The 288,358-nt window shown below is 40.8% G+C and overlaps 2 long non-coding RNA genes across 3 annotated transcripts; one reads left to right on the forward strand and one right to left on the reverse strand.

The window, feature by feature from the left end:
• Positions 1-20,626: 20,626 nt before the first annotated feature.
• Positions 20,627-145,687, reverse strand: LOC148145962 (uncharacterized). 2 transcript variants are annotated; one of them, XR_015761001.1, is made up of 4 exons: positions 145,663-145,687; positions 143,490-143,550; positions 68,544-68,687; positions 20,627-20,671 (listed from the first exon to the last, which is right to left on the reverse strand). It is a non-coding gene; the product is annotated as an uncharacterized LOC148145962 (long non-coding RNA). The 2 variants fall into 2 exon arrangements; XR_015761000.1 differs by lacking the exon at positions 20,627-20,671 and adding an exon at positions 67,101-67,392.
• An 8,142-nt stretch (positions 145,688-153,829) lies between these two features.
• Positions 153,830-228,486, forward strand: LOC122560973 (uncharacterized). Its single transcript, XR_015761002.1, has 3 exons — positions 153,830-153,868; positions 161,667-161,723; positions 227,150-228,486. It is a non-coding gene; the product is annotated as an uncharacterized LOC122560973 (long non-coding RNA).
• The last annotated feature ends 59,872 nt before the right edge of the window (positions 228,487-288,358 follow it).

Here is a 288,358-nt window from a genome sequence, read left to right on the forward strand (position 1 = left end):
GAAAGTTTGCGTTATCCAAACAATGTCCACAATTCATCATTTATAGCCAATTCATATTGATGAAACATGTGTTATATTAGAAATATCTGTACAGCAAATAATGCTGTGATGTTGGAAGGAAGAGGAAAGGTTTCATTGCAATAACTTGGATAATACACTAAGTTCTTATCATTCTTATTTAAACTTCTGACAACTAGTTTATTACAGAGTATGAAGATAACCCCTTTGTTTACACATTTGCAATTATCATATTAACAAAGCTACAAAGGCTTAACTTAATGTCAAATAGTTGCCTTTTTAATTTCATGGAGAAAGTGAGGTCTGCAGATGCTGGAGATCAGAGCTGGAAATGTGTTGTTGGAAAAGCGCAGCAGGTCAGGCAGCATCCAGGGAACAGGAGAATCGACGTTTCGGGCATAAGCTTCCTGAAGAAGGGCTTATGCCCGAAACTTCGATTCTCCTGTGCCCTGGATGCTGCCTGACCTGCTGCGCTTTTCCAGCAACACATTTTCAGTTTTTAATTTCATGTTTGAGTTTTCTCAATTTTATTCTTTTCTAATTCAGGCAGCTTCAACCACAACTGAATTCTCGAAAACTCAAGGAGCCTCCTACTTGAGTTAGAATCATCTTCCAGCTCCAAATGCTGTGCTATTAGCTCAACCAACTCTGCTTTCTTAGCTTTTGCTTTAAATTCCAACTCCTACCTTCCTGCTAATGCTTTTAACCCTATTTTGTTTTTTTTTTGTTTGCAGTCACTCATGAATAAACCCTCCCTCTTCAGAAAAGTCATAATAACTTACTGAGCCACTTTGGTTTGCAATATGTATAGTAAAATTAACTGTAAAAATCTTAACATCAGGCAGCACTACCTTTTATATTTACCTGTGTATTCAAAATCCTACAAGAGCCCCCAAATTTAAGCTAAGGCCATTAGTACAACTTTAAAACTAAAAATAAAATGAAAGATAATGTAAATTTCAAAACCGACGTTTCTTTACTTTTTAAGACTTAGAATTACTACAGTGTGGAAACAGGCCCTTCCGTTCAACAAGTCCACACTGACTCTCCGAAGAGTAACCCAACCAGACCCATTCCCCTACCCTAACTAATGCACCTAACCTACACATCCAAGGACACTATGGGCAATTTAGCATGGCCAATTCACTTAACCTGCACATCTCTGGATTGTGGGAGGAAACCAGAGCACCTGAAGAAACCCACACAGACACAGGGAGAACATGCAAACTCCACACAGACAGTTGCCCAAGGCTGGAATCACACCCAGGTTCTTACTGCTGTGAGGCAACAGTGCTAATCACTGAGCCACTGTGCCACACATAAGAGGCTCTAGTTATTTGACATAAATGAAAACAAGGCTTTTTTTGGGGTCTATATTTAATTAGGAGCAAGAATCAAATAGAAGCAGGGTTTAATATTTGATTCTGTTGAAATATGTCTGGGGAGTTCAGACCAGTGATTTGTACATCTTGTATGATGTAGGAAATTCTAGGTGCTCCTGGTGTTCTGGATGACCATGTGTATAGGAGTTGCCTTCAACTGGAGCAGCTCAAGCTCTGGGTTTTGGAACTAATAAGCTCATGTCTCCTCTATGTCTGTGTAGTTCTCATCTAAGTTTACATTCAATATAGTTTTTTTTAACACTCAAATTTCAGCCAAGTTTCACCCGGCACCAAACACCCAGTCTTCTATATAATATTCACATATCTATATTTTTTTCCTTTGTTTTCATCTTTTGTATAAAAGTCTTCTGTTTTGTTGTTTAAGAAATTCTGCAGCCTTGAGTGAGAAAGTTACAATGAATGATCACGTTTAACTATTCTTTTTACAAGATCAAACCAGGTTTCATTCTAGAATCTGACATGTCCAGTAGTACTGGCAATGATCAAAACAAAACATACAGTCTTAATCCCGAACTGCTTGTAACCTTTGAATGCTCTTCAGTGACCCTTTCCAACAAGGAGACTTTGCAACAAGCCCTGCACTTGTTCTTAAACTAGAGTGAATTTAGCTAACATTTTGGAATAGGAAAGTGTAGCAACCTCTTTGAACTCCATGTTCTATGAATGCTACAATATATACAGATTGCTAGTTTACATTGCACACATTGTATACAACACAGAGGATTTCATCACAACTATCTCAGCTAAAGTCTTGCTCTCTAAACTCCAGAATCAAGCTAAATTAAACAAGAATTAACAAGCTATTGTGTTCAGTTATAAACTATAATCTTGGAGCAAAGGTCACTCGGTTGATTTATATTCTTTCCATTAGTTGGTAGCTCAGAGCTGCATACAGTTTGGTGTTTGTTTCATAGACCAACAGAAAAATAGTACCAAAGGAAATAAGGACAGGCAAATACTTACACAGGAGACATCAAAACACAGACCAATTTCATCTTGTTAGATCTTTTTAATTGCATTTTATTTGATTGCTGATTTGTGAATGACTGCAATTTTATTTTCACCAATGTACAGCACAGAATGCAATGAGGGTCAGGCTTCCCTTTACTTGGACTGCACAGATTGGAAGTTGAATTTTTTACTCTTGAGTTACATTGATGCAGAGCAATTAACCAGACTTCAGAAGGTGCAGAGAAAATGTAGGTACTGTATAATGCAGTGCCTAATGCTGTGCACTTTAAGTGGCAGATAAATCTAGAAGATATCTCACAAACTTTGCCAGCAATCCATCCTGTATATATGTCATCAACATTAGTCTCAAGATCCTCACAGCTCTGTCTTTCTCAAAAAGAATTTCAGCTCCTCCCCTATTTAAATTAAACGTGAGTTTCAGTTGAAAGCAGTGCAAAACTGGCCTGAATTTCATAATGTAAAACAAAATTGGCATATATCTGCAGAACCTCCTCAATCCTGTTTACAACAATCTGAATGATGCAGATCCATCAATGATATGCTTGCCTAACAGAAAAAGTTGCCACAATTATACCTTTGTTCATTTTTAGATTCTGAATCGTGCCTATGCCCCCATTATCCTGCACTGTACTCATCATTTATTTTTGAGTTCTGAGTTCTGTCCTATCTCCCTGTAACTCTGAAGATGGACGAGGGAGATCCAGTAGATGTAGTGCACCTGGACTTTCAGAAAGCTTTTGATAAAGTCCCACATAGGAGGTTAGCGAGCAAAATTAGGGTGCATGGTATTGGGGGAAAAGTACTAACTTGGATTGAAAGTTGGTTGGCTGATAGGAAACAAAGAGTAGTGATAAACGGCTCCATTTCGGAATGGCAGGCAGTGACCAGTAGGGTACCGCAGGGATCAGTACTGGGACCGCAGCTTTTTACAATATATGTTAATGATATAGAAGATGGTATTAGCAATAACATTAGCAAATTTGCGGATGATACTAAGCTGGGTGGTAGAGTGAAATGTGATGAGGATGTTAGGAGATTACAGAGTGACCTGGACAAGTTAGGTGAGTGGTCAGATGCATGGCAGATGCAGTTTAATGTGGATAAATGTATGGTTATCCACTTTGGTGGCAAGAACAGGAAGGCAGATTACTACCTAAATGGAATCAATTTAGGTAAAGGGACAGTACAGTGAGATTTGGGTGTTCTTGTACACCAGTCAATGAAGGTAAGCATGCAGGTACAGCAGGTAGTGAAGAAGGCTAATAGCATGCTGGCCTTCATAACAAGAGGGATTGAGTATAGAGGCAAAGAGGTTCTTCTGCAGCTGTACAGGGCCCTGGTGAGACAACACCTGGAGTACTGTGTGCAGTTCTGGTCTCCAAATTTGAGGAAAGACATTCTGGCTATTGAGGGAGTGCAGCGTAGGTTCACAAGGTCAATTCCTGGAATGGCGGGATTACCTTACACTAAAAGACTGGAGCGACTGGGCTTGTATACACTTGAGTTTAGAAGACTGAGAGGGGATCTGATTGAGACATATAAGATTATTAAAGGATTGGACACTCTGGAGGCAAGAAACATGTTTCTGCTGATGGGTGAATGCCGAACCAGAGGACACAGCTTAAAAATACGGGGTATACCATTTAGGACAGAGATGAGGAGAAACTTCTTCACCCAGAGAGTGGTGGCTGTGTGGAATGATCTGCCCCAGGGGGCATTGGAGGCCCAGTCTCTGGATTCATTTAAGAAAGAGTTGGATAGAGCTCTCAAGAATTGTGGAATCAAGGGTTATGGAGATAAGGCAGGAACAGGATACTGATTAAGGATGATAGTCATGATCATATTGAATGGTGGTGCAGGCTCGAAGGGCAGAATGGCCTACTCCTGCACCTATTGTCTATTGCCTATTGTCTATTGTCTCCCTTTATATGATTTCAACTATCTTCATCAGATGTTTTGGTTTTCAATCATTGTCTTAGTTTTCAGAGAAATTGGAAAGGTAATTTCTATTCTTAGTTCCCTTTTATGTTTCCATTTCAAATGGAAACTGTCTCAAAGAGAACAGGATTCGAAACTAAGAATTCCATCACGTACTTTACAGTACTGAGTGCTGCATGTTCAGAGATGACATCCTTGAGATGATAGGTCAACCAAGGTTCAATCTGCTAAATATGCAATGGTCCAAATGAAGAAAGCCTTCAAAAACAGGGGTTGGCATGGTGGCTCAGTGGTTAGCACTGCTGCGTCACAGTGCCAGAGACCTGGGTTCGATTTCAACCTTTTGCAACTGTCGGTGTGGAGTTTGTACATTCTCCCTGAGTCTGCATGCATTTCCTCCAGGTGCGCTGGTTTCCTCCCACAATCCAAAGATGTGCAGGTTAGGTGGATTGGCCATGCTAAATTGCCCATAGTGTTCAGGGATGTGGAGGTTAGATGCATTAGTCTGGGGTAAATTTAGGATAATAGGGATTGGGTCTGGGTGGGTTACACTTCAGAGGATCAGTGTGGACTTGTTGGGCTGAAAGGCATGTTTCCAGGCTGTAGAGAGTCTATAAAAAAACGAGTCAGAAGTCAGTCAAATGTAAGGTATAGCCCAATAGATTTATTTGAAATCATAAGTTTTTGGAGCGCTGCTCCTTCATCAGGTGAAGTGGAGGGAAGTGCACAGGCACAGAATATATATAGGTGGAGAGATATCCACCAAGTATTCCATGCCTGTGCATTTCTCCCCACTTCATCTGATGAAGGAGCTGCACTCTGAAAACTTGTGATTTCAAATAAACCTGTTGGACTATATTCAGGTGTCATGCGATTTCTGACTTTGTCCACCCCAGTTCAACACCAGCACCTTCACTTCAAAAACAGATTCATTGTTTATCCATCTAATTGCTGGTACCAGAAATTTTGTGCACACAAAATAGTTGCAATGATTGCATGCACAGCATCAGGCACCGCATTGTACGGTACCTACATTTCCCCTGCACCTTCTGAAATCTGGTTAATTGCTCTGCATCAACGTAACTCAAGACTAAAATAAATTCAACTTCCAATCTGTGCAGTCCAAGTAAAGGGAAGCCTGACCCTCATTGTACTCTGTGCTGTACATTGGTGAAAATAAAATTACAATCATTCACGAAACAGCAATCTAATAAAATGCAATTAAAGAGATCTAACAAAATGAAATTAGTCTGTGTTTTGATGTCTCCTGTGTAAGTATTTGCCTGTCCTTATTTCCTTTGGTACTATTTTTCTGTTGGTCTATGAAACAAACACCAAACTGTATGCAGCTCTGAGCTACCAACTAATGGAAAGAATATAAATCAACCGAGTGACTTTTGCTCAAAGACTTGGCTAATTTATAATTGATCATGGGAACACAGAAATACAGATTATCTGACAGAAACCACACATTCACATTTAGGACCTTTATTGCATTCCCTTGATCAAATATCTAATAATACTTTCTGATATCATTTAAAAGATTCAGTAATTTTCATATGAGAGCAACATACCCTTTACTTGCAATTAAATATGTATAACAAATCCTGGATTCATTGTGGTGGCATTGCCTTCAGCTGTTACTACTTCAAAAAGAATCCAAAAATCAGCTGGGGATCTTCAATAAGAAGACCATTAAGTTCGATTTACTGAATTGCATTTAATAATAATACAATCTTCACAAAAATCCATTACAGGAAATGTTTTTGACAAAGCAGTGACAAGTTAGTGAAAAAGGAAAAGAAATAATTAGCCAGTAGTCATTCAAAGCACAAGCTTATTTTTTTGGTTGCAACACAATAAAAAAAAATCAGATTTTGAAGACCAAATAATAGAATAACAGGAGATCCATTGTTCTGCGGGGGTATCACTGTGATTGATTGACTGAGCATTTTGTCTTCATTCTGTCAACAAAGATCAAAAGGAAGCAATACACTTGCCCAAAGCAAATATCAGGCAAATAAATTCCCCCTAGACTAATGTCCTCATTTGGGATTCAGGTTGGAAAATAATTTCTTGAAATGTGCACATTAGCTATGCATTTCCATTACTTCATCTTTAACTCTGCATATTCAGCATTGATTTTTTTTTCAATGTGCAGACACCAGGTATCCATCCATGATCACTTGTTCTAGACAACAATAGCATCATCTTGCTTAAAAGTTTCTCCTTAAAGCCTCTGGTGACCAACTACTTTACATTGACACGTATATATGAATTCATTAGGCAATCCATAAAGTGCATCATTAATGCAGAATTAGGACTTGCGTCCCAGAAGCCTCTGCCAGCTATTCATGGTTAATCCAATTCTGATGCTCTCCTATCCACTATGCTGATAATGTGCATCCTACAATATGTTTGTAAATTGGCTCCAGTCTGGAAGATAATTTAAAGACAATTAAAAATACCTTCATATTGGAGTTGGTGAAATGCAAAGTTTGATGCAACATTAAGAACATCGTTTGGCATAAAGTTAAAAATCACACAACACCAGGTTATAGTCCAACAGGTTTAACTGGAAGCATAGCTTTTGGAGAAGAGCGCCGCTTCCAATTAAACCTGTTGGACTATAACCTGATGTTGTGTGATTTTTAACTTTGTACACCGCAGGAGAAAGTGAGGGTTGCAGATGCTGGAGATCAGAGCTGAAAATGTGTTGCTGGAAAAGTGCAGCAGGTCAGGCAGCATCCAAGGAGCAGAAGAATCGACATTTTGGGCATAAGCCCTTCTTCAGGAATGAGAAAAGTGTGCCCAGCAGGCTAAGATAAAAGGTAGGGAGGAGGGACTTGGGGGAGGGGTGTTAGAAATGCTGATAATGTGCATCCTACAATATGTTTGTAAATTGGCTCCAGTCTGGAAGATAATTTAAAGACAATTAGTGGAGGGAGGTCAAGGTGAGGGTGATAGGCCGGAGTGGGGTGGGGGCGGAGAGGTCAGGAAGAACCTGCCTGACCTGCTGCGCTTTTCCAGCAACACATTTTCAGCTTTGTACACCGCAGTCCAACACCGGCATCTCCAAATCGTTTGGCATGGTCTACATGTCCCAACAGATGCACATTGCCATCACATCTTGCATGATTAGAGCTGTCTTCAAATGACACAGCTTCCATAGTAACTGGATGTGAACAGTAATTGATAGAACTGCCCAATCTTCCCTTCCATCCCAAAATTTGTTCAGGAGACCTGGAAACATGTGGAAGAGAAGATGGCACACAGAAAATAAATCTGGCACAGACTCAATGGAAACATTTATTGTATACACAGCTCAAAAATTGTTTTTTTTTGTGTAATCATGTCTGTTCTATTATAAACTCCTTACCTATACAAAGCCCTCACATATTTCATTTGCTTGTTCTTTGCTGCTCATCACTCATATGGCTCAGGAAGGGCAGGACTAATTGGTGACCCTTTCAGAAAGCTGGTATAGACAGGATGGGCAAAGTGGTTTAATGCCGTGCTGTTCTGAAGAAGAGTTACTGGAGCCAAAACGTTAACTCTGCTTTCACTCCACAGATGCTGCCAGACTTTCTGAGTTTCTCCAGCAGTTTCTGTTTCTGTTTCTAATTCTGTGCTGTACAGTTCATGATTCTATAAGCCAATGTAGAAAGCAACTTGAATTGTAGTTGTCAGTTTCCCCCAGCACACTTTGATATTCTGGTGGCCTATATGAGGGTAGATATGCTTTCACATTATTCAATTTTTTTCTCTTTGGCATGGTTTGAACACTGGGCTTAGAGGTCACCTAGTAATCTTTTACATCCAGCATTCAGAGACTAGTGAAGGAGATCTCAAGGCAATAAGTTAAGAGGAGATGCAGAGTGTGGTTATACACAGGCACTATTCATGTAATGGATAGTTATTATGTCTAAAATGTTTTCACAAAAGGCCTTTCTCAACCACCTAAGGGAGAAACTTTCTGTTTTAAACTGGTGCACCTTTGCTGCTTAACTCCTCCTGTGTTATTCTTCCTCTGTTGACTAAAGAGGCTTGGACTATATTGTCCACGTCATGCAATTTTGCTTTCCAATTGTGCCTAATGAACACTTGACTTTAAGCATGCACAGTTCATAAATTACCTTTCTGCAAGAAAAAAAAACTACAGAAAAAAATGGCAGACTTTTAATGAAATAGAGTTAATATGGGAAAGTAGGCATACAGACAGGTGAATATAACTCAGTATGTGCTGCTCATGTGCATTAATGTGCACTAGGAAAATGTTTGAACCACATTTTTAAATGTCACTATCTTGATATTTCGACAATTTAACAAGTTATCAAAAAGCATATCAAAAATGGCTCAGCCGACACACAGATTATAAGTTATAAATAGTAAGGTAAAATCCAATCTCTCAATCTAATCTGTTACATATTTTCTCTTATCTGGTTTGTCTGTCTCGTAAAGCCCATAGCTGTGACTGGAGAGAAATGGGTAAAAAATCCACAATCTTTATGATTTATACTGGAATTCTGAAGTCCTAGATCATAATCCTTCACACAAATTTGCAGCGATGTGTTGTACAGTCTAGAAGAACTGATGCTCTTAGATGTAAAAAAGCGACAGTATAGTGATTTTTAAGCATGTTTTTTGTGAAGTACATTATAATCAAGGAGGGTATGATAAAAAGCTTTCCAACTTCTCTGATAGATTGATATAATGATACAGCAAATCATGAATAATGTGTAGATTAGATTTTTTTCAAAAACAGGTTTCTTATTAAGAATTTTTAAATGAACCTCTTGTGGTGGGTAATGAAAGGTGCAAGTTGCAAATGTGTGGAAATACTTGCACGATCAATACAAAATTTTGTCAATTGAAGACAGGAAACCAAGATAGATTCATATAATTTTAATACCAGTTTTAGAACACACCACATATTGCTGAGCTGGAGAGGAAAATATTATCTAAGCTAGCACGTTATGGTACCCTCTTGTGTTGTAATTGACAAGTTTCAGGTTTTCTTGTTGAGTTTGATAATTTGGTAGAACTAACATCAATGGAAAAATTAGTTTATGGGACAGTCAATTTTGAATGAAATTGCCATACACTCAGTTTTTCTTTTTCTATAATGACCATGATAATAATTTCCCAAGGGATCATAAGGAATGAAATGATGGGATAGGAATGTCTCAAAACAACATTTGTATTACTTCAATCAGAATTGTCAACATTAGGCGGCATGGTATTCAGTTGGTTTTCATGTAGTTGGTGAAACAATGGCTATTGAACATAAAACAAAGAATTCTCAGTCTTCTGAGTCCCAAGGGGCAGCTATCAGATTACTAAATGTAAATACCTGTTGGAGAGTTTTCTTATAGTAACAATGTGCTTTCATGGCTTTGTGATCTACTGGATCTAACATTTCATTGACAGTAAAGAATAGGACTTTTGTAGGCGTACATGCAGTCTGATATTACTTGAAATAAAAGTTTTAAAGGGAGGTCTAACAGTAAATTGATGTAAGTTATTTGTGATGAAGCTGCTCCTTCAACAAGGTTATGCAGTCCTTGGCTCTTGCTTCTAACTCATTATCAATTTAACTTTAGCCACCTCTACAGATTCTGATGGCATTTCCAGCAAATTCAAATGCTGAGCTATTGCTGTAATTATCTCTCCTTTCCTCACAGAAGAAGGCAGCTCTAACTCCAGATTGTCTGCTAATGCCAGCAGCTTGGCCTTAATCACCTTTTGTAAAACCCCAAGATCACTTCTTCCACTCCCAGAAAACTCTTCGTGACTGAAAGAGCCACTGCTATCCCAAGCACTGTTTAAACCAACCAAATTCAACACTCAGAACAAAAGACACTAACACCCACCACTCGCTGCCTTCGAGTCCAACAACTCTAATGCCAATTTGGAACTACCGAATAAATTTGGTAACTTTGCCGGTTGTTTTAAGCAGGTGTAACACAGATATTCCAGAAGAGAATCCGCTGGCCAAACCACTTAGTTTTAAACAAAATAGAATTTATTTGCAAGATTACTGAATGAAACACAAACACCAGTAAACCGAATACCGAATAATTTAACCCCTCTGAAAACCCAACAGATCATCCCAACTTAATGATGCTGTTCCAAATACTTGAAACAATCCCCATAAACACCCCTTGACACAAATGGTAAAATCCAACACAAGTTCTTACAGGAGAGAAGTCAGAAAGAGGGAGTACCAGCCTGGACTTGCTTCTTTGGGTCCAGCAGCTTTTTTTTTCCCACAGAAACCAAACCAGAGAATAGCTTAGTTAGGAGAACTGGCCACACCCCTTTCATTGTACAAGTTTTTTTTAACTTGAAAGCTTCTGTGTGAGGCAGTGAGTTAGCTATTATCAAATTGGCCCTAAAACCCTACACCTCAGACTTTTCAGAATCTGTGTCATTTACGACCTCTCTGAACAAAAACCAATGACAGCATAGGGTGGCACGGTGGCTCAGTGGTTAGCACTGCTGCCTCACAGTCCCAGGTTCAATTCCAGCGTTGGGTGACTGTCTGTGTGGAGTTTGCTCATTCTCCCCGTGTCTGCGTGGGTTTCCTCCCACAGTCCAAAGATGTGCAGGCCAGGTGAATTGGCCATGCTAAATTACCCATAGTGCTAGGTGCATTAGTCAGAGGGAAATGGGTCTGGGTGGGTTACTCTTCGGAGGGTCGGTGTGGACTTGTTGGGCTGAAGGGCCTGTTTCCACACTATAGGGAATCTAGTAACCTTGTTAAAGGAAAACTTTTGTCACATATTCAACTGGTGCCAATAATGGTGGAGAAGTGTAACAAATAACAGATTTTGGTGAAACAGGGAGTGAGAAACCAATGTTTGATTTTTCAAATACATGATAGGTTCAAAGATAATAATGTGAGGGTCAATAGAAGCTAACAAGTCTTCCAATACTGAGTATGGAATTGATAAACTTGGTTACTGATACACTTCCTTCGATTTCACAACCTTATGTCAAAAGAAAAGATACATATTGTAAAATTGTCTAAATATATTAATATATTTGTAGCAAGGAAAGTACTAGATTTAAGAAGTCTTTATATGCACACTTGCCAAGACATACGAGGCTAAGTCATGGAAAATGGAATTCGAATGATTAAGTGGTTGTTTTTGACTAGTGCACACTTGATAGGCTGAGGGGCCTTATTCTGCGCTGTACACCTGTGTGACTCTAAGTAGAAGTATTCAAGTATTTAAAAAGCATCATCTGCAGCTGGAAGATGCAACAAAGGAATAAGAACAAGGATAGCTCCGAGAAAATCTATAATTGGTGAGAACAGACCTTACGAATTTGAAATTGAAAGAGATTGACTTGGAGTGCTGATTTGCCTGGATGTGGACCTGGATCTTATAAAAAGGAGTGACCAGCATGTTAAATAACTTTGAAATGTTAGGTTGGAGGAGAATGGAAAACATGCAGAGCCAAAGGGAAAACAGAAGACGAAGTGCTGTGGAAAGTGAAAGAACAAAGAAATTTGTTAATCATCATTAGGAAATGGTAGAGAAGCCCACCTTAGTCTTCCCTGTCCCCTCAGACCCTGACATAGCAAGTTACTTTAGTACTTACCATCTCATAGCAGCTTTCAAAGTGTCTGTCAGTGATGTTGCAGAATATGGTAACTGACTGCTGTGAAAAAGGGGCTGTTGTTGGTCTTCCCCAAACTGCTCTGTACTACAAAGAGCCAGTGAGAATGAAAACAAGACCAGCATTTCTGACCCCTGATCAGTTTCCCGTCAGAATTGTGGGGCTCTATCATTGCATACGAACATAGTGAGCTGACACTGAGAGTGGGATTGTCACTCTTTGGAAATTTGGCCCATGTATTTTTCTTCTTTTTGAATCTTTTATTATTCCAACAATAAAATGATCTCAAATGAATATGCTTACATTCCCAATTTCAAGTACACATATTAGATTAGATTAGATTCCCTACAGTGTGGAAACTGGCCATCTGGCCCAACAAGTCCACACTGACCCTCCGAAGATTAACCCACCCAGACCCATTTCCCTCTAACTAATGTACCTAACACCATGGGCAATTTAACATGGCCAATTCACCTGACCTGCATATCTTTGGACTGTGGGAGGACATTTTTAATTCTTGTACAATATGAAATGATGATTTCCCAGTGTGTTTCTTTTTAAATTATCTATACCAGTTCTCTATTCCTAAATCAGACACTGCTCCCCACATTTTCACTTTTCTGTCGTAACATAAATATCTGATTGATAATAGAATTGAATAGGTAAAGCTAGAGATAATTTAGCGTTGTATAAAAGCATCATGGTGATCAATTGGGATATTGGACCTGTTGGGAGGTCAGGTGAATTTTCTTTGAATCACCTCAAGGGAATAAGAAGATAAGAAATGGGGAACACAGAGTGAGGACAAAAACACTGATAATAAATTTTGAAAAATAATTTAAGTGCTATTTTATGCATTAATAATGTTTTATGAAGGAATTCTAATGGAACCTCTAAACATTGCAGTGAATTTAAACACATATGAGTTTAGGTCAAGGGAAGTGTTATAAATCTGAAACTTAATGCCAACTCACTCCCCTCTGGGGTTTATGAAAGTGGGACAAAGGACAGGCAAGCAACAAATTTGAAGGAGGTTAGCAAAGTAAAATATCTTAATGAAACTGCCACCCCTTATCTAACCTGCAAGCTTAATAATGGAGAGGACTTTGGATACCCAGTTGCTGAAGGGAGGTGCGGAAAGCTTTGGGGAGAGTCTCTTTATAGTCTTTATAGCACAGCTTCTGGGCTATGAGAAACTTAGACCTGACTCAGAGCTGGAGCAAATGAATGACTGGACTAGCGATTGGAGACCCCACACTCCCAAAAACCACTACCTCAGCAATTAAGCATCCAAGCTACCTACTCTCAAAGTGTGCCCCACAGTTCTTCCCATCTGGCTAGCTGGCACGTCTGTCTGTCAGACCAACTTCCAGATGGGGAACCTGCCCAAGAGGAAAAAGTCTAGCAAGAAAACCTCAACTTCTGGGTTTCCTGTCCAAACCTCTGCACTCTCAGCTGTTGGTTTAACCCTGTCAATGTGCAAACTATTCTCTTCACATGGGTTTGATTAAACCAAAAAGTTTCTCAATTATAAACAATGCATTTTATATATGTAAACAATATAAAGCTTCAATAATTTGGATCAGGTTTTGCTAGTTCAAGGTATTTTTAATTGAAAATAGCATCACAGATTTTCAAAATATACATAAATACTACTGAGATCAATGACACTTTTGAGATCTCTAATAAATATAAAATACAAATTCTGGTATTTTCATAGGAACCCGATTAAGATGACTTTCCATTGTGGATGTTAGTTGAGGACAAAATTAAATGCATTCATGATTACCCCATTGCCAACAGTTTGTTACTTGCCTTGGTGATATTGGAAGGCTTGTAGGAATCTGTGATGCTTTTTATCAGCAAAGAATCAGGTCTTTCAAGGGAGAGGGGTGAGATAAAATTGTCAGAAAATAAATGATTGTATCTAACCATGAATTGTCTAAATAGTTATCAATATTTATATGATCTTTGCAAACTGAGAAGCAATCGCTTATTTATGAAGTTTATTCCTCTGTTGGAAATGTTCTTGTCCAGTCTCCAATCTCTCATGTTATGTTGTGTTGTGCTAAAATGCTGGCTTTTAGCTTTATCATCACACTACTTTTTCCTCCCAGCCTTTCCATCTCCATTTCATTGATTTCCCTCTTGAATGTTTTTCAATCCTTCCTTCTTTGTGTTACTCATACTGACAGTGGGTACAACCTTGCACCCCTTGGTGAGTTGGTGATGAGGGTTATTTAATGTATTGGGAAGGAGGTGGAGAGAGAGACAATTAAATCTATGGTAGGAACACCAGTGCATAGTCTATCCATCCCCTGTCAATGGAGGCTCTTAAGTGGGACAATTACTTAAGGATATTGCCCCACCACCACTGGCCCATACCCAGCAGTGGGTAGGCTATGCTGAGACTACAATGAGCAAACTCTGACACATTTCTTTGCAGGCTCTTAGCGAGGGGAAAGTGATCCCTACTTCAAAGTCATTCAGAGCCTGATCAAGAGACTTAATTCCTTGGAAGGCAATGCTGCTAGAAACCAGACTCGCTGCCCATCAATCCCACATTCCCTATGGCTCCTTCCCTCCACCTAGGTCCCTTATTGTCCCAGGGCCTTGGGTGAGTGCCAGCAGCAGCCACCACCCTCCCAGTGACACTGTTCAGTAACAAAGAGCTGCTGGCTCTGATTGACCAGTAGCTCTTCAATGGTCTTTGAGATTTTTAGATTAGATTACATTACAGTGTGGAAACAGGCCCTTCGGTCTAACAAGTCCACACCGACCCGCCGAAGCACAACCCACCCATACCCTTACATTTACCCCTTACCTAACGCTACGGGCAATTTAGCATGGGCAATTCACCTGACCTGCACATCTTTGGACTGTGGGAGGAAACTGGAGCACCCGGAGGAAACCCACGAAGACACAGGGAGAACGTGCACAGTCAGTCGCCTGAGGCGGGAATTGAACCCGGGTGTCAAGCGCTGTGAGGCAGCAGTCTAACCAATGTGCCACCGTGCCGCCCACCCAATGGCGAAGTGCTAGCCTATTACAGTAGTTGCCTGATTCTCGTTACGTGGGTACCTTCCTGGAAAGAGGCAATGGCAGGTGGGGGGAGGGGTATCTCATTTGCTCTCCAAAGGAAAGTTGACACCTCTTGTCACCTCAACAAGATTGTGACTCATATCTTTGCTGTTACTGCGTGAGAATGTACAGAGGCAGGGTGTCAACCATATCAGCCAAATGCAATGGCCAACATTGCTTCATGGGTTTTTATACCGTTATGGTGCTGGTGAGGAGTCACACCAGATTTCTCTCACTTGACCGTGTGCACAGTGGCCTTTCAAAGATGGTGTAGGTGCAAGTGATGCTGGTCTTTGAGCGGATATCCACTGAATGGTGAGATGTTCTGGGAATGGGATGTGGTGAGATGGAGCTGAATTAAGACACGAGGGACACCTTTGGAGCACGGTAGGTAGCTAATGAAGCATAGTTGGTAAGATATTGTAAAAAATTTCATTGGACCTTGTAGTGAAAATCTCTCTAAAAGGCTCAATGCAACTTGCAGCCAAAAATAAAGTACGATTCAGCCTGTTGTTCATTAAAGTGCAATTTAATTTCATATCGAGAAAGAACAGGTTGCTATTCTTTTGGACTCAGTGTTGATATATTTGATGTCCTTAATATTTAAGAATCTTCATTGATTAATTTATTTCTTACAGCACAGGTTTTGTTCAATTATTTTTACAATAGGTGATGTAGATGATCAGACTGTTCCCTACATTTGTAAGCTGTTTAAGATTTTATGTGGATCTGGGGAGAGGAACTGTTTGCTCCTCAGGAAGAAAAGTCCGTTCCACCTCTTAGTGAGAGGAAGTCCTGCTCTCGAGAGCTACCATCCATTCTGATTGGCTAGTAGTTACGACCATAAGTGGAACACACGAAGGTCATCCAGCCCATTGAGTCTGCTCTGCCATTCACTGCGATCATGGCTGACCTACTGGTCCTAGCATTGCCATGAAGTTGTGGTTACTGATGGGACTGCAAGGAGGCCCTGGAAAAGCATACAAACCCAACCGAAGAGAGGTCAGTTGAAGATTTTGTGTGAGGAGGGATTCATTAGTTTGTTGGAGGGTGTGGTTTAGGGTGTTTTGTAGACCAAACAAACAGACGCAAAGGGCTGGGCCTTATACATTGGGGTTAGATCCCCATGATGTCTACAGGGCACCCCAAAGTGTTGCATACCCTCTCCCTACCTCCATCCTACCCACCTTTCAAACAAATTTGTTTAATAAATAGGTTTCTCATTCATAATAATAACAGCATAATACTGATGTAATGTGATAGTTCCGCTCTTGTGCAATTTCGCTTTGAAAGAAAATCACGCAATAGCCTCGCATTTAAACTAATGGGGCCAGAATCGCGTTATAACCAATACACATTTTAAAAGATTGCAGTGTCCCCAATTCGTCAATCACATTACAATGAATTCACATTAAGTAAACGTGCGTTATAGCAGAACGGCCTTAATAAAAATGACAAAGACACATTACATTAGATTTGAAATGTTAACTCTGTTTGTCTCTCCACAGATCCTGGTGAGTTTCTCCAGCACTTTTCACTTCAGCTTTCTCTCTCTAGTAGCCTGTCACTGGCCAGTTTACTGCCCACTGGGAGGTGGATTCAGAGTCTTAAGTGGGCAATAATTAGTCACATAAGGGTGTTAATAGGCTTAAGTTCAGGAGCCTAGTGGATGCTTTGCCCCATTACGGTATTATAACGGCTGGATATGTGGTGGGCTAGCCTCTTCATTGTTTATTGTTCATGCCTCATCCTTGCCAAACCATGCCTGGGCAAGGTCCTGTGAAATCCAGCCCATGAAATAATTATGGAACATTGATTCGGATTATAGCTACTTTAACCAACCTGTTATGACATATCTCAGAGCCCTTGATTCTGATCTTTTTTTCAATATTTAACCCACCGCTGAATCACCCAAATAAAGGTTCAACAATTTCTTGTCAGTCGTACTGTCATAATGACCATGTGAGAATATAAGTCTCTCAACTGCAACTCAGTTGTTATAACCACAGCTTTTTAAACACCTCAACAAATAGAAAATTAGCTCTCCCAGCCTCATAAGAATTAAACTGTTCAAAGGTTTTAAATGTTTTTCAGTTCCTGGAGATGTTTAATCATTAACAAAATTGCTGACAAAATCTCATTAATTGTTAGCTGGTTTTATGAACACCTGCCAGGCATATTTTTGCTCGGGTGAGGGCAGAGCATATGTTGAATTGGTCAGCCCACCTCTTTGCTCCCTAGCCCCTGACCCATTCCTCATTATACAGAAGGTGGGTAATGTGACCACTATCTCATCTGTCCTAAACCTATGAGAGGCCAGTTATTAACCACATAAGCTCCTCTATCCTCCTCAAACATTGCACACACCACCTCTCTGCATAGGCAGCACTATATTTCATGGCCTTTCCTCCTTGGATAGCTGCTACATTCATGGATTCGCTTTGCATTGTTCCTGCTCCACTGTGCTGAAAAATCAGAATTTATTGCAATCTTGTTTCATGTATTGAAGACGTTTCAGCTTTTGCTGGAGAAGATTCAAATGCAGTACTTTCAGTTGCTATGGAAGTGTCATCTGTGGCGGCAAAATATTGTTGAGGCTACTTAAGTAATAATGGAGACCACATCATTCAATTTGGATTGCATTGTCCATTTAGATCTGCATCACATAACAGACATTGCATTTAAAAGAAATGTGTGTTAAAGAAACCAAAAACAAAACTTCTTTATCGTTGTGCATGTGCTCTCAGCAATCACGTCACTTAGCCTTTCTTAGCCGGATAATTCGTCCATTGTGACTATCAACTGGAAGCTATGTGTGACTGTGCATTATGTGCATCATAGTTCTGATATTCATTCAAGTTGACTGATTCTCCTTTTCCCTAAAGCACATCACTCTCACAGTGGAAATGAGAGTGGTAAAGTTGTCACTGAGGCTGCTGAGTACACCCGAAGGAACAAATGTGTTGTCTTTCAATGCATTCATGAAAGGGATGATTGTCTTTGAAGATTTCCTCTGAAGGATTGTTTATTTCTGTATAGATATTTTGCTGAAAAATAATTGGCTTTCGTTACAATCTTCACTCCCGATAATAATGCTTATGAAAGACAAGATAAACATTGCATGCATGTCCACCATTCATAGTTCATTGACACCGGTGATGTACATAAGACTCTATGCAGGCCTGACTGGGCAAGTGCTATTCAGTGCTGCTGCAGCTAATTAAAGAACTGCACCAATTTGAAGGAAAACTGGATTCTAAGATTAGACCACATCCTTAGTGACTTGCACCACTGTAATGGCACCTCTGTTTCTTTGGAACTCTTCAATGGTGCAAAGGAAAGAGAAAATTATAGATTCAATGGCTTAACATATTTTTCTGGGATTTTCTGCTTTTCTTTTGTTCCTCTGGTTTAAAATATATTGAAAGCAATCATCACAGTTCCACTCTGTGATTTTAAAAAAACCCAACCATACACTGAATCATCACTAGCTTTGATGCTGGTGTTATTTTTGTGACAGATAAAGTAAGATGTGAAGGGCAATTGCCTTAGTTTGATAAGAATCGTTCACCAACTTTGACCATCCTTCAACTCAGACAAGCATTGAGAATCACTTTAACTTTTTAAAAAACAATCATGATTGCTGCTGGATGCTTAGAATTAATAGATTTGAAGCCCCTGTCATTCATGAACAGTATGATTCTGTTGCTGACATTCCTGCCACCAATTACTGCTTGAGCCTTGGGGGTTCCTGTAAGCTGAATGAATTTCAGTCTCGTTCTGGGACTTCTTTTTGGCAAATGATGAAGCTATTTGCCCTGCTGAAGAAAGGGACAAAGACCTGTTTGATGTTTCTGTACACTGTTGATTGAGCTATCCCTGGAGAAGGCTGGAAAGAGATGCACATCTAGAACCAGGGGTCAATTGCGAACTCGGTTGCTCCTGGGCTAGCATTACGTTAGTTTGCAATGGGCTGCAGTACTCTGACTGCCTCCCTAGTGGAACTTAGCCTGAGAAAACAATATTTATTGATCAGTCTCAAACAAATGCATCGAAGTCTTTGAAACTGGGTCATGGTAGATGCATATGAATTGCTCGTCATTCCTTCACTCATATTTCCCTGGAGGACCGATAATGTAGACCAAGCCAAAAGGTATACCATGTTCTGGGTTGCAGAATCAAACTTAGAATGGTTCATTTTTAAAGTGCCTGCAATGCCAAAATGTAACTGCACTTGTCTTTCCTTCTTCTGTGTTTAGAGTAAACTCACTGGCATGGGGTAGGATTTTTCACATGGATTTTTGAAACCCTGCAATCAGAACCAGATGGGGGTCCGATGCCTTACTCTCTGGGAAACAATCACCTACTGTCATTGTCCCTGAATTATCTAAGTACTATCTGGAGAGCTGGATCGCCAAACAATTAAGGCAGGTGAGAGGGCTCTCAAAGCTGGATGACTAAAGGGAGACCCTCCAGCACTAAAGGAGCAGCAGGCTGCCTTTTCAGTTCAGTGAGAGTGTAGTAGAGTTTCACTATGGCCCACTCCTGGTTAGACTATCCTGTGAGGAGATATTTGAGAGGCTGGGTCTGTATCTTCTGGTGTTTGGAGGAATGAGAGATGATCCCATTGAAACATACAAAAATTCTTAAAATACTAGACCCAATAGAAATGGAAAGAATGTTTCTCCTGGTTGGGTGAGTGGAGAAAACCAGGAGACTCTATCTCAAATGAGGAGCAAGCCACTTGGGACTGAGATGGTGAGTTACTTCTCTACTCAGAAGGTGGTGAATCTTTGGAATTCTCTACACTAGAGGGTGTGGAGGCTCCTATGTGGGCAAGTTCAAGAAAGAGATTGATCAATTTCTAGATACTAATGGCATCAAGGTATATGGGGACAATGTAGGAAGAAAATGTTGAGGTAGATGATCAGCCAGGATCTAGAATGTCAGAACAGGCTTGATGAGCTGAATGGCCTACTCCTGCTCAAATGTTTCTATGGGCGAGAGGGATCTCTGAAAGAGAGGCACTCTCTTTTCAACTTTCTAGACTTTAAAATGAACAATAGTGTAGCAGAGCACCTTCTAGGCAGTTAAATTGGATACATCTGACAATGGGCCTTTAACAAGGTGAACCAGCTTAGCAGCCTCAGCAACACCATCAATACAGATGCTTGCTTTCGAGACTAGAAGGAAGGAAAGAAGGCGGGGTACATTTCTTTTATCACCCCAGGCCCTGGCAATTAAGTGGTGAACCCCGTCTATTGGTGGTGCCAGGGCAGGGCGTTCTCTTTGGGACACCTACTCACTGATTACCAATCGCAGTCCAACCAAACAGGCAGGGAGGCTGCCATGTTTTCTTGATAGGCTCCCTACTTGGCAGAGCCTCCATCCTCATATCCCACTATGGCTGGCAGTGGTTTGCTTAATTAGCCTTATCATGGCCTCAATTGCATTGGAAGGCCATCCTTGACTTTTCCCACCCCCGATGGAATCATGGAGAGAATCAATGAGCATTCCATTCCTCACCTTTCCTGCAGATTCCAAGATTGCCTTCCCACAATGGCTTCCGATCTGAGATTGGCCTGCTTAGGCCTGGAGACTTGGCTCTGGAGGTTAGGTGCTGGCATGGACTGGGGTGGAAAGATTGTAAAATTGAGTACTTTTTGATTTTTTTTTTATGTTTTATACCAAATACTTCAGTATCTGTGCCTAGATATCTTGTACCTAAGATGGCACCATAAGTGGCACCATTGCAAACTTTTCACTCCACTCATTCACGTGTACATGACAATAAAGCTAATTCAATTCAATACCCACTCCTGTGGGCTGGATTACATTCTGCCCCCCTCTGTGAGCACAAAACCATGACGCTATTTTGATCTCATTGACAGGCAGCCTGGTGCACCCACAGCCCAAGCAGAATGGAAATGGTTACAAATCAGTCATTCGTGCGTCCAGCCAGTTTTCAGCTTGATGACAGTCACTGTATATCCAAACTTCTGGTGATACCAACTGAATAACTCCAACTTTGTACATCACTAAGAAACATTACAAGTGCTGAAATCACTAGGTAGCATGACACTAAAAAAATGGGCATAGGTCAAGTGTGTTAACTTCTTTACCAAAGCAGCTTCTATCTTGCAATGCTGAGGAGCTATAACAAAAGAAGTGACAGTAGCTATTATTCTTTAAAGCTCAGGTGTAACATATCACCCAGCAATTCAGGTATTGACAATGGTCTTATTGGATGTTGCCTTGAATTGCAATCCACAGCGATTTGGCAATTTCCGACATTAAAGGAGAAAGTGAGGACTGCAGATGCTGGAGATCAGAGCTGAAAATGTGTTGCTGGAAAAGCGCAGCAGGTCAGGCAGCATCCAAGGAACAGGAGAATCGACGTTTCGGGCATAAGCCCTTCTTCAGGGAATGTCAGATGGTATTGTGATTACTAGAGATTGCTTTCAATTCAATCAGCAAAGCAGTTGCTTTGGTTTCTAAAGCCTCACTTGTCTGAATGACCCAAGTCACAGATTGCAGGTTGGACAATGCTGGACTAATGTCGGAAATTGCAGCATCCAAGGTACAGGAGAATCGACGTTTCGGGCATAAGCCCTTCTTCAGGCATTCCCTGAAGAAGGGCTTATGCCCGAAACGTCGATTCTCCTGTTCCTTGGATGCTGCCTGACCTGCTGCGCTTTTCCAGCAACACATATTCAGCTCTGATCTCCAGCATCTGCAGTCCTCACTTTCTCCTTTAATGTCGGAAATTGCCAAATCGCTGGTTATCAATTGTCACCATGTGAATCCATCAGAGTTGGATGACACTTCCTGCTCCTGCAGTTTTGGAGCAGGCTCCAAGTAAAGGGAATTGTTTTAAGTTATGAGAAAATATGTTAAAGCAACATTCTATAAATATATGCTTTGGCCTCAATTACATGTTCTCATGTTTTTAAATTTGTCATGAACTACCTGGACCTCAGATTCCCATACATGCATAAGCACAAATTCCTTTGTAGCAATTAATAATGTTATAAGCAGAGCAGTTGTTGCATTCATTATCTATGGAAAGTATATGAATAGAATGAAGAGGATGTGTTTACCTCAGTGAAACCATCTTGATATACAGTGATTAGATTAGATTGCTTACAGTGTGGAAACAGGCCCTTCGGCCCAACAAGTCCACACCAACCCTCCGAAGAGCAACCCACCCAGACCCATTCCCCTACATTTATCCCTTCGCCTAACACTACAGGCAATTTAGCATGGTCAATTCACCTAATCTGCACATTTTTGGACTGTGGGAGGAAACCGGAGCACCCGGAGGAAACCCATGCAGATATGGGGAGAATGTGCAAACTCCACACAGACTGAGGCGGGAATTGAACCTGGGTCTCTGGCGCTGTGAGGCAGCAGTGCGAACCACTATGTCACTGGGCCGCCCATAATCTAAAAGATCTAAAAGAGAAAAAGAATTTTGATAGAAAATTTGCAAAGTGTGCCACAATATCACTCTAAGTTGGTCTATGGCCAATCCTAGATAGTTAAATTGGATAGTTAAACAAATTATTCTGGAAAATATATTGGGAGGCTGAAAATAGCATAGTTTGTTGACAAAGCAGAGAGTACAAATCAACTCACTAAAAAACTATAACCAATTGATATTTACTTTGTTGTGATTAAAAGAATTTCCAATGTGAATAAACATGAAGGGAAAACAGGCCAAATTATGGATTTGTCCGCAATATTATTCAAACTATCTGTAAAAGGTCAGTATCTTAAAATTACATCAACTTGGATCTATGCTCTAAGTATTGCATGTCACCATTTTTATTGAAACTCATGGATCATTTTGGTTACAGGTGAAGCATTCAATAATTTAATAGCTAAAACAAAACGAAGAACTATGGATATTGGAGATATGAAACAAAAAAATAAATTGCTGGTAAAACTCAGCAGGTCTGGCAGCATCTGTGGGGAGAAAGGACAGTTAGTATTTTGAGTCCGGTGACACTTCATTATAACAGTTCTATTTTCTCCCCACAGATGCTGCTAGACCTGCTGAGTCTTCCCAGTAATTTCTGTCATTTATTTCAATCGTTTATTGGGTCTCTTAATTCCTGATACTTAATGTCCAAACAAAAACATTGGTTTATTATGTAACTACTTTTTGTGAACAGTGCAGAATGCGTCCTTAGATTTGTCCTTAGATTTACTTGTCAGTTCTCAAAGGTTTTTGTTATTATCTGTGAATATAGAAGACTAATACTTATATTGTGAAGCTTCATTTTAGCAGAGTTAAAATGCCTTGAAAACACTGCTTTTATAACTGTGACCAGCTTGTTTTAATATTACTTTGATGTAATACTCTACAATGTAATGTAGAATTTGTACAATACATTTGAACTCCACCTAACAATTTCACTTTAATGTAATTAGGAATAATCATTGTTATGATTCGTTGTCACTAGAGGGCAGCATATGCATTAGTCTTGTCAATGCTGCTGATATTATTTGTCTGTTTATGGATTGCACAAACAGGATGAAAGTTTGACTGAATGATTTAATAGGCTCAAAGTACTTAATAGTCTCCAAGTGTATAATGTCGCTGTCTGAATGCTCTGAATTGTTTTATTGCAACCTTTACTGTTGTTATAAATTGGAATCTTCATACATCAGATACCTGGTTGTACAAACTAAAGCCTAAAAATTACAGGGAAGTTCTCATAGGAAAGCTCAACACACTTGTATCAATTCCCTCTGCTATTTTAACAAAGGCCTCATGTCTTGCTAAATGAGCAGAAAAAGAAATGTGATACAACCATGCTGAACATGTGTTCAAATAAAAAAGACATATATTAAGAGACCAGCTTTCACAACTTCAGCACGTCCCAAAGTACAGTAAATGAAGTACTTTTTAAGTGTAGTCACCATTATAATGTAGGGAATGCTTCATTAATCAGACCATAAGAAATAGGGGTAGGCCATTTGGTCTCTCAAAACTGTGTCACCATTCATGGCTGATTCGACATTCCTCATGTTCACTTTTCTGCCCTTTAACCATAATAATTCAACTAATGCAGAATGGATCTGACAATGTCACATCAATAGATTTTCTTTTCTTGTTTATCCTTATGGGGTAAAGCCCCAGGCTGCAGACTTGAGCTCATGGAGCACACTGACAGTCCAGAAGCCCTGAGTGGTTTAGTTATAAGTAGCGTTTGTATTAGTATTAGCATTAATGTTAGTGTCAGCGTTAGTAAGAGAGAAGGTCCTGATAAAGAAAGCTTTCAGGTGTCAGACAGGAAGACATCTTTCAATGGTTTTGAATGCATGGGTTTAAGAACCATGTGGCAGGGAGTAAGTGAACTGCATTTGCAACTTATTTATGGATCTCATGGAGAAACAGGGGTAGCATTGAGAGTGCAAAAGTTTACCAGAAAGTAAACAAGTGTAGCCATGCAACTGAACAAGAGAATTTTAAAAAGATTGAGATGTAAGCACCTGTAAGATGTTATTGAGGGCAAAAGTGTTAAATCTTTGGAGAGAATCTTATAAGGGTATGAGCAACATGGGCTATGACAAGATATGTGGCAGAATCAGATGAGAGAACAGTGAGGCTGCTTTCAATGGGAGATCATCCCACCCCTCTCTTTTACATTTTTCACCAGTGACTTGGTGGAACAGCAAATTGCCACTCGATGGGGACTAATGCATGTTAAGTCCCTTCTTGATGGCCCCACTTCCCTCATTAATATTCCAGGTGTAATCTTACTAAACTTGCTAAACAAACTAGTCACTGGGAAAACACAGCAGGAAAGCCAAACCGGGTGTTTTACAAGTCTATAGCTGCCTCTTCCATGTGCCTGCCCCATCTTGCCCATGGCCACACTGGACACAATCAACAGGAGGCACCACCCACCCTAGACACTGACACCTAATTTTCAGGGACGAGTCACGACTATCCTGGCATCTCACCAAAGCATTGACAATCTGTCAGGGCACAGCAGCAATCAGAAGGGTATAGCTGCATTGGGTACAGGTACCACTGATATAAGCTTGTTTTGCCTTGCCATGCCTGTAATTGGAACTCACACAACCAGGCAGATGGTCAAGATGTGGATACCTCAGTGCACCACATCAGGCTACTACACAAACCAGGTGGTTAGTCTGGGAGTCCCAGCACAGTGAATCAAGGGCTTTCCATATCAGTGTGGGCTTTGGTCACAGTCATGCTTCCAGTTAGGGTGGCTTTGCAGATAAGGTCCATGTTTGAAGAGTGGATCACATCCAGACCTTTGTCTGCCAATGGGCCAATTGGGAGATAGACTGTCCCAGTCAGGTTCATGTATGGCAACTAGTCAGGGGTCTTGGTAGGTCTGGGCTGGCACTCACAGGTCAGGTTGCTCAAGAGGTGGGCTATATCTTCCCATTGTCTCCACAATGCGGTGGAGAGGGGGGAGCAGGTAGGCAGGAATAAGCATACATTCATGGCTTGGGTGATGACCTGGTGAAAAGTCAAGCCTGTGGGGTTCAAGGTATGGGTAGTTTGAAGACAGTGATGGTGGGGGTCTCAGCAACATGTTAATGCTGAAGCTAAAAACCAGTGGCAGAAGAGAATTCCGATCATCAAGTACAGGGAAACTGGGCAATATTCAGGAGATTGGCTGGGAAAGCACTTGCAATGGGTGGGATAAGTGTGGCAACATGTGAAGATGTGGGGGTGACTATCGGTCTCTGGGCATTTGGAGAGGAGAACATGGGCTGCGAAAACGTGTCATGTTAGTGACACCAGTATACAGGGGGCTTACTTTCTGAACCATTTTGCAGCATTGACCCTTACTCCATGTTACTCCTCCCTGGCACATTCACTGCTTGAGTACACATCTGCACGCACATCCAGCTGAACAGTAGGCAAGGTGGTAGGATGTTAAAGTGTTGCAGTCAGCCAATGCCATGTAAATGCACTGCCATTCTTGCTCCCCCATGATCAAATTGGGACCCATTGTAAACCCCTTAGCACTGTGCCTCATTACTGTCCATGGAGAGATGCCAAATGACACAACGATATATCCAGACCCTACACAGAGATACGGACAGCCAGATAAATGGCAAGAAACAAATGTTTATGAACAAAACAAACTATGTACTTAACTATCAGTCATGACCCCCCCAGGTACCTTCAGTAAAATTTCTTTTCCCTGTCTCTCCCACTGCAATGTACTGAGCTCTCCCACTCTGTGGACAGGGTAAAGGGAACCTGCTCCATAGTGGCCTTGGAGATTTGGTCAGTCAAACTCGGGAGCGTTTGGGTCCGGACAGGACAGACAAGCCGAGGACTTCTTGTCTGAGGGCCGTTGACCCTCTCAGCCTGAACCTCCAGCTCAGAGGGGGTAGGCAGAGTAGAGATTTGCTATCTACTGAGTGGAAACAGCAGAGGGATTTGTGTATGGCTCCTCCTGGCACTGCCCTGTGAGGACATGGCACCTTGTGATCAAGGTTTCCCATCCACCTCTCGCCCTCCCTTTATGAGGATCAATGTAGATACACACAGCTCTACAGAAACCAGGACGATACCAGCTCTGTTTCTGGATGGCAACCGCCAACCTCTCTATGGAGATAGTCACTGGATTGGCTGCATCTTCTCAGCAATGGAGACCAGTACATCCATTCACCTGTCTGCTGCTGCTCCTCTCTGTGAATGTCTACCGAATCCCTGATTGCCGAGCCTACTGCCGAGCGCTGAGTGGGTGACTGGTCTGTAGCACACCTCCAAGTGTCAGTCACCTGAGGCATTGTTCCCTCGTCCAATCTGTGCAACAGTTGTTGTGAGGTCCTCAGTGGCCTTTGGCCCCGCACTGACTGCACTACACTTCCTTATCAGAGCTGCTTGGAGGGCTTCAATAGAGCTTTCTCCGGGTCCTGGGCACTGTCATCTACAGGTGGTCAAGGACGTGTCCCCTGGTGGACTTGGAATGTTGGCTGCACCAACAGGACACAAGGGGTAAAGGCGTTATGGCCACAGATTACAAGTGATGCCCGATGCATGGCACTGACCTTCTGGTAAATGTTCACATTTCAATGCAATGGTAAATGGAACTTTCTCAGTTGCTGGCATATGAATGTCTCTGCATCCTGCAGGAGCCGTCCTGGCCCAGTCCTCTGAGGGCATAGATATCAGGCACCATACCTTCCACCAGTATGGCATTGCTCTGCCTTGTTATGGGCTGTCTTCTCCTGTAATTACATTAAAGGGACATGACCATTTATGCTGGTGCAGGTGGAGGAAAGGTTTTGATGTGTTCCAAGGGAGTGAGCACACATTGTGGAGGGGATGTAGCACCTGTATGTGAAAGCATAAGGGGATCACGAGAGTGAGTGAAAATGATGCATACCACAGTAGGGGTATCAGAGTATGAGCGTTGTTGGGGAGGGTGAGTGCAATGGCACAGATAGAGGGAGCAGGGTGTTGTACTTACCCTGGCGGGATGGCAAGATCTTTCACTTTTGTACAATACTTCAGCCCAGACCTTTCACCATGAAGGTGCACTGACATGAGGTGGGGGGGGGGGGGGGGCGGGGGGCGCATTTCCGACCAGGCTGGCATACTGTGGTGTTCAGCCTCCTCTGCCAGTCCTCCAGGAAGTGCACAAAACTTCTCTGCATCATCCTGTCAGCCAGGGCCTCTAGGTCCATGTCAGAGAACCACAATGCCAATGTCTCCTTCTCAGCAATCTCCCCTGTATCCCCAGTTACAAGCAGGACAGCTGCCAGGTGCCAGCCCTCCTTCAGCACAGTGCGATTTGAAAGGTGGCATGTACACAAGTTTGCTGGTCGTTGGTGGATATCCACAGAGTGGCTTTTTCTTCGAGGAATAGCCATGTAAGTGGAAACAGAGATTGGAGGGGATACTCAAGATTGGGGCAGCGACAGCAATTAATGCGAACAAGTTTGTAAAATACAGCAAGGTAACTTGCTCCACCTTGCAGCAAGAATTACTCTATCAAACCTGACATGACTTGCACTTAGACAAAAAAAGCATACAATTCAGGCCGAAGTTTAAATCTTCGCTGCACATTTCATAGACTAACACAAACAGCATTATTTTCATGGCAGCATTGTGTAAGTTCACTGCAGTAATTATTTGAATTTTATCCTGTGATAGATTTATCCTGAATTTCCACTAGTGAGTGGAATGAACTCCCAGAGGATGTGGCAGATGCAGGTACAGTTACAACGTTTAAAAGACATTTGGATAAGCACATGAAGAGCAAAGGTTTGAAGGGATATTGACTGAGTGCAGGAAGGTGAGACCAGTTTGGTTTGGGAACATGGTTAGTATGGCTATGACTCTCAGTCAGGAGTGTGATGGAATACTCTGCAGTTGCCTGGAAGTCTGCATCTCCAATAACACTCAAGCAGCTCAACACCATCTAGAACAAAGCAGTCTGCTTAACAGACTCGTAATTTGGCACTTTAATATTCACTCCCTTCAACACGATGCCCAGCAGCAGTAGCATGTCCAATCTACAAACTACACTGCAGCAACTCACCAAGGCTCCTCAGGCAGCAGCTTCCAAACTCACCAGCTCTACTAACTCAAAGAACAAGGGCAGCAGATAAATGGGAAGACCACCACCTGCAAGATCCCCTCCAAGTCACACACCATCCTGACTTGGAAATACATCGCCATTCCTTCACCGTCGTTGGGTCCAAATCCTGGAACTCAATTTCAAACAGTATTGCCATACACTAATGACTGCTGCAATTCAAAAAGGCAGCTCACCACCACTCCCTCCTGGTAATTACAGTCAGCAATGGCCAAATTCAAATAATGAATGAAAAAAGAATTCTACAGCAAGTACAAAAATATTCCATAGACTATTTTAAGTGATAAACGTGTTGTGCAGTCAATTAAAGCATCACAACTTGGTCTCAGAGCAGGGAGAATGAATGATTAAGTCCATATTATGCTCTTTATAATGTTGTCACCTCCAAGTGATATAATGATGACATTGCATAGCAGCATTGTGTTGTAATACCGTCTCCCTTATCATAGTGTTTGATGAACCCAGAGCTTATAACAGATTCACAACTCAGCCAACCCCTTTTGATAACCCTTCTGGGCTCTGGGATTTTTTGAAATGATTGCAGATTAGGAAGAAAACAAATTGGGCACAATGGTGTGAGGCCGGTACATTGTACTTAAGATGGACAGCCCCTGTTTATGCATGGGAATAAACATTAGGATTAAAGGCACCTGCAGAACATGGAACTGAGAGTACTTTATTATCATGGGTGACAGGTTAAACAAAAGTTTATTCAAAGCCCTGTTTAATTACCATGATTGAAAGCTCCACACCTGGACAGTCTGTGCACAATCAAACCTGCCAGTTGAAATGCATTTGAAAACACAGGAAGCAAATAGAAAGACCACCCTGGTTGATAGGAGTATTGGAAAAGGATTGACGTTCCTGTGGTATGACACAAAGCAACAGCTCACTTCCCATTTGTTACACCCCCACTTCTATAAAGCAGCAGTGGGACTTGTGGTTCACCTACATAGACTTTAATTAAAGCTATAGAAAAAGAAATTTACACAACATTCCTTTCACGTCCTCTGACCTTGTTTAACCATTCTTATATGATTTGAGAGAAGGCGCTTCCTTTGTCATGGAATACCATGACTGCCTTGACAAATGTCAAATCCTCGCAGTCCTCATCACTGTTACACTTGTCCTTTCAAATTGCAATTTTTTTCACTTTGCCTTCACACATAACAAAAATGCAAAGCCTTGCCACATTGTGGAACATTTGATTTCAATCGAATTGAATTTATAGATCGAACAGAAAACCATGCCTTGATTTGTTACCTAACACGCTGGAGCCTCGCCAACATCGATTGAGATTGAAGTGGCACCACTGAACCCTTTAGACAATGTGAGTGGAACTTCAACACATCTTGTCTGCAACATAGAACGCCTTGCAATCTTTGTGGTTTTGTGCAGAAAGGAACAGCTTTCCGAAACCAGGGTGAAATGTCTAAAGCAAATGGACTGGGATGGGGTAGGGACAAGGATGACTGGCTCACATTCACATTTCACAGTAAGGGCCCCTCCCTCTGGCTTTGTTTGCTTGCTGGTTTCTCCCCCTCATGGTTGTGATCCACAGCAGCCTGCATAAGTTATTTTAAGCTTCAGTCACAGTGACTTCCTGTTCAGAGGGAAGATAGGTTTCATTGGAGGCTGGCAGCTTCAAATTCTTCAGCTGGTTTGAAACATGAACAGTGGGCCTCTTGTGGTGCAGTGGTAATACTCCTATCTCTGAGCCAGGAGGCATGGGTTCAAGTCCCATCTATTCCAGAGGTGTGTCATAACATCCCTGAACATGTTGATTTCACTATAAACATAACTGGCTGATGGCTAATAAGTGTGGGTAACAAGGCACGCAATCTCGATGAAGTGAGAGAATGGGTTCAAGAGGAAATCCTCTCTTCTCAGGTGTAATTTCATCCATGGTGCACAGTTCCCAATGGCAGAACTAGCAAGGGGATAACATCCATCTTTGCTTCAGGAACCAGTGCCTATGGGATTCAAAATTAAACTGCAAAGAACTGATGGCAGCCATGTGAAATTACACAACAGGGATTATTTTCAAATGGAGATAGGCAAGGCGAAACTGAGCAGGGGATTCAATAAGTTAAAAACAAAGAACTGGGGATGGTGGAGATCTGAAACAAAACCAGAAAGGGCTGGAGAAACTCAGCAGCTCTGGCAGCATTTGTAGAGAGAAAAACCGAGTTAACGTTTCAACAGCTGAGCAGACTCTGAGTTACAGACATGAAATTCTCTAATAAAACCAATCTTGAAGACATTTTTTAAAACATTTAAAACAAATGACTATTCTTGGCAAGCAAATATATTGCAAGTAGGAACCCACCCAGTCCGCTGCAGCCACCTCACTGATTTAATGGGCCAAATATTCCAATCAGGATTGGAAAGCAGAGGAGGCAAACAGGTGTGGGGAAGGGTAGTGTTGTCTCTGGTGGGATTGGGAAGATGGGGCCATGAGAGGGTATGGTGTGGGGAAATAGCTGTGTTAGATCAGAAGGGGGTGTTGTTGTGACTGGCAGTGGGTGGTCTTGGCTCCAGGGGTTCAGGCCAGTAGAGGGGGCTAGTGTGAGGTGTGGCAGGTCGGGTCAGTGTGGGACTAGAATCAGATCGGCTTTAGGAGGTGGAGGTGGTCTGATTAGGGGTCATTATCAGGGGCCCAATGTTATACTTGGTGGTCAGTGGTGAGTCGGGATTTCATTTAATACTCTTTCAGGAGTTAAAGTATGCCCTTAACAATTCCTGGATAATTTTAAGCTTAAGTGAATCAGGACCCTCCATTTCTCTGACTTCAATGGACTCTTTTGGACAGTACTTAAGCCAGACATCCATTAAAAGTCAGCCACACTATTGTGGGCCCAGAGTCACAACTTGGCCGGACAGGTGAGGATGGTAGTTTCCTTCCCTCAAGGGCATTTGTGAACCAGGTGGGCTTTTACATCAACAGTTTCATGGTCATCATTCGACTTTTCATTCCAGGTATTTAAAAAATTTGAATTCAAATTCCACCACCTTTTTGTAATTGGATTCAAACCTAGATCCCCCAAATATTATCTGGGTCTCTGGATTACTAATCCTGCAACAATACTGTCACACTATTACCTCCCCTCTAAAGTAACAGCAATACAACAGAGGGTGGAAACAGTCCATCCAAGCAGCACAGAACAGGCTCATGGCAAAAACAGCCAATTTTCCACCTTACAGCACCTTCTCTAATACTGAAGCCCATGGGGCAATAGTTTGAATTTTGTGGAGATTTTTTTTGTTTCATTGTTACCTTTATTTGGTTTAATGTTAAAAATCTTGACAATATTTCCAAAGTCGATGGAAAACAACAGCAGGAGCACTGGATAACAGGCTCACCATTGACTATGAGCTCACTTCCTGCCACTGGCTGAGGTCAATTTCACTCCTGTCACATCTTCTCATCTTGAGGGTGAACATGACAGTGCAAAAGGAGCCATTAACAAGTCAACAGTGTTGCTTAAGATAGTTAGTACCTTAAAGAGTTAATGGACTCAGAAGATGAGCCTCCTTATTAAGATAAAAAGGAACAATTCCGGGGGGAGATACCTGTGTATGTTCAGTATCTGTCCAATGTAGTCTTGTGTGTACCAGAATGTTTCAGTAGCAGTAATGTGTACTTACTCTTTAGTTGAGCCTGATGTCTCACAAGAGATTATCATGTACTTTACTGTTTATCAAGCATTATACTGTCTTCTGCCAAAGGCCAATTGTGAACTTCCGTCTGCACTTCATATCAGTAGCTTAAACCAATATCAGTCAGAGGGATTGGTAGTTGTGAAAATTAGTTGTGAAAATCCCAGAAAATTTAGCAGCACGATAGATGGTGACAGTGGTGAGGCATTTATCCATACAATACACTCACAACTTGGCTACCTGACTTTTTTTTCATTCATTCACAGGATATGGGCATCACTGGCTGGGCCAGCCTTTATTACCCATTCCTAATTGGCCAGAGGGCAGTTGAGAGTGAACTGCAATGCTGTGGGTTTGGACTCACATGTGGGCTACACCAGGTAAAGGACAGCAGTTTCCTTTATCTATTCACAGCGTTCATGAACCAGATGGGTTTTTCCCCTTGACAATCAGCAATGGTTTCATGGCCATCTATAGACTCTCAATCCAAGATTTATAAAAATTTAATTCAAACTCCTCCATGTGTCATGGTAGGATTCAAAGCCAGATGCCCAGAACATTACCTGGGTCTCTGGAATAATAGTCTAGTGATAATATTACCAGACCATTTCCTCCCTAACGTTACTGTTCTATTGTTGTAATAAACAAACGTTTTACACTCTGATCCATTTTCTTTTCCACTGAATTGAATAGAAGGAAAACCTTGACAGACATTTTATTTAAAATGTTGAGAATTTTTTCCAGGTGCAAAGATCTGTGAAGAGAATGACACAAAAAGATGTGAAGAGTTAAGTCCTGGCATGAACTGCATAATGGAGGCTGGTACTTTGGTTCAGCTGGTTTCAAAATAACCTCTGTGTACATTGGGGAGAACATTGATGAGTACACATGGTCTATTGTATGATAATGGTTTTATTTTTCCAATTTGTTTAAATTAAGGAGATACCTACAGATTTCCAGTGAGCAATTATTACAAGAGCAAGATTTAACCATGTTTCACACCAGCTTTAGTTAGAGTTAATCAGTTTCCTTAGGTCGTGAATGGCTTGGCAGAAGATCCATTTTAACATGATTTCAATTCTAATCAGACCTGAGCAAACTCAAACTTAAAGAGAACTGCCATTTATACTCGAGTATAGTCAAATTTGTTTGACTACTTTTAAGGTTTAATTTATGGGGTCGACTACTACATGGATACTACTTTTGAGGGGCTGAAATTCATACCCGTCAAAATTCCTACCATATCATTAACAGAAGCCTAACTGATCTCTAAACAAAGGGAAGAAAATAAATTATGTTAATTCTGAAAACATGGAGCGGAATATAACAGCCAGTGGACTGGAGGATCGGTAGCAGAATGGAACAACCAGCAGACTGGCAAGTTGGAGCCAGACGTGACGGCCGGCACACTGACTCATAAACGTTGATCTTTTATTTGTGAAGAACTAGGGTCAACCTTTACACAATATAAATGGAAAATCCCAGGTTATTTGGTAAAATAAAAGAAGGTCAACTTTTACGTGAGATTGACTATTACTCAAGTATATACGATTTGGAGATGCCGGTGTTGGACTGGAGTGTACAAAGTTAAAAATCACACACCACCAGGTTATAGTCCAACAGGTTTATTTGGAATCACTAGCTTCATCATGAGGTGATTGAAGGAGCAGTGCTTCAAAAGCTAATGCTTCCAAATACTGTAAACCTGTTGAACTATAACTTGGTGTTGTGTGATTTTTAACTTTGAGTATATACGGCATCTTCTATTTGAATTTCAAAAATATTTTCATTCAATCCTTAATGTGAGACCCTGAAACCATTCACAGTCGATTCTATAATGGACTTTCCTTTATATTAATCTCTGCCTCCTTCTTTTTGATGCCTTGGCTCTTGTTTAAAATCCATTACAACCCCCAATGTATTTTTTTCCAGTTCTGATGAAAAATCTATGGCTTGAAACATTAAATCTGTCTCGTTCCTCCCTCAGATTCTTCCAGGCCTGCTGAATATTTTCAGTATTTTCTGCTCATAATTCCTGAGTTCCTCCATTTTCCTTCAGGTTATTTTCTTCTTTTCCTTTATTAGTGTGCCAGAGGCTTGCAATAAACCATCAATGAGAGGATGGGAATGAGCTGTTGGCCTCTTCCTTTTGTTCTGTGCAGTTCATCAGTTGACCACTGGAAGGTGCACAAGTGTTGCATGGTGATTGCTGATTCTTCATTCACTCTTTCGCACTGTCGCTAAGTTCCTGACCTTGATGTAGTGCTCCCCACAATGGTCTTGCTGAGATTGTCAAGTGGGTAGCCTGTGGATGGAAAGCAACATATCCCAATGTTTAACTATCTAACAATCCCTTCATTAAAATTCAAGCATACTTTCCCACTCTTTAATTCAGTCTCCAAACTGACTTCAACTAGGTTTTAGATTTTTTTTCTCTCAAGGCAAGACATGAGAATTTCTCCCCTGCCTTTTTCTACAACATCCTGAAAATGAACACGAGGAGCGTGGCGAGGGGTGTGCATTCCTATGAGCATCCCCTGGACATATACCTTGGCCTGCATTCAGCAACTTGCACAGCAAGAAAGCCCAAGAACTCTGCACAAACTCTATTGCTGCCAGATGCTTTTTATTACAGAGACTGAATCACTATGGCACTTGATTAGTTTCAGTTCAATAACCTCAAAAAAAACAAGAAAGAAAGAAAGAAAACTTGCATTTATACAGTGTCACTCATGATCATTGGATGTCACAATGTGTTTTAAGTGTAATCATTGTTGTAATGTAGGAAAGTGGGAACCTCCTGACACTGGGCAAACACTCACAAACACTGGTGTGGCAATGAACAGACAAGCTGTTTGATATCAAAAGAATCAGAAGATTATATTAATTCCTGGGAAACAAATCAAATGGGAGTGCTGTAGTTTATGTAAATAAAATAACTGCAGTATTGTTCCACAAAATGATAGCGTTGTGGAACAGGAAGTTTCAGGAAGTTTTCTTCGGGTTTTGCACTAATATTGCAGCCCACTGCAACCCTGCATTCTTTATACTCGGTTTCAGTGTCACCCCACCAGTAAAACACATTCCCAGAAACTAGGGCTAGTGAGTCATATCACAGACGGTTTCAAATTTGGCATCAGGCCTTACACCAGCATGGACTGAGGAACTGAGCATGTGTCCACTGACTTGCTGCCCTGTTTTGTATACAAGCCAAATGATATTTCTGATAATGCCTTCAATTCAATATAATTACACGGACAGGCTAGTGGAACACAGTTGGCAGCTGAAGTTCAGTGGTGAAAAGTGAGAGTTGCTAAGAAGATTAGGCATAAGAATGGGCAGCATGGTGGCTCAGTGGTTAGCACTGCTGCCAGATTCCAGGTTCAACCCTCAGGTGACTGGTTGTGTGGTGTCTGCACATTCTCCCTGTGTCTGCATGGGTTCCCTCCGGGTGCTCCGGTTTCCTCTCACAGTCCAAAGATGCGCAGGTTAGGTGAATTGGCCATGCTAAATTGCCCATAGTGTTCAGGGATGTGCAGGCTACGTGGATTTGCCAAGGGAAATGCAGAGTTACAGGAATAGAATTGGGAACTAGCTCTGGGTTGATGCAGACTTGATTGTCCTCTATCCACACTGTAGTGACTTTATGAGACCTAGGTGCTAAATTATACTCTTTCAAAGGGGGTCCTAGAAGAGAGAGGCCTGTTTTGGTACAACTCTTGAGAGGTGATGACACATAATGATCAAACAGTTAAGAAAGCATCTGGGATCGAGGCTTTATAGATAGTGCACAAAAGAAATTATGCAAAAAGCTATTTAAAAAAATACGAGTTTGGTTCCAGATGGATTACTGTGTTTAACATGGCTCAGTTGACAGTATTCTTTTTCAGAGTCAGAACTTTGTAGGCTCGAACTCCATACCAGCATTTGAGTCCAAGCTTTGAAGATTGCGCTCAGATCTGGTGGAAATGGTTCAGGAGTGATGTTTTTATGGATTTATGGTTAGATTGGAGAGGCTGAAGAGAAGAAGAGCTTTGATATAGTTGTGTCAAATTATGAAGGATTTTCGTAGATGGAAGATTGCCTACGATGGACAGGTCAAATAAATGGTAGAGTTGATGACTAGAGAACATTGACTTACCACAATTGATAAAAGGGGTGGATTGAAAGGTGAGGATAAGATGATGGAAACAAAATTATGATGGCACAGATGGAGGTCATTTAGCCCATCGTGCCTGGGTTCTCTTACCCAGTGCCAATCTCCTGCCTTTTCCCCATGCATTTACCCACTATTTCTGTTCAAATAACCATCCGATGCCTTCTCGAATGTCACAATTGAACCTGCTTACACCATAATTTCAAACAGGGTATTCCAAACTCTAACTACTCACTGTGTGAGAAAGTTTTGTTTCTCATATCACACTTGCTTCATTTATAGATCACTTTAAATCGATGCCCCCTCGTTCTGTTCTGTTTTAAAGCAGGAACAGCATCTCCATATTTACTCTCTCTATACTGCTCATAGTTAAAAATCACACAATGCCAGGTTATAGTCCAACAGGTTTAATTGGAAGCACACGAGCTTTCGGAACGTCGCTCCTTTATCAGGTGGTAGTCTGCTATTTGGATTGCTCATGCGTTTAAAAACGTCTATCAGATCTCCACTCAGCTGCCTCTGTGCAAGGAGAAATTGAAGTTTCTCATTCCTGAAACCATCCTGGTAAATCGTTTCTGTGCTCTCTCCAATGTCTTTCTTATAAAGTGGTACCCTCACTTTTACACAATACTCCAGTTAAGGTCTAACAAGTGGCTTGTACATGTTCAACATCACCTCCTTGATCTTGTACTCTATGCCCCTATTAATAAAGTCAAAAATACTGTAAGTTTTAAGAACTGTGTTCTCCATCTGTCCTGCTACCTTCAATGATCTGTGCATATATTGACCCAGGTCCCCCTGCTCTTGCATCTGTCTTATAATTGTATGTCCAATTTTATATTGCTTTCAAAGTTCTGCAACTAAAGTGCATCAATTCACACTTATCTATATTGGGTCTCCTCTACTGCCTATCACTACTCCACCAACTTGTCAATGCCCTTTTATGGGAGGTGATGGCCTAGTGGTATTATCGCTGGACTATTAATTCAGAGACTCACGTAATGTTTAGGGATCTCGGTTCAAATCCTGCCACAGCAGATAGTGGAATCTGAATTAATAAAAATCTGGAACTAAGAATCTAATGATAACTATGAACCCATTGTCAATTGTCATAAGGAAAAAGTATCTAGTTGGCTTGTCCTTTAGGGAAGGTAACTGCCATCCTTACCTGGTCTGGCCTACGTGTGACTCCAGACCCACAGCAATGTGGTTGACTCTTAACTGCCTTCTGGGCAATTAGGAATGGGCAACAAATGCTGGCCTTGCAGACGCCCTCATCCAATAAATGAACAAAAAGTAGTTTTAGGTCGTCCTCACAGTTTACAATTCTTCCAAGAATAGCGTCATTTACAAACTTTGAAAATGTTTTCTGTACGCTAAGATCCAAATCAAATCATTAGTATATATATCAGGAAAAGCAAGGTGCCCAATACAGAAGCCCCACCCTCCACTACAATTCATCCCATAGTTCAAAAGTCCCCAATGATAATTACTCTCTGTTTCCAATCACTCAGTCAATTATGTATCCATGTTGCTACTACGCTTTTTATACTATGACCTATGATTATCTTCACAAGTCTACTGTGTGACATAGCATCAAATACCATCAGAAATCACCTTAGAGACTAAATGAAACAAAAATTTCAGTCAAAGATACAGTGACCTCTCTTAATTTCGAATATTATTGTACCCATGATATGTCAGAACCGTTCCTGATATAACTTCATTTGATGGGGGTTTAGTCAAAAACACTTTTATTTACCTGATCCATTGTTCTCACACACTCATGCCATTGAGCAAACTCTTTCTCAGGGGATACTGATTTTTACACTATGGAATTTGTAATTGATTCTTGAATCATAATAATAACCTTAACCAGGGCAAATCCTGTGGAAAGCTGGGCAATGATTCTTGTTTGTTAGCAATCTGTTAAGACAGCACATTAATCAAACAGGAAAATGGTAATTTAAGATCTGCAGAATTTAATATTACGGACCCAAAAGAATTTAATTCTTCATACTTCCAATTTGCTCTGCTCTGCTTTTCCTAGAAATAACTGGATTATGTTTTTTTTTCCATAGTAACAACATAATAAACTGAAGAAGCTCTGACTTAGACATTGAACTGAAGAGGTATGTTCTCAAAGGCTCTTATTTTTCACACCACTTTCCCACAAATGGGAACAACGTGGATTATTTTGTGGGGGTTTTTTTAGCTCTTCCCAAGTCATGGCAATGCTGGCATTTAATCCAAATGAATTAGAATAATTCCCAAGGAAGGGTGCTGGTGACCAATTGCAAATTCTGAAAACATCCAACGATTGTGAGTGAAAGAAAGCAGGTCAGGCCTGCCTGAAGTCATTTTTCTGCGATGTGGCCTCTTGAGGTATTTGCATTAAATTGTCCAAGAACCACTCACAGATTGACGCTGCACAGGAATATGTTCTTGAACATGGAAAGAAAACAGTGCTGTGAAAACATTTTCTCTGCAGGAAACTGTGAAGCCTCAGCACAGACCATTTACAGAAATAACAAGCTCTGAAAAAGCAGTGTTGAGTCAGAAATGTTTTGAAATTCGCCCCATAATTAGTCCCAAGGCAGGGTGAAGTGCAATTGCTGCAATTGATTCAAGTGACACCCATAACAACCCATTATCAAACCTAATCTGTATGCCTGCCTGCACATGCACAAACTGTACAAATCCATATGATGGTGAGATCCCTATATTAGGATGAAAACACAATGGCTGCAAAATCCAGTTCTATCCTGCCCATTTTCTCGGTACTACAGGATCGGTTACATGTCTAAAATGGCTTCTTTGTTGAGTGTGCACATTTCTGGTTTTGAGTCATATGTACACATTTTGGCTGGGTAGGTAACGACAACACTAAAAGATTTTACAAGACAAATACAGGGTCGGCATAATGATAGCGTGTAACACTGATTTGACAGCTGCTGTACCATTTTCAACCTGAATGCTCCAAGTGACAAGTTTTTTTAACCTCATGCAGCTGAACCTGTGTTTAGCAAAAGGCAAAAGCCTCCTCAGAGCTGGTTAAAGGTATCATCAACCACTTTCAGGTTAGCTAAATTGACTTTCTCTTGGCTCTTGCTGAGCTGGTAAAAGTGTTTGGAGGTTTGGAGTCATGTTACACATGATGAATGCTTTGGTTCTCACTCAGGGTTCTGCTCAAACTACTTGCTCTCAATCACAGGAGCTGTAAATTCTATCCCTATTGGCCTACAGCGTGATGGGGAACTGGAACAGAGGGGCTGTGATCCAGAAGATAATAACCTGCTTACAAGGGGAGAAGGGGGAGCAATTCTCCACCCTTAAACTAATCAGGGATCAATGTACTAGTACCCCACATCACAAAGGAGGCACTCACTGAAGTATGCCATCTGTTGTGATGGACCTAAAACCTCAGACCTATGGCTGTGAAGGTGAATATGGCCATGAAACGTTTTCACCCGGCTAAAGATACTGACATCACTCTATATCTTCTACTGCTGGAGAAGCAGATGGTTCATGTTCTATCTGTGAAGAGAGGAAAATACATTGCCTTCTCTTTTTCCAGAGCAGGTGAAGTGTACGGGTAGTTTCATCAGAACTACACCCTTCCTTGTAGCATGGGGTGAAATCAGTTGTACACATGTTGCTTTGTATTTGGTCTATCCGACTACAGAGGATCCCACTGGCACAATAAGCAGCAGGTGTATGACTATACTCAGCGTGTCATGGAGACCAATGGCCAGCATCCTGGTGATAACTAATTGGCAGGTGACCTTGCAAGACAACCACATGCAACTGTGAGCCAACAAGACCCAAGTTTCAACTGAACCATCTCAAACTGGGCACTGTTGCTGAGCAGAGCACGGTCACTGGCATAGACAGAATATTGAGATGTGTTCCGTTGTTCTGATTCTGGTTATTTGGTGGACTACAGATTGCTGGTTTGCACTGCCCTTAACCTCTTATAGCATCCAGAGCTATGACTGCAGCAAGCTAAGACGATAACTATACTGCAAGCTTTCAGCACATCACTCAGATATTGGGCAGCTTTTGTTTGTGTTTCCATGGAAACTTAAATGTTGGTTTCAGTTGACATATTAGAATTGGGTCCTTAACTGTTCCCATGGAGTTGGCATCAATACAGGAAAGATAGTCTCTATATAAAGCCTTGGGGTACCAGACTCTGTCTTGTTCCTTGATAACTACAGATTTTCTGGTTGTCTGCCAGTGTCGCAAACATTTAATTACATATTCCAATTAGCATTCTTCAGTCTACCATCAAAGTTCCTACCTGACTCCTCTGTAGCAGGACTCAGGCGTAACCTTGTGAACTGCCATTTGTGCTCCCCTTTCGTCATGCATCTCAGCCACGCATGGTATCTCAATAGGTTCCCTAACCCCTAGTTACTGTCTAAAGAATGCCCAACATCTCCATCTGAGCTGCTGGCAATGAGTGTCAGAGCGAGTGATGGTGTTTTTTCACCATCAGTCTCTTTTGCTTTTATTTGTTCTTGTCCTTACATTACTACCTCAGGATGAAGTTCTCAGGTACCTGAAAGGAAGGGAGATAAGGTTACAGTGAAGGGAGACAGAGAAAACAGGAGCTGCACCCTTGCACCATGTGTAGCGTGTAATTCAGAAAAGGTGGGAGGAGAGGGGATGGGAATGTGAGAAGGAGAATAAAATATGAAGATACTGACTTCAACTGTTTTAATGTTGTTGCCAACTGTAGTCACAACCACTGCTGTAACAGTGCTGAGTACTGTTGCCTTTGTGTGGGTGAGGACACATAGCCATGCATGTCTCCTGCCGATTGATGCTGCTGCCTCTGGTTATACACTGCATCTTCATATAAGAGAGAGAGAAGTGCATTAGTGAGAGTGCTCCAAGGTGTTTGAATTATGTACCTACCAAGTTGCAACAGTTGGTGAGTGCAGTTGTGAAAGCTGAGTGAGAGAGGGGCAGCAGCACTCAATAGTGAGAGTGAAAGTGATTTGCGATTTGTGACAGAGCTTGCTAGTTGGCAGTGAAGTGGGATGGTAGATTAAACAATGACTGAAGTTCATTATGTAGTTGCAGCATGTGGTATTTGTGGATGAATTCACAAGCCTCACCACTCATGTGAGCTGACTAAACCCCTTTCAGACTGCATCCAGATCCATGGATGCACATATTGACCTCCCCGAAAACTTGGTTTCATTTCCTTCTCAGAGTTTTTCTGCAGTGCCTCCGGGTCTCCTGTAGATCGAGGGCCTGTCTCTTCCAGAGCATCTCCTGCATAGAAGCCTCTATCACTGCACCAGAGAAACGTAGAACACACTCTCTCACATTTTGTGTCATCCCTGTGTCCCACCTGGGGTTAAAATAGCATGTGGAATGACTTCAAATATCTAATCCAACAAAAATGCACCTCTACTTTAAGAGGTGCAGGTTCGCTTTAAACATTGTAAGTTAACCTGAGTACAGTTGTGGCCTCTACTCAGGCATGCAGGCACTCAGCAACACACTTACAGTGGCTGCATGAAGCAATCATTTAATCATGAGCAGCAGCATGAGGTTTACCCATTACCTGTGTCAGAAACAATGGATGTGGGTTAATTGTTGAATCATAATCCACGTGCCACTTTTTTGCCCGTAATTAATCCTGGTCTCGATTACTCTATTACAAGTGTTATTCCTATGGATTTAGTTTCTGCTTAATGAGAAGCTCCATACTGGGCAATGCTTTACTCAAAATGTACGCATTTGGGATCAGTGTTCTGCTCTGGTCAGATTCATTAAAATATCAAGAGTTGGCTCCCAGTGCTATCAATGTTGCCTTTTGGGAGTCATGCTGAGGTGGATCATAGGGTAATGTAACCAGCTGAGCTGACTGAATTCTAAGATTTATTTTATCCAGCACTCCTTAATGCAATTGATCACCCTGCACTTAACAAGGCAACCCTTTCAATTTTACCTCCCCCCGTTCACTCTCCTTCACTCCCCCACTGGCTAGCCATCTCCAAAATGATCAATTTCCAGAACTCTGCCGTGATATGGGAATTAATTGGGTTTCCAATTTTCTTTGACTACTTCTATGTATTAGTCATAAGAATACAGGAGATTGGGGAAAAACAGCTGCTTGACTGATGTCAAACATTAGCCGATTGGAAAGAAAGAGACTTCTCCTTTTCTAATCGGTTTGGGACAACAGTGCATCTTAACGGCAGGAAATTGGACGACCAATGATAACAGACTGGGGACAGATCAGGCGGAGGCAGAAAGTCATGAGATGGAACCTGCAGGAAAACAACTCTAATGTTTCAGGCTTGTGTACCAACACTAGGCACCTACAGCATAATGTATTTTCTGACACTTTACTTTGCTAAGTGCATGTTGGACCTCTGCTTCTGTCACTTCCAGCAGAAATTCCAGAAATGACAACTTAGGTAAAAGTCACTCCCTTTCAAAATTCCTACTCCTGTTTGACCCAAAATGGGCTCAAATAGTGAGTAAAACATGGATTACTGGATCTTTTTCACATGCATTATGATTTAATAAAGGATGCTATGATTTCTTTAAAGTTCATTACATGATGCCACAGGGCAGCTGAAGAAGTCTGTTAGCTCAGTAGCTGCCATTAACTAGCAACTCTAGGTTCACATTCCACTCTGGAACTTGTGGCCACAGTCATTCATAATAGTGTTCAAATAGATTCGTGGTTTGAAGCGCTTTAGGAGATGTTCAGGTCAGGAAAGTTGCTACATAAATGAAATTAGCTTCTAATTCTGAGGCAGCTTTAAAGCTCTAAAATTCCATCAGGAATTTCTTCCTTGAAGTTGCTAATTCTGTAACTAAACTTGTCAGCATTGAATTGAAATCCCTGTGATGAGCAATTGGGCCCTGAGGCAGCAGCGTCTGGATGAACAATCAGATTAGAAAATGAGAAAGTAGTTGCAGTTACAGAGGACTTTATCAGGTGTTCAGTCATCATTACAATCAAATACTTACTTTCAAGGTGTGCTTATTATCATGCAAATATATCACAGTAAAATTACTTTTGAATGGTGTTGGTGTTGACTCCAAATGGGAAGAAAAGTTGCAAAACTTGCATATTTGATACTTGTTTATGTTCATTTTTCTATTCAGACTTGTTTGTTTATAACATGAAATTTTGAACACTAATTCCTATAGACATATCCTGATGTGACAGTAATAGACATTTGGAGAGCATACACAACTCCAACTGTATACACATGGTCTCAAAGAACATTTGCATCAATGCATTAGTCATATTGGAATGTTTTGGAGACAGAACTGGGGAATTAAATTGTCAAATTCTATTGTCTTAGTTAGAGCTTATACTCTTCTCTTTTTTCCTACCATACTAAAATGCAAAGTCACTTCACAGTCAGCTATTCAACCCTTTCTTTTTACAGGACTGTAAAACTGATCAACATAGCTCCACCACTCAGTGTTTCCTGTGTCCCTACATATCATAACAGTTAAACATTTTAGCATCATCAATTAGTCACAAACTAACTCACAGAAAATTCTCATTTATCCTGTTTAACCTTAACGGTGTTCTGCATTTTCAGCCGTGTTCTTTATTATGAAGTTTTGGGAAAACTTTTGAGATTCTACTTTGATGGGACAGTCTGGCAAATACTTCAGCTTTTCACAGATTTAACTTCAACCAGTTCTGAAGGTGACCATATAATTCTAGCACTGACCATCTAACTCCAATACTGACATCTTAGCTCCAACACTGATCTCGAACTACAACAATGATCCCCACCACCAACATTAATCTACTAACACCAACCCTGCCTCCTAACTCCAACACTGACCTTGTAACGTCAAAGCTGATCTCCTGACTCCGACACTGACTGCCTAACACCAACACTGACTTCATCATATCAATGCAACCACCCAATTCCAATACTGACAACCTAAATCGAAAACTGTTCCCTAACTCCAGCACTGATACATAAATTACAAACTGACTACCCCAACTCCAAAGAATAAATGTTGTAATATCTCACACTTTTCTATCACTTGTGATGTAGCACAACATCTTCTTAGTCTTTTAATTCATATTGTATTTGTGAACCAGTTTTTACTGATGTGAACATTTCAAAGCCTATTTTGCTTTGTTTTGTATTATCTCACACATTGTTAAATAAAAAAACAGCATCTGCCCTCTTGCTTTATCTGCTGATCACATTCTCCTCTCCTCCCTACAATTCACTTTGCCCCCAAGACGTTAATGAAACATTGATAGATCTCTCTCTGTATTCAAATCCACATTCGTGTCTATAATAGGAATAATTTTCACTCATTTTGCTTCTGAAAGTAGAAGATGAATGGGGCATGGAAATGGAAAATTACAAAGGGAAAAAACTGGGAACCCACATTAATCCTGGGGAACTCCATTACCTTCATATGTAGAGTATAAGCTTACCAATTCTATGTAACTCAAATTTAGTTGGACACTTCACGTAAAATCGTATCAAGTTTGTATCTTAACTCATTGATTCCACTTTACATCACTTCAGTAAATGCACCAAAATACTTATTAGAATCCCAGGTGAAGATCTTTATCCTTCACAGCTTTCATAAAAAAACGAGGGCTGTCAGCTCCTTGCTTACCTTAACAATGGAATGATGATTAAGAACAGTCACACCTATAGCAGTGTATTGAAAGCTCCATGTTGCCTCAGCACACAGTAGTAAACTCACAACAGATTTATCCAATACTTCAAAATGTAATTCATTGTGTAAACTACTTTAAGACATTTCAACATTAAAAAAACACTATAGAAATACAACTGTCATTATAAAGCAGGTATCAATATCAGATCTGGTGCTCGCAGTGTGAAAAAGCTATTTCAAATCCAAATTGTAGGAATAGATGAGAGCAATGGCTTCTGAGGTAAGAGACAATAATTGACTGTTTTAATCAATTGAAGTACATCCTGTAATTACAACTCACAATTAATTATTCAAATAATTGAATTGCATTGAAGGAGTCTTAAAACAATTTAATGGTTCTAGTGGCCTAACAAGCAATGAGGATGCAGTTCAAGTCCCAGGAGTGTGTTTGTGTCTTCGAAATCAAACAGATTGTTGATATTCTTAAATTTAGAGAATTCCGGATATATTGATGTTATGAAACTACGCTGATATTGTTATGTAAGAATAATGCTTGTATTGGCATTTTAGAATTTTGCAAATGTTACAGAACAGAAAATCATGCAGCCAGTTGACTCTCTGCAAAAGCAATCCACCTAGTCCCATTCACCTGCATATTCTACCTCACTCTGCAAATCTTTCCTCCTCAGGTAATTATACAGTTCTCTTCTCAGAAGGAATCTGCCTGCTCCACATGTTCAGGCAGTGCATTCTAGATCCTAACCACTTGTTGCATGAAACTTTTGCTCCATGTAAATTCTTTATTTGCTCATTATCTTAAATCAGTGTCCTTTGCTACTTGATCCTTCTATCAACAGAACTTGGTTCTTCCTAATCGACCCTGTCTGGACCTCTCATGGTTTTGAATCTCAATGGATCCTCCTTTTGAGCTTCTTGACTGTGGGAAAAACAGACCCAGCCTTTCCAATATATCCATATTATTGATGTTCCTCATTCCTGGAACTATTCTTATGAATCTTCAGATCCCACAAGCCAGGAACTATGCCCTCGCACTGTGGTGCTCCAACATTATCACAGAGGACAAGGCCCAGAAAGCAAAACACCCACCTGCTTTGTAGACAAGGACCTTGAGTTGTTGGTGGACTGGCTAGTAAAGAGATTGACAGTTATTTTTCCTACTGACCATCAGAGGAGATCACACCACCAGACACAGCCAGCCTGGACCCAAATAGTTTTCTGGGTCACAGCTGTGTTCCACCTTGAACCCTACCACTGTGTCCGCATATGACCTAGGTTGACAGACTGTAGGTCTCACTATCACATGCAGCACATTGACTCAGTGGCTCTGTGAAGTAAAGTTATATATAGATTTATATGTATTTTAAGTTTAGACTATGCATTTTGAACTAGAGGTAGATGGGTTTTTCTTTACATGCCTGATTAACTTGTATGTATTTCTGTAGCTGTGGTAATTTTAAAACAGCTTGAAAGAGATAGCATCTGCAGTGATTGGAACCAGATGGATCCCATTGACTATGAGATCCTTGATTGGGCTTATTAACCTGGGCAAATCAGGGAGCCCTGGCAGACTGATATAAACAGGGGATGCAGAATCTCCTCAGTGCAGAGACTTACTCTGAGCCGGCAGGCCACAGCCAATGCACATGTTAATAAAGGATGACTTGGTGACGGGATACCAGTCTCTGTGCAGTTATTTCAATAGCAACAGGAGAAAACAGTGCGTGCCTGAAGAATGTTCACTTGCAACACCCATCTTAGAGTTGGGGTAAGCATTTCTGGCATCATGTCCTTATTTGGGAAGCTTGACTTGTTTGATTCTGCCATCAAAGACTGGGCCCAGTATGTGGCAAGATTATCTTTTCTGGGCAAATGAGGTTGATGCAGATGAAAACCAACGAGTATTCCTTCTGGCATGAAGAGCTGTCCAAACATTGAAGGTCGGCTAAAAGAAAATGCCTACAGCGTCAATTGATACCAAACTGTCTCAGCCCCGGTTCAATTATAGGATCACCCCTCGTGCAACTACAGGGATAACTCCAGGAAAGTTGCTGATAGGGAAAAGACTCTGCACCAAGTTAAATCTGATATTCCCAGACCTGGGGTAGAGGGTGAAATGGCAGCAGAAACACCAATACTGGCTGTATACTTTCCTTAGGTGAGAGAGACAAGTTTAATGCCGGAACTATGGAAGTGGCCCTGTATGGGGACGAGGTGAGGCTGAACCATGGAAGGCCCTGTATGGGGACAAGGTGAGGCTGAACCATGGAAGGGCCTGTATGGGGACAAGGTGAGGCTGAACCATGGAAATGCCTGCATGGGGACGAGACGAGTTGAACTATGGAAGTGGCCCTGTATGGAGACGAGGTGAGGTTGAACCATGGAAGGGCCTGTATGGGGACAAGGCAAGGCTGAACCATGGAAGTGCCTGTATGGGGACAAGGCAAGGTTGAACCATGGAAGGGCCTGTATGGGGACAAGGTGAGGCTGAACCATGGAAAGGCCTGTATGGAGATGAGGTGAGGCTGAACCATGAAAGGGCCTGTATGGGGATGAGGCGAGACTGAACCATGGAAGGGCCTGTAAGGGGACGAGGTGAGGTTGACACGAGGTCAGGTCCTGTGACTTACAAAGCTCGGGTGGGTGTGGCAGTCCTCAACAATCATGTGGATCACCTGATAGCTGTAACTTCACAAACAGGGCAGGAGGACAAGACACCTGGCTCCTCAGAACAACCAGAAGGCCTGTCAGAAACCGTAGATTCATCCCCTCCATCTAGTGTCGAGAAAACCTCAAAGTTGAGATTGCTGAAGCCTTGATACTGTTACCACCAGAAGAAGAGGAGGAACCTCTCTCAAGATGCTCCGTATGAGACAGGCACGGTCCGGTACACACTGTCAGTGTCCGAGTCAGAGATTAAATTAGATTCCCTACAGTGTGGAAACAGACCCTTCGGCCCAACAAGTCCACACTGACCCTCCTAAGAGCAACCCACCCAAACCCATTCTCCTACATTTACCCTTGCACCTAGCACTACGGACAATTTAGCATGGCCAATTCACCTGACCTGCATATTTTTGGACTGTGGGAGGAAACCAGAGCACCTGGAAGAAACCCACACAGACACGGGGAGAATGTGCAAACTCCACACAGACAGTTGCCCGAGGCCAGAATTGAACCAGGTCCCTGACGCTGTGAGGGAGCAGTGCTAACCACTGAGCCACCGTGCTGCCATGAGGAACCGGTCTTGAGGCAAAAACATTGCAGGAAAAGCTCTAAGAGGAAGACCAGGGCCTACATCTCTGGACTTTAGGATCGGGAGATGTAGTGATTAGAACCAGATGGATCACATTGACCATGATATCCTTGATTGAGGTTATTAACCAGGGCGATTCAGAAACCCTGGCTGACCAATATAAACAGTAGATTCAATTGGACTGTCTTATATGTATTTGTTACTGTTTTGTGATGATGAAAAGTGGGGTTTGACGTTTGTCCTCATTTCCTGAAAATAGGTTGAACATTAGGGTTTGGGGTTGACTTTGTCGCTCCTCTCCCTTGTAGAATTGCTGTTCCTCTGTATACAGCTGTTAATCTTAATTGGTTTTTTAAACTGTGCATTGTTTAACAAAGTTAAAAAAAATGAACAGGAGATTCAGAAACTCCTCAGTCCAGGGAACTGACTCTCAGCTGGCTGGCATAGGTAGTGCACTGTGCATACACAAATAAAGGGTGACTTGGTGCCAGGATACTGGCCTCTGTGCTGTTGTTTCAGTCTCCATGGAGAAATAGATTAGCTTTTGTTTATATTGGTAGAGTTTAAAGATGAACAGAGTACACAATATAGTACCTTATGCTTTCTAATGAAAGATTCTGGAATTTTTAAGTTTGGGGAAAACACCCATAGGTTAGAGAGAAATCTTTCCAGTTTAGTTTTGGTTTGGTGCAGTTTTGCAGGATTCTTAGCTGAAGGTAGATGTGTAAAGCAAGAGAAAGGGAGAAGATACTTCAAGTTTGTTTAAAACTATATTATCTTAGAGTAAGGACTTTGGTCATTGTTCCAGAAGTGAAGTGCTTGGGTAAAACCCTGAACAGGTTATTTGAAGCAGAAAAAGTTTAAACTCCAGAGTTTGAATGACCCAGGAAGAAACTAGCAGATTCTTAAAACAGGGAGTTGAAATTACAGTTAAATTAAGCCTAAGGAGATGATAGAGAAGGAGATTCTCTCTGGTATGAAGACTGTAAAGGGACTTTTTTGGGGGGATCTGTAGAGAAATGTTTTTGAGATTAATGGGATTATTTCATACTGTGTGTTTTGAAATCTCTAAATTTGTTTAAATATGTGTAAATAGTTTCATTTATTCTGTTTTATCTTTATCTCTTTTGCATAATAAATTACTGTTTATTGTTAAACCTAAAAGATCAGTATTAAAAACCAAAAAAAAGGATCTATCAAGCCATTTCAGGTTGGGATCTGATTGTCCATAATAGCATTAGCTGAGATCATAACATCTCTCATCTATCTCATCTTTCTGAATTACAAACCATCCCTGTCCTCTGTGCTTTCCACTCACTCACCGGGGTACATCACCATCTCTCCTGTCCCTGGATCACCACTAACTGCTCTTGCAGCAATTTACTCTGCATGCAATCCTTCCTTTTGCCTCATTGTAGGAAGTACTGACCCACACTTCCCCAGATTGATATCTTCACCACACCCTGACTATCCTACCTGTAATCCTCTACAATGATTACACTTGATCTGCAGGACCAGCTCTGGCCCAATCCCTGGAATACAAGGACCTGTATCTTGGACTCTGGTAGGATCAAGCAGCTGAATGAACCTAGCAATGCATGGGACAGTGCCATTGACTGACTATCACATACTTCCTGACCGAATATTGTCCCCCGTGAACCCACTTTGACTTTCAGACATGCTCATTTGCTTGAATCACATGCGTAAGCTATCAGTGTGATGTGGACATAGCCTGGTGCCAAACAGTGGCATGTCCACCCTTCGACTGTTTAGTTCTCCTCTCTGCAACAAACTACCTGCCTCTCCTTCCACATTAAAAACCAAAGCAAGACACGGAGTCTGGCAACCTCTAAGTGAGCACATAGTGAATGACCACTAAGAAAGCTAGCAAAGAGCCATAAGTTACATCCTGTGGGGATGCATGAGCTGAATGTGTACCTCCTTGGGCTAAGCAACAAGGCAAAAATATGCAGATCACATATGTTCCTGAGCTTACGAAAAGTGCTGAAGGGCTGAAGTGGTGTATGAGTTGATCTGAGAGCAAGCACAATGTGATAATGAGGCTGGTGGTTTGCTGATGTCAACTGTTGTGGACAAAGGGAAGAAGAGGATAGCGTCCAGGGACCCCACAAGAACATTGTGCCAAAGACTCACTTAGATGAAGGGCTTTTGCCCGAAACATCGATTTTCCTGCTCCTTGGAGCTGCCTGACCTGCTATGCTTTTCCAGCACCACACTCTCGACTCTAATCTCCAAAATCTGCAGTCCTCACTTTCACCACACTTAGATGATGGGCCTTGATAAACATGCAGTGAACTGCAGCATCAAGTACCTGCTCTATGTTACGTGATGGAAATTTGTATCATCTAGAATCTCGGGGCAGGCAGGAAGAGGTTGAAGGCAAGTTGGGCGATTAATGACAAGCAAATGCACAAAAATCAGATGGTGGCCACTCAATATGAGGTTCTAAAGTCACAATTTAAAGCTTAAGGGTGAAACCAATTCCTCAATGTCAAGAATCTGATATATTTAATATTTGTTGCATTTTCCAAACTTTTCCAAAGTCAGTGCCCATGCCAAGTTGGTGGACATGTTTTTGAAAGTGTACATGGTGGTAGTACAGGTCCCATAACTCAGTGTCAGTCAGAAGAGTGCTGAGGTCTCTATCCAGTTTCTCATCTATTATGGCATCAGATGTGATGATGCTTCCCAAATAAGTAAATTACTCAATGGCTTCCAATTCACTTCCCAGTATTTCATGTAGTTTTATCATAACTCCCTTATTTCTGTACTCTTTTTAATTCTTTATAAAACCCAGGATGCTGTGTTCTTTATTAAAGGCTTTCTCAACTTGCCTGTTGCTATCAGTGATCCTTACAAATATAGACCGGAAGCCTCACCTTCTACACCTGAATCATATTCAGAATTGTCGCCATTACTTTGTACTGCCTCTCCCTATTCTTCCTATCTAAATTAATCACTTTGCAATCTCTGCATTACATTTCATCCAGCTTCCCCTATTCTACCAGAAAAATCCTTTTCAGATTTATCATTATTCTCCCCACAGTTCACAATACTGCCAGGTTTTGTGTCATCACAAAGTTTGAAACTGTGCCCTATTCTTTCAAGTTAAAATCATGAACATATAGCAGGTATTGCTTTATTTGCATATAGATTGTGTTTAATTATATGTGGGTGGTGGGCATTAATGGGCATTCACCTGCATGCCTATAAACATGCTGAAATTGTAACGATTGGGGTTAGAGGCACATGTTTGATATGTATAATAAAAGTCTGTAAAAATAGTCTATCATTCACCAACTAGTTTTCTGCAATATAATGTTACAAAATCTAAAAGCTGTCTGAGCTAGCTGGTGTGAGCAAAAGCAAGGATAATTTTCATTTAGTCATTTATTTCTATGAATGCCTCCTTCTGTTTTCTATTTACTGATGTTTTCTTCTTTGTTTTCTGTTCTCAATGTAACAAAGTACAAAACAAACATGCACAGAGTGAGACTGAGTTCCCACCCCACAACAATGCAAGAAAGCAAAGTAACCTTCACTTCTAGTCACATTGGCACCGGCAATTATCATTCAGCATTACATACGCAACACAACTTACTACAAATCCAATCACTTTCTTCATACAACATAAATCCTATCCTTTGAACCTTTCTAGTATTTTATGTACATCTGGCAATTTGTTATTCCTCAAACAACTAGGCTGTCAGCTGGTGGAGGGATTATGGTGCTGGTTGTGTTTTGGCTTTGACCCACATCTCATGGACATCCCACAGGGACTCCCCGGAGCTTAGATCCAGGCACTATGTTGGCCCTGGTGGAGCCTAACATTTTTCCCTATGCTATTATCAAACTGGCTTGACACGTTTATTGTCCCACAACCACGACTCTTTGTTGAATCACATCAATGCATAGTTGGCCTTCTAGGATTAGACATTTTCTGGCAGGGGATTGCACTGTATTGAGCACTGTTTTCTTTGATAAATTGAAGTGACATTTTACCTTTCTCTGATTGACCGAAAACAAATCACAATTACCTTATCTTACATAGCACGCTTTTTTTTCGCTGTGTAACTTTACCTTGTGAAATATTCCAGTCTGTTCTGCATTTTCATGTGCATTTGAGGAAAAAGACAATGGTTTTTAGACATTCTACCTACAGATTAAATATGCTTAAATTACTTTAACTGTTAACGTGGATGGAAGCAAACGATGCTGTGTGAACATGATCCTTCATTCTTTTCAAGTGCATAATCAGTGGAGGCTAACAACAGTAAACCTTGGAATTGTGACATAGATAATAATGTGTTCTATAATTTACCCAAGTCTTGTATGTCTTTATGCTAGATTTAAAGGCATTTAGGATACCTTTGAATAAATAATGAGTTAGTAATGAACAAAGGTGTTTAAACTAGATCAATATTTAAAAGATTACTGAATACTGTTGGGAGAAATTGCAGCTTATGCTGATATTCCATGTGAGCTAAATAACTGTATTAATGCAGTCTATTATAAACCTCAATACAGTATGTGTACATAAGAACTTAGTCAATATATAGAATGCCATTACAATAGCTGATCATTTTAATGTGCGTTCTGAAAATTAGATACTATTTTGTTAAATTGCCCAATTGTAAACGGCCCATGCACTGCCACTGGTAGCTTTTTTTTTGTTTTAACACTGATATATAAATGGTTAGCGGGTCCCTGCAAACTAAAACAAACTAATTGTCTTCGGTATCGAGCAGAATGGCAAACTTATGGTGTTTTTAAAATTTAATTAAATAACTTCACGTGACCAATGCGCCTGAAACCTAAAAGCAAATGTAATCATTTAAAAGTTATTGTGTGAGAGGGAAGCAAAGTGTAAAAACCACAAGTGAACATGTTTCTGTGTTACAAAGTTAAATATGAATGGCTCTCTGATAGTCTATGACCAGCTTTGGATCATGGAGATGTGCAGCGTTTTGCTGGGGGTTGAGGGGAGGTGGAATGCTTTCCAATTGTTGCCTACCTGCAGGTAATTCAACTTGCTCTTTAAGTCATTAAATATTTCAGTGAGTGTATGAGAGAATGTATCATGTGGTCGACCTCCTTCCACGACTGTTGAATGCAGCTCCCACCGACAGAATGTAAATGCTCGCCTCGACAGAAGCCAGATGTTTCCTGTACCTGTGGTGTCCACAGCAGAAGCACAAGCCTTCCAGTCAGGGGCACTGAATCCCAAGTACTGCCGTCTGTTCGCTATTTATCCTCCCATCAGCCGGTCAAAAGATCCCACTGAACAAGGGCTGAGACCTGGGGAGTTGCTGCAAGGGGACGGGAGCAGGCGGCAGAAGTTCATTTCTCAGAATCATTTATCCTTTCTGTTGCAATTCCCCGATGTGCTTCTCTGATCACTATCAAACAGGTGGCGGGAGAAATCTGTAGAGCTGCTTCTCAGAAAATATAAAAAAAAGGCTGGGCCACAGCATTGTGCCTGTAAGTTGTTTTCTGCCCCGTCGGTGTGTGTTTGATTGCAATGTAAATGCCTCACAGGGCAATGTACTACTGTTTACTTCGAACAACATTGACTGCATTATTAAGCGTTAATCTGACAACAATGCAAATTCGTCTTGGGGTTATATATTTCTAAGCAACTGTTATTATGTCAAATGCCATTTATACATCAAATAAGAACACAGGTTAGACTGTTGGCTCCAACTGGCACCTCTTAATAAATGAAAACCGAAAGAACTGTGGTTGCTGGAATCAGAAACAAAAATAGAAATTGCTGGAGGGGCTCAGCAGGTCTGGCAACATCTGTGGAGAGAAATCAACCTTCATCTCTGTGCCAATTTCTTCCTTGTCCCACAGACCCCTCCGCTTGCCACCAACACTGTCCCTCCAACATGAGCCCTCCCTCTGGCCTTTTACCTGCACTCGTTCATTCAGAACTATCGATGTGACGTTGGTCACCTCTGTTTCTCTGCTCCCATCACCCATTGCAACTTATCTCCCCATGAACAGACGGCACTCCATGCTCCTAGATCCAACCCTGACTTTGTAATTAAGCCTGCTGACAAGGCTGTTGTTGTCTGACAGACTGACCTCTACACTGTGGAGGTTGAGCATCAGCTCTCAAGTATCTCCTCTTATTTCCCCCGGACCATGACCCCACTGTGGAAAACCAGACCACTGTGTTCGCTATGGTCACTAACCTCATTTCATCTGATGATCTCCTGTCCACTCACCCGTGGCCCCCAAGCTCATAGTCTCCTAAGTCCACACAGCTCGCTTCTCCCTCCTTCCCAACAACCACAATCAGGACTGCCCAGGCAAACCCATTGTTTCTGCTTGCTCCTGCCTCACAAAACTCACCTCCTTCTACCTCAACTCAATTTTTTTTTCTCCCTTGTCCAGTGCCTTCCCATTTACATTCACTGACACTTTATGGCAGTTTTAGAATTTCCAGTTTGCGGGCTCCTCTTTACCATGGTCATGCATTCCTTTTATGCATCCATCCCCTATCAGAAAGGTCTCTGCTTTTTCCTGGAAGAAAAGGCCTGAACTGTCTCCACCCACCACCACCCTCCTCCACTTGGCCGAGCTCGGCCTCACCCTCAACAACTTCTCTCTTAACACCTCTCATTTTCTTCAGCTCAAAGGGGTGGCCATGGGGACCTGCACAGGCCCCAGTTACACCCAGTCCTTTGTGGGGTACATGGAACATTCCTATTCTAGCATCTGCAGCAACTCTTTCTCTGATATATCAATATGTCATTGTGCTGCGTCTCTCTCTCATCCTGAAGTGGAAACATTTATCAATTTCACTTCCAATTTCCTGCTCTCACCTTCACCTGGTCCATCTCTGACTCCTTCCCTCCTTTCCTTGGCATATCTGTTTTCATTTCTGGAGATAGAATGGCACAAATATCCACTATAAAATCATTGACCCCCCACATTTTCCTGGATTATGTATCCTGGCTCCCTGTATCCTGTAAAGATCTATTTCATTCCATTCGTAGTTCCTTCAACTGCATTGCATCTATTGTGATGATGCCAAATCAACAAGGGAGCTTCCAGATTGTCCACCTTCTTCCTCAACCAAGGATTGTCTGGCACTATTAATGACAGGGCCTTCAGCCAGGTCCCACCCATTTCTCACACTTCAGCCCTCACCCCCTCTCTTTCCCACAACAGTAATAAGGTTCCCTTTGTCCTTACCTACCATCCCACCAGCATCCACATCCCAAGGAACATTAGCTGCCATTTCTGCCATCTCCAGCCGGATGCCACCCTTAGACACACATACCCCTCCCTTCCCTTCCCTTGTCTGCCTTCTGCAGGGACCATTCCCTCTGGAAATCCCTGGTCCACTCTTCCTTCACTTCCAACACTCCTCCACAGCCCCATAGCCACCAACCCCTGCATCTGCAGAAACTGTAACAGCTGTTTGCTTACTTCCTCCCTCCTCAGTATGCAAGGCCACAAACATACCTTCCAGGTGAAGCACTGCTTTCCCTGCACTTCACACAATCTAATCTACTCCATTCTCTGCTCATAATGTGGTCTCCTCTACATTGGGAAAAATAAGCGTAGACTGGGTGACTGTTTCATGGAACGTTAACATTCCATTCGCAAAAAAGACACTGGGCTTCCAGTTGCCTGCCAGTTCAACATACCACATTGTTCCCTGGCCAACATTGCCGTCCCGGTCTTGTTACAGTGCTCCAGCGAAGCTTAGCGCAAGCTGGAAGAACAGCACCTCATGTACAACTTGGGAACTCTCCACACTTCTGGAATCAATATCCAGTTCAATAATATTAGGGCTTGAGGCAGCTTCTCCCATCTCCTTACCCCAACCCTCACAGACCAGGTCTTTTTATCACCTGGTCTACTATTACACACAGCCCACTGTTAGCCACTAATACTCCACATTAGTAGCTATTCATTCTCTTAGGCTGATCATTATCCATATCTTTATCTGTCCAATATCCATTCCTTTATTTGTCCAACTGCTCTTCTTGCTCTTTGGTTTCTATGTCCACATATAGTTTACTCCTTACCCCCTTCCCTCATCCTATCTTCTGCATAAAAACCAATATTTTCCTAGCTACCATCAGTTCTGAGAAAGGGTCATTGGACCTAATATGTTAACACTGATTTCTCTCCACAGACTCTGCTAGATCTGCTGAGCTTTGCCAGTAATTTCTGTTTATCTCACCTCTTGATAAAGCTGGAATTGTAAGATTGTACATGGTGGAATGTTTATGTCTGCTTGCTAAAGAAAGCCAGAGCTAACAAGAAAACCATGGTACTAGCACTGAGCTTGTAAATTTTGACTGGAGAGTTCCTTTGAGCCTCATCCTGCTCAGAAAAGGATGTCAAAAGTTGAACAGAAGTCAGGTATTGCAATTTTTGGATCCTCCATCCTGTGTGGTTTTGTGACAGGCCACATTGTCTCCTGTAACTGTATGACTCTATGATCCTCTATAGTAAGAGTTATCACATCCCACAACTAGAAAAAGAATGTTGAGATGTGGTGTACTGGGGCTTTTAATGTACTATGCTATTGGAACTTGTGTAAGTAGACATTGAAAGCTGGGAGTTAATTAATAAGAATCATTGCAAATCTTGATAATAAAGAGAACGGAAGATTGAAACATATTTTTCATATTTAAGTTGAGGACTCGTATAAGTAAGAAGAAATTATTTCTATTGGTAGTTAGGACAATAATTAATTGACACAGATTCAATATAATTGGCAGAATATAATAACCAGAAGAGGGATGAGATTTTTTATGTATTATAATAATTATTGTTTATTCTGATCAAGTGAAACCAAATCACTTTGCTTTAAAAACACTGTCACCATGATTTGATATAAAATCCGTACTGGGACAAACTAGCACATGTTACACCCTGCAATAACTGTGGGTGCACAGTCACCAGTTGAATTCTCGAGACTTCTTTCTTTCCTCAGTTAAAATGTGAAAATGTGCAATGTGGAATTATTTGATTCAAACCATTATTGAAGCAGCATGTAACAAAAGACAATAAGAGTTGAGCGAAAGTGTGGCAATATACACAATGACTCATACTGGGGAAATAAGGCAGAGGTATGATAGGCCAAATGGCATTTTTTCATATTGTAGCTTTCAATGATTGTGCCATTTTCAATAGCAACATCTCCCAGTATCACTCAAGGAAGTCAGAAATACATGAACACATAGACAGGGTGGCAACCACCATCTTCTGCCAATCTTATAGATACATTTCTCTGCTCAACAAAGATAGCAGCCACAATACAAACTAATCCAATACAGTGTAGTGTCACACAGCTGGCAGAATTGTATTCCAGTTCAATTGCAGCATTATAATAGTAGGCATCTTGCAAATAATCTCTTTCTAAATGCAGAAATGTACCTGCTTTGATGAAATGGAATTTTCTACTTACACTACTCAGATGAAGTTTTCAAACTTATGTATGAGAAATCAGTTAAAGTTCCACACTGAACCTCCATGCTCCTTCCCCCCCCGCCCCAAATATTCGTAATCTTTTTGCATTTCCCTCCAACAAAGAACCTTTGAACAAAGGGACCTCTTTTTTTCATGATTCGGAGATGCCGGTGTTGGACTGGGGTGTATAAAGTTAAAAATCACACAACACCAGGTTATAGTCCAACAGGTTTAATTGGATGCACTAGCTTTCGGAGCGACGCTCCTTCATCAGGTGGTTGTGGAGAATAAGTTACATTCTTAAGTGAACTTTAACAATTGGTGTCGTGTGTCCAGATAATGCGCAGAATTTATAGCAAAATTTTTCAGTGTGATGTAACTGAAATTATATATTGAAAAAGAACTAGATTGTTTGTTAAGTTTCGCATCTTTTAAAATGACCACGTTTGGTTTCAGTTCGTTCATATGTATATCGCAAAACCTTTTTAAAAAGTTACATTCTCAAGTGAACTTTAGTAATTGGTGTCATGTCAGCCCAGATAATGTACTGAAGGTGCAAGCTACCCTGTGTGAGGCTGTCTATGCCACAATGGTCAGACTGATTCTAATCTATAAAACGGATTTACAGAATCTTACATGGATTCATTTCATTCACCTTTGGGTGACCGTCCTCTAAGGCAGACTTCGGGACAGGCAACAACGAAAGGTGACCAAGCAGAGGCTGATACCCAAGTTCGGTACCCATGGGGATGGCCTCCACCAGGACCTTGGGTTCATGTCACACTACAGGTGACCCCATTGCACTATATACACACATACACACACATACAGACACACTTCTACAGACACACACATACTCAGGCAGACCCTCTCTCATACACTCACACGTACACTCCCACACACATTCTCACAGACGTATACCCCTCTACAGTCACACTCACACACATACACACACCCTCTCACAGGGACTCATAACCCCCCACCCCACCCCACACACACACGTGCACATACACACACACCTACATGCACACATACACATATACGTTTGTGGGGTGAATTTGTACTTGCAGAATTACATTTTAATTTGCTCTAAAACTGCATGAATCCATGCAAGATCCTGTAAATCCGTTTTGTAGATTAGAATCAGTCTGACTATTGTGGCATAGACAACCTCACACAGGGTAGCTTGCACCTTCAGTGCATTATCTGGGCCGACACGACACCAATTGTTAAAGTTCACTTGAGAATGTAACTTTTAAAAAAAGTTTTGCAATTTACATATGAAAGAACTGAAACCAACATGATTTGGAGATGCCGGTGTTGGACTGGGGTGTACAAAGTTAAAAATCACACTAGCTTTTGGAGCGCCGCTCCTTCATCATGAGTACCTGATTAAGGCGCGGTACTCCGAAAGGTAAAGCTTCCAATGAAACCAACATAGTCATTCTAAAAGATGAGAGACTAAACACACAATCCAGGTCTTTTTCAACATATAATTTCAGTTACATCACACTGTAAACTTTTGCTGTAAATTCTGTGTCTTACGATCTTATTCTCCACAACCACCTGATGAAGTGCTCCGAAAGCTAGTGCTTCCAAATAAACCTGTTGGACTATAACCTGGTGTTGTGTGATTTTTATCTTTTTTTTCATTTCTTGAGTTAACAACAGAATTCACTGCAGCAAACATGAAACAAACACAGACATTCTCTGAGTTGCACACAAAATATCACTGAGAGCTCATTTACCTTCTGTATGTGTCTTCAGGTCATGTCTTTAGAAATCAGACCAGTTCAAATGTGATTACATGTGTATGCATTTTTAAAAAAAAATTTATAGCAGACTTCATGTATGCCAACAAAGCAAGTAACATTTAAAGCAGAACGACATCACACTACATTCCATTATCAGAACTCACACACTATAATAGTTATCGTTATCATGACTCTGTGGAGGTTTCATCACAACTCACAGCTGAGGTGCACACCATTTCTCTTTATATCTTCATTATTAAAGAAAGGATGCTATGCCTGAGGAAATGGTTCCTTTTGCTAACATTCTGCTACCCTTATGATTGGTATCAGTGAGGAATTGTTATACTATCACACAGCACATTCTTCCTGCAGACAATTGCTGTTTCATCACTTGGATCTTTAACCATAAGTCATGGTTACAATTCATCCTTGGGGAATCTGTCATCTCTAGGTTTGCCTGCCTCATCTTGCAATGGAATATTTCATTGAAAAGATATACCCTACTTCTTCTTCTTTTTCCCAACATTTCCATCATCTCCTTATCATAGATCACACTTTGTTTGTGTTTTATATACACATGAACCATTGTCTAAAACATTACCTTCCACATAACTGCAAGTCATTGAGCACTGATTAGATACTTTAAGTCATTGCAATTTAAGGATCATATCACTTTTGGCAAAAACATGTGCAAATATACTCATATATAACAAAGTAAAGCAACGTTAAACCAGTAGGTTTCCTCATTAATCCAATTAGCTCCAGGATTTCTGTTACTGCCTGGATTTACACCTTCTTAATAGACCTATTAGAATGTCTCATATATTCCTGATGAAGGCCTTTTGCCCTAAACGTCCATTTTCTTGCTCCTCAGATGTTGCCTGACCTGCTGTGCTTTTCCAGCACCACACTTCCGACTCTAATCTGCAGCGTCTGCAATCCTCACTTTCGCCCTGTCTCATATATTGTCAGACCTATTAGTCATCAGAATTTACCCAACTCTCAGGCTGTAAGGTTAATTACTGCAGAACATAAGGCACATCCTTCATGTCGAACATCCTTATCCATAGCCAGGCATCAAAATTGAACTTCAAATAACGATATCTAATTGTAATTCCAGAAGAACTTCTCACCGAGAACACTAATTGACAGAGATTGTCAAAATAACCTTGCAATACCATTCCTGGAAACGAGAAGTATGATAGAAATGCCTCTTTATCGCCACTTGCTTTGTCTTCAACACAAACCTCTCCATGAAAATCATGTATCATGACCGTGGACCCACAGATTAAGCAATGAGACATGCATAAGGGAGTTTAATAAAGCACAGGGCATCCATGCCAACCATATAACTTAAATTAATCTACTCCCATTTGCCAGCATTTGACCCATATCCTCTAAACCCTTCCTATTCATATACCTATCCAGATGCCTTTTAAACGTTATAATTGTACCAGCTACCACTACTTCCTCTGGCAGCTCATTCCATACACGTACCACCGTCTGTGTGAAAAAGTTACCCCTTGGGTCTCTTTGAAATCTTTCCCCTCTCACCCTAAACCTATGCCTTTTACTTTTGGACTTCCCAACCCTGGGGAAAATACCTTGACTATTCACCCTATGGTAAAAACAATGACTACAGATGCTGGAAACCAGATGCTGGATTAGAGTGGTGTTGGAAAAGCACAGCAGTTCAGGCAGCATCCGAGGAGCAGGAAAATCAACGTTTCAGGCAAAAGCCCTTCATCAGGAATAGAGGCAGAATGCCTGCAGGGTGGAGAGATTTATCTCCACCCTGCAGGCACTCTGCCTCTATTCCTGATGAAGGGCTTTTGTTCAAAACATTGATTTTCCTGCTCCTCGGATGCTGCCTGAACTGCTGTGCTTTTCCAGCACCACTCTAATCCAGAATCCCTATTCACCCTATCCATGCCCCTCATGATTTTATAAACCTCTATAAAGTCACCCCTCAGCCTCCGAAGCTCCAGGGAAAATAGCCCCAGCCTATTCAGTCTCTCCCTATAGTTCAAACACTTCAACCCTGGAAACGTCTTTGTAAATCTTTTCTGAACCTTTTCAAGTTTCACAACATCTTTTCTATAGTAGGGAGATCAGAATTGCACACAGTCTTCCAAAAGTGGCCGAACCAATGTTTTGTACAGCTGCAACATGACCTTCCAACTCCTATACTCAATACACTGACCAATAAAGGCAAGCATACCAAACGCCTTCTTGACAATCCTGTCTATTTGTGACTCCACTTTCAAGGAACTATGATCTTGCACTCCAAGGTCTCTTTGTTCAGCGACACTCCCCAGGACCTTACCATTAAGTGCATGGAGAGTGAAGGGCACACAGTCAGACCTGGGAACAGATTGGTATTATTCTCTGAGCAATGGCATCTTATACCTTGTGAATGTAAAACAAAATTAACATCCCTGTTGCAAAATTATTTATCTCTTTCAAAGACCTACCTAACACATTCATCACTATCTGCAAGACAAATGAACTCTAAGCTTACACCAGATACCACATAATTTTTAATCCCTCCGTTTACTAAATGAGGCCCCTCACCCATTCAATTTCACCTATAAAGCAGTTAAATGGAATATTTTTGTTTTGACATGCTTCCTAAGTGAATGTCAGAATTCTGGAACTTATCTAAAATGTTCAGAGAAACCTTCCATACAGTAGTAATATATTCTCCCCCTTTGTTATTAAAATGGCAATAGCTAAAAATGCGATTGCCAAAACATGATCCTCTCCTGTAATTCATTGGAACTTTGAATAACTAATCTGCTTATGTATTTATAAATTGGAATTTACTGTAACATGGAAAAATTACAAATCATTTTATCAGCAGTTCAGAATATTTTCTTATCAAATTGATGAATAATGGTACACTGTTTTCATTACGAATCCTGAATTACAAATAAATGGTCTCATGATTTTAAATGTAATTTTTATTTTGAAATGTAAAGCAGCAATATTATTTAAAAAGATAACATTTGAAACATGTCTAATGATTAGGCATGTTTCTGTTTAGCAATTGCTCAGCTGCTATCAGTGAGCCCATCAATAAAGCTCATCAATGCCTCAGTTTCCATACAGATTACACAACCAGCAGGAGAGGCAGTCAACAATGAACAATGAAAGTGCTAATCTCGCATCCTATTAGATGAGCAGAAATTACCTCATATTTGGTACTGGGAAGGCTGAAATCCTTTGGGTTTTTTTTTCCCATATGACTAACTGTGGGCTGGCCTAATGACCACAGAAGTGAAATGCTGAGGGCGGTATTTTGGAATGAGTAAAATTGGATGCCATTGTAGTTATGTCTTACCCGTTGCCCACTACTCCATCCACCACTGATTGGAGGACATTTTATTTAATTCTCCAGTGAACGTGGGCATTGCTGGCTGGGCCAGCATTTATTGCCCATTCCTAGTTGCTCTTGAGACGGTTGTGGTGGTGAGCTGCCTTCTTGAATCTCTGCAGTCTGTGTGCTGTAGGTAGACCCCCAATGTTGTGAGGGCGAGAATTCCAAAATTTTAACTGAGCGACAGTGAAGGAACAGTGATTTCCAAGTCAGGATGGTGAGTAGTTTGAAGGGGAACTTGCAGGTGTTCCCATGTATTTGCTGCCCTTGTTCTTCTAGTTGAAAGTGACCATAGGTTTGGAAGGTGCTGTTGAAGGATCTTTGCTGAATTTCTGCAGTGCATCTTGTCAGTAGTACACTGCTGCTACTGAGTTTGTGGAAATGGCTAATTGGACAGGCTGCTTTGATCTGAATAGTGTGAAGCATCTTGAGTGTTGTTGAAGCTGCACTCATCCAGGCAAGTGAGGAATATTCCCTCACAATCTTGATTTGTGCCTTGTAGATGGTGGACAGACTTTGAGGAATCAGGAGATGAGTTATTCACAGCAGTATTCCTAGCCATTGACCTGCTCTTGTCACCACAGTATGTATATGGCAAGTCCAGTTCAGTTTCTGGTAGATAGTCACCCCCAGGATGTTGATAGTGGACAACTCAGTGATAGTAATGCCATTGAATGTCAAGGGGTAGTTGTTAGATTGTCTCTTATTGAAGATGGTCTTTGACTGACATTGGCGTGGCATCAATGTTACTTATTATTTGTCAGCCCAAGCCTGGATATTGCGTAAGTATTGTTGTATTTAACATTGGCTGCTTCTGTATCAAAGGAGTTGTGAATGCTGCAGAACATTTTGCAACTGTCAATGGACATCTCCATCTCTGACCTTATGATGGAGGGAAGGTCATTGATGAAGTAGTTAAAGATGTTTGGGCCTCGGTCATGACCCTGAGGAACTGCTGCAGTAATGTCGATAAGCTGAGATGACTTACTACAACCATAATCATCTTCCTACATGCCATGTATGACTCCAACCAGTGGGGAGTTTTCCTCTGATTTCCATTGACTCCAATTTTGCTAGGGCTCCTTAATGCCTCACTTAGTTCTTGATGTTAAGGGTTGTCATTCTCACCTCACCTCTGGAATTCAGCTCTATTATCCATGTTTGAACCAAAGCTGTAATGAGGTCAGGAGCTGAGTGATGCCCGGTTTAGATTCTGCCAGGTCCAGTGAGCAGATTATTGCTGAGCAGGTACTGCTTGGTAGCACTGTTGATGACACTTTCCATCACTTTACTAATGATCAAGAGTAGACTGATGAGTAATTGACTGGGTTGGACTTGTCTGACGTTTATGTATAGGACAAACCTGGGCAATTTTCCACATTGTTGGGTAGATGCCAGTACTGAAACAGCTTGGACAGGGAATTGGAAAGTTTTGGAGTACAAATCTTTAGTATTATTGCTGAAATGTTGTCAGGGCCCATAGCCTTTGCAGAGTCCAATGCCTCCAACTATTTCTTAATATCATGTGTGTGAACCAAATTGGCTGAAGTCTAGAATTTATGATGCTGGGGGCCTTTGGGGGAGGCTGAGATGGATCATCCACTTGGCACATCTGATTTAGGATTGCTGCAGATGCTTCAGCCTCACCTTTTGCACTTATGAATTGGGCTCTTCTATCATTGTAGGTAAGGATATTCATGGAGCTTTCTCCTCCAGTGAGTTGTTTAATTATTCACCACCATTTAGGACTGCATGTCACGGGACTACAGATCTGACCTATTGCTTGTGCAATCACTTAGATCTGTCTATCACTTTCTACTTAGAGTTTTGGCCTACAAGTAGTCCTGCTTTCATAGCTTCACCAGGTTGACACTTCATTTTTAGTGCTGCTCCTGGCACATTTTCCTGCATTCTCCATTAAACCGGGCCATGAAGTTGTAGATTGTATTGAAGTATGTCTCCGCTATTGTTGATGGCCCATAGTGCCTCATGGATGCCCTGTCTTGGGTTGCCAGATCTGTTTGAATTCTGTCCCATTTAGCATGATGTCATTACATTGACTCAGTATTAACTGACATGGAACATGGTGGGGCAATTGCCTGTACTTGAGGAAGTATATATTGAGGAAATACTGAGGAAATATATTCATGGAATAGGACTGGAAAAGAAGACAATTGCTCAGAAAAATTGTTTGTTTTGAAACTTGAAAGGGTTCAGAAAAGACTTACAAGGATGTTGCCAGGGTTGGAGGATTTGAGCTAAAGGAGAGGCTGAACAGCCTGGGGCTGTTTTCCCTGGAGCGTCGGAGGCTAAGGGGTGACCTTATGGAGGTTTACAAAATTATGAGGGGCATGGATAGAGTCAATAGGCAAAGTCTTTTCCCTGGGGTCGGGGAGTCCAGAACTAGAGGGCACAGGTTTAGGGTGAGAGGAGAAAGAGAAAAAAAGAGACCTAAGGGGCAACTTTTTCACACTGAGGGTGGTACGTGTATGGAATGAGCTGCCAGAGGATGTGGTGGAGGCTGGTACAATTGCAACATTTAAGAGGTATTTGGATGTGTATATGAATAGGAAGGGTTTGGAGGGATATGGGCTAGGTGTGGCAGGTGGGACTAGATTGGGTTGAGATATCTGGTCGGCATGGAAGCGTTGGACTGAAGGGTCTGATTCCATGCTGTACATCTCTATGACTCTATGACTCTAGAAGGAAGGCAGTGTCAATTTGAATTGGTGAGCACCTCGTTGCATTTGACTGAGTTTACTTTAACAGCTGAGCTCAGTTCAGTGGAGTACAGACATGATTTGCTGTGGACCTTTCCCAATATCTTTGAGTCAATTTGTGGAAAAAAAACTTGTGTGGAGTCTTTCTTGACCTCGGGACATCTCAAAGCATTTTACTAATGAAGTGTTTTTCAGCTGTTGTGGTTTGAGAAGTGTGACAACCGATTTGAATGCAGATCTGTTTGAAGGAGATACAAGGTAATGGCCAGATAATCTATTAATCAGGTGCTGATTTGAGGTAAATATTTGTTGGGCCACTTCCTGCTCTTCTTCAAAATAGCACCGTGGGATCTTTTATGTCCTCGTGTTATACAGGAAAAACAACCAATTAAGAGGCAGTCATAATGGAAAAGATTTCTATCCATTGTTGTTTTACAAAATGGTAATTTTCAAATATGTAACGTGCCAAAAGTCTTGTTTGAGTGGAGTGGACATTTTACTGGACTGACCCAGTATTAGATTACTTCAGGTGATAAATAAATTCACAAAGGGGATTAAAATTAGAAAAATGTGACCTTAACTTGATTTTGCAGTGCAGTGCTTACAAAAAGAAGAGTTTACCACCGAGATGAATGTTTTCAAATAATTTTACTATCTGAACAGACGGTGTTACTTACTTTACCTAGGGCTAATTTTAAATTCAGCTCTCCAGAGGTGAAGTAGGGCACACAAAACAATTTAATTAATTTAAGTCTCTACCGTTATCATTGATTGGTGGTTTTCATTGATAATATTATTCTAATGAATAACATCAGAGAAGTAATACTCTGGCTCTGATTTTTTTTATCGACTTCAGCATTTATACTATTGTTACGGCATTATTGCATGAAACACATATTTTCTTGACCTTCTTAGCAGTGTAAATCTTACACCCATCAAAGCCTCTCAGTGCTCATTTACACAGCTGTGCTGCTTAAACAAAAATACATTTCCCTAGTTTACACTCCTCCTACAATCAAAGTAATTCCTTCCCCAACCCCATTTAGAAAAAGTGATCTAAAAACTAGTTCCCTATTCCATCAGACATATATTACCTCCTTGGGTACCAATGGCCCACTACATAGTTCAGGAAGAACTGTAGTTCATATAGCCACTAAACAACTTGGACGCTGGTTATGGAGTTGGGAGTCATAGGCTAGATGTGTGAGTTTTGCCTCCTACAGTGTATTTTACCTGATGCAGCAATGTTTCTGTTTCCCATGTAACATTAGAAAACTGGACATGGATTTCATAGTGTTGAAGAATCCAACAGATGTTTATTACAACTAACCATTACAATGGGCGGCATGGTGGCTCAGTGGTTAGCACTGCTGCCTCACAGTGCCAGGGACCCATGTTCGATTCCAGCCTTGGGCAACTGTCTTTGTGGAATTTGCACATTCTCCCTGTGTCTGCGTGGGTTTCCTCCGGGTGCTCCAGTTTCCTCCCACAATCCAAAGATGTGCAAGTTAGGGTGAATTGGAATGCTAAAATGCCCATAGTATTCAGGGATGCGTAGGCTGGGTGGATTAGCCAAGGAATGTGCAAGGTTATGGGAATGGGGAGGGCGTTGGTTGGGTCTAGGTGGGATGCTCTTCAGAGGGTTGGTGTGGACTCGATGGACCAAATGGCCTGCTTCCACACTGGAGGGGTTCTGTGAATTATACACAAACATTACACTCCTCAGACATTTAAGTGGTAGGTCTAATATTAAGCTAACAGGATAAAACAGAAGAGCACACTTACAGTACCATGTCATGCTTCTAGTGATCTTGGGGTAAAATGGAATATAAGACCTTTTATACCTTCAGGTCACTTTGCCCAGGAAACAGTGATGATCTCATAAGCATGGTCCTTAAATGTATACTGAGAGTGAGATATAACATTGCATCCTCAAACATAGAAACTTACCTCAAACATATATATATGGCTGCATGTGGCATCTGTTGTCAATTCAATAAATATACAAGCACCTAAAACAGAGTTTGCAAGATTAACTGTTCAAACTTCAATGTACACTTTGGAAGTTTGACAACTTGTCCTTATCTGATGATCATATATCCATCTGGAGAGATACGAGTTGTTCTTATTTCTGGATGCTGTCACTCAACACCTCTACACAATCATCATTGACAGAGTGTTCTTCTTCACTGTCTTAATTCATATTTGGTGTGTCATATATTGGTCTAAGCTGGCCTCAATTCCTTCTCAACGTAGCACCATAATCACCATGATCTGAGCTGGTTGTATATTCTAGAAATCTTTGCTGGTATCAAAGTATTTGCATTTGTATTTGTAACTTGCACTCTCTTTGGGCCATTTGTTGGTCACCTGTGTTTTATTCTCGGGACTGGCTTTGACAGATTACCTGCACATCCATCCCCTTAATGCCACAGACTTACACCTTTTAAAAAATGCTGGACAGCTTTTGGATATGTGTGGCAAACCACACTTGTTTCAGATTTTGTTGGTTTTGTGCATTTTCTTGACCATAGCAATAGTGTTGACTGCATCTAAAGCATATTGTTTGGCAAGCTGTTGACCTGCCATTGTGGCTTCATACTTGCAACTATCCTCAAATAATGAGTCAATGGTGTAGCCTTTTTCCTTGCCCATAAGATCCTTACCAAAAGCTTTAATTGGTACATGAGCAATTACTAACTCAATGAGCCTCCCTGACAGCTTCTCTTCAGAAATGTCAAACTCACCCAATTTGTTGATGCATGTTCCAACAAACTGGTTAATAGATTCTTGTGGCTGCTGCCTTTAAAATGTAAGTTTGTTAATCCTGAAGTTAATTCTTACCTTGAATGTGTCTTCACAGTCAAGATCTTTTCAGGATCTTTCCACTGAAAGACTGGATGTGTTAATTCTGCAAAGCCCCTCTTTGCCAATGAGCCAATGTACTCGTTTCTGAGCATCCTCTCTTGCTTGACCTGTAAAACAAAACTGCATAACATTTTTGAATAGTTGCAATTCAGTAAATGTGTCACTGGATGCCCCAGTCCATAATTAAGTATTTCCTTAAATTTCTTTTTGAAAATCTTTGCTATTTTATTAGAAATATTATGCAGTTAAAAAATTTCTTGTTGTTTTTCTGGTTTTGCTTCTGTGTACTTTCAGTTTTCCTTTTTCCTTTCTTTCTGTTTCTTTTTATTTTCCCTGCTGCTGGTCCATTAAGAATTGTAGGCTTGTCATATCAAGTTTCATCCAATAGGTGGCATTGCATGATTAAACATTGGGTTATCACATTCATTATTTTATTATCAATTTGGAGAGAGAAAATGGCACAAGTCAATAATGTCTCGACATAGACAAGACATCTTAATATAAAGTTTCACTTTTTAGTGTCTTTAACCTGTATTTTATTCAAGAACTGCTTTAGAGCTGTGCTTTCAAAATCATTTAACTGCTGCTCTTTTAAAAAGATGGATAAGTAGCCTCTTATTTGTTTTGTTTTAATGGGAGATTAGATTAGATTCCTACAGTGTGAAAACAGTCCCTTCAGTCCAACAAGTCCACACTGACCCTCTGGAGAGCAACCTACCCAGACCTATTCCCCTACATTCACCCCTGACTAATGCACCTAACACATCTCCATTAATGACGACCGACTTGACACCGACATTTTTTATAAACCCACCGACTCCCACAGCTACCTGGATTACACCTCTTCCCACCCTATCTCCTGCAAAAATGCCATCCCGTATTCCCAATTCCTCCGCCTCCACCTTATCTGCTCCCAGGAGGACCAGTTCCACCACAGAACACACTAGATGGCCTCCTTCTTTAGAGACCGCAATTTCCCTTCCCACGTGGTTAAAGATGCCCTCCAACGCATCTCGTCCACATCCTGCACCTCCGCCCTCAGACCCCACCCCTCCAAACATAACAAGGTCAGAACGCCCCTGGTGCTCACCTTCCACCCTACCAACCTTTACATAAACCAAATCATCCGCCGACATTTCCGCCACCTCCAAACGGACCCCACCACCAGGGATATATTTCCCTCCCCATCCCTTTCCGCCTTTCGCAAAAACCATTCCCTCCGTGACTACCTGGTCAGGTCCACGCCCCCTACAACACACCCTCCCATCCTGGCACCTTCCCCTGCCACCGCAGGAATTGCAAAACCTGCGCCCTTTGCGCCCACACCTCCTCCCTCACCTCTATCCAAGGCCCTAAAGGAGCCTTCCACACCCATCAAAGTTTTACCTGCACATCCACTAATATCATCTATTGTATCCGTTGCTCCCGATGTGGTCTCCTCTACATTGGGGAGACTGCACGCCTCCTAGCAGAGCGCTTTAGGGAACATCTCTGGGACACCCGCACCAATCAACCACACCGCCCTGTGGCCCAACATTTCAACTCCCCCTCCCACTCTGCCGAGGACATGGAGGTCCTGGGCCTCCTTCACCGCTGCTCCCTCACCACCAGACGCCTGGAGGAAGAACACTTCATCTTCTGCCTTGGAACACTTCAACCCCAGGGCATCAATGTGGACTTCAACAGTTTCCTCATTTCCCCTTCCCCCACCTCACCCCAGTTCCAAACTTCCAGCTTAGCACGTCCCCATGACTTGTCCTACCTGCCTATCTTCTTTTCCACCTATCCACTCCACCCTCCGCCCCTGACCTATCACCTTCATCCCCTCCCCCACTCACCTATTGTACTCAATGCTACTTTCTCCCCACCCTCCTCTAGCTTATCTCTCCACCCTTCAGGCTCTCTGCCTGTATTCCTGATGAAGAGCTTTTGCCCGAAACGTCGATTTTACTGCTCCTCGGATGCTGCCTGAACTGCTGTGCTTTTCCAGCACTACTCTAATCTAGAATCTTTTACCTACTACAGACAATCTAGCATGGCCAATTCACTTAATCTGCACATCTTTGGATTGTGGGAGGAAACTGGAGCAGCTGGAGGAAACCCACACAGCCACGGGGAGAATGTGCAAACTCCACACAGGCAGTTGCCCAAGGCAGGAATTGAAACCGGGTCCCTGGCTCTGTGAGGTAGTAGCGCTAACCACTGAGCTACCGTGCCACCCCGAGAGATAAATAGAATACTCACTGTGCTTCAGTGTACACCTGTGATCTTTACTTATGGCTGGTATGTGTAATGTTAGTCTTTTTTTTAAATAAGGCACACCTAATGATTTCTTGTATCTTGAAAGAATTCAGAGCTAATTCATTTTTATTAGACTGCACTTCTTGGTTGTCAATATCCTCTCGAGAGATCTATGTAGCTGTCAGTATTCATTAATGCTGCTGAGGGGTGAGAAAATGCCACTGTTCAAATTCTGTGTTCAGGTTGTTCTCTGGTTGATCTACAATTAGTTTTCCAAACATCTACCATAGACATATTGGAGTATCATAGAGATCGTCATCACTGATACCATGCTGTGAGTTTGCTTTCAACATGTAAGGTATAGGCAGGATAGATCAAGTGAATCCTTAGAAGAGTATAAAGGAAGTAGGAGTATACTTAAGAGGGAAATCAGGAGGGCAAAAAGGGGACATGAGATAGTTTTGGCAAATAGAAGCAAGGTGAATCCAAAGAGTTTTTACAAATACACTAATGACAAAAGGGTAACTAGGGAGAGAATAGGGCCCTGATTGAAGGGCTTTTGCCCGAAACGTCGATTTTACTGCTCCTCGGATGCTGCCTGAACTGCTGTATTCTTCCAGCACCAGTAATCCAGAATCTGGTTTCCAGCATCTGCAGTCATTGTTTTTACCTGGAGAATAGGGCCCCTCAAAGATCAGCAAGGTGGCCTTTGTGTGGAGCCGCAGAAAATGGGGGAGATACTAAATGAATATTTTGCATCAGTATTTACTGTGGAAAAGGATATGGAAGATATAGATTGCAGGGAAATAGATGGTGACATCTTGCAAAATGTCTATATTACAGAGGAGGAAGTGCTGGATGTCTTGAAATGGGTAAAGGTGGATAAATCCCCAGGACTTGATCAGGTGTACCCTAGAACTCTGTGGGAAGCTAGAGAAGTGATTGCTGGGCCTCTTGCTGAGATATTTGTATCATCGATAGTCACAGGCGAGGTGCTGGAAGACTGGAGGTTGGCTAACATGGTGCTGCTGTTTAAGAAGGGTGGTAAGGACAAGCCAGGGAACTATAGACCAGTGAGCGTGACATCGGTGGTTGGCAAGTTGTTGGAGGGAATCCTGAGGGACAGGGAACTGGCTCAAAGGTAGAAGACAGAGGGTGGTGGTGGAGGGTTGTTTTTCAGACTGGAGGCCTGTGACCAGTGGAGTGCAACAAGTATCTGTGCTGGGTCCTCTACTTTTTGTCATTTACATAAATGATTTGGATGCGAGCATAAGAGGTACAGTTAGTAAGTTTGCAGATGACACCAAAATTGGAGGTGTAGTGGACAGCGAAGATGGTTACCTCAGATTACAACAGGATCTTGACCAGATGAGCCAATGGGCTGAGAAGTGGCAGATGGAGTTTATTTCAGATAAATATGAGGTGCTGCATGTTGGGAAAGCAAATCTTAGCAGGACTTATACACTTAATGGTAAGGTCCTAGGGAGTATTGCTGAACAAAGAGACCTTGGAGTGCAAGTTCATAGCTCCTTGAAAGTGGAATCGCAGGTAGATAGAATAGTGAAGGAGATGTTTGGTATGCTTTCCTTTATTGGTGAGAGTATTGAGTACATTAGTTGGGAAGTCATGTTGTGGCTATACAAGACATTAGGTAGGCCACTGTTGGAATATTGTGTGCAATTCTGGTCTTCTTCCTATCGGAAAGATGTTGTGAAACTTGAAAGGGTTCCGAAAAGATTTACAAGGATGTTGCCAGGGTTGGAGGATTTGAGCTATAGGAAGAGGCTGACCAGCTAAGGCTGTTTTTCCTTGAGTGTCGGAGGCTGAGGGGTGACCTTATAGAGGTTTACAAAATTATGAGGGGCATGAGTAGGGTAAATAGACAAAATCTTTTCCTTGGGGTCAGGGAGTCCAGAACTAGAGGGCATAGGTTTAGCGTGAGAGAGGAAAAATATAAAAGAGACCGAAGGGGCAACTTTTTCACACAGAGGGTGGTACGTGTATGGAATGAGCTGCCAGAGGAAATGGTGGAGGCTGGTACAATTGTAACATTTAAGAAGCATTTGGATGGGTATATGAATAGGAAGGGTTTGGAGGGATATGGGCTGGGTGCTGGCAGATTGGTTTGGGATATCTGGTCGGCATGGACGGGTTAGACCAAAGAGTCTGTTTCCATACTGTACATCTCTATGACTATGACTGTGTGGTAATTTACGCGATGCAGTAATGTGGTTGTTGTGTTTATGCTCTTCAATGACTACTGGCTGTCCTCACGCTGAATTGCTGCCACTATAATATTACTCCGGTAGCACAAATGACAGGACCAGTTGCCTGGTCTTTGAGGCCAGCTTTACCATAGAGACACCCTCTCCATCATGTTGGAATTACAGAAATGGCCACTACTGAAACTGCATCCTGTTGTTTGGAAACAAGGAGCCAAAAAGGATATTTCAATAACGGTGTTTCTGATTTTGAAAGGCATGTGACCATTCAAATGTGATAGGTTAAAACTGCCGAAATAATTATAACTAACATTGATTCAGCGAGACACAAATGTGAAAATAAAGAGCATATATTTTTTACATGATATATATGCAGAAGGATAATGGTCCCAGTAGCAACCACAGCAAAATGCTGCCCCAGGGGTTTAATGTCTGCCAATGCAAGGTTTTTTGCCACTTGTGGTCCCAATCATGGGACCTCTCTGATCCTGAGAAAATCCAGCCTTTGCAATACAGATTTTCACTTTCACAAAAAGTGTATTTTCTTCATGTGGTATTGTTTTCTGAAGGCATTATCAATCCTCTGACCAAAGATCTGTTAGGAAACAATTGGACATGTTAGTATGAACAATCCAGCCCATACTACTTTCCATAGTTTAGAGTATTAATGAAACATTGACAAATCGGGAATCTGTTGGAAAACGTGTTTTGATTCGCAAACTTGTAGTGTTGGTATATGAAGGCATATTGTGTGTGTATGTGTATGTGTGTATATGCTCTTTATTTTCATCTTTGTGTCTCATTGAATCAATGTTAGTTTTAATTATTTAGCCAGTTTTAAACTATCACATCTGGAAGTGACAATAAAGTGGTCACATGCCTTTCAAAATCTGATGCGCCGTTATTGAAATATCCTTTTCGGCTCCTTGTGTTCAAATATCAGGATGTAGTTTCAGAGTAACAGTTAATCTGCTAACTTCCATTGCTATACAATTATGAGAAAAGTACACTGGCTTATTCCTGGACCACAGTGCATGGGGTCACTACCACATACAATTGGTAAGTATCATGGTGCTCAGGAATGGGTCTTTGAATGGGTAGTGCTCTCTCCATGACTGAGCTATGTCAGCTGGAACATGATGCGTAATGAGGTAAAGGAAGGTGAGAGCAAATCAAATGAAAGTGGGATTGCCTTCACGTTGAGCTTAGTTATCTGTCAAATCTTCAGTTGTAGATTTGATCTCCAAATCAATCTGACTTTCTGGACCTCAAACTGTTGCCCTGATCTTTGATGCTAAAAATAAAAATTGAAAAAGACCCGAAATGTTTTGTATTGGCCACAAAAAACAGAGCTTCGAAATCCTGAGCTGTAAATTTATAAAGTAACTAAATACAGTGAGAGGTCTGGCTACCTCAGTTGGCTAAATGACTAGACTTTGGATAATGTTAATGCCAATAGCAAAGTGTTCCATCCCTGTTCTGGCTGGTGTGGACTTGAGCCCTGCCTCTGCAACCTATACAGTGGTGGTGGCAGTTTGCCATGGTTCAGTAAATTATTGCCATGGACCTATCTTTGGGCAGAGGGAAATTACAGTGACTGGAGAGCACAGATGATTTGGAAACTGCCCTTTGGAATCAGAATGTTTACTCCAATAAGTAAGGTATAAGGTTAAGGATAAGGCCAGAGCATTGCGACTGTATCTGTGGGGTAGGGTGTTGCCCCATGCAATTCCAACCCACGCTACTCATCTCTTGATAATCATAAACTGTCATTACAAACCAAGTAACAGGAAGTTTGTTAAGCTCTATATACAATCATTACCTATCAATTATGTCTGGCTATATACAGACATTACTGCAAATTGCAATCACCAACAGTTTTGAGTGCAGGCTAATTTTGTATTCTCTTAACACTTCATCAGATTTCCCATAATCTTAATATTCTACTTGATTTTAGCTCCAAGTTGAACTTAACAAATTGATTTTATGAGCAGCTGTGACTAGAGGGAATATCAAAGCAGGAGAATACAATGTGGGAATCCAAGATTTAATCTTCAGTCTGATTATTTCTGAATCCTTGGGTAGATTTCAAATTAGATTTAGCACGTGAAATGCTCAAGAGAATAATACTTTACCAAATTTTATACTGGGATATCTCAGTTGTCTGCGGCCATTTCTGGATTCTGATATGTTCGTAATCGCTAAGTTAAACTTGAAGGGGTATATCTTGACAGAATCGAGGTCCTTGACAAATGGTATCTTTCTGCCCCATTTCCAGCCTAAGTTGGCAGAGCCATGTTCAAACTTTAATGGCTTTGCCATAACTTGTTAGCTTGTATCATGTCCCACTCCACACATGATTCATTATAATTTTTGGAAAACAAACAAATGACTTTGTTGAGTTTCCCTCCCTTGAAATGTGGATTTTGATGGTCAATAATTGAGCAGCATTGACACAAGAGGTATTTACATTCTAGATTGATGCTGTCTGATAAGATATATACACAAGACAATTCAAAGAAGAAATCTGAAGCAATCTAAATTGTCAACTTCAGATTTCAATTTGTGCTTCAAATTTGAATACTCCGCCTCACTGTGGGAATTGTATATTCTCATATTTGTAGGCTGTTATTGCTTTTCTTTTGTGTTTACTAAACATGTGCAACCATACCTTGTAGTTTTAACTTCTAATTCAACACCACTACCTTAACCAAAAAGTGTGCATTACTCACTAATGATATGCTACTTTTACAACACAGGAATCCAACTGTGTGATCTCACAGTGCATTTAGAAAGCAAATTCTAATGTATTTATAGTAAACCGCTTTACAGATCTGATAGTTGTATCAAAAACCCTAGACTAATAACATTTAATCTTTTAAATAAGCTAAAATTGTACCCTTCCTTTTCAAAGGGAGAACTGTGACATTGTAATCCATAATTACAGCCCTTTGTGTAGTCATCTAAATTTTTGAAATCTTTAGCAACTTTTCAACTATATTTCATGCACAATATTAAAGGGTTTAGCACTTTGATGAGTTTAGTGCTGGGCCAAATCCACTACATGTGATTTTATTGCCAACATATTCAGTAATGTTTTAGATTTGATTATAACTGATATAATATTGAAATGATTCTCATTAGACTCAAATTTGGTATGAAGCTGGACTCATTAGGGCAATACTGTCAAACACTGGGCAGGAGTCTTTTTTTCATTCCTTCATGAGATGAGGGAAAGTTAATCAAATATTATGTTTTATTTCAAGGGGAATTGAATGCAAGAGGAGGGAGGTCATGCTTCAATTATACAGGGATTGGTGAGATTGCATCTGGAGTACTGTGTATAGTACTGGTCACTGTACTTGCAGAGGGATGTTAATGCAATTGGAAGCAGTTCAGAGAAGGTTTACTTGACTGATACCTGGAATGAGCAGTTTGCTTTATGAGAAAAGGCTAGACAGGCTAGGCCTGTATCCTCCGGAGTTTAGAAGAATCGGAGATGATTTAATTGAAACATGCAAGATCCTGAGGGGACTTGACCAGGTGGATATTGACAGGATGTTTCTTCTTGTGGGAGTATCTAGAATAGTGGTCATAATTCAAAATTAATATCCACTTAAAACAGAGAGGAGGAAAGAATCTTTTTCGCAGAGGTTTGTGAGTCTTTGGAATTTCTTTGCACAACAGACAGGGGATGCAGAATCTTCAAGTTTTATTTTTGAGTTTTATTTAAGGCAGAGGGGGAAATATTCTTATTATCAAAGAGAAGAAAGATTATCAAGAATATGCTGAATGTACAGTCGAGGTTAATATCAGATCATGATTGCATTGACCATGCTTAAAGGGCTGAGTGCCCACATTGTTTGTACATACATACGTGCGTGTCACTGCCTAGACGAGAAATTATTGCCCATTCCCAAAAGCCCTTGAGCAGGTAATGATGAACCATGGTCGTCATCTGCTGCAGTTGATGTCGCATAAGTACACCCAGAGTGCTGTTCGGAAAGAACATTCAAGATTTTTAATCAGCAGTAGTGACAGAATAATAGTATAGTTTCAAGTTAGCACGGAGGAAGACAGAGATGGCGGTGTTCCCATGCATCTGCTGCATTTGTCCTTATTACATATTAGAGGTCTTGAGTTTTCCCCCTGTCAAAGGGAATTGCGAGTGTGGTGCTGGAAATGCACAGCAGATCAGGCAGCATCCGAGGAGCAGGAGAATTGATGTTTTGGGCATATGCCATTCGTCAGGAATGACGTTTGTAGGCCAGGGTGGGCTGAGAGATAAATGGGATGGGGGGTGGGGCTGGGGGGAAGATAGCTGAGAATGCAATAGGTAGATGAAGGTAGGGGAAAAGGTGATAGGTCAGAGAGGAGGGTGGAACGGATAGATAGGGAAGATGATGGACAGGTCAAGAGGGCGGTGCTGAGTTGGAGGCTTGGGACTTGGATAAAATGGGAAAGGGAAATGAGGAAACTGGTGAAATCCACATTAATCCCATGTGGTTGCAGGGCTCCAAGGCTGAATATGAGGCGTTCTTCCTCCAGGCGTCAGGTAGTAAGGGTTTGGCAGTGGAGGAGGCCCAGGACCTGCATGACCTTGGTGGAGTGGAAGGGAGAGGGGTGCTAAAGTGTTCAGCCACGGGGCGTTGGGGCTGGTTGGTACGGGTGTTCCAGAGATGATCTCTGAAACGATCCGCATGTTGGCGTCCTGTCTCCCTGATGTAGACGAGACCACAGCAGGTGCAACGGACACAGTAGATGATATTTATGGAAGTACAGGTAAATTTCTATTGGATGTGGAAGAATCCTTTGGGGCCTTGGACGGAGGTAAGGGGGAGGTGTGGCCACAGATTTTACACATCCCAAGTTTGACAAGACAGTTTACATTTAGTCCGCATTGCTACTACAGTCCATCGGTCATGGAAGATGTGAATTTATTTTGTAAATATATTTATTTGCAAGTTTTTTTTAAATTTACAAACATATATGAGTCTTGAAAAATACAATCAATAACAAATATCAGTATAATAAAAACAAAAAAAACCCACAAATTACAACATAACTACTGTCTACCAACTACTAACCTACCCTATAATACAAAACCTAACACTGTGCAAAGCAACACCAAAAAAAGAAAGAAAAGCAAAAAAAAAAATAAAAAACACAAAATACAGAACAGCTATGCTCGGCACAACGCTCCCAAACAGAGGAACGGGAGCATTGTATATATATATATATATCCATATTAACTCAGGAGACCCCCTCCAGTGCCCAGGGCTTAACAAATCTAACCATCCTGGTTAAACAAATGCCCTAGTTAAGACAACTGACAAATCTATATCCAAATAACTCAAGTAGGGCTCCCATATCTTATAAAAATTGTCTGTCTTTGTGGTGCACCACGTGTGTAAAAAGGTCCAAGGGAATGTGCTCCATAATTAATTTCTGCCATCCCAGCAAGCCCGGCAGGTTCTCAGACGCCCAGTTCATCAGAATATTCTTCCGTGCACAGTATGCAAGAATATTAAGTAGTTTTTATTCCATGCCTGTCCAAAGATGGTAAATTCGGTAGACCTAAGAGGAGAGATATCGGGTCTACTTTGACTTCAGTCCTCAATACCCTCCCTATCTCTCCCGCCACAGTGCTCCAATAAACACGGAGCCTGTGGCATTTCCAGAAGCAATGGGTAATAGTACCTACACTTATTTTAAATTTGGGGCACACTGAAGATGCTCCTTTTTTAAACTTTGCCAGTCAGTCTGGTTCCAGATGAGCCCTGTGCAGAACTGCGTAGTGCATGTCCTATTACAGATTGAGATCTTTTGAGTATTCTCCCATATGTTCTCCAATGTTTCAGATGAGATCTCCACTCCTAGCTCTTGCTCCCAGACCTCACATAGCCGGTTAATATCCTGCCAGGCCCTGCCACCCAGCAGGCGATAGAGGGCACGAACCAAAAGGGTGCTTGTGGAACGTAGCAATAACCTCTCGGTGTCAGGCTTATAGGGCTTCGTGAGAAGCGTAGTCTTCTTCTGGATGAAATCCCTAACCTGAAAAAAACGGATTTGCGGCTCAGTTGCTCAAAAGACTTCATAACCTCCCCCTCAAACAAGTCTCCCAACCTAGAAACTCCTCTCGCTGCTCATAGCTTGAAACCTGAGTCCATCATCCCTGGTTGGAACCCTGGCATGCCAACTATAGGTGTAAGTGGTGAAGTCATGGATAAACAACCCTCACTCTGACGCATCGCCCTCCATGCCTTGACTGTACTAATGCCAGTGGGGTTGCAGCAGTCGTCCATAACTGTCCTCATCTTATCCATGAACAACAGGTTAATAAGAGGGCACTTTGCCTGGGAGGCCTCAATATCCAGCCATATTGAGTTCGGATCATTACCGACACAATCACAAGGGACAGCAGGGAACTCAAATTATACCTCCTGATGTCTGGGAAATCAACTCCTCCCCTTCCTTGAGGCAACTGCAATTTAGTGAGTTTGATGAGGGGCTGCCCACAATGCCAGACAAAGGAACGAAACCACCCCATAAGCTTCCACAGCATTGACCTGGGAAACATTATAGGGAGCATATGCGTGGGATAAAGCAAACGAGGAAGAACATTCATCTTAATGAGAGATATTCGGCCCAGCCATGAAATTGGAAGAGCCTCCCATCTCTGGAGATCTCGCCTAATATTGTCGAGCAAGTGAGCAAAGTTAGTCCGAAATAACAGATCAAACTTGGGGGTAATAAAAATGCCTAAGTACCGGAACCCTGCCCGTGACCACTTAAAAGGGAACTTAGGGCCACCTTCAATTTCTGGCACATCCTTAAGGTTCCCTAAAGGCATAACCTCTGATTTTGCAAAGTTAATCTTATATCCTGAAATAGCCCCAAATGAATTGATACATTGTATCAAATGGGGTACGGAGGTCATCGGGTTTGATAAAAACAGAAGGACATCATCCACATACAGCAGAACCTTGAGTGCCCTCGATCCCACTTCTGGAGCGATTATGTGGACGTTCTGACGAATGGCCTCTGCCAGCGGCTCTATCACCAACGTAAACAACAATGGTGAGAGGGGGCAGCCTTGCCGACTACCCCTACAATCCTAAAATTCGCAGACTTCACCCCATTGGTGATGACCATGGCCAGAGGGTGGCGATATAAAACATCCACCCACCTAGCAAGGACCACCCCCCCCAACCCAAACAGTTCTAAGACATAAAAAAGATACAGCCATTCCACCCGGTCAAATGCTTTCTCTGCATCCAAGGAAATCACCAAACCCTGAATCAATCGTGCTGACAAACTTGGACCATATTCAGCAACCTTCTAATATTATTAGTGGACCTATGGCCTCTTATAAAGCCTGTCTGGTCCTCTTTAATAATATGGGGCAACACCCTTTCCAATCTCAGTGCCAGAATCTTAGACAGAACCTTAAAATCTGAATTTAATAGAGAAATGGGCCTGTATGAGGCACAATTCTCAGGAACCTTTCCCTTCTTAAGAATTAAGGAAATATCAGCTTCTCTCAAAGATGGTGGTAGGCATTCATGCATATAGGAGTGATTGTACATCTCCAACATCGGCCCTGGCAGAATCCCTATAAACTCCTTATAAAACTCACCCAGGAGACCATCAGGGCCAGGCGCTTTCCCACTCTGAAGTTGCCTAGCTGCCTTCTGTATTTCCTGAACTGTCAACAGGGCATTAAGGAGAGAGGCCTGTTCCAAGGTTACCCCTGGGAGGTCCAGGTTCTTAAAAAAGGTCTCCATTTTAGCTCTCCTGTCCTTGCAACCTTCAGACCGATACAATCCAGAGTAAAAGCTCCGAAAAGCCTCATTAATCGTTTTAGAATCGTATGTAAGGACTCCGGCGCTGTCCCTGATTGCAGTAATGGATTAGGGAGCACGCTTTTTCCTAGTCAGGTAATGTAAATACTTCCCTGGCCTATCCCCATATTCGAATAGCCTTTGTCTTTCTTTCTTTTTTTGCATTTTGTGTCATTATTGAATTCAAGGCAGCCCGGAGGGCTGTGATTCACTGTAGCTTAGTTACCGAAGGCCGCGCAAAATGTGCCACCTCGGCGGTTTTCAATCGCGTCTCAAGTAGACGCTGCTGTTCCTCCTTCTATAATTTCTGGCTAGCCGAATAGGAAATATAAAACCTCCACCCACCTAGCAAAGACTCCACTCAACCCTAGTAAAGGCCTTAGCGGTCTCCCACAGCATAGATGGACTACTAGCCATGCCTGAGTTGATAGTCAAGAATTCCTGAAACTCCTCCAAAAAGTATTCCACAAATTAGGAATCCTTAAGGAGAAAAGAGTCTAAACACCAGTGCTGCAAACCTGGCCCTTCACTCTTGGCCTTAACCTCCAAATATACCGCCGTGTGATCAGAGATAGCTATATTCCCAATTTTACAACCCATAATCGAATCCAGAAAGACCGAGGGAGCCAGAAAGAGATCAATTCTCATGTGACGTTTATGTGGGTTTGAAAGAAAGGTGAAGTCCCTGCCGGTAGGGTGAAGACATCTCCAAATATCCACCAGCCCCAACCTCATGCTTGGTCTGCGAAGAAATAGTTAGGGGCCCACAAGCCATCCTGTTCACTGTCGGATCCAAAAGACAATTTAAATCCCCCCCTATAATAGTGTGCCGTGTTCCAAAAGCACTCAACTTAAGAAAGCACTAATCAAAAATTTGAGGGGATGCGCCGGAGGACAGTAGACATTTAAAATGCCATATTCCTCCCCAAGTATCACAAACCATCCCTGCTCATCTCTCACCTGCTCTAATAATGTGAATGGCAGATCTTTCTGGATAAGTACAGTCACTCCCCTACTTTTAACAGTATAAGATGAAAAGAATACCCGGTCATAACCCCCCCCGTTGTAATTTCAAGTGTTCCCTATCATCAAGATGGATTTCCTGCAACAATGCGATATCAACCCTTTCCCTCTTAAGGCTAGAAAGCACTTTTTTCCTTTTAACAGGTGAATGACTTCCCTTAATGTTCCAGGTGCACCATTTAATAAGACACTTAGCTATATCCCCTTTCAGAGATCCTTGAACCCCTCGGAGGGAGAACCCTGCTACAAAGCACTGAGCATAAGTAAATAAAGACTCATAGAATCAAAAAACTATATATACAAAAACTTCTCTATCATAACTATAAACAACTATTACTACCAAAAAACTAAAAAGAAAGCCAACTATAAAACTTTGAATGGAAGACTCTTCCCCCTGCCCATTGGGGGCACTCACCCTACCCATCCCCTCCATCACAGCTCCTTCAAACCTGGACTATGCCCCAGCCTTAGGCCAGAAAAAAAACCAGGAGATGATCCTTAAATCAACAGAAAAAAGACCAAGTCAGGATGAGCACTCCACCCATCCCTGGCTTCATCTCACCCCTACTTGTGACTAAAAGAGAAACAGAAAAAACAAAAAAAAGGGGGAGAGACAACAAAGAACATTCACTAAATTTCCCATCAGAAAATCCAGTTATTTAAAAAAATAGGAACAACTTATTCCAAGGTATTTTCCCCCCTTTCCAAAAAGGACATTATTAGGGAGAAAGAACAGAATAAAAAAAAGAAAGAGAAAACATGGGGAAGATAGAAATGAGAACAAAATTAACCATATTCCTCAGGCCAATCCATCTATTTTAAAGTGTCCACAAAGTTTTTAGCTTTATCCGCTGAGTCAAGTGTATAAACTGAGTCCTCGTGGCTGAAATGGAGCACTGCGGGGTATCTCATGGAGTACTGGATGCCCAGGTTCCTCAGCCTCTTTTTAACTTAATCGAAGTACTTCCTGTTTTGAATTACAGCTGCAGAGAAATCCTGGAAAAACATGATTTTGGACCCCTTGTACAGTAGTGCCTGCGGATCTTTTCCCAGGATCTGGAAACTTCTATGACTTTTTCCTTTTCCGATATGAGTGGAAGTGCACTAGGACCGGGCAGGGGAGCTGCACTAGCCCTGACCTGTGCACTGTAACCCGATAAGCCCTTTCAATCTGCAGCCTGCTGGACTCGATGTGAAGGCCCAAAATCTTCGGTAGCCAGCTTTCAAAGGCTGACTGGCTGCTCACCTTCCTCACCTTCAGGGAGCCTGACAATTCAGAGATTTATCCTCCAACCTCAATTAGCGAGGTCATCGATATGGTCTCGCAAGGCCCACACTTCTTGCTCCAGCACCTGGAATGGACTGGACGAGGACACCATCGCAGCTTCTGAGGCCTTAGTTCGACCCTCCACCTCCTCCAGCCACTCCCCGAGGCCCTGGATCTCCTGCTCATGCTTCTGCAGCATGGATGTGATAGGTTGGACCTGGGCACAAATCTCGACAAGGATCTCCTCAATCGCAGCCCCAACTTTCAAGGTAAGTCTCTCCATCGCCGCAGCCAATTCCTGTGAGTCTGTCAGGTCCCCGGGGGGTTCAGGAGAGGTTGCTGCTGCTGCAGTCTCTGGTGTGGTAGGTGCTGCTGGGGAGTGTCCTCCCTGCTGCAGTTTGCTCACTCCTTTTCCCTTTGGCATTCTTCCCACTCCCAAATATTAACAAATATGTGTTCTGTAAGGTTTTAAACTGATAATTCCACCATATAAGTTGGACAGGGATAGCTAAAAACATCAGTATGCCTTGGCTATTAGGCAGAGCTATCCACAGCAGTTGTACAGAATCGTCGCCATCTTGCCGAGGCCCCAGATGTGAATTTTTAAGGTGGTGTGTGGGATTCCTGGAATCATGCTTATGGCTGCAAAAATATCTGTCTTTTCACCGAGCTAAAGAATCACCCTTCAGTCCTGCCTTTCAGCTCTGCTTCCTCCTTTCTTTTACAGTGAAGCCAGCCATGGTGTTATGGCTTGGCTACTGTATCCTGGATGGTTTTGAGCCTTTGAATGTTGTTCAAGCTGCACTCCTGCAGGCAAATGGGGAGTATTCCACCATGCTTCCTGACTTGTGCCTTGTATATGGTTCACAGGCTTTGGGGAGTCAGGAGGCAGGTTACTCACTGCAGAATTTTCAGCCTCTGAGCTGTTCTGATATGGCCGGTTCAGTTCAGTTTCTGGTCAATGGTAAAACCCCAAGATATTAATAGTGGGGAGTTTAGTTGGGTAATGCCACTGAATGTTAAGGAGAGATGGTTAGAAAATTTCTTGATGCAGATGGACATTGCCAAGCAATAAGTTAACGTGATTGTTATTTTCCACTTATGAGGCCATTCTTGAATGTTGTCGAGATCTTTGTGCATATGGACAAGGACTGCTTCAGTATCTGAGGTGTCATGAATGGTGCTGAACATTGTATAATCATTGACGAACATCCCCACTTCTGATCTTATGATAAGAGGAAAGGGCAGTGCTGAAACAGCTGAAGATGGCTAGGCCTAGGACATACATCTGAGGAACTGAAGCAGAGAACTACATGGATAGTGCATTCAGAAAGGAGGTCAGACTGCAACTTAGAGGAAAACACGTGTGTAGGGAGTAGGTGGCTATCAGGCAGTCAGGAGAAACTAGCAGGAGATACCAAGCTTCCAATGATCCCATTCACTAACCGGATTTCTGTTCTGCAGATTGGTGAGGGCGGGATCTTCAAAGATCCATCCCACCCTGGCAATGCTTTTCTACAACCTCTACCATCAGGGAGAAGGTACAGAAGCCTGAACACATGCACCAGCCAGTTTCAAAACACAGTTTCTACCCTACTGTTGTTAGAATACTGAATGGACTCACAAACTCTTAGGATTCACCTGTACCTATGTTTGGTTTTTGCCGCTGTTTACCTATTATTTATTTATCTATGCTCCCTAACTATGTGATCTGCCTGTATTGCTCACAAGACAAAGCATTTCACTGTGCCTCGGTACACGTGACAATAAATTCAATTCAATTCTATTTTATTGAGAGAGAAGATAGGAATTTTTAAAATAATTACAGGTGACGTTTTTGGTTAAGGCAAGCATTGCTGAATTGGAAAAAGAGGATGCCTCAAAGGGTTCAAGGCCAGAATTAATTTGGCTGGAGCTAAGGAATAAGAAAGATGCAATTAAATTCGAATATATAGACCACCAGGTAGTTGGAAAGATATAGAGAAACAAATATGGAAGTAAATTACAAAGAGGTCTAAACATTATACATTAGTTATAATAGGAGACTTTAATTATCCATACATCAACTGGGATAGTGGTAGTGTAGGGGGCAGAGAGGAGCAAACATTCCTAAATAATATTCGTAGGGATTTCCAACAGCAGTATGTATTCACTTGAACCAGAAGGAGGCACTGCTGGACCTGGTTCCTGTTAATGATGTGTGTTAAGTAGATCAAGTGACAGTGAGAAAACCTTTAGGGGAAAGTGATCCTTGTACCACAGGGTTTAACATGACTGGAGAAAATGGGCATTAGTCAATTTGGAGTAGGAATAATCAACTGATAGAATGGACTTTAATGGAACAAGGACATAGCTTGGCTGAATATATTGGCACCAAGGGTTGGTGGGATAAGCACTAGCTGAACAATGATTTACCTTTAAAGAGGAGACAGTTTGGGCATAGTCATGGTATTTTCCCACAAAACAGAAAGATATCACAAACAAGTCGAAAGCTCCATGGATGACAGAGATAGAAATTAAGATTAAAAAAGAAAAAGTGTGCTTATAACAAGTGGCACGTAGCAAACACTTTCCTTCCACAGAGCCACACGCTTTCAAGATCTTAGACTTTCTTTCATGGAGCTAGGAATATAGAAGTCAAAATATTGGCTACAACATAGCAACAGAGAATATTTAAAATACTAGAGCTCAGTTTTATGGTAAATAAATTGAACTTTCCGATTTATGTAAGGCTAAATCTCATTTTGAAGTCAACTTCTGTTGCTATAAGAATAAACTTGTCTGCATGAATTTCAACTCAATATTTTTCCATGTTATCACAATAGAATTTGCTTGTTCAAGACCTGCCTGTATAGGTTGTGATGTTAGACAGCACCTTTCAAACCCACGGCACTTCCATTTAGAAGGACAAGGGCAACAGATACATGGAAATACCATCATTAAGCCATTCACTATTCTGAATTGGAAATATATCGCTGTTCCTTCACTTTTGCTGGGTCAAAACGTTGGAATTCCTCTTCTAAGGGCATTGTGGGTCTACGTACAGCACATGGAATGCAGTAGCTCAAGAGTGAAGTTCACCACCACCTTCTCAAGGGCAACTAGGAATAGGCAACAAATACTGTTCAGCTAGTGATGCCCATGGTCCATTAAAAAAATCCTTTTTATATAGCCTTCTTCGTGTTGCAGATATCAGCATTTTTGAGAACATAACATACAGGGGACACTCATATCCAAGTACTTGTCACATTTGGCTGTTCCCAAATGTTGATTACATATAATTCTTCCAAGAAATAGGTTTGGGGCTAATTGCCTAGCTTTCAATGTGTTTCTCAGGACAATTCAAAAGTCACTGAAAAGGAATTCAAGGGTGACAGGCAGTGGGTGTCAATGACTATATATGTGTAAGAGAGGACCAGAGACAAAGAGAGAAACAAACAAATTCTATGTTAGTGCTGTTTTTAACTGTACAGATAGGCAGGCAACATACATAAGTCCTGTGTTTCAGAATAGTGGACTCAATGAGAAATCCCAAGAGTAGTTGGATATCTCTGTGTTGTTAGACCTCAGGGAGAAGGTCTAGGAGCTAATAGTTTCGCACTCCAGAAAAGTCCTGGGGAGTCGTGGGGCTCAAAGAAGTTATGGAGACAGAAAGTTCAAAATCCAGAAGCAGTATTTGTTTTATGTAAATGACCAAGATTCAAGTTCAGAGAAAAGTCCTGGGCAGTTCTAGCTTGGTGACACTAGTTATCAGTGAAAAGCTGAAATTGTACATGTAAATAAGTACTGGAGTACAGCTTTTAGATTCCTAGGGAATATAAACCTAAGAACAAAGGGTGATTGATCAGAAATGAGAGCAGTTATTGAGGCTGTCCAGGATGGAGAAAATTTTGTATGGGAGCTCCATGGCCAGATTGGCAAAAGTGAAAAATTGTAATCCTTTGTGAGATTTAAAGAGGCTTGATAACCCACCATGTCATCAACATCAAGTGGAAATTACTCAGAAAGTCATGGGACTTGTCTTGATCTCATTTTCTATTTGATGTGTGCTGTGGCATGTTTGTTCAAAACCTCTTATTTATATTTAACAAATGTTAATTCAGGGTGTTAGAATATAGATTACACAAGTAATCTCTTTTGATTCTCTGTTCCATTCCCAGGCTGACCTCTCCATCCTTGGCCTACTATATTCTGCCAATGAAGCTCGACAGAAGCCCATGGAGCAGCATCTCATCTTTCAATTCTAGGGGTGAAATGAGGACCACCCAGCAGGGATGCAAGGATAGCAACCTATTGATTATTAGGAGGGTGTAGACACTATTCCAGGCAAATCTAGAGGCTGTTCCTTCTTGCCTGGGGACAAAAGCAGCCAAAGGGGAGAGGCTGTCTCTAGTACTCCAAACCCAACATTCTGTCTCGGCAGCAAAATCCATCTTTCAGTGAAGGTATTAAAATGTTCGCGTGGAGGGCCCCTCTCAGACACCCCTCAGCTTATCCTAGCAACTGGTGCTCCTTTCTAACTGCAAGGCCTTTGATTGGCTTTAAGAGCATGCTCGCTCCTTGGCCATTAATTGTCAATCTGAAGAAATGAGTGATTTCCACACAGTGCAGGCTTCTGACTCCCATTTCAGTCTGACTACAGGCTCCAGAAGTCTGCAGAGAAAGCTCCACCTGTCCACTCTGTTTTTCTTCTCTCTCTTTCTCTGTGTTATCTGGCCTATGGAATATATCCAGCATTTTCTATTTTTATTCCAGCATTCCAGCAACCGCAACATTTTGCCTTTTCTAACTGTGATAGTTCTGTGCCGAACAAACGGAAATCAGCACCGCTCGCTTACGTAATTACCTTCGGAAGTGGCCAAATGATCCTTGGGTTCAGTCAAGAGTATTACTCAGAATTTGCGAGCTAACAGTGATCAAGATTTTGTGTGAGACTGCGGAATGATTGGTCAATGTGCTTATTCTGAAGACACCAAAGGAAATCCAATTGTCAGAGTGTTAAGGGGAAACTATGGAATGTGTCACTGAAGCAAGGGCTTCAGATTAAAATAGACATCAATGTCGACAGTGTTAAAATGCTGTGTCCATGAAAGCCTGGAGCAAAATATTAGTTCCTTGATTTGCAGCAAGAGTCTGAAGGTTAGCAGCTGCAGCTGGAAAGCTAAGCAGTTGGCAGAAGGGACAGAGCTTGTCTGCTGAGGCTAAGCTTATTGATTGCTCATCAATGAAAGGTCATCCCCCTTTGAGGGGCTACGAGTGCAGCCGTATTTTGTCTCCTCTCCAGATATTCCTCTTTCAGCTTTTGTGCTGGTCTCAAGGTAGACACCTGGGGTAGAAGTGAGTTGTAAATGAGCTAATAATCACTGCAGCTCTGACAGAAACCACCAGCCTGACATCTTTACTTTCCCCTCCTAATGGCTGACAAATGTCAGGGTGACATGTATGTATTTTTGTTAATTGATTTGGTTAATTAGGTCCCAGAGGCCTGCGCTTTAAGCCACGCTAATTATGGACCACAGCAGAGAGCTCTAAACAAGCAGCGAAGAAACTAAAAACAAAAGTGAGACAGATAACAAGAGGGAGAAACTGCTCTTTTGTATTCTTGGATTGTGTTCTTCTCCCATTGCATCAATTCTGACCTACCACATGTCGCCTAGTACTTGATGTGGTGCAAACCAGGGGAAAAAAGCAAATCAGAGCCTGTCTGATTCCATACAGCATCTGTTCCACAAAAATATAGCATTCATTAATCTAACAATTAGCATTTAGTTCTGAGATTCCTAATTTCATATTCTGGTGTTTCAACTTTCTTAATATATACTCTATTAGTTTAGGTTTATTGACGGAATCTGTATTGACACACTGCCTGTGGAGGGTTCTTTTGCTATTGATAAACAGCATGGTTTTCTCTTAAGTTCAAACAAAATAGCATTTTTCTTTTATGTTTGTAAACATTATTGATCTGCATAATATCATCAGCAATAAAATCCCGGATTACCAAGACTGATTACAAAAACTGCTGCCAAATTTCTGTGCTTGGTAGTCTTAATTAGAAGCTGCTCTGCATTATGGTGCATTCTAAAAAAGACAGTGCCTAATTTTCTCCTAAGTTTAAAGAAAAGTGCAAGTAGAGAAAAAAAAAGTTTTAAAAAATTAGACTGAGCTATTCCAAAGCCAATTTATTTGCTTGCAAGATATTTTGTACATTTCCTGCAAAATACTGTTTGTTTTTATTGAGAGACGAACATTATAAGAACTTTCTCTTTGGGCTCTTGCTTGGAATGAAAATTCTTTATCTAACACTAAGAAGGAAAATAACATACATAACAAGATTGAAAGCTAGTAACTGTGTACCAGAAAGAACTTCTCTGCTTTAGACTGGACTATTTACAATATATTAAAACGTTGTCTTGTTTGAATCATTGGAAGACAGCAGGAAAAGTCTTTGAAAAAGGAGCAGGATGATTTCAATCATGTTGTGAATTTAGAAAAACATACTCTGCTTGCAGTGCTATGATTACAATATGAGTTTGGAAGTTACTGTTAGCAATTTTAATGTATAAGTGTTTAGCACTTCTGTGTGACATCTTCTGTTCACAAAGTTATGGATATTGGAATGTCAGAATTTAATGAAAGCCATTCGTATGTTAACATTTCTAGAACATTACACCTGACCAGAATGGCTCCAAGAAGGACAAAGAGCCATCGTTCAAATCTAGGCCATGCTAGAGCAAAATCAATTTTCCACACAAAAGTTCGAGAAATTTTGATACTCTTTGCCAAAATAAAACTGTGTGGGCTCAACCTCTTGATTGGAAAGGTAAGGAGTGACGATTGATGAATGGAATTGAGGTGCAGATCAGTGATGATCAAATTGAATTCTTGAAGAAGCTCAAAGAGGCAAATGGTCAATTCCTCTCCCTAATGTTTCTATATTAGAATCCCACATGCTTCAGCTTTGCTTTCAGTATGTAGCTATGATAGACTACGTGCTACATGGGTTGTCATTTTAAATACGTTCCCAGAATGTGTCAGGCATTGAGACTAAAAATGAATCTTAGAACGTGGAACTCTAAGGAATTAATGCCCGCTGGGCAGCCAGCTGGGTCGCTGGAGTCTAATAAACTATCTATTAATAAGAGCTCGAGCCTGACAGAAAATCACTTTTACAGCTGTTAGATTGAGGAGAACTTGTTTTGAAAGATGCTGGCTACTTAAAGGGCTTATAAAAAAGACAGAACAATGATGCTAGTCTTTCTTTGTGATATATATTCCTTTGCTTCACAGTTATACATTTTATTGGTTAATTCTCAATATCACCAGTGACTGATAATGAAGCCTATAGCATGCTAAATAACAAGATATAATGTCCCAGATCTTCCAACACCTAATTTGTCGGAGAGCAGACATACTAAGATCTGCATTGGGATCCTGCAGAGGTCCAGATGATCAGATCTTTGTGGGAATTGCTGGGAAGTTTGAACTGTCTCGTCCCTAACCCAGCTACTCTCCTGTTCTGACTGACCAACCCAATCAGCAATCTCCCCAACTACGTACCCCTACCAATTGCCACCCTACTCATTAACACAATAACACCAACACCTCACTCAATGACCAATGGGCCAACGTATAGAGCCATAGAGTCATGCAACATAGAACCAGGCCCTTCACCATATCTATGCTGATCAGCAAAAACCACATTACACTAATTCCATTTACCTGCACTTGGTCCATAGCCTACTATGTCCAGCCATTTTAAGTGCTCATCCAGATGCTTATTAAATACTGCTAAAGTACCTGCCTTCACCACCCTTTCAGGCAGCAGGTTCCATATTTCTACTCTGGGTGAAAAAAAAATTCTCAAATCTGCTCTAAACCACTCATCCCTCACCTTAACTGTATGCCCTCTGGTCTTAGACACATCTGCCATGGGAAAAGATTCTCATGATCTACACTCTCCCAAACCCAGTCTATCCAATCTCTCTTGGCTGAGACTTTTCATCCCTGGCAACTACCTGGTGAATCTCCTCCACATCCTCTCCAGTGCAGTCACACCCCCGATAGTGTGGCAATCTGAACTGCAAACGGTATGACCTAACTAATGCTTTATAAACTTGTTACAAAGCTTCCTTGCTCCTATATTCTGTGCAAAATTTATCATCTGACCCAATGACCATCATACCCAGTGAACACTCTATCCATTCACCATCCTACCCAGCCATAACATTCTTCCTACATACTACTGTACCCACCTACCGGTGTACCACCTTCTGCCCTATCCACAACCCCACCAAATACCACCCAATCCACCAACCATTCTACCCACCTGCCAACCTACCGACATACCACACTAACAACCCTACCTCCTAACAACTACACTCACCTAGCACTCTATTCACATATCACCCTACTCAGTTACCACCCTATCAAACATCCAGCCTACCACCTACCATCTGCTCACCATAACACCCCACCATTTATATCTGTTGAGATCACCCACACAACCCATTCATGCAGTTATCCATTCACCTGCCACTCACCTTCACACTGGATGTTCAAATGTACCTCACAAAAGCTCATGCTATCACAAAGGGAGTTTAGTTTGTCTTCTGCCAATATTTTTGTGATGGTATGGAGCTCTTTGCTGGATGCTGTGCTCTACATTCCTGATGGAGTCAGTGGAGATATGGAGCAGTGTCAAGAAAACAGCTCAAGGTGAAGCACCAGGAGAGACTGAGCCAAAGGCCTGCTTTTGGGTATAATGATGACATGCCAAAGCACTGACACACTTAGCCTAATAACATGAACAAGCTTGCACATGAAGAATAGCACAAAGGAGCTTACAGAGGAGATATCCCTGGCTGTGTAGCCAGATGTATTGGGTTGCTGAACCACCATGATTATTGAAAGATCAAATAGATTGAACAGTATGAATTAAAGGGGCCTGCCTGATGTTTTCACTTTTGCTTTCAATGGAGAATACAAAGACAAAGCAAATTCCTTTTCAGGCACGTTCTTCAATAATTTCAGTGCACAAATGATCAGTGAAGAAAGAAAGAATTAGAATTGGCATCAGAATAAAAGAAAGAACATCTTTTATCACAGTGAACACAATTGGACATCAATGTTTTAAATTATTCTTGGAGGTATTACTCTTCATATTTTGTGCATCTAAGTCACATATTTGTTGTTTCCAAATGGGTTTCCAATTCAACTATGTAGTGTGCACAGTGGAAATATACAACATGGCAAGTAGGGAAATATGACAACAATTTTCATAGCTCTCAGAACACATACGAGTCTTATTTGCGCATAAAGTATCAGCATAATTACTATATCCAAAAACAATGTGATGCCATTTTTTTCTGTTTCTGGACACAGTTCCATGTAATTCAAGTTCTGAAACTCGATGGTGCTGACCAGGGATAGCATATCACCAAGTGAATACAGGCCAACGTACAAAGGAGGGAAAGAGAAAGAGATTGAGGAATGGACAGAGAAAAGAAAAGGAGAGTAACATTGGGCTGGATCATTCTCAAATACAACTAATCATCTACAAAGTTATACAAAAAGCATTGGGAGGAGGTTGCAATCCTGTTTTCGGATGGCTGTGTAAGATGGGAGAGGAATGCAAAAGAAAATGTGTGAAAATTAGCAAGAATTGTACATATTAATATATATTGAGAGACAGTTAATGCTTTTCAAAGGAATAAATACTTAATTGAAAATTGTGGTTAAAATTGTCTTTAAAAAAGTATTCCTATTTATTACTTTTACACCTATTTATATTAATAGCCTTACGTCCATAATTACCAGAAAATAAATGCATTTTCATGAGATTTATAAATTTCCTTCCATATGACATTGATTTAAGAAAAAAAGCAAATCTTATCAAATCCATATGTGTAATGATTTCCTTTACTGAGAATGACATCCTTGTATCTCTGGACTCAGGAGAATCTATGAGAACAATCTCAGATATGCAGATAATAAATGATTTTTCAAGGCATGTGTCACATCAGAATTTTCTGCTCATTCCTCAGCATAATGATGGTATCAGTAACAACCGGGGTTTTGATGTCATCCTGCATTAATCAATAACACTTACTGAAATTTTTACTTGCCCATTTGTGATGACATTGAATTACGTGGATCAGAGCAGCTGATCATTCACAATAAAACTTTCTCCCTTATCATACATACCACCCTGTTCCATCTCTGTTTGATTAATAAACTGCTGGGGTACACTTCCACGTGACTGTATCAGCTTATCTATCACAGTTAGCTTTGCTCTTCAGGAACAAGAAGTCTGAAGCAAATCTGTCATTCTTAGCTAATAAACTGAAGCAGTATTTGATCTAACCCACCCCTTTGTTCTCTATAGGAAAGTTATAAAGTTAGCTCCCAGGGAGGTCAATTAGAGATCATTCACCAGAAGAAGTTTTGTTGATGGCCAACTATTTGTAAGTCCCTGGCTTCACTTTCCTTTAGCCTTTCATGCATGTAGGTATCATTGGAAAAGACAGCATTTGTTGGCTATCCCTAGTTGTCCTTTTGATGAGTATCTTGCTCAGCCAATTCAGCGGGCAGTTCACAATCAATCATTTTGCTGTACATTTAGTGTGACATGTAGCCACATCAGGTAAAGGTGGCAGATTTCCTTTCCTAAACGACATTAGTGAAATAAGTTGTTTTTTTAATGATAATTGATGCTGCTCATCATTACTGAGATGAGTTTACAACTCCAGTTTTATTAATTGAATTTGAATTCGACCAGCTGCTGTGCTCAGATTTGGACCCCTAACCCTGCCTCTGTAATACTGTTTTAGTGACATCAACACTGTAGCAGTATTTTCCCTTCTCCCCCTACCCCTGAAAATGAAACACCCGGTAAGCCCCACGACTGTGGAACAATTCAGGCTGCAGGAGATGTGGGTGTCACGGGAAGGTGGGGGAGTGTAGCAAGTGTGAGGGAATGACTTTCAGCAGGTCGCTCCCCACCTCCCTTCTGATGTGCAGACTATCCTTTCTGCCATCCTGAGGTGACAAACTGGTTGCATGATTTTAGTTGTCCTGGCAACAGGCTTGCCTGCAGCTTTTGCTGAAGCCAGCAAAGGTGGGATAGGGCCCTTAAGTAGCCATTGATCAGCAGCAGAGTGTGAAAGTTGACTGTGGGCCTTCCCACCCAGAACGTAATTCTGGTGGAGTTGGGAAGGTGGTATTGTTCAGGTACATTATCACCCAACCTAATTAAAAGCCCCACACACCTCCAGTTTCCAATTCAACTATGTAGTGTGCACAGTGGAAATATACAACATGGCAAGTAGGGAAATATGACAACAATTTTCATAGCTCTCAGAACACATACGAGTCTTATTTGCGCATAAAGTATCAGCATAATTACTATATCCAAAAACAATGTGATGCCATTTTTTTCTGTTTCTGGACACAGTTCCATGTAATTCAAGTTCTGAAACTCGATGGTGCTGACCAGGGATAGCATATCACCAAGTGAATACAGGCCAACGTACAAAGGAGGGAAAGAGAAAGAGATTGAGGAATGGATAGAGAAAAGAAAAGGAGAGTAACATTGGGCTGGATCATTCTCAAATACAACTAATCATCTACAAAGTTATACAAAAAGCATTGGGAGGAGGTTGCAATCCTGTTTTCGGATGGCTGTGTAAGATGGGAGAGGAATGCAAAAGAAAATGTGTGAAAATTAGCAAGAATTGTACATATTAATATATATTGAGAGACAGTTAATGCTTTTCAAAGGAATAAATACTTAATTGAAAATTGTGGTTAAAATTGTCTTTAAGTTTTCAGTTCCACATTCATAAATTGAATTTCATGCTACCAGCTGCCATGTTGGATTTGAAGCCATGTCCTCACAGCGTTGTCCGGAGCACTGGATAACTAGACTAATGACAGAATCGTTATGCCTTCTAAATGGTTAGCTCTTTAAGCATATCACTATTCCTTCCATTTTGCTATTGGAAGTTTACTTTCTAGTTGATACATCTCCATCCTGAGAATTCCCTCCTTTATATCATTTTATCTTTCAAGCTCCCTTCCTGCATTCAGAAGTTTCATGAAAACTCTTTTCTTCCAATTCATACCCATTCTTTATTTTTTCATCATTCGTTTCTCCTTGGCATCTATTTTGGAACTTCTAAACCTTTTTCAGATATTATTGTTTATATGGTAAGCAATGTAAAAATGGAGGTTATTTCTCATGATCAGACAGTCCTACTAAGTATAGAGTTATCAATTCCATAGTACTCGGTGGCAAAAATGACCTGCTTGGTCAGATCTCAAAGTCTCTAGTATAATGTACCAAGTGTTCAGCTCACTAGTGAGGGGCTCACAATGCACCATTTATTTTTATGATTGTAAGTTATTTATTTCTACTTTACTATTACTAATTAACTAAATTACCTGGAACCTGTCCTCCTCTTGCATAATGCCAAATGATTTTCCGCAGTAATAATTGAGTCTTTTATTTACTTATTTATGAATGAAAAGCAAAATAATATGTTAGAATCCTATGTTTATTATTTTAACCACAATTATATCAATGTTTCATAAGTCTATTGCTAAGGTAATCCAGAAAGCTAAAAACTAAGTGACTCAATCTGTATTGGAGTAATTAGTAAAGCATGGTGTATTTTTAATCAAAGATGATAATTGAACAGGAGTCCAGGAGGAATGAAATAGGCAGTCACAACTTTCCTTATGGGGAAACGACCTCCGTTAAGTTAATGTCGGAAACAGTGAAATATACTATGCCATATTCTTAGTTGAGCTAACTTATGAGAGTGGAATGTCAACAGCCAAGAGAGACAATGGAGTAAAATACTGTATTAATGACAAATCCGACTGAGTCTCGAGTGTTGAATTGGAGATTGTAAAGCATTCCCACATGCTGCACGTTGAACACTCCCATCATTAATTATTTTGCTGACAGGACGTCCACATTGAATTTATTTTTTGCAAGGTAAATATTTTTTTATCCCAGCAGTTTTCTAAATATGTTACAGATGTTAAAGTTATAAATTATACAACTCGTTTCCCACATGCTGGAATGAATTGCATGTTGAGAAAGATTTGCCATCCGCTGACAATGATCAATGTCTTGGCCATGTACCTAGTCACATTTTAAACTATTTGTGAGGTCTACTGCCAAATAGAACATGCCAATTACTTAAACCAGATTTACATGATCACATTCCCATTTTCTTTTACCACAGCTGGCATTTTTGGATAAAAGCCCTCTATTATCCCGGGATCTCTGTGCGCGTGCATGTGTGTGTGTTTTTAACAGGCACTTTCATGTGAAGAAAAAGTCAGCACATTATGTGTTACGCAATCACTGGTTATATTATGAAAATAACCACACTCCACCTCTCTATACTGGAAGAAAATTTGTTGAAAGTTGCCGCAAAGCCATTAGTGATACAAATACTTGTTTCGGAGCAGATGAAATGTGTAGGAGAGTTTTTCTACTGCTTTTATTCCACTTATGAGGCTGACCACATAACTTAGGAGAGCTCTGTGGTCAGCTTGACAAATGGGGAAAAGATGCTCCAAGCAAATTATTGTACTCATAAAATATACATTTAACTCTGTTTCCTATGGAATGTGTTTCTAAAATACATTTGGATGAGAAAGAAATTGAAATATAATATATCTTTGTGAACATTATGCTTAGAAACTTGAGCTATGATCTACCTCCTTTGCAATAAATTCCACAGCAATAGATGCATGAGTGTTCTTACCCCGCTAACCTCTAGAAGCCAAGAAATTATTGTTGTCAATATTGTTAGGCAATCCATTGTTTATCCCTTTTGGGGAATAGTTAACAGGCTGATTACGACCTGCTGAATGCTCCTTCTGTGGCTGGTAAGTCCTGCCATGAATTTGAACCTCGAGTTTCTGGCTTGGAGACAGGCTAACTGAGTACTGGCCTTACTAGCACTCAGCCTGTCTGGATATCATTCCCTTGGACTGACTTTCAGCAGAAGTACTGACCCACCAAAAAAGACAGGACAGCAACTGCATTTAAGTAGCAGACAGAAGAACACGGTTAATAATCATAATCGGTTTGCCCATTAAAATTGACATTGCAGCAGCAGGGATTTATACAACAAACCTGCTGAGACAACAGTAATATTGTACTGAGTGTAATAGAATAAGGAATGTTTCATGGCAGAGAACAGGAATGAGAACAATAACATGGGGAAAACAATTGCTAAATAAAATACATTCTTTCCACACTCCACATAAATTTCTAATGCTGCAATGGTAATGTTCATCGATTTTCAGTCAATTGGAGCTGATTACATTTTTTGAGATGAACCCTGGTTGGAGGCTCATAAACACCTGGTGCAGTTGGCAAATAGTCAAAGGGGAAATGCCTCGCATTATAACTCATTGCGAACCTTATTCATAGGATTGAATACAATGGGTTGAGATTCAGGCAAGTTCAATAATTGGGAGGTAATTTGTTACATTTGCCAAATGTGTGATTCTTCAATTCAATACATCTGCTTGTGTGGAAAGATAGCAGCACATAACATACGGAACATCCTGGAACTGGAAAAGATGGCAGATATTTTTGAATTTTAGATTTCAATTAAGAGATAGATTTGGATATCTTTTTGAGAAAGGCAGAACAAATAGAGATCTCCAATAAGTTCAGAATCAATATCATCCATTCCATATATTTTTCTTACCCACCCCCACATAGAAATGGATAAGAGCAGATGAGCAACATTTACAAACAGTACCTTGAAATGGGAGTTTTGTTTAAAGGTACATCATTGGATCATATTTATTCCTTTTCTGTCTTTATAGAGAACAAATTGTCAGCACTGACAGTGACTGAAAACATGAAATCATTTTCTGAATATCTAGTGTTCCCTCACACCAAAGTAATTGAGCATCAGCACAGCTCCACACAACTTAAAGAATGCAGTTAGGGAGTTTGTGGAAGTAATTACAATGAATTACATTTTATATACAGTGCAGAAATATGTCAAAGATCTGACCAGTCTTCGCCAATGTTTATTATCCACTTGAGTGCTCTCATTTAACCCTATCAGGATAAATTTCAATTCCTTACTCCTTCATATGTTTAGATACTTTTGCTTGTATGCTACTGGCCTTAACAGCTCTCCATAATATCAAATTCCACACTCTAATCACATTAGGTGAAGAGCTTTCCTCAAAATTCTGTTCTTGATTTTCCTGGCGACTATCTGATATTAATGGACTCATGAGAAGAAGAATTCTTGCCACGTTTACTTGATCTAAGATCTTACATAATTTTTTTTGGCTTCTCTTAAATTTTTTAGGCCCCTACTTGGTCACCGTCAGACTTCTCTTTACAAGTGAAAAGTGACCCAGTCCATTTAGCTTATCTTGGTAAAATGTTAGTCCACAATTTTGGTGTCATCCTTACAAATTATATGCCATTATGCAAGTACCTGTACATCCAGTTCACAATATGATGATCTGAACTGTATAGTTCCATTTCACCAAGCCTTGATATAAGTTCTTTCCATTTTTCTTTACTTCGCTTCTTTTCAGTTCTATTCCTCTAAAAATTAATCATAGGGTGTCGTTTACTTTTGTTAAGGCCTTATTAACAGAAGAACATCGGTTTTAGGGGCAGGAGTAGGACATTCATTCCTCGGGTCTGATCTATCATTCAACTAGATCCTACCTGATCTTCTACTTCAGTGTCATCTCCCACATTCTCACTATATCAGAGTGGCGAGGAGAGAAGGAGTGATGAAGCGAGGGCTGCCAGGAAGGGTGGGTTTTCCAGCATTAAAAGGGACTTACCTCGGGAGTCGGGCCTCCATTTTACCAGAGCGGTGAGGAACGAGGAGTGGTGAAGCGAGGGCTGCCGGGAAGGGTGAGTTTTCCCGCATTAAACGGGACTTACCTCGGGAGTAGGGCCTCTATTTTACCAGAGCGGTGAGGAGAGAAGGAGTGGTGAAGAGAGGGCTGCCAGGAAGGGTGGGTTTTCCCATATTAAAAGGAACTTACCTCAGGAGTCGGGCCTCCATTTACCGAGAGGTGCGAGGGAGGAGCGAAGGACTTCTGGGAAGTCATATATTTGTGTGGTTGCATTACCCAAAACACTACTTGGGTAGTGTCTCCCACCCATCCTCCTTCTCTAACCAAATAAAAAGGTTTTATGCGCCAGATTGGTAAGGTAATGAGTTTATTTTTTATTCCTTATTTTTTCAACAGTCTCTTTGGGAATTTAGAATAGTGGAAATGGAGGTTAGGGCAATTGAATGTTTCTCCTGCAGAATGTGGGCGATAAGGGTCACCACTAGTGTCCCTGCTGACTACATCTGTGGGAAGTGCACCCAACTCCAGCTCCTCGAAAACCGCATTAGGGAACTGGAGCTGACGCTGGATGAACTTCGGATCATTCGGGAGGCAGAGGGAGTTATTGAGAGGAGTTACAGGGAAGTAGTCACTCCTCAGGTACAAGAAAAAGGCAGATGGGCTACAGTCAGGGGACAGAAAGGGAACCAGCAGGCAGTGCAAGGATCCCCTGTGGCCATTCCCCTCAACAATAAGTATACCATTTTGGATACTGTTGGGGGGGACGATTTACCAGGGGAAAGCAGTGGCGCACAGGGCTCTGGCACAGAGTCTGTCCCTGCTGCTCAGAAGGGAAGGGGGAAGGGGAGCAGAGCAGTAGTCATTGGGGACTCCATAGTTAGGGGGACAGATAGGAGGTTCTGTGGGGATGAGAGAGACTTACAGTTGGTGTGTTGCCTCCCAGGTGCCAAAGTTTGTGATGTCTCTGATCGTGTTTTTGGGATCCTTAAGGTGGAGGGGGAGCAGCCCAAGTCATGGTCCACATAGGCACCAACGACATAGGTAGGAAAAGGGATGGGGATTGAAGGCAGAAATTCAGGGAGCTAGGACGGAAGCTTAGAGCTAGGACGAACAGAGTTGTTGTCTCTGGTTTGTTGCCCGTGCCACGTGCTAGTGAGGAGAGGAATAGGGAGAGAGAGGAGTTGAACACGTGGCTACAGGGATGGCGCAGGAGGGAGGGTTTTGGATTCTTGGATAATTGAGGCTCTTTCTGGGGTAGGTGGGTCTTCATCTGAACCAGAGGGGTACCAATATCCTGGGGGGGTAAATTCGCTAAGGCTATTGGGGTGTGTTTAAACTAATCCAGCAGGGGGATGGGAACCAAAATTATAGTTAGAGTATAGAAAAGGCTGAGAGTAGGGAGGTCCGAAACCAAGTTTCAGGGACGCAAGATGGCACCGGCAAGCAAGAAGTTGGTTTGAAGTGTGTCTACTAAAATTTTATTCCTGATGAAGGGCTTTTGCCCGAAACGTCGATTTCGAAGCTCCTTGGATGCTGCCTGAACTGCTGTGCTCTTCCAACACCACTAATCCAGAATGTTGTCGAGGAGAATACTGAGATACAGGCTACTAGACTAGGTGGGATTGAGGTTCACAAGGAAGAGATATTAGAAATCCTGCAGGGTGTGAAAATGGATAAGTCCCCTGGGCCAGATGGGATTTATCCTAGAATCCTCTGGGAAGCCAGGGAGGAGATTGCCAAGCCTTTGGCATTTATCTTTAAATCGTCATTGTCTACAGGAATAGTGCCAGAAGACTGGAGGATAGCAAATGTGGTTCCCCTGTTCAAGAAGGGGAGTAGAGACAACCCAGGTAATTATAGACCAGTGAGCCTTACTTCAGTTGTTGGTAAAGTGTTGGAAAAGGTTATAAGAGATAGGATTTATAATCATCTAGAGAAGAATAATTTGATTAGGGATAGTCAGCATGGTTTTGTGAAGGGTAGGTTGTGCCTCACAAACCTTATTGAGTTCTTTGAGAAGGTGACCAAACAGGTAGATGAGAGTAAACCGGTTGATGTGGTGTATATGGATTTCAACAAGGCATTCGATAAGGTTCCCCACAGTAGGCTACTGTACAAAATGCAGAAGAATGGGATTGTGGGAGATATAGCAGTTTGGATCAGTAACTGACTTGCAGAAAGAAGACAGATGGTGGTGGTTGATGGGAAATGTTCATCCTAGAGTCCAGTTACCAGTGGTGTATCGCAAAGGTCGGTGTTGGGTACATTGCTGTTCATCATTTTTATAAACGACCTGGATGAAGGGTGGGTTAGTAAATTTGCAGAAGATCGATGGAGTTGTGGATAGTGATGAAGGATGTTGTAGGTTACAGAGAGACATCGATAAGCTGCAGAGCTGGGCTGAGAGGTGGCAAATGGAATTTAATGCGGACAACTGTGAGGTGATTCACTTTGGTCGGAGTAACCGGAATGCAAAGTACTGGGCTAATGGTAAGATTCTTGGTAGTGTAGATGAGCAAAGAGATCTCGGTGTCCAGGTACACAGATCCTTGAAAGTTGCCACCCAGGTTGACAGGTTGTTAAGAAGGCATACAGTGTTTTAGCTTTTATTAATAGAGGGATCAAGTTCCGGAACCATGAGGTTATGCTACAGCTGTACAAAACTCTGGTGCGGCCACACTTGGAGTATTGTGTACAGTTCTGGTCACTGCATTATAAGAAGGGTGTGGAAGCTTTGGAAAGGGTGCAGAGGAGATTTACAAGGATGTTGCCTGGTATGGAGGGAAAGTCTTATGAGGAAAGGCTGAGGGACTTGAGGCTGTTTTCGTTAGAGAGAAGAAGGTTGAGAGGTGACTTAATAAAGACATATAAGATAATCAGAGGGTTATACAGGGTGGACAGGGAGAGCCTTTTTCCAAGTATGGTGACGGCGAGCATGAGGGAACATAGCTTTAAATTGAGGGGTGATAGATATAGGACAGGTGTCAGAGGTAGTTTCTTTACTCAGACAGTAGTAAGGGTATGGAATGCTTTGCCTGCAACGGTAGTAGATTCGCCAACTTTAAGTACATTTAAGTCGTCATTAGACAAGCATATGGACGTACATGGAATAGTGTAGGTTAGATGGGCTTCATTTTGGTATGACAGGTCGGCGCAACATCGAGGGCTGAAGGGCCTATACTGCGCTGTAATGTTCTATGTTCTATATCCATGATATTTTAAATCTCTAGAACTCGCTACCTTAAATATATTCATTAACTGAGCCTCCACAGTCATAGAGTCATAGAGATGTACAGCATGGAAACAGACCCTTCGGTCCAACCTGTCCACGCCGACCAGTTATCCCACCCCAATCTAGTCCCACCTGCCAGCACCCAGTCCATATCCCTCCAAACCAGGTATCCCAACCCAATCTAGTCCCACCTGCCAGCACCCAGCCCATATCCCTCCAAACCAGGTATCCCACCCCAATCTAGTCCCACCTGCCAGCACCCAGCCTATAATTTGTGTTTTCGTTCTCCATGATTTCTTTGCTTCTCTCCTTCAAATAGACTGAGAGGAACCAAGTGACAAGGGCAATAGAAGATTGAGGTCTAATGAATACATAAGGCTGAATATTTATGAACCACCAGGGGCAGGAATAGACTTTAGCAGGGCCGGCAGGCATCTGCTCCAGCAACTGGGACAGTTTTTCACTGCTGTACTGGCAGGGATCAGTTGATGTGCCGGAAGGTGGGAAACTGGTGGCAGGCTGAAAAGCCTGTAGACCAATGAGTATATTTTTTCAGAAACATGTTTTCAAGTTCAAAAACAGAACCAAAACAGCAAGATCTGGATAATATCCAGGTTTGTGCTAAGAAACGGCAAGTAAAATTCATGCTACACAAGTACCAGGCAAAGGCCATCTCCAACAACAGACAATCTAACCATTGCTCCTTGACATCTTCGACATATTATCACTGAATTTCATGCTATTAACATAATGGTTGTTTGAGGGGGGGGCTTTACCATTGACCAGAAATTGAACTGGATGAGACATATAAGTCAACACCAGGTCATATGCTAGGAATCCTGCAGTGAGTTGCACACTTTCTGACTCATCAAAGCCTGTCAGCCATCTGCAAGTCACAAACAAAGGATGTGATGGAATACTGTCCACTTGCTTGATTAAATGCAGCTCCCAAATCGCTGAAGAAGCTTAACACCATCTAATCCACTTGATTAGCACCATATCCACAAACATCCACTCCCTACCAATGCTCAGTAGCAGCAATTTGCACCATCCCCAAGATGCACTGCAGAAATTCACCACAGCTCCAGAGATTGCACCTTCCTAAACCATAACCATTGCCACCTAGAAGGACAAAGGGAGTATTTACATTGGAACACCTTCAACTTCAATTTCCCCTCCATACCATTCACCATTCAGACTTGGAAACATGTTACGCTCCTTCAAGATCACTGTGTCAAAATTCTAGAACTTGCTGCCTAACAGCAATGTTTGACCACTTACAGAAAATGGACTGCAGTTGTTCAAGAAAACAGCTACCATCAATAGACAATAGACAATAGACAATAGGTGCAGGAGTAGGCCATTCTGCCCTTCGAGCCCGCACCACCATGGCTGATCATCCTTAATTAGTATCCTGTTCCTGCCTTATCTCCATAACCCATGATTCCACTATCCTTGAGAGCCCTATCCAACTCTTTCTTAAATGAATCCAGAGACTAGGCCTCCAATGCCCTCTGGGGCAGAGCATTCCACACAGCCACCACTCACTGGGTGAAGAAGTTTCTCCTCATCTCTGTCCTAAATGATCTATCCCGTATTTTTAAGCTGTGTCTTCTGGTTCGGCACTCACCCATCAGTGGAAACATGTTTCCTGCCTCCAGAGTGTCCAATCCTTTAATAATCTTATATGTCTCAATCAGATCCCCTCTCAGTCTTCTAAACTCAAGGGTATACAAGCCCAGTTGCTCCAGTCTTTCAGCGTAAGGTAGTCCCGCCATTCCAGGAATTGACCTCGTGAACCTACGCTGCACTCCCTCAATAGCCAGAATGTCTTTCCTCAAATTTGGAGACCAGAACTGCACACAGTACTTCAGGTGTGGTCTCACCAGGGCCCTGTACAGCTGCAGAAGAACCTCTTTGCTTCTATACTCAATCCCTCTTGTTATGAAGGCCAGCATGCTGTTAGCCTTCTTCACTACCTGCTGTACCTACATGCTTACATTCATTGACTGGTGTACAAGAACACCCAGATCTCTCTGTACTGCCCCTTTACCTAAATTGATTTCATTTAGGTAGTAATCTGCCTTCCTGTTCTTGCCACCATCACCTTCGCAAGGACAACTCAGGATGAGCAATGTATGCTGGATCAGCCAGTGGTGCCCATGTAAGATAGATGAATAAAAGAAAGCCTGTTTATTTTAATACCAAATCTCAACAAGGCAGAGAGAGGCAGTGACTCAAATGAACCAAACCCATAATGGCACATGAGAGAAAGAGAGAAATAAACATGAGCAACGTTACCAGCTCAACCTCACTACTATAAATCCTTCAACTATACTAATCCACCTGTTCATAAACAGCCTTTGCAATAAATATCTATGATATATGATAATTTATGGAATTTGTATTTTTTTAAAATACAGAACCAGATGGACTTTGGTTAAACCTTTGAATTTTTTTATATAAAGGTCAGAAAGTTAATTTGAACAATGACCCAAATGAACAATTACAAAGAAAGCATAGGATGTCTGTCAATTCCTAACAGACTTCTGTGGTGTTAATTGCTAAAATGTTAATATTGTTAAGTTAGGACAGATAGAGTAAGCATGTTAGAGCAATTAGTTTAGTTTTGATTTCAGAAAAGCAAGTTCAAAGTTTGAGTTCAGAGGAACTCATTGTTTAGTTTAGACCAGAATAGCTTTTCTTCCAGCAGCAGAACTAAGATTTTCAGATCAGACATCTCAGCAGAAGTGCTTTCTAGTCTGTGGAGCTTCCAAGCTGGCTGAGTTTGGATAGAAATCTTCAAGTTATTAGAATTGCAACTTTTGCCAGTAGGATTGTGAAGATTCATGCCAGTGGACCCCGAAAGGAATTGCAAAAGAAATCAGACCAAGGGAAAGAAATTGAAAATCATCAGTTAAGTAAAGATTCATGAACAAATAACAAATAGAAGTACAGCATAGGAACAGGCCATTTGGCCCAGCAGAACTGCACTAACATGTGCTGCCTTTCTAGATTAAAATCCTTTTGCTTCGACTCAGTCCATATCCCTCTATTCCCTGCCTGTTCATGTATCTGTCAAGATGCTGACAAAATGTTTCTATTGTAACCTCCTCTGGTTTTGTATTCCAGGCACTTCTCATCCTCTGTGTAAAATAAAACTCTGCTTTTTGCATTGCTTTAAACTTACTCCCTTTTACCTTAGACCTGTGTCCCCTCGTTTTTGATACTTCTTCTCTGGAGAAAAGGCTCTGACTGCCCATTCAATCCGCGCTTCTCATAATTATGCAAATTTCTATCAGGTCACTTTGATGTTCAAGTGAAAACAAGACAAGTTTGTCCAATGTCTCCTCACAGTTAATATCTTCCAAACTAGGTGACATCCTGGTAAACTGTTTCTGTACCCTCTCCAAAGTCTCCACATTTTTCTGGTAGTGTGGCAACCAAAACTGTACTCAATATTCCAAATATAGCCTAACTAAAGTACTATACAGTTGCAACACGACGTGCCAATTTTTATGCTCTATGCCCCGACCAATGAAGGTAAGCACGCTATATGCCTTCTTGACCACCTTATCCACTTGTAATACCACATTTAGTGAACTGTAGACTTGTACGCCTAGATCCCTCTGTATGTTGATGCTATTAATGGTTCTACATTAGATCTCGCAAAATGTATCACTTTGCATTTGTCAGGATTAAGTTCCATCTGCCATTTCTCCCCCAAGTCTCCAGCCTATCTATATCCTCCTGTATTCTACTGCAACTCTCCTCACTATCCACAGCCCCCCCAATCTTTGTGTCATCCACAAACTTACTAATCAAGCCACTAACATTCTCCTTCAAATCACTTGTACATAAATATTGCAAACAACAAGGGTCCCAGCACCGATTCTTGCTGAACACCACTGCTTACAGACTTCCAATGTGAAAATCACCCTTCCACTGCCACTTTCTGTCTTCTATGATTAAACCTGTTCTATATTCATCTTATCCACAATTTCCAGTTCCTGCCTAACATTGTGGGGTTAACCTGTTCTCAACGTAATACTTTCACCGAGAACTACTTTTGTCCTTATCGGTAAGTAGCTTAAAACTTACAGAGTTTTGGTCACTGTTCCCAAAGTGCTTCACCACTGAAACTTCAATCATTTAGCTGGGCTCACTCCCCAAAACAAGGGCTGGTATGGCTCCTTCCTTAGTTGGACTTTACATATTGTTTCAAAAAACCTAACAAGTTCCCCTATCCTAGCTGCTGGCACTAAGTGAGTCCCAGTCAATGGAGGGGATATTACCCACCACAACAACACTGTTGTTTTGACATTTTTCCATAATCTGTCTACATGTTTGTTCCTCTATGACCCGCTGTGTTTGGAGTCCTGCAGTACAATCCCATCAAAGTCATTGCACCGTTCCTATTCAGATCTACCCATTTGGCCTTGCTGGATAAGCCCTCCAAGGTGTTCTCCCTCAGTACAGCTGTGATATCCTCCCTTGTCAGTAACACAACTTCCCCATCTATGTTACATCCCTTTCTATCTTGCCTGAAACATCTAAATCCCTGAATATTAACCTGCCAGTCTTATCCCCCTCTCAACCCTCTCTCTGAAATAGCTACAACATCATATTTATATGCATGAATCCAAGTTCTAAGTTCATTGGCCTTACCTGTCATACACCTCCCATTAATACAAATACACTTCAGATCACCAATCTCACTGCATTCAGTCACCTCTCCATGTCTGTTTTGTTTCTCTCAGTCTTACCAGTCTTAGTCTCTAACTCTTCCTTTGGTTATTTTACTTGCTGACCTACTGCTCTGGTTCCCACTCCCCTGCCACACTAATTTAAACCCTCCCAAATGGCAGTAGCATTCATCCCTGCCAGGATATTGATACTCCTCCAGTTTAGGTGAAACCCATCCTTCTAGTACAGTTCCAACTCAGCCCAAAAGACATCCCAATAATCCATATATCTGAAGCCCTCCTGCCTGTACCAGCTGTTTCCCACACATTTAACTGTAATATTTTTCTATTCCCAGTCTCACTGGCACGTGGCACAGGAAGTAAATAATAGGTCTGAAATTGAAAACTAGTCTTTATAATGGTGATGGTAAAACTATTATTGATGGTTGTAGAAAGGGGGTGGTGATGGTCTCGTGGTATTGTTGCCAGACTGTTAATCCAGAGACCCAGGAAATATTCTGGGAACTTGGGTTCGAATCCTGCCATGACAGATGGTGGAATTTGAATTCAATAAAAATCTGGAATTAACTATGTATTGTCAGAAAAAAACTCATCTGGTTCACTAACGTCCTTTAGGGAAGGCAACTGCTATCCTTACCTGGTCTGGCCTCCATGTGACTCCAGACCTACAGCAATGTGGTTGACTTTTAACTGTCCTCTGGGTAATTAGGGATAGACAATAAATGCTGGCCTCACCAGCAGTGCCTTCATCCAGTGAATGAATAAGAAAATGACACTTTAAGTTCCTTTAGGGAAGCAAAATCTCCTGGCCTTATCTATTCAAGCTTATCTGTGACCGTGATTGACTCTTAAACTGCCTGTGTCACAAAGATAGTCCTTTATTCACTAAAAGCTGTTCCTTGGCTCAAGGATACTCCGTCCTTGGTTTGTTTCAGAGGGGTAATAAACCAGGCCAGGCTTTGATCAGTCTGGTTTGGTACAAAGATGAAAAGGATTTTGAGAGGCATTTTGTTTATATGTAAACAGATGAGACTTCAGGCCAAAGTGGTCATGTTTTAGAAGTGACCTGTATAAAGAAAGGGGAGTGGTCAGCTCTATAGCTGAGCGGTTCAGTTCAGTCCAGAACTGGTTGGGAGTTCAACAGTGAGCTGTGTGGAAACTGTTTCTAACTTCAACCTGTCAGCATCTGACCCTTTCTTGTACTGTGTTTTAAAGGGGGTTTGCTTATTGTGTATATTCAGATTAGCATACTTAAGTCTAGTTGGATAGATTAAGTTCTGTAGAGGGTTCTTTACTCTGTTCTTCCTGCTTCATTGTGTAATTTTGTGAATAAAGTTTTTGTCTGTTTTAAACCTTGTAGTCAACCTCGCTAACTTACTCTGAGTAATCTACACTGCACACTTACCAAAACAAATTGCAAAGTTATGATCTTGGCTGCCTGCTTAAGAATGTTTTGAGTGGTCTGGCCTCGTCCATAACAGATTGGGGGTTATTTGTGGGATTTTAAACAGTGAATGGTAGGTGCTAATGTCTTTACTTCGGGTGTTGGTTTGGTTGGGTAGACAAAACTTAGGATAGTAATGCTTCTTTCAGTCGCCAAAAGTTTTCTGAATGTGGATGTGGTGACTTTGTAAGTTTTGCAAAAAGTGAATAAGACCAAGCTGCAGAGAAGCTGGAATTAGAACTGCCAGCTTCTGAGAGGAAAGGAGAGATAATTATAGCAATAGTTCAGCATTTAAACTTGCTGGAGAAACCATCAGCATCTATAGAGAAGGCTAGAATTCAATTGCAAATGAAACAGCTTGAGTTGGAGGTGAGAGATAAGCAAAAGCAACAGAAATGAAACAGTTTGAGTTACGATTAAAAGCAGTAGATGGAAAAAAGAGAGAGCAGCAGAACAGAGAGAAGAGAGAGCAGCAAAAGATAGGAGTAACGGAGAGAGCAACAGAAGAGAAGGGAAAAGAGAGAGCAGCAAAAGACAGGGAAAAGAGAGAGCAGAGAAAGAAGAGAGTTTTTGAATTTCAAAAACTGACACTTAAAAAGGAAAGTCAGAGATAAAGGCTAAGGGTAGGTTTAGTGAGGAAGAGAGTGTGAATGAGCAAGCCCCTGGTAGTCAGAAGCCCAGTGAGAAACTGTTTAAGTATGTTCAAGCATTGCCTAAATTTGATGAGAAGGATGTGGAAGTCTTTTTCATCTCATTTAAAAAGTTGGCTAAACAAATGCTGTGGCCAATGGCAACGTGGGTGTTGTTGATCCAAACAAAACATGTAGGTAGGGCTGGTGAGGTATTTGTATTACAGGCAGGGGAGGTATCTTGGGAGTATGAGGAGATGAAAAAAAAACATTTTAAGTGCATATGAGCTTGTACCAGAAGCCAATCAACAATGTATCAGGAAGCTAAGGAGGGACCCTGGTCAAATCTATATTGAGTTTGAAAGGATCAAACAGAGTAATTTCAATAGATGGACAAGAACTTTAAAAATCGAGCAAACCCATGATGTCCTTAGAGACATAATTATTTTGGAGGAATTCAAAAATTTATTGCCTGAAGTAGTGTGAAGTCATGTGGAAGAGCAGAGAGTTAAAACAGCAAGATTAGCAGCTAAAGTGGCTGATGATTATGAGCTCGTCCATAAAACTCAGTTTGGCTTCCAGAATCCATTTCAGTCCACGAGGGATAGAAATTGGGGCAAAGAGAAATTCTCACGTGGAAAGGGAAAGGTAGATCTCAGTGAAGATGATAAGGATAACACCACAGAATAAAAAAAGAAACCCTTGAGGGGGACAAAAAAGTTAAAAAAGCTCCTGTGTTTGCATTGTAATAAAGTGGGCCACACGAAATCACAGTGTTGGTTGGCAAGGAGAAAGCCAGATGTAGGAAAACCAGACAGGCCTGGAAGTTTTGTTGGACTTGTAAGAGAAAGTACAAGGGAAGTTAGACAACTGCCTCAGAGTGCACAAGATGATCAGAGGTTGATTAAGGAGGAAGTGCCAGATCTGCTTAAAAATGTACATTGCAAGGGTAAAGTTTATTCACATAGGCCAGGAGCAGTAGGTTAGGAGAATACAATATTAATGGACACAGGATCCTCTCAGTCTGTAATGCTGAAGGATGAAGAGATATGGACTCCCGAGGGACTATTGCCAGAGAAGGTACTGGTAACAGGAATTCATGGTGAGACAAAAAGTGCTCAATTATGTAAAGTGAGGCTAGAGAGTCGTGTATATTGATGACCTGGTGATTTTTAGTCACTCATGGAAGGAACATCTACAGCATTTATCGGACTTGTTCAATTGACTTTGGAAGAAAGTCTTGGTGGTATAACTAGCTAAAAGTGAGTTTGCCAAAGCCCAAATCACTTTCCTGGGCCACGTTATTGGACATGGACAAATGGTCCCACAAGATTCAAAAACGAATGTAATTTGGAATTTCCCACACCATCAATGAAAAAAGCAGTACTATGGTTCCTGGGGTTGAGTGTATTTTACCAAAAGTTTGTGCCGAACTATAGCAGTTTGACTGCTCCACTCACCAAATTGTTAAAAAAGGGCAAGAAGTTTCAGTGGACAGTGGACTGCCAAAAGGCATTTGACAGCCTAAAAATTGTGTTAACCACTGTCCAGTATTAGCCACACCGGATTACGTGAAGCTTTTCAAGGTGGCTATTGATGCTAGTGATGTGATGTCGGTGCGGTGCTCCTGCAGGAGGATGACGGGGGGATAGAAAGACCCATTAGGTATTTTTCCAGGAAGTTGAACATTCATCAACAGAAATATTCAATGTTGGAGAAAGAGGCTTTAAGCTTGCTGCTGGTATTGCAACATTTCAGTGTCTATATTATCAGCAACGCATCTGAGACAATTGTATACATTGATCACAACCCATTGACATTTGTGGAAAACTTTAAGGACAAAAATGCCAGACTGTTTAGATGAAGTTTGTTGTTGCGGCCATTCAATTTGAAAATTGTGCATGTGGCAGGTCGCGGAAACGTGATTGCCGATGTGTTATCGAGACTCAAATGAGATATGGAGGCTTTCAGTGGTGGATGTACCGCGGCCTGAATTTGCATGTGGTTGTGCATATTTGCATGCTTATAGTTAAAATAGTGTGTATGTGTGTTTAGACTACTAACCTGGTTTTGAAGGATTAAGAATGAAGCCATCTTTTGATATTGATGGTTCATTTCTTTTAAGGGTGGAGGTGTCACACAGCTAGTACTTCTTTTGCTAAAAGCTGTTCCTGGGCTCAAGAAGACTCTGTCCTTGATTTTTTTTCAGATGGGTAATAAACCATGCTGGGCTCCGTTCTATCTGGTTTGGTACAGAAATAAAAAGGATTTTGAGATGCCTTTTGTTTATATGTAAACAGATGAGACTTCAGGCCAAAGTGGTCATGTTTTAGAAGTGACCTGTAGAATGAAAGGGGAGTGGTCAGCTCTCTAGCTGAGCAGTTTAGTTCAGTCGTGAACTGGTTGGGAGTTCCACAGTGAGCTGTGTGGAAACTCTCTCTTCTGCCCTTCTACCTTCAATGTGTAAGCATCTGACCCTTTTTTGTACTGTGTTTTAAAGAGAGTTGGCTTATTGGGACTGTTGTGTATATTTGGAACAGCATACTTAAGTCTAGTTTGGATAGACTGAGTTCTGTAGGGGTTCTTTATTCTGTTCTTTGTGTTTCATTGTGTAATTTTGTCTGTTTTAAAACTAGTAGTCAAACTCACTAACTTAATCTGGGTATTTTGCACTGTACACTTACCGAAACAAATTGCAAAGTTATGGTCTAGGCTGCTTGCTTAAGAATATTTTGAGTGGTCTGGCCTAGTCCATAACACCTGTATAGCTGAGCAAGCCACTCAACTCAAGGTTAATTTGGGATGGTCAACAAGAGCGTGTAATGCCCATATCCCATGGAAGAATAAATATCTAAATTGAGCTCGGATAACAGGAATGAAATCTAAATCGGCTCAACAGAATGCTTATCTCACACAATGTTGGACTAACACTTTTTTTCCATGTTCAATTCAGCTTTTGAGGAATTCTGATTCTCTCTCTTTCATAGTTAAATATGAAATGAATGGCTCAATACACACATAGAAACAACCAAGAAAAGCTTACCAAGAGAAATCCTTGAAACTGGTAACCCACAGAGCAACTTTTGCTTGCCATGGTGCAAATGGTGTCTAACAATTGGAATCTATACGTACGCTAGACCATAAGGTGTAGGAGCAGAAATAGACCATTTGGTCCATCAAGTCCATTCCAGAATTCAATGAGATCATGGCTGATCAGTCCACTTTCCTGCCTTATTGCCATAACACTTGATTCCCTTGCTGGTTAAAAATCTGACTATACTCAATGGCCCAGCTTCAACAGCCCTCTGTGATAAAGAAACTCACAGATTGACTATCCTCTGACAGAAGAAATTCCTTCGCATCTCTATCTTAAATTGACAATCCCTCATTCTGAGATTATGCTCGCTGGTCCTAGGTTTTCTGACAAGGGCAATCAGTCCCTCCTCCAATAATCTTAGATATTTCAATAAGATCATCTGTCATTCTTCTAAACTTCAATGAGTACAAACCCAATGTACTTAATCTAGTCTCAGAAGAAAATTATTCCAAAACTGGAATTAACCTAGTGAACCTTCCCTATCCTCTACCATGAAAACCGATGCAAAATACTTTTTCAACTCCTCTGTCATTTACTGGTGCCCTATTGTTATTCCTCAGCCTCATCGTTAAGGGGTCTATGTTCATTTTGGCCTCTCTTTTCCTTTTGATTTTTTAAAGGTAAAGTTGCCATAGTCCCACCAGCCCACAGGGCTACTCTCCCTCTTTAGAGAGAGGTGACAGGTAGTAATTTAACCTGAGAGTCACCACACCTCAGGCAAGGGGAGAGGTTAAGAAGCAGAGTCCTGCATGGTAACCTCAGCCAATGCAGGAATTGAACCTATGCTGTTGGCATTTACTCTGCATTGCAAACCAGCCATCCGCCCAAAGCACTTACTGTAAATTTTTATATTACACATTAATCCATCCACATAGTTTATTTTCTGCCTCTTTTATTTTGACAATATTTTCGCGGCTTTTAAAACTTGCCCAGTCCTCTAGTTTCCCACTGAATCTGGCCGTGAAGTATATTTGCTTCCCATTTGATATTTGATATCATATCCTTGATTAACCTTGATGGGTTTATCCCCTTTCTTGAATCCACTTCCTCACTGAGGTATATCTTTACACATGAGTCATGAGCATTTTTAAAATGTCTGCGATTGTTTCTTAATGGTCTTTTCTGCTAAAATCCTTTCCCAGTTCTCTCCAACCAAGCCAGCTCTTATCCCTTTGTAATTGCCCTCATTTCAGTTTAGCACACTTATTTCTGACCCAAGTTTCTCATTCTCAAAGCGAATGCTAAATTCTAATATTGTTATAGTCACTTATCTCTGAAATAATTTACTAAACCTGCCTCATTAAACATTATTCAATCCAAATCCTGGTTGGATCCACAACATATTGTTCCAGGGAATTGTCACAAACATGCTGTATGATTTTTTTTTCATGACTACCTTTGCCAGTTTGCTTTTTCCAATCCACATGAAGCATAAAATCATCCGTGATTAATGTACTTCCTTCTTAACATGAGTTATTCTCTGAATTATGAAACAGCTACTGTTGGGTGTTCTATAAACTATTCTCAACAATTTTTTTTTTCCCCTCTTGTTAATTCTTACCTGCGCTCATATGGATTCTACATCAGCCAATTAAAGATCATTTTTGCTTTCATACATATTTCATCTTGTACTAACAAAGCCCATGATCCTTCTCTTCTTCCCTGTCCTTTCAAAAGTTGGATAGCCTTGAATATTTAAATCCCAACTCTAGTCTCTGTGTAAACATGTCTCTGTAACAGTTATAAGGTCATACTTCAATTTGTACTGCTAATTATTTATTTATTTCCTTTTTTATCTGGGACCACTAATTTAATTAACTTGTTCACAAAATGTAAATGCAAAAACTACACCACTGTTTATTAACCATTTCCAAGTGCCCTTGAGAAGGTGATGGTGAACTAACCTGTTGAAGCACTGTCATTCAGGTACACTTAAAGAGCTGTTGGGTAGATTAGATTACTTACAGTGTGGAAACAGGCCCTTTGGCCCAACAAGTCCACACCGAAGCACACCCACCCAGCCAGCCCCATTCCCCTATGTTTACCCCTGCACCTAACACTACGGACAATTTAGCATGGCCAATTCACCTAACCTGCACATTTTGGACTGTGGGAGGAAACTGGAGCACCCAGTGCAAACTCCACACAGTCAGTCACCTGAGGCGGGAATTGAACCCGGGTCTCTGGCGCTATGAGGTAGCAGTGCTAACCAATGTGCCACTGTGCCGCCCACAAGGTAGGGAGCTCTCAGATTTTGATCCAGTGACAATGAAGATATGGTGATATAGTTCCAAGCTAAGATGGTGTGTAGCTTGGAGAGAAACTTGCAGGTAATAATGTTTTTTTTTCGTGTCTGCTGCACTTATCTTTCTAGGTGCTAAAGGTCTTGTGTTTGAAAGATATGTCAAAGGTAGCTTGTTAAATTGTAGTGAGCCTTGTAGATGGTATATACTGCTGCCATTGTGCATCAGTAATGAGGACAGCAAATGATTAAGATGGTAGATGGTGAGTCAAACAAGCAGGCGTTTTTGTCCTGCGTGGTGTTACATTTCTTGAGTGCCATTGGACATACACTCATCCAGAGAAATGGAGAGTATTCCAACACACTCCTGACTTGTATGTTGAGGATAGTGGACACACTTTGAAGCAGCAGGAGGTGAGTTACTCACTGGAAAAATGCTAGTCTCTGAATTGCTCTTGGAGCCACAGTATTTAAATGGCCAGCCCAGTTTAGTTTCTGATCATTGTAACCAACACATTATTGATTCTGGGGGATTCAGCAATGATGACATTTTTGAATATCAAGGGAATATCAGGGAAAACAGGTTGGATTCTCTCTTGTTTGACGCTAGATTAGTACTAGTGTTACTGTTCAAATCATATCAATACACAAGAAGCCAGGAGTGACAACTAACAGGTCAAAGCAACTCACAAACACACTGAATGGTGCATTCATACAATCTTGTCCTATGGAGAAAGAATAATGTGAATAGTGTCTTGGCAACTGTATTTAATATAACCTATATGGTTCAAGAGCTATGAGATGGGTCTAAATTGTCAATGGTGTCAGTGAAGGTTACACTAGTGTGGTGCGTAAATGTCAGTGGATCGTAGTTGAAGTATATTGATACAACGTTGATGATAATGGTACTGTTATTGAAAAGTATATTTGTGAAAGGGTTCTTATCTTATCAAGTCTTGTCAAGTTGGTAAATTTCTTTCTGCACTGGAGCCATGTCCTGCCTCTCACCATCTGGATGATCTCATCATATATCCATAGCATCAGTCACCTTACTGGCTTGCCGCCCCCTTGTGACTATGGAGCACCTTTTCTCTATGAGGACTTCTTACACCAGTATCCCCAGTTCCATACCTGCGAGCCTGTACACTCTCTCCCTTGATTCCTGAAACATCCTGAAACATTCTCCTCTCTCCATACTTACGGTGGTGGTGACTGTGAGGAGGCTACATATACTGAGCCAGGAAAATTGCTCCTTGTCAGTGCTTCTAAATGCACAAGTATCTGTTTTAATTTCTTCAGGCTTATGTATAGCATAGCAATATGGAATTTGCCCTGTTGTATTATGGCATAGTTTAGAGACCAGTTAGGGCTGTACCTTCAAATGATATCGTAACATGTAAGGACTAGTATAAAGGCACTTACCTCACCTTCAGTCACTCTCTCTGTGTCATCGAGGTAATATAGTCAATCAGTGAAGTGGATATCATATGCAGTAAGCCCAGAACTTCAAAATCTGTGACCTTGAAGTTGTAAAATTAATTAGTGGTGTAAATAAATTTAAAGATACCTCACCTAATAAAGACCTGACTGCCTGTGGCATGTTACATGGGCCAATACATAGAAAACTACAAAAAATGGTACAATTGTGGAGAGGTTTTCGGCCCAACAAGTCCACAAACAGTCCCTCCAAACAGTAGCCCACTCAGACCCATTTCCCTCTAACTAATGCACCTAATACTATGGGCAATTGAACATGGCCAATTCACTTGGCCTGCACATCTTTGGACTGTGGGAGGAAACCCACGCAGACATGGGAAAATATACAAATTTCACACAGACAGTCACCCAAGGCTGGAATTGAACCTGGTTCCCTAGCACTATGAGGCAGCAGTGCTAACTACTGAGCCACCATGCTGTCTGTAGTGCTACAGAAGCAACTCCATTATTCATTTTAACTTGACTTCCTAAGAAGCTGTCATGGGCGGCACGGTGGCACAGTGGTTAGCACTGCTGCCTCACAGCACCAGAGACCCGGGTTCAATTCCCGCCTCAGGCGACTGACTGTGTGGAGTTTGCACATTCTCCCCGTGTCTGCGTGGGTTTCTCCGGGTACTCCGGTTTCCTCCCACAGTCCAAAGATGTGCAGGTCAGGTGAATTGGCCATGCTAAATTGCCCGTAGTGATAGGTGAAGAGGTAAATGTAGGGGAATGGGTCTGGGTGGGTTGCGCTTCGGCGGGTCGGTGTGGACTTGTTGGGCTGAAGGGCCTGTTTCCACACTGTAATCTAATCTAATCTAATCTAATCTAATCTAAACAGCACTGACTTCTTCACCTTAAGATACCCAGTGCCACACAAAACTCCTGCTCAAAGTTTGCACTCTTTTTCAAGTCCCTTCTTTATTTTTAACCTTATTCTGGGCCATAGCCTAGTAAATGATTCAATTGCCCCCATCTTTCTGGCAGATTATTGGACAAACATAATCCCCAATATATTGTACAGCACCAAAATCTACCACTTGGATGAAAAGTTATAGAAGTCACAAAAATCTTCAACAGTATTATCACAAAATCACTCTTAAAAACATATTGTAAACCTACTAACCATAAAAAGTTTAAAAGTGGCAGTCCTTTGACAATGTGATCTCTCAGAGTTTCCTGTTGTCCAACTATAAATGGGAGAAGAACATATGTAACACATATTCATGCAAACTCTAGTTAATTTAAAAGGTTAAGAGTAAAGTAGATTCAGATCAAAATAGATTGGCACAATTTTCATGCTTGCATTGTGGATCAGTTTAAAGATTGTCCAGGAAAAGAGCATGGCATTAAAGTGGCAGAACATCAATGATTTAGATCGAGTTGCCTGCTATGATCTGGCAGTGCTGGGCATTGCAATTGGAAAATCAGAAATGGACATGTTCAGTTATTTCACTGTATGGGAGGATCAATAATTCACATGTGGAAAATCAAGAATTCACACTTGCAAAATAACATTTAGTTTGTGACAGTGCTGTCTGACATCTTGGATATTGTTAAGGGTATATTTGTTCTGCAAACAGTCACCTGTCTGCACAGTAAAATACATATGTCATCAGCAATGAAGAGTTCAGTTAGCCATCACTTTCGGTGAAATTTTATCACCACAATTGTATCTTTTGTGGTCAGAACCTGTCACCAATGATGAGAGATGCTGACAAACGGTCAATTTAAAATTACACTTTTCATCTATTAGCTATTTTCAAGAAGACAATTCACTGAAAACCATAATAAAATGTCAGCAAACCATTATTTCACCGATCAGGATGTACTATTTCTTTCTTGTCATGAAATCTATTTTTAAGTATCTTTACAAACATGCTATGTTGATGGCACTAGCCATGATGCACAAATACTCACCTTTGGATCCAAGATCTGGAATGGATTCAATCCTGAATAGGAACGAAGGACCAGATACTGGTCTCATTTCCAGGCCCTTAGCATCTCAAATTGGCATCCACATCAATGACAGAAACACGTGGGAAGGACACATGGGATAGATCAAGCTGGGCAGCATACGTAGTGATTATCAGAAGTATTAGAGTAGACAGATCAGAGCATCAACCCAGTTTGCAATACTGAATTGGTATTGGTTCTGTCATCTCACTCCAGCTAAGACTTTCTTTTAACCATGTGTAGATGCATAGCTTCACTGCAACAAAACATTAGGGATAGGCAACAGATGTCCACCTAGCCAGTGTTGCCTCCAACCCGTGAAAGAATAAAGAAAACTATCCCTTCGCCACCACCACAAAACAGCACAATTTAAAAGAATCATCAGTGAAATACAGATTCATTGGTTGGTTTCTTTTGGCTTTTCCTATAATTCTACAGTGTTTGTTGCTTTCAATAGTTAGTGCAAGTTACAAAAGTGTACAGGATCTGTCGGTAAAGATGCTGAAGGAGGATTTATTGATTTCAAAGCTTCTGCACAGAGCAGTTGCTGAGAGGTTCCTGGTCCAGAACTGAAAACAAAAAAAAGCTGGAGATCACAGTGGGTCAGACAGCATCTGTGGAGAGAAAGCAAGTTAATGTTTTGAGTCTAGATGACTCTTCATCAGAGCTGATGCTGGTCATTACAGCTGATCATTATATTCAATCATACATTTCCCCATCCTGCCATCATTTACCCGTGGCCTAGCTTTTTTTTATGTCTATCTTTTTCAGTTAGTTTTGAATATTATCATGGTAACCGAATTTCTACTTCATTTTCCTGTCTAATTTGATGGATCCAATATCTAGTCACAATATAGTCATGTTACAATCCAAGATGTTCCTCTTGTAACATTTCATTTTCTTTTACCTCCACTGGTTCCTCCCCCAGAAAGTATTTCATTACTCCCATCACAATTTCTCCATAATACGCCATGTAGCATCATTAGCCAGCATCAGTGACTGACTTGCTCCATTATGTCTCAATATCCTTATTAGCTTATGTTTTTGATCCAATGCACAAGGGAATACCTCCTCTTTGGAGATAAAATACTCAGAACCTCAAGCAGACTGATTTTCCTTGTCAACATTCAAAAATGATCACTGTCCTGAATCATCTCTTCCTTCTTGGTACTTTCTAAGGAAACATGCTCTCTTTGATGAATTGCTCATGTTTTAATAGCTATTTCCTTTCCAGATGCCTCATTTTCTAGAGTCTCCTTTCACATTTCTATTTAAATTCAAGTCATTGGCTTTGGTATTCCCAGCCTTATTACCATGGATGCATGTCAATTTGTTTTTGGTTCTAACTTTTCTCATTTATTAATTCAATGTCTTTCCGTCTGTTCTCTAAAAGTAGTACCTCTTTCATTTGCCAATTTTCCATTCCTCCAGTTTCCTTGTGGATTTCAATGTAAGCATGTCCCCACTTGTCATTGTCTGTGTGAGATATCGCAGGTATCAGCCAGAACAGCTTTCACAATCGTAAATTTCCTTATAGTCTCAAAATACTCTTCTAGCTTTAGTGATCTAAATTATAAGCCCACAGCATTTATTTTTTTCCTGGCAAATTCTACAAATGATTAATTTTCCTTCTTGAAGTCTGAATTTTAATAGATAAACTCTAGGCACAAGCTCATAAGCCTTAAGTATTCTGTTTTTGTCAGTTTTGTACTCAGCAGTTTGTTCTTCTGACAAATTGATTTGCAAAGTCATTGATGTACCTGTTAAAACATTCTGTCGTGTTAAGGTCCAAACATCTTTTGGTCACTTCATCAGCTCACCTACCTTCACAAATGAGGTAAAATACCTTCCAACTCCCCCTCACTAAACTTAGGCAGTAAATGTAGCTTTGTTGTTAAAGCAATCTCTCACTGGAATCAGAACCTTTCTTCAAACTATCACCTTCTCCTTCTTTCTTTGCTCTTTTCTCTGGCGAACTCATGCTGTCCAAGTCCTGCATCTCTTTAGAATTCAAGTTTACTTTAGAGTTTTTTTTTCTTTTTCCTTGCTTGCTAATATCCTGCTTTTCTTTTCTCCTTCCTTCCATTTAAAATCTTCTTAAATCTATGTGCCTTTGTTTTTCTCTTGCCTCTCACTCAAATCTTTTCATTTCTCTTTCTAAGTCACGATTTTTCAGTTCTAACAGTACCATAGCTAATTCTACCTTTGACACTACAATATCTAGTTTCTTTCATCCAATTATAAATGTTGAAGAATCACTTGAAACATTTCATCTTTACAAGATATTGCTGTTATGTCCACCTTCAATTTATTTAGACACTCTCTCAGTTTAACTTCAGTCAAAGATTTTAAATTATTCACTCTTCTATCTTCTATTTCTAGAAACTCTTAGCAACAGCCAAAGCCATCTTCAAAATCCATGCAATAAACTTAATGGCAACTGAGCCATTTTCTGTTCAGAACCATCGCACACCCATTCAATTAAAAAGAAAGATATGGATCCTCTTAAATCAATGAATTCAAATGCCAGCTGAGCCCCCTCTTGACATGGTTTCAGCTGATGGACAAGGATATTGGGCAAGTTAGATCCCAGATGAAATCTGGTTTGATAGATAATATTTTGTTATTTTTATTTAACAAATGGTCTTTGTTATGGACTAGGCCAGACCATTCAAATCATTCTTAAGCAGGCAACCCAGACCATAACTTTGCAATTTGATTCAGTAAGTGTATCATGAAAATTACCCAGAATAAGATAGCTAAGTTGACTGCCAGGTTTTAAAACAAACATTTATTCACAAAATTACATAATCGAACACAAAGAACAGAATAAAGAACCCCTACAGAACTCAGTCTATTCAAACTAAATTTGATTATGCTATTCTGAATATATATACAGAGCCAATAAGCAAATCCCCTTAAAAAACAGTAAAAATGGAACAAATGCTTACAGGTTGAAGTTAGAAGGACAGAAGGAGAGAGAGAGAGTTTAGCAGCCTGTTTCCACACAGCTGAACACCTAACTAGTTCTGGACTGAACTTCTCAGCTGTAGAGATGACCACTCCCCTTTCATTATACAGGTCTTTTCTAAAACATGACCACTTTGGCCTGAAGTCTCATCTGTTTGCATATAAACAAAAGACCTTTCAACGTCCTTTCTCATCTCTGTACCAAACTAGTCAGCTCAGAGTCGGGAGGGTTTTATGAACAATCTGAGAAAAATCAAGGACACACTATCCTTGAGAAAAGGAACAGCTTTTAGAAAAAAGGGACCAGCCTTCACAAGAACATAAAGTTGTAGATTTGGTGCTAACGATAAAACACAAATGTATTGCACAAAATAAATGAAGATTAAAGAAAAGAAAAATCTAAGCTATTTGGATGTAACATAATTTGAAAATTTCAAAGCATAAAGCAAAAATACAATCCCATCTATTTACAACACCATCAAGTTACAGTACTCAAATACCAGAGAACATCCTCAAATCTTATCACATCTGTGTTTAACTTAGTTTTTCTTTCAATTCCTGGTCTTGAGAGTTTAATAGATATTTTTCTTGGTTAACCAACTGCAATGAAACTTCTTAGCTTCAAATAATCCATTCGTGTTTCTAGAGTTGAAAAATGTGGTGCTGGAAAAACACAGCAGGCCAGGCAGCATCCGAGGAGCAGGAGAATCGACGTTTCGGGCATAAGCCCTTTTTCAGGAATGAGGCCGGTGTGCCAAGTGGGCTGAGATAAAAAGTAGGAGGGAGGGAATTTGGGGGAGGGGTGCTGGGAATACGATAGGTGGAAGGAGGTGAGGGTGAGGGTGATAGGCCAGCGAGAGGGTGAGGGCGGAGAGGTCGGGAAGAAGATTGCAGGTCAAGATGGCGGTGCTGAATCCGAGGGTTGGGACTGAGATAAGGTGGGGGGAGGGGAAATGAGGAAGCTGGAAAAATCTACATTCATCCCATGTGTTTGGAAGGTTCCTAGGTGGAAGATGAGGCGCTCTTCCTCCACGCATCGTGTGGCCAGGGTTTGGCGATGGAGGAGGCCAAGGACCTGCATGTCATTGGTGGAGTGGGAGGGGGAGTTCAAGTGTTCAGCCACGGGCGGTTGGGTTGGTTGGTGCGGGTGTCCCAGAGGTGTTCCCTGAAATGTTCTGCAAGTAGGCAGCCTGTCTCCCCAGTGTAGAGGAGACTACATCGGGTGCAGCGGATACAGTAAATGATGTGTGTGGAGGTGCAGATGAATTTGCGACGGATATAGAAGGATCCATTAGGGCCTTGGAGGGAGGTGAGGGGGTAGGTGTGGGCGCAAGTTTTGCACTTCTTGCAGTTGCAGGGGAAGGTGCCGGGAGTGGAGGTTGGGTTGGTGGGGAGTGTGGACCTGACAAGGGAGTCGCGGAGGGAGTGGTCTCTCCTGAATGCTGTTAGGGGTGGAGAGGGAAATATATCCCTGGTGGTGGGGTCTGTCTGGAGATGGCGGAAATGACGGAGGATAATACGATGTATCTGGAGGTTGGTGGGGTGGAAGGTGAGGACCAGTTCTCTCCTGGTCGCGATTGGAGGGGCCGGGTTCAAGGGCGGAGGTGCGGGAAGTGGAGGAGATTCGGTGGAGAGTGTCCTCTTCCCACTTCGCCAATGACATGCAGGTCCTTGGCCTTGTAGATTTCTCCAGCTTCCTCATTTCCCCTCCCCCCACCTTATCTCAGTCCCAACCCTCGGATTCAGCACCACCCTCTTGACCTGCAATCTTCTTCCCGACCTCTCCACCCCCGCTCCCTCTCTGGCCTATCACCCTCACCCTCACCTCCTTCCACCTATCGTATTCCCAGCACCCACCCCCCAATTCCCTCCCCCCTACCTTTTATCTCAGCCCGCTTGGCACACCAGCATCATTCCTGAAGAAGGGCTTATGCCTGAAACATCGATTCTCCTGCTCCTCGGATGCTACCTGGCCTGCTGTGTTTTTCCAGCACCACATTTTTCAACTCTGGTACTCCAGCATCTGCAGTCCCATTCATGTTTCTAACCAAACACATCTGGTCTAGAACTTCTTTCAAGCTTAAAGCCTTACACTGATGTAACCTATTCCCTAACTGTTTTGGATAACTCCTTTCTCTAACTGATGTTACATCTAACCACAACTCAATCTTCTGTGAACTGAAACCAAATGCTTTACAATCCATGTCTTTTTCCCCAAGCAAACAAAACACTAACACTTCTATACCACGAGCAAGCTAATGCTTTCTCATATTTACTCTATTCGATTGTAAAATTCTTTCCATGAAAACAAATTTTCACCATAACTCCAGGAGCTGCTCTATCACAGACAGGTTTGAAAATCATCGTTCCAAAAAGACCAGAAGGTTAATTTCTATGCCCTATCCTACACACAGACCAAAACCCACGTGCCACTATTTCAAAATCCAATCTCTAAAATAAACAATATTAATACATATACAAGCTATAATCTTAAATAATTAATAGAATAAATAATAAATCCTTACATAATTTTCTATTTTTCCAAGGTTGGCAGAGCAAGTTATGTTTTCAGAAGTATTACATTATTGTATAGAGTGCAACAAGAACATTGCTTTGCTGGTGCTGCAAGTCAACCTTTCCATTTGCCAGATTTGTAACACCGTTGGCTCTCAGATGGATCAGGTGGTGCACAGTCCAAGGTCCTGTATCCTATCCTGATGCCTTCTGCAGCATTACATGTGCACTGTTAGCTGGCATCTCTTCTGGATAACATGAGCTGTCTGCTGAAAAGGGACTGATGGCTTCACTGCACAACCCATACCAGTAGTTTGTTTTTTAAACAGGATGTGGGCATCACTAGCAAAGCAAGAGTTCGTTGCCCAGCACTAATTGCCCATAAGGCAATTAAGAATCAATCACATTATTCTGAGTTTGGAGTCATAGAGTCATAGAGATGTACAGCATGGAAACAGACCCTTCAGTCCAACCTGTCCATGTGGACCAGATATCCTAATCCAATCTAGTCCCACCTGCCAGCACCTGGCCCATGTCCCTCCAAACCCTTCCTGTTCATATACCCATCCAAATGCCTCTTAAATGTTGCAATTGTACCAGCCTTCACCACATCCTCTGGCAGCTCATTCCACACATGTACCACCCTCTGCATGAAAAAGTTGCCCCTTAGGTCTCTATTATACCTTTCCCCTCTCACCCTAGACCTATGCCCTCTAGTTCTTGACTCCCCGACTTTGTCGGGAAAAAGACTTTGTCTATTTATCCTATCCATGCACCTCATAATTTTGTAAACCTCTATAAGGTCACCCCTCAGCCTCCGACGCTCCAGGGAAAACAGCCCCAGCCTGTTCAGCCTTTCCATATAGCTCAAATCCTCCAACCCTGGCAACATCCTTGTAAATCTTTTCGGAACCCTTTCAAGTTTCACAACATCTTTCCAATAGGAAGGAGACCAGAATTGCATGCAATATTCCAACAGTGGCCTAACCAATGTCCTGTACAGCCGCAACATGACCTCCCAACTCCTGTACTCAATACTCTGAACAATAAAGGAAAGCATACCAAACACCTTCTTCACTATCCTATCTACCTGAAACTCCACTTTTCAAGAAGCTATGAACCTGCACTCCAAGGTCTCTTTGTTCAGCAAAACTCCCTAGGACCTTACCATTAAGTGTATAAATCCTGCTAAGGTTTGCTTTCCCAAAATGCAGCATTTATCTGAATTAAACTCCATCCGCCACTTCTCAGCCCATTGGCCCATCTGGTCCAGACCCTGTTATAATCTGAGGTAGCCCTCTTCGCTGTCCACTATACCTCCAATTTTGGTGTCATCTGCAAACTTACTAACTGTACCTCTTATGCTCGCATCCAAATCATTTATGTAAATGACAAAAAGTAGAGGACCCAATACCGATCCTTGTGGCACTCCACTGGTCACAGGCCTCCAGTCTGAAAAACTACCCTCCACCGCCTTTGAGCCAGTTCTGTCTTCTACCTTTGAGCCAGTTCTGTATCCAAATGGCTAGTTCTCCCTGTATTCCATGAGATCAGTCTCCTATGGGGAACCTTATCGAACACCTTACTGAAGTCCATATAGATCACATCTACTGCTCTTCCCTCATCAATCTTCTTTGTTACTTCTTCAAAAAACTTAATCAAGTTTGTGAGACATGATTTCCCATGCACAAAGCCATGTTGACAATCCCGAATCAGTCCTTGCCTTTCCAAATACATGTGCATCCTGTCCTTTAGGATTCCCTCCAACAACTTACCCACCATTGAGGTCAGGCTCACCAGTAAATAGTTCCCTGGCTTGTCTTTACCGCCCTCCAGCTTTGGTCTCCTTACTTGAGAAAGGATGTACTGGCAGTAGAGGAGGAGCAGAAGAGGTTCACTAAGATGGTTCCAGAGTTGAGGGGGTTGGCTATGAGGGGAGACTGAGTAGACTGGGATTATATTCATTGGAACTTAAACGCAGAAGCATCTTACAGAAGCATATAAAATTATGAAGGGAATAGATAAGATAGAAGTAAAGAGGATGTTTCCACTGACAGGAGAAACTAGGACAAGAGGGCATAGCTTCAAAAGGGGAGCAGAGTTAGGATTGAATTGAGAAGGAATTTCTTTACCCTGAGGGTTGTGAATTAATGAAATTCCCTGCCCAGTGGAGTGGTTGACGCTACTTCAGTGAATACTTTTAAAGCTAAGATAGATATTGTTTGAACAATAAAGGAATTAAGGATTATGGTGAGAGGGCAAGTAAGTGGAGCTGATGCCATGATCGTATTGAATGGCAGAACAGGCTAGAAGGACCAAATGGTCTATTCCTGCTCCTAGTCCTTATGTTCTTGTTCTTATAATCTTCGGGGAGTAGTGATTGGGCACCTAATTTACATAGAACTAGCAGATATTGTGAGCGTTATTCTGGTTCCCGCCTGTCACATGTCGTTGCAGTGTCCAGTACCTCTCTGCCAACAGTAAGATAGGAATCTCCAGAACACTTTCAGCCACCTGTCTTTGCAAAAGAGCAAATGGAAAATCCTACCACTCCTCAGAAAATGGCCCACCCTGGAATTCCTTCACTTCTCCTCTGCCCCTGCCAGACCACAATCAATATAACACTGGAGAAAGTGACATGGAGTTGTACCAGTGGTAACTGGCTACTTTGGGAGCAGAAGCAAGTTTGGCATGTCCTAGCACTGCCACCTTAGTATAGTTGGCTTTGTGAATGTTGCATGAAGATTCCAGCCTAGGCTGGATCCCAGCAGAACACTGCCAATATCTAGGTCATTGCATTGGAACAGCCCAACAATCCTCCACCCTGACATGACCACATCCAGAAGATCAAGATATTCCACTCAATAACCTAATGGTGATGGAGTTCTAACAAGATAGAAAATACATGAATTGACGTTATATTTTGCTGCTGAAATATTCCATTTACTTCTTTATACATTTCTAATAAGCCTTGGAACACATTTCCACTATCCATCAAAGTTTTGATTAATATTTACTGCTGGAGCAGATTCAAATGAAAGCCTGTTTTAAACATGTGATTAGTGATATTTTCACTGTTCTATGTCTCAAAAGACTTAGTCACATGGACTGCTTATGTTGTTCAATTCAGCTTGCTAATTTTCACCTAGTTAGTGGATTCAAGCCAATGATCAGGATATTATCAGACTTACACAGAGTTATTGTAATCTGATGAAATAATTCTTGCCTTTCCTCACTGCCTTAAGGTATTTCCTGGCACCAGTGCCGTTGGCTTATAGGCTCATGATGCTCACAGGGCTTGAGAAACTCAGATGATGATATTAGCATAAGAATTTATCCATTGTTGGTAGATTAAATGCTAACTCGCATTAAATCATTACCAATGTATAATCAAATATGCATTGGGTAATTTTTTAAATGATTGACAACAGAAAGGGGAAAACTTACATTTTATTTTAATTAATAATTAATAATTGCATTAAATCAATTTTACAAGATTTTCAAACTATTTTACATTTATAGCAATTATTTGATTTAACTGTTAGAAACAGCAGTCGCAAAACTGTTTCTTCAGACAGGTTGTGGTTGCACATTGTTTGCTCTATCAATATGAATATAGAAAACAGTTATTTATCCTATGCCTGTGTTACAGTTGCAAAACACATTTGTCTATGGATGAAAATGAGACAGTACTAGGTCAGAATGAAATCATTCAATACTCTATTTACTCTCCCATACAATGGATTTTCCCAAGGTGCTGATGTACAGTGCTCCACATTCCTTTAGTTCTGATCTACAATGCTGCAAGTCTTGCAAAACTAATCTGCGCTCTTACTGGTGTAACCTTGTATTTAAATATAATAACCATCAGTATGAATATGGTTAAAAAGCACCTCAAACATCAATATGAATATGATTTCTCAAAAGTACCTCTGCTTAACAGCACAAAAATATTTCCTTTGCACTTTAAGTTTAAATAGGTCAATGCTTTCAGGGTAATATGTCATGACTAGGTCCTCTGCCCCATTTGTGTTATTTAAAGTTTTGTTAATTTCCCCATTAGAGGCTGACAACTTTTTTAAGGAAAGGAATCCCCTCAATATAAAAGGAAAATCACAGGTCTACTTTTCGTACTGTAACAAACCAAATAAAATCAACAATACTCAGACATTAATTGACAGGCAAAGAATATTTCAAATAAAGAGGTAAAGTTCTTTTAACTAGTTGATACAATAAAGATATTCTTCATATAGTTACAAGTATTCCCTGCACAAATGTGACACTAGGTGCAAACTCACAGTCTTTCCAAATTGGACTTCACAGTGTAGAATATCTCATGTATGTTTTATCATTTTGGTCTTTATGTTACATTTACCAGCAGCCATATTTCACTTGAAGCCCCTGGATTAGGTTACCACTGACAAGGGTGTACATCTCTGAACACTCTCTGACTTGACAAACCTATTGGCAGAAATTCCCCAGAGATTTCTTCTCTTAGCTGTTTAAATCATCTGGTGGGTTCTGGAAACACTGAGTCAACAGCACTGCATCCTATCCAATCTATAATCCCTTGTCCTTGCTTTATTTTTAAGTCACTACCCTTTCCAACTGCATAACACACATGGGAACACAGTCTCTGCTTTATTCCCATGTACCTGTTGCATCACAAGTACCAATTTAAAAAATGCAGACGTCAAAGCTGTTCCATTCAAAGAAAGTTTTGTTTATGTTCCCTCACACAAATTTTCAGTGTGTACTAAACTGTCAAACAGAAAAAAAAGGGTTAAATCCAACACCACTGCAATTAGTTTTCTATTTACCCTTTGTTTCTTAGCTGTTAATCCCCATTGCAAATAAGGTCACATAGGCATTTTTTGTAATCTAAATGTACAACAATTGAGAAACCAATGAATCATCTTTAGGAAATTCCACAATTTCTCAAAAAAACTCCATAGTCCTTGTATACTAAAAGAAAATATAAGCTTTTCCCAAAGCATATAAGTCATCACTTTTTGCAGTTCCGTGTTACGTAATGACATGTATAAGTCTTATGGGAGATGTCACACATTCAAATTGCAATTGAGATATTCTGAAAATATGTTTTTATTCTTTACACAATAAAGCATAATATCTTTATGTAGATAGTTAAAAGTAAGTTAGATACTTCATGTATTTTACCAGGTTAAGTAATTTTCCAAATATATACTGGACCAGATGTGAGCAGTATTGTGAAAATTCATTGTAATGGTCTAAATGGATATCATCACTATACCAGGAAGGAGTCCATTATATTAATGCTAAATAAGGTTTAGCTGCTTCAAGCAATAACAGAACTGTCTAGAAGGTAGCACACAGTCAACCTATTGTTGTATCTACAGAATCATTTGCAACTGTGCAATAATCTACAACTTTCAATAATTTGCAGTGGGAATACCAGAAGACAGCATTTATCTTGATCAGAAAAAGAAAATCAGATTTCAAGTCATTAAAGCTCCACTCTTTAGATAATCATGGTGTTTCAGTCTGTGTGTACTTAAATGTCAATGGGTTTGAAGGAAGTTCCAAAAAGTAATATGTCTGTGCTATAATTAACAAAGAGTCAGGTGTTAGCAATATCCTCCTGCTGAACAAAATCAAGAACCATAACAGTACATTTTTGTTGGTGATGTTGACGGACAAATGCTTAACATTCCTTTACTATGTTTCTTTGTCCACTAGTTTGCTGATGTGTTAATCTATTTAGGATAAATGAGTGAACATCTCTGTTAAATCATCTAACAGAGGAATGTTATAGCAATGCAGGTTCTGGCTAATTACCATTCTTAGAGAAAAACTTTGTTTTAATTTGAGTTACAACAGTACTTCAGTAATCAAGGGGTCAAAATATTATCCAGTTTTCTTTTAGTTCTTCATAGCAAACTTCTTCTTTCAGCAGGTTCTGTACGAAATTGATTTTTACAGTGCTATAGATAAACTGTCAAATGACGATTCAATGTGTTTTGACAAGAAAAGTGAAACAAAAACAAAATGAAAAACTTCTGAGACTCTTTGTTTCTTGCCCTTTTTCAAGAACAAAGCAACCTCCTTCCATGCTGCCATCCTTCAGGGAAGTGCAGACTGTCAGACAATACAGCATCCTGGACTTTCCTGCTGTGAACTACACTGCACTGCAATGAACCAAGTGCTGATGCTGTATAAATTCTTATTGTATTTCCTGTAAGAACTAACTTCATGATTTTATCTTAACAAAATATTTACTGCATTTTATCTATAATGCTGATCAATGTTTGCAGGTTGCTTATTAGCACAGGCTTGCATTCATAAAGAGTATTTGAAAAGTTTGGCTTGGATATTGATGGAAAGATTTTCAGTTGTTGGATACCTGCTTCACACCTGAGAAACATACAACCAGTTGGAAGTCACGTCATTTTATTGAACAGTTTGGTGTTAATACAACAATCATTTATCTTTTGATTGGCTCTAGCAAGGAAAGATCAGGCACTACATTCAGAAATCCTTCCAATATTTGAATGGTCATTATGAATTATCAATGAGCAGCAGTGTCCATTTACCATGTCCAAACCCCACACCTTCGCCACTACATGATCTCATCTTTTGGAAAATGATCTCCTTTTCTAACAAAGTCAAAGGGGTGAATTTCATCCTGATATTTAGACCCCAGGACATAAACAACCTTTCAGGGTTTTGCACGAATCCATAAGAATACTTTTAATGAAATTCCTTTGTCTGCTTACCATTGGATATGAATTCGTTTACTCTGCTCTTGCCATTGAAATATCAGATAAACAATTTTATGCTAATATCATAGTGTAGTTTCAGCCCACGCATTTAAATTTTTGTCCCATTGAGTGACAGGTATGAGATCCACCACTATTGAGAAATGTACAAAAAAAGACTTGAAAATATATGACAAATAAATGGTTTCCAGTATCCCTCTACTGCACATTAGCACTAGTAAATTAATAGCTTTGTATTTCAGCTTGGACACCTTTATTGTGGCAAAAGCCATTAAAATTCCAATGTGCAACAGCCCTGATAAAACAGCACAATCTTCCAGTTCCAATATCACTTGAAATTTTCCATGAAATGCTGTTCAATTACATCAGCTCATGGGGACATAGTTAATAGGAGTATTCCTTCATAAATTGTCTTCCAATTGATTCCCAATGTATTTAAATCAGCAGGCACAGGTTTTGCTTAATAAGAAGGATTTGATAAATAGGACAATTTCATTTCCATCAGAACATCTAATTAGTAAGGTTTAACAGTTTTAAAAAAGTCTACAATTATTTATGCTATGTAGCTCCTGTATGGATAATATGCATTTTAATGTTAATTGACATGCTGCCTTTCTGTATTTGCTTAAAGAAATCCATATCTACCTATCTGTCTCATTTGGAATCGAGCAATCATGTTACATTAGAGACTGGCTTTGACAAACACAGACAGATTACAGTAGCATTAAAGTGTGCTCCAAGTTACTTCTAAAACATGTTGCTTTTCTGAAATATTTGTCGGTGAACAGAAGATACTATCGTTGTCATGTCATCATACAACTGAATGTCTTCTTTTTGGGAGTAAGTTTCTATTCATTTCCCTAGTGCCAAAAGAAATTTGAGTCACTTCTGTTTTTGTGCAACACACAGAGACAATTCAGTCAATACAGTGTGCAGCAATGTGCAAAGATGATGATTTGCCCTCATGATTACTAGATTTCTCATGGGGCTATTTAAGCAAGAAGTTGAGAAACTCAATCATAAGGAGATTGGGAATGACTTACTCAAAACTCATTTTACACCCACATGATCAGTACAAATGTTGGAAAGTCTTATCTGCCCTAAGAGTCACAGAATGTGCCTAAAAAAGTGATAAAACCAGAACAAATGTTTAACCAAAATTTTAGTTGCCACTGTCTAGAGAGACAGGATAGGGCTTGGCTTTGATACCTTTCGCACTATTCTGCCGACAATGGTGCCTAAATATTTTGAACTTGAGGAATTAGGAGATAGCTTTGGCTTCACAGGAAATTCTCCCACTGTAAAGAGCAATCCTCAAAGGATTTTCTGACTTTGAGGTCATTACCGTAACTATGGTGGACTTCCTATTCTCTGCAAAACAGCTCATTGCAGAAGAATGCTATGGGTGGCCCGGGAATCCTGCCATAGCATTATCCTCATGCTGCAGGAGTAAAAGCAATCAGACAGCCTAATGTATGACTCTCAGTAGTGGCAGAAAGAATCTCATTCCTAATAAAAAGCTTATACTTGAAACATCAACTCTCCTGCTCCTCAGATGCTGTCTGACCGGCTGTGCTTTTCCAGCACCACACTTTTCAACTCTGATCTCCAGCATGTGCAATCCTCACTTTCTCCCGAAAGAGTCATAAACTGGTACAGTAAGGCACTGCCCACAAAACTTGAGTTCTTGTGAAAAAATAACAATCCAGATGACTACATGCCTGGAACTGGCATATGATTTGTAAATGTTAGCTCTGGGGCAACATTGCTCACTCTGCTGCTTTGTCCAAGTTATGCTTCAGCTTCATCCTCTGGAAAGCCCAGCATTGTTTCTTCTTGTATATTCGTTCATGGGAAGTGGCCAGGCCAGTGTGTATTGCCCATCCTTAATTAGCCATGTGGAGGCAATAGTGAGCTGCCTTCTTGAATTGTTGCAGTTCATTTGGTGTAGGTTACCTGACAATTCGATTAGAAGAGGAGTTCTGGGAGTTTGACACTTCAACACTGAAGGAAACAGCAACATGCTATGACCTACTGCCTGGTAATGCAATGAGAGGTCATCTTGCTTGTCTTTTGTTAATCTGTGCAAAACTTTGTCTGGACATAAATGTTTGCAGATTCCTCATCCAGAGATTCCTGAATGATTTGTCCTTGTGAGTTTTGGAGAAGGTTATTTTTCAGACTAGGAAATGTATTTGCATAATCATTGTCATGAAGAGGAAAAAGATTGAAGAAGCAAGATTAGAGGAACTTTAAAGTATATTGGCGCAAAAATGAATCGTTTCCATTATATTAAGGTCCATCACACAGGTTTAATGAGGCTATCAATTGTTTAATGTGCTGCCAGGGCTTTTGGGGATTGTATATGCCTGACTATTGCAGCATGCTCTGGATAATTGTAGTGTTAGTTGTATTGAGCTAAAAACATAACACTTGAGGTATTTGAGAGTTGAAGAATCACTACTAATATTGACCTGTGTCATAAAATGGCAAGTAGTACATTATTGTAAATAGCAATGGTCTTTCTCAGCCAACTTAAAGCTAGTCGCAGTAATAATCAAAGTCATAGGCCATTCGTTCCAATGGGTCTGCACCAATCAGAAACAACCAGCTAACTATTAGAATTCCATTTTCTACCACTTGGCCCATTGCTTTGTATGCCTGGCATTGCAAGTGCGTATCTAAATATCTATAAATACTCTGAGAGTTTTTGCCTCTACTATCAAGCAGTGTATTCCAGGTTCCCACCAACCTCGGTGAAAAAATGTTTCCTCACATTCCCTCTAAACTTTCTGCCCCCTTCCTTAAATCTATGCCCCACGGTCATTGATTCCTCCACAAAGGAGAAAAGTTTCTTCCTGCCTACGTTGTCTATGTCCTGAGTGATTTTCTATATTGCAATCATGTTCTTCCCTCAGTCTCCATTTCTCCAAAGAAACCAACCCCAGTCTGAAGAATTAGCTGAATCAAATGCTCTGATGAGCAACTATGTGTGTCTGCAGAAATACTCTGGGAAAAGTTGGTCTTCCTGAACCATTAATTAAGGCAAGAACATAAAACCTATGCACAATGCAAGCAATTTACTTCTCTCTTGTATCTGAGTCACTTTAAAAGCAGGTTTGTTTTATGGAGTGAAAACATTTCTCTCCTAATTGTTTGAAACATGATTTTACGATGAGCAAAAAAAATCAGTTAAATACAGATTAAAGCTTTTTCAGTGTCACCATGATCTGGGACCATTTTGCATATCTTTAAGAATAAGAAGCAATAAGCAAAGGTATAGTTTCAAGAGAGTCTGTCTGTCCTGAGCCAGCTCATCATTAAAACACCTGTGCCGCCATCCCTCCTCCACCGCCTCATCGCCATCTATACCAGATCCAACTAACAATGAAGTTGCCACTCTTCAGGTGCCATCTTTAACCACTGGGCTGATTCTCCTCCCCCATTGGTTTGTCACCGCCAATGCCGGACCCACCAACGTCTCTCGCCCTGGCCCCACCTCGTCGATCTTGCTGTGATTCTCTTCCACCACCGTCAGCATCGCACTCAAACAACAAAGTCACTGATCCTCAGGTGCCAGTCCTACCTCACCGGCAACGCCTCTGCAAATGTAGCAGCCACCGATTCCAATGCCAGGTCCCGTGCTCACCCCAGAAAAGTAAATAAGGGCTCACTCAAATCCCTTGTAGGCTCACTCTCTGCCACCACAAAGTCCATGCTGAGCCCACTCAAGTCCATGCTGGTTCTACTCGAGTACACACTGGGATTCCTTGCTGCCAATATCACCTCCCCCCCCCCCCCATGCCAAGTAATAAGTAAAAAGAAAAAGAGGAAAAAAAGAGATGAAAAGCAGTTGGAGCAGATGAGCCCCAGCTCAGGGACCCTTCTCCACCACCAACTTGAAAAGTCCATACTCCTAATAATGTCAAAATATGAAAGTCAATGCATTGTGAATATAGACAATTGAAAATCCAATGGCAATTTAATTACTTGTGGAACTTGTTTTATTCCCATTCCAAATGACCACATAATAAACAAAGGCTATGAATAATGGTTAGATTACCTACAGTGTGGAAACAGGCCCTTTGGCCCAACAAGTCCACACTGACCCTCCGAAGAGCAACCCACTCCCCTCTGACTAATGCACCTAACACTATGGGCAATTTAACATGACCAATTCACCTCTTTGGACTGTGGGAGGAAACCGGAGCACCCAGACACAGGGAGAATGTACAAACTCCACACAGTCACCCGAGGCTGGAATTGAACCTGGGACCCTGGTGCTATGAGGCAGCACTGAGCCACCGTGCCATCCACAATAAAACCACTTAGCCATCACTTTCCCTGGCTGGGTCATTGAGTAGATTCAAGGCTGAGATAGATGTTTTTTCCGTATCTCAGACTGTGTATCAAATTGAGTGTCCTGAATTTTGCAATATTGAGCCTAGTGTACAAACGATATACAAAACTGTATATCAGTTCCATAAAAGCAATAAATATTTAAATGCTGCGTGGAATAAATTAGTTCTGGGCTTGGTTTCCAATTCATTGTTCCCTGTGTGTGGTTGCGCACTTCCTCCCAGTGAAGAGGCCCATTGGATCAGCCCGTGGAGGCAAGGAACAGATTTCAAATGTGGATGGCTAACAGGAAGGCATTCGCTTTCTCATCTGATCCAAACTCTGCCAATCTATAACTTTGAGGTTCAATTTTGACTTTTCAGGCTGTATTTTTTTCACAGTTATTTTTATCTTTGCTGCTTGCTTTCATAGTTACTTAATACTTTGCAGCACAACATTCGAAGGTTAGATTTTCGTCTTCACAATTCCAACTGGGAGCCTTGCTTGCCAGAAGCACATGTTGAAAATCTAAGCATGCACAGAGCATGATTTTTCAACTTTTATTTTATCTGAAAAGTTTAGCTGTTGCATATTCTGTACACATTCAGGTTTCTGCCAGGAGCTTTCACTGAACAAAACCTCTATTCCCAATAATAAAGCTACTTAGTGGCCAGTCTATACTTGCTTACATTTACTGTTTGAAATTCAAGCTTCCCAACAAAAATATTCAGAAATTGATGAATATATTAATATATCTATAAGATCTATATGGCCAGCTTTTGCTGGAATGAACCCTAACAGTTACATGTTTAGAATGTCATTTTCTTCTGCCTAAAGATAGCTGGAAATGGGTGCTGATAGCAACAAACTGAGGGTCACAGGGTATCTAGAATTAGATTAGATTACTTACAGTGTGGAAACAGGCCCTTCGGCCCAACAAGTCCACACCGCCCCGCCGAAGCGCAACCCACCCATACACCTACATCTACCCCTTACCTAACACTACGGGCAATTTAGCATGGCCAATTCACCTGACCTGCACATCTTTGGACTGTGGGAGGAAACCGGAGCACCCAGAGGAAACCCACGCAGACACGGGGAGAATGTGCAAACTCCACACAGTCAGTCGCCTGAGGCGGGAATTGAACCCGGGTCTCTGGCACTGTGAGGCAACAGTGCTAACCACTGTGCCACCATGCCGCTCATAATATTGGTGAGCAACTGGGTCAACAGTATGTCTCCTTACACGATGAGATTAAAGGATTGCAAAATTTGCAATATTTGCAGGTGACACAAAGCTGGGTGGGAGGGTGAAGTCTGAGGAGGATGTAGATTAGATTCTCTACAGTGTGGAAAAAGGCTCTTCAACAAGTCCACACCGAACCTCTGAAGAGTAAACCACCCATATGTAGAGATATTGCAGTACCATTTGGACATGCTCAGTGAGTGGACAAATGCATGTCAGATGCAGTGTATCATGGATAAATGTGAAGTTATTTACTTTGATAGCAAAATTAGGGATGCAGATTATTATTTGAATGTCTGTAAATTGAGATGGGGGCATATTCAACGAGACCTGATTGTCCTCATGCATCAGTCACTGAAAGTAAGGACACAGGTGCAACAGGCAATAAAGAGGACAAACTGTAAATTGATTTCATAGTGAATTGAGTCCTGGTATATGGATTTTGTGCTGCAATGATAATGGGCGTTCAGGAGGCCACTCTTGCAATCATCTATGGGGTTATAGTCTCCTTATTGAAGAAGGATGTTCTTGTTCCAGAAGGAGTACAGTCAAAGTTTATCAAATTGATTCCTGGGATGGAGGACTGACATATGAGGATGAGTCAGTTAGGCTTGTATTTACTGGAGTTTAGAAGAATTGAGGGGGTGGGGGGGAGGTTTTCATAGAAACGTGTGAAATTCTAACAGGAAGAGACAGGTTAGATGTAGGAAGAAGTTGGGGAGTCCAGACCAGAGGTCATAGTTTAAGGAGAAGGGGTATATCCTTTTGGATTGAGATGAGGAGAAATGCCTTCACCCAGTGAATTGTAAGCCTATGGAATTCACTACCACAGAAAGTGGTTGACACCAAAAGATTATGTATTTTCAAGAAGGAGATAGACATAGCTCCAATGGCCTAAGGAATCAAAGGATATGAAGACAGCAGGATTAGGATATCGAGCTTGATAACAGCTTTGATCAGTTTTGATCAATGGCGGAGCAGGCTTGAGGGGGTCAAATAACTTAGTCCTGCTTCTAGCTTCTATGTTTCTATGTGAACAGAGGAAGGATTAAAGAGAAGAGTGTAGTGATTGTAACAAGGTCAATCAGGTTGGCTTCATAGAATATGAGTTCCCTGAATGAGCCTGTTAATCAGGTTCAATCAGGGAAATCTAACTGACAGATAAGATCAGGAGAGACCCCCTTCATTATTTTTCACATAAGCATTGCCCTTACCAGGTTTGGCTTGTTACTGGTTCACTGGCCACATAGGTGTGTACCTGATAGTGAAAATACTGAATAACGATTTTTGCACATGGTGTCTTCACTGAGTCACTCATACACACACAACATGGCTGCTGTGAGAAGAAAATTAGCACAACTGCTATAGTGCAATGGTAGTGTGAGGATTAAAAAAATACAATAAACAAGAGACTCAGAAACATCTCTCTTCAGAAAAAAAATTCAAGACTGTCAGGCATCCTGTTCACTCTGAGAGGTGGCTCTGAGGGAGCTGGATCAGTGTCAAGTACTACACACGTGTAAATAAAGGGTGACTTGGGGACTGGATATGGACCTCTGTGGCAATGAAGAGGGAGGTGGGGTGGCGGGGTTAATGATATAATCATGCAAAAGCACCTACCAGCTGAAGTCCAACTGGACTTCAGACACTACAACTGACTTTATCATTGGAAAATGTGGCAAGTGGAGCACATGAGTTGCAGGATATTCCAATGGAAGTTGACACCCTCACCAGTCTCTGTGAGCTTGGGGAACACCACTTGAGTGAAGGCAATTAGATAGCCTCACTCAGGACATATTCTGAACAGAGGGACTCTAGGTTAGCCCACTGCAAGCCAAGCTCTGGGCAAACAATTAACATTTTCTTCAGGATCGGAGCCAGCAAACCATTGTAGTTGCTGCCAGTGTGCTGACTTGAGGCAGCCAAGTGTCCTACTAGACCTAAATGGAATAAGAGAACTCATAGGTTGCTATCCAAGGGAGTGCACACCCTGGAAAGTCTGCTTAAATCTAGTTTGGAACAGTTAAATTGCTAAACAATATCCAAACCAAAACCAACCAAAATTAACACCAGGTTAAATGGTCACCCGGTTCTAATGGGGGTCAATAACTGTACAGCCGTTTCAGTGATCACAGAACCAGTCTTTAACAAAATTTACTCTTGACTCCAAATCTCAAGTTTGACCAAGATCTCGGCTAGACTGAGAACCTTCACCGGGGAACCTTCACCGATTAAGGGAACAACTTCTGTTCCGGTCTCTCATGAGAAGAAGCTGGTTTAATTATCATTGATTGTAGTAAAAGGGTCAGGCCCAAGCTTGATAGGGCACAATTGGTTCAAAAAGATTCACCAAGATTGGCTCAACATTTTTCAATTAGAAAATGGCTGCCTGAATAAAGTCCTAATTAAATACCTAGATTTTTTTCAGGAAAGGCTAGGGACTATGAAAGGAGCCAAGGCCACCTCGCATGTTGACCAGGAAGCAATTCCAAGATTCTGCAAGGCCTGCCAAATGCCATTTCCTTAATGGTGAAAGTAGAGGCAGAAATCAGAAGGCCGGAAAGTGAAGGAGTCATCAAGCCAGTTTAGTCTGCAGAATGGGCAGCAATGGTTGTACTGATCGCCTTTGTGGGAATTTTAAACAAGCGGTCAACTGCGTTCCACAGCCTGATAAATACCCAATTCCTTACATAGAAGATATATACGCAAAGCTGCCCTTCACAAAGCTGGACACAAAGCCTGCTTGGTGATTGTGGTGAGATGAAGATTCTCAGAAGTATGATACAATTAATACCCATAAGGGTTTATACAAATATTCAAGACTGGTATTTGGGGTATTATCAGCCTGTGCAATTATTCAATGCACAACGGAGAAGGTCTACCAGGTCACCATTTATCTAGATGACAATGTGCTAAAAAGAGAGAAGACCAAAATTGCACTTAGAGGACTTGGACATCATCCTTAGATGTTTATACCAGGCGGGAATGCACCTTAGAAGGCAAAAACATATGTTCCAGAAGCCCCAAGTGGTCTACAAGGTCGACAAGACCAGTTTACACTCATTGGAAGATAAAGTGAGGATGATCAAGGGTGCCCTGTCTGTACTGGAGCTTATGCCTTTCCTTGGGCTGGTGAATTATAATGGGAAATTCATACATTAACTGACCTCCATGTGGCACCTTTGCATCCAGGACTTTGGCTAATGCAGAGTGTAAACACATCCAGATAGAGATGGAAGGTTTGGCAATCATATTTCAAGTCAGAAAATTCCACCAATACCTTTACAGATATAAATTTGTAATAATAATGGACCACAGACCCTTGCTAGGTCCACTTAAAGAGGACAAAGCAGTATCACCCACAGCTTCAGCTAATGGTCTGGCAGAAAGAACAGCCCAAACTTTGAACGTAGGCTTAAAGAAATACAGCTGCAACCTCACTAGATACCAAACTGTCCATTTTTTGTTTGATTATTGGTTCACTCCACTTGCAACTACAGGGATGGCTCCAGCAGAGATGCTAATGGAGAGAAGACTCCACACCAGATTAAATCTGATCTTCCTGGACTTGGTTAGTGGGCGGTGGGGGGCAGTGGGAGTGAAATGGTATCAGGAATGACAGTGCTGGACACAAGATTCTACTAAGCAAGAAAAACAGTTTACTTCAGGCAAGAAAGTTTGGCGTAGGAATCACGGGAATGGTCATAGAGTCAGAGAGTCACAGAGATGTATAATATGGAAGCAGACCCTTTGGTCCAAATCATTCATGGCGTCCAGATATCCTAAACTAACCTAGTCCCATTTGCCAGCACTTGACCCATATCCCTTTAAACCTTTCCTATTCATGTACCCATCCAGATGCCTTTTAAATGTTGTAATTGTACCAGCCTCCAGCACTTCTTCTGGCAGTTCATTCCATACACACACCACCCTCTGCATGAAAAAGTTGCCCCTTAGGTCCTTTGTAAAGTTTTCCCCCTCACCCAAACCTATGCCCTCTACTGTTGGATTCCCATGCCCAGGAAAAAGACATTGTCTATTTACCCTATCCATGCCCCTCATGATTTTATAAACCTCTATAAGGTCACCCCTCAGCATCCAACACTCCAGGGAAAACAGCTCCAGCCTATTCAGCCTCTCCCTATAGCTGAAATCCTCTAGCCCTGGCAACATGCTTGTAAATCGCAACATCTTTGCAATAGGAGGGAGTCAGTCATGCCTGGGTAGAAGGCATGGTTGATGTGAGGTCAGATCCACTGATATATAAAGTTTGGGTAGATCTGACAGTCCCGAATAAACACGTGGACCACGTGAAAGCTGCAAACTTGCAAACAGTGCTGGAACAAAACGCACCTGGTTGCTCAACATCCTTTCTGACTGTTCTGGGACCCATGGGTTCTCTTTCTCTGTCAAGCATTGAAGATATCTTGGAATCTGAGATGGACATGGAGGATGTTGCTGCTTTGACTCCTGAAGAAGGGAATGAATTTCTTCCAAGATGCTCTGGCCTCAAGATGCAAGCCACTATGTGTTACATGCCACCCATTTCAGAGACAGAGTTGGAGGAACCTCACCCGGGGGGTGTTAAAACACCCCAGGGGGGTGCTATGAAAAGAAGAACTGGTCTATGTTCTCAGACTCAGAGGAGGAGGGATGGAATGACTGTAACAAGGTGAGTCTAGTGGACCTCATACAATATGGAGTAGATTAACAATCCCAGTCAGGGAGCCCAGGCTGACAGATATAAGCAGAAGTGTTCAACACCCTGTTCACTCTGAGTGCTTCTTCTGGGGAAGCTGGATCAGTGTTAAGGATTCTCCATGTGTTAAAAAGGGTGACTTGGTGATGGGATACTGGTCTATGTGGAGTAATTTCAAAGAGTAATTTCAATGTTAATTGAATAAGTAAATAGATAAAAAAAGGAAAGGAAGGATTAGATTGAAAGAGGAAAAAATGAACCAAAGGAAAAGAAAGAAATGGAGTCAGATGTTTTTAAGATCTCTGTAAGCATTTTACAATTTGAGATTCCACATTTATGATTTTCTGACCAGTACAGCATGTTTTACTGTCACTATTATTGCATTGAAAAGATACTTACACTGATAACTGTGGACAATTAGTGTGTAAATTCAGCCATGTCATGAAATTCACACTAAAATCAATGTGCAAAATATTGTTTTCACAAAGATAAATACAGGCAGGGAAAATCTCTCAACAACTTGTAATAATTTATAGCTAATGGGGGAATCACACTAGAAGCCATTGTCTGATTTGCACAATGCTAATAGTGTGCTTCCTTTAGACACCATTATTTCATCAGTAAAGTCTTGTTCACATACATATATATAACGTAGCTAAATAGTCTAAGTTTGAGACAAATGTAAGATAGAGACTTTACTTCAGAGGAAGATTAATAAAGCTACTCTTGACTTCATTCAGAAAATGTTCTATATTCCTTAGTTTCATGTTGAGTATCCTCCACATTTACTGTACATTAATGCGTTCTATTAATCTACTAGAACATGAATGAACCATAAATTAATTGTTTTTATTTGACCAACACTGTGGCTACACTCTATTACATCATGTTCCATATGGTATTTCAGCAGTCAGTTCCTATATGGTCACTGGTGATAAGTATTCACAGTTGTTAAATGATATCTCATGGCTGAGAAAATAGATTGGGGTGCTCTTGGGATCTTACAAAAATAATGATGCTTGAAATCTTGGAGATATAAAGTATTCCTTTCTAACCTGGTTCTCAAATACCAATTCTGATTCCTCTCTTTGCACCTTCCCTGCCGCTGTATAACTGTACTCTGCACTCTGTTCTGTTACCCTGATTTACTTTGTATGGTATGATCTGCTTGTATGGCATGCAAAATAATACTTTTCATTGTATCTTAGTACATGTGACAACAATAAATCAATCAATCCATCAAATCATTGATATTTGAGTATGACCAATTGTTGAACTCAGTAATCTCCAGTCAACAGTCAGTTGACAAATTTCAGAGTCCTGAAGGCTTCACAGATAGTAGGAAAACTCAACACTGGGTTCAAACTGTCTTATTGAGTTTCGGCTTCACTCCGTTGTAAATTACAGCTTGGCCTCCATGGCAAAGTATGAATCTGTTGGAAAGGAAAATTGAACTTTTGGAAATGTTGGTGTCTGTAGGATCATGCAAATATCAAAGACCAGTCACTGCTACCACTCTCTGATCTTTGTGTTTTTCTCCGAGGATTTTAAATATGTGCTGACATGGGTTCTTCAATTGTTCCAATTACTCCTTTAATTCCTGGTTTGAAACCTTCTATTTCAATTTCCACTCTGATTAAGCCCTAGTTATGAATTAGATCCCAGTGATCATCATTCATTCTGTCTCCTTAGCTTTCTCGGCTTTGTTGCAATCTTTACCAAAGTTTATTGCATAATGCTCCTGTTATTCAATTCCATGGAACTGCTGCCACTTGGATTCACTCCTAGCTATCCAGTCAAGGCCCAGAAATCTCTACTGATGGCCTCCCGTCCCACTTGGCACTGTTGTCAAGAATACATAATACTTCTATTTCATCCACCCGCTATCCCTTGTTCATATAATTCAAAATCATGGAATCAGTTTCCACATGCACTCTAGTTACACGCAGCTCTACCTTTAGTAAAATCCCTCAAATCTATCCCCATTACCAGAATAATATTATGTGTCCAGTCTTGGATGAACCATAACTTTCTGCAGCTAAATATTGGAAAGATTGAAATCTAGGAGCTTAGTGTCACTCCGTACTAGCAACATCTCCTCCAGCCCTTTACCCACTGACTCAGACAGAATTCAATCCTGTTTTGTAATCTTGCTTGTCTGAGTTATGACCTAATCTCCATCAGCAGAGAGACATTTTTCTCCACTTTGTCATATTCTCCAAATCCATCCCTGTATTCAATTATTAGACCCTGAATTCTTCATTTGTGGCCTATCACCTCCAGATTCAAGTGCTTAAATTTCATCTCATGAAAAATCAAGCTATCAAACCCAAACTAATTTTTCTTGCAATCATTCATGACTTTTAAGTCAACTATTTTGGCTCCCAGAATCCAAACATATCAATTTTTTTCTTGGTGTTCAAATGTTTGCATCACTATCCTTCTACCCATCTCTTTTTCCTTCACTCGTATCACAATCTCTCTGTCCCACTTTCTCACACTTATTGTGTGTGCTTCGATTCAATCATTGGCAGCTGAGTCTTTATCCATCTAGCTCATACAGTTGGAATATCCACCCTAACCTCCCTACTTCTCTGCCTCCCTCTCTTCCTTGAAGACCTTCCTTAGAATCTAGTTCTTTGATCAAATTTTAGGTCTTCTCTCCTAATCTCTCCTCCTTTAGTTTTGTGTTCATTTTGTTTTCTGTTCAACCTTTACGAAGCTTCATGGTGTCATTTTACCTGAAGGATACATTGAAGTGCTATCTTGTATTCAATAGAATTCTTTGATAAGAATAAGTTCAGTGAATGCCTTCTTCTGAGCAAATAAGATCATCAAAAATTAAAAATCCATACAACACTGAAATAGATTTAATAGAGAAGCAGCTTAGAGGCAGCAAGGCATTTCATTATGGCTTTTCAGATCTCGATTGTAAATGAACATAGGTTCAATTCCAGTCCCTATTCTGTCATGGGATGTGGGCATTACTGGCTGGCTAGAATTTGTTGGCAATCCCTAGTTGCCCATGAGAAGGTAGTGGTGAGTTGCCTTCTTGACCATTGAAATCCATTTGGTGTAAGTGCACCCACAATGCTGTAATGGAGGGAGTGCCAAGATGTTGGTCCAGTTCCTCATCAGAGATACTAACCTGTTCCAACTTACCACAGTTGACACAACAATCTGCAGGGACAGAATCTTGGTTCATCAGACTAAGAATGAGGGACAAATTCAAAAGAGGCTAATTTACAACAGGGGTAATAAACAATGCATATTGCCTTATTACATACAGGTAAGCTAAATGGTTTTCAAATTAATTCAAGCAATCGCAAAAAGAAATACAATCTGTTGAGCGGCAACAATGTGACAAATGTATATCTGGTGAACCATAAGCTGTAAGAGATGGATATCATTTCCCTTGCAATGGCTGAATACATAAAATATTAATACCCATTCTAAAGTGCTGATGTCAGAATTGAGTCAATTTTCCAAACAGGATTTGGTAATCGCTTGTCACACACAGTAGTATTGCTTATATGCTTTTAAACTTGTTCTTACCCAGCTCCTTATTTGACTGTAGCTCCACATGATTTCAACATAATGATCTGAACCATGGGCACTAAATAAAGAAATCTAATCCTACCAGGAAGAAAGTAATAATGCTCCTCCCAAGAGTACAGAGCTCTTGGTTCAGTTCTCTCTGGCAGCACTTAGCTCTTTGAACTGCCAATATGTGCGGGCAACTTAACAAAAAAACTCCGGGAAGAAATCTCTAATTGTCATCAAGTGATTTACTTTCTAGGGTGGGCAGGCTGGTGGCACAGTGGGTTAGTGTAATGGCATGCTGTTCCAGGCAATGGTAACACATGGATCTTGTTTGTGATTTCCATCACATTGGATTCCCATCATAGCTAAGCTGTCAAGGGAGGCAGGGGTGTAACAGAGGGAAAGTTAACTCCTGCCATGTTTGCACATCTCTAAGCAGATGGCCCTGATTGGGAGAAACCTCTCAGCATTTCATCCATGCATCCTCTTGACTAAGAAATGACATGGGACATGTAGTGAGCTATCAAATGCAACTATTTCATGAAGTAGAGGGAGCCCACTAATAGAAATAAGAATGACATTTCACAGCAAATGTGAATATTCTGCACATCACATTCATGATATTTCCCAGGATCAAAAGTACAATTTTGTATTTTCTTCTTGTTAAAGCTGGAAAGGTGAAAACAAACTGCTGTAATCCATAAGATGGCATCACTAAGTTATTGTTACATAGCAACTATAGAAGGATAAGAAACGTATACAAACTACATGAAATGAAAATTGCAGTGTTGAATGTTTCCTACTCAGTTATTAAAATCCACTGTCAGTGTTCAAAGAAGCAGATACAGAATTGATATCTATTTTATTGATTCAGAATTTACATTTGATGTCTTGTTCCTTCAGGTCATAGTGACAAAATGCATACTTACAATGTGAGACTATATATAATTAGAAGATTTACTATAAGAAGTTCAACCTCATCTTTCACAGATTTGCTTACAAAGCATGACCTGCCACTGAAATGCGATGATATATAAGCACTGCTACGAGAAAGAGAGTGAAAATGAAGAATACAATGTTATTATTTGCTTTGGGAAGGATGACTGAAACATAAATGTATTACCATAAACTGCAACTATACTGGAATTTCATATGAGCTTCAATTCCTCTGCAGCACTGCCTCCTCTACATAGTGCAAATACATTGAGTAAAATATTTGTGTTTAGAATTATTTGATAATACTGCAATGAGAGAGAGTTCTTCAAAATCCAATGACAACTGGATTCAATGCAAAGAGTGGAACAATTCCACCGCCAAATGAGGTAGTGAGAAACCTTCTCATATGATTTTTCTCAGCTCCTCATCATGTCACATGACCACAAAGCAGCAATAACAAAAGACAAGGACTGCACCTGACCAGCTTTGCCCTGCTCTCTCTACAGAAGAAACATTCTTTTAAGTGCATGTCCAGATTAGCAAAAAATATACTTGAATTAATCTAGTTTAAGTGTGAATGTGCATCTTGTCATTACAAAGTATGTCCTTCAATCAACATTCTCCAAGGTGCATGGGCAATGAAGTAGATCAGAAATTTTTAATGTAATGTTTACCAAAGAGTATGACACTAAATGCCTGTAATATGTCATGCTGTTTAAAGTGAGCTACTATAAGAATTCATTTTTAGCTAATATTTTCAAACAAGAACTAAACTTAGTGAAAGAACTTAGTATGTATTGAAAAATCAACATTTCTAAATAAGCTCAAAGGTTTTCACTCACCAACTAATGTAGAATGGAAAGTTTTGAAACTTTGAATATTTGTCACATCAAGACTGGGGAAATGTGTTCTGTTAATTATTGCCTACTGGTGCTTCTGATACCCGAAATCTAAAGTTTAGCAGTTAAAGAAAAAATGAGTGTTAATTATTGGAAGATCTGGAATGCTTTCATTTTTTAAGACTTTCAAAACATACTAATCAGGAATCATCAATCATAACTGTTTTTTAGCTGTGTTCTGACAGCCTTCCAAGTATTTCTCATCTTTACGAGAAAACTAGTTTGCCTTATTAACCATTGGGTGAGTCTGATTGTTGATGGGATTGGCCAGTGTTGATGTCATAGAATGTAAGAACAATTATATTGATTAGGGAAAAACTAACAGTACAGGCAGATCATTTGCTTACTTTGAGAAGTGAAAATTCAAATTTTCCTTTCACCCAGCCTTTATTGCAAAGTTTGACATATATTTTAGTTATGTATTCCATTTAAGAACACCTTATAATTCTTTTTGAATTTGTGTATTCAATTGTTACTCTATCCCAAACTTTCACCTAACTTGGTTAAGTTTCATTCATTTCTGTCCGAATCTCTACTATTTTATCAAAAGGTTTTGGTTTCTCTTCACTCACTTCTAAAATACGAATGAACCCTCACTTGTCTCATTCCATATTGTGTCTTTTTTCTTATTGTTTGTGCGTTAAATGCAGAACATTTTTGTTCAACTCCCTTAAGTAATATACAAAACATCGGGGGAGCCATCAGGAATGGCAAGAAGGAGTAAGCTTTCATTTGCTACACAGTGTGAGGAGGCATATCATGACATACATAGGGTGGACCCAGATGAACAAATGAGACAGTAGCTCATTTGAGGTGGTTATTAACTGCTGGGTATGATGCATCGCTGGTACAGAGCACAGGAAGATCTAGCTTACTTACAGCTGAATTTCCACTTCATTGATTTAACAGCAATAAGGCTGGGGGAGGACTCACAGTGTCATAGTAATAATACCACTAAGCCTAGGAATCCAGAGACCCAGGCTAATGCTATGGCAGGGTTCAAATCCCATTTTGTCCACTGTTAAAATTTAAATTTCATTACTTTATGAAAATAAAATTGAAAGGTCATCTCAGTAATGGTAACCATGCAACTATTGTCAATTGTCATAAAAACCCATCCATTCACAACTATCTTTTTGGGGAGGGAAATCTGCCTTCCTAACTCAGTCTGGTTGATATGTGACTCCATGCCCATGGCAATGCAGTTGTCACTTAACTATCCTTTAAAATGGCCGAGCAAGCCATTCAGTTCAAGGACAACTAGGGATGGGCAATAAACGCATGCCTTGTCACCAACAGCCACATTCTAATAAAGAAAACAAATCAGTTTGCTCTGTGAGAGCTTTCAATCCTGCAACACAAGACTTTCCTTTTTACATTTCACTGGGCAATACTTGATACCCAGACAGTGAACAGGAAACACAGTTATGCTTTGACACTGCCAGTTCACCTAACAGCTTTCTGTTGCTTTTTTTATTTTGCCAGTTATGCAGTACGATGTTTTTCTTGTGCACAATAAGAAATATCAGAAGGGATTTATGTATAAATGTAAACTCAGTAAAATAAAAACTTACACTCACTAATTGGCACTTTAGATATTAAAATGCTTGAAATGTCAAGTTCATTTATTTTAGTATAACTGTCATTGACTACCCATTTAATTCACTGTAAATTGAAAACCTGTTCAATTCCATTCAAAACCATGCTAAGTATTAGCAAAATGCCCACTGAGTATCTTTTAATGTCGTGATAAAACAGGTATTGTCAAACTCACACTCCTGCCATACTGAAGTAACAGCACAAAACAGCAGGTGGTGCTGATGTACAACATAAAAACACAATAGGGTGGCACAGAAAGAGAGAGAGAGAGAGCTTCCACAATTGTGTATGCACCACAGACTATGTTGACAGCTGTCAAATAAGCTCATGTGTCACCATCATTATTATATCCCCCTATGGGAGTGTCAGTGAAGAGCTGAGTGTTGAGTACACTGAAACATCTTTAAAGAGACATTATCTTTATTTTATTTGGTTTGTTTGTTTGCTCTGCCTCATCTATTTTTCCAAAACAATTGCAAATCAAGGTTACATGACCAGTTGTTTTCCTTTAAATTGTGGCTTTGTCTTTGAGACTTCCACAATTTCTCAACATAATCAGTTTTCACTGCGCATCTGTACTTTGTACATGATCACAAATGGAATGGTTGACATATGTTTTTGACAGTATTTCACAGAAAACTGAGGGCAAGAGGACAAAATATAGAGATTCGCTCTCTGAGGAACATTTCAGACTAGTTTAAAACAAAAACATGTAGTTTAATTTTGAAAACTAGGAATGGGCAAGAGTTTTTATGCCATCAGATTTTGCGAGAGACTGGTTGATTCTATGCAGATGAAGCCTGGGCAAGAAAATCTCCTGAGCCTGGTGCGATTGAGATTGAGCCAGTTTACAATGAACTTAGCCCTGGTATGAATGACTGCCCAAAGTTAAAATTGTGGTTTATATCTCAGACATCACCTAGACGTGAAAAAAACCATTGGAACATTCCCAGATTCTACTGACTTTCTGCACTCATTCTGCCAGTGGGAGGTATGACAGAGAAATTGCATTTGTGTTATTTGTGAGAAATTAAACCAATACTAAAATTAAACCAATACTAAAACTAATGTTTGAGAACCAGAGGATTCAAATTTCAAAAAGGTTGGCAAAAGGATTAGATGCAACATGAGGATCAGTGATTTTATGTGGTTTGGATGTGGCATTCACTGCCTGAAGGTGTGGAGGAGACAGATTCAACCATGACTTTCAAAATAACTATCTGAAGACAGAAGATTTGCAGGGCTACGAGGGAAAGGCAGTGTGGGATTGACTGAGCTGCTCTTGCAGAGGTTTCACATAGACAGAATAGCCTGAAAGGCCTTCTTTTGAAATGTAACCTTTCTATGAATCTATAATAATGATTTGATAAGCCGAATGGTATGAGATATTTTGATGATTTCAAATGGGTCTGAAGCAACACAGTAAACCTTTCAGATTCTGAACGTTTCTGTGTAATTCCCATGCATCTGTCCTCAGTGTTACTATTCAAAAGTACAACCGCAGTTTTCAATAAAAACATATAATTTCTAAAGCAACAAGGGTCCATTGCTATATTCTTAAACAATTTGAGTATTTTCATGGCTTTCCACCATAAAATGATGCTATTCCTTTAAGAAGCCCTTCGACTTCAAATATAAAGATCTGCTGTGTTTGTTTTCAAGATAACTTCCACTTTTTGACTAAAACTATTATATTTAAAACATTAGATTACTTATAAGGAACTTTAATGCCAAAATACCTTACCAATGGGGAAATGAAGATGACTTTGATGTTTAGGTTTCAAGATACAACGACTGTAGCAGACCTCGTGTCATTGCAAAAATATTACTTTAACCATTAACTAGATTGGAACTACGTATACAAAGCTGAAATGATATTCATTATTTGATTGTGTTCTAAGGGGAGTGATGGTACTGTGGGTTAGAATATTGCCGGTGTACCCCTAGGACCTAGGCTTAGATCCAGTGAAGGCAGATGGGCTGAAAGTCTCTTATTTCTGCTAGCTTGTAATTGAAACCAGTCTGCAGTGTAAATTTTCCAATATGTGTTCGCTGCAGGCAGAGGTTTCCAGCTCCCTCCAAACGAAAGCATACTCTCACACCCACCCTGAACTTCCTTCTTGCATGTACAGCCAATAGCTATACCTTTATATCTCTTGTAGCCTCCAAGTCACCAAAATCAAATGTGGAGAAATTGTTTGCATCAAGCCATTTTCTAATATCAACTAGTGGAAAACGATGGGCTTTGTATGCAGTTTCCTGAAGCTTTGTACTGGTAAGTGATGCCCATAACAGGAGCATTCATGAATCATTATATTTTCATTTCAATTTATTCATGGGATGTGTATATCACTGACTGGGCGGGAGTTTACAGCCCATCCCTAGCTGCCCTTGAGAAGTGGTGGTGAGCTGCTTTCTTGAATGCTGCAGTCTATGTGCTGTAGGCAGGCTCAGAATGTTGTTGGGAGGGAGTTCTAGGATTTTGACCAGCAACAGTGAAGGAATGGTGATACATTTCTAAGTCAAGATGGTGATTGGCTTGGAGAGGAACTTGCAAAAGATCCTTGGTGAATTTCTGCAGTGCATCTTGTAGATAGTACACACTGCTGCTAATGTGATATAAGTGAATGTTAGTGGATGCGGTACCAGTTAGATGTTTTGTCCTGGATGGCGTCAGGTTACTTGAGTGTTGATGGAACTACATTCATCCTGGCTAGTGGGGATTATTCCATCATACTCTTGACTTATGCTGTGCAGGTGATGAACAGGCTTTGGGGAGTCAGGGGATGAGTCTATGGCCTGCTCTTGTAGCCACAGGAGAATTCATCAATGGGAATGCCACTGAAGGTCAAAGGGTAATTTTTTGATCCCTGCTTGTTGGAGATAGTCATTAACTGCCTCTTGTCAACCCAAACCTGGATAATGTCTAGATCTTGTTTCCTTTGAGCATGGACTGCTTCAGTATCTGGTGCTGATCATTGGTGAACATCCCCACTTCTAACCTTATGCTGGAGTGAAGGTCATTGATGAAGCAGCTGAAGATAGTTGGGCCTAGTTCACTATCCTGAGGAACTCTTGCAGAGATGATCTGGAGTTGAGATGATTGACTTTCAATAACGACCTTCCTTTGTGCCATGTATAACTCCAACCAGTGGAAGGTTCCCCTCCCCCCACCCCCACCACCTCAATTCCCATTGAGTTTTGCATTGCAAGGGCTCCTTGATGCCATACTTGGTCAAATGCTACTTTAATGTAAAGGGCTGTTACTCTCACCGCACTTCAGCTCATTTATCCATGTTTTAACTAAAGTGGTAATGAGGTCAGGAACTGAATGCGCCTGTGGATCCCAAACTGAGTGCCAGTGAGCAGATTGATGTTAAGCAAGTGCTGCTTGGTAGCACTGTTGATAAAATCTACCATTGCTTTACTAATGATCAACACTAGACTGCTAGCAATGTAATTGGTCAGATTGCATTTATCCTGCGTTTTGTGTACGGGACATAGCAAGACAATTTTCTACTTTTTTGAGTAGATGCAAGTGTTACAACTGTTCTGCCACAGCTAGGTTTTGGATGCAACAGGTTTCAGAGCACTTATCTTCAGTACATTTGGCAGAACCTTGTCAGGGCCCATAGTCTTTGCAGTACCTAGTGCCTTCAGCCATTTCTTAATATCATATGGAATTAATTGAATTTGCTGAAGACTGGCAACTGCGATGCTGGGGACCTCCAGAGGGGGCAGAGATGGATCAGCCACATGGCACTTCTGGCTAACAATTAGAGTCAAATGGTCATAGAGATGTACAGCATGGAAACAGACCCTTTGGTCCAACTCATCCATGCTGATCAGATATCCCAACCCAACCTAGTCCCACACTCCAGCACCCAGCCCATACCCCTCCAAACCCTTCCTATTCAAATGCCCATCCAGATACCTTTCAAATGTTGCAATTGTACTAGCCTTCACCATTTCTTCTGGCAGCTCATTCCATACACGCACTACCCTCTGCATGAAAAAGATGGGGACCATTACACTACTAATTTTGGTGCCATCTGCAAATTTACTAACCATACCTCCCATATTTACATCCAAATCAGTTATGTAGATGACAAAAAGCAGTGCACTGGTCACTGGCCTCCAGTTCAAAAATCGTCAGGTGATGAAGGAGCGTCGCTCCGAAAGCTAGTGTGCTTCCAATTAAACCTGTTGGACTATAACCTGGTGTTGTGTGATTTTTAACTTTGTACACCCCAGTCCAACACCGGCATCTCCAAATAATGGCCAAGTATGCAGTGTTTGGAAGAAGAAGATTAATGCGAAATTTCTTCCGGCTCAAACTACTTAAAACATTTAAGTAGTTGCAGATACTGCACCATCAATCCAAATTTGCCTTTGAATATTTAACTCAACCTCAATCTAAAAATCCTAATACAAAAGCATGTGCTAGCAATCTGAGCTCGAAACCCACATACAGCAGCTGCAGAGAGATAAACAGTTAACATTTCTGGTCATTGACCTTTTACCAGAACCAGAAAAATTTAGAGATGTACACTAAACTTTCAGCAAGAATGGAGGCAACTAAAGTAAGAGAGAGGGGCTGAGGAAAGGACTAATAGGAAGGTTTGTACATGCAGAGTGGCAGATAGGAGAGACTAAATGCCAAAAGGGATGATAAAGATGAAAGGCAAGTTGGGACAAAGAAATGTGACAAGGAAAGAAACAAGATTTAGATGAAGTGTCAATGGAAAATGCAAAACATTTCTCTTGTTTGTTTTGGCATTGATTTGGCATTCTCCAGCACATACTTCTTTTGTTCTTCTGTGCATCTCCCCAGCAACATTTCCAGGCTTTATTTGCACTAAACCTGTTCCATTTCTGATTCATTCCAGGTCTAATGTAAACTCAATAATCTTGACCATTCAGACAGATTTTCAACATGTAGGTGGGGATTAGGAATTGGGAATTTTCCAAATATCACAATCGCACTTCTGTCCTGGCAGCGCCAGGCCAAAGGGATTTTCATCTGGTAGGTGGGTAGGCATGGATTCGAGTGGTTGCAGGCCTGAGGCAAAGATAGAGATGGGCTGTTTCCAAGGCATCCAGGTTAAGTGGCCTGGTTCCATTCATTGAGCCAATGGCCCCATTCCGCAGATGAATAGAAAGCCCTTCTCTTGCCCTTGTCACCACCCCCTTCACTTCCCTACCCTCCTTATTCCGTTCACCTAGCTAAACAGATGGCTGATCTGCTCTGTAAAGAATGAATGAAAGCTTTGGGAAAAGTTTAAACGATTAGCTATTGATCTTGTGTTGCTGTATGATGTTTCTATATTGTATAATGCAGAATTACAATTTATCTATTCAAATGCATCTGCATCTTTTTTTCTTTTCCTTCATTGGTCATCTTACCACTTGTTAGAAGGGAGATCTCCTGAGGTGATGAGGTTCTGTATGGTCTGGGAGATGTTGGTTTGGTGATGGGGGGTGGGGTCATGGTCGAGGGGGCAGTAGGAAATGGCGTCCTCGAGTTAGCATTTGGCTTCAACGGTGTAGAGGTCAGTGCGCCAGACTACCACTGCGCCCCCTTTATCCGCTGGCTTGATGGTGAGGTTGGGATTGGAGCAGAGGGATTGGAGGGCTGCGCGTTATGAGGGTGAGAGGTTGGAGTGGGGGAGGGGGGTAGACAGGTTGAGGTGGTTAATGTCCCGGCGACAGTTGGAAATGATGAGGTCGAGGGCAAGTAATAGGCCAGTGCGGGGTGTTCAGGTGGATGCAGTGTGTTGGAGGTGGGCGAAGGGGTCCTCGGAAGGTGGGCGGGAATCCTGATTGTGAAAGTAAGCTCAGAGGCAGAGGCGGCGGAAGAAGTGTTCGATGTCATGGCATGTAATAAATTCATTGATGCGTGGATGGGGGGATGAAGGTGAGTCCTTTGCTGAGGACTGATCGTTCGTCCTCAGTGAGGGGGAGGTCTGGAGGGATGGTGAAAACTCGGCAGGGCTGGGAGCTGGGACCTGGTGCGGGTGTGGAGCTGGGAGAGGGGGCAGAGCCGTTAACTGGAGTGGGTGTGATGGTGGGGGGTTGAAACTTTATTGCTGGAACAGCACAGCAGGTCAGGCAGCATCCAGGGAACAGGAGATTCGACGTTTCGGGCACAGGCCCTTCTTCAGGAAAATGGGGTTGGAGTCATGAGCAGGGGTGATGTTCCCCTCAGGGTTCTGGGGGGCGGGGATGGTGACGGTGGGATCTGTGGGGGCGTGTCAGCAGAATGCAGGTGAGTGGTGTTGGTGGGGGTGGAAGTGGTGGCAGACACGGCAGTAGGGGTGGCGGAAGTTACTGAGCATGTGACATCAGCGATGATGTGAGGGGCGGAAGTGGTGTCACGTGTGATGCATGAGGAATTGTGAGGGGCAGAAGTAGCCATGATGGGGGCGGAAGTGACATCATCAATCAGCGTGGGGGTGGCAGCTGCACCAGCCGCATGGCTAATGGCATCTGAGCAGTTCCAGGGGCCGGGGGAATCTTCTGGAATGTTTGAGGAGCGCTGGTTATGGAGGTGGGTAGATAAAAGTTTGTTGTACTTACAGTTTTTGATGTTTGAGATGGAGTTGAAATACTGTTTGTTGAGAGTATGAATTCATCAATTTGGCTGCTTTGTTCATGATGGTGTTGAGTTGCTGAAGTGTTGTTAGAGCTACACCCATTCAGGCAAGTATGGACTATTCCATCACACTCCTGATCTGTGCCATGAAATGGGAGGGGGGAGGGGAAGTCTCCAGAGTCAGGAGGCACAAGATACTTGTCTCAAAATAATACAATATCCAATGTTCTAATTTCTCAAGATTCATTTTGTTAAACTCCCTGTACTATCTTGATTTATCTTTGATAGCTTTGGATTATGATTCTGGTAATCTAATGTAAAGAAATCTGACCTGTTTCTCATCTTCAAAATGTTCTTTTATCATTTTGTCGTTTGAAAACGAAACTTGATATCTTTCTCACATAACAATTCAAATAGTCAGGACAGAAATCAGCACTAAAAGTTATTCAAACTTTCCATCTTCACATTGTAAGTGAACCTTGACCTACTTAACAAATCCTCCACCCCCATGCACAAACATTTGTTAAAAAAAATGCCTTGTTCTAGGCCTGTCATTCAAGATTAGTGCATTGCCTGAAATAACACAGCAACAGCAGAAAGGACATGTACAAACAAAAAAGGATTTGGGTTCAATCTGAACTTTGACCTTCCTGACAATATTTACAACAAGCTGTGCAGAATGTTACGAGAAGCGTGATGATTAGCGAGATTGAGAAAATGCAGCTTTGGAATAAGAAAATTAAATTATTGATATTAATGACTTGTTCTGATTGGCAGAGAGGTAGGCAAAAGAGAACGAGAATAGTCGAAGCGTTTTAGACTCGAGGCATCATTTCGGAAAGTAACTCTGTGTGTCTCTGATTTGCCGAGGTGCTTCTGTTTGGGGAAGCAGAGGTGCTTGAAGGGCAAGTCATTTCGTGCTAGTTCTCATGTGTCTTCAAGCAGCTTGTGGTGGCAGCTCCGTTTCAACCGAGGTCTAGGAGGTTGTCTCTCTGTTCAGTCTGAAGAAGTGGCTCATTGTATGTTTAAAAAAAAGGAATAGAAACGAAGGGAGGAATGAAAAATTGGAACTCACAGTTTCCGTTGTAACGAAAGCATGTCTAATTATTTTCTGGGGTTGTGATTGGTAATTCCACTGTCCACCGGAATAATTTATACATGTGAAAATAGTACACTAACAATCCTTGCGAGACCAATTTGGGACGGGTTTTGCAGTCAAAAAGGAGAGAGGAGTTAATCAAAATGCAAAATAAAACTGCAAATGCCGGAAATCTGAAATAATAATAGAAAATGCTGAAAACACTAAACTTGTCAGACAGCAACTGTGGAGAGAACTGACAGGTTAGGCATTCTCACCCCTCTTCCCCGTTCAGACTGATGAAGAGTCGAATGCTGGAAAGGTAACCGTTCACAGATGCTGGCTGACCAACTGAGTGTTTCCAACCGCTTCATTTTTGTTTTATTTCAGGACAGTTCGTGTTAGGGAATTAAATAAAGCAGTGCTCACCAAGCCTTTTGAGCTCAAGATCAGTTTTTGACTTTAAGTGCAATCCATGCTGAAGAAAACGTAGAATAAATAGTCTATTTGTAGCACCGTATAAATTCTAAAATTAAGCGTATATAATTATTCATTTTGACCTCTACTCGCCAAATCTCACTGTAACTGCACATTATCTGCTAGTATTTTGAAGTCAGGATTGTAGTTTGAGTCCACTATTCATATCAAATCAATCAAATGGGTATCTGTCAAGAGGATGTGATACTTGCATTTGATTATTTTCATTGGGAGCACGCTGTCTAACAGAGGTACGCGAAGTCAAAATACGTTTTCACGTTAAAAGCACAGGAAGATAGGAATGGTTATTTACCCCTGTTTACAAGTCCCAAAAATTGCTCTACCTTCATCTTATTTTCAGTTCAATATCATTTTACACAATAATTACCTCCACATCAAGTCCTCTGCTTTGTAATTCAAACATCTGATGGAATTTGGTAGCCACCCATCAATGAAGGTGGATTTGAGACAAAGTTTGTTCCATTCCATCTAATTTCTGACGTTGCCTGTTAATTTCCTCTGCTAACTTCCTCAGGTATGCACAGAGGTTTTCTAGATGGAACCAATTTGCTTTGCCTTTGATTTTCTTTTAGTCTGGTCTTTTCTTCAGACTCAGGAAGTGTTGCTTTTTTTCATTTGGGGGGAACCACAGACCCAGTTCTAATCTGAATGTATGTCCAACACTCAGAGTGCTCAGACTCTGTCCTTTCGCTGCATTTCACAGCTCAACTTTGTTCAGTTTCGATGTTACATCTCTAAAGAACCCAGAGTCAAGCAACCACACATTGACTAGCAGTTCACTGCACACTTCATTCCTTACTCAGGAAAAGTGATGATTTCAGACATGAGATCGAAAAAAAACTTTGCAGGACCTTCCCACATTAGCATGGAGGATTTGTTCATGAGAGGCAGCATCAAGTTTATCGAGTAAGGATTGAAACAAGTGATGCTGCAGGGGTCTTGCCTAAGTTGAGTTGACAATCTTAATAACTTTCATTAGATGAGAAAGGTCTATAACTGTGATCACTAATGCTTGCTGGTGGTAATTTACAAAAGAAGCAAAATCATTTTTGCAGAATGCATCAAAGTCCACACCTGGTGCTGTACCTTCAGTTGTGAACAATTTCTTGACTACGATTGATTTGGAGATGCCGGTGTTGGACTGGGATGTACAAATTTAAAAATCACACAACACCAGGTTATAATGCAATGGGTTTATTTGGAAGCACTAACTTTCGGAGCGCTGCTCCCTCATCAGGTGGTTGTGAGTATAAGATCATAAGACACAGAATTTATCGCTAGAACTTTTGCTATAAATTCTGTGTTTTACAATGTTATACTCCACAACCACCTGATGAAGGAGCAGCGCTCCGAAAGCTAGTGCTTCCAAATAAACCTGTTGAACTATAACCTGATGCTGTGTGATTTTTAACTTTGACTGGGAACATTTTTCTCAGGCACATTCCTTTTGAATTTGTAGTTACTATCCCCAACGTTTGTTGTCTCTTTAAGGGGCAAAAGGGTGAGAAAAGGGTAAGTGGTATGTCCTTAATAAAAACACATACAAAGATAATCGGCAGGGTTGCATTAGTCCTGCTGATGCATTTATCCAAATGTACTAAGAAGCACTCACATTCCTTCAGGACTTGCCCCAGTTATGGAAAGTTAGCATTGACAATGATTCCATCTTGCTACTGTGGAATCACCAAATGACATGCTCTGGATTGCTGTTATTATTTCGTCATTGCTCTTAAAGTCTTTGAATAAAGAGTCAATAGCCACAGTGATTGCTTCTTAATTCACTTCACCATCTGTGAACAATTCCTTGTGCTTTACCAGAAGAGGGCAAAAAATGAAAAGATGCTTCAGTGCAGGCCTTACCTTTTGCTACTGGTTTAGAAAGATTGACTGTTGAGCATTAAAAACAGGCTTCAACTTTCTTTATCCAAAGCATACTGATGAAGGGAAATCTATCCTTGAACTTACTGTGCAACTTTGTGTGGGGTCATTGCAAATACCCCTTTTTACTTATCGAAATATTTTGGGGACAAATAAGGCAATTGCTCTGATTGTTTACAGTTGTGAGCAGAAATTCATTTTCCCATTCCATATGGACATTGTTAATTTTTGGTTTCTTTATAGATGTTCAGGATTATCACTCACCATTATTGCTCCAGCATGTGGTTCATGGGCTCACTCTGCCATTGGTCACACTGCAGACCAGCCACTAGATCCGCATGACCAGAACATTGGAATGTTGCTGCTGCTTCCAAATGTGGATGCACAGGATGCTGGTTCTGAGGTCGCAATTTGGTTCCAGAGCTCCTGAATGGATTGAGGTCATGTTGCGGCTGTACAGGACATTGGTTAGGCCACTTTTGGAATATTGCAATTCTGGTCTCCTTCCTATCAGAAGGATGTTGTGAAACTTGAAAGGGTTCAGGAAAGATTGACAAGGATGTTGCCAGGGTTGGAGGTTTGAGCTATAAGGAGAGGCTGAACAGGCTGGGGCTATTTCCCTGAAGCGTCGGAGGCTGAGGGGTGACCTTATAGAGGTTTATAAATCATGAGGGGCATGGATAGGATAAATAAACAAAGTCTCTTCCCTGGAGTGTGGGAGTCCAGAACTAGAAGGCATAGGTTTAGGGTGAGAGGGGAAAGATATAAAAGAGATCTAAAGGCAATTTTTTCATGCAGAGGGTAGTGAGTGTATGGAATGAGCTGCTAGAGGAAGTGGTGGAGGCTAGTACAATTGCAACATTTAAAAGTTATCTGGATGGGTATATAAATAGGAAGGGTTTAGAGGGAAATGGGCCGGGTGCTGGCCAGTAGGACTAGGTTAGTTTGGGATATCTGGTCAGCATGGGTGAGTTGGACCAAGGAGTCTGTTTCCATGCTGTACATCTCTGACTCTATGAGTCTATGTGAGGGGGCGATGGCATTGCCCAAGTTTTTCTTCACCCTGCATGGACTTACTAGACAAGCAGCTGAAGGAGAAAGTAGCAGGTGAACAGAGAATGGGCAGAGGAGCAGACCTGCCCATTCAGCTGTTCTTACAAAGAGATGAAGGGCTATAGTAATAGTATAAACATTAGGCCTTAGTGTATTTATTGTTAATTTTTTTTTTTATTGTCACCATAAGACAAACTTTAGCCATAAACGATAGTCCGTGTAGACCAAACTGAAGCATGATGCAACAAACTGGAAAAGCCTATTAAGAGCTTTAACATTTCTCTAATTTTCATTTTTCCCGAAAGCAGACATAAGAGATACACTGAGCCTGCCTATCAGAGATGCACACAGTGAGGGAACACTGGTGGGCACTGAACCTGGCTGTTAGAGATACACAGTAAGGGAACACAGCTGGACGCTGAGCCTGACTGTTAAAGATACACACAGTGAGAGAACACTGCTGGGCACTGAGCCTGACTGTTAGAGATACACACAGTGAGGGAACACTGGTGGGCACTGAGCCTGACTGTTAGAGATACACACAGTGAGGGAACACTGGTGGGCACTGAGCCTGACTGTTAGAGACCAGTTGATCACAATCTATATGTTGGAGATCATAGATGTAAGATATAATGTAATGAAAGTGTTCTGCATGTATCAGTATCCCTTTTGCACCAGTGCATTTTTTTCCCAATTTTTAACACAAGCCTTTAAGTGACCTCTCGAAATGAGGTTCCTGTTGCACAATTTGGTGCCAAATTTGTGACTTCCTGTCCATTGGAAAACAAATCATGACTCGTTCCATTTGTTCCCTTCATGAGCCAGCAGATCAGAGGATACTGTTACCCTGGAGAAAGTGAGGACTGCAGATGCTGGGGATCAGAGCTTAAAAATGTGTTGCTGGAAAAGCGCAGCAGGTCAGGCAGCATTAAAGGAGAAGGAGAATCGACGTTTTGGGCATAAGCCATCTGCGTTAAATTCGATCCTAGAAAACAGAGTATGTCAATGTCTATCTCATCCACAAAACTGTACACCAACCAATCCACCCAACCTGACACCAACAACACCTGAGATGATCCCACCTTAATCCACCTGGCAGAATTGGGTCAAACCCAGTCTTACTTTCTCATCAATGGACTGTAAAATCAGAATTAGTTGGTGAGGAAGCACAGATCCTTATGTAGAGCAATGTGTGTGAGTGGCTGTACTTCTGTAAAGAGTAGACATCAGTGTTGCTCATTGGCACCTGCCATTCCGAACTCAAGTCATCACAAGATGGTGCTAGCCTTCTCCACCAGCTGGAACACATTTTCCTTGACTTGGTGAGAACCCATAAATCTGAAAGGGACACCATCAGTTTGGATGCTCATCTTCCTATTGCGTGTGAGTTTGTCCAGCAACAAGACAAAGACGAGTGTTGCTTGAGATGTGAATGTGTGAAGGAGCACTTGATTATACACAGTCCCGCAAGGTGGTGAGTAGGAAATACAATGACTAGAAGATTGTCAGCATCAGGTGGGCATGAGTATTGTGCAAGGACTGGTGACATGGGTATTCCTATGTGATATGGCTGTACCGAGGCAGAGTTGGGCTGAGGGATAACCCTATGAGTGTGAGGTTACAGTGAGAAGATGGTGGCACTTACCCTTGCAGGGTGCAGAAGATTGTTCAACCACTTTCTACACTAAGTCTTGCTACGCTGGTGCCTACAAAAGGCTCTGATCTGCTGTATGAACTCAGCCCAGACCTCCCAGGTCTGATGGGAGGACATCTCCCACCCATCAGAGAGGCCTCCTTTTTGACCTAGATGGCCTAGAACATAAAAGTAGGATGCTCAGCACATAGGGAAGGATAATGATAATGATTGGTTTTGGTATTCATTCCTTTTGCCAAGTCGAGGGGTAAATATGGTAAGAGATACTTTGACCCTGGAAGGTGCTAGTGGGGCAAGAGTTTCTTCCCATTATTCACATGATGTTTGTTGTTGGAGTTGCCTTGGAACTGTTTACATGTAAAGTGAGATGTAATTGGTAGCCTGAGAAAACATACCATGAGCCACGGTGGATATGACCTGATCTAAGATGCCAATCGCCACATTTGAACTCTGAAATGGCAAATCCCAGCCATAATGGCATGTTGCAGGGGAATATGATCCCTAAAACCTTCTCAGGTGGTACTGCAATCAAATACTATTGACGGGAATGGAAACAAAATTGCAACTTTGCAATAATGGCCAAATCAAAAATGTACCATTTCAAAATTCATTTTGCTCAAAATATATTTTTCAAGATGCTTAAATGCTTAAATCATAGTCCACTTGGAGATTTTCAGTATAATTTCTTCAAAGTGTCTTTGACATGTTAGTAAGTGGTTCAGACAAATGAGAGCACTGTGGAATATCTCATCACACTCAGAGAAATGTAACACTTCTGGAAAAGCAGGTGCCTATGGCAATGTAGATCATTTGAACAACAGTTCACACCTCAGTTATTGTGGGTTCAGGACCTGTGAAGAAGGACATTCTAACCAGCTTTCAGAAAATGTTTGATGTTTTTTTTAATTTCCCAGGTGACATGCTTGACTTCAAGGAGAAACACTCAGTACAATGGACACCTGATCTACGAGGCATCATTGATATTACAAACTAGGGAAATTATTCCAATCCCTTTCCTGTCTAGAGCAGAGGTAGCACAATAATAATATGGCTGAATGAGAAAGAGCAGAAAATTTCATCATAAAGATTTGTATGGCTAATATAACTACACTGCTAATTTTTGACAACTCATTTTCTTAAACGTAGGAGAACTCCTCATTGTTTATTGTAATTTACGATCCATTCTCAGAATGTATGATTTTAAAATTGGTTATTTCCAAAAATATAGCTTTCTTTCTGTGATAAATAACAGCCAGTCATCATATAATGATCTTTTGAAGCTTTTTAAGCAGCTGAACCAATTTTCACTGGTCTCTATGAAGAAGAATTCATTCATTCAGTTACAGGTGATACATTTTGCAAAATGGTTAAAAAACATCTGGATGGATCCATGAATAGGAAGGGTTTAGAGGGAACTGGGCCAAGTGCTGGCAAATGGGACTGGATTAATTTAGGATATCTAGTGGGCATGGACATCTTGGACCAAAGGGTCTGTTTCCGTGCTGTACAACTCTATGACTCTATCGCAAAGGAAGGGGTTTTCTCTCAACAGTGCAGCCCTACTGACTCATCATCCACTAATACCTTTGCAGATGTTACTCTGAGAGACTGAAATGCTCTGCACAAGATTTTTCTGATGGCTTATTAAGGTGAGAAGACTTCACTTGCTCCAAACAAAGTCACTAACATAGGGGTTGACTGTTACTGAATTGTTCCAGCCCAGGAGTGTCTGTGGAAATGGCTTTCAAAACAATAGGTAGAACATTGTCAAATGCTGCAATATGTAAGATTAAAAATATCAGGTGATATGTAGTGATAATGTCACTGGACTAGTAATTCAGATGCCAAATCTAATGCTCTGGGGGAGCATGGGTTCAAATCCCCCTATGGCTACATGTGGAACTTCAATTGAATTAATGCATTGATAATTGAAAGCTAGTCTAAATAATGGTGACTGTGAAATAATCATTGTAAAAGCCTAACTGGTTCACTAATATCCTTTCAGAAGGAAATATGTCATCCTTACTCGGTGTAACCTTTGTGTGAATCCAAACATTCAGCAATGTGATTGAAGATACACTGCCCTTACTCAAGGCCAACCAAGGATGGGCAACAAATACTGACCCTGCCAGTGACACCCACACTCTGAAAGAATAAAGAGAAACTTCTCATAAAATGGCAGTAGGAGACCAACCTTAGGTACAGGCCTGAGTTTCCACATGGAAAAGATCTATTTGCTTAAGTTTGCTACCTGCCAATAAAGTTGTTCATCTTACACGTGGGAGAAAAGTGGTAGAAAGACACAGGGCAAACACATCTTGCGAGCTCTGCGAAACACAATAAACTTTAATCCCTTTTAGTATATTTGCAGCCTGACATTTTATCATCATGTTGAAAGGTTCAAAATGCTGACTGCTATGATGTTTCTTGTAAGTGCTTGCGGGTTATTTTGGTCCAATTAATGTATCTCAATGCGTAGAGTCCACTGAAGCATGGGAACTAAATCAGACCATTCAGTCTTTGAGTGTGAGTCATCATTCAGTTATGGTTAACCTATATTTTAATGTTATCCACCCTCCTTCATTCTATAATCTCTCCCTATCACAAAGTTATTAATCAATTCTGACTAAAGAACAAAAGGCTTGAATCTGTTACTCGCTCCATTGATATTCTCAGGCCAGAAAAATATTCTCAGCATTTTGTGTGTTTAGTACAGATTTCCAAATCCGCAATGCTTTTGTACATATTAATCTCAGTTTATTTTTAATTTTCAGCTAACCCTCAGCCTCAGCAGCTTTTTTAAGAGTTAGCATTCCAGTGATAAGCTTGAACCTCCTTATGTGCTGCAACTCCCAGGTAGATCACTGCTGTTCCAATCTACTGGCAGAATAATGTGTGCTCCAGGGCTGTCTGCTGCTACTGCTGCATTGTTTTCGGCAGAAACTTGTAATCTATTATTCACTTCACTCACCACATCCTATTGATACTTATTTTAGCATGAAGCTGCAGTCATACTGTGGATAGAAGGTATAGTGTTTTACTGCCAAGTTAGATTGCATACTTCAGTAAAAATGAACAACTTTAGTTGACAAATGAACTTCAAGATTAGTGAGGAACAGAAAATATGGTCCTAGATCTATATCATGAAATTCCTTGTCAACGTCTTTGTTGGGACCTCATCCCCAAAATGGATGTTCTTTATTTCACATGGCCATGACACAAACAATTGTTTTTCTAACTTTATTCTCCATTTGTAGACCTGCAGCATTGATTTTCAGGAATCAAAAGTCAAGGAAGGTGCTAACAAAGTATCAATTTTATAGATAAAAATTGACCTTTATTTTCAATAAATTCAATCATGAGCATAAATTTGAGTCAATGGATCACATTAAACCAAAATGGGGCCAGGGTGGTCACATGACTGCAGCATAGCTCTAAACAAGTTTGGTGTAAGCTCACAAACTCAATTTTAATGCCTGATTCCATCTTTCTTAAACATTTCTAAAAATGCTATTGAGAAGCATTATTAAATAACGAAAGCACAAAGCCTGGAACAAGCCAAACCATTTTTGCACCTATTTCATTCTACTCCTTGAGGAGATCTGCTATCACTTATTTTTATAACCAGATGAAGAGCTGGGGTTGTTTTGGGGCCTGGGAAGTGGGTTAGATGTCCCAAAAGATGTTATTACAATTAACAGTTGGAATGTTGTGGTCTTAAGAGCGGTTTACGTAGGTGTAGAGTTGGGATAAGGTGAACAGCAAAAGACAAACCTTTTTACCATTACATTTGACAAAGGTGTGTTGAACCAAAATGAATTGTATGCTTAAATTGAAGCAAGTCCAATATATCCTGTTATTTCCTCAGTAAAATTGAAAGCTGCCAAACACACAAGTGGTGAGCTGAGTTTTCTTCACCACATGGAGCGTATGGGTTTGGATCCATTGATCTGTAGTGAATGAAGATTGGTGGAGATATATTCAGCCATATTTGCTTCATGTGAAAAGAAAAAAGAATAGAAGTTCTCTGCATGAAATATAGCAGGAGTGAGGAGAAATAGAAGTAAGAAAGCTGAAAGGCTTTAAATCAACCTCTCTGCTTTTACTGTGCATAGCTCCATTAATATCTCTGAAGCAAACTGAATAAAATTTGTTGTTCACCAAAGATAAAATGGTATTTTTAATTATGAGTTTTATGAAAATTGTGACACTGCATTAACCCATTTAAAGTGCCTACATTTTAGGCCATAATTTGAACTAATTTTTATTTCCAAGGGTCAATAGGTGAGCTTTTATATCTGTGATACCGAAAAATATTAAAAGGACAAGAATTCCAAAATTAAATAAATTAAACAGGGATACAATAAAAAAATTGCAAAGAATTTAGTCATGTAATTTAACCCTCGGAAGGCTGCAGATGTGTGGTTTGGGCTGTGCATGAAACGTCAGTGTGGCTTCTAAATATGGACACAAAAAACAGGTGGAAATGCCTTATTTTTTTCTTCCAGCAGTACATAATTCTTCAGCTTATCCTTTTGCAAGTCCAGTTACAAATGTACAGAGAGTCAATTCTACAAATACAACAAAATAGAGGAAACTTAGAGCACATTCATTCAATAGTGAGTAGAAAAACAAAAATGTTTCTATTTTAAGGTTAACAGAAAATGTTTTGTATATTCTAGCCAGGAGAGTGCAGTGGAATTATTCAAGTTCAACTATGTTTATTCACTAAATTCAGCTATCTAGTGTCCTGAGTAAACATTTATTTATGAAAAATAAATAACTGGCAAACTGTACTTCACTGTGACATGGTTTGACCTTCAGGGTGGTATTCACTTTCCAAAACACAGGAACCTTTTTTGTTAAACCAGTGATACTGAACGGATATTGAGGTGGAGACGGAATTTAATAAGGGCCCACATTTCAAAACGACTTTAGTGACTGCAAAATAAAGTTTTAGCCTTTTTACAGTATTTTATATCGAAAATAAGTTCTCTTGGGTTATATTTACTGTGGACTCTGTCTCAAATAACAGACTTACAAAAGCAGGCTTGTTTGTCTAGCTTTATGCAGCAGCTAAAAATAAATTTATTTTTATAAGGCTTGGTGTTGCCTTATATGTTACAAATTGTTGTATAAATATATAAACTGTGTGTTGACTAGTCATTCAGTGCTGCTTCGTATCACAAACAAGAAGGATTTTCAGCGTTCTTGTGTTCATTGATTTGAGACATGAATATACTTGTGTTCCATTCTGTGGCCAATAGCAGAGTCTAACTCTCCTAACATCTGTTATGTCATGGTTTAGAAGAAATGCTGGGCTCGCGAGAATGCAACAGTGTGTTTTCTGTTTCAGAAGCATGACTTTACCATTCTCTCAAATTCCAATGTTGATTCTCTTGTAGCCAAGGCATCCAGCTTGGTGATAAGGTCACTTGCAGAAATAAACTCTAAACCTGTTTTCTTGCTCATGTTCCATTTCAATCACTTTATTAGCAATTATACTTATACTGGAAGTCTTGTCCTAACCCTTTCTGCTTCTTTTTCCATCTTTAAGACACTCCTACCTTGTTGACTAAGCTAGTTTATTTGGATCAGTCTGTTTGATAATGCCCCCATGAAGGACTTTATGATATTTTACTACATTTGGAGGCACATTGTAATTGCAAGCTGTTGTGCAGAATTTAACGTTGCTGTCATAGATCTGATATTACTTGGTAATTAACTTTTCAATGGCTGTAGATTTCTAGTATGTGTATTTTGAAGCAGAGCAATTAAGCAAAAAATAGAAATTTTCCTGAAGTGGGCACAATCAGTGATTCTAGACCAAATAACACCTAAAACTGTACTTGTTTTGGAAAGTTTTTTTAAGTTTTCACTAAAATGTATTTGCATATCACATGAAAAATCTGCCATAAACAAGTGTAATAGGGCAGTACTTAATAAATAATCAAAAGATATGTCTCAGAAAATATTCATGCAATGGTTACGTCACAATAGAGGGGTGCTTGCACCCAAACTGTCTTTGCTAGATCTTTACAAGAGCAATTTAGCTAATTCCCACCTTCCCAGCCCTCCATAAGTCCTGAAAATTCTCCCTCATGGGAAACCATGACTGAGTCTGTTTCCATTATGCTTGTAAAAACAAATTCCAGATTCTAACCATTCACTGAATAAAAAATTGCCCCTTTCACCAATCACCTGAAATCAATGTCCTCAACCTTTCAGCAGATGGCTACAGTTTTTCATATTGATATATTAGAAATGATAACTTCGTAAAGTTTGATTCATAAAAATGAAATTGTGGTCACTACAAAAAATTAAGCATTTTAAATCACAGTAACAATGCAGCATCCATGAGTAACCCAATGTTAAATTACCTGAAAATAAATATATAAATAAACAGAAGTATTTTCCAGTAATCTTTCACTTATTCAAAGCATTCATGTCCAAAAAGATTCAGCTTTCTCCTTGTAGCCCTGCAAAAGTCTGCAAACAATGCAATCAGCAGAAATTTTCGATAGTGATTAATTCACCCTGGAGGCTTAACTCTTGTCTAACATTCTTAAAAATAGAACAAAATGTCACAAAACTCAAGTTGCACTGGGTGCAATTGAACTCAAGTTTTGCTCCCTTGCTTTTAAATAAGAGGAATTGTGCCAATGAAAGCAAGACAATAAGCTGAAGCTCTAGGCTAAGATGTTCATTTGTCTTACCCCTTAAGGGTTATAATTGTAGGCATCAAAATGTAAGTACTGTAACTGAAACTTGCAATATAATTACAATTCGGGTCTGAGGAAGTTATATTGCTGAAATGTTCGTCCTTTTTCTCCATGGTGATGCTGTCAGACCTTCAGAATATTTCTGTTTTTCAGCATTTCCTGGTCTTATTTCAGATGTCCAGCATTCACATTGACGGTTTGATGCACTGTTTTCTTGTATTATTAATTAATTGCTGATTGGAAGGACAGAAAATCAGACAGGTGCAGAAAAAGCCGAGCAAGAATGACAAAATGAGGAATGGATTGATGAAAAACAGTATGTGAGAGAAACAGTAAAGAAAATAAAGACAGAGAAGACAAAGAATGAAACAAAGAATGGAGAGGGAGTAGGGATGGTAAAAGAGAAGATCAATGAGGGACAAAGTACTTTGTTGGGCAAACTACATTACTCAGAGGGAGATTGTGCAGAGAAGGAGGAAAATTACAGAAACATGGATTTATAGAGGAGTAATGATGGTAGAAAAATTCTGGTTGAATAATGATATATAAACATTAAAGTTCTTAGGTTGCAACAAAACGGAAACTTTACATTGTCCTACGGTTTCCTGGATATCCCTGGGAGAGCAAGGAATGCTTGTGGCTAGGTAGGTACAACCAGCCTAAGCCTTGTTCTCCTTATTCACCATCCCATTCCTTCCTATGCCAGTGGTCACTGCACCCAGGTTGCTTCATTGGACAGCTGGCATGTGGAAGGCTTCTTTCTTCCAGGATCAGTCAGAACACTCCCAGGATTTGAAACAGGCAAGAGGCAGTTCAGTGAGCATTCATTGCCATTTAGAGACTTATAGAGCCATGTGAAGTTGAGCATAGCTGTCGTGTTATGTCTTGCAACAGATCTGCAATATACCTTCAAGAGATATGCTCATGATGCCAATATCATATCATGACTGATCATCACCAGACTGCTTCTTCGGAAGGCAGGACTGATGAATGAAGAGAGACTACACCGTTCAAGATTATACTCTCTGGAGTTTAGAAGAACAAAGAGAGTTTTCATAGAAACATTTTAAAAAATGCTAACAGGTTAAAGACAACAAGGATGTTCCTGACGGTGGGGTAATCTTGAACCAGCGGTCACAGTCTAAGGACATGAAGTAGGTCACTTAGGACTGAGCTGAGGAGACATTTTTCACTCAGTGAGTGGTGAGCCTGTGGAATTTTTGTTTTCAGGAAGGATTTCGATATAGTATTTCGGGCTAAAGGAATCATAGGGAGAAAGCAGGAATAGGGTACTGAGTTGGATGATCAACAATTGTCATATTAAATGATGGAGCAGGCTCAAAAGGCTGAATAGCCTGCTCCCTGCTCCTATTTTCAAGGAGTCTATGTTTCTATGGGATGTAACGTAATGGTATAAATGTCTCATACCCATCTTACTGAGTCCTCTTGGAACATGATACCTGTGGGAAGCATGCTACAGTACATCTGAATTACTGGGTTTGAGCCCACACATTACATTGACTGCAATGCACATATGTGGAATTCTTCAGTACTACATGATCCATATCACTTAAGTTACGGGAGCAAAGCATCATATCACAGTAGTTGAAGTTCATCATATTGCACAATTATCAAAGCTTTCAGGTACATCACATCATATAACAGTAGGCCATATGATCTTGTAATTGCTCCAAAGAGATAGGTTTCCAGAAAAAGATGTGGGATATGGAATTATAAGCACAAATGATATGGAAGGGATTAGTTATATCACTGGAAAACAGCTTGCTACACTCCCAAGCCATGAGCCCAGCTAATTCAGAGCAGTCTAATTTGACTTGAAAAACAGAAAGGAACCAGATCATGCTGATCATCTTCAGAGAGTAGAAGAAATGAAGAGATCCTGAGCATCCTAACAAAGATGAAAAGCCCATAAGTATGGAAAGACAGAGAAGAAAACCACGGGAGTTTAAAGAGGCTAGGCCAGAGCCAGTTGGATTAAAAGGGGTCAGGCTCGAATCCACAGGAATTAAAAAGGCTAGAAAAGAGCCTATTAAGTTAAAAGGACTCAGAATAGAACCCAGGAAACAGTTGAGAGAGACTGGACAAACTAAACAAATTTCTACAGGGCTCAAGAAGGCTGGAAAATGCTCAGAGCTCCTACAGTGGATGAAAAATCCCTGTCAGGGATAAGGTGGCTGGGGAAGCTACACGGTTTTAAAAGCAAGAGTCAGGTCAGTGAAATGAAAGGGGTCAAGAAATGGCCTGTTGATTTCAAAAGCAGTGAAGTAAATGAGTCAAAGATCGAATTAGCAAATGCTTTTGTTGTTGAAATAAGTGACAAGCGGGACAATTCCTGTCCAGATAAACCCGAGGGAGAGGCTCAACATAGTGAAAGGGCCATAAGGCCGAACAGTGGAACCCCCTTGTTAACTGAGATAACCAAAGCACATGGGGCTGAATCAGTCCCAGTCCATCTCTGCAGTATCTCAACTGGGGAAGTCGTCATTCCATAAGCAAAACAGTCCTTGCAACCACCCTTAAAGGTGCTGTGCCTAACTCCTCAAATAGGTGTGCAATATTCAGTTGTTGGGCCAGAGGAAAGCCAAGATGTCGGGTTGGGAGTAGCCAAGATTGAAAGAGATCCAGCCTAAATGTGGCAAAGGAAATCCTTCTCCCTGGGGATAAATAGGATCACAGAAAGTTCCCAAACCCAACTGGAAGATTTGAAATTAAGCGAGCTTGTGTCCTCATTGGATGGGCAGGAGAGCTGACTATTTGAAACCTTATTTCCACATCTAAATGGAGGCCAGAGAGGTTGTCACAGTGACTGAGAAAACTACCTTACCTTGATTTAAAAACCAGGGAGCACCTACACTTGCTGAATGGCTAGAAGATCTGTCCATTTGACACCTTCCTCTCACATTTATAGGGACACCAGGAAAATCCCCAAACTGACAAACAATGGTTACAACTACTTCATTAACTAAAGTGACTCTAAAGTGACTCACCCAAGAAGACAAATAAAATCTCCTGATCTCAGAGCAGATCAATATACTTTCTGGACTGTCTTGCCATGTTTTGTAGAAAGCTGGTCTATTGTGAGCAACACAGTCCAGGCAAACTCTATTCAACTATTCACATGTCAGTCTGAGAAGTGCTAATCTGCTCTTAACATCATGTCTTGCATGATTCTCTTGACAGAAGACCAGATTTCAGACTTGGCCTAACTGGCCCTTCAGTCTCACCCTCTCAGAAACCTGGTTTCCTGAAAAAATCCTACATTTCTCCTGAAAACTAGACCAACTACACTTCTCCGCTTGCAGTCACTAAGAACAGATTTCTGAGAAGAACCTTTGCTGCTCACAGATATTTTTAACTTACTCAAAACCTCATGTATTAATATCCGTACATTCAGTTGTTAAGTTAATCTTATTTGTAACTTCTTGCCTTTCCTTATTTTCTTCATTCCTTGTATGATTGTGTGTGTCCGTATTTGTTGTGGCGATAAATTTAGGGTTTTAATGCATGAATAAATTACACTTTTTTGTCTTAACCCTGCTGAGAGCTTTTTGCAGGTGATTTCAAAATTATAGTTTACATAAGAAAGTGCATTTGGGTGGACATACCGAGATGTTTTTCAAAAGAGTAACTAAAGAATAAATAAATCAAAATCACTTCTGATGACAGAGAAAAGAGGAGAGCAATAAAATGTTTCAGTTCATCTCTTCCTCTTTTCTGTTATAATAAACAGTCTCTCATGTTTGGGATAATAGTACAATAAAATGCTGTTTACTCTCATTCAAGAAAATTGACGAACTTCGTCAATGGCTCCTTACCTTCTAACATCCATACCATGCATTGTCTCCTAAAGTAGTTGTTAGTTTTTCGGAAAGAAAACAGAAGTGTGACTTACCAAGAGCCCTAGGAATCACGAAAATTCAAGTCCCAACAGCAGTGCTTTAAATTTAATTCCAGAGTTTCTAGAATTTAATTCAGCTCTCTAAATAAAATAGGAGAAACAACTCTGAATACAAGATTGCAGTCAAATCTCAGCAACATGTACCACTCAGAAATAATAATAAATGCACTTGACTGAAGTTAACCCAGTTCATTTGGTAACATGCTTGCCTTTGAAGATTGTGGGATCAAAGCCCCACTACAGACTTGAGTGTACGATTGAGAAGAGCACTTCAGTGCAATATTGAGAGAATAGCATATTGTTGAAGATGGTACCTTGCAACTGAAATGCCCATAGAATAATTTTTTCAGAGCTCAAAAACGTCATGGATTTTATTTTCATACCTCTGAACAACGTGGGCAATGGCAAGAGAGTTGTGTAAGTACATTAGGAAAGGAGAAACATTCTGATTTTCCACATGAGTTTTAAACAGCTAGTGAGCATCTCGCTATTGAACAATGAGTCTGGGAGTTCACAGTAAATCATCTAGGGAGCCACACAGTAATGAGCTTGGGATCTGGTCAGTTGTCCATCAGGACTATCCTTCCAGTCAGTCAGGACTTGGGCCATCGTCAGTTCAAGCAGTCTGTTTACTCAAAGGCAAGGGGTTTATCAGAGGTCACAGCTAAGGTGGGCAAGTTGGAGAAGTCAGTTGTGGGGTCAAGAGGCAGCATTCTGGGATGCAGTACGGTAATAATCGAGAAGCAGAGGCAAATCAACATGGAAGGGTGGAAGAAGGTAGAACATGAGGGGACCAGTCTACTGCAGTGCTGGGGAGGGGGTGTCAATGGACCACACCACCCTTGCTTCAATGGGGGAGCAGTACATTACTATTCTAGTTAGTACTAAGCAGTAGTCCTGTGCTCAGAAGGTAAAGTAGGGAGATGAAGAGTTAAATAAAAGAATTGGGAAGGAATGCGGAGGTTTTTGTCAGATAGTGCATGTAGAAAAGAACGTGAAGATTGTAGGAGCCGGCACCTAGAGTAACAGGCGCAATGCGCAACTTACTCTGAAGCACCAGCTGTGTTGTACTCCATCGCCATCCAATTCTCGAATGTATGATTAAAATGAAAAATGGCTGCCAAAAGCCCAGAATGGGTGGAGTCAGTTTGTTTTGTTTAGTCTGCGGGAGAGGATTCCACTGGCTTGTAATGTGAAGTCCTTCAAGACACTAATTGCAATAATCAGGCACTTAGATTCCAGACTCACACCATCTGCAGTCACAAGATTCTGTAAGTGCATCATGTGCATTGAGTGAAAACGAAGATTACACATCCTGGGCACAAGCAGTCCTGAGTATGACACTGATCATTACAAATTAATCCTAGCAAACACTATTAAGCAGAAGTGATTGATAACATTTGAAATGTCACCTACCATCCACAATTCACAGTTACACTTCAAGGACTCATAGGCTGCACAAGCGCATGGAACTGTTCTATTCCCACATTGCACTGTAAGTATTTCATAATGGATATGCTTTTCTCTGATAATTTAGGGGATTGGAATAAAGGTGGGTGACAATGTCTCTGTAATCCTAATGCACTGACAATTTGCCACTCTACATGTAGGAGATGGAACTGTGTAGCATACATCACAAGAAAGTGTACCATGTTAAAGGTCAATAGAGGGGCAACTCATATGCTTCCTTGACAAAAGCCCCCATGTCCCCTGTATCAAGGAATAGAGAGCTGTCATTTGTGTGTGTTGTGAATGCTGACCTCTCACATTACTAAGGACCTGGCCTGTTTCTCATATTCCCCAAACATTGGAACTGGAGCCAGTGGATCCAGCCACAGGACGGGCTATCATCACTGACTACTCAGAAACTGAGGAGAAACACGTGCATCAGCAAACACATGCATAGCAACAACCTTCAGCAGCTACTGAGCAGGTGAAGGAATTGTGGCAGGAAGTCACTGAAGGATGTCGAGGAGGTACAGGAGGCCTCCATATCATTTCCTCCAAATGGGGGAGGTACATGCTGCTGCTGAATGCGGATTGTCCTGGTAACCTCTCACAGAACTGTGTCACCTGTGGGAGCATTCCAGGAGCTGGCTGTTATTGTCTGAACACACATTGTCTTGAGAGATCTGGGTCATAATTCAGCTGACTTCATTCACAGAAGAGAGTTCTCTTTGCTCAGTCTCAATTCACATGATCATTGCCACCACATCTTAGAGGTCTGTGCCAGGAAGCTTCGTTGGGCTTCATGCCTATATTCTTGATAACTCTCAGGTTCGTGCTTCATTTCAAGAGATGGTCACTGGGAAACAAGGGCTGCCCATGGCTGATGACTCTATTACTCAACCCCCTGACTGAGGCTGAGCCTAGATACAATCCAATCCAATCTTTCCACCAAGACCATCATGTAGGAGAACATTGGGACCTCTTCTTGAGGAGGCCTATGCATAGATTGGTCTGTGACTCTCTAGCAGTACATTCCAGACAGACTGTGCTACATAACCATTGTAGGCAGTGCCCTGCACAGCTGAAGCAGGAAAAGAGGAGATTTTGAGGGATGCTGCAGATCTAGGAGAGAGCCAACAGTCTTCTGAGGACGAAGATGAGTATATTGAGCAGGAGAAGTTTCACCATCAGCCTGATAGAACTTCAAAGGCTGAGCAAGTCAGGCAGGATTGATTAGTACTCAGCCCCAGGAGAACGGAGATGGCCAATGTCATTGCTCTTCAACTGTAAATTAGTGGATGTTAGAAGAGCAAGTGGCTCCTGTTTGGTTCCAGGAGCAGGTGCAACTTTTTTGTTGCTTCTTTCTTTGCTTTTCCTGGAGTTCAATAAATGTTAACGTTAACAATAGTTTGTTTGTTTGACAACATCCAATCCTCTCATTCTCATTAGTGATAAAATGCCAAGCTACATTGACTGTAGTGAAAGAGTAGCACACTTTCAGACAGGAGTCTAACTGCATTCAGCAAGAGCAGCCTCTAGAGCTTTACTGTTGTAGCTGAAATTAAAGTAACAATTGAACAGGCAGGTGACAATTTAAAGTACTAATATATTTGCAGATGTGAGTTTCTGTTTACAATGACGTGTCTGCCTCGTGCACCATTCGAAGGTTTTCTTTTTCCTGAAACTCCCACTACATCGAAGTGCTGTCCCGGTATCCACAGATAGGGGTGGACAGAGCCTGCCCTCTGGTGGACACTGTTAGCTCGATGTTTTGGGCAGATGACCCAGAGGTCAGTTGTGACTTCAGGGTCCAGACATGCTGAGAATGTTCTGGCAAGATACAGGCTCACCCTCCTCAGCTTCAGCTTCCACAGGGTCAGAAACATCAGGCTGACTGGAAGAGGAGGTTCCTGAGTGGTGATATCTGAAGGGGAGGGGGTGGTTCCTGCTCAAGCTGTGAGCTGGCTGGCACCTCCATATCTCCCTGTGAGGGAGGGGCACCTGGGTCAAGGTCAAGATTCTTCAGCCCCGGTCCACCCCGACCCCCTGTTTATTTCAAAGGTAATGGTGCATAAAAATAGAGAAGTCTAACTGAAACTGTACAAAGCACTGCTGATAGCTGGGGGAAATATTGATGCCATTGGGGGAGAGTCCAGGAGCAGAGGGCATAAACTGCTGTAGTTCATGTGACGTAGGAATTCCATCCCTAATCATATTGAAGATTCGCCTACAACACACGAACTACAGCAGTTCAAAAAGACTGTTCACTGCCTTCCTTCTCAAGAGTAACCAGAGACAGGCAATAAATGCTGACCCAGCAAGCAATGCCCCGATCTCATGAGTGACTAAAAAAAAACTCAAGAAGTTGGGGGTCATAAAGTAGACATATATTGTGGCATTCTTGAGTTGGCAGATATAACCAATAGAGTGCAACAGGGAACAATGCTGGAGCTCAGCAATTTAGAATATACATTAATGACTTCAACAAATTGGCAGAGAGTAATATATCTACATTGGCTGATAATACAAAACTACATGAAAATGTAAATTGTGAGAAGGACATAGAAAGAGTTGTAAGGAGATAAAGGTTAAATGAACAAGCAACAAATGAAGATGGAGTTTCATGTAGGAGTGTGAGAGACTACGCAGTTTGGTCATAAAAATAAAAAAGCAGAATATTAACTATTAACTAATGTAAATGCTGATGCTCAAAGAGATTTAGGTGTGTTCATTCAAGGAGGTCAGAAGGTTAATGTGCAAGTAGCAAGTACAAAAAGCAACTAGGAGCACAACTCTATGTTTACACGAATGTATTGTTTGTATTTCAAGGAGATCAGTGTGTAAGGATAAAGAAGTCTTACTACAAACTGCACAGGATACGGTGAGATCATATCTGGAATACTGTGTGCAATTTTGTTCTCTTGTATTTATGAAAGGCCAGCCAGTAAAGTTTTGTTGGATTTGAGAGGGATGACAGACTGACTAAATTGGATCTATATTTTCTGGGGTGTAAAGAAATGAGTGGTAATGCCATTGAAACATATAAAAGGTTTGACAGAGTAGAAACTGAAGGCAGAATCTTCCTCTCATGAGAAGTAACAGCGAAAGTGGCAGCATGGGAAGGAAATCAGGCAGCTTTGGCACCAGCGAGATGCCTGAATGCCCTGGGAATTAAGTTCTGGCTGTGAAGGCCTTCCCAACCTGTCACCAACTGAGATCCTTAAGATGCAACCAGTAAATGCCAGTTTATGGTACCATCGCAGTTCCCGGCAGGTGAGAATAGTGGCAGCTACCCCTATCAGTACAAAAGGGGAGCCTTCCTTCTGGGTTTGGAGGGTAAGGGAGTAAGGCTGCCAAATAGATTCTACTTCATATATAAAATGAAGTGTAACTTGTCTGTCATTCTCCATTTCGTAAACTGGCAAAACAAAAAGGAATTTCTTTTTCTGGCTATTTTAGGATTAGCTATTCAATGCTCACAGAGTTAAACAACTTAAACTTTGAAATTCAGATTTAAAAAGGCTGCAGAACCTCATTTTTTACACACCAGGGACCTTGAGTTGAAGTCAGTCCAGACAGATGGAATGTCCATCTTCCCGCTGAAAGTTTATACGAAGAGTCTCAGCACAGGACAGGAGTTGATAGAAAAAATACCGTCAAATTTAGCAGCACCCACTGCTGTCTTTCTCAGAGGTGCAGCCAAAATTCAGTGGATAGGAAGGAAATATCACACTGATGCACTAAATGCATATTTCTGAATCGAGGGCTCAACTTCACAACGCAGGCATTTCAGTTCTGCATCTGACCCATTACATCTGTGACTTGAGAGAGCTTGCCGTCACCACAGGGTGTAAAATGCCTTTTGTAAGTCTGTCATGCTTCATATTGACAAATGCGTAGATGGAGCCAAAATACCCTGCCTCCCCCAAAGTTTTGATCATCCACATCTATTACTATTGCATAAGCCTGACACATCTACAGATTGTGGCCAGAATTCAAGGATGCCTACAATAAAATTCAGGAATCAATTTTGTTCATTGGGAATAACAATATGCATTTTAAAAGAGGCAATCAGCTGGAATTTAGAGCTCCATTGCCTCCCGTACAACGTGGCAAGAGAGGAAATGAGGGGGAGATTAGAATTTGAAAAGAAACTGTAGAGTTTGTCAATGAATCATTTTTGGTCTTTGTCAGCCAAGGTTTAAACACAATTCCATCATATGTGATGTAAATGTGCTTTTTTTTTTACTGACACCTGTTGAAGATCCCAAGTGAAATAAGTTTTTGGAAGCTCAATCCAGTTCCCAGCAGACTTGATCCCACAGTATAAAGTTACTGTCCCATCAGACCATAATTGGCACAAACTCAGCAGTTTTGCTGAGAATGCTGTAAGAGTACAGAGTACAGGATATGGAAAGATTGTGTTGTAACAGTAGGCATTCTTGAATTCTGACTACAGTTGGCAGGGATATACTTATGGGCGCAGATTGGAATTGACAGGGCATTGCGGATTCTGACCTTTACTATACCTGGGTGGCAAACAGTCAGGGTTAACATTGGATAAAGCTTCTTCAAAATAAAATTCAAAGAATGCCAGCAAATCTCTTCATAATTTCACTGTAGAATTAGAACTCTGAATCCTTAATTCTATCCTCAAGGGAAAGAGAAAAGTAAAAACAAGAAAGTTTCATTTGTCATTATGATGAGCACACGTGTTAAACATATTTACAAAATATACGCATTAACCTTGGTTTCTTAGTTCTCTGGTGTATTTATTTTGAAGCAATGAGAGACCATCTTTAACCTAGTTCTCACAGCAATGATTTTGCAGGCATCGTTCAATAAAATAGTAGTTTTGCAAATTCATAAATATTTTATTTTTAATATCAGTTCTTGAGCTGTGAATGATGTTGACAGGATGACACTTAGTGTCCACTCTTAGTTGCCCTGAGAAAATAATGGAGAGCTGCTTTCTGATTATGTAGCGATTGTTTTTAGGAATCATTTCACGTGGAGTTGCGAGTCCAACATGCTGTGTGGGACTCTGAAACATTCACAGTATGCACTAGACCAGGTAGAAGTGGAAGTTTTCCTTATCAGAGAAATGCTACCGAATGATTAAGCTCTCCCAGAAATGTTCTGACGCCAGTCTGCAAATTCCCAAAATATGTTAAAATAAATTCCATAGCTTATCTGGTGTGGTATTGTAGAGGGATGACCTAGGTGTTTGACTTATTAGCAATTTAGGGACCATGGACTTGTTAAAAGTGTGTTACCAACTTGAAAAGGAGACTAAAGAAATAGTTTTATGCTGCCGTGGTGAGTAACTGCAAACTACTTATTAAATATTTTATAATCATGGGTCTCAAAGTTCATAGGGTCATGAAGGACACTCTAGACTGAATTTTAACAGAAATTAGTTAAGTGTCAATTGTGGCCAGTTTGGGGATAGTTTCTCTCTATAAGCCGTAGTGAGGTTTCCCATGCTCTTTTCTTCAGCTCATCTCATTAACTGTGCATCACACTCCTCTATAATGCCCCACTATCTACCACTCAGGAATAGCAGATAGCCTCAACATTGCTGATCCTTAAGAAATTCCTGATCTTGGCATCATTTTAAACCCCTGCCATGCACCATGTCAAGCTCTGCCAGTCAGGAGCTGCCCCTTTACAAAGCACATACTGAGTGGAAACAGAAAGAAATGCTTCTGAAGGCTCATGCTGACACCTCATTGCAAATACAAGTGTACATTTGTTCATCCACTGCTTTTTAAGAACTAAGCCACACAGAGTACCGATCCTTAGTGTTATCCCAACTTAGAACCCGGTCTAAGGGAGTTGTTACTCTTTCTCTAATGCCAAGTAGAACCTAATATCTTCACATTGTCCAATACAGAAGCACCACATACTGGGAAGTCTTGAAACAGTTGAAAACATTCACTTTTATTCAGCAGCAGCAGAATTATAGAGAAAATAAAGAAAAGCTACATCTTAAAGATGATGAGCATCCTGCTCATTGGCTTAATCTTCCTTCTCGAAGACTGCTGCCATTCTCCCAGATCTTCAGTGTTCATTACATCCTCTTCAGTTGTGCACAGTCCAGCATGCTGGGATTATGTGGTACACTGTGTCTAAACCATGTTGCAAGGCCCTCATCTCCAGATCCAAGCAACGGAATTTCACTCCAGGAAGTCTAATGCCTGCTCAATGATGGCTGTAGTTGAAGAATGGGCTGCATTGTATCTACACTCAGCCTCAGGAGATTGCATGATGGAGTCACCATCCACATGTAACCCTCATTTCCCAGTAACAATCCTTGTAAGGCAATCACCTCCTGAAATAAAGAGTTCTCAAGGATACAGGCATCTTGGCAGGTTCCAGGGAAGCAAACACAGATTTCTAAGATGTGGTACCAATGATCACCAATTACTTGTCCATGAAAAGAATGGAATCCTTTTCTGTTCAAGAAAGTAGCTACGTTATAATGTGGTACTCTCAACATGACATGTTTACACTCTGTACGGCCCTGTGCACAGGGCCGTACAGTTATGTTGGCAAAGCCTTCTGCCTGGGCTACAGCACTGTTATGGAGAAAACATGATGAAACAGTGTGATGTGGAACAAATTGCATCGATAAGAAGCTTGATAAATACGTGGGCTGAAGATTGAGAGACCTAATATAGAACCCCAATGGATAAGAAGCCACTTGTACAAAAATTTGGTTCAGCTATCACATTGATGGCTACCAAAATAAGAGGACCACTGAGCCCTTCATGTTGCAGGTCCTGCTCCAGCAGTTGGCACAATTCAGTGATGGTGTCTCAAGACATCCACAGTTAAAAATGTACCATGAGGATGCAGAGAGGCTGGTGCATGTCCAGTGCCAAACTCACAAGTCACTACCTATGGAATGGTCCCCAAGTTATTGGGGAGTGCTATGCAAGATGAGGTCTGGAGGTGCAAGCAGTAAATAATAGTCACCAGGAAGCCACATTGATTTTCACATTGAGAATTGCTTTTGTCTAATTTCTCTCTGGTGCATGGGTGAATTAGAAAATACATATCAATGAGATGACATTACATATTAATGAAATGCAAATTCATGCAGATTGCTCTCTTGCTGCTCGGCAGTCACTGTTCACAACATGATTGCAGAACTAGACCTCCTCACTACTGCCAATCTTTCCATATTTCCACAACGAATCCATCAATGCCCATGTCATTGAGGGGCAGGGATGATGCTACCCAGTATGGCCAGGTTTTACATAGTGCAGGTAGGGAATTTGAAATAGGACCATAAGTCATGGATTTGCAGATGTTTATAACACATTCTAAATCACCTCTGATGTGAGAAAGAAGAAAGCATTCCTTCTTTCCTCCATTACACACTACAAGTTTGTAAATGGTTACATGAACCTTTCTAAGTGCTGGGAATTTAAGCCAGAACTCGATATTTCAAATAAGTACCTACACAGATAGGCATATCTGTCAGAGGGATATCAATTAAAGCTTTATAGTGAAGACTTAAGGGGAAGCCATACCAACTTCTGGTTGAGATGTACTTTTAGTATAACTTTTGTCTCAGTGGATCGTTTTGAAAGAAATCTTTTTGGATTTCTAACCTGAATTGTTCAAAAGGAAAGAGAGATTTTCCTGGAGGGGATTCTGATCTTGGATATTTGAGAATGAACTGTTCCTCACATGTGAAGCAAGTGGTTTCAGGGAAGCATGTCTCATAAACCAGTATCTGTGAGGTTCAGAGCTCCCTATGGATTCCTTGATAATCAAGAGTACATATCTAGACACAATGCCCTGAATCCCTTACCAGAGTTATGCAACTGAAGGCTTCACTTCAGACCTGAAACCCCCCCCCCCCCACCCTGTTGTTGCACAACAGATATTCAGATCTAAATCTGGGATCAGCTTTACCAATAGAGACTTATTTGCTATGTCAGATAGTATTAATCAGCTTACTATCCTTAAGACAGACTAGCATAAAGCATGTCACAAATGCCAATTTTATCAAGTTTAATATAGGACACATATGAATTAATATATTTAAATGAACAAGTCCATTTCTGGAGGAGGTCAGGTTCCCTATGATTCTATGTGCTACTGACTGCGCAATCATGTGTCACAATTGACAATCTTCATCATCTCCCTAAATGTTCAACTAGCTTGTGATCCCTGACACCAGCTCCTTCATGTGAATGCCAAATATGCTGACAGCTGTCATGAAGTGTTTATATTCAGGCACTCCAGCATTCCTGCCATCTTTCAAAATGTAGGGAAAATCTCAGGCTAGCTCCTTGGAAACAAAGGCTAACTGTCCTCCCAAAACTCATGGCAGCCTGGCTGAAGCGAGGTATAATGTCATTCACATTAGAACAAGGCGTTCACATTAAGTAGGCAATAGGAACGCTCAGAGTAAGCTTCAGATGTCTAGGTTGGTTGGGGGCTATTTCAATGTGGTCCAAGCTGTCATTAATTGTGACAGTGGATTCTGTCTTCCCAACTTCACAATGCAGAAAAGCATTCAGCTTTGACATACCATAATGAAAGTGTAGATGCTAACACTGTAGAATGAATATTAGTTATGCAGGAAGAGGAAACAATTGAGTCAACAACTACAGTATGAAAAAGAGAAAGATATAACTGTGGCATATTAAAGTCTCCTGAAAAGCTCAATGCTTTTGGTCAAAGTTCAGTTCCCCACAGTGAGAAGCCCAGTGTTGCCTAACCTGCTTTTAATATAATTCTGTCCTTGATTCCTTGAAGTTAGTATTGAACAAAGGACTTAAAGCCAGCACATTAGGACTACAATAAAAGCATTATGCTTGCCATGTATCAAAATATTAAAACAAGATTTTCCCCAATGGATGAGAAAACTCTGTACAACACTTAAAATATCTCTACATTCTGAAATTCCATAAATCAACAACAATTAAACAATCTTCCTCATTCCAAGTGAACCATCATGACACATACAGTATCAGTTATTCCACATTCTGTTCGCCTCAATCACTTATGGTCCAATTGGGTAGAGTGCTTCCATTTAATGAAAAGTTTGTGTAATGTTTTAACCATCAATGGTATTTGGTCTGAAGTGTTTCCCAAGAAGGAAGAGGACAAGAAATGTATAGCTTAGAGTATAATTGATTATGTCTGGGGATGGAGTGGTCCAGCAAATTATTATGATGGTTGAGCATCTTATCTTGAATGTGTTTGACATTTGGCAGAGTTACTACTATGTATCAAGTGATACCTCTGTATTAATTTGAATGGGATGGAGGCTGAGTTAAATACATGGGTCTCACCATGAGAGATTTCATCATTAACTGTGGCATTTGTCAGCAGGACACTTAGTGGGAAGAGAGGGATAGTCAGATAAATGAAGGACAGGCCATAGGGTAACTATGAAATTGCCTATACACAGTGCTGACTGGTTGCCAGTATGATCAATGCAGAGTTGATGGACGGTTGGGTGCTAGACAAAGTTTGGGCCCTGATCCTATCCTGTCCACTCTATAAGGACCACAGAACATCCAGTGTGGTCTGCAGCACAACAAAACAGGCAACACTCAAAGTATGAACTTCTCAATAAGTTTCTAGCTCATTTATGAAGTAGATTAGTGGATAAGTGTTCCTGCCTCAGCCACATGTAGAACTCATGTAATTGAGCAAAACAAAATACAAAAGTGATTGGGTTCATAAGGGGCTATTGTCACTCTGTACAGTTTATTCACATTTTTAGTTAATTGCAGGAACTGCAGATATTAAGCCACCAATCAACATTTATAGCCATCTTTATAAAGCTGAAATCACGTGAGTGAGCAGGAGCTGGTACCTTCAGGCTGACTCTTCGACTAATAGTTAATACTGTTGCCTTTTTCATCCACACATGCATTTTCTCATTCATTCTTCATTTTCTTCTATCTTACTACTTAGCCGTTCGATACATTGGAGATATCTATGATAGTATTTGCCAGTGGAAGACTGGATAATGCAAGTTTTCATAAGATGCATCTTTCAGGCCCTGAAGGCATCCCTGGAGATAAAGTGCAAGTATCACAGAGTCTCAGGCTCGTGCTCAGTGAAGACGCACTGGAAGGGGCTGCAGGAGCTCAGCAGCATTGCCCAGGACCTCAAGCTGAAGTACCAGTCAGCCACCAGGGTGGTCCATCGCCCGGTGGGCACCCGCAAATGGCTGGTCCCCAAGGACATTGACGCCAGGCCCATCCGCGAGAGTGAGCTAGTGTACCTGCAGAATTCACCAGACTTCTGTAAGAGGAATGAGAAACTGGGCTCCAATGGAACTCAAGAGAGGTGAGACAGTTGAAAGGCAGCACTTGCATTTGTATGGCACCTTTCGCCCAAGTCTGAACAGACAATCAGCCATCTGTTATGCAGCAATTGTTGCAAAGTGGAAAATGTGGCAGTCAGATTACATACACACATAAAAATCTGGAGGAAACAGCAGGCCATTCAGCCCTTCAAGCCTGCTCCCTCATTGCTGATCTGATTATAATCTCAAATCCACATTCACACCTACATCCATGACCTTTAACCCCTTTGCTTAACAAGATTCTATCTATGTCAACCCTAGAATATTCACACAACTCTACTAACATCACCTTGTCAGGAAGAATTCACAACTTTGTAAGAGGGAAAAAACATTCTCCTCATCTGTATTTTAAATGAGTGATCTCTGATTGTCAAACAGTAACCTTTGGTTGGAGTCATAGAGGCAGACAGCACAGACACAGGCCCTTCGGTCCAACTCTTCCCATGCTGACTAATTTACCAAAGCTAAAATAATTCCATTTGCCTGCATTTAGCCCACATCCCTCTGAACCTTTCCTTCCGTTAGATTCTAGATTCTAGGTTCTACACTCTCCCCAAGAGGAGATATCTTCCTCACATATAGTCTGTCAAGATCTCTCAGGATCTTCCATGTCTCAGTCAAGCTGCCTCTTCCTCTCTGAGTTCCCAGCAGATACAAGCCTAGCCTGTCCAACCTTCCCTCACAAAACAACCCTCCACTTTGTAAGGTAAACACTGCTAGCTCCCACAAACTGATCATGATAATGTTTTATTAATTATGTTGATTGAGGAATAGACATTCTGCGACAAGACCTTCCAAACTCACAAACTCTGCCACTTAGGAGGACAAACACAGCAAATACATGGGAGCACCAGCCCCTGCAAATCCCCCTGCAAACCACACAAACTATCCTGAACCTTTTTGAAAGTTCATTCGAAGGATATGAGCATCACTGGCTAGGTCGGCATTTATTGCCTAGTTCTAATTTCAATCACATTGCAGTGGCCTGGAGTCACACATAGGCCTGACTGGGTAAGGAGTTTCTTCCCTGAAGAACATTAGTGAACCAGATGGGGTTCTGATGGCAACTGATGATGCGAGTATTCATTTTGAGAGGACTGGAATACAAGAGCAGAGATGTCCTGATGAAGCTGTATAGGGGTGTAATCAGACCACATTTGGAATATTGTGAGCAGTTTTGAGCTCTGGACCTAGGGAAGGATGTGCTGGCCTTGGAGGGGGTTCAGAGAAGGTTTATAAGAATGATCCTGGTGATGATGGGCTCATTGTATGAGGATCAGTTGAGGACTCTAGATCTGTACTCAATAGAGTTTAGAAGAATGGTGGAGATGGGTCTGGTTGAAACATTACAGAATATTGAGAGGCCTAGATAGAATGGAGAAGATGTGGGTTCAGAAAAGATTTACAAGGATGTTGCCAGGGTTGGAGAATTTGAGCTATAGGGAGAGGCTGAACAGGCTGGGGCTGTTTTCCCTGGAGCGTTGGAGGCTGAGGGGTGATGTAATAGAGGTTTATAAAATCATGTCGGGCATGATTATGCTAAATAGACAAGGTCTTTACCCTGGTTTGGGGAAGTCCAGAACTTGAGGGTATAGGCTTTGAGTGAAAGGGGAATTTTAAAAGAGACCTACGGTGCAACTTTTTCACGGAAAGAGTGGTGCGTGTATGTAATGAGCTGCCAGAGGAGGTGGTAGAGGCTAGTACAACATTTAAAAGGTGTCTGGATGGGTACATGAACAGGAAGGGTTTAGAGCGAAATAGGCCAAGTGCTGGCAGGTGGAACTAAATTAATTTAGGATAACTGGTCGGTATGGATGAATTGGACCAAAAGATCTGTTTCTGTGCTCTATGACTCTATTCTCAGTTGGGAACAGTATTTTGAACTCTGTCTCTCACTCCTGCACAACTGTAAGAAAATATATCACCTGAAAAAGACAGTGTAGTGTACGATGGGGCAATACTGCAATGCATGCAGGGAGTGAATAGATGATCAAGGAGATACAGAATGTCAAAGAAATGAAAATGTGCCTGAGGTAGATGGATCTTGTAAACCTCCAAAGTTACATTCAGTTATGCCTCCCCCTGTGATCTGTTATACTGTTGGCCTTCCCCTTCAAATTTTTGTCCAAAATGTTTACTGGAAGAAGTAATCTGAGTGCTTTGGATGGAAAATTGTTTTGTTTTCATTACTGGAGCAAGAAGGTCCTGTGTGGAGCTAGTATACGTATAAGTTCATTTAAAAATGTGGAAAGATGGACATTTTTGGTTAAATTAGCAAGGGCACAAAGTGAGCATCATGGTCTTAACTGTTAAACTCCAGCGATGTGTTTCCCAAAAAAGCCCACACTCAACACTAAAGCATCTTTCTCTGGATTGGACAGGAGATTGAAAGTGTTGGACCAACACTTTGGTGATTGATTGACTTATGTTCAGTAGCAGGTTTACATGTGGTTACAGGTCATTTTTGCCCTTGAGAATATTTTAATTCAACAAATGAGTGCCTTGGTAATAAAGCATTAATAAAATTGCAGGAAGGTAAAGTCACCATAATCTCAGAGGACCATAGGGCTGCTCTCCCATTGGAGAGAGACGACTGGTTGTGAGTGCAATCTGAGGGTTACCATGTCTCAGGCAAGGTACAAGTTTGATAAAATAACTGCAGCCAATATGGGAGTTGAACCGACACTGCTGGCATCAACCTGCATTACAAGCTAGCTATCCAGCCAACTAAACTAAACTATCCCTCAACAGTGAAACATTGAAACAGGAGAGTGAACAACTGGTATATCATGAACTGGGTGTGTATGTTAAGTAGTCAGTCATGGAGGTCATGTGCCCACTTCATGATCAGGATGACTTTTAAACCATTAGAGTTGAGGAAGTGATAATTTGAAAAAGTTATCCCATTGTCATAATTAAGAAATGTTATGGAGGGCTTGGTATAAACAGCCTGATGACCAAATTAGTAAAACAAAGAGACTCCCTTAAAACGCCATTATCAATTGTCCATACACATTCATACCTAATACTGAAAGGAGGACATGCAATGATAGTGAAACTCATCACAACTTTGTCAGATGTTTTGTGCATCCCTGTGTGACAAACATACAATATGATGAATAACTAAGTCATCTGTTTTTGAGATATTAGTTGCTGGGAAATTAAGATAACTCCCTAAAATTAAACAAAATATTACAGATACTGAAGATCTGAACTAAAAGCAAAAAGTGCTGGAGAAACTTAAAATGTTAATTCTGTTTCTCCACAGATGCTGCCAGACCTACTGAGTTTCTCCAGCACTTTCTGTTTTTATTTTAGGAGAACTGGCTACCTGTTTTTGAATTTTTAAGAGAACAGAAATCTCTGAGATGAGAGTAAGGGATCAGATCATATGAAGGACAGTATCTCTAAAAATGAAACATTGCCTCATTCTCATCATTGTGTCACTGAAATATTCCAAGTCTTAAAACTGAGCCTTGAACAACAATCTCCATGAACATGCTGGCAAACTGAAGAGGTCAAATTAAATCAAAACAGAGCAGTTAATTTTGCTTTCATTATATAGCCAGAGTCTGAAAATGTGGTGAAATTGTGGGATACCCCTCTAATAATTCACAAGACAAAATGTACTCTAATTTTCCTCCTTCCTAGTCTGGACATGAGCTGTAATCATAATGAGCCAGAAAATAACACTGCGCACAGCTCCTTCCAAATGAGTTACATCTTTATGAGTTTATAATGCCAAATGAGCTTCATACACCTCTCAAAGAATTTTATTTTTAAACTTATTCCGAAGGGCAATTCCTTGTGAAGTCACTATATATTGCAGCTTGCAGCTGGTCGTGTGTCAGATTGCTGTATGCCCACGCTAATAAAGCCTTGTCATCCACTGACAGAATTATGCGTTCACCCGGGCTTCACATGTCACAAGTAATTGGACTCATTGCTTATCATATTGAAGTTGTCAGGACCTTCATAGAGCTATAATTTGTGTGAGTTGATCATACCTTAGCAAATCAGCAGGCTATAACCTTTCACCTTTACCCTGTGTTGTAGATACAGGCCAAGTACAACTTACAAATCTTTTGACAGGGGTGGTACCGGCTGTATGAGCAGTTCAATTGTTTTTGTCCATCAGCTGGTATTGTGAAAGTGGTTATTCAGGAGCTTTGCTGCTGGCGACACAAAGGATGTTCACTGCCAAGAAGTGTTGCCATAGTGAAGCCTCCTCCAATTACATGGGTGGGGTGTCTCTTTACTGCAAATTTGTTTTTAAACTTGTTGAATCATTAAGACAGCCCTTCTCATGTAGTACATTAATGATAAGCAAGAATATCATGTAATTTATTTCATACAGTCCTCTTTTCCTACATTACGACAAGATACATTATACTCAGGATTTACACAGTGACTGATAAGAATAAGATAGGTCTTTCACACTCCATAACTCAGAAATGCCACATTTGTGAATGAATTAGGACAGTCTCTCTCAGCTTGAAATTGCTTGGCAATCACTGTCTTGTGGCTGTGTTATCTTATGCATATTGTCCTTTTTTAAAAAATCACAATGCAAAACAAAGTAAATATCATATTTCAGTTTTATGCGAAATAACATGAGAGACTTTTCAGTTATATAAACTAAACCCATCAGACAGACTAACACAGAAAACAGAAAGTCAGGATTAATGGATCTTTTTCAGGGTGGAAAGATGTAACTACTGGAGTCCATAAGAGTCAGTCCTATGGTCCTATGGTCATTGTTATTTGCTATATTAATGACTTGAAATAGGGAAGAAAGTGTAATGTATCTACATTCATAGAATCCCTAGAGTGTGGATACAGGCCCTTCAGCCCAGCAAGTCCACACCAACCCTCCAAAGAGTATCTCACCCAAACCCATTTCCCTACCCTATTACCCTATATTTACCCCTGACCAATGCACCTGAACACTCTAGGCAATTTAGCATGGCCAATTCACCTAACCTCTCCATTTTAGGATTGTGGGAGGAAACCCACGCAGACAGGGGAAGAATATGCAAACTCCACACAGATAGTCACCCAAGGCTAGAATCAAACCTGGGTTCCTGGCACTGTGCTACAGCAGTGCTAACCATTGAGCCACCGTGCTGATTCATGATGATTCAGAAATAGATGGGAGGGCATACTGCGATGAAGCCATAAGGTATCTGAAGAGGGATATAGATACGTGGGGTGAGGAAGCAAAAACTTGGCAGATGTAGTTTAATGTAGGAAAGTTTGAGGTCATGCACTTTGTAGGAAGACTCAAAAGGCAGATTATTACTTAAGTGGAGCAAGGCTCCAGTAAAACGTAGCACAGAGGTGCTCTTGTGCCTGAAACAGAAAAACGTCAGCATGTATATGCAGCAAGTAAATAAGGCTAATAGAACTTTGGCATTTTTTGGGCTAACTTGGAGTTTTTTAATCGGGAAGTTTTCTTAAAAACTGTGCAGCGTGTTGGTGAGGTTGCATCTAGAGTACTGTGCACACTTTTGGTCCCTGTGTTTAAAAAATAGATTTACTGGCTTAGCAGGCAGTTAAAAAGAGATTCATTATATTGGAGTTGAAGGCGTTGCCTTACTGGAATGACTAAATGGGTTAAACTTTCATTCATCAGCGTTCAGAAGAATAAAGAGAGTGATCTTATTGAAATACAAAAGATTCTGAGGGATAGTTGAAGTGAAGATTCCACAAGTGGGCTAATTTTGAACTGGAGGCATCATTACAGAATGAAGGATTGCTTATTTAAAGCTGAGACTTGAAGGAATTCCTTCTCCTGGATTGTAGGACATATCTGGAAGTCTGTACCCCAGAGAGTTACAATGGCTGGATCTCTGAAAACATTAAAAGAGGAGATAGATTTTTGAAATATTAAAAACTATGGCAGTAAAGAGGAGTTGGCCTGGGATAGATTAATCATGATCTTATAGAGTGGTGGCACAGGCATGAGGAGACAAATATCCTACTCCTGCTCCTATTTCCTATGTCCCTATGTCTGCAGAGAAAAAGATGACCAGTTATTCCCACTGAACCATTCTATATAGACCATAGACCATGTTTAAGCAACCTTTTGGAGATGTGCTAGAAGACTGATAAAATGGCATGGAAGGAAAGGGAGTCTAACGTCTCCCCACTGCCAAAGTATACTACCAACATTGGCCTACCTTAGTGCACAGACAATTTTGGCAATTAAGTGTATAACTGAAAGCCATTTTGCCAGCACCATCACCAATATGCAAAGATATCAGATAATCCCTGGCAGCATCCCATGGTCAGAGTGAGGGTCAGGCTGTGGGGATGTATGTGAGTATGGGTGAAGGAGAAGGAGATGGAATTGGAAAGAAATCCAATCTTTTCGGGCCACTTCATGGACATCAGCAACATTGGCAAATAAAGTGAGTACTGCACAGTCAAAGTTAGGCCTCCCCTCCACCACACTCTAATTGTTTGTGCCCTGCATCTCCTCAGAAAGCTGTGAAACAAAACATAGACTGGCTTTGAAGCTGCGTTGCCTAAAAACAGCTATTGCCCTCATTTTACAGGCTCAACAATGGCCAATTGTAATGGTGGCAATTTTAAGACTGAGTCCTACCAGCCCCTAAGTCCAATTGCCCGCCAATAGTTGTATATCCATGCTTAAAACCCCAGCAGTAGTACTTCATGATATAGATCATAGAACATAGAACAATACAGTGCAGAACAGACCCTTCAGCCCTCGATGTTGCGCCGACCTGTGAACTAATCTAAGCCCATCCCCCTACACTATCCTATCTTTATCCATGTGCTTAGAGTCATAGAGTCATAGAGATGTACAGCATGGAAACAGACCCTTCGGTCCAACCCGTCCATGCCGACCAGATATCCCAACCCAATCTAGTCCCACCTGCCAGCACCCAGCCCATATCCCTCCAAACCCTTCCTATTCATATACCCATCCAAATGCCTCTTAAATGTTGTAATTGTACCAGCCTCCATCACTTCCTCTGGCAACTCATTCCATATCCGTATCACCCTCTGTGTGAAAACGTTGTCTCTTAGGTCTCTTTTATATCATTCCCCTCTCACCCTAAACCTATGCCCTCTAGTTCTGGACTCACAACCGCAGGGAAAAGACTTTGCCTATTTATCCTATCCATGCCCCTCATAATTTTGTAAACCTCAATAAGGTTACCCCTCAGCCTCCCACACTCCAGGGAAAACAGCCCCAGTCTGTTCAGCCTCTCCCTATAGCTCAAATCGTCCAACCCTGGCAACATCCTTGTAAATGTTTTCTGAACCCTTTCAAGTTTCACAACATCTTGCCGATAGGAAGGAGATCAGAATTGCACGCAATATTCCAACAGTGGCCTAACCAATGTCCTGTACAGCCGCAACATGACCTCCCAACTCCTGTACTCAATACTCTGACCAATAAAGGAAAGCATACCAAACGCCTGACTGTTTAAATGACCCTAAAGTGGCTGAGTTAACTACATTGGTCAGCAGGGTATTCTACACACTTAATACTCTCTGAGTAAAGAACCTGCCTCTGACACCTGTCTTGAATCTATGACCCCTCAATTTGTAGCTATGTCCCCTTGTACAAGCTGATGTCATCATCCTAGCTGATGTCAACACTGTCTATCCAATCTAATCCTCTGATCATCCTGTATGTCTCTATCAAATCCCCTCGTAGCCTTCTCTCTAGTGAGAACAGACCCGAGTCTCTCAGCCTTTCCTCATAAGACCTTCCCTCCAGACCTGGCAACATCATGGTAAATCTTCTCTCCACCTTTACCAATGCTTCCACATCCTTCCTGTAATGGGGTGACCAGAACTGTGCACAATATTCCAAGTGCGGTCGTTTTGTATAGTTGCGGCATGACATTACAGCTCAGAAATTAATTCCTCTTCCAATAAAACCTAACATGCCGTATGTTTCTTAACAGCACTATCAACACTACCAATAATCTTTCCATTGACCCAGTATTCTGCCTTCCTGTTATTTATCCCAAAGTGAATCACCTCTCATTTATCTGCATTGAACTCCATTGGCCACCTCTCAGCCCAATTTTGCAGTTTATCCCAGTTCCCCTGTATCCTGCAACATTCATCCACACTGTCCACTGCTCCACCGACATTAGTGTCATCTGCAAATGTACTAACCCATCCACCTATGCCTGCATCCAAATCATTTATGAAAATGATGAACAGCAGTGGTCCCAAAACAGACCCTTGTGGCACACTACTAATAACTGGACTCCAGGCTGAATATTTTCCATCAACCACCACTCGCTGCCTTCTTACAGAAAGCCAGTTTCTAATCCAAACTGCTAAATCACCCTCAATCCCATGCCTCTGCATTTCCTCCAACAGCCTACCATGTGGAACCTCATTAAACGCTTTACTGAAGTCCATTACAGATGGAAACATTCAGCCCCATAAAATCCAATGGAGTGATGGACAAACGCTGGAAGGCATCACAGCCTAGAAATCACTGTTGATGACATTAGGAAGTCAATGGCTAATACAGTTGTATACAATTCCTCTTATTGATAATTTAATGGATAGTTGCCCAAGTAGATATCCATATTGGTCAAATGTTAAAGGAGCAATAAGGCAGATTTTCTAAGCAGTGGCAATCACATGTAGATTGAGTTGGCTTGAGTCCAGTCCAGCAGGAGGAGTGAGGGGTTATTGGGTCCTGGGGAGCGTTAGGGTGGGTGTGGTAGAAGTGAGGGGATGTAGGGTCGGGTCTGGCAGGGAAGAAGTGGGGGAGGGTCTCGGGGTGTTGGGTCAGGTTCTGGAGAGTGTAAGGAATCTGGGGAGTACTGTAGTTGGGCATGTTTGAGGTATGTACTGGGTCTGTTCGACAGTTATTTATGAGTTTAGATTAGATTAGATTACGTTACAGTGTGGAAACAGGCCCTTTGGCCCAACAAGTCCACACTGACCCGCCGAAGCGCAACCCACCCATACCCCTACATTTACCCTTTACCTAACACTACGGGCAATTTAGCATGGCCAATTCACCTTACCTGCACATCTTTGGACTGTGGGAGGAAACCGGAGCACCCGGAGGAAACCCACGCAGACACGGGGAGAATAACTCTGTTTTACTGAGTTACTATTTTACCTAATTTTATTGGAATCCTCTGAAGTCTCTGAGTTTAGCAAAGACTTTTGGAGGGTTTCAGGTGGAACTATTACTCTGGTTTCTGAGCTAAATGCAAATTTCTTAGTATTAATTTTTTCCAAAAATGCTCATCTCAGAATTTGAAGGAGAGAGCTTTGTCTCATTCTTACCTCATCAGTCTCAGCCAATACTTTTTTCTAATGGAGGGTAACAATACAACTCCAAATTGCAAAATTTAGCCTGCATGATCAGTGTATAACTCTTCTGTAAATTTGGTCACTTTTGAACTAAAATTTAAAATATTACTTTTAATATGAAATATTGTAAAATCTTTCAGTTGATAGTTATTTTTCTTGATGATCAGCAAGACAACTTTGAGCTCATAACATATATTACAAATTGAATAAGATCTATTGTATATGGATTTATATCTATTCAATATAATAAAATAATTGCTTAAAAACAGTTACTTTCAATAAAAAATATTAAGGACTTTGGAAAACATTGAAATCTTGTAGATTTCTTTTATTTTATGGAAAGGTCACCTGTTAGAATGCTAACATTTCTACAAATTACAAGGGAAAGACTTCATCCTTAGTTAGTCTTTATTGTCACTATATGAATCCTATGTCTCAAACACATAAAAGAATGGGATGAATCAAGTTTGTTAATTAGCATTTATTAAAGTGAATATTCAAATACTTGTTGCTTAAAGCTTTCAATGTTCATGCCAACTATGCTCACTCTCTTTGGGATTACTGGAAAGACCCAAGGGGTGGATGATGCACTTAGTATCATGACTATTTATGGTTAACATAGAAGAGTGCTTAGAAAAATGGTGTTTATCATTGGCCTTTTAAAAATGCTTACTTCAAAATGTCAATGAGGAAAATGGCGTGACAAAATTGAAGATGTAAAACACATCAGATCCCATGGATTCTACCATTAATTTTAAATAGATTTTTGAACTGTTTCAATCTTTCAAAAGTATTTAGGCTGAACTGGCACTGTCTGTGGCAATCCTTTTGGCTTTTTACCACTGGTAAGATTATTTTGTGCTAATCCCACTTTTGGCTCAATTATTACAAGTTTCTATTTCCATATTTAAATAAATGCAGTCGTAATGGATTAGAGCAATGACTACAATACCATATAAATCACAAAGAAAGGGTTGGGTGAGTATTACTAGCCAGGCCAGGCTCATGTTGTTACTTTATTTTTGTGCTCTGAACATCTGAACTAATTGTCATACTTGGACTAAGGCTAGCTCCATATTGTAACTAATATTAAATTGCCCTTACGTATTTCATAGTATATAAAGCTGCTGGAATTGAGGCAGTCACATAGACTCGTGAAGAGAGTCTACTAGCAATCATCAGAGAGTTAGTTTGACTTGAAAGCACTTTATTTTGATTTCAAGAGTGCAAAATCTAATCCAATTACATGATATTAGGAAAGGAAGTTGAACTTGTAACGTTCATTAGGCTTTGTAATGTTTTAATTCAAATAATGGCTGCAATGTTTGTTCTCATTGTTTTCCAACAGAAGGATTTAACTTTAAAGATCATAATGTTTTAGTAACATACAGGCTGTCGTCAAGCTATATTAAATGAAAAAGTGGATAATACAGTAGTTGAAAGAAGTGATGTTAAAACGGTAATTTTGTCAATGTGAGGGATAGATTTGGTCACCAATTGGTGTTCTTATTTTAAAGACAGTGCAAGAATCAAGAGACCTGACAATACCATATAAAAAGGGAAAACCAAAAAAAAACTGTGGATGCTGCAAATCAGAAACAAAAACAGAAATTGTTGGAAAAGTTCAGCAGGTCTGGCAGCATATGTGCAAGAGAAATCTCAGTTAACATTTGGGTAAAGTGACCCTTCCTCAAACCCTGTTCTGATGAAGGGTCACTTGACCCAAATATTGGCACTGATCTCTCTCCACAGACGCTGCCAGACCTGCTGAGCTTTTCCGGCAATTTTTATTTTTGTTATTACCATATACAAATTCTTGAAGTAGCTGGAGTAACTGATACTGTCATCAAAGAAATGTATTTGGATTGTTGGTTTTATAAATAGAAATAGAGAGCACAAAACTATGGAAGTTTTACTACACATTTAGGGGTCAGTACTCAGGCTTCAGCTAGAGTACTGTGTATAACTCTGGACATCGCACATTTGGAAAAATGACAAGATTTTGGAGAGTTAAGTGGAGATACTTGTAAATCTGGGCTGTTCCTTTTTCCTGGAGAATGTTTAGAGGACATTTAATGAAAGTGTTCAAAGTGGTTTAATGGAATAAATGAGGAGAAACTGTTTCCAATGGCTGAAGGGCGAGTAACCAAATGACACAGATTTAAAATAGCTGGTAAAACAAACAGCGGAGATGAGGTTTTGCATTCTTTTAATGCAGTGAGTTGATGTAATCTGGAATACATTGTTTGAAAAGATTGTGGAAATAGATTCAACATCTTTTTAAAAGTTAAGTTTACATATATAATTGAAAGAGAGGAATTCAATGTAAGGGGAATGAGCAGAGACTGAGATTAATTGAATAGCTCTTTCAAAGAGTTAGCACAGGCACAATTGGCTAAATGATTTTTTTTAAGGACTGATTCTATAATTTTATTAACTATGCATGGTTAATGCGATTATCAACCAAATAACTTTGTTATCAACACAGCTGATATTATTACAGGGCAAATTAGACCCCAGGCTGAAATGTGGCTTCATTGATCATCTTTTGTTTTGTTTTGGCATTAACAAGGCTGTTTCTTACTGAAACACAAGCATGTAATGATATATATTTTTGATATGAATAAAACATAAGTGTATTAAGCAAAAGGAAAATAGGTAAAAAAGAATAAATTAAATATTTACTTTGTACATAAACTTTAAAACTTCCAAACACATGATGAAATCTCATTCCATTAAAGTAAAAAACACACCTTTATAGATCCCAAAATACCCCTCTCTCATGCCCAAAAGCATTCCCTTTACAGTACTCACACCAGAAAATCCCCTTCTCTAATACCTCAAGGGCTTTAATTTGACCTCAACTTCCAGTCTAGAAAACCTGACTAGCTCCAGGAATCATACATCTGAGTTTAAACATTCTCAGCTTCAAATAACTTCTTTAGAGCTTTGTCCAAATGCTTCTGGTACAGAATTATCACCAACACCTTACGTTAAGGATTACCTTACTCTTAAAGTAATCTAGTGTTAACAAATCTAGCAAACATCTCCTTTCCTCAGGAGAAACTTTACACATGAAAACTTATACAGAATTGCCCAAAACTGAAAAGGTCTCTCTCTCTCTAAGCTGTGGGGGTATTTCACCTAAGATCAAAACAAACAAGTCTGGAAATTTCTAACAGAAACCTTGAATAACAATTGTTTACCTTGGTAGTTTATAAAACTTCCTAAGATAAATAAAACCCATTACTTCTGAAAATTTTCCCCCTCGCAAACTATTCTTAAAATAACACCATGGCTACAGAAACATTCACGAGTTAGTTATTAATGCATTGAGACACACATTAAAATCCATATGTCACTTCAAAGTTAATACAAATTATATTAAAAATATGTATAAATCACACAATCTACATCACACTTTCCATCTAGTAATATTATGACAACTAAAACAGAAAATCAAAGTACCAAGAGTTTAACATTGACCTCCAGAAGATTAAATTCTTTAAACTGAGTTAATCAGTTTACTTTCTTTTATAGATTGATACCTTTCTTCTGAAGTCTTTATAAAAAATTAGTTTTTTAGACTGTATTTTCATATACATAAGTATTCCTCAGTTCTCGCAATTAAGCGACAAACACATTTGTATTTATTTGCTGACTACAACTCAACAAAATAGAACAATTTCTAATATATTCTTTCACAACTAGTCCCATCCCTATTTATTATTCTCCAAAGCACTGCTGTACATTCCCTGGAGTCAGTTTCTGCTACATCCTCTAAGATACCTTTGTCCAGCTTGTTATCAGTGTCAAAATCTCACATACAAACAGAACTGTTAGAAATAGTCTCACCAATTAGCAGTTTTTACAGATTATTTTAAGATTTACAAAGAGCTCATCTTTTTGTGTGTTCACATCCTTGTGAAAATTAATTGAACTCCTGTTTACTTCGAATAAAACAAAGAACTATGGATGCTGGAAATGAGAAACAAAAATGGAAACTGCAAGAGAAACTCAGCAGGTTTGACAGCATCTTTGGAGAGAAAAAAAACTTAACGTTTCAAATCTGGCGACCCTTCTTCATCGTGTTCGCTAATCTCAGAAGAAAAGAATTCTGCTGATTCAGGATCCTCTGAGAGACAAAATATTTTCCTCATGTCCAGGCCCAGATAGCATATATAAATAAACGAACAATGTAATTGTTGCAATACATAAAATAAAGCAGCTACCATTTTATGAATTAAATTCAGGACAAAGCACATTGCCCTCTGCTTTACAAATCATACCAGTGAATTAGATCACATGTCACACAGATCAACTATAGGGTGGATTATAGTGAGTTAGCTTGAATATTAGAAAGTGACAGGACAGGTTACTCATGGCAGCAAATACTCATAATAAGATAAATTGAATGCTGTAGTCTTGCCTGTAACATTTGTACATAAGGACCCACCATGTTTACAGCAGCTGTGGGTCCCAATTAATGTCAGTTCCTGGAGGTCAATATTAATATACTTGTCAAGGATGATTTGTCATGAGAGATACAGTATTATAGGATCTCCTCCCACCTAACAAGCCAGGACAATGCAAGTGTCAGTTTCCAGGGTGCCTTTAGCAAAATATGTTTGCAAACAATTTAATTCTAAAATAATATTACATTTCTGCAGGATCTACGCTTAGCTGATGGAATTAAAATGTGCCACTGTACGTTATTCCTATCTATTCTTACACTTTGTTTGACAAATGTGAACGGTTTCATCATATATTATTCTGCTCAACATAACTTGTAATATAATTTTACATGTGTGATATGTGACCTAATTTTCTGACTGATTTTATTTAGGCTTCCCTTGGTTCATTTAAGTTATTTTTGGCGGTTCTGCATCAAAACATTTTGAATGTTTTTGTAGACATCAATTAATGACATTATGAGAGATGATTTTACAAACATGTATTCCCAACACAGAGCTTCTCCCAATGGGAGCTCATAGGGAAGGAGCCTTCTCATTAATATTAATGGTCAAAGAACCTTATGGGGCTTGTTGACCTCGGTCCCTGAATTCCTGATAAGCACTCCCCACGGGTGATCCTGTAATAACAGGTTCAAATAGGGATAAGGATGTGTTGATGAATGAGGTTAAATGCTTTCACACTAATAGTAAGGGCATTAGGGATAAACAGCAATATCATCAGTCAATCCATCACTCTGAGGGAGCTGATCTCATTCAGACTCCTATCGCCCATTACCCAAGATAATAAATGTGGTCACTCAAAAGTTCATAATTTTCTCATTGATATTTTTAAACCTTTGATTTCAGGTGAAACATCTTTTACTTCAGTTCTTAAGAAAAACATTTTCATTGTATTGGTTCTATGGAGTTGTATTCAAATGTGCTTCAGAAGGTCAGATGAACTTTCCTTTATGCAGATTATCAAATGTCCAGCTGCTTCGGAGCCAAAGTTTGAAGTTACTAGCAATTCAGCACTAATTAATAATATTGCTGGACAATCTCACAGTGGAAGTCACAAGTCTGATCCAAAGTTGCCTGAATTTTAGGTCTTGCTGATAATGTTATTTTCGAGTTTATAGTGACTTAAATGTTCTGCAGATGTTCCTGAGGAGTTTCAAAAATGTAAGCTTTGCTTCAGCTTTAGCTTTCATAATTACTGAATAATTGCATGGAGCACTTTGGAAGATAAACTGGGGAGCTCCTGTAGTAGTGTTCCTGCCAGGCAGACCTAGGTTCAAATCCCACCTGCTCTAGTCATGTATTGTAACATATTTGAACAGGCTACTTTGAAAATATATTATGGATGAGAAACTGTGCTAAAAATTACTCACATGAATGTTATGTTGTTCCCGTGTTTCTAAGGACATGAGAACACCTTGGGAGAGAGAGGTGTGTATGTGGTAGGTGGTGGGGTTTGGGATATGAGAAAGTTAATGCATCAGAAGTAACTATGATCATCTGGTTCTCACTTGATTGTGAAGCCAAGGAAGAATATTTACAGTTTCACCCGAAATAAGCTGTAGTTTCCTTTAGCATTGCCTCCACTGCAAGTTAGCATTGTTGATAATGGAGTTGAACACGACATAGGAGATGAAGGCGGGGGGGTGATGGTGATAGACCGGGGTGGAGAGTGGAATGGATAGGTGGAAACCAAGATGGACAGATAGGACAGTTCAAGAGGGCAGTGCTGAGTTGGAGGGTTGGATCTGGTATAATGTTGGGGGAGGGGGGATGAGGAAACTGGTGAAAGTGACATTGATCCCATGTGGTTAGAGGTTCCCAAGGTGGAAGATGAGGTGTTCTTCCTCCAGGCATCGGGTGGCTGGTATTTGATGATGGAGGAGGCCCAGGACTTGCATGTCTTTGGCGGAGTGGGAGGGGGAGTTGAAATGTTTGGCCACGGGGCAGTGGGATTGTTTAGTGCGTGTGTCCCAGAGATGGTCTCTAAAACGTTCCGCAAGTTGATGTCCTGTTTCCCCAATGTAGAGAGCAACGGATACAGTAGGTGATGTATGTGGAGGTGCAGGAAAATCTCTATCAGATGTGGAAGGATCCTTTGGGGCCTTGGATGGAGGTGAGGAGGGAGTTGTGGGGACAGGTTTTATACTTCATGCGGTGACAGGGAAGGTGCCGGGATACTCGAAATGCTGACTCTCCTCAGATGCTGCCTGACCGTCTGTGATTTTCTAGCACCAAACGTTTTGAGTTTGATCTCCAGCATCTGCAGTCCTCACTTTCTCTTGCTATTTGGGAGACTACATCCAATGGATGGGGTAGATATTGAAGGGTTTGTGATTTTTAGTTAGCAAACTCTAATCATATACTTTTATTTTACTGCAGGGAACCTTAGCCCAACTATTCATAAAAAGTTTCAATCATCATCTCTTGTAGCTACCTCAACAACCTGGCCAATGAGTTGCAACTAGCAACAACTAATCAACAGCAAGGTGAATCACTGAATAGTTTTGGTCACTTTAGAGATATGGGAGTGGAAGTTCTACCTTATTTTTCATTTTCATTTTCAATTGTTTCTCTTCTCCTCCTTTTTTGATTTTGTTGACTCCTAGCTAGGGTTGATTTAATGGATTGGTGAGCCCAGCACAAACTGTTATAGCTGTGGAGCCCATGTTGGGAATTTGTGCACAGAGGTCAATATGTCCCACAGATTGTCACTAACAAGCAGAAAACCAACCAGGGATGCTAACTTCTGGACTTGATAGGCCCCCATCATGCTTGGGGGCATGCCAAACCAAATTTCCAAAAAGTGCTCCTGAGACTTGAATTCAGCCTTCAGGACCAGAGGTAGGGACACTACCACTGTATCACAAGACTCTTATAGTGGTCAGTGTAGAAAGGCTATCCAAGTGAGAACCACATGGCAGTCAAACGTAAATTACAACAGTTTCTAACGTCCATAGAGACTGTTATTTCATGACCACAACGAAGGAGCCGAAGCTGAACTTGCCATTCCTGGCTCAGAGATATTGAGGTCATTTGTGGTGTCCTGACTGAGTCTTGAATATGGAACCTGCTCAGCCCCAGATAGGAGAGGATGTTATTAGAGGAGTCCATTAACAGTTTGTAAAATTGCAAAAGTAGGCACAGGAGTAGCAAGCACAGGGCAACCCAGGACGAAGGTTGCAGTAGTTCCATTCAACCCTGCTGCCTCAGGCATGTGGGACATTGCTGGCTGCCATGTAGAGCCAGGTCCAGCAGTCTCTGAGTCTGCTAGATATGTGCCTAGACCTGTACTGCACCATGCTCAAGCCATTTGTGCTCAGCACCTACAGCAAGATGACAGGGGAGTAAGGGATCTTGACCTCACTCCAGTGCCCCACCATCACGAGGAACCAGGGCTGTGCCAATAGGCAGCCAGCCAGAAGAGGAAACACACACACATGCACCAGAAGTCGCCTCTCAGAGGATGCCAGGCTTTTCACCCACGTTCTGCCTGCCACCCTCAACCCTGAGGGAATTCAGGCTGAGGACAATGCACCTGCCGATAGGACAACATGTCTGCGCCCTCTAGAAACAATGTCCTCAAGATGACCCAACCAAAACTCCAAGGCCAATGGGTTTCACTGCAGAGCAGGCTCCACCCAACCCAGGGGTTGCCCTGAGACAGAATGAGAAGGGAGGAAAGATTTCTATCTGAGGGCACACTGGATGTATGGGTGATATTTTACTGTGACTACATGCTCACATTTGTTAATGTACATTCACTTTTCAACATCAGGTATGCACGCGAATGTCTATCTACCTACAACATTGAGGAGCCAAGCTGATGTTTGATGGTGCAGGGTGTGGTGAGCAGCTCCTGCACCGTGTGCAGACAATTGGAACTTGAAGTGTGATTGCTACTTTGTCATAGAGTCATAGAATCATAGAGATGCACAGCATGGAAACAGACCCTTCGGTCCAACTTCTCCACGCCGACCAGATATCCTAACCCAATCTAGTCCCACCTGCCAGCACCCGGCCCATATCCCTCCAAACCCTTCCTATTCATATACTCATCCAAATGTCTTTTAAATGTTGCAATTGTACCAGCCTCCACCACTTCTTCTAGCAGCTCATTCCATACACGTACCACCCTCTGTGTGAAAACGTTGCCCCTTAGGTCTCTTTTATATCTTTCCCCTCTCACCCTAAACCTATGCCCTCTAGTTCTGGACTCCCCAACCCCAGGGAAGAGGCATTGTCTATTTATCCATGCCCCTCATAATTTTATAAACCTCTATAAGGCCTCAGCCTCTGATGTTCCAGGGAAAACAGCCCTAGCCTGTTCAACCTCTCCCTATAGCTCACATTCTACAACTCTGGCAACATCCTTTTTAATCTTTGGGTGAAACTTTCCAAGCTGCAAATCATTGCATGTCCATCCCTGAGATTATTGAGATTGATTCCTGATGCTGCATGATGTGGGTCAAAGAGCTCAGGGTGGCCAGGATTTAGAGTCCACACTGTGGGTACACTGTATGGTTTGTACTTCTGGCTGGTACCTTTCACCTCGACTGTCCGAGTGTCTGTGTGATGCAGTCACCCTTCAAAAGGCATCACATCGCTCGAAATGAAGAGTCACCCAGAACGTGCTGTCTCTATGAATGCTGCCTGACCCGCTGTGAACTCCGGCATTTGTTGTTTTCAGTACAGGTTCAAGCATCTGCAGTAATTTGCTCTTACATCACTTTAAAGTGAAGCTCCCTTCTCTCACTGAATGAAACATTAGCCCTATCCACTCTGGATGTGATGGCAGCCATGTTTAACTTCATTACACAGATGGTTTTTACTGTTCAGTGGAAGGAACGGCGATCGCCCTTCATGCAGTGAATCTCAGACTCAGCCTCTTGCTTTTGTGAAGTCCTGAATGGACATCTTCCCTTCTTGGTCAGCATTCCCATCAATCCCATTGGCTTTGAACTTCCCCAAGTTCCCAAACAACCCATCTCCACACTTTACCCCCTCGACCCCAGGCCTGTAGGAGTGATATAAAAATGCATTGTTCCCACCACACCGAAGCAAAGGTTATGCTGATAATTCCATCCTCCTGCATTAAACATTTAATGCTTAATCAGATTTCCACTTAGATATTGAGAATACCCCCCCAACAATTCTAATCCCCCTCCATCCTAGCGTATTACCTTCAATCCCCAGAATTGAGATTCCCAGCTTCCCTCCATCTGCATTGACCCTGATAACATCCTCCACATTGTGGACTTTCAGTGGACGAAGACCCAGCACTGACTGTGACCCACACCTTTGACCAACTTAGATAGACAGCCCTGAACACTGAGTGACAACAGCCCTGACTGATCTATGTGCATCTCCTGAATGGATTTCCCATGACTCTCCCGACCATTGGTAGGGATCCACGCGGCTGCCTGTGCCCCACTCCCCTGACTGTAAAGGTACAAACTCCCTGATCCTAACCATATCAAGCAGTAGTCTAACTATGTCTAAGCCCCTGATCTGATATCAGATGCTGCCATTAACTTACGGAGCTGGGACCCCGAAATTGAAACACTGTCTCCCTTAACTTGACAGAAGACTACTTCCCTTAGACTGTGAGACAGAGCCATTTGCTTGGAGCACATTCAGTGTGTTTGGCATGTACGCTGCTGCCACATGGTGCAGGTGTGAGATTGACAGAGCACGGTGCCATACATCAATATGCCTGTCTCTTTGACTGATCACTGCTGACACCATTACAAGCTGCCTGGCTTTGTGGCTATGCTAAACGACAAGGCAAGACAGAAGTACTGTGAGCCTGTTAGCTCCAGCTGAGGGGGCAAAACACAAAAGAACAAGGCAAGGCATCCAAATCAGCCCAAATTGAGTGAGCATTAAGACAACAAGTGAGCAGCCCTCATATGCAACCTGTAATCCATGGGCTGGGTGCCAGACCCTGTATACAAAGTGCCCGGGCTGCAGCAGTCCAATAAATGGTGCCAATCTCCTCCAAAGGGCAGTAGTAAAGTGCAGAACTGTATTGTAAGTGAATCAATGTTTCATGAAGTTACGATAAGACTAGCACTGTCAGATGTCAAGGCCCCCTGGACTGGATTGCTTGAAGCCGCAGCCCATGAGGTGTGCCCTGAGATGTTGGTGCGAAGTGTGCAAGTTGGAGGCCTGGAAGAACAAGTTGCTAGACAACGGCTCAAACGTTCATGTCAGGAATTTTGATATCTATTTCCTATCAGCAGTGGATAGGAAAATGGGAAACTGCATATCAACGAGGTGAGATTAACTCATAATGAGAAGTTAACATATGCAAATGTGCCCCTCCCATTCACTAGTGGGAATCATTGTTCAACACTCCAGGGAATCTTTTCTTTCAAAGTCAAGAAGTTCCTTTTCAACTTTCCCAATTTTCTCGCTGTGGCCCACATTGTTTGGAAGTTGGGAAAATTCTGCTGAGTACAAGTACCAGTTCAGTTGTAGGGTCACATTACAATCTGGACACCACACTGAATAAAACAAATATATTATCATATCTTCCATGCAGCAATACTGGGGTTGCAGATAAAAGTGATGTCAATTGGTTTTATGAAGAGTTAAAATATTCTAATTCTCTAAAAGGAACAACAATACATGCATTCTTCACATTATTTAGATTTTAACTGTTTTCAGAAATCTAATTATTGGTATGGTAGGACACTGCACACACAGCCTTTTTGAATGAAGCTGAACCAAATTTATTTCGTACACCAAAGTATTTTCTTCTTTTCCCTTCCAGCGCTAGGAACTGATGCAAATGCCCACCAGTGTGAGACTCTGGACATTTACTGGAGTCAAGCAATATAGAGAGATCTACCTTTCAAAAAACCCTCTCAACTAATGGATTGTGAAGGGTTTGACTCTTCAACATCAGACCTTTCAAGTTAATCAGTAATAAACCCACAAAAACAATCTAGTTGTGAAATTCTCCACAGTTCAGTTCACAAATAACTATCTGACAGCTCCCATTTTAGACATCATACAAAAATAGATTCCTTCAAAGGGTTAACTGTTGTTTGGCTTTGTCAACTGCAAGGCAATCAACTTCTCACAATCTATCAAAACAAGGCTTTTGTTCTCTAAAGAAATTGGAGCTAATTCATCCATTTGCTTATAACATAACCTTAGCGAAAAGTTAACAAACTAGTACCAGCAGGAAAGCTATGTTTTTCACGAGAATGGATTAGCACAGCACAGTTCTAATTACCTGTTAGGCAAATATGAAAAATGAACACGGTTCTCTGTGAAAAAAACTGGAACTGACCACTGATGTGTGGGCAGACAAGTGGCTTCTGATTAGCTGAATCTAAAACATACTTTAGAACTGAATAGGGGTATAAATCAGTGTTTGAAAATGCCATTTAGTGTTAACTTGTCCCAAGATTGGAAATTATTGGCTTCACAATGAAAAGCACATGTTGTGTTTTTTTTATCTGGGGAATAATAATGAAGTGAGACGGAAGTTCTCCAGCTCTACACTGCCCTCTCTCTCCTCTTTATTTCCCATTGAAAAATAATTACTGTATACTTGAGGGAATATTTCTGTCATTGTGCCGATAAATGCTGCCACATTTGCTCTTCATAGCTGTGCTGCTCCTCCGTGAGCAAAAGGTATGATTTATGATGGAAATAGCTGGCAAATTGTGATGTCCATCTTGACTGATGACACCTTTAGGACCATTTTGCTGATCACATACGAGTTAATATCCTTGGTGGTGTTTACAATTGATGAGCCTGCTGAGGAATCGCTGTTGTGTGAAGTGTTTTTTCTAATGGTTTCACTGTAGATCTTCTGCATGTGTTGAAGTAAAGTTGCTGGCTCTCAATAAGATAATTGAAAAATTGTCATGCCAATAAAACAAGTTAAGAGCAGTGTTCAGGGTTAACTACAAAATCAGTTTGAGAGTCCAATATGACCTGGAATTGGGATGATAATTAAGCCACTGATTCCAAGGTGAGAAAGTGAGCCAGGAAGCCTTGCAGAAGTAAAATTATGCACTCGAGCAAAATACAAAGTGTATGATGTTACACAGAAAACTTCCAATGGAACTGTGTGGAGTTGTCACATAGCTGTCAGCCACTTTTTATTTAGCAGAAACTTGCTGCTCAAGCACTTCTCTAGAAATCTGTCAGGAAGCCTTTTTCATTAGAAAAGAGTCCTCTGTTATCAAGAGTACATTGCTTGAAGCAAAAAGAAGTTAACAAACAATGCCATGCATAACGGCCTTATTGCAAAATATATACATATTTCTTTTTTTAAACTGATTTCACTTGCAGATTGCTGATGGCTGTTTGTAAACATAGATGCACTATCAATTACAGTAAAGAACAGGGGGACTAGACAGGGAAACAGTTGTCTAACTGGCTCATCCTATCACCAACTCTTCTAACAGTGCATTTATATTATAGCTCTGCTACTACTACATAACGTTTCTTAATACCTTGAATTCCTGGCGTTGCAATGCCTTCATTTTCATCATGAACTAGGGATCCCAACCACCATTAGGGGGTGGACAAGGCACTGAGCATGTCCTGGTTTGCGAATAATATTCTTGTTTAAAATTTGTAATTTTTGAGTTATGCTCCTTGCTGCTGGATGTCCGGCAGTAATTCCGGAAGATCCAAATAAAGGTAAATAATGAATCCTGGTGGCTGGCAGCTTGAAATTTAGCCATTCAAGTGCTTTTGAAGATATAAGGGAAGCTGCCTTCATTCGACCAGTCTGTTGCTTCTCTAGGAAAAGATGCACATCCAGTTTATTTAAGGGAAATAAAATGGAAGTGTCGCTGCCATTGTGAAGATTTATTTCCCTCTATACTTTAAACTATTCAAGTAATCTTTGACTATTGGGATTCAGACTATTTTCTTGGCTGTAAATTTCAAGGAAATGTGGTGATTTCAATCCAGGGACCCTGATTCAGGAGTTCTGGAAACTAATTAGAGATTGACAGGATCCTATCTCTCCCCAGATTTCGAAACTTGGCCATATTCCATCAAGGGTCATGGTGAACCCCTGTCTGGGATGTCACCTATCTTGAAGCTGGTTCTTATTTTACAATAAGCCCTCTCTGTGGCCTCTCCGTGGGGCCACTTGGTTTCGTACATGTATCTAATACACTCCAGGTGTTTAGGACAAATGAAGTGATATGTGCCTGATGGAAACAATGCCCGGACATTGAGAGAAGGAAAACTTTATGGTTTGGAGCTGATTTATCATCATCATTACTGAAACAATTATACTTGGGAGAATTCGCTGAGATTTATTAAACAAGCTTCAAGTAATTAATAAGTTAAAATTTAATTGAAATAAAAGTAACATCTTATTCTAATCTTGAATAGTTTTATTTCTTGATATGAAACTGATGTGAATATTTTAATGTTCTCTAAATCATTTAGCAAATAATTTCTAGAGGAATTTCCGAACATATTGTTTCCTCAGTTTCTTGCCGTAACTTAAGTAACCAAAAAAGCCTTGAAAATTGCTCAGCTCACGACATGCTAAAAATAAAGCTTGGTCTCACATATTACAGCAATACAAATTTAATTTGCTGCACAAACGCTATTAAAGTATTGACCTTCATTTGTTTTAATTAGTGTAATTACTACTAATTATATGTGCACATGGAAATATATGTGGTGTCCTCCATGGATTCTCGTTTCAATTGCTATATACAAGGGAGTCCTTGTGATGCTCGCCTGATAGTGGGTGTTCAACTCAATTTGGCTTCAATTAAGGATGAGGAGAAAGTGAGGGCTGCAGATGCTGGAGATCAGAGCTGAAAATGTGTTGCTGGAAAAGCGCAGCAGGTCAGGCAGCATCCGGGGAACAGGAGAATCGGCATTTCGGGCATAAGCCCTTCTTCAGGAATGGCTTCCTGAAGAAGGGCTTATGCCCGAAACGTCGATTCTCCTGTTCCCTGGATGCTGCCTGACCTGCTGCGCTTTTCCAGCAACACATTTTCAGCTTCAATTAAGGATGTATTTGCAATGTTGGTATTAGTGCAAAGCAATTTACACGTTGCACCATGCTAAACTGCCATGTAAATCTTGCATGAATAAATGATCAGAATCCTGAGTGAAATGGAGGGAGAATTCCTGGAGGGGATAGTCTCTTGTCACCTCAGAGATACTGCAGGGAGTGCTGCAAATTTTGGGTTTGGAAGATATTTCTGAAGGGCATAAGTTTAAGCAAGATTGAGACTTTCTTTTCTTTAAAGGCTTTTAGCATTGTTCTCTCTGAAGATTATATAAACAAATGCCCTTAAGTAAACAATGTAGAGAGCGAGCATTGTTCTTCCTGTTTTCTAAGAATTCCAATTTCTCACTTTTGGCAATTAGCATGAGCCAATCTGGACAGTTAAAACTTCAGTCAAACAGCAGCTAAACCTTGGCTGGAACCAGAACTGCAGCTGTAATTGCACCTTAATTAGTTGCAATGTGAGCACATTGCACTCCCTGCCAAAAAAGCAGAGATCAAAATACCTATTGGTTGCCTTAGCTAATAATCCTCTCAACCAATACCAAAAACAAAGAGACCATACATTAGATTGTAGCATGTTGGATCCTGCTGTGTGCAAAATAGTTGCTGCAATTGCCCAGCCAATTTATCAATGCACCTCATTTCAAATTCATTGATTGTCCTTGAAGATGTTTCTGATAGACAACAAGGACCATGTAAATAGTGTTCTGAAGAAGGGTCGCTAGACTTTAAACATTAAGTCTTGCTTTCTCTGCACAGATGCTGCCACACTTGCTGAGTTTCTCCAGCAATTTCTGTCTCTGTAAATACAAGTTTTAAACAGGTGGGAGCTGGTCATGAACAAAATTGTCTCAGGGAGAAAAAATATTCACTCCCTCAGTGTCCACGTTCAATTCCTTGTCAGTAACTCAATCAACCACATCTTGGAACAATGGTGAGGAAGAGGCTTGGGGAGGTAGTGCTGGCTGGCTGATTGTAGACCCTCAATACCTTACCTTCAGTTGTAGTGAATTATGAGGAGGAAATGTCAAGGCAGCCCTAAAGTTGTACTTCCTGCAAACAGTGTTTTTCTCTAAAATTGATGAAAGTCAGGGTGAGGATATTATTCGCAATAACTTGGATTGTCAACTGAATGGCTGTCTACAGTCTTTTCACGGTGCATTTAGGAGCCCACCATTTTGAATGTGGGCTGGAAGCATATGTTGGCCTGACCAGGTGAGAAGGGCAGATGCCCTTCTTAAAGAAAACCATCTAAAGAAGCCATGATGTAAATAAAGTCATCATTCCAAAAGTTCACATATAACCTTATCGACAAAAGCTTCATTCCATGCATCAGAAATTTACCTCGTCAAAATCTGTAACAGACCGATCCAATCTATAACTCTTACTGTTTAATTGGATGGATTTTCTTTAAAAATTGTGCCAACTCCGACCAAAAAGCATTTTTTTAAAATTGCTTCCCCCTCTAAAGGAACTGGAAAGCAGTTTTAGAGCACAAGCATTGGTTTTTGTAAGTCTGCTGGAAGTGGTGCAGTGGAAGCTAGACATTGTGTGGACAGCACATACTCTGCATGACGCTTGAATTTCAGCGAGATGATGTGGCAACGTATGCTGGGCTTGAGCTTGTGTGGACATCCCTTTCGTTCATCAGGAGCTTCTGAACTGATGCTGACATGGATCAAACCTTCCAAGATTGGATGCTCTATGGGTGACTTGGACCTCACAGCTCCAGTCAGAGCATTCATTTGCTGCTCACCAAGGATCAAGGATTCAGGATCAAGAACATTCCAACACAAGGGACACTTAAAGTGCCAGGCAATTTGCACAATTGCAAAGTCCCTTGGAAAGGTGGCGTGTTTGTCAAAGGATTTCAGAGAGCTCCTGGGTTTGATGGGGACTGTCATTGCATCCTCATGGGAAAAACAGAGGATGAGGTACCAACTCATCAAAGGCCACAGTAGCTGTAGGGTTCTGAGCTGTAATACCCTAGGTTCTGCCCAACGAAAATTCTCATCTGATCCTCCTGCAGCAGCAAGTGTGTCAAAAGGATTACAGACCACTCTCTCATTAGAAAGAGAGGTGACTGGTGGTGGGTTTAACCTGAGGGGAAGGTTAGGATTGCAAACGTGGTACCTCCCTAATCACCTCAGCTGGTACAGGACCTGAACCTGAACTGTTGGTGTCACACAGGCTCACAAGACAAGCCAGCTAAGCTAACTGGGCCCCACAAGCTGGAACCTCACCATCTGGTAAGTTGGCCCACAAGTTATCCTTTCCTCTGAAAATAAAACAAAGAACGGTGAATGTTGGAAATCTGAAACAAAAATAGGAATTGCTGGAGAAACTCAGCAAGTCTGGGAGCATTGTGCAGAGAAATCAATATTACCCTTTCAAGTCAACATGGGACTGGGATAGCATAGCAATTATAGAAACATGACTCAGAGATGGGCAGGACTGGCAGCTTAATGTTCCAGGATACAAATGCTACAGGAAGAATAGAAAGGGAAGCAAAAGAGGAGGGGAAGTGGCGTTTTTGATAAGGGATAGCATTACAGCTGTGCTGAGGGAGGAAATTCCTGGGAATACATCCAGGGAAGTTATTTGGGTGGAACTGAGAAATAAGAAAGGGATGATCAGCTTATTGGGATTGTATTATAGATCCCCTAATAGTCAGAGGGAAATTGAGATCAAATTTGCAAGGAGATCTCAGTTATCTGTAAGAAAAATAGGGTGGTTATGGTAGGGGATTTTAACTTTCCAAACATCAACTGGGACTGCGATAGTGTTAAGGGTTTAGATGGAGAGGAATTTGTTAAATGTGTACAAGACAATTTTCTGATTCAGTATGTGGATGTACCTACTAGAGAAGATGCAAATCTTGACCAACTCTTGGGAAATAAGGCAGGGAAGGTGACTGAGGTGTCAGTGAGGGGGCACTTTGGGGCCAGCGACTGTAATTCCATTAGGTTTAAAATAGTGATGGAAAAGGATAGACCAGATCTAAAAGTTGAAGTTCTAAATTGGAGAAAGGCTAATTTTGACAGTATTAGGCAAGAACTTGCAAAAGCTGATTGGGGGCAGATGTTCGCAGGTAAAGGGACGCTGGAAAATGGAAAGCCTTCAGGAATGAGATAACGAGAATCCAGAGAAAGTATATTCCTGTCAGGGTGAAAGGAAAGGCTGGTAGGTGTAGGGAATGCTGGATGACTAAAGAAATTGAGGGTTTGGTTAAGAAAAAGAAGGAAGCGTATGTAAGATATAGACAGGATAGATCGATTGAATCCTTAGAAGAGCATAAAGGCAGTAGGAGTATACTTAAGAGGGAAATCAGGAAGGCAAAAAGGGGACATGAGATAGCTTTGGCAAATAGAATTAAGGAGAATCCAAAGGGTTTTTAAAAATACAATATGGACAAAAGGGTAACTAGGGAGAGAATAGGGCCCCAAAAAATGTGTTGCTGTAAAAGCGCAGCAGGTCAGGCAGCATCAAAGGAACAGGAGAATTGGCGTTTCGGGCATAAGCCCTTCGTCAGGAATGAAGAAGGGCTTATGCCCAAAATGTCGATTCTCCTGTTCCTTGGATGCTGCCTGACCTGCTGCGCTTTTCCAGCAATACATTTTTAAGCTCTGATCTCCAGCATCTGCAGTCCTCACTTTCTCCTAGAGAATAGGGCCCCTCAAAGGTCAGCAAGGCGGCCTTTGTGTAGAGCTGCAGAAAATGGGGGAGATACTAAATGAGTATTTTGCATCAGTATTTACTGTGGAAAAGGATATAGAAGAAATAGAATGTAAGGAAATAAATGGTGACACCTTGCAAAATGTCCATGTTATAGAGGAGGAAGTGCTGGATGGCTTGAAATGCATAAAGGCGGATAAATCCCCAGGGCCTGATCAGGTGTACCCGAGAACTCTGTGGGAAGCTATAGAAGTAATTGCTGGGCCTCTTGCTGAGATATTTGTATCATCGATAGTCACAGGTGAAGTGCCGGAAGACTAGAGGTTAGCTAACGTGGTACTAATGTTTAAGAAGGGTGATAAGGACAAGCCAGGGAACTATAGACCAGTAAGCCTGACGTCGGTGGTGGGCAAGTTGTTGGCGGGAATCCTGAGGGTCAGGATGGGCATGTATTTAGAAAGGCAAGGACTGATTAGGGATCGTCAACATGGCTTTGTGCGTGGGAAATCATGTCTCACAAACTTGATTGAGTTTTTTGAAGAAGTAACAAAGAGGATTGATGAGGGCAGAGCAGTAGATGTGATCTATATAGACTTCAGTAAGGCATTCGACAAGGTTCCCCATGGGAGACTGGTTAGCAAGGTTAGATCTCACAGAATACAGGGAGAACTAGCAATTTGGATACAGAACTGACTCAAAGGTAGAAGACAGAGGGTGGGGGTGGAGGGTTTTTTTCATACTGGAGGCCTGTGACCAGTGGAGTGCACTGTGACCAGTGCTGTGTCCTCTACTTTTTATCATTTACATAAATGATTTGGATGTGAGCATAAGAGGTACAGTTAGTAAGTTTGCAGATGACACCAAAATTGGAGGTGTAGTGGACAGCGAAGAGGGTTACCTCAGATTACAACAGGATCTTGACCAGATGGGCCAATGGGCTGAAAAGTGGCAGATGGAGTTTAATTCAGATAAATGCGAGGTGCTGCATTTTGGAAAGTAAATCTTAGCAGGACTTACACATTTAATGGTAATGTCCTAGGGAGTATTGCTGAACAAAGAGACCTTGGAGTGCAGGTTCATAGCTCCTTGAAAGTGGAGTCTCAGGTAGGTAGGATAGAGAAGAAGGCATTTGGTATGCTTTATTTTATTGGTCAGAGTATTGAGTACAGGAATTTGGAGGTCATGTTGCAACTGTACAGGACATTGGTTCGGCTACTGTTGGAATATTGTGTGCAATTCTGGTCTCCTTCCTATTGGAAAGATGTTGTGAAACTTGAAAGGGTTCAGAAAAGATTTACAAGGATGTTGCCAGGCTTGGAGGATTTGAGTTATAGGGACGGAGGTTGAGGGGTGACCTTATAGAGGTTTACAAAATCATGAGGGGCAAAGACAGGATAAATAGACAAAATCTTTTCCCTGGGGTTGGGGAGTCCAGTACTAGAGGGCATAGGTTTAGGGTGAGAGGGGAAAGATAAAAAAGAGGGGCTACTTTTTCACACAGAGGGTGATATGTGTATGGAATGAGCTGCTAGAGGAAGTGGTGGAGGCTGGTACAATTGCAACATTTAAGAGGCATTTGGATAGCTATATGAATAGGAAGGGTTTGAAGGGATATGGGCCGGGTGCTGGCAGGTGGGACTAGATTGGGTTGGGATATCTGGTCGGCAAAGATGAGTCGGACCGAAGGGTCTGTTTCCATGCTGTATGACTCTATTAGTCCAATGATTCTTGTTCAAAATCTCCACAGATGCTACAAGAATTCCTCCAGCAATTTCTGTTTCTGTATCCTTTCCTCCTAGGAAGGTTGCAGTCATTACTGTCTAGTAACTTACCGTATGCAGACACTAACTCTGTGCTAACTTCTGAGGGCTGTACCTCTGCCACTAACTAAGGCTGTTGTTACAAGTGTCAGATTAACTGAATGTGTCTCTTCAAAGTGCTGTGCTGTTCCTTTCTCCCTGCCTCCTGAGTGAGCTTTAATTGGGCAGGCAACAGTCTTTGGGTATCAGAAACAAGAAATCAGCACGGGAAAGGTTGGCATGACAGAAGAGGGTTGGGGCTTGTTATCAGCCATGATTGAATGGCGGAGCAAACTCGATGGGCTGAATGGCCTAATTTCTGCTCCTATGTCTTATGGTCTTATGGCTGAGTCATTTTGTCTTAAATTTTCACTTCATGCAAGAGGAGGTTGACCTAAGGAGAGGATATGAAGGATAGGGTGAAATATCTCTTCCATTACATTGAGGAGAAGCAGACATACTTGTCCCCTTGCAGTTCCAATCTTCTTTTTTGTGCCAGCTCCAAGAGAGAAGCAGAATGTCAGTGATGGTGTTGCACTGTGCTTGGGTATATGGAAACAGCATGAACTGAGTATGAAGCTCCCATCGTTGGAATATGTGTGGGTATGAGATGGTTAACCTGGAATTCAGGCATCAATCCTGAATCGCAGAGACTGTTGCTGGTTGAGTGATGAAATGCAGTGCATTGAGCAGTGTGAATGGCTCCAAGATGTCATGTGATGATGTATTCACTGACATTGATCACCAGCTTGAGATCATTTTATATCTTGCAACAGTGCAACCACATCCTTAGGACTATTGAGCGTCCTGAGAATCTGCTCTCAATTCAATCTGAGTCTGGTCTTTGAGGACTTCCTTTAATTTCATAGGACCATGGCATCGCTCCACTTGTCCACCTCCAATATTGAGGGATGCGGCTCATCAGCAACAGCTTCTTCCAAACTGGAGCAATTGCATTCAAAAAAAGCTCCCTCCTGTGATTCAGTGTAGTTTCCCTTGAAGAGGGACTGACTGTCTTTAAGAAGAGCAGCCTGGCTCTAAAATTTGCCTTTAACACATGCTGCTCAGCCCCTGAACTGGCTTTTCACTGCATTCCCAGAAAACACAACCACTTGATGAAGGAGCAGTGTTCCGAAAGCTAGTGATTCCAATTAAACCTGTTGGACTATAACCTGGTATTGTGTGATTTTTAACAGAAAATATACAGTAGCAAAGTCCAAGGATGCTCAGGGTCATTATTTCATTCAGTTTCACAGCTGAAAGCTTTTAGTTTAAAAAAAAAATCCATCCAGGATTTGTCTTGAATTTTCTCCAGTGCAAAGATTAAAATTTGTTACGTAGCTTTTCCAAAAAAGCTGTAGCCTTAACACTCTGCTGCTAAGAACAGCAGTCTGGCTCCATAACATGAGCTCTTTTGGGAGCCAGTACCAACACAATAGGTCGAATGGCCTCCTTCTGTACTGTAAAATCCTATGATTCTAACATACTGTTAACACATGCTGTCCAGCTAGAATAGCAAGCTGGTTTCAGTAATCGTACCATAGAAGTATCATCAATTGTCATAAAAATCTTCTTAGTTCAGTAATATCATTGCGTCATAGTCATACAGCATGGAAACAGACCCTCAGTCCAACCAGTTAATGCCAAACATAATCCCAGTCCTCACTTTCTCATAATCCCAAACTAAACTAGTCCCACCTGCCAGCTCCTGGCCCATATCCCTCCAAACCTTTCCTGTTCATGTATCTATCCAAATGCATTTTCCTTACTCAGTCTGGGCTAATGTGTGACTCCAGATCTACAGCAATGCAGATGACTCTAACTTAGAGCTGAAATGGCCTAACAAGCTATTCACTTCAATGACAATGACAATGAACAACTTAGCAGCGATGCCTACATCCCTTGAAATAATAAAGTAGAAATAGAACTGAGAATGAGGGCTGAGGTTCACATGGTGAAACAAAAACACGATAAATAGAATATCATTAAAGAATATTTGTTTTTGATTTCATATTGTGTAACTGTTTATTCGTTTGGATTTAAGTATTAGGTTTAAAGGATTGATTGACAGCTGAGCGAAGGTTTATTGTTGTGACATTGGTGGTCTAGAATTTCCTTGAATGCTTGTCTTTCCTCAAGAAATTACCAATAGGACCAACAGCCTCCCGTCCCCCACCACCACCCCACCCTAATTTATGTGTGAACAGGATTTTGCTGCACTTCCAGCAAGTGGCAACAGCACAGCGGCAGAAGGTTCAGGCTCAGAGTTTATTTTACCATTACAGCTTTAAAAAATCCAACCAGGGAGCCTAATTTTTTTTCTTGAATTCCTTCCAGTCCAAGGATTAGAATTTGCTGCAGTGGTTTTTTTTCAGAAATGGCCCAACCTGAATATGGGATAGTTTCAGCTCAGGAAACAAGAGGGCTTTAAGCCTGCCTACATCCGTGGTATTTTTGCTTCTTACTCAGGAGGTTGTGGGTATAAGCCCCATTACAGTCTTGACCATGTAAAATATAATCTGGCACTTCTGTGTGATACTGAGGATGTAAAATGCTCTGCCGTTCAAAGAGCAGGATGTTCCTTTGGTGTCATGACCAAACTTTCTCCCTCACATAATACAATCAAAACCAGATTATTTGGCCACTCATCCAGTTCAGATTTGGGGAGACCTTGCAATTGAAAATTGATTGCAGCAGTTGGCTCCATAACTTCATTTCACTTTGGAACTAATCTATTGGTTCTAAAGCATTTTAAGGTGTCCTGAGAATGGTAATTGGGTGATAAGTAAATGCTGGCTCTTTATTTAAAAAGTGAAGAATAGCCTTGCACTACATAAACAATAATATCCCTGTCAGTCCACCAGATGAGGAGTCAAACCCAAATGCAGGTCACTGAGGAAGAATATCCAGAAAGCAGAGCTCTAACTGAATCAAGGAAATAGAGTATTAGAGTAGGATGAGACAAAATGCAGAGGATGATAGAGAGAGAAGAGTCGAGGAAATAGGAGAAACTAGATGGGCATGGGAAAGAGAAGTCAGAAGAACATAGGGAATAAAGATTAAATGTGAGGAAGTAGCTGAGATGATCCAGTTTTCTCAACCTGGCTTTTCAATCCAGACAAAGGTCAGAAAAAAGATTGCTTCCGGGCATTTTCCCCGATGTAGAATTTCCTCTATGTGGACTTGGAGCAAAACTGCGGTCCGAGTTCACAGGAGGAGACATTGTTGTGCCCATTAGTATTATTCAAAATAGAAACAGCACAAATTACAATACTGATATGTACATTTATGTTTACTCAGGCCAATGCTTCAACTACATTTCCTAAGCTCCAAGGAAGAATACAAGATGAGTACTAATGGGTGCAAGGGAGATGGTGGATGTGGCTACAGTCACATTCTGAACACTCAGAGCCACCTTTAGATGCTATACCAGTGGACTGTTGCAACCCCTTTAATGAAAGAAGATAATACTTACACTTGTGCATTGATGTATCACAAATATACACTGCAGGAGTAAAGGTTTTAGAATAAATTATTCAATGCATTTTTGAAAGAATAAAACATTTAATTATATGTGCAAAATACGCATAGAATTGTTATGGACTAGGCCAGACCACTCAAAAACATTCTTAAGCAAGCAGCCCAGACCATAGCTTTGCAATTTGTTTTGGTAAGTGTACAGTGAAAATTACCCAGAGTAAGTTAGCTAGGTTGACTACCAGGTTTAAAACCGACAAAACTTTATTCACAAAATTGCACAATAAAACACAAAGAACAGAATAAAGAACCCCTACAGAATTTAGTCCATCCAAACTAGACTTAAGTATGCTGATCCGAATAAGCAAACCCCTTCAAAACACAGTACAAAAAAGGGTCAGATGCTTACAGGTTTAAGTTAGAAGGGCAGAAGAGAGAGTTTCCACATAGCTTACTGTTGAATTCCCAACCTGTTCTCGACTGAACTAAATTGGAGAGCTGACCACTCCCCTTTCATTCTACAGGTCGCTTCTGAAACATGACCATATTGGCCCGAAGTCTCATCTGTTTACATATCAATAAAAGGCCTCTCAAAATCCTTTTCATCTCTGTACCAAACCAGACTGATTGGAGCCCACCCTGGTTTATTACCCATCTGAATAACATCAAGGACGGAGTATCCTTGAGCCAAGGAACAGATTTTAGAAAAAAGGACTAGCTTTGTGACAGAATTAATCATAGCCTACAGAACAACTATATTTTACATCCTTTTCAATGCTTCTCTGAATTGCACAGTTAAGTGGGGCACAGTAGCAGTGCAGATTAACCTTTTAATCATATAATCAATGCCAGCAGGGGAATCCGACACAGATACTATATATTTAAATCTGGTGGATCTAACCCTTGCATGCATAATGGCATTTGCAAGGTGGCACGACTCAAGTTAGGTTTAGGGTCTTATACAGAAGACAGATATCCACTGTCCAGATGAAGTCGAATCTCTGTAATTTACCAAAGAAGCTGGTGAAAGGCTTTAGCTGCTGACTGTAAATGAGACCAGGTGTCTAAATTGTTCTTTTTAATTTCAAAAATATACTTATAAAAATGTCTTTATATACATACATTCACTAAAGCAATTCGGTTCTGTCCAGTGACATATGAAGAAACAAACAACCACTAGAGTTTGACTCTATCCAACAAACAAACTAAGACAGTGTCTAAATATTCAGTGTTTGGTGCCTTTAGTCAAAAAGATTGAAGCAGTTTATGCTGCAGACATGCACCTTGACTGGTAAAACCAGCATTTAACAAATTATGGTGTGCATCTATGCTTTGGAAGGGGTCAATGGCAATGAACATTTATACCATAGAGTTTATTTTCATGTAGATTTACACGTGTATTTATGTTGCTACTTTGTCGGCTGCCATTTTAATAGACTCTGTCATTGAGACAACACCTACCTGTTTCAAGCGCTTGGTCCTTTTAGGGTGCAGATTGAGGCTCTGTGATGTACAGGGGATGTTAAAAATATATTTGGGGAGAAAACTAGTTGGAGTGCCTGACTGCTTTACCGTCAGTACAACAGAGAAGGCCCCCAAAACAATTTGGTTCAGAATTATATTACTGGGGCTTAGACGAGGAAGAGTGTTCATCCATGCTCCATAAAGGTAATCAAAATGTGTGGCTCACCTCCTTAAACTCTAACCATGTGATTCATCCAGGTAATTCTGTATGGAGAAATTAAACATAGCTGGAAGTGTCAGATATCTGGGTCACCATGTGAAAAGGTGACGGTTTCAATAACATATGTAATTTCTTTTCACCACAAGGTCATCTGATAGAATTCTTAGCTCCGACAGATTTTAGTCACCTTCTTCTTCGAAATGCTGATGGTCCCAGTGAGTAAGTCTCTTCCAGTAGTTTTGGGTTAATCATTCATGGAGAAGTTAGAGTTGGATGATATTGCTGTACTTTGATGTGGAGTACAATTTTTACAACGAGCCCTGCTGGAGGCCAGATGAACTCCAGAATCTAAAAAGAAGATGATGAAATTTGCATTTAATACAAAGTCCAATACAAGCTCATGAGGAATGAGTTAGCCAGTTGTATCATGAGGAAAATGTATTTCTCGCATTTCAGCATTTCAACAAAAGAACTGTTTCAGAAAACCTATATGGAATAAAGTTAAGCCTGACATATTCTAACAATGATTTTCTAGTTTGTGAAAACTATTTCTTCCAAGGGTTTGGCTTTCAGATTGAGTATTTTTTTTCCTGTGATTGTTAAGCCGAAGTTTAAGTTTTGCATTGCTTTGCTGTAATTTATTCCTTTATGACAGACTGCTGCAGTTCAATACACTTGTGAATATCAGTTGTCTTTTATCATAATGAGGGAGCACACTATACAATAGCTTTCCACTGTTTACCAGCAAACTTGATTGACTGCCTATGAAAACAACTTATTTATTTTTTCCATTCAGCTGCAACTGTGCAATGCGCCAATTCAGAGAAGCTTCACATTTTATGTCTAATTTACATATCCTGTAAATCTTGTTTTCACATTAAATACAAATCCAATTGCTTTAACTTGTAATGTTATTTTCTACATGGAGTACTTGAATAATCTCAGTAAACTAAAACTTCAATGTACACCAGGGAAAGCAGAATCATTTCTCCATCCCTGACATCTCAGTCTGGTTAATTGTTATTTAATATATGCATCCCTTTTTACAGTGGATTACTATTGAATTCTGCACAAAGTCTAAACTTGGCAGCAAATGACAATAGAAATTTTCCATTTAATAAAATATAGAAAATCTCAGTCTATTTAATTACAAGATTAGTTTTGTTTCTGACTGTCAAATTTCAAAAAGGAGGTAGGTGTCAACTGCAAGGTTTCCCAGATGTGATGAAATATTGCTTGAAAATATGTCCACCCCTCCACAGTGATTCACAGACAAGCAGCTATAATCCTTGTTTGAAAATAGAGAAAGGCACGCATTGCAAAAGCTGGCACTGAATGGGGAAGAAATCAAAACGGATTGACAGCTGTTGGCATGATCAGCCATACCACCTCAACCTGTTCCTTAGGGAATCGATCAAGTGTGACCTGAGAACAGAGAGAAGCTGAAATTTCAGTCAAACTTAGATATATAAAATATTTTGGAGCAGCTTAGCTGCAGAAATCTGAAAAAAAAAATCTGAGGTCGCATATTTCAACATGTATGGTATTGAAAACATATCGTCTGTGTATTAAACAAAAACACATAACACAAAGACAATATATTAACCTTTGTGCAAATTTAAGATACTGAATTCTGCATCTAATAATCATTTCTAATGGCTCTCAATTGAGATCAAACCCCAGAAATATTGGTCGTGCTATTCATCAACATAATATCATTACTTTCAGACTACTACAATAAATTTGTTCAAATTTAAATAGGAATGATATTACAAATGGATTTTTTAAAATCATTTTGTGGGATGTGGGCATCACTGGCTGGCCAGCACTTATTGCCCAAATTTGAAACATGAAGATAATTTCAAAGCATGTAACACTTATTTTTAAAGAATGAACATTATTATCATAGAAGCTTATAGTTTGAAAATAGCAGAATTTCAGTGGACTGATACTGCTTCATAAAACATTCCTGCACTTTTTGCCTATAGAATCCAGAGACTAACAACTGACAAAGTTTGCAGCTGCAAGTTATAAAAGTTTGTAGAACTGTAATCTTACAAGTCTGAAGAATTTAACCTCAGAATAAACCTGCATTTAATCATTTGGCTTTTAGGCTTTACTTTTATGGAGGAGGGAACACTGCCAAAGTAGAAAAAGTCAAACATTTGGAGTACATGATTTAAAAATGCAATGTGAATAAAATACAATGGTTAAGCTTGGAACAGAAAAATGTTAAAATTTTAGTGAAGTTTATTTCCCCACATGACCCAATTACTCATTTGAATAAAACAGCCTCATTCCTGCTTCATGCAGGCACTTGAAAAGACTGGCGAAAGATTTGCTAAAATATTAACCCACTCGTAAACCTTAACAGATAATAAGTGGTCTGATTATCTTTATCAATGTTGTGACCATGAGCAAACGGAAGTAGGAATAATTACAAAGCTAAGTTTAATAACAATTCATTATTATAGTTAAAACAGAAGCAATATATTACTCAGAAATAAAGTCTAATCGAGAAGCTTTACCATATCTTTCTAATGTTATCCTGTTCGTTGCACACCTAGGTCATTTAGTCTTTGCTTTTGTTTTGGTATCCACTTCCCCCAACCCTTCCCCATTTCCCTCCAATCATCTTAATTAATTTATGTTCATTTCACATTAGATCAATTCTAATGAATTACACATAGATGCACAATATGTAATGCTGAATTTTCCTTCTTTTTCTCAGAAATGTATTTAAGATTAAAGGTACACCATATGAAAAATTGTTAGAACAATTTAATTTCTTGTGAACTTGCGGCACAATTAATCAGTACTTGATGCATTCTAAAAGCTGAATCTTTCTGTTTTTTTGGCTAATTTAGAATTTCTTTGAGTTTTTTTCTGTCAGAAGGCCTAATGCGTTACCTTATTGGATCTTACAAAACTCACCTCTCAAACTATCCCATTCCTATGGATATCCCTAACATCTGATTCTAGCCCCACCTTGCAATGCAATATGACTAAACCAACTCAGCTAGTATCCTAGAATTCCCTACATTCCTGTACCATCCTGAAAAGCCCATTACACATCTGGAGGAGCACTGTTTACAGCTGCCTTGTGTTGTTGCTGACATTTTCCATAGAGATGAGACATGAGCAAGTTGGTGCCCCACTGTTTTGTCAATGACCTGGGAGTCCTACTGGACAGGGCTGCAGAGGCAGGACTTCCCCTTCCCCCAGGACCAAGAGTGGAGGAAGTGGCCCCATCTTCTCTCAATACCACATACTCATTCTATCTCTGCTGCTGCACCCACCCCCTCAAGCTCTACCATTCTCATAACTGCCTACAACATCTTCCCTCAATCCCCGTCACACACCACAAGCCCCAACACCACTAACTTGACATGCCCTCTGCACTGCCTGCTGATTCACTCAAGATAGACAGGCAGGAGGCTGGGAGAACACAGCACGCCAGACAGGAGGTGGAGAAGTCAACATTTCGGGTGTAATCCTTCTTCAGAAATGGAGGTGGGTGTACGGGGAGTTGTAGATAAAGGGAGTGGGGAGTGCAAGGTGGTGAGGTAGGGATAGGTGGACACAGATAGAGGTTATCACCTGGTTCATCCCTCCCATCGACCAGTGGTGCTGGAAGAGCACAGCAATTCAGGCAGCATCCGAAGACAGGCAAAATCGACGTTTCGGGCAAAAGCCCTTCATCAGGAATAAAGGCAGAGAACCTGAAGCGTGGAGACCCGCTTCAGGCTCTCTGCCTTTATTCCTGATGAAGGACTTTTGCCTGAAACGTCGATTTTGCCTGTCTTCGGATGCTGCCTGAATTGCTGTGCTCTTCCAGCACCACTGATCCAGAATCTGGTTTCCAGCATCTGCAGTCATTGTTTTTACCTCCCGTCGACCAGCCAGGTCATACCCTCAACCCGTCTTCACCTATTCCCACCTCACCATGCTGCACCATCCCCCCACCCCCTTCATCTGCAGTTCTGCCCACACTCACCGCCACCCCCAGTCCTGAAGAAGGGTTTACACCCGAAATGTCAACATCTCCACCTCCTGATGCTGCCCAGCTTGCTGTGTTCCTTCAGCATCCTGCTTGTTTACTTTGGATTCCAGCATCTGCAGTTTTTTTGTCTCTATTCATTCACTCATGACAACTCCCCACCTACACCAATAGTAATAGCAATGGCACCCATTTTTATCTTCCATAATACCTGCCTCTGTTTCATTTTAGAAGGAAAATAGCCCCCATAAAGGGTCAAGATGGATGGTGGGGGTGAGCCTGCATTCATTTCTGCACCCATTATTTCAATAGAGTCCTTACTCTGACCAAGCCAACTGGCTGGCTGACCAAATTAAGCCCCTGGGCGAAAGTGACGACTGCAGATGCTAGAGATTAGAGTCAAGATTAGAGTGGTGCTGGAAAAGCACAGCAGGTCAGGCAGCATCCGAGGAGCAGGAAAATCGACGTTTTGGGCAGGAACCCTTCCTGATGAAGGGCTTTTGCCCAAAACATTGATTTTCCTGCTCCTCAGATGCTGCCTGACCTGCCGTGTTTTTCCAGCACCACTCTAATCTCAAATTAAGCCCTTGGTCTGGTATTGGAAGCTTACTGTGCCAGGAGTCCTGAGCCCCCTTGATTTGACAGAGGCCTGCTAATAACCATGACAAGTTTTCTTCCTTTATGTCAGTACTTAACAATAAGGCAAGATGTGTAACATGAGCTTAGAATCTCGGAACAATGAGGCAAACCACACAAAACCAAGGCAAGCCGATACATGCCAGGGAGGCTATGAACATAGAGGCAGCCTCAGAGTCAGTAGAGTGAGTGGATGACAGCGAGTGCAGAGCTGGGAAGTGCAGCCTAGTCTACTCCATGAGCTGGATGCATTTCTCTGAGCACTAAGTCCTTGCTGCAGCATTACAATGATAGTTACCAGTGAAGCCCGAGGTACAGCATTGAAGTGCGGAAGCGTGCTCTCCGTGAATTGGAAATGTACCATGAAGGGGGCATATATCCAGATGCAATGCTCATAGACATGAGGTGTGTGTGACCTCTGACATGTTAGTGCCCAGTATCTGACATGGAGGTCCACCTGAGCAAACAGGTAGCCACTTTGGTTTCCATATCAGGTTTTTTGACATCTTGCTTGTTTACTGGGTTTGGTCAAATAGGAAGCTGAATATCAATCAGGCAAGTTGGGCCATCAACAAGGCATTTGACAAAAACTAATCCCCGTTATTTGACAATTCACCACTGCCTTGCAAGAAACTCACCATGTCATTTGGAAAAAGCATATGTGATGCAGTGAGTTCCTCCTGACGTGAAGATAGGTCTTACCAAATTTCTCATCTGTACCTGCGACAAATTTAGCCAAAGCCGACATCGCTCAGATAATTCCATCTTGTGATACAGATTTTCTTGAGTTTTTATTTCAAATAATAAGCAAGCCTAGAATTCTAACAGTATTCTTATGAGATGAAAATTGGAATTTCAACATGTTACAGCAGATTTATAATATTTTCTCAGATCAGCCATTCCACTGTCAGCTCTAGAGACCACAATATGGATAGGAATGTAAAAGGCCATTTGATCCCATTCAGTACTATCCTCTATCTTTCCATTGCAACATCTACCCATTTCTGAAATCACCATAACACAAGAAGCTGTTTTGCAGACCTCCAACAATGTAAATTCTTCTTCTGGCTGCCCCAGTACAGAATTATGTAGTATATAAGGGCAGCATCTGGTCTATGGTAATGCTTAACATCCACATGATCCACTTCCCACTGGAGTTCATTCACTCAAACAACAGAACCTTTTATGCCTTTCTCCCTCACACATTTATTGAGTTTTCCCTTAAATGTCTCTCTGCTATTTTAATCAACCATTCCTTGCGGTAGCAAATTCCACTTTCTAACCACACTCTGGGCAAAGACATTTCTCCTGAAATCCTTATTGGATTTATTAGCGACTATCTTCTATTTATGGCCCCTCATGTTGAACTGCCCCACAATTGGAAACATCTTTTATCATGCCTTGCATCAGCTATCGCCCATGGCCTCTGAGAAACCGTGGCAAATGTATTTACAGTATTTTATGCCAATTTACAGTTAGGTCAATGCTGGGATTCTAGTTCACTCAAAGCTGGGATGAAATCAATCAAACTCATTTTGTGCCTGACCATAAAATCTGCATGAGAGAGATTTCCAACTTATCAAACTGAATTGGATTTAAATGCTTAATTTCTTGTGCAATTGTATTTCACCACATCATGAGCAATAAATTGGACAGACCCTGAAAATGGCCATGGGGATCATGGTGCACGATTAACCATCTCCCACTGAGTGGAGTGCAGGCATCATGCCAACTTAATGCTGCCTCCTAATTATAATGATTTCAGCATGCAACCAGCATTACTTGCACTGTTCATTGGGAGCATGCTTCAGCAGGAGGCACAATATAACTAGCAACTTGCACTTCTTAAAGCTAGCCTACACTACTTAAAGCCATCCTCCCATTTTTAAAAGGAGGTGTATTGTGGCTAGACTAGGTCTTGGCTCCCACCCTGCAAATTAATAAAGCTGGGAAAGAATGATTACTAGCTAACATGGGAAATAATGTGCACCCAGATTTTCAGACACTACATGGAGGAAGCAAATAGAATCAGAGATGTTTTGCATCTTAAGTAGGGAATGAGGAAAATCTCTAGACAAAAGATGAGAAGGCAACAGAAACAGATAGGAATGGAAGTCAATGCCATGTATTTAGCCCAAGGACAAGATGGACCATTGTTCCAAGATTTTACATGTTGGCTAAGTCAGTGAATGCACCTTCAAATAGCATATTCTACCAGCTCGAGGAGAAAGTGAGGACTGCAGATGCTGGAGATCAGAGCTGAAAATGTGTTGCTGGAAAAGCGCAGCAGGTCAGGCAGCATCCAAGGAACAGGAGAATCGACATTTCGGGCATAAGCCCTTCATTCTACCAGCTCCACCATTAACAGCACTTACTGTTCAATTTGCCACAACTACATTATAGACACACCAACAATCTCCATCTCTCTCAAGCCTCATATCTATTGTTCATAGACCTCACCCTCAGATACTTTGTCATCATATCTCACAGCTTGCACACACAAGCAGCAGGTCAACATGGCCGCCACATCACCGAACAGACTGCTTAGTAATCACCAATGCTGTGCTCCCCTCATGCCAAACTGTGGAAAAAATAGTTGGGAGAGAATGTGCTGACATATTCTAACCATCATGGTACAGGTTATGCTGCTGAGAAGGAAACTCATTGCTTACAGAACTGAAAATGAAGCTATTGGTTTATCGTTTTCCTCTCGACCCATTTTTCCCTCAATCTAGTCTAATCTGATTTAACTGTTGATGGTGCAATACTGTATTTGTTTTTTCTCCTCTTCATTTACCATTTTGTCCTTTTTTCCTTTCAGATTCCCAGAATTGTAAGTAGCCCAAATAGTGATGAAAGAACAAGAGGCAGTAAATGTGGAAAACAGACCAGCGTGCAAATAGTGACTGTATGAGCATACTTTAGAAACTAGGGAAGAAGAGGTATTGGTACATAGTCAGACACCATGTGTGCTCAGCCAGGATAGAGGGGGTAAAAAGGCCCAGGAGCCAACTCACTGGAAAGTGAAGTCATTCACAAGTTCTGTTCCAGAGGACTCAGATGGTGATTTTGTTGGGTCAATCTCTCAAAAATTGTTAATGGGTGTACACATGACAGGTGAGGAAACCTATGTTTAATGTCAAAGAAGATGGAGGAGTCCAGCACCAACTTGAATCTAAGCTTTGGAGCAAATCTTTAAACCAATCCTTTCAAAAATGGAATGGATGGCCAACTCCATCTGTGGGGCTAACTGGTGCAGCATCCAATGGCTGTTTCCAGTGCAACACTTGAAGCTTTCATTGAATGCTCCCAGAATGACTCAGGAAACAAGTGTGCCAAGTGACCTTGAGGGAGTCAAACTGTCCTCCTGCAGACCTGCTCTTCAAGACTCCTATGAATATCGGCACACGTGGAGAACCCTTTTAGATTAGATTAGATTACCTACAGTGTGGAAACAGGCCCTTCAGCCCAACAAGTCCACACCGACCCTCCGAAGCAACCCACCCAAACCAATTGCCCTACATTTACCCCTGCACCTAACACTACGCCTGAGGTGGGAATTGAACCTGGGTCCCTGGCGCCGTGAGGCACCAGTGCTAGCCACTGAGCCACCGTGCTGTCCATGTCACCCTTTTCCCCTTATCTCCGTCCCTCTGCCATGAGCTTTTCCTGCTCTGCATGGCCTCTATTTGTTCATGGCTAAGAAGAAACTTTACTAAATCTCCCATGTCTCTTAGCAATTGGTTAGTGCACAAGATTTTGACTCATCAGAGAAGTACTTCAGCACTAGACAATGCATTTTAGATTATTGAAACTTTTAATGAGTATGAAAAAGCATCTAAAATGTGTAGAATTAAAACAACAGCCAGACGAAACAATACAGCAACTGAGCTCTTGATGACTACCGTAAGAAGCAATGGAAGGTTAAGAAGGGCTTGGCTGAAGCTTGAAGCTCCAAAACAGCAGCACTGACGTCAAAATCAATGTGTTCAGTTATGACCTGTCTGCTCTGCACACTTCCAGTGGATGTTAGGATTGTACATGCCAAAACTTTTACCAATAAGATACATGAAATGAATCACGTCAGGAGCATGTGAACATTAATATAGAATCCTAAGTGGCCTCCTGACCGTTTAATACCGGCCTTACTCAGCTCCTTTCACTCCAGATTATACATAATAGTGGCATGCAACATTATCAGGGCTGGATATATTCTAGCTGTTTTTTCACTGATCTTAGCCTCTAAGTTTCTCATCTCTGACTTTGGTCACTGAAACAATGCTTTCTCCCATGCATTGCCTTCTTACAGCAATTGGGAAAAAAGTCCAAAGGTGCGCAGGGTAAATGAATTGGCCATGTTAAATTGCCCATAGTTTTAGGTGTATTGGTCAAGGGGAAATGGGTATGGGTGGATTACTCTTTGGAGGGTCAGTGTGGACTTGTTGGGCTGAAAGGCCTGTTTCCACACTGTAGGGAATCTAATCTAACCTAAAAAAAACACATCAATGCTTTGTTTCACTATTAGCTGGTTTTTGGTTCTTGGTCAGTCTTTTTCATCCATTGTCAACATATTTATACTTAATAAGATAATTCATTCAAAAACATTGCATGTATTATCCCTATGATGTTTCTGTTGGTTTCTTGAAACAGTACCTTGGAGATTAATCTTTAACTCCAAGAGATTCAAGGTCAACCCTGAGGCATTTGTCAAGCTTAAATACTTGTGCGGAGCACATCAAATCTACTATTAAACTGATCCTCCTTCGTTCACTGCAGTGGGAAGTAAAATATGTTTATTTGGCCTTGGATAAGGTATCATTGAACAGTCTAACTGACAATGGGGTAACTCACTGATGCACAAATAATCCACTGCTTGCTCCATCTGTAATAGATGCCTGTACCTTCGAAGCAAATTGTTTGCTCCACATCAGTGAAGCACAGTACAAACTCACTCAGAAAAGCTAGCTTACATTTGTGTAAGTTTCCTTAACAGGTACAATAACATGAAAAATTAACAAAATAAGATAAATGCAGGATGCGACCAAATATATGAAACAGTAGCTCCCCTGCAAGCAAGGCGAAGAACCTAACATTTCTGTAGTATGCAAGACAGATTCTTTTTAATGTCTTCAGATTTACAACTGAGTGTCTCTAATATAAAACACCATAATGTATCTGGTATTTTAATCGAGTTGTCTTCCTCTAGGAATGATGGAATCTAAATAGTTCTACCTGGTTTACATTATATATTAAATAAATGAACACAGATGTTTTCCCATGGTTTCAATATCATTGTCCCAGAAGGGTGCAGCTGTTCTTCAGCTGGACGGTGTTGTGAACCATTTTCTTGCAATAGCTCCAAACGTATTTTCAAGACATGAAATATTTGAGCTCACCTAATCCATATATTTAAAGATTGTCAAATCATAATAAACATGGTTAACTGAGTCTCAAAACACTTTCCAAGAGTTTTATTCAATTTTTAAAGGTATACATATTTCAGATATTGATTTCAAAGACAGCTAATGTGTTGATGTTGTCCTTTCAAGAAAACAGATTTGCAAGAAGACTATGAAAAGGCAGTGTTACGTATTCTGGCAGGGGTGAAGTTTACACCATGTGAAGACTGGAACTTTACTCCATCACCTTTGGCCATTCAGCAACATTTTGAAAACCTTATGTTCATAGCACTGACTGTTTGTTCTGCTCCTGTGGCTGTCTTACCAGTCTGTGTTTTCTTCTGATGTTAAAAGACAAGAATTTGAAATTGCACATCATGGTTTTGAAAGATGCAACATCAGATTGTTTGATCATTTACCACGGAGAGAAAAATGATGACTACATAAAGAAATTCCAAGATATTTTATTATTTTTTGCCATGATGTCAACCTCTGTACACTTTTGATTTACTTCACTACTAACTACTCTTGCATTGTAACTATCTAATGATTGAAAGTTTCATTGACTGAAAAATGCAGTCATTTGTACTTTGTTTCCATACCTTCATTTTGACAACTCAGTATATGCTAATATTTTAAAGAAACACTAGAATGAGCACCTAACCTGGCTCACAAATTTAACAGATTCAGTTTTCACTTTTCAATACAAACTGGGCCAGAACTGAATCTTTTGGCTTCACAACACTTCCTTGGCTTATACTCGGTGAAATACGGGAAAACTCAGCTTCTGCTGAAAAGGAATTATCAGAGATGAGACAGGCCTTCGGGATCTCAAAACAGATGTGTGCATTGGGACATTTCTGAGAAGTGATGTATGCACTCAAAGCCTCTATATGATGTCAGATTTATACTTGAATGCATGCAGCTAAGTCACTAAACTAAAATGTGTCCTTTCTTTATTATAAATATTCATTGAAAAGTTTTCCATGCAGGATAACTGTAGTCAGCGAGCACAATAATAAAACGCATGTTTTATATGGGGCAAGTTAAGTGTCTGATACAAAAGTGTAATACTTACTTTGTCCATTATCTAATCAGTCCATTTACTAGTGTGTGGCGTTCACGTTAAACTGTTTTTGCCAAAACACTTAATGCGTGTTCCGTCAAAAGGCTTAAGCTCTTATTTACATAGGCAAAAAAACAAAGCATACATAAATCATTAAATGCTATTATAAAATAAGCTAGTTCTCCTCTTTGCATTGAAATTAATTCTAGCCTGAACAGCCTGTTCATGCGTCAATTTTCAGTTTAGCATAAGCTAATCACCACCTATCACCACAGTATGACACCTACTTAAATTGACTAAATGTTAATTGAAATTTTAACTACAATAATTGGTTAATTACTTCCCTACTTTGTCTGTTTCTCTAATCTGAAGGCTGTTCACATTCAGATCCCAAATGAATACTCTAAAATCATCAATGATCAGCAGTTTGACTCCTTTATCTCCAACCAGTACTGGTAGCACTCGACTAATCATGACACCCGTCATTTTAATGCGTTTTCTGTTATTAGTTGGTTTTCCAACTCTACTTGTTTAGCATGTTTCATATTTCACAGAATAGCAGGTTTTCCTGATCATTCCAAAGACGGTGGTATTATTCTTCTGTCAGTAGTTATGAAAATGTAGAGATTAACAAAGTGGACATAGAATGAAAATCTGACATCAAAATATTTATCAACATTCTGTCATTGTTACTGTAATAGAAAAGTTTTAGAATCTTTTTTTTCTCAGTCCTTTATTTATTTTCAATTTACAAAATATTGGAAAATTCTTGAAATATTGTGGCTCAGTGGTTAGCACTGATGCCTCACAGCACCAGGGTCCCAGGTTCGATTCCAGCTTTGGGCGTCTGTCTGTGTGGAGTTTGCACATTCTCCCCGTGTCTGCGTGGGTTTCCTCTGAGTGCTCTGGTTTCCTCCCACAGTCCAAAGATGTGCAGGTCAGGTGAATTGGCCATGCTAAATTGCCCATAGTGTTAGGTGCATTAGTCAGAAGGAAATGGGTCTGGATGGGTTACTCTTCGGAGGGTCGGTGTGGAGTGGTTGGGTCGAAGTGCCTGTTTCCACACTGTAGGGAATCTAATCTAAAAAAAATGTGGCTGAGTATTTTAGACTTGAAGACGGATCCAAATCCAAAATATTAGCTAAACCCATTATTAAACATCGAAACAAAATAAAACCCTGAAAATTCTAGAACACAAAGCAGGTTAGTCGACATCCATAAAAAGAAAAGACAGTTTGAGAGTTGAGGTCTAAGACCAGTTCTGAAGGAAGGTCTCACTTCCAGATACCTAACCTGATTTCTCGTTCCAGCCCTTGACTGACTTGCTGTGTATTTCCAACTGTTCTTATTTTTGCTTCAGATTTCCAGTGTCTTCTTTTTCCTTTTCATTAAAGAATAGGCCAAGAGTGCCACCTGTGCTTGTTATGGAATCCTGAGCAACATAATGTTAAGACTCCAATCTGAATCTGTTATCATTAGTTTCCACTCTTGGCTGCGCAAAGATGATAAAGAGCCAAGTTCAGGCTGAGCACTAGGCACAGGCAGGGCACTGTCTAACTGGAACAGATGGAGAACCTCTGGCTTCTCTTGACTTACTAGTAGCTGACTCAAGAGCAAGCTCAATAAACAACTAAAAGTTGACTGCACCTTGTCATTCCTATAACGCTGATAAAGAATATATTGTGTTAGGAGACCGAAGACAGGATTAAAAAAGTGCCAATGGCAGGGGAAGAAGTGACTCTTAACATTAATTTAAATATTTGAAATGACATACCACGTTATTCTTTAAAAGCAAAGTATTAATCTTTTCTGACACGCTAAGCACCTTTCACACTTAGACTACTTCACAGTAGAAATTAAAATATATGACTTGTGTTTATTTTTAAAATGTATATGTTAAGTTAATATGCACACACACAGACACACACTCTCCTTATTTAGATTGTGATCATGTGTGGACTGACAGGCTGGAGTGTGCACAGTGCAGCAATTAAAACAATCACTTTAATTTGCTTTGACAAACTTTGCATTTTAACGTCTCAAATGGGAAATGGACTTAAATCTACAGTGACCTGTAAAGCCTGTGTTCAAGTGACCACCGGCCCAAATTGAATATTCTAAACTGGCCCACAACCAGAGAAATCAGGCCTGACAGAGAATTGGTTCAACTGAATTAAACAGCAAACAGCTATCAGCTACAGAGAATAGTGGAAACCAAGATCAAAGAGTTACAAAAGTTCAAGGGGAGCCAGTTACAAACAGCCCAAGGTATTATAGAAATGTCGATCAGACATTCTGGCATCTTGACTGCGCGAAGACAAGCGCACTATATCTTCTAGCATGGCAACAGTGAAGGGTGTTGCTGCGGCCCTATTGGATGAATTGAACCCAGCTCATGACCCCATTCATCACAGGCCACAGAGCATTCTGCAAGGTCCGGTGTGACGTGGGATAAAAACACACACAGCTGGAAGCCAACACCTCAGTGAAGCTTCATCAAAGACACACAGGTAAAACTGGCATCAAGAGTCGTGGCAAAAGACCATGCAGCAACCCAAGAAGACCCAGGAGAAGGTCTGCAAGACCCACCTTCGTGGAAGAGAGCCAGTCTTATGTTGGAGAGGAAGGAGATTTCCATGGCCCAGCTCAAACAAGTAAATCGTTGTTGTTAATACCCTTTCTCAGACAGATAGAATTAGATAAAGAGTAAATATTGTGGGAATTTGGGAAATGCTCACATAGTGCTTTAATAAGGAATATTTAGTTAATAAAATCGAGTTAAACCACAGAACAAATTTTGTGTCCCTTATTGCCTCACCAATAAGAGCGCTTTTAATACATAAATTGGTCGAAGTGTCCAAAGCACAGACAACGAGCCAGAATTGTTTTTAACCAACATTACAATACTTCAGAATTCTTCATTAGTTGCAAAGTGATTTGTGACCTCCTGAAGGTCGTGAATGGCACTATATAAATACAAATGTAGCTTTCACTAAATGATAATGCGGAGTTATAATGTTGTTATTCTGCTACAAATAATGTGTCCACTGACTACTGTGCATGTTTGTGCCATTTAAAAATGTACTTGACATTAATTACATGTTTGTTCATATGTAATGCTGAGAATCACATCACATTTACCCTGTCTCTTTATCTCTGTACTTTTCATATCTCAATGCTATTATTTTGCTGGTCTTTGTTAAAAGATGGTTTTAAAATCTATATTTAAATGAGAAACCATTGTAAGCATTCAATATGAACTGTCGTGTAGTCTCCCTTAATGGGATTATAGAATAGAAATGTGGGCTTCAAACTTCGGTAGTGTGAAAGAATGGTTTCTTTCACTTCTAACATAGGAGGGGATTTAGAAGGAAAAACAAGAGAAATGGCAGGAAGCATGACATGGAACTTACATAAGCAATGCATTTTCTTCTGAAATATGCAGGTAATTTAATTAAAATTTAGCAATAAGCACCAACTGATTTAAGTGAGAGTAGACAGCAAAATTTCCTTTGCCTGGAAGCAATTTGGGCAGAAAGCCATATTTTGAAAGTACCGATTTTAAAAGTTTTTTTTAAGTAAATGATTTGCGAGGTATGACATCTTTAAATAATGACTTTTTCAGTAGCTACTTATTCTGAAGACTGATATTAATTTCAGTAAGAAAAATGATAGATGATAAGAATGAGAGTCTATGGGCTTACACAGCCGAATTACTTTGGCACGAGGCAAAGCTGAGTCCTCAAATAAATAGTTATGCGCTAAAACCTGAACAAATGTATATCTTTGAGCTCATATCATCATTATATGGCCCACTATTAGAGCATAAAGAGCAGCCTTATTGAAAAAGAATATCAACTGCTGGTTTCCTACCCCTCCAGCAGTCATTCCGTTTGGCTCCTTGCCAAAGTTGTCTTTCCTGACACTTAACAAATCCATATTTCCACCTTCCTCCCATCCTGATGGCAAACTCTCCTGAAGAATTGACTTTCTGATTACAATTCTCTCTTGATTATGGTACAAGGTTTCCTTCTATTATTCCACGCTATTCCATTATAAAGGTTACCAAGTCCTCTGCTGTTTAAGACTCCAGTCAGTTTAAATCATATCTTTTGCACTAAAAATAATTGTTCTTCTGAAGTTCCTCCTTGTCCAATGCAATTTCCCCAATGTTGCTTCATCGCTTCTCCCTAGAATACCAATGAGGACAGTCTCATCCAGGATCTTGGGTTCATGCCACACGACAGGTTACCCCGCTACACTATACACTCTCGCACACAAGCACACATACACACACAATCTTATACACAATCACACTCACACAGACCCTCTCTCATACGCACACACTCTCTCTCACTCACACACATACGCGCACACGCGTGCACACTTTCTCGCAGGCATATACTCCATCACATTTGCGCACACACTCTATGAAGCATGGGATGCATTTGCATTTGCAGATACATTCTATTTTGTACAAAAAGCCCACAAGTTGTAGTCAGTTAGCCCATGTGACATTTTATAAATTCCTTCTTTGGAAATAGAGCCAGTCTAACTCAATGTTGGAATACAGACAGGCTCTAACCTCACACCTTTAATGCATTTTCTGAGCTGAGATGTAACTTTATTTTATGTACTAATAAAATTTAAGTTGTCTCAGGACTGTGACTTGAAAGATTTCTGGGATTTACATAATAATCATTCAAAACCTGCATCCCCATTCTAAGAGGTTAAAGACTCAACAGAAATCTTTCAATACATTGCATCAGCTGTATGACACTTTGATCTGTTACTATAAATTCTGTGTCCTATGATCCTGCCCCACTGGGTACCTGATGAAGGAGCATCACTCCAAAAGCTTGTACTTTAAAATAGACCTGTTGGACTATAACCTGGTGTTGTGTGATTTTCAACTTTGTCCACCCCAGTCCAACACTAGCACCCTCCACAACATACAGGATTTTCAATATAGAGCCCATTTCTAAAAAGGGGATTGGGTGTGGGAGAGGGAACTTTCCTCTCTATTTTGTGCTTGAACAATGTATTAATGGAGCAGGGCTTATTTTGATGAGGAAACCACAGTCAAAGTTACTTCTGCAGCTTGTAAGCCTTCAGGATACTTCCCACCTTTCCTTGAGAGTTTTGACCCTTCCCACGAACTGCCCGACTGGTCTCATTGGCACGTGTCAGAGTTAAGGTCAGTGGCTGAGCAGCTGCGTGCTTTCTGGATTTGCACTACAGATGTGCTCTGGGAACTTAGGCTGAAATTTTTATGAGGCACAGCAACTGCAAAGATTAGCTGATTAAGGCAGAAGTGGGGAGCTGCTGACACAGAAGAATCTGAAGATTTAGAATTGACAGTGGTAGCTGTGAAATACATTTTTAAATGTTACACTGCCCACTGCTTCCAGAGGGACACGGAAAATGGGGTGCTGGCCAAAGTGACAACTCCAATAACTTATATTTAAACAGCACGTTTGATGCAGGAAAATATCCCAGCGCACTAAGGAGGAGGAGGGGTGCGATGAAATAAAAGTTGAAGTTGATCTCCATGAGGTGATAAAGGCAGCAGGATCAAGTATATTGGCCCCACCTGTCAATATTTCGCAGGTTCCAAAACTGATCCCATTGATTAGGATCCTGACTAGTCACATAGAAGCCCACAGATCCCGAAAGTTCAAGATGTAGCAGTTATAATGTTATACAGTGCTCCATTCTTTCCCCCATTGCTTCCAGAGCCATAGTCCACGTCTCCATGAGCATGGAGGGACTGATCAATCCCGTCCAAATCCTTAGCTTGGGATCTACAGCAGGTTCCAACAAAGGAAAGGAAATGGAGTGTCGACGGTGTTGCCACAGCAATGCTAGTGTCTGCCACACATCCTCAGGGACTGCTGTCACAGCTTACATGTGATGTTCCCTAAACATCCTTCTTTATCAGGCAAATATTCCCAGGCTTTGGATTCCACAGTGTTAAACCATCTACAGCCTCTTCCTGAACTTGGACAGAAGATGTGGCAATCCTTACCCTTTCTCCATGGTCTGTGAAGAACCTGGTATCATCTACTCATTTCCACCAATTGATTTCTGGGGTGAACATCTCTGAGCTATTTCCTGTCAAGTATGTATTTGCACGTGGCAAAGTTGGAAGGGTTTGGAGCAAAGGAAGTCAGAACAAAGTGAACCAACTGCAATTTGTGGGAATCCAGGTCCTTCTACATCATGATTGGCTATATCCAACAAGGAAAAAGAAACTCCACAACTCCTCTTCCTCACTATCTACCACCTCCTGTTCTCACTGATGTTCCCACAGAAAGAAAGATGAGAAAATAACTATAAATGAGAATCATCCCTTTAGCACTAAAAAAAAATGAGGGAAAGGGGTTTACAGGTTCAGTCTGTGTCACATCTCAGAGAGCCGGAGGAGCTCAGTTACTAATCAGACATCAGCACAACGCTGGCTACCCATCAAGTGCCATGGCAAGAGCTGAGTGTGTTAAACACAGTATGGTTTTGTTGGTTAAAGAGGTTAAGGGTTTGAAGGTGAAGATTCCATTACTTGTAGTCTGCCTTTGGCAGATATTGTGCATCAGTTTTAGCTGCAAGAAACTATACTGAATGAGGGCAAGAAGAGTGTATGAAGAATAAAGGTCAAATAGTACAGGAGAGATATAATATGAGATGAAGGTATGTGAGGCTGTTGGAGTAAAGGATTTGGGCATTACTCATATAAATGGATGGGAGGAGAGATGGAGATAGTGAGAGCTGGAGAGTCAGAGGGCACAAAGAGAGGAGCTGGAAAAAGCAAAGCAGTTCAAACAGAAGCAGAGGAGGAGAGGAGTCGATGTTTTAGGTCAGAACCTTTCATCAGGAGAGATGGATAAGGTATTGTTTCTGGAACAGTTAATGTCCAAGTTGCATTAGTTCTACCCATTCTGTTAATGTCAAACACAGACTTTGGCAGGAAAAAGTGGGTTCTACACCGACTTTCATAGGGAGCAGTTGCATCACCTTCCTAGGAGTCTGAATTGTAATGGAATTGTACTTAATGCTATCGGGTAACAACCTTGCTATGAACATTGCCTCTTCTGTTAAGACTCTACAGGGTTGCATGTGGGTGTCAGATACCACAAGGAACTAATTGTGGAAATCTTGCTAATACCAGATGGAGTAGCAATCAATTCCTGCAGGATGCTATATTAGAGCTGTCTTTATTCAAATTCAGCATTTAAACAGTGAAAAAGGGTGTTGGTTCACACAATTACAACTCACACAACAACAGATTATAGTCCAATAGTTTATTTGGAAGTGTTACATTGTCACAAAACAGACATTTTTAAACTTTTACTGCTCTGCACTCATTTACGATTGGATGTTAAACCCGTAAAGCAGGTGGGTTTAGCTCAGGAGAAGTGAATTTTTAAAACCTCAAGCATGAGCTGACTACTTCCATGTTTAACAGGGGTAAGAAAAGGATCAGCAGCCAGGCCTCTCTCAGGATAGGCTGACTAAAGATTTGAGTGAGGCTGACAGCTGCTGAGTAAACATAGTTTATTAGAATAAACCTGAGTGACCAGGTATCCTGGGGCCTCAGGGAACACAGCTGCTGAACAGAGATGAAGACAAGATAAGGTAAATGTTTACTCCCAACCTCCAACTCTTGAAGCAAACCCTGCAATCCTCCAACCAGACCTGACCATATACTGTCTGCCTCAGGAATTTGCTGTCCCCCAACGCTGGGGTCAGGGGTTATAACACCTCCACCCCACCCCACCCCACCCCACCCCTGTAACTAAAACCATGACCTCCTTGGGATTGCTTCCTGCCCAATTGGGACAGCACAGTGGCTCAGTGGTTAGCACTGCTGCCTCACAGTGCCAGGGATCCGAGTTCAATTCCCGCCTTGAATGACTGTCTGTGTCGAGTTTGTACATTCTCCCCATGTCTGCGTGGGTTTCCTCTGAGTACTGCAGTTTCCTCCCACAATCCAAAGATGTGCAGGTTGGGTGAATTGGCCATACTAAATTGCCCATAGTATTAGGTACATTAGTCAGCGGTAAATATAGGGTAGGGAAATGGGTCTGAGTGGGCTACTCTTTGGAGGGTCTTTATTCAGAGGGTCGGTGTCGACTTGTTGGGCCGAATAGCCTGTTTCCATATTGTAGGGAATCTAATCTAAAAAGCCAACTGGGAGAAAGTGAGGACTGCAGATGTTGGAGATCAGAGTCAAAACGTGTGATGCTAGAAAAGCACAGTCGGTCAGGCAGCATCCAAGGAGCAGGAGAATCGACATTTCAAGCATAAGGCCTTCATCGGGAATGTGGGGGGGGGGCAGCAAGGGAACTGAGAGATAAATGGGAAGGGGTGGGGCTGGGGGTATGGTTGCTGGGAATACAATAGGTAGATGAAGATGGGGGTAAAGGTGATACGTTGGAGTGGATAGGTGAGGATGGACAGCTCAAGAGGCCAGTGCGGAGTTGGAGGGTTGTTTCTGGGATAAGGTGGGGGGGGAAGGGACAGAAGATGAGGAAACTGGTGAAATCAACATTGATCCCATGAGGTTGGAGGGTTCTTCCTCCAGGCATTGGGTGGCTAGAATTTGGCAGTGAAGAAGGCCTAGGACTTGCATGCCCTTTGCAGAGAGGGAGGGGTAAGGGGTTTGTTTAGTGTGTGTGTCCCAGAGATGTTCTCTGAAACATTCTGCATGTTGGCGACCTGTCTCCCCAAAATAGAGGAGAACACATCAAGAGCAACGGACACAGTAGATGACATGTGGAGGTGCAGGAGAATATCTGTGGAAGGATCCTTTGGGGTGTCCTCTAAACTACACCTCCTCCCACTCCTCCTCCTGCAAAAACACTATCTCTTACTCCCATTTCCTCCACCGCATCTGCTCCCACCCAATGCCTGGAGGAAGAACCCTCCAACCTCATGGGATCAATGTTGATTTCACCAGTTTCCTCATCTTCTGTCCCTCCCCCCCCCACCTTATCCCAGAAACAACCCTCCAACTCCGCACTGGCCTCTTGAGCTGTCCATCCTCACCTATCCACTCCAACGTATCACCTTTACCCCCACCTTCATCTATCTATTGTATTCCCAGCAACCATACCCCCAGCCCCACCCCTTCCCATTTATCTCTCAGTTCCCTTGCTGCACCCCCCCCACATTCCCGATGAAGGCCTTATGCTTGAAATGTCGATTCTCCTGCTCCTTGGATGCTGCCTGACCGACTGTGCTTTTCTAGAATGTACAAACTCGACACAGACAATTCCATTCCGGAACATCTCAGATGGCATCCTAATTCAAGGACCACAATTTCCCCTCCCACATGGTCAACAATGCCGTCCAGCGCACCTCCTCCACTTCCCACACCTCTGCCCTTGAACCGCACCCCTCCAACTGCAACAAGGACAGAATCCTCCTGGTCCTCACCTTCCATCCCACCAACCTCTGGAGAAAACACATCAACCTCTACCATTTCCGCCACCTACAGTCAGACTTCACCATCAGAGATATATTCCTCTCCCCCCCCCTTTTCAGCTTTTCGTGCCCATTCCCTCCATGACTCCCTTATTACGTCCATGCCCCTCACCAATCTACCCTCCACTCCCAAATGCCTTCTTCACTATCCTATCTACCTGCGACTCTACTTTCAAGGAACTATGAACCTGCACTCCAGGGTCTCTTTGTTCAGCAACACTCACCAGGACCTTACCATTAAGTGTATAAATCCTGCTCTGATTTGCTTTTCCAAAACGCAGCACCTCATATTTATCTAAATTAAACTCCATCTGCCATTCCTCAGCCCATTTGCCCATCTGATCAAAATCCTGTCCTACTCTGAGGTAGCCTTCTTTGCTGTCCACTACACCTCCAATTTTGGTGTCATCTGCAAACTTACTAACGATACCTCCTATGTTCACATCCAAATAATTTATGTAAATGATGAAAAGTAGTGGACCTAGCACCGATCCTTGTGGCACACCATTGGCCACAGGCCTCCAGTCTAAAAAGCAACCTTCCACAACCATCCTCTGTCTTCTATCTTCGAGCCAGTCCTGTATCCAAATGGCTAGTTCTCCTTATATTCCATGAGATCTAACCTTGCTAACCAGTCTCCCATGGTTAAAAGCCTTACTGAAGTCCATATGGATCACGTCTACCACTCTGCCCTCATCAATCCTCTTTGTCACTTCTTCAAAAAAACTCAATCAAGTTCGTGAGGTATGATTTCCCACACACAAAGCCATGCTGACTATCCTTAATCAGTCTTTGTCTTTCCAAATACATGTACATCCTGTCCCTCAGGATTCCCTCCAACAACTTGCCCACCACCGATGTCACGTCACTGGTCTATAGTTCCTTGGCTTGTCCTTACCACCTTTCTTAAATAGTGGCACCACATTAGCCAACTTCTAGTCTTCCAGCACCTCACCTGTGATTATCGATGATTCAAATATCACAGCAAGGATCCCAGCAAAATCACCTCCTTAGCTATCAACAGAGTTTTAAGGTACACCTGATCAGGTCCTGGGGATTTATTCACGTTTATGCGTTTCAAGACATCCAGCACTTCCTCCTCTGTAATATTCATTTTTCAAGATGTCACCATCTATTTCCCAACATTCTATATCTTCCATGTCCTTCTCCAAAGTAAACACTGATGCAAAATACTTGTTTAGTATCTTCCCCATCTCCTGCAGCTTCATACATAGTTGCTTTGCTGATCTTAGAGGGGCCCTATTCTCTCACTAGTAACCCTTTTATCCTTAATGTATTTATAAAATTCCTTTGGTTTCTCCTTAAACCTATTTGCAAAAGCTATCCCATGTCCCCTTTCTTCCCTCCTGATTTCTCTCAAAAGTATATTCTTAGTGCCTTTATATTCTTCAAAGAATTCACTCAATCTATCCTGTCTATACCTGACACATGCTTCCTTCTTTTTCTTAAACAAAACCTCAATTTTTCTAGTTATCCAGCTTTCCTACACCTACTAGCCATTCCTTTCACCCTAACAGGAATATACTGTCTCTGGACTCTCGTTCTCATTTTTAAAGGCTTCCCATTTTCCAGCCATCCCTTTTACCTGTCAACATCTGCCTCCAATCAGTTTTTTAAAGTTCTTGCCTAATATCATCAAAATTGACCTTTCTCCAATTTAGAACTTCACCTTTTAGGTCCAGTCTATCCTTTTCTATCACTACTTTAAAACTAATTGAATTATGATCACTGGCCCCAAAGTGCTCACCTCAGTCACCTGCCCTGCCTTATTTCCTAAGAGTAGGTCAAGTTTTGCACCTTCTCTCGTAGGCACATCCACATACTCTATCAGAAACTTTTCTTGTATCCACTTAACAAATTCCTCTCCATCAAAACCCTTAATACTATGGCAGTCCCAGTCTATGTTAAGAAAGTTAAAATCCCTTACCGTAACCACCCTATTATTCTTACAAATAATTGAAATCTCCTCACAAATTTGTTTCTTAATTTCCCGCTGACTATTAGGGGGTCTATAATACAATCTCAATAAGGTGATCATCCCTTTCTTATTTCTCACTTTCACCTAAATAACTTCCCTGGATGTATTCCCAGGAATATTCTCCCTAAGTACAGCAGTAAGGCTATCCCTTATCAAGAGCCCACTGCTGAATTCAACCTGTTATTATGGGTGGCATTGCATTGTCCTCTTTAAGTATACCTAGTAGGGTTTTGTGGTCCATTTTTATTACAAATTTACGTCTGTAAAGATATTGGTGGAACATCCTGCCTCCAAATCTGACTGCCAAACCTTCCTTCTCTATCAGGGCATATTTACGCTCTGCATTAGCCAATGTCCTGGATGCATACACTATTGGGTGTTCCCCTTTATTGAAACCCCTATGAGCTAATGCTCCCCTGATGACATACAGGGAGGCATCACATATCAATACCAGATCTCACTTGAGATCTTAGTGTACACCTTAGGGGATGAGTCTTTTATGGAGTTGATGCAAAGGTGCCAGGATGGAGGCAGGTTATGTATAAACTATATAAATTATTTATTACTTTCCATAATAGTTCACCAGCCAACGAAAGTGCTAAGATCCAGTACAGACATGGATGCTGGGGCACCTTTGATCGCCCTCACTTTATCTTCCACTGAGCATGCCCTTGAAGAATCATGGAATTGCTTCTGGTCAACATGCAAGGTGGACGTCGCTCCTTTCATAATTCCTGGGCCTTCCCAAAAAACTTCCAGGTACTTAATTAGGACTTCACTCGAGCAGTCATTTTCTAATTGAAAAATGTTGAGCCAATCTTGGTGAATCTTTCTGAACCAATTGCGCCGTATCAAGCTTGGGCCTGACCCTTTTACTACAATCAATGATAATTAAACTTGCTGCTTCTCATAAGAGGCCAGAACAGAAATTGTACCCTTAATCTGTGAAGGTTCCCCAGTGTAGGTTCTCAGTCTAGCCGAGATCTTGGGCAAAATTAGGGGTTGGCGTCCAGGGTGCATTTTGTTAAAGACTAGTTCTGCGATCACTGAAATGGCCACGCTGATATCAACCTCCATTAGAACTGGGTGACCATTTAACTAGATGTTTATTTTGATTGGTTCTGATTTGGATGTTGCTAAGCAATTTATTAAACCAGATGGAGGTGGACTTTCCAACGTGTGTGCTCTTCTAGATATCAGCCTATGAGTTTGCTTATTCAATTCAAGTTGAGTGGGACTCTTTTGCTGTCTCGTGTCTGTATATCAATTGCAATTATAATGGCTTGCTGGCCCAGATCTGAAGAAAATTTTAACCATTTGGCCGAGACTTAGCTTTGTTTCAGTATTTTGCTATGGGCTGACCTAGAGTCTCTCCGTTCAATGGTGTTCCCCAAGCTCAGTCGGTCTGGCAAGGGTGTCCACTTTCATCGAAATACCCTGCAACTCATATGCTCCACTTGCGACATTTTCCAATAATAAAGCCATGTAGTGCTTTTCTGAAGTCCAGTGAGGCTTCAACTAGTAGGCTCTCAGCATTTTATTAACAGTTAAACCAAAATCACATGTCTCTGCCAGTCTTAACCTAGTCAAAAATCCCAATATGGATTCCCCTGGTTCTCGAATTGTCGAGTAAAAACAATTGTGACTCAATTAGAGGAGATTAGGGTCATAACATTCCTTATCTAAATTCGTCAACTCTTGAAATGTTTTAGTATCTGGTGCCTCAGGGAAATGTTAGGGTCCTAATAACCAACAAGGCTAAAGGTCCCCAAGTCAGGAGGATTACTCATGTGCCTCAACGTCATTTGCCTGGAAAAATTAACAAGGTCTTTCCATATACTGGGCCCAGTCTTTGATGGCAGGATCAAACAAGTCAAGCCTCCAAATAATGGTATGAAAATGCTTACCCCAACTCAATGATAGGAGTGAGAAGCAGAATCCTGAGCCCAGTGTTCAGAGACCCCCAGCCAGTGGAGAACCACACACACAGGCCCTTCTGCACATCTTGTTCAGGAGTCTGCAGAGATGGCCAAGTCCTGCAATGCCACTCTGCCCACCCTTCTCCTACCCTTGGAAGTTCAGTTCAAGGTAGGTCAAGTTGCCTATTGAAAGAAGACAATCAACCTAAAAATGGAAAGCTCTGGAGAAACTCATTCTGGCAGCATTTGTGGAGAGAGATACAAAGTTAGCAATCTGAGTCTGGTATGACTCTTCTTCAGACTGCAAGGACCTGCAAGATGGTGGGATTTCTGCTGTAGACAGAAGGGCAGGGTAGTGGTGTGAATGGTGTGGATGCCCAGAGCAAAAGACAAAGGTAGTACTAATGGCAGTAAAGGAAAAATGGAGATTCAAAATGGATGTTAATGCTAGGTATGAAAATGAGTCCATTCTGCTGAGAACAAAGTCAACAAAACACAAACAAGACATGACCAGACGAGGAGGGTGGGGGTAGAGAAGTGTGGAGTGGGTTGGGGGTGGTGGTGGGTTCTGATGATAAGGGACAGAGGTTATACTTTGAAGTTGTGGAATTCAATATTGAGTTCGAGAGGTTGTAAAATGCCTGAGCTGGTGTTGTGCTTCATTGGAACATTGCAGCAGATCCAGGATGTAAATGACACGAGAGCATGGGGGTTCATTGAAATAGCAAGCAACTTGGAGGTCAGGGTCATTCCTATGGATAGAGGGGACATGTCCCACAAAGCTGTCGCCCAATCTACGTTTGATCTCACCAATGTAAAGGAGACCACATTACGATCTTTTTGTACAGTCAACCAAATTGAAAGAAGCACAAGTAAAATGCTGCTTTACCTGGAAGGTGTGTTTCGGCCCTTGGACAGTGCGGAGGGTGGAGCTGAGTGGGGTAAGTGTGATACCTTCTTTGACTGCATGGAAAGGTGCCATGGGGGAGTGAAAAAATGTTCTGAGTGATGGACGAGTGGACCAGGGTGTCATGGAAGGAATGGTCCTTGTGGAATTCTGATAGTGGAGAGGTATAAGTGACATGGGCTAGGGTGAGATACGTGGCAAAAACAGACAACAAGTGCAATAAGACCCATTTCAATGTCAGCATAGCTTGCTTTAGTTATCGCTTCTCATAAACAATGTGATAATATTTGCACTAGGCAGCAGCAAGATGCCAATTGATAGTCATTATTCCTTGATACCCACTTCATTAATACCACAGCTCACCTCATCAATATTCAGACCACCATCTTATCAAACTCACCAAATAATCCCGACATAGATAAACCAGACAAGGAAACCAGAGAGAGCACCTGGTGGATTCAACAACCACTTGCTCTGATCACCCTCCATGTTGGAAACCGGGAAGCAGCATCTCAGGGCACACTGTACAGGCACATACACCTCACATTTGAGAACATTAGCATCTGATATGTGCCAGCCTCTAAGAGCTTTCATGGCACATCTCCAATTCACTGACAGGTTTCTTCTGCAGCTAAATGCTGTATCAAGATCTACACCAGGAACTATGATAATGCTGCAGCAAGGACAGTGTGCTTGGATGGCCATACGGCCTACTCCTGCTCCTAGTTCTTATATTCTTAGGGACGTGTATTCAGCTCATGAAGTGCATCTCCAGGCTGCAATCTCTTCACTTGCTGTCATAGTGTCCATTCATTGAGTCTAACTGGATGCTTACAACACCCATGCCTTACATTGTCTGGTGTTGTATGGGCCCTGTCTTTTCACTCTTTATTCTTCAGCAAGAGATACCAGGCTTATATTATAGCCGTCTTGCCTCACCTTTCAGTGCTGACATGCAGCCAGGATACTTGTCGTAGAGACTTCTTTAACCCACCTGGCATTCCTGGATCAAGCTGACACGGTCTGTTTTCATGGCCTCTACTCTGGGTCTTGGGGGAGGAGGAAGTCCTGTTCCCGCACCAACCCATCAACCGGGGTCTTCCAGGGTCACTGCTTGCAGCACAGGGCATCGATTTCCCACTGTTTGCCATATCAAATGTTCAGTGCCATGCAGGACTGACAGTGCAATCTGAGAACACAACTGGCTATGACTGAACTTATTTGATACAGGCTTGAGTGTCATTGTCTTATTTGATTGCACACTTTGGCTAAAATGCATGAAGTTGCAGGCTAAAAATCTGGAGTTACACTGTGCAGGTAGAACAATCCCTAAGATTAAAGGACTGTTACAAGTGTCACTACAGCAGAAAGAGTACTGAATGTTCAAGAACATGTTTGTCATCCAGAACTAATGAAGTTCATTCTTGAAGAAAGCTGTATTTTGTTCTCAATGTCCTGAATCTCATTGACGTAGTTTAGCCATTTCAAAAACCACTACCATTGACTCATCTAGGAAGACAACAAGTGGAAGACTTCATTGACCTTGAACTAAAAGGCCAAACTTGTGGAAATCAGTTATGTTAGTTCCTGAAATCTCCTTCATCAAAAGGAGAAGTTTCACCCAGCAAAGTCACTTATATTCTAGTCTGAGGTTGATTTTACATTATCAGCAGGGAATAAGCCACAAATTTTAGAGGGAAAAGGGAAGTGTTCTCCATCTTTGATCCCACTAATAATCATCAGAGGGTAACCATCAGCAAGACTGGAGACAACAACTAAATACTCTTGCTAAAGTTAAAGTCCGCCTGAAACCATTGGTGAAGTTTTAATCAAGCCAGTATTGGCAGCACAACCATCTACTACACACAGCTCTGACACAGAGTAATCAATACCACTGACAGCACTGATGCAAAAGGGATCTACTACACCAGAGGGAAGACTACAAAGCACGAGGGAAGTTATCCAAAATGTCTGACCTCTTTAGAGAGATCGGTCACGTGTCTTAAATATGGTATTAATGATGAATACTTTCAGGAAAGCAATTGTTTTCTGGTGAAGCACACTCAGAGGTCCTCCCGATAGGTAATGGACAACCAACAAGAATCGACGTTTCGGGCATAAGCCCTTCTTCAGGATTCCTGAAGAAGGGCTTATGCCCGAAACGTCGATTCTCCTGTTCCCTGGATGCTGCCTGACCTGCTGCGCTTTTCCAGCAACACATTTCCAGCTCTGATCTCCAGCATCTGCAGACCTCACTTTCTCCTCAATGGACAACCAACATCAACTGTCAGCCACGAAACCACAGTGAAAGATATCCATGAGGTAAAGAGTCCTCCAGAGGAGAATTAAACAAAATCACGGTCAACAACCCTCAAGCCAGTGACCCACCAATCTTCCAAGTCTAAAATGATGACAGTTCTGGGACAGTTGTCAAACTACCAATTCACTTGAATTTGTGAAGTCAGTAACTTGGAATAAGAAAGAGCCATGGTAAATGTCATATAGTTCCATATACTATTGTATAATGGGTTACCTAAAGTGAGAATAACAGCTTGCAAGAACAGTTAATGTAACCTCTATAAAGTTTATGTTATGCAATAAACCTTACCTTGTTACTTAAGGTAAGTGCCTATTCTGCTAAAACTTGTGCAGCTCATTTTCTACCACAAACTACTCGAAAGACTCTGGTTTAGCATAGGAAGCAGGATTAGTGGCAGCATTCTGTCTGAGGTACCCTGGTCTTGCCATCACTATTACAACCAATGTCAAAGTAAGATTACAATGTGGAAACAGGCCCTTCGGCCCAACAAGTCCACACCGACCCGCCGAAGCACAACCCACCCATACCTCTACATTTACCCCTTACCTAACACTATGGGCAATTTAGCATGGCCAATTCACTTGACCTGCACATCTTTGGATTGTGGGAGGAAACCGGAGCACCCGGAGGAAACCCACGCAGACACGGGGAGAATGTGCAAACTCCACACAGTCAGTCGCCTGAGGCGGGAATTGAACCCGGGTCTCTGGCGCTGTGAGGCAGCAGTGCTAACCACTGTGCCACCGTGCTGCCCAAAAGTAAGGTTTAGAACCATAGCTCCTCAGCATGGGAGGAGATCAGAACTTATGGGTTTACCAACTCAGACGCTGCCGCTTGTCTACACAAGGTTAGGGACAAAAAAAACTGCAGATGCTGGAATCCAAAGTCGATAGGTAGAAGTCTGGAAGAACACAGCAAGTCTGGAAGAACACAACATGTCAGCAGCATCAGGAGGTGCAGAAGTCAATATTTCAGGTGTAACCCTTCTTCAGGACTGAGGGTGGGTGTGGGGGAAGCTGCAGATAAAGGGGGAGGCGAGGGCAAGGTGATGAAGTGGGGATAGGTGAGGACAGATAGAGCATACGGCCTAGTTGGTCAATGGAAGGAATGAATCCAGTTGGTGGCATGGAGCAGTGGAAGAGAGGGGAGGGGACGGTCTGAGAAGTAAGTCAGGGGCTGGGGATGGAGGTTATTTGAAATTGGAAAACTCAATGTTGAGTTCTCCAGGCTGTAGGGTGCCCAGGTGGAAGATAGGGTGTTGTTTTGGCCGGCCTACGCAAGCCTTTTCAATCTACAGGTCTGTCAAAGCCATCTCTTTCCAAGTCACATGGGTTACATTTAGCTTGGTTTGATACCCAACCAGACTGTCTTCAAGGAAAACACAAGGTTTAAATAACTGAAGTTTCACATTCTCACTCTCTCCCTAGTTTTGATCCAGTGCCTGAAGCCTCCTATTTGTGAATGATGCTTGAACAGCCATAGCTCTGTACAAATACAATAAAAATATTGCTAAGACATGCAGTGAAATTATTCAAGAGTAAAAGGAAAATTTCAGCATTATCCCTGTCTTTACCTGTTTGTCATCCCAGGATTCTTCTGAAGTGTGCAGATTAAATGGTTTTTCTTTTAAAAGGCTGTATTGAAGTTCTTTGTTTGCTTTGTTGTTTACACCTGTTTGATATCAATGACTACACTGATAGGAACATAAATAGCAGGTTCCAGAAATCCAAAGATCTGTCCACTTCTAAGTGGACCATTTTTTCAGAAACAATGGTGTAAATCATCTTTAGATAATTCTAAACCATACTAACTACTAGTTATAAGGGAGACAATGGACTATGATGTTATTATGAGACTACTAATCCAGAGACCCCAAGTAATGTTCTGGGGCCCAGGTTTGAATCCCACCATGACAGATGATGGAATATGAATCCAATTCAAACCTGGAATTAAGATTATGATAATTACAATGAAGCCATCTAGTTCACTAGCACTCCCAGAATCTTCTTTCTCCCAGTGAGGTTTAAATCCGGACTTGTCAATTCCCTGAGGGCCATTGGAGTTGTACTCTAGAAATTTCCAAAATCACAGCCTCAAAATGCCATGGTTTTGAAATCACAGAAATTTGACAATGCAATTGAAGTGTGCTCAATCCTCAGGAATGGACTCATGTGGTAAGACTTACTAAGGTTGGGAAGCTTGATGTGAATACAGAGTGAGATGGACAGATAAGTCATAAACGGAAATAAAACTGAAGAGAACAAGATTTCCTGTTCAGGTTTTCTTACATATACACCACAGCTATCTTGTCTGATACTAGTGAAACCTCATTAATACTAACGTGTATTGCAATTCTGCTGTCTAGGAGAGAGTTCTGAAAATATTTCTTTACAAGTAATTTATAGATGACAAATTGCAGTTTCCAGAGGCAAACTTTGTGACCTTTGATTCCAAATCTACAATTCAAGAGCATCAGCTGAACAAAAACCACATGCCCATATGTTAACAATCCACCAATTTCTAATAAACCTGTGACCCGATAGGTAGATAGGTAGAATTCCATTACATCATATGTCACTTCAAAAGAGATTATAATCTCAAAAATGCAAGGCATTTTTCACGAAAACGTGACCTATTCATCAGATTTATTTAAAGAATACAAATCCTTACAAAAGTGAATGACGGACAGGGATATTAAATGACATAATGCAGCACGAGAGGTCTTGGGACAATTTACAAGGGGTTAACCAAATCAGTCATTGTGTCATGTCTCTTAGAATTCTTGTTGCAAATCTTGAAACCAAATGCCTCTTAGAAAGACGTATGCCTTGTTCTTAAAAAAAGTGCAACTTCTTTGAGGAATAGATGTGGTTGAAATCTGTAGTCCCTATGTATTTCTATCATGGAAATTTTGTTATCATTAGTGCCCCATAAAAGCAAAATAAATTAGTTGATAGTTACCACCACTTAATGCAGTGGCAGTGGGTTGATAGCGATCATCATTACTTGTCTTGACAGTGCTCATTGTAATGACTATCTTCCACATTTACCAAGCACAGCCGGCTGTTGATCCCACATTGACCTATCACGTAACCCCCTTTCTACGCTGCTGAACCTGCTGTTTTTCCATGGCTTGCTCGAGTGAATCATAGAGGCCAATTTCTTTACACCATCCACAAAACTTCACATAGTCTGAACCGTTAAGCAGAGTTCTTATGCCTCACACCTTCCATCAACTTGCACATTTTTTACACTTGACAACAGAATTGATCCATTATTTATATCAGTGATGTGCCTTTTGAGGACATTTATGGAAAATTCACCATCATTATTTCAATACAAGGAGCTTTAACATAATAATATGTCCATAGATGCTTCTCAAGAGTTTCAAAATCAAACTTTGACAGTAAACCGTGTTAAGGAGATAGGTCAGACGGCTAAAAGCTTGTCAAAGAAGTAAGTTTTAAACAGCAGCTTAAAGGAGGTAGAGAGATGGTTACAAATTGCTGAATTATGAGATTATTTGAAAAGAGCTGTTGTTGTGTGACTCCTTGAGTTTCAAATTCCACTGTTGCACTACAGTCATGTGCTAAATAACAAATAATCTGTCTGACCAGCAGATATGTAGAAAGCCAAAAAGAAATTCAATGAAGCTCCAGCATTTTGAGTCTGAAGTGTGATTGTCTCCAACTTAGAACCAGAAGACATAACAAAGATGGAGAAACTTAGGGAGGGAATTCTAGAGCTTTTCACATTTCTTAGATTCTTACTTAGAGTCTAGGCATGACTGCCAGTTGTAGTGATTGGACTTGCTCAAAAATGCCAATACCTTCAAAGGCTGTGCAGTGCAGTTTTTTTCTTTTATTTGTTCATTAGATGTGGACAGCACAGGCTACGCCCTAGTCTAGTTGCCCTTGCAAAGGTTGTGTGAGAACAGTGCAAGCTTTGATGTATAGGAACATTCACACCGCAGTTAGGAAAGGTGTTCCAGGATTTTGATTCGGCGATGCTAAAAAAAGCCAGTCTATTTCCATGTCCCAATGATGTGCAGTTTGAAGGGTAACTTGCAGATTATGCTGCTTCAATGTATCTGCTGTCCTTATTTTTCTGGATAGGGGGTTTGAAAGGCACTGTCAGAAGAGCCATGGTGAGTCACTGCAGCACATCATACAGATGGTACACACTGCTGTCACTGATGAAGGGAATGAATGTTGAAGGTTGTAGATTGCGTTTCAATCAAAATGGGCTGCTGTGACCTGGAAGTTGTTGAGTTTCTTCATCTGGACTGCACTGTGCTACCCTGAATTGGCAAGCAAGGTCCTATGTAACCCTTACAAGCTCAATTTTAATGTCCCTCTTCTTGATTTAGAGTACTCCAGCCCAATTGCAAGTATGTTGGAAATTACAGTAGTTATCGTGATGAGGGAACATGTTGGCAAACCATTTATTATTGTTGTTGGAGGCTACTGTCAGATGGGAGATATCCAGAACAACACTGAGCCTTTTAATTTGCTTCAAGGTCTCAGTTGTAGTGTTAGCACAGTAATATTAAAGAAAAGAGTTACAGATGTTTTTTTTGTGATCAGAAAATTCATGTGTATTTAATTATTTCAGGATGTTAACAAATGATGCCACATCATCAAACAATGAACCAGAAAGAATTGCAATTCAGAACTGTATAATCTAAAAATCTCCTTGGTCAAATCAGGTGATCTGATTACGTGAAGTCAAGCAGTTAACCACACCCAGTTAGACACTTGTAGCCTTTATAAGCATTTCCATAATTTAATTTCAGATTCATTTCTTATTATTTAATGAAAAAAGATACAGCAATACCATTTGTGAATTATAATAGAGAACAGATGTTGCCCAATTACCAGCATAAACCCTAAATGGTAGACAAATGGCTGAATACACTGCATGGGCAGCAAGTTACCAACCAGTATTGCTTGACATAAATGTTAAATGCACAAGTCAATATTAAAATATTCTTTCTACATTTTTTTGTGTGTTGATAATGCATGATATTACAATCATGCATGTAGCTTTCTTTTCTATGATCAAATTAAAATTACAGAAATTAGTTAGTCAGTTCACTTTTTAAAAAAATCCCCATATATCAGGCTGTAGAAATGATTTTACTGAGATTATGATGGGCATGAACGGCTCTTTATTACTTTTATGATTGTGAATTTCTTTTCATCTCTCCCCGAGTGGTAAGCAACAATTTTGAAAATTCACAAAACATCCACAGAAATCCAATGATGTAAGCTGACCAAGTGCAGCTTGAATCATGAATCAGTGAAGCTATAGTTTCAGTTTCTGACTGAGTGACTGAAGGTAATTAAAAAATAAATTAGAGCACAATCCAATCTAAAATCAATCAGATATCTTGAAGAAATAGGATCCTTTCTTCCAGTTCCAATTCCTTTTAGCTCACTAGTTAAGGCTCAATGAGGAACAGTTGACAAGTGAAGAAGGGATAAGGGGAAAAAAAATTTGAAAAAGAAAGCCTTCCTCTCAAAAAGAAACTAGCATGTCTCAATTTACATTCATAAATTGGATTTACTGAGCCCAGGCTCAAAGCTGGAGGATAATTATAACAAAATCATACATGTGTTTATAAAGACTGTTTTTGATTTTACTGCCAATAACTATGGAAAGCTACATAGCTGTCCATCATCGCACTTAACGCAGAATTTTTTTGTAATTCCTGTGTACCCTATTTTAATGGTAAGATTAATAAAAACTGTAGACAATATGAACATATGAATAACAGCATAAAATGTATCACAAATCCTTATGATTTTTGGCTCTACGTTAATGGAACAAATGTTTTAAGGAAAGTAATAACAAGGCATCAAAGCAAAAGTACCCAAAAGTGTTGTGTTCAACAATTTAGAATAAAGATGTTGTTTATCTTCACAGGACTATCAGGGAGGAATAATATGACAATAATCTGGTCCAGGAAATAACATAAAAGAGAAAAAAGCATGACAAAACATGAAAAATACCTTAAGGAGAACCTTTCTCTGTGAATTATTGAATGTTTAGCAGGATGTTGAGATAAAATACATATTCTGTAAGTTTTAATGTGAGAGCCCCTCAGCTTTCTAAACCCTGTTGAATACAGACCAGGAGTGCTGAACCACTCCTCATACAACAAGACCTTCATAGACTTTCTGGTTTCATCCGGAGACTCTACTGATGATGTTACCTAGTATGGTGACGAAACATCTAAAACCAAATCTTCCAGCTCAGCAAGCAAGCATACATCTATAAAATACATAAATCAACCCCAAGACAAAAGCAGGATAAAGATGCAAAAAAATGCATAAAAAGCAGTAAAAAGCATGAAAAGATACAATGCAATAATGAAGTACAAGACTCATACAAAAACAGAAACTGAAAAATCTCACCAGGTCAGATAGCATCTGTAGATGGAGAATCAAGATTAATGTTTACTGTAATCTTATGTTGTTGTCAACTGAGCAGTAAATTTTAGTTAATATTAATGCAATTAAATAGAATGGGTGGGACCTTACAGGGCCCTGAACAATGTGGGCTATTGTAGGAAATGTGACATTTAGTCGGGGCAACCTCTGATACCAGTCCAGGGCCAATCAATTACTCAGAGCAGTCAGGATCCTGCCCTCCAAAAGAGTGAGGAGTGGAATGTCAGGCAGCCAATCACATGTTTTGATGCTTCAGGTCCTCCTGTGTGCTGTTTTACTCCTAGGATGAGACAGCGATAGATATTGAAGGAGATGAAAGTAACTGGTACAGCTATTACTGTTGGTGCCAGTTCCAGGTACACTGATTGGTGGAACAGGGCTCGAATTAATGAGAGGGGCTCCATAGGACTCCATAGGCAGTTATAGAGTCATGGAGATGTACAGCACAGAAACAGACCCTTCAACCCAACTTGTGTATGCCGACCAGATATCCTAAATTAATCTAATCACATTTGTCAGCATTTGGTCCATATCCCTCTAAATCCTTTTAAATGTTGTAATTGTACCCACCGCACCATTTCCTCTGGCAGTTCATTCCATATCTGCACCACCCTTTGTGTGAAAAAGTTGCCCCTTAGGTCGCTTTTATATTTTTCCCCTCTCACTGTAAATGTATGCCTTCTAGTTTTGGACTCCTATAGCCTGTGGAAATGACTTTGACTATTTACCCTATCTATGTCCCTAATGAGATTATAAACTTCCAACAGGTCACCTCTCAGCCTCTGACACTCCAAAGAAACAGCCCCAGCCTATTCAGCATTTCCTTATAGCTCAAAAACGTACAATTCTGGCAATATCTTTTCTGAACTCTTTCAAGTTTCACAACATTTTTCCTATAACAGTATTCTAAATGTGGCCTACTGACCAATAAAGCCACTCATCGGCCAATCGTCCCATCTGATCAAGATCCCATTGTACTCTAAGGTAACCTTCTTCACTGTTCACTATACTGTACTTCCAATTTTGGTGTCACCTGTAAACTTACTAACTATATCTCCTATATTCACATTGAAATCATTTAGGTAAATGACAAAAAGCATTGGATCCAGCACTGATCCCTGCAGGAGAAAGTGAGGTCTGCAGATGCTGGAGATCAGAGCTGAAAATGTGTTGCTGGAAAAGCGCAGCAGGTCAGGCAGCATCCAGGGAACAGGAGAATCGACGTTTCGGGCATAAGCTCTTCTTCAGATTCCTGAAGAAGGGCTTATGCCCGAAACGTCAATTCTCCTGTTCCCTGGATGCTGCCTGACCTGCTGCGCTTTTCCAGCAACACATTTTCAGCACTGATCCCTGCAGCACAATATTGGTCACAGGCCTCCAGTCCAATTAGCAACCTTAATGAGGTGTGTTTGGTTAGATGTGGTGAGAAATCTTGCTAAATCTCACAGAGAGAAACCCTCCACGACCAAACTGACAAAACTGACATTTAATAAAAATAAAAGTAAAATTCAGCCCAATGGATCAGTTAAAACAATGGAACAAAGTTGTGGCTCAATGGCAAATGAACCAGCATTGTCAATTGGTGTTTCAAAACATCTGGTTTACTATGTCCTAAAGAAAGGTGAGGGTCTTGAGTGCAGTTTTAGTGTTCTTACCACTGAGTCAGGAGGCCTAGGTTCAACTCCTATCTGCCTTCGAAGTGTGTAATATCATCTCTGAACAGGTTGATTAAAAATACCGATAATAAATTCACTATTCACACATTGTTCTCTTATTTGAGTTCTGGTGTCAATAGACTCCTTATTCCATATTCCATTATCAAAATTGACTGATGAAGGGTTACACCCAACATGCAAATCACAATATAACAGGAAATCACAAATTTAATCTAACCTCAGTATTCAATCTCAATGCTAAAATGGTTATAGCTGTGCTACATGTTACATATGGGTTTATAAAGGTATGAAATGTTTAATACTTAACTGAGTGCAAGAGGGACCACCCCGTGGGATGATGTCATTAGGACTTGGTGGAAGAAAGAGCCCTTAGGAGGGAGACCTTTGATCAGGTCCACCCAACGGTCTCTGTAATTGTGTTGACACTCATGTAATAATCTGTAAATAGTTGGCAGAGATGCAACAAATAACGTCTTTGTTTACTCTATAAGATTGTATTTGTTAGATTAGAAAGTAGCTATTCGTGCACACACTAGACCATGTAAGGCATTTAGAAGTTATGGATGACAACACATACACCATCACACAGAGTAATTAGATACCCAATATGTTCAGATGGCAGACTATGGCATTAAGTGCGACATCTTGCTGAGTAGGATGATTTTTAACCCTATAGAGATGGAGCAGTCTAATTCTTCTGTCATTTTTCTTCAAGAAAATGACATTTGCTCTAGGATGTAATCTGCCAAAAATGGTAGATTGTGTACCAAACCTAAAAGGTAGATTCATGGAACACCCCAGAAATATTTCGTATCAGTTCAAGTCTATGTAAAGAACATAAATAAGGTCAATCAATAGAGCTATAGAGAAACAAATATTTGCTTTGGCTATAAACTCACCCAGAGATTGTAGATTGAAATGACTCCACAGAGACTGGTATCCCGTCACCACACCACCCTTCATTCACGTGTGGAGAGTCTTTGACACTGATCCAGCTCTCTCAGAGCCAGTTCTCAGAATGAACAGGTTGTCAGACACTCCTGTTCTGATTTGTTAGCCAGGGCTCCCTGATTTGACCAGATTAACATCCCCAATCAGGGAACTTATATTTCATGAGATACACCTGGGTGAACTCATTACAATCACTACATCCCTACCCTTCTCAGTCCAAGGACGGAGGCCAGTTCCTCATGGTGCATTTTAGCACTGGGTCAGGTTTCTCCAAATCTGCCTCTGATATGGGTGGCATCTAATGCACATTAGCTCACCTCTTAGACTTGGAAGAAATTCATTCTCTTCTTCAGGCGACAAAAGTGTCAAGGTAGTGACATCCACAGTGTCCATCTCAGATTCTGAGGTATCTTCAATGTTTGATGGGAAGGGAGAACCCGCAGGTTTCAGAACATTCAGAAAAGCTTTGGAGGAGCCGGGAATGTTTTGCTCCCAACCTGTTTGCAAATTTCCAGCTTTCATATGGCCTATGTGCTTGTTCAGGACAGTCACACTTACCCGAACTTTAGATGTAAGTGGACCTGACCTTGCCTCAACCATACTTTTGACCCAGGCAGGACCATTCACATGGTTTCTGCACCAAACATTTCCCCCTGAAACAAATTGTCTCTCTTGGACAGGCATTACAGGTGCCATTTCACTCTCCCCTCCAAGTCCAGGAAGATCTGATTTAAACTGGTGCAGAGTCTTCTCCCCATTAGCAACTCTGCTGGAGCATGTGGGATGGTCCTATAATCAAATAGAAACTGAGACAGTTTGGTGTCTGGTAAACCTGCAGGCTGTTTTTTTAAGCCTGCCTTTGAAGCTTGGACTGCTATTTCTGCCAAACCATTGGATGATGGATGGTATTGAGCTGTCCTTATACGGGAAATACCATTTGACTTTAGGAAATACTCAAATTTCCTGCTGGTAAACAAAAGTGAGTTATGTGTGACCAGAGCTTTCAGAAATCGTACATTGTGTTTTTTTCTATTGTCATTACTGTGTTTGATGAAGTTACAGCCATTTTGAGTGTGCATCCACAGTGACGAAGAACACTTAACCCATGAAAAGACCTGCATAATCGATGTGTAACCAAGTCTATGGGTTTACTCAGCCATTCCCACGAATGGTGGTAACTTTTGTTTTTGTTGGCATTTTGAGCACTGCCCCACTAATCCTGGCATCCAATCCTGGCCAGCAGACATAACCTCTCAACAACATCTCCATTTTGGAAACCCCTTGATGACCCTGGTGGAGTTCAGCCAATATCTAGTGGGTAACCTTTGCTCCAGACAATCACTCTTGCTCCCTGTAATAAAATGCAGTCCTCTCTCCAGGTCCAGTCCTTTGGACTTGCCCAGCTGTTTCAGTTTTGCCAGGACAGCTATGGGCGGCACTGCCTTGTCCTCTTTAAGTAGAGCTAGCAAAGGTTTGTGGTCCGTTTTATTACAAATTCACATCTGTAAACATATTGATAGAACTTCCTGACTCCAATTATGTCTGCCAAACCTTCCTCCTCTATCTGGGCATATTTGCACTCTGTGGTAGCTGATGTCCTAATGCACAGTCTTCTCCATGTGGCCACCCATGAGGTAATGTTACCCTGATGTCGTACAGGGTGGCAACACCTGTCAATACCCGATCTTGCAGGGGATCATAGCGTGCCAACACCTTAGAGGATGATGAGTTTCTTCACTTCTCTGAAAACTATGGCTTGGCTATGCTCCTATTTCCAAGGCTGACCCATTTTTAAGAGATGATGTATGGGTGGAGGCTAGGCTATGTATGAACCTTCCGTTCTGGAGAAGACCTGAGTTCTGGTACAGACATGGGAGCCAGGGCACCTTTGATCACCCTCGCTTTATCTTCCAATCAGTGTAACCCAGCCTTGTCGATTCTGTAGCCTATGTAGGTCAGTTGGGGTGCCTGGTATAAATATTTTTCACTTCTGAGGTACATGCCCACGTGGGAGAAACATTTAAGGACTATATCCAAGTTCTCTAAGTGCTTCTTATTGATCTTCCCTGTCATTAACACATCATCTAGATAAATGGCATACTAGGATAAATCTTATAAAATGTTCTCCATCACACGCTAAAATATTACACAAGCTGATGATATCCCAAATGGCAGTCTTGTGTATTGGTACAAAACCTTATGGGTATCAATTGTAGCACACTTCTGGGAATCTTGATGTAACCACAATTGCAGGTACGCAAGTCTCCTCTCCAAAATCGTGAAGGACAGCACCCACCCGCCAGCTTTGCATATAAATCCTCTATGCGAGGAATTGGGTATTTGGCCAGCTGTGAAAAGTGGTTTATTGTTTGGTTAAAATACCCACAAATGCAAACTAACCTATTGGACTTCACAATTGGTATAACTAATATTGACCATTTTGCAAACTGGACCGTTTTGATAATTCCTTCACTTTCCAGCCTTCTGATTGCTGCCTCAAGTTTTGTCCGTAATGCAAATGGCACAGGGCAGACCCTTGCAGAATTATGGACTTGCTTCCTGGTCAACATACAAAATGGCCTTGGCTCCCTTGATAATCCATAGATCTCCCTGAAAAAGTCTTGGGTACTTAATTAGAAGTTCACTCAGGCAGCTATGTTTTTAATAAAAAAATGTTGAGCCAATCCAGGAAAATCTTTCTTAACCAATTGCACCCTATCAAGCTTGGGCCTGATACCATAATCAATGATAATTAAACCAGCTGCTTTTCATAAGGAACCAAAGTTGTACCCTTAATCTGTAAAGGTTCCCGGTATTGGTTCTCAGTCTAGCCGAGATCTTGTGCAAACATAAGGGTTGAAGTCTAGTGTGAATTTTGTTAAAGACTGGTTCTATTGAAACAGCCACACCAGAATCAATCTCCATTAGAACTGGGTGACCATTTAACCATTTTGATTAGTTCTGATTTAAATGTTACTGAGCAATGTAACTGTTCCAAATCACATGTAGGTGGACTTTCCAGGGTGTTCACTCTCCTGGATACCAGTCTATGAGCCTGCTATCGGCAGCAACTACAGTGGCTTACCAGCCTGGAACCTGAAAAAAATTTTAACCATTTGCCTGAGGCTTGGCTTTGTTGTGGGGTTTTGCTTTGGGCTGGCCTAGAGTCCCTCTATTCAGGATATGTCCTGAGTGAGGCTATGCAATTACCTTCACTCAAGTGGTGTTCCCCAAGCTCAGTCAGTCTGGCGAGGGTGTCCACTTCCATCCTGTGGCTCATATGCTCCATTTGCCACAATTTCCCACAATAAAGCCAATTGTAGTGCCCGTTTGAAATCCAGGTGGGCTTCAGCTACGTCATGGTTAAATCATTAACTCCACACACCAGATGGTCTCATAGAATCTCATTAAGTGTGAAACCAAAATCACACCCATCTGTCAATCATCTTAACCTCGTCGAAAATCCTGATGTGGATTCCCCTGGTTGTTGAATTGCTGAGTAAAACTGATAGCATCTCAGAATTAGAAGAGGCTAGGGGTTATAACATTGTTTCACTAAATCTGTCAACACTAGAAAATTTGAGTGTCTGGTGCCTCAGGGAAAGTCAAACTCCTAATAACTGAAAACGCTGTAGGTCCATAAGCTGTCAAGAGAATTACTCATGACTTTCCATCTGCCACAATATCATCTGCCTCCCCCCCCCGACCAAAAAAGCTTCCCAATTAACAGCTTAATGCCTGAAATGCTACCCTGATTCAAAGCTGACTGTTGCAAGTAAATTTCTTCAGGAGCATGTTTTTCTCTCGTCACCATGGATGCTGGTAGCCCATCACCAAGTCACCCTTCGTTTACACCAGGAAAATCCTTGACACTGATCCAGCTCGCTCAGAGCCAGCTCTCAGAGTGAGGAGGATGTCTGATTCTTCTGTTCATATCTGTTAGCCAGGGCTCCCTGATTGGACCAGGTTAACAGCCTCAATCAGGGAACCCATCATCTACGATGTCCACTTGGCTGTCCTTGTCACAGTCACTGAATTGATTATACAAATATCTCTACTAGTGGTCTGACAATTTCATCCTATCTTCCCACAATATCCTGGGACACATTTGATCAGGTCCCAGGGATTTATCTAGTTTTATGGTGACCCTATCATGATTTATAAAATTATGAGAGGTATTGACAATGATTAACACTTTAAAAGGGAAGAGCAGATTTTGTCCCCCAAAATTCTGAATTTATGTCTTTTCCTCACCATTTGAACATTCAGCACTGATATTATATGGCTGATCCAGACTGTACCTTTTATATAAAAGGTGAGTGGGCAAGAAGGATATAGAGCTGACTTTGAGGTCGCATGGAGGGGGAGCAGGGGCCATGAGTAAGACCTTTTGAATCTATAATGCAAAAGGCTTTTAGAAGTCAGACTATGTTTCAGGATTCCACAGAGGGTCACAAGTCATAGAGAAGCTGGACTGACTCCACAAAAAATTGATTTGAGATGCCTCCTGAAAATCAAACCAGGCAGCGGGATGTGGGCTTGTCACTCCCATCTTCATCCTGTGATCTCAAAAATAGCTGGGGCCAGGAATGGAAGTAGAATAAGGTTTGCAGCCATTTTTAAATGGTTCCAAAATTGGCTTAGTTCTGATACAGTCTGGGCCATGAGCCGGACCTGTTTGAACTTTCAACTTAGATAAAAAAAAGAGTCTAGATCAGAGTGGTGCTGGAAAAGCACAGCACATCAGGCAGCATCCGAGGGACAGGAAAATCGACATTTCGGGCAAAAACAATTCATGAATTGATGAAGGGCTTTTGCCCGAAACATTGATTTTCCCGTTCCTCGGATGCTGCCTGACCTGCTGTGCTTTTCCAGCACCACTCTAATCTAGACTCTGGTTTCCAGCATCTGCAATACCCACTTTTGCCTTAGATTAAAAAAATCCCATTCATCTTGCTTGCTTGCTAACTTCCCTCATACAACTAATAAATTTTATATGTATACTCAAATCAACTTGAATATCTTATTTTCACCTTGAGTTGTACAAAGCTAGAATTGACAGCTAGTGAAACATAATTGAAAAAAAGGCTCCAGCCACATTAGCTGATTCATTCCAAAAGGCTCTTGCATTGTATTTTTATTTTATTCAATCTTTGTCTGCAATGGAGCATGGAAATTATCTCCATCTCTAGTCTCATTTGATCAAAATCAGTCCACTATTTCTTGAACTGATACCTTGACTCATTTGAAAATGTCAATCATATTTTACACTCAGTTTATGGCATTTACCCTGATGAATTTTAGGTTCCACCCCAAATATAGCATTGGGTATGGGAGACATCAATTTAGAGAGTTCATTTATTTTAGAGTTTGGATCTTGGACCAGAGTCAAGAGTTTTTTTTAAATTTGTGTGCATAAGATAATTAAGTAACTAAATGTTCATGTTTCTGGAGTAATGATAGTTTAAAACTGATATAAGAGAGAAAGTCTCTGGCATGATAGTGGCAACTTGTTGCATTGGGAGAGTTTTACAAGCAGACAGAATAATCATTGAGGAGTATTAGCTGATTTTCTGATTAAAAGCACCAGGAATTGGTTATTTTTTGCTCAGGGAAATAAACCATAGTTGAAAAGCTTTCATTTGTCAGTTCACAGCAGTCCTGGTTGAAGTTCGGTACTAAAACACAGTTCCTCCTGAAGAAAGGAGAAAATTTAGTGGGGTTAGGAAATAGCTTGCCTCAATGACTTTAGTTTGAAAATTTCAGACCAGAGGTGTTTGGTCAGAGCCCTGACATGGTTACTCAAAGCTGAGAAAGTCTAAGCTCAATTGTGTGATTAATTAAGGGAAAGGCTACTAAACTGGCAAAACCAGGAATTTGAAGAAACTGTGAAATCAAACCTATAGATTAAGAATGAAGTGAATTCTCATTGGTGTTTGAGTACCATAAAGTGATAGAGTTCAGATAGACGGAATTGTATTTTTACCATGTGCTTCAAAATAGCTCAAACTGTTGTTAAACACTAGTAGATTGTTTTATGCTATGTTATCTTCTTTCCTTTTGTGTAGTGAACTTCTGTTTTATTGTTAAAATCAGACCTGCAGTATCACATACTTGTGTTTCTATGAAAGACCATTTTGTTAAATTTTTTAAAATGCGATCTATCCAGTCAGATTTATGTCTGGGATTTGACTTGTCTAATAATATCATCGGCTGAGATTATGACAACTCATTTCTTGCATTTTTGATCTCTGTGGTAAATTTTCCAATAAATTTAACCTAAAAAATGTTAAGATGTCTTCATGTCCAGTCTTTAAGATTCCAGAAATTGAGAAAGAAAGAATGAGGATTAATTTTCATGATACCTACTGGAACCAGGGCACTATGCTGTCTTCTTAGATCAATCCAAACATGAGTAAATCCTTTGTATTGCTAATCTAAAATACCCATCTAAAAAAACTTTGAAGTTTTCTTGAACCACTCTTTCATTCATCTTTACATTTATTATTTATATGCTAAACAAATGTATTAGGATCATGACTGCAGGGTACAACAGTGGTGAGTTAGAATGAAGGAATTGTTAATAGCACAGATACGAATGTTTCGTTAATAGAAAACAGTCAAAGCAAATAATTTCGCACAAACCAAGTAACAGGAAGAAATAGGCAGACCAAATAAAACACTGAAACTCGGCTGACAAAAGAGAGATCTTGTCATGAAACATTATGGGTATATTTTTGTGCTTTCTTTCCCAGATTTGACAAAATCATTCCTGCTCTGTTTTCGGATTAGCCAAGTCAACAACTTAATCTATGGTTCTTAAATTGCTTTGATGTCTCGTCTCAGACATAAAGTAAATTTATAATTGTACTGTTGAACCCCAGTTATAAGATGGGGAGAAAAATCAATTGGAACTTCCAAGTCGAGGGATGGCATGTTGAGCCAGTGGCCCAATGAAAGATAATGGATGTGTTAGAATTTTAAAAGCAGATGGCATGTTGAAAGTTCATTCAGAGCATAACTGGGCACCCATCTGCATTTACATCTATCCTGACCTATTGAGAATTAAAATACATTAGTACACAGTTGTGTCTGAAGCAAAAACTGGATCAGTTGTTAATGTGCTCTGTAGTTTTGATACATACCGAATAAAAAAAGTTGGAAGCTTTGGAACCACTGAAATATTCAGATAATCATACAAAAACTTGAAGGACTTATTAATGTTTTCTGAAGTGTAGGAGTATGTTAAAGTATTTGAATATGTTTTGAGGTATCTGTTTTCAATAAATATGTGCAATGTTTTAACGAAACAGAAGATTTATGGAACACTTTTTATATTGGATCTGAAGTATTGGTTATATCATGTGAATTGAGGGAATAGTTTAATGGCCCTTTGATGAAAGCCTGCAGTGTTTTGTAATCAGATGGTCACAGGAATAATATTTTCAGGCTGGTACCAGCAATTGCACAACTTGCTTTTCTTTATATTAGTATTGAAATGTTATTTTAGCCCTCAAAAGATGGATGTGTTAGGCATCTACTGAAGTTTGAAAATTAAATGAATGCACTATTGTTTAAATATTAAGAATGGAATATAATTCATTGTCCAATTTTCACTAGGCAAAAAGAAATTCGGATTTAAGATAGAAACCTGGCTTTTAATTAATTTTCTAATAATCTGTTCTTCTACCCATTTGGTTTTGTTCAAACTAAACTCAATGGGCTGAATTTTTCATTTTCAGTTAAAGTGTTTTTTTCACGTGAGATTCATGCTGTCCAGTTCACCATAGCTTGCAGTGAATTTTCTCACATAGTTTTCTAACCTTCACCTCATAAATTATGCAGTTGGGTCCTTCAATGCTCTTCTTGAGTAATTGCACAGCCATGAAAGGGAACTGTCCAACACAGCTGTGTCCTGGTGGAGTTCATGTGACTGATGCCATGTAAAAAGCTCAGTTATACACCAGCTCAGTTGCTGCAAACTAGAAATTAACCCGCGCGCTGGGGTGCCCAACCATCATCACTGAAGATGAGGCCTAGAAAGGAAAGCTTGCACCCTGCTCCATGGACAGGGTCCAGGAGGTGCTGGTGGGAGAGGTACTGGAAAGCAGAGCCATCCTTTATCGCACTGATTAACACAGAGGCCATGCTACCACATACAGCCAACCTGGCCAAGGAATTCCATAGATTCACAACCCGCTAGGTGAAGAAGTTCCTTCTCAATTCAGCCCTAAATCAGCTCCCCCTAATTTTGAGGATATGCCCTCTTGTCCTAGTTTCACCTGCCAGTGAAAACATCCTCTCTGCCTCTACCTTATCTACTCCCTTCATAATTGTATGTATTTCTATAAGATCCCCCCTTAATCCTCTAAATTCCAATTAATATAATCTCAGTCTACTCAGTCTCTCCTCATAATCCAAATACCTCAACTCTGGAATCAACCTAATGAATTCCTCTGCACTCCCTCTCGTGCCAGTACATCCTGTTTCAAGTAAGGAGGCCAAAACTACACGTAAATACAGCACATCTACTGGGTTCCCATTGTCCACCTTGCTTGTAATGTCTTCATAGAATTCCAAAAGATTAGTTAAGCACAATCTGCCCTTCATGAACCCAACAGGACAATTTACATTTAGATGCTTTGTTATTTCTTTCTTGATAATAGATTCAAGCATTTTCCCTACAAAAGAAGTTAAGCTAACCAGTCTATAATTCCCCAGCTTTTGTCTACCCCATTTTTTAAACAGTGGCATGACATTTGCTGTTTTCCAATCTGCTGGAACTGCCCCAGAGTCCAGAGAATTTTGGAAAATTGCCACAAGTACATTTGGTATTTCTCCCACCATCTCTTTTAGCACCTAGGATGCATTCCATAAGGGTAGGATGCCTGCCTACCGTTATCTCCATTAGTTTGCCCAACATTACCTCTTTTGTGATAATGATTATTCCCAAGTCCTTACCTACCTTCGTCTCTTTGTCTCTTTGTCTGTTATTCGTGCCCTACTCTGTGAAGGCTGAGAAAAAATATCTATTCAATGCCTCCGCTATTTCCTCATAGGAGAAAGTGAGGGCTCGGATGCTGGAGATCAGAATCGATAAGTGTGGTGCTAGAAAATCACAGTAGGTCAGGCATCACCTAAGGAGCAGGAGAATGGACCAAAGGGTCTGTTTCGGTGCTGTACATCTCTATGACTGTATGCCTCTAATTGACGTTTCAGGCATAAGCCCTTCATCAGGAATGTTGGGGTTGGGAAGGGGGCTGAGAGATAAATAGGAGAGTGGGGATAAGGGTGAGGGTGAGGTAGCTGGGAAGGTGATAGATAGATGCAGCTAGAGGGTGACAGTGATGGGTCAGAGGGACGCATGAAGTGGATAGGTGGGAAGGAAGATGGACAAGTCGGACAGTTCAAGAGGGCAGTGCCGAGTTGGAGGGTTCGATCTGGGATGAGGTGGGGGCAGGAGAGATGAGGAAGTTGGCGAAGTCAACTCATTTTCTCATATCCCATTACTAAATCCCCCTTCTCATCCTCTAAAGGACCAGTGTTTACTTTAGCCACTCTTTCTTTTGTTTTATATATTTATGGAAATTTTTGCTAGCTGCCTTTATTTTTTGAGCTAGTTTATTCTCATAATTTCATTCTGCTGAGAACAAAGTCAGCAAGACACAAACAAACATGACTAGGACAGGATGGAGGATTGTTAGAAACATTGAAGCGAGAGGTCATAATCTGAAGTCTACTTTTTAGTTCATTAATAGGATGTTGGCAACAATGGCTAAGCAGCATTGTATAGCCCATCCCTAATTGCCCAGACTGCAGTTGAGTCAACCATATTATTATGGGTCTGGAATTAAATGTTGGTAAGACCAGGTAAAACAGCACATTCCTTCCCCCAAGGGCATTAATGAGTCAAATGGGTTTTTCCAAAAATCAACAATGCTCAACATTAGACTTTTAATTCCAGATACTGATCAAATTCAAATTCTACCATGTGTCATGTGAGATTTGAATTCAAGTTCTCAGAATATTACCTGGGTCAATAGTCCAGTGATAGATAATACCACTACACCATCACATTCCCCTTTCTCATGCATACACAGACTATTGCTGTAAAACATTTGGCATCCAATATGGCAGACAATTAGGTTGAGAGAAATGCAAAATTGATTTACCCTTTGGTGACATAAATCTATACCATTTCTTCAGATACATCTGACCACACCAATTCTCTTACATATAGTAAGTAACGAAGTAATGGAGCTTTCTGGAGAGTGACCATGTCCAGACACTCAGCTGTATGTTGATGGAAGTACCGAAAAAGAGAGTTAAAAAGAGATATATAAAAGTTATTGTAGTGATTATAACGAGGTCAGCCAGGTAGACCACATACGTATGAGTTCCCTGATTGTGATGTTAACCTGGTCAGGCTGTTAACCTGACAGATATAAACAGCAGTGTCAGAGGTTCTGCTCACTCCGAGAGCTGGCTCTGAGGGAGGTAGATCAGTGTCAAGGACTTTCCAAGTGTAAATAAAGGGTAACTTGGAGACAGAATACCTGCCTCTGTGAAGTTATTTCAGTTATAAACAATGATGGGAGCTAATTCAAGGCCTGCTGAACAGCCAGTATAGGGAGAAAAGCCAATTTATTTCCAAATTATATCCAACTGCACCCAGCAACCAGCCAACAAATGTATCCTTACAATTATAGCATCAATTAGAAATCCTCATTTACAAACAAAATAACAGATCCTATGTGTATTGCAATAAAACTTTTATGATCTGACACCATTGGGACCAGGAGTGTGCCAAATGATCAAATATAATCCACATAATCAATGTGAAAACACACACTAAGTAGAAATGTAATGCAGGGGGTATATGCAACACTATTACTCTATATTATCAGCATAAATCACTTGAACAAAATGCACCTTTGCCTTAAATAAAACATACCAGCACAGAGGTCTTCTCACTCATGCCCTCAACTGACCACATGGACATTACGGAGATTATGGTCTTTGAGGAGAGATTGACTTGAAATTGAATAAATTGTTGATATTTTGTGTGGTCATTCAATTGAACAACAAGTATATTTACATTGAGGTAAACAAATTAAATAATTATAATGATTAGACAGAATAATACAGTAAACTTCACTTTATTTGAGGCAAATAATTTTTGCCTGTTTATCAGGAGTGCCAGTCCATAAAGTATCTGTTAAAACAAAGTTGAGTGTACGAAGGAGAAACACTGGGGAGAAAAATATTACAGCGCATGAGCACAATTGTAACATCATAAATCACAATGCTGAGGGAGGAAGTCACAGTTGGAAGAGGGAATGAATGAGGCTCATGGGGCAGCTAGTTGTGGCTCAGACGGTAATGTTCTTGCCTCAGACAATTGCAAGTTCAAGTTCCATTCCACAACATAAAGCACAAAAACTTTTAAAAAAGCACACTCGGGTGCAATACGAAGGAATTGCTCCACTGGTACATAAGGATACAAGTAGGCCATTCAGCTCCTCATGTCTGCTCTTTGGCTGAACTCCATAATACCTGCAAAGGTGCTATCTTCTGAATTTTTGCCTGGCATCAACAGGCCCAGGCAGTGGGTCACAGTTCCTGACTGCCTGACTCTCTTCCACAGTTACATCCATGCTCAAGCAGATGTCCTTAGAGAGGAAGCATGTTTTTGAAGCTGTTGAGGATTGTTGGGTGTGCTGGAGTTCATCATTTCCCCTTCCCAGGATTATCTGAATTAGTCTCCCTTTAGATTTCTGGTTACCTTTACTGTGGCACTGGTGAGCAGTTTGTGCTCATTCCTAATTTGATTTATTCAACAGCAACAAAGAGCTAGGGGTTTGGATTCTGAATAAGAAACGGGTCCAGAATGTTAAAGTGGAAACTGATGTTTGTGTTCAATTATAGGTCTACAATAAAATTCTTGCAAATCTCTGAAAGTCTTTTTCTGCCTATTTCAACACATGGACATTGATATGTTAACAGTCCTATCTCTCACTTTGATTTGTTTCAACCATAGGTTCCAATTAGATATATCCATTATATTTTAACTCTCAGATCTCAATGGAAAATATTTCTGTTCCACAACACAAACATTCATTCAGGAGAGTTGCTGGGGCATGGCATATTTCAGAACAGCAATTGATTAGGCAGGAGCATTGCCCAATTTAGCAGAAGCAGAGGCAGAAATTTGAAACAGGAAAATCCCATCATGAGATGAGACCAGGGCAGTATGATTAATTTTGGATCATTCCAGCAGATAATGTAGCAGTGATGGCTCAATGACTTTCTTCTGTACGATAAATATTTTGGTTCTAATTTGACTCTTTCTTACCTACTTATAAGATCTGAATTTCCAGTTTCTTCTTACCTTCTGAATTGATATTAATTTTATGATTAAAATCTAACGGTCCACCTATTATGGTGCCTCCGCTGACTCAACATCTATCCATTGTTCTTTCTAATTTCAATTTGCTCTACATGACCAGCTTAATGCATTAAGATTGAAGTTGTACCTGTGTACATCCTAAAGTGAGCAGTTTTTCTGAACAGCATGTTACTGCCCAGCATGGCAATGCCTCAATTGCTGCAGAATCATGCAGCCATTCAACTCAGTCAATATTTTGTGCCAGTAAAATATCGTCTCCATTTGCTGGAAGCGTAAAGTGAGTGCCATTGGCTTTTAAATTCTCCTTAATAAATCCATAGTGATTAAGATTGGTTTAGAGGATTGGGGAAGAATTAACTAGATGCCATATGTAACCATGTATACATTTATTTACTATTTTGTTGCATAAGCAATAAAACAGACTTGGTCCATTTTGGGCATGTCAAAATTACTCTGTGTTATAGTCACTCTCCTGTGATATAATTTAATACGTACAACAGTATTACTTTCCCTTAATATGTGATATTTTTGCAGCCTTACTACTGTGTCTTTGTATTAATTCTGCAACACATTGATATTATACACAAATATGAAACCTTCAAAAGGTTAAACTTTGTGGTACTCGATCAAGTCGCATAGGACATGCCTGAGGCCCCAGGCTGTAATAAAACAAAATCAAATTCTGTGGATGCTGGAGAATTGAAACCAAAATAAAAAGTGCTGGAGAAACTCAGCAGGTTTGGCATCGTCTGTGCAGAGAAAAATAGAGTTAATGTTTCGAGTCCAGTGACCAGAATTAAAGCAGCTGAGAAATGATAGTATTTATCCTGATGACTGATAGGGAAGGGAAGCAGTGAGATGAATTGATGGAGAAGTGCCCTGAGAGAGAGAGAGAGAGAGAGAGAGAGCGAGAGAGAGAGAGAGAGAGATAAAGAAGAGAAACAGCCAAAGGCATTGCTGATGATAAGCCGAGAGAGTAGTAAATGCTGAATGGATGCTAATGGCAAACATGAAGAGTTGAAAATGGATTGGCAGTGCTCAGAGCAACCCATACTGAATAGGACCTGGGAGTATGGGAATGGGCAATGAACAAGCAGGAATGTGTGCATGCTCTGAAATTGTTAAACTCAATGTGAGTCCTGAAGGCTGTAAGGTATCTGGGCAGACCATATTGTCCTTCCAGCTTGTGTTGATCTTTGTTGGAGCATTGCAGCAGGCCTGAGACAGAAATGTTGGCATAGGTACACAGTGTCACAAATCTAGTCTTTTTTTCTAAAAGCTGTTCCTTGGCTCAAGCATACTCTGTCCTTGATGTTTTTTCAGAGGGGTAATAAACCGAGCCGGGCTTGGATCAGTCTGGTTTGGTACAGAGATTAAAGAGTATTGAGAGGCCTTTTTGTTGATTTGTAAACAGATGAGATTTCCAGTTAAAGTGGTCATGTTTTAGAAGTCACCTGTATAAAGAAAGGGGAGTGGTCAACTCTCTAGCTGAGCTGAGCAATTTAGTTTAGTCCAGAACTGGTTGGGAGTTCAACAGTGAGCTGTGTGGAAACTCTCTCTCTGTCTCTTTTTGCCCTTCTAATGACAAACTGTAAGCATCTGTTCCATTTTTTGTACTGTGTTTTAAGAGGGTTTGCTTATTGGGACTGTTGTGTATATTTGGAACAATATATTTAAGTTTAGTTTGGATAGACTAAGTTCTGTAAGGATTCTTTATACTGTCTTCATGTTTCATTGTATAATTTTGTGAGTACATTTTTGTCTGTTTTAAACCTGGTAGTCAACCTCGCTAACTTAATCCAGATAATTTTCATTGTACATTTACCGAAACAAATTGCAAAGTTATGGTATGGGTTGCCTGCTTAAGAATGTTTTGAGTGGTCTGGCCTAGTCCATAACAACAGTGCGTATTGAATTGGAAGACAACTCAGCTTGAGTCATTTTTACAGAGAGTAGAGGTATTCTGCAAAGTTATCGTCTAGCCTGTGTTTGTCTCCCCAGTGTAAAGCAGACCACATTATGAGCAACGAATACACTGAGCTAGATTGAGTGAAGTGCAGGTAAATCGCTGCTACACCTGGAAGGTGTGTCCAGAGCCTTGGATAGTGAGGAGGGAGGAGGAAAATAGGCAGGTGTTATACTTTCTGCAATTGCACGGGAAGGTACTGTGGGGGTGGGGGGAACGTGTTGAGATTGGAGGACTGCGACCAAAGTGTTCTGGAGGGAACGGTCCCTGTGAGATGCTGATAAGGGAGGGGAGGGGAATATGTGTCTGGTGGTGGAATCCCAATGGAAGTAGTATAAATGGCAAATTATGATCCTTTGGATGTGGGTGAAAAGTGAGGACCAGAGGGACTCTATTTGTATTGTGGGATGGAACAAAAGGGGTGAGGGCAAACATGTGGGAAATTGGCCTTACACAGCCGAGAGCTTATTGACCATGGTGTTGGCAAATTCTCGATTGAAGATAAAAATGGACATGTCTGAGGCCCTCCTGCAGAAGGTGGTATCATCAGTATAGATGCAACAGAGTTGGAGAAACTGGGAGAATGGAATAGTGTGCTTATAGGAAGCAGGGTGTAAGGATGTATAGTCCAGGAAACTGTGGGAGTTAGGATTTGTAATGGAGATTCCTAACCCCAGAAATGGAAACAGAGATGTCAGGGATGGGAAGGGAGGAGTTAGAGATGGACCAGGTGAAGATGAGAGAAGGATGGAAATTGGAGGCAAAATCAAAAAAAGGTTCCAAATACACCAGCCCATGCAATTGGAAAAGTTGTGACATTTACCGGTTAATCTCCTTCCTCCTCACTATCCAAGATGAGAGGAAACATAGGTGACAGCACCAATCTGTTCATAAAAATGACCCCAAGCTTCCAGTTACCTGCCACTTCAATGCACCACTGTTCCCCCATGCCAACATATCTGCCTCAGGCCTACTGAGAACTTCACAGAATCTCATCACAAACCAGAAGAACAGCATCTTATCTTCCGGCCAGGTACCTTACAGCCTTCAGGAGTCTTACAGCCATCCCACCCCCAAACTCCACCCCTGTCATCAGCAGAAATGCCACCATTCCCCAGCTACTTCTGTGGGCTCAAAATACTAACTGTCTTTCTCTCTACACATTCTGCCAGACCTGCTGAGTTTCTCCAGCACTTTCTGTTTTTCTACCAGCCTACAAAGTTGAATGCTAGGCTCAATTGTACAAAGTGAATGGCAGGTTAAAGGGGATAATACTGCCAGGCATGTTAATTGTAAAGGGTGCCAGTTTCAGTTTCCTCCTCAATGTTCTTTCTAATATTTTGTGCTCTTTCGTAAGGATTCTGATGTGGGGATATCAAGCAGGTATCAAGTCTCAGATGGATAGCCTAACTCCCTGAGAATCTGTGTTCCCCAGTGAACATAGACAACAATACCCCTATACATTAACTATCTTCCTCATGCACATCAATTAATTTAAGAGCACTACATAGAAATAATATAATGCAAAAATTGAGAATTAGTCAATATTTACATTCATTGGTTGACCCTCCAGCTCTTTAGTGATTAGCAGCACTCAATAATTTTCCATTTGTACCGCACAACAATTTACATTATCCTTTCACAACACAGTCCATATTCATTAATTTCTTGGCTCCCACTACAAGAACATAGAGTCCGTATGAGGCAGATCAAAGTTGAGGTAATAGGGATGTACCTCTGTGTGTATCTGGGCCCCTGTCCCAGGAGGCATCCAACTAATTAGTCACTTTGACTTCCCTGATACTTTTTGAATTTGTGCACTGAATAACAGTAGCAAAAACTTTGTGTGTGTTTGCCAATCGTATCCAGAGCTGCTGTAGTTTTTCTGGTAGGAATTCAATGCCAGTGTCGTACTTCTCCCAATGATTCCCTAAAGCTTATCTTAGTTTGTCAATGACAATGATCTTTGACATTGACAAAGATCTCACTCCTACTGTGGATGTCTGCAAGTTCAATTAAGTCCACCCTGGTTGGTGTGTGTGGCCCAATACAAAAGATGAATGTTACATTTGAGGGTCCCATAGGAGTTAATGTTCTAGGGATGTTGTGATGCAGTATTGCCTCTTTCCCCCTATACATTATTCTGACAATGTCTATGTTCAGGCACCAGATCTCTACAGTACAATTTAGAATGCATTTGTCTGCAAACCACACAAGGAATCTACATTTGAATATGTAGGGTAGGGGCATATAATTTTTCCTTTAGTCTGTTGACATTTAGGAGAAAGTGAGGTCTGCAGATGCTGGAGATCAGAGATGGAAATGTGTTGCTGGAAAAGCGCAGCAGGTCAGGCAGCATCTAGGGAACAGGAGAATCGACGTTTCGGGCATTAGCCCTTCTTCAGGAAATTTATCAGGAAATGTTGACATTTATCCAATTTTCTGTCTGGCCTGATTTCTCTGGATGTGGTTCAATTTGGAATGTCCAATTTTTGACCACAGAGAGAGGAAAAGAAAAGAGAAAATAGATGAAAAATGATAGAAAAGGGGAAAGAAATTGAATACAATCTAAAGTGCCAAGAAATGCCAACGACCAGCAAAGATCCAAAGTGGGAAATACATCAGACAACTTATACACAGCAAGTTCCCACAGCCATGTAATAATGAACAGATTTTTTCTTCTTTCGAGGTTATTTGAGACATCAGTATTGTCCCAGAGAAAACGGTCCTGCCTACTTTGAAATAGTGCCATGGAATATGTTATATCCATGTCAGATTAGCGTCTTAATCAAAAGTGGATGCGCCAGTGCTGTGCTCCCTCAGTACTGCACTGGCGCATCCACCTAGATTTTGTTCTCTAATCATAGAGTGTGAATCAAATCCACAAACTTTAGACTCTTTTTAGCTTTATAGGTTTCATACCAATACATGGAGGTTGCTATCTCTGATTGAAAATGCCTTATTATTATTTCATTACCTTACTTACAAGTAGTTACAAGACTTCATTAGTCAATTGACTCTTTCTGTTGCCATTCAGGCATCATCTTCAACATTTGCATACTTCACCTTTTTTATAAATTAATTCGGTCAGACATGCTATAATGCACCTTTGGGGCAGATGGGACTTGAACCAAGACCTTTTGGCCCAGACGTAGAGACTCTACCACTATGCCTTAAGAGCCCTGAATATTTTTCAACCTTGTGCTTGGTGGCAGTTCAATACTTATGAGGGACTGTTAAAGGATCATTATTATCAGTGTGATATGACTTGAAGCAATGTTTTCAATAGCTGCTGATGAAATTACTTTGCTTAGTTAACTGAATCTCATACCCTTGCAATTTACTTGCCATTACTAAGATGGGAGAAAAATGAATTGTTTTAGTGAAAACAGGAATTTTAGGATAAAAGTCAATTTGTCTTTAAATGATCATTGAAAAATTCTTACTCTGCTTCATAAGTATGCAGTTCCAATTTATTCCTAAAACATTTTTGATTGTTCATACAAGTACTTTTTATTTAATATGCTACCACTCTGAAATACAGCCAAAGAATGTTTTTAAAAAAATAGACTGCAGAAGATAGCATTTGAGTTGGATAGAGATGAAATATGGTCTGAAACCACACCTGGCTGAAAGAATGATCTCGATGAGCTCACTCTTATTGCCATTAAGGCAGCAATTTTTCATGGTAATGGTGCATTTAATGTTAATCAATCATTGTTACTCATCGTCATTTTAAAATGGAGTACAACATGTCTAGCTACAAAAAGATAGGAGAAACTGCCTTAACCACTGTAATTGGAGCCCTTCAAAGAAATGACTTTTCTTTAATCACTCAATTACCCATGATTCACTCATTCTGGATCTCATTTATGATCAATAGTTTATGTGCACCACAAAGTTGCTGCAATGCCATGAAATTGCGATATCCAGATCTGCATTGGTAAATGCTCAAAATCCAGAGTTAAATGCTACTCAAGACCGCTTAAAGAATTTTTTATTATTGAACGAAGAAAGTGCAGTATATATAGAATGCATATTAAAATACTTAGAGCAGAAACATCATAAATTACTCATTTGCTGTCCAATGTTATCCAGTGATTAATTTTCTGTAGTCTACCACTCTTAGCCATGTATCCTTTATATGTTAAGTCCTAGGCAGATATAATGAATGAGAAATAGTTATATTTTGAGCATCTTTTAAATGCTTCAGAATAAAAGCTGGAAAAATCACAAATTTACCTACAAAACATAATATTTACCTTTCTTGTTTTTATCTTCTTTATTAGTATCTTGGGATCATGTTAGCTTGGACTTTTTGCTCTGTTAATGAGCACAATTATATATTCCATCTGGAATCCATTAAATATGACTTTGATTGCTGGTTTTCCTACCATCATTACTGACGGCAAAAGCCAATTCCATCCAAATTATCATATTCCCCAAGCTCAGTTACAAGTATTTTAAATATGTTTCCCTATCCTCCTACTGAGTCTCTCTCTCCCTATGTGCATTTCACAGCCCCATTTCCATGTTTTATACGTTTACTGGAATCCTGGTAAGCACATCTCACAACTGTTCTTTAAGTAATACCATTAATTGTTTTTATATAGAAAGCAATCTTCAATATAAAACATCCCAATTCTTGTGAAGTATAATAATATAAATGGTAAGATGCGAGGGAGTTTCATTAGCTCTGCAACTTAAAGATATATAGAAATTAAGGATGGTGAAGATGGTTAAATCTGTCATTTGAATGCTTCCATCAATAAATCTTTATTCATCCACATTTTCTGTATTACAACATCAGTTTTTGTTAATCAGATTAGATATGTTCATCAGATTTGCCCACAATAGGTGTTTTCTATTCAATCACTGGGTCAATTGAATGGTGTGAAGATGTTAATTCACGGCAAATAACATGTCAATTGCAAAATACATCTTTGACGATCTGAATGTATTGATATCAAATGCAAATTCATATAGCCTGGACTTACTACATTTTATATTCAGGAGAGAGAATTTCTCATCTAACTGTAGCGTTAAAACAGTGAAGCTATTAACCACAGAGCAGAAACTCATCGATTGACTCACAGCTAAAAAACAAAAAAAAAGAAGAAAGCAATAAAGGCAATGGAAAGAAAAAAAGGGAAATGAGAAGAGACCTGAAGGATAAAGGAAAGGGAAGTAAAAAAGCATGGATTTAAAATCAGAGTCAATTATATTAGGTGGTGCCAATGATACGGGCATAGGATGCAATATTTACTGCATAACATGTGTAGGGAACGTCATCACAAAGCTAGACCATTCATTCAGCTGCCTCTGCTGCTTCCTTTTGTTTACCAAGCCAAATCTCCCAGATTGTTTCGACTTTAACGCTGAACACAGATCTTTCTCTGGACCTCTCTTCTATTGGTCATTCAGTCCTTTCTCGTCTCTTACCAACGCTAATTGTCCGTATTCTTCGCTCATATTCCAACTGACCTGCTAATGATTCAATTTTCTTTCCTGTTTCTTGTGTCTTTAAATCCAACTTTGGCATTTCAAATCTCAAAAACACACAGTTGACCATCCTGTCCTATCAAATTACTGTCTTATACCCAACATCCTCTTTCTCCCCCATTAGAGTATTCAAGGAGCTTAATGGCTGTTCTAATGCTAAAGGAAGTGATTTTGAAAAGGATTACAGTAAATAGAGGATACTTAATGGGTGTTCAGATTGTATCTTTCAATTTTCCCTCATCAACCCTTCTTCCAGTAAGTGCAAAGACCATCTCCTTAAGTAAGTGCAGCCCTTGGTGGGCAGCACGGCGGCACAGTGGTTAGCACTGCTGCCTCGCAGCGCCAGAGACCCGGGTTCAATTCCCGACTCAGGCGACTGACTGTGTGGAGTTTGCATGTTCTCCCCGTGTCTGCGTGGGTTTCCTCTGGGTGCTCCGGTTTCCTCCCACAGTCCAAAGATGTGCAGGGTCAGGTGAATTGGCCATACTAAATTGCCCGTAGTGTTAGGTAATGGGTAAATGTAGGGGTATGGGTGGGTTTCGCTTCGGCGGGTCGGTGTGGACTTGTTGGGCCGAAGGGCCTGTTTCCACACTGTAATCTAATCTAATCTAATCCTTATATTACATTAGCTCATTCAACTTGGCTGGTATTTTATAAGCCTTGATGTTTTTTCCTAGATTAGGTGTAGGTTTAGACTGTAGATATATTTTATCCTGGTTTCTTTTAGAGAGAGATTGGGGTAAAGGTGTTGAGCAGTCTATGAGAAGATAAATAACTTGTGAAGCCTTGAGTGTTTTTTTTAAAGTTGGAACAATAGAAGCAGCCTGAATGGGTGTGGTCTCAGGAATCGCAGTCTCAGGTACTGAAAACTACAGTTTTGCCAGTGTGGTTGAGTTTTCACAAAACCTGGATTTTTAGTTAGCTTTCAGTAGAAGCTACTGGCTTTGAAAAGATGCTGCATCTCTCTTTGCTCCAGCTAAAAGCTAAGGTTCTCTCTCTCTCTCTCTCTCAGAGCTGTCTTTTGATATTCTTTCCTCCTGGATTGGAGAACTGCATTTGACGCAATCTGTTTTCTGAATTTGTCATTTTGCGCAGGGTGTGTTTATGGGATGTTACTATTTTGAAACAGTTTTTGTTTAATAGTAAAATAATTTATTATTCTGTTAATTTTTCCAGTAGAGTTACATATTTCAATTTCCTCTTTCCTTTGTTGCATTTTAACTATAGTGTGTGAATAAATTGTGTTTTGCTTAATGTCGAGCAATTTGACCCAGCTAATTGCACCTGGAACACAGCACCTCACATTTACCTTTAACATATGAAAAAATTAGAGTCTATGCTACTTTCTTAATAAAATTTGAGGGGGTCTGGTCTGGTTTATAGCAATATAATTAAGAGGATGTTCAAAGTTAACCAATTATGCCACACAGCATACCTGTGCCAAACAATTATCCCGAACAAAACAGCTGCTTGCTTGGCACCCCATCCACCACTTTACTGATTTATGCCCCCCACCTCTGGCTGTGAGTGTCACCTACAAGGCACACTTCAGCAATTCACTAAGACTCCTTCGACAGAACCTGTCCAAAGCCATGAGTTCTACTAATGAGAAGACCAAGGCAGAAGACACAGAACACCACCATTAGCAAGTTTACCTCCAAGTAACACACATTCCTATTTTGGAATTATATTGTTTTTTTCGATGTCATTGTATTAAAATTCTGGAACTTATTCCTTGTCACGCTGTGGGCAAATCACATGTTCACAAGTTCTCCAAGGACCAATTATAGATGGTCTATAAACTGGCTTTGCCAGCACTGCCCACATCTCATGAACAAATTAAACAAATAAATTGTCAAGGCATTTTTAATGATATTAGTTTTTGCAAATTTAACTTTTAACAACCATGTGCCCCAACATTATTATTCACATCATCTTCTGTTGTGTGGAAACATTCTCTCTGGACTATTATGCTGGGGATACAGTTCTATAGGAGACATTTATTTTATGGAGGAAGTATGTACATAAGGGGTGATCCATTTATATCAACACCAATCTTGATATGAGAAACCTTCTGCCTCATTTGCATGACAATTGTTTCTTAGCAAGCAAATGACCTACAGCTTAGTTAATAGATAAATGATAATGTGTACATTTCCCTCTTCGGCTTTTTTGTGTACGGTACAAAGCATTCCTTGGCACCTCAACATTGATCTACAGTAGTCCTTTAGGACTTGTTCCTTGTTCAATTGTTGTGACTCCAACCGAAAGTATGATTTGGCTGCATTTCTAAGGACTTTAAAATTGAAAGTGTAGAGTTCTTATTCAATGAAAGGGTTTCAATATTTGTCAATCCAAATTGGCAATACAGCAAAATTGGTTGAATCATGTTAAGTTTCAGAGGGAACCATGTTTGTGACCCCATATTATGCACCATGTTTGTGACTATGGGTGTGCTAGATAGATGTATGAATAGTGGAAGAATCTTATTTAGCTCAGCAATAGCCCTCATACCTTTGAGTCACAAGAGATTTGAGGGCAAATTCTAGGATGGAACCAGCATTGTTGAAAGAGTGCTACTCTGCTGGAGGTGCCAACTTTAGGAAGAAGCCTTAATTATAGATAATAACCACCTCTGAGTCAATTGTAAAAGAGTTTGTATGGCACTATTCAAATAAGCGCAAGAGATATCTTCTCGGTGTTCTAATTGATAATTAGTTCTCAGGCAATAACTAAAATCATCTTGTCCTCGCTGTTCTTGGGAGCTTCCTGGGTGCAAATGGTCTGTTGGGTTTCCTATTAAACAAGTGACCACAATTCAAAGTCTCATTGATTGTAAAGCACTTTGCAATGTTCTGAAATTGTGGAAGATGTAGTATAAATGCTAATTCTTGCTTTCTTAGTTAATTATGTTCTGAAATGCCGAATGTAATTTAGCTGGTTTAAATTGTAATGCATTTGTTTATAACATATAGCCATAGAAGATAATCCTGCAATTGTAGCTGTATTAATAACAGGTTAGTATAATTTCTTCCCTGATGCTTGCTTATTAAAGACATGGCTATTCAGTCTGTTCAGCTCACCTTGTTCTTTCTCAGACCCCACATTGGCTAGTTTTATTGCCTTCCAGTTCTGGATTCAAGTTGTTAAATTGGATTCATTGTTCTCTGCTATTGCAGATTTGGTAGATATTCAATGTACAATGTGATAGTTTAATGTTAGTTTTCATTTTTATTTATTTGATCATATGATGTTGACTTCACTGACTAGGCCAACATTTATTGCCCATCCCTAATTACCCTTGGGAAGGTTCTGGTGAGCAGCCTTCATTTTTCTTTTTTATTCACTTTAATTTTTTTTAGCTGATTTTAGAGATGAGGGATTTAACTTACAAAAAGAAATTGGGCAGTTTAGACCGATACACTCTTGAGTTTTGAAGAATGAGAGGAGACTTAATTGAGGTGTATGAGATGTTGAAGGGGATTAACAAAGTAGATGTAGAGAGAATGTTTCTTCATATGGAGCAATCTAGTAAGAAAGCTCATAGTTTTAGGATAAAGGGTAGCATAATTAAAACAAAGATAAGTGTAGCGATTGTAACAAGGTCAGCTAGGTGGACCTCATTGAATATATGTTCCCTGATAGGGGGCTGTTAATCTGGTCAAATCAGGGAGCCCTGGCTGACAGACATAAACAGGAGCGTCAGATATCTGGTTCATTCTAAGGGCTGGCTCTGAGGGAGCTGGATCAGTGTCAAGGACTCTCCAAGTGTAAATAAAATGTGACTTGGTGATGGGATACTGGCCTGTGTTGAGGTATTGCAGTGGCAACAAGAGAAAAGCATGCTCCTGAAGAAATATGTTTTCAGCAGTCATCTTTGACTTGGAGTAAGCATTTCTGGCATCATGCCATTATTTGGCAAGCTTGACCCATTCGATCCTGCTGTCGAAGACCAGGCCAAATATGTAGAAAGAATGCGGTTTTTTTCCAGTCAAATGACTGAACCAGATGTAAAGCAATGAGTAATTCTCTTGTGAACTTGTGGACTTGCAGCTTTTTCAGTTATTAGGAACTCAACTTATCCTGAGGCATCAGATACGAAAACATTTCCAAAGTTGACGGATTTAGCTGAGGAATAATACAACCCCAAGCCTCCTCTAATTCTGAAACACTCTTGGTTTTACTTGGCAATTCAAGAGCCAGGGGAATCAGTGTCAGGATTTTTGACTAGGTTAAGATGACTGACAGTGTCATGTGACTTTGGTTTAACCCAAAATGAGATGCTAAGACACTGTTTGGTATGTGAGATTAATGATGTAACTGTGCAAATGCACCTAGTGACTTCAAACAGGCAAGACAACTAGCTTTATCATTGAAAACTGTGGCAGATGGAGCATACAAGTTTCATATATTCCCAGTGGAAGTGGTTACCCGCACCAGTCTAGTTTAGCTTTGGGGAACACCACTTGAGTGAAGGTAAATGCAGAGTCTCACTCAGGCCATATCCCAAACAGAAGGACTCTAGGTCAGCCCACAGCAAAACCCCAAAACAAAGCCAAGCCTCGAGCAAAGTGGTTAAATTTTCTTCAGGATTGGGGCTGGTAAGCCATTGTAGTTGCTGTTGGTGTGTGAACTTGAGACAGCAAAAGGTTTCCATTAGACCTGAATTGAGTAAGAGAATTCATAGGTCGATATCCAGAAGAGTACACACTCGGGAAAGTCCATCTTCATCTGGTGTGGAGCAGTTAAATTGCTTAGCAACATCCAAATTAGAACCAGTCAAAATAAGTATCTAGTTAAATGGTCACCCAGTTCTAATGGAGGTCAATACCTGCATGACTGTTTCAGTGATTGCAGAACCAGTCTTTAACAAAATTCCCTCTGGACTCTAACCTTTGAGTTTTCGCTAGACCTTGGCTTGATGGAGAACCTATACCCAAGGAATATGCCCAAGTTTTCTAAGTGCTCCTTATTGGTCTTCCCTGTTATTAGTACATTGTCATCTAGATAAATGGTGACCTGGGGTAGACCTAGTAAAATGTTTACAGATCGTTTACAGATTAAGGAGACAACTTCGGTTCTGATCTCTTACGAGAAGCAGCTGATTCAATTACCATTGACTTCAATATAAGGCTTGGACCTAAGCTTGATGGGGTGCAATTGGTTGACAAAGATTCACCTGTTGATTGGAAAATAACTGCCTGAGTGAAGTCTTAATTAAATACCTAAATATTTTTCAAGAAGATTTGGGGACTATGAATGCTACCTTGCATGTTTGTCCAGGAAACAATTCCTCAATTCTACAAGGCTCATCCAGTGCCATTTGCCTTATTGGCAAGAGTCCAGGCACAAATCAGAAGACTGGAAAGTGAAGGAACACCAAACCCAGTCCAGTTTGCAGAACTGGTCAAACCGATTGTGAAGCCTGATGGGTTGGTTCGCCTTTGTTTTAAATGAACAGTAAATCACAGCTGCAAAACTACCCAATCCCTCGCATAGAGGATTTATTCACAAGCTGATGGGGGAGCTGTCCTTCATTAAGCTGCATATGAGCCATGCATACTTGCAATTACAGTTAGATGAGGATTCCCAGACATATGCTATAATTAATACCCATAAGGTTTGTCCCACTTAGGAGATTGTCATTTGGTGTATCTTCAACCTATGCAATCTTTCAGCGGATGATGGAAAACATTTTACTAGGTCTACCCCAGGTCACCTTTTATCTAGATGACAATGTACTCATAACAGGCAAGACCAATGAGCACTTAGAAAACTTGGGCATAGTCCTTAGATATTTCTCCAAGGTGGACATATGTCTTAGAAGAGAAAAATGTGCTTTTCAGGCATCCCAGGAGACCTACTTGGACTACAGAATCAACAAGACCAGGTTACACCCATTGGAAGATAAAGTGAGGGTGATCAAAGATGCCCTGGTTCCCATGTCTGTTCTGGAGCTTAGGTCTTTCTTTAGGTTAGTGAATTATAATGGAAAGTTCAAACATAACTCTGGCCTCCATCTTGACAGCTTTGCATCAACTATTCAAAAAGGGTCAGCCTTGGAAATCGTTGTGTAGCCAAACCATAGCTTTCAGGGAAATGAAGAAACAGCGATCATCTTCTAAGGTGTTGGCCCACTATGATCTCAAGCAGAATCTAGTATTAACATGTGATGCTCCTTGTATGGCATTGGGGTAGTATTAGCTCATAGGTGGCCTAATGGAGAGCTTATAGGTGGCCCAGTAGTGTACGCATCCAGGGCTTTGACTAATACAGAGCATAAATATGCCCAGATAGATAGGAAGATTTGGCAGTCACATTTGGAGTCAGGAAATTCCACCAATACCTTTACAGATATAAATTTGTAATAATAACAGACCACAAACCCGTACTAGGTCTACTTAATGATCACAAGGCAATGCTGCCCATAGCTTCAGACCAAATTCAGCGGTGGTCTCTAATACTAAGTGAGTATAATTACAAGTTGGAACACATATGGGAGGCCAAGTAGAAAATGCAGATGCATTGAGCCATCTTCTCCTGGCAGATACAACATAGGTTGTACCACTACTGGAAGAGTCCATGATGGTTTTAAATCTTCTGGACACACTTCTAGTCACAGCTGACAATATCAGACTTTGGATGCAGAAAGATCTGGCCCTGGCAAAACTGAAAGAGCTGGTGGTGATGGGGGAAACCAAGGGCTATCACAACCAGAATTGCAATGTTTTCGGACTCAAAGAGACCAGATCATACTGGAGGATGGCTTATTATTATGGGGAGCAGATAACAGGTTGTTGTTTACCAGCAGGGGATTTGAATATTTCTTAAAGTCGAATGGCAGCTCCATACCATCGTCATCCAATGGCTTGGCAGAAAGTGCAGCCCAAACATTTAAGGCAGGCTTAAAGAAACAGCTTAAGGCTTCACTAGATACCTAGCTAGTTTCTGTTTGATTATTAGATCATTCCTCATGCAGGGATGATTCCAACAGAGTTGCGAATGGGGAGAAGACTCCATTCCAGGTTAAATCTTATCTTCTAACAGTCCGGGAGTGGGGGCAAGGGTGAAACAGCTTCAGGATTGTCATTGCTGGACACAAGACTCTTAAAAGCAAAAGAGACAGTTTACTTCAGGGGTCAAAGTTTGGTGTAGGAACCATGGGAATGATCCTTCATGGGTAAGAGGGATGATTGATGCCACTTATAGCTAGGTCCACTGATGTAAAACATTTGGGTAAGTATGATGGTCCTGGACAAGCATATGGTCCATGTGAAAGCAACAAACTCACAAACAGTGCGGGAGCAAAACATGGCCTGATCCTCGACAGTGTTTCTGACTGTTCCAGAACCCGTGAGTTTCCCTTTCTATCAAGCATTGAAGATACCTTGGAATCTGAGATGAGCACAGTAGATATCACTGCCTTTGCCACCTGAAGCAGAGAATGAATTTCTTCTGAGATACTCCAGGCGCAAGCAGAGAGTGACTGTCTGTTACACGTCACCTGTATCAGATGCAGAGTTGGAGAAACTTGACCCAGTGCTAAAATGCCCCAGGAGGAGCTTCAAAAAAAGGAACTGGCCTATGTCCTTGGACTCAGAATGGGAGGATGCAGTGATTATATCAAGGTCAGCCAGGAGGACCTTATAGAATATGAGTTTCCTAATTGGGCTGTTAATCTGGTCCAATCAGGGAGCCTTAGTTGACAGATAAGAACAGGAATGTTCCGGGTGTTTTCCCATCTTCCTGGTGGTGGAATTTGAATAAAGATTGGTGCACTTTGTGTCTTTCACTGTGTCTCCCACCTGCACACACACACCATGGGTGCTGGGGATAAAATAAGCACTACCGCACTTAGGTGGTAGTGTGGGGGTTAAAAGAAAAAAAAGAAATATAACCAGAAAAGAAAAAAAATAAACAGGAGAAGCTCATCCAGGTCAGAAAACGGATTAAGCAGAGGATTTAAATAAAAAGAACAGGAATGTTCCTGGCCAAACTGGCCATTAACAGGTCCAGGCAGCGGGCCGTGGAGGGGGTCATTAGGGCCGACTGCCTGCCCCTCTTCCGCGGTTACGTTAGAGCCCGGGTGTCCTTGGAGAAGGAGCACGCGGTGTCCACCAACACCCTGGAGTTGTTCAGGGAGAGGTGGGCGCCGCAGGGAGTGGAGTGCATCATCTCTCCCTCCAACTCTATTTTGATTTAGTCCCTACCCTCCCCTTCACTGTTTTTGATCACACAGCACTGCCCTTTGATGTGAAGGGCAGTGTTTGTCACTGGCCACCCGGGTGTTTTCCTATCTTCCTGGTGGTAGAAATTGAATAAAAAATTCGTGCACTTTGTGTCCTTCACTGTGTTTCACACGTATACACACACACCATGGGTGCTAGGGATAAAATAAGCCCAACGCACTTAGGTGGTAGTGTGGGGGTTAAAGAAAAAAATATATATAACCAGGAGTCTCCTCGTGGGTCTGCTCCTGGAAAATAAAAAAAAGAATAAAGTGCTGTCCTTCCTATCTTCCTGGTGGTGGAATAAAAAAAAGAACAGGAATGTTTGACCGACACAGTTGGCTTTGAAGAAGTCGGATCAGTGTCAACACTCTCCATGTGTAAATAAAGGTGACTTGGTGTCAGAATACTGGAGCCATAGAGTTATTTCAATAAGGAGAAATTACTTCTCTCAAAGGGTCATGAATCTGTGGAATTTACTACCTTAGAATGTGGTGGATGCTGGGAAATTGAAAAAATTTAAGGAGAGGATAGACAGATTTTTAAAGTCATAATGGATTGAAGGGTTATGGAGAGTGGACAAAATAATGGAGTTGAGGCCAAGATGAGATCAACTATGATTACATCAAATGGCAGAATAAGCGGAAGTTGCTAACCCCTGCTCACATTTCATACATTCTTATAGGTTGTGGCCATTCCTTGCTAGGCTAGAATTTATTGCCCATCTCTAATTGCCCAAAAGTCCAGTAAAGAGTCAACCAATGTGCTGTAGGTCTGGAGTCATATGTCAGCCAGACCAGGTAAGGATGGCAATTTCCTTTCTTAAATGACATGAGTCAACTAGGTATGTTTTCATGACAATCGACAGTGGTCACATGATCACCATTAGACTAATTTTTAATTTATCATTGAATTTAAATTTCACCATTTGCCATGGTGGATTTTGGATCCATGCTCCCCAGGACGTTGGCCTAGTGTTGTGGGTCACTAGTCCAGTGATAGTACTTCTGTCTCCCTCTTGAACTGCTCCACTCTATGTGGTCTGGGGACACTGTCGGATTTTCACTCAGCTGTAGTGATGTAATGTGATATCGGTCAAAGTCAGGTTGGTGTCTGTTGTGGAGAGGATAGCACAGGTGACAACTCTGAAGTGGAGAGCAGTTAATGAAGGTATATGGTTAGTTTACTCCTATTTCCTTCAGATCATAATTATATGCCCTAGTTGTCCTAATCAGAGTGCACTTGCCAACTAATCAGGCTGCTCCACACATACAGTATAAATGTTGTTTTCTCTTAACATGAGTATGTAATGAATTGTCCTGATAAGTGCAAGATAAAAAGGTTCAATAACTTAGGTCTTTTTTTTAGTAACAGGCAAGTTTGGTATTACTAAACAATTACTCTGAGTTTTGTCAGAAGTTATATATTCTGCAGTGGAAACCAAGACATCGGACTTCATCGCAATATTTTTTTCAGGTTAGTAGCTGGGTTACTGGTAGGTTCACAATATGCTGAAGCAATTGACTACCAATTGCACACTGGAAAGGATGAGCTCAAAGCTTTGTGAAAAACCCTGAATCAAATTGGTGCCAGACATCATCACGCTCCTTGACATTGAGGGCAGGCTTTTTGACAGGTTTTCCAAATGCACAAAGCATTTTATTATTTATACCCATCAGTCTTTTTCTGTAATCTAGCCTGTTGAAGTGTTTTTTTCTTAGTCCTCTGCATAAAAACCTCAAACAGTGTCACCTTTCCAATAAGCCGGTTCCTCCACTCTCCTTGATCCGTGTGTTGGATTCTCTTGGGCCCTGTGTCTCACCATGTGCAAATCCCACCTCAAAGGTAAGAACAGTGCAGCAGAGCTAGTGCCGATAAGAGTAACAGAAAGACACTAGGAGAATGCTGTGGTGCAGGCAGAGCAGAACGTTGAGGTGCAAGCTTACACCAGCTGCAGCTGGTGAATCAAACATGGCATAAGAAGGAAATGGGATTTGAGGACAACAGATGAGGAAGCTATCACCTTCAATGAATCCAATGAACTAAGTATGACCTTTCGGATATTGACTGACACTGTTTTCTCCATGAAGCTCCAAGATTACAAATGCTCCTCTCCACTCTCTGGTTAGCTCCTGCCTCCTTTTGGGTGTCATCTTGGGAGACAGGGAAGTGTATCAATGTGTAACATGCTTGGCTGAGATGGCTTGGCTGGTAGCTACTCAAAAACTTTGGGGCTTATAAACTTATCACTTATTTTGCCCCAGTTAGAAGTATGGAATGTGTGAGCAAATGTTGAAGTAAGGGGAGGCAATGGCCTAGTGGTATTGCTGCTGGACTGTCAATCCAGAGACCCAGGTTCTGTTCTGGGATGGGTTAAAATCCTGCCATGGTGGAATTTGTATTCAATTTATTAAAAATAACTGGAATTAAAAATTTAATGATAACCAAGTGTTGATTGTCAGTTAAACCCATCTGTATAACTAATGTCCTTTAGGGATGGAAAACTGCCATCTTACCTGGTTTGGCCTACAGGTGACTCCAGATCCACAGCAATGTGGTTGACTCTTAACTGTCTTCTGGGTAATTATGGATGGGTGATATATGTTGGCCGAGGCAGTGATGTCCTCACTCTGTGAATGAATAAAAAAATCAATAGGTCAGACCAGTCCAGCCTGAAAAGGAAAAGAGAATTTCTGAGTTGCAATCCCATCCCAACATGCTAAGTCTCACCAAAAAAATCTTTCTCTGCTTCAAGAAGATCCAATATTGGGTGATGAGTAAACCTAACTTCACACTAAATGGTCTTTACCTTTAGTATTTAAGAACCACCCTTCTATGCTATTATAAAGAAGTTTCCAGGGGTTAAATTTAATCCAAGGTTTCTCCAGCACTTTCTAAGTATTATAGACGTAGTCAGTACTTACTCACAATTCATTGCTGTTTGAAATCTTCTTGCCAAATGATAGAAACATGCAACTCAATTAATTTTCCAACTCTGCACACAATGTGACTTCACAATTCTACTGCAATTGTAATGTGCCTGTAGGACAAAGATGCATATGCCTGTGCCTTGTGGGCTTGCCCTGAGCTGCAGGCTTTTGAAATTCTATCCCAGTAGGCCTCAAATCATTAAGTTCCTTGTTCTGATGTTGTGATGCAGTTTGCTGTGAGTATTTCAATCACTTTCCGTTATGAGCTATATTTAATCTACTTTAATTTTGAAAGGGAATCAAAGGCATACACATCACCCTTGTGAAACTTAGTGATATTGCCCTCACTTACTGATAAACTCAAAAAGAATGGAAGTGACACATCAAGTAGATCAAACCAACACATTTCCTTCAGTTTGGAAGCAGATCTTTGATTATGACAGCATCAAGTTCTCTGTATAATTCATATCAGATATTAATTATTTGTCTGTATGATCCCTCTAGAATACCCAGCATCATTGTAGTTTAGACATGGAATGGAAAATAAATGGATTCAGGAATGCGTTACGATAGTGGTGAAAAGCTTGTTTTTGAAGCAATTCTTTGTACAGGGAACCTCAACAAGTTAGAAAAATAAACGTACAGAAGTAAATAATCTTTTGAAAGTTCCAAAAGTAGAAGTTACGCTGTGCTATCTTACTCTTATTTCTCTTTTTATTTCTTTGCCTCCAACCTCAAAACCCCCCAGCTCCAATCCATTTATGGTCACAAGCCAGCCATCATCAACTCACTTCTGTAGTTAGGACAACAAAATTAGTCCAGTCATGAACTACTCTAGAACAAGCGCCAATGTAAGTGTGCAATAGTCCCATAGGTTGTGCAGTTTATATCTAGACAATAATAGTTGCTGTCCATTTCCAAAGCTGTTCCATTCTGTAGTGTTCTATTCATCTTTGTCAATGGAGTTCTTTCTAACAACTCAACTGTCCACCAGAGAACTCCACACTGCAAGCATTTTCAGTGTTAATGAAATACCTGACAATATTATAGTTTATTTCTCCAACAAACCTGAAAATAAAATAAGGGCAAGGAAAAAAAATCAATTCAGTTAAACTTCAATTTGATAGGATATCAGTGGAACATAATTCATAGGGTAAACAAACTACACTCAGTGATTTATGCATCACATAATTTTAAAAAACATGCATTCCCCAATGGCTCCTAAACTTCACACTTTTAATCAATCTCCAATTCTTGGTGTGTGCATAAGACACAAACACTTGTATTTTACAGAGCCGTCGTAGTCAAGCAGAAACTTCAATAAAAAATTGATTTTCCAACATCGAAAAGTATGAATTGATAAGATGCAGAGGAAGTACCGCTCTCTTTTAGCAGATTCAACAATATTCTGCTTCATTATCCAGACAAGATATTCAATAATCTTAGATGAAGCAGATATTTACTTTGCATTTGTAGCATTTGTTCAAATGTATCAGAAACCTAATAAACTGATGCACTTAACACTCTGGCATCTTATCCAGAAAAAGCATGCATTTGGTTTTCCACCTAAAATGTTATTTAATTCTGGTTGCTCTCAATGGGAAGATTTTTGGATTTTTTCTAACCAGAAACAGATAGAACACATCACAGGAGCTTCCCTTATGTTTCTGTTTATATTACCAGCTTGTGACTGGGAAAGACAGTGCAGAGTATAACACATTCCAATTCTTGTCTGGGTTGAACTGCAGTTGCAATGGGGCCATCATACAAGTTGACTTTAGCATCATTGGGTTAGATTGGAAATCATCCACATTCCCCCTCCCGAGAATTTTGTATTTAACATTAGCTTCCATTGCTATTTTCCCAGTGTTCTGTTTTGGGCTTACTATGTCCAAATTCCATCTGACCAAAAGCTGACAGGGTGAACAATATGAATAGATATCTGATCTTTTGCCTGGAACTCTGACACCTGACAAGTGACTTAACAGCACCACTGGAAAATCTATGTTATGATACTTGTCTTTTTGTTTGAGCTTCAATCTATAAATTTACCTCCTGCTTTCAAAACGTATACAGGGTTTATATATTTAACTCTTTCAAATGCAGTCTGTCCTGTACTTTTGCTTTTAAATTAGTTCCTGTTGCATGGGTTTTTGTTTATATAATCATTGTTATTGGCATTGCAGGAGTGATCGGCTGCAAGTTTCCTCCTTAGGCTCAATCAAAATTAAGGGCCTGAAAGTGCATCCAGTGCTATCCACACTGTTAATTTCATGTTATCCCAAATGTCCAACAATTTTGTTAGAATACGCCAAAAATTAAAGTGAGCGTAAATAGGCATAGCTCAATGCCAACTACCAAGGCCTAAGATAATGCTGCATCTACACCAGTATATTTCCTCATTGAGCCTTAAAATTTAATTTTCAGCTAATTTAACCATCATTCATGCGCATCAAGATTCAGCATGTTTAAGACCCTGCAACTGGGGGAGCTTTTCAATTTTTAATGTAATGATAATGGCCTCGGTTGTTTATCTTTGGGATAATATTCATCTTGTTCTCTGGTTGTTTGATTTCAAACAGCTTCCAATTTTTTTTGCTTTGAAATCAGAAATGCAGGGAAACAGGCTGCCAAAAAAAAACTAATCCACAGCACAAGCCTAATTATTTATCACAAGTAAATACATGAATATTCAGTGTCAAAGTTCATGGAAGCCAGCCTTCATTAGAACTACTTTAGAGGAAACAGTTATTTATGCACTACCTGCAATAAAATCTTAGTACTCTTTAGAGAAAGATTTACGGCTCTGTTCCACATTGCAAAATTTCTTATACCCAATTTCTAAGGTCTTTTGTTAAAAGCCAACAAGCTTTATTAATTTTCTAACATGGCACTGAGAAAACAACCTTACCCAATGGTCATTAAATGTCTGGTTGGTTAATATTGAATTTGTTTAATTGTCAGGCAAATTAACTTGGTGGAAAACACAGCAAGTTTAAATTTTAAATATGATTAAACTTAATTGTGAATATTGCAATGTATGAACCTCGTCAGGCACTTGGGGAATTTTGTATTATTTTCATCTGACAATGGCTTATATACATATGTACTTAAATATAATTCATTCCATTAATTTAAGCTAAGCCCCCCAGCAAGGTGTTAATTCCTCCTCTGCTAACACAAGCTAATAGCTTGTGAGAAAAGCTCTTCAGCTTGTGACTAAAGTACTGTTTTCCTCTTTACTGTGTGACTGCCAGATGCAGTGTATTTTTCCTTAATAAATATACTACTCTGGTTCTTTATAAGCTATGCAAATCAGCCTTTCTAAAAATTCCTTAATACTGTACATTAATATCATTAACAAAATTGATTCAAATGATTGTATAGCATTTCACATTTGGTGAACTACAGTCCATAACAGGGTTTACTGAGCATGTATCTATTGTAATTATTATCGACTGAAATTGCGCACAGTCAAGAACCGTGCAATCAAGAGTTATAGAAAATAGTGCTGTTTAGTTTCGGTAGGACACTTGCCAGAGGGAATA

Source organism: Chiloscyllium plagiosum, unplaced genomic scaffold (genome assembly GCF_037043375.1).
Source record: "Chiloscyllium plagiosum isolate Xiang-an unplaced genomic scaffold, Cpla_swu_hap1 HiC_scaffold_22, whole genome shotgun sequence".
NCBI lineage: Eukaryota > Metazoa > Chordata > Chondrichthyes > Orectolobiformes > Hemiscylliidae > Chiloscyllium > Chiloscyllium plagiosum.